The sequence below is a fragment of the Mya arenaria genome, chromosome 12 (assembly GCF_026914265.1).
Source record: "Mya arenaria isolate MELC-2E11 chromosome 12, ASM2691426v1".
NCBI lineage: Eukaryota > Metazoa > Mollusca > Bivalvia > Myida > Myidae > Mya > Mya arenaria.
Window position 1 is genome coordinate 21,653,948 of NC_069133.1, and position 245,270 is coordinate 21,899,217.

General features: G+C 34.4%; 8 protein-coding genes across 28 annotated transcripts; 2 read left to right on the forward strand and 6 right to left on the reverse strand.

The window, feature by feature from the left end:
• Window positions 1-22,409: 22,409 nt before the first annotated feature.
• Window positions 22,410-34,905, reverse strand: LOC128211197 (uncharacterized). 2 transcript variants are annotated; one of them, XM_052915677.1, is made up of 4 exons: window positions 34,856-34,905; window positions 33,468-33,602; window positions 32,630-33,153; window positions 22,410-25,247 (listed from the first exon to the last, which is right to left on the reverse strand). In XM_052915677.1, the coding sequence occupies exons 2-4, from the start codon at window positions 33,562-33,564 to the stop codon at window positions 23,982-23,984; spliced, it is 1,887 nt and encodes a 628-aa protein (XP_052771637.1). In that variant the 5' UTR covers window positions 33,565-33,602; window positions 34,856-34,905; the 3' UTR covers window positions 22,410-23,981. The 2 variants fall into 2 exon arrangements, with proteins under 2 accessions (XP_052771637.1, XP_052771636.1); XM_052915676.1 differs by lacking the exon at window positions 22,410-25,247 and adding an exon at window positions 25,266-29,083.
• Window positions 34,906-38,056: 3,151 nt separating this feature from the next.
• Window positions 38,057-62,341, forward strand: LOC128211198 (sperm flagellar protein 1-like). 16 transcript variants are annotated; one of them, XM_052915694.1, is made up of 9 exons: window positions 38,057-38,371; window positions 40,993-41,104; window positions 45,830-46,005; window positions 46,893-46,968; window positions 50,621-50,650; window positions 51,631-51,693; window positions 54,089-54,239; window positions 57,368-57,517; window positions 59,665-59,799. In XM_052915694.1, the coding sequence occupies exons 1-8, from the start codon at window positions 38,179-38,181 to the stop codon at window positions 57,479-57,481; spliced, it is 915 nt and encodes a 304-aa protein (XP_052771654.1). In that variant the 5' UTR covers window positions 38,057-38,178; the 3' UTR covers window positions 57,482-57,517; window positions 59,665-59,799. The 16 variants fall into 16 exon arrangements, with proteins under 16 accessions (XP_052771654.1, XP_052771644.1, XP_052771649.1 ...); XM_052915684.1 differs by lacking the exon at window positions 40,993-41,104 and adding an exon at window positions 42,892-43,009; XM_052915689.1 differs by lacking the exons at window positions 40,993-41,104; window positions 54,089-54,239 and adding exons at window positions 42,892-43,009; window positions 54,295-54,415.
• Window positions 62,342-63,751: 1,410 nt separating this feature from the next.
• On the reverse strand, window positions 63,752-116,676 carry LOC128211195 (SH3 and PX domain-containing protein 2A-like). 4 transcript variants are annotated; one of them, XM_052915670.1, is made up of 12 exons: window positions 116,553-116,676; window positions 113,172-113,252; window positions 100,829-100,981; window positions 99,961-100,052; window positions 88,875-89,023; window positions 84,155-84,265; window positions 75,600-75,717; window positions 74,028-74,190; window positions 72,185-72,514; window positions 70,640-70,783; window positions 69,874-70,017; window positions 63,752-69,292 (listed from the first exon to the last, which is right to left on the reverse strand). In XM_052915670.1, the coding sequence occupies exons 1-12, from the start codon at window positions 116,619-116,621 to the stop codon at window positions 67,217-67,219; spliced, it is 3,630 nt and encodes a 1,209-aa protein (XP_052771630.1). In that variant the 5' UTR covers window positions 116,622-116,676; the 3' UTR covers window positions 63,752-67,216. The 4 variants fall into 4 exon arrangements, with proteins under 4 accessions (XP_052771630.1, XP_052771633.1, XP_052771632.1 ...); XM_052915673.1 differs by lacking the exons at window positions 99,961-100,052; window positions 100,829-100,981; window positions 113,172-113,252; window positions 116,553-116,676 and adding exons at window positions 93,838-94,281; window positions 94,822-95,017; XM_052915672.1 differs by lacking the exons at window positions 99,961-100,052; window positions 100,829-100,981; window positions 113,172-113,252; window positions 116,553-116,676 and adding exons at window positions 93,838-94,281; window positions 94,566-95,017.
• Window positions 116,677-118,037: 1,361 nt separating this feature from the next.
• Window positions 118,038-165,937, reverse strand: LOC128211196 (TBC1 domain family member 12-like). The gene is made up of 13 exons (XM_052915674.1): window positions 164,474-165,937; window positions 152,203-152,326; window positions 151,532-151,629; window positions 132,805-132,887; window positions 131,949-132,066; window positions 130,973-131,079; window positions 130,270-130,353; window positions 129,257-129,351; window positions 128,270-128,341; window positions 127,230-127,358; window positions 125,936-126,045; window positions 125,177-125,280; window positions 118,038-124,694 (listed from the first exon to the last, which is right to left on the reverse strand). Exons 1-13 carry the CDS (start codon window positions 165,676-165,678, stop codon window positions 124,498-124,500), a joined length of 2,526 nt encoding a protein of 841 aa, XP_052771634.1. The 5' UTR covers window positions 165,679-165,937; the 3' UTR covers window positions 118,038-124,497.
• An 889-nt stretch (window positions 165,938-166,826) lies between these two features.
• Window positions 166,827-175,712, reverse strand: LOC128211984 (zinc finger protein 595-like). Its single transcript, XM_052917188.1, has 5 exons — window positions 175,616-175,712; window positions 174,809-174,977; window positions 174,289-174,410; window positions 171,263-173,457; window positions 166,827-170,616 (listed from the first exon to the last, which is right to left on the reverse strand). The coding sequence occupies exons 2-4, from the start codon at window positions 174,970-174,972 to the stop codon at window positions 171,266-171,268; spliced, it is 2,478 nt and encodes an 825-aa protein (XP_052773148.1). The 5' UTR covers window positions 174,973-174,977; window positions 175,616-175,712; the 3' UTR covers window positions 166,827-170,616; window positions 171,263-171,265.
• A 4,837-nt stretch (window positions 175,713-180,549) lies between these two features.
• Window positions 180,550-218,321, reverse strand: LOC128212289 (M-phase inducer phosphatase 1-like). 2 transcript variants are annotated; one of them, XM_052917665.1, is made up of 12 exons: window positions 218,218-218,321; window positions 217,811-218,057; window positions 215,884-215,978; window positions 204,101-204,152; window positions 190,700-190,753; window positions 185,157-185,496; window positions 184,780-184,929; window positions 184,333-184,584; window positions 183,860-184,174; window positions 183,550-183,714; window positions 183,019-183,270; window positions 180,550-182,837 (listed from the first exon to the last, which is right to left on the reverse strand). In XM_052917665.1, the coding sequence occupies exons 2-12, from the start codon at window positions 217,960-217,962 to the stop codon at window positions 182,697-182,699; spliced, it is 1,968 nt and encodes a 655-aa protein (XP_052773625.1). In that variant the 5' UTR covers window positions 217,963-218,057; window positions 218,218-218,321; the 3' UTR covers window positions 180,550-182,696. The 2 variants fall into 2 exon arrangements, with proteins under 2 accessions (XP_052773625.1, XP_052773627.1); XM_052917667.1 differs by having other exon boundaries at window positions 218,226-218,317.
• Window positions 218,322-218,556: 235 nt separating this feature from the next.
• LOC128212493 (histone RNA hairpin-binding protein-like) lies at window positions 218,557-231,826 on the forward strand. Its single transcript, XM_052917975.1, has 8 exons — window positions 218,557-218,733; window positions 221,270-221,377; window positions 222,014-222,073; window positions 222,414-222,500; window positions 224,054-224,218; window positions 225,006-225,113; window positions 225,730-225,876; window positions 226,226-231,826. Exons 1-8 carry the CDS (start codon window positions 218,642-218,644, stop codon window positions 226,578-226,580), a joined length of 1,122 nt encoding a protein of 373 aa, XP_052773935.1. The 5' UTR covers window positions 218,557-218,641; the 3' UTR covers window positions 226,581-231,826.
• A 3,709-nt stretch (window positions 231,827-235,535) lies between these two features.
• On the reverse strand, window positions 235,536-241,146 carry LOC128210547 (protein glass-like). Its single transcript, XM_052914895.1, has 3 exons — window positions 241,087-241,146; window positions 239,943-240,151; window positions 235,536-236,625 (listed from the first exon to the last, which is right to left on the reverse strand). The coding sequence occupies exons 1-3, from the start codon at window positions 241,144-241,146 to the stop codon at window positions 235,536-235,538; spliced, it is 1,359 nt and encodes a 452-aa protein (XP_052770855.1).
• Window positions 241,147-245,270: the final 4,124 nt, after the last annotated feature.

Sequence of the window (245,270 nt, forward strand, 5' to 3'; positions counted from 1 at the left end):
ACCCATTTAAAATATATATGTAATTAAAGATTGAGGTCATCTTCATTTCTAAATAGTTATTGAATCTATACACAGTGGTGATTGATAAAGCCTGCTAACGGTTGGTCTTCCGGTATATCTCATATTTCTTCTCAAACGTTGCTTAGGATCACCGGGCAATGATTACGAACAGTCTCACGTTTGAGTTCAGTCCCTTATACGATGGCAAAAGAGTTACATACTTGTTTTTTTTGTATTTAGTAAAACACTTACGTATCCAATTTAAACGACTAAGCATCTCGTTTAAATCGAGAATGGTATAGTAATAAGCCTGCAGTCAGTGGTCCAATAGGAATTTTGACCGCTTTTTGTGAAAAAATACAAACACAAGCTTTTTTATGTTTTTTTTTTCTAAAAAAAGCATAACTTACTTTTCTTATGTACTTTTTTTAACGTATTCCTTTACTTTAAATTGATGTTTCTATTTATATTCCGAATCTAGCATACCGTTAAGGCATTTTCTTTGAAATAGGGCGTGCTTTAATATTCAATGTGGCACCACCCCACCCCCATACAAGATAAATCACGCGCATCACTTATTATTTCTAACTGTATGGTTTATCGAAGAAAAAAACAATTAAGACATATAACTTACGCGCAATTAAATATATATTAGTACAAATCTTTTATTTAAAAGTGAATACGCGTTTTGACGTCAGTAAACAACGTCGCACGCTCCTACTTTGGTAAAAAAAAATACAAAAAGGGCGTCATCGAAGTCAATTTCAACATTCATGGATAATTTAAGGTATGCTGGGGAAATATCAATCATATGATATGTACCCTATAACACGCTGCGTGCCCGGAAACTCAGCCCACCTCGTTACCGGCTTACACACGTCATCTTGGGTCGGTCTTTTGAGGCGGACCAGAAACACATCATATATGTTGTTATTATTATCGTATAATCACAAGGCCGTCAATATATCCAAACCTAAAACGAAATTTTGGATAACAATCGAGCAATAATACCTTTACATGTTTATTATTAAAACATTGTGAAGAAGTTTTTTTTCAGCTTTGGCCATTTTTATACTGTAAAATATAACTACTTGATATGTGAAAGCATACATTATTTATATATACATTATAACGGCTTAATAACGCATCCAAAACAACTTTAATAAACTCATAAAAATATATTTAAATCATATAGTAATTGGAAACATTTTCATACAGCTCAAAATGCTCACATATTTTTTTCGCACCCACAAGAAAGAAGCAAACTCAAAGTTCATTTGAAATACTATCAGCAGGGATGTGATTGACCTGGCAGCTGGAGGGCTGAAACCATTTCGGCCATGGGTTCTTGGCACACTGTCGTAGAAGAAAAACTGCCTTTCTAGAAGCTTTTTTTAGGGTTCTTCTGACTTTAAATTTGAAGCAAACTTGAATATCAGCTCTTACAACCAAAAGCACTCTGGTAACTTTTTTAATCAGCTTTTTTTTATTATTATTATTTTATTTTATTTTTTTTTATTTTTTTTTTTGGGGGGGGGGGGGGTCCATGGGGCCAATAGATCCGCGGAGTTCCGCGGAAAAATCACATCCCTGTATAAGGGGTAGGTGTATGTTAAGTCAAAAGTAATGTGTTCCAACATTCGTTAAATTCTGTAACAAAACAGTGTTCAAACCTCCATCTTTCTGGTTAGCATTAAGGTGAATCGTGGAAGAATTCCACGTTGTTGCCATAGGCGTATTTGATTGGCTTGTATGTTCTATGTTGACATCAACAGGGGCAGCGGTGTATATTTCATGGTGAAATGTATCTTCAGCGCTGTCATCTATTATCTGTTGCACAAGATCATATTCATAGTGGTTATCGTTCACAGACGTGCCCTTTTTGCCCCAGTCAACAATGGTTAATTAAGCGGCATAGAACGAGTGTTCATGCTAAACACAGCAATGCATAAAGAACCACAAACAAAATCTTCCGGTCTAATCACAATTTCAACAAAAACACAAAGTTCACATAATAACAAATTACTAACGCATCCAAAACAACTTTAATTAACTCATGAATATATACTCTTGGATATATTTAAATCATAAAGTAATTGGAAACATTGTCATACAGCTCAAAAATGCTCATATTTGTCATGTGCATTTTTTTCGCAAACAAAAAGACAATAAAGAAGCATACATAAAGTTCATTTGAAAAAGTGTTTCTAAGAATAGAGATACTATAAAGGGTTAAGTCAAATGTGTTCCCACATTCGTTAAATTCTGTAACAAAACCGTATATGTTCAAACGTCCATCGTTATCGTTGTTAACAGTTATTAAGGTAAATCGTGGAAGAATTCCCCGTGGTGTCCCTCCGCGTATTTGATTGGCTCGTATGTTCTATGGGGACACTGACGGGTGCGGCGAAATATTTTTCATGGCCAAATGTTTTTTCAGCGCTGTCATCTATTATCTGTTGTACAATGCCATTTTCATAGTCGATATCGTTTTCAGGCGAGTCTTTTTGGCCGAATAAACAATGGTTAGCTGGGTAGCAAAGAATGAGTGTTCATGCAAAACCAAGCAGTGCATAAAGGACCACAAACAAAAACTTCCGGTGTAATCACAATTTCAACAAATACACAAATATCACATTATAACAAATTACTAACGCATCTAAAACAACTTTAATTAACTCATGAATATATATATACTCTTGAATATATTTAAATCATATTGTAATTGGAAACATTGTCATACAGCTCAAAAATGTTCATACTTGCAATGTGAATATTTTTTGCACACACAAAAACGACACAAGATAGAAGCATACTTAAAGTTCATTAGAAAAATAGTTTCTGAGCATATAAATACTATAAAGGGTAGGAGTGTGTTAAGTCAAATGTGTTCCCACATACGTTAAATTCTGTAACAAAACCGTCTATGTTCAAACGTCCATCGTTCTGGTTGGCATTCAGGTAAATCGTGGAAGAATTCCCAGTTGTTTCCATAAGCGTATTTGATTGGCTTGTATTTTCAATGGGGACACCAACAGGGGCGGCGGTGTAAATTTCATGACCAAATGTTTCGTCCGCGCTGTCATCTATTATTTGTTGTACAAGGTCATTTTCATAGTCGATATCATTCACAGAGGAAACATTATTGCTTGACCCAATTATATCCACACCTTCTAGTTCAACATAGTTCTGATCAGAAGACTGCGATGGCTCACGAGTCTTACTATTACTAAAATCACATGCTTTCCGGTGACGAAATTTCTGACATCGACTCTTAAATGTTAGACCACATTCGCATGCATATGAGCTATCTAAATGCTGATAAGATATATGCTCATTGAGAGAGCTTCTATTTGAACACGTAATTCCGCAGATCTCGCAAGGCATCGAAGAGCTATTCCCACATTCAGCCGTGTGCCTACGAAACGCAGAGCGATTCTTATACGACTTTCCACATGTGTGACACGTGTACGGGGATGCCTCGTCATGTATATTCATGTGGTCAGTGAGGTGAATCTGCCTGCTAAACCCCTTCCCACAGACTGGACAAGGATGTGTAAAGGGGCTACCAGAGTGCTTGGTCAACATGTGCTCCTTCAACGCATTCTTTGACTGGTATTTCACACCACAAGTGTTGCAGACAAATGTTTTCTTGTGCTTAGCATCGATGTGCTCGTTCATGGCTTCTCGGGTTTCATAATACAATGAACATTGTTTGCACTGAAACTGAATGTCAAGATGTGTAATCAGATGTCTTTTTAAGACTGCTCTTTTGATTGGTTTGTTACATTTCGGACATGACACCGTGGATTGTCCCCGTGTGGCGCACAAAACTGCGGCCGTCATCTCAGATGCCAGTTTCAGCTGTTTTTCAAGCGGTGTTCTCTTCTGAAAATAAAAGACGCCGTTAACACAAAAAAATATGAATTATATATGTTTGCAAGCCCAATACCTACAGTACTGTAAAGACCTAACTTTACACTCTTGTTCACTAGGAGTGCACTCGTAGTGAACAATTTCTGCACTATGGATACACTAATGTAGTCTATAGTCTATTAGATAAGCCAGTATTGATTTTCCTGGTCCACTCAGATTGGCCTTACTATATTGATTTAATTTTACTGATAAGATCATTTCCTCAAGCAGTTACAGTTTACTGATGACTTTATGATGTTAATCATTTAATGGGCCAGTAACTAAAGACAAGGGGTTTCCACCCGTCATTTACTGATTATATTTGACAATTTTTTAATTCTTATGTAGGTGAAATGAGAATAAAACATTTCTTAAATAAATTTCTTTGTAAGCCAATATTTGAAAATAGGGGTAATATAAATATAATTGTGCTACAATTATAACATCCAAATAATTATGATTTTGTTTTGGTAATTCAGACATTTATTTCAAGTAAATTAGTGAATACAAAATAATAATTCTGAATCCTACGTATATAAGAGAACAGCACTTTTATATTGTTATTACAAACTGTGAATGCAAAACCAATGTTTAAGATAAAAAAAGTAATTGTGATTTAAAGATGTTGAAAAAAAGACTTCGCCTTAATTAAAATGATTTAAAAAAGGTGGCTCAGGCTTTTTCATATGCATTACATTATAACTTCATCAAAATGTTAATAAATACTAATCTAAATGATATTGCAATTGTCTGTTACTATCCTGTATAGATGCTATGTAACTATACTCACGATTTATTTCATTACTTTTCAAACATTAACATCTTAAACGCCTAGTTTGAGCATTTGATACTGAATGTATCTATTTATCTTTGTCTATAAAAAGAGCACAAAAGGAAATTATCCTACCAAATGGTCGACTAACCAGGCATTAAAATTAATTGAATTTTAGCAAAATAATAAAATGCTTATTCATACTTTTGTGATGAGATTGTAAGTGTGTTAGCCCCGATAGGTCGGAACCAATAAACACAGGAAGTATCAGGAACCCTGCTGTGATAGGTCGGAACCAATAAACACAGGAAGTATCAGGAACCCTTCTGTGATAACATTAAAAATGGCAAAAGAGGAAAGTATCCTATGCATCCAACCATTAAGCAGGCATTACTATGAATGAGTTCCTATTAAACTTGCTATTTGATGTTAAAAATTTGTTATTATTACTGTCTTATCAATTTAGGACTACAGGCATGTAAATATTTGATCTCGAATGTGTACCTGCAGCTGGCCCCTAGTATTTAAGTGTTCAGTGTTGGTATTAAGTCGAAGCGCAAAGAATAAGTGTCAGGCAATTAGCCAATACACTTCAATCATGTCTGTCAACTTGGCAAAAAATAAATCTTGACCTAGATTTCATAAAAGCCTTTAAGAAATTAAGCGAATATTGTCTTACAACGTAGTAGCTTACTTTTTTTACCAAACTTACTTGATTTTGACCTAAATTAATAGAAAAAAATATCCTTTCAAATTTCTGATGTAAATGAGTATCAAACATAGCGTCTAATGTGTTAACGTTAATTTTTTCAAATTTGATAATGAATTATTTGAACCGACATGACCAAATATTGTTATTGACATATAAATTCCATAAGAGCTTGGAAAGAACATAAGTATGCCCGATATAATGTTAAATAGGCGTAGAAACTTCATAGAGACAATTATCCTTTCAAAAAATCATGCAAATTCAGTACCAAGAACAGCCCTGGTGACCTGCTTTTGACCTTATATGACCCCTAATCTAAATTGACATAAATTCATCAGAGAAACATTTTTACCATGTTCAATGATGATTGGGAAGATAATGTGGCCTTGAAAGTGTTAGGATAATTGAAAAAAAATGTCCAAGAGACCCAACCCGACACATAATTGAAATTGACATATATTTCATGAGAGAGAAACACTATGTTTTATGACTATTGAATAGACAATGTGGCCTAAAAATGTTGAGATTGACCATGTGACCTAGTTTTGACTCAAGTGACTTGACTTACAATAATATAATTATACACAATTGACCAAGAGGTGGATTATTCCCCTTGGAAGAGATTGCTCAAGAATATGTATGAGGTGGATTATTCCCCTCGCAAAAGATTGCTCAAGTGTATGCATGTGGTGGATTATTCCTCTCGCAAAAGATTGCTCAAGTGTATGCATGTGGTGGAGTATTCCCCTTGGAAGAGATTGCTCAAGTGTATGCATGTCGTGGATTATTCCCCTTGCAAGAGATTGCTCAAGTGTATGCATGTCATGGATTATTCCCCTTGCAAGAGATTGCTCAAGTGTATGCATGTCGTGGATTATTCCTCTAGCAAGAGATTGCTCAAGTGTATGCATGTCGTGGATTATTCCTCTTGCAAGAGATTGCTCAAGTATTTGCATGTCGTGGATTATTCCCCTTACAAAAGATTGCTCAAGTATTTGCATGTGTATCCATGTCGTGGATTATTCCCCCTGCAAGAGGTTGCTCAAGTATTTGCATGTTGTGAATTATTCCCCTTGAAAAAGATTGCTTAAGTATTTGCATGTCGTGGATTATTCCCCTCAGAAAATATTGCTCCAGTGTATGCTCAAGTATTTGCATGTGGTGGTTTATTCCCCTCAGAAGAGATTGCTCAAGTATTTGCATGTGGTGGATTATTTTCCTTGGAAGAGATTGCTCAAGTTTTTGCATGTGGTGGATTATTCCCCTTGGAAGAGATTGCTCAAGCATTTGCATGTGGTGGATTATTCTTCTTGGAAGAATGCTCAAGTATATACATGTGGTTGGTTAATCCCTTAGACCAAATTTTCATGAACAATCGCAGTCGAGAATAATTTTTAGTTTCAATATGATGTATAGTATATCACAACCTTTTGCCTTCACAGAGATCCACTTAATTTAAAGGAAATTGTAGCTTCAAGATAATTTGGTTCAAGCCAGTCAATATTACCGTTTGAGGCACATTAATTCACAAACAAGGAAAAAGAACAATAATTTTTTAACGTAGCCTGTTTCTTCAAGATAATTTGGTTTAAGCCTATCAATATTATACCATTCAAAGTACAATAATGCACATTCATGGAGTGAGAACAAGAACTGCTGAATTCAAAGTGATATTTAATGTACAAGTTATGTAAATGCTAACAAAACATATTGATAAAAAATAACAAGATATGTGGATTTCCAAAAAAAAAAATGTAAAATAAAATTGTCACTTTGACATGGCACTATTGGTGTCAACAATTAACATACAAAAGATGACAAGAAGTATTCATATAAAACAAATATTCTTAAAAGCAAATAAACATAAATGCATAGACCATAACACAGCCACATTTTAGCAAATAACAACAATTTTGGAACAAACTATCCATATAAAATTACCCTGGCTCACATATTTTGTGTTGGCATTTTAACTCGGCAATGTTTTTTTTTTAAACTTTGTTGAAGTAGAGTTAGTTAATTTACTTTTATAAACAAACACTAACAGAAAATATAAGGTGTGAGTGGACTAGTGGTATAGGTGTCTGCCTCTCACCTAAAGGTTGTGGGCTCGATCGCCACCAGAGGTATTTTTTCACCACCTCTTAAAGCTGCGCTCTCACAGATACACCGCTTTTACAACTTTTTTTTTTTTGTTCTTGGAAAGAGCAAATTTTTGCGTTAATATCTGCAAACCAATGATAATAGATTGCTGACAAAAGATCAGATCACAGATGTTCATATTTCTGTTCCAATATAAATGTTTTATGTATTAAACCGTTACTAGTGGTTTAAGAAAAATGTATAAAACATCAATTTTTTAACTTAAATATGAAAATCTACGATCTGATTTTTTGTCAGCAGTCTTATATCACTGGTTTCCATTGATTTTTGCTAAAATTGGCTCGTTCCAAGACAAAAAAAAAAAGTTGTCGAAACGTTCAATCTGTGAGAGTGCAGCTTTAAGATAAACAACAGTTCTGGTTTCCATCTAAGAAACAAACAGAAGAGTGATTCTATAAGCTACATGTATCAGCTTTCATCACAATCGAGCTTAAATAAATTTGTATAAACGAACAGAAACTGGCTTTAACATATCATTCTACCCACCACCTTTCAAATGTGAACATTAGTCCCTTTAAATACATGTATATAATACTACAAATACTATTTCACCTTGATTAATTAAGATATGCAGCAAAAAGTATACATGGATGTTAAAACAGTATGTTGTAAAGTCAATATTGAGCTTCTTCAAACCGGTAGCTTACAAAATAGCTTTAAATTAAAAAAAATATATAACTATTAAAGAATTTGATGTGGGTGGATCAATTACCATGGCCTAAAATGATATTCTATCAATCCAATCATTAAGTACATGTAATCCTATACCTTGTTGTATCATCACATATTAAACAAGTTATTGATCGGAAACCGTTTTTCATGTTAAGGTCACACTGACCTTGACCTTTGACCCACTGACCTCAAAATCAATAGGGTTCATCTGCTGGTCATGACCAATAAGCCTACCTAGTATGAGGTCCCTGGGTCAAAGCGTTCTCAAGTTATTGATCGGAAACCGTTTTTCATGTTAAGGTCACACTGACCTTGACCTTTGACCCACTGACCTCAAAATCAATAGGGTTCATCTGCTGGTCATGACCAATACACCTACCAAGTATGAGGTTCCTGGGTCAAAGCGTTCTCAAGTTATTGATCGGAAACCGTTTTTCATGTAAAGGTCACACTGACCTTGACCTTTGACCCACTGACCTCAAAATCAATAGGGTTCATCTGCTGGTGATGACCAATACACATACCAAGTATGAGGTCCCTCGGTCAAAGCGTTCTCAAGTTATTGATCGGAAACCATTTGGTATTCCGACCGACCGACAGACAGACAGACCGACCGACCGACCGACCGACCGACCGACCGACCGACCGACCGACCGACATGTGCAAAACAATATACCCCACTTTTTTCAAAAGGGGGCATAATAATATCCATTATATTGACTGCGAAATCATGTAGTTAGTTATATTAACGTCTGCTTTGTCACTCTTTTGTTGGCACGATGATGCGCGAGAGTATGGTCTTGGGTTGTGGGGAAAACCCCCACACAACCCACTAGTCCAGCTCAGTGACTGAAAACCAAACTCATATACACCAATGAAAACAAAGCATTCATAGTTTGCACTATTAGATGCACAAGTTTCATCATCAAAATTGTGGCACACTTCATGAGGCTCTGATGAAATAAATTATAGATTCCCTCCTTTGAAAGTTATTGGCAAAATGCAGGCAATAAGCTGTGTCCAAAGATTTATAAAAAAACATATCTGAATGGATCAACTAGTGGGGCCTCAAATAGTTGTATCAATGATGAATATAATATGGCTAAATGAACATAACAGTCCCAAGTCCTTGTAACAGCAGGGTTATTTGCCTTTAAACAAACACAGCAGACCTTGACCTATAGGCTATTGACCTTGAATAATTATAGCTGACCTTGACTTCTGTCTTTGTTGTGGTGCAAAACAAGGTGGATATATTTCACCTTAAACAGCCAATGCTGACCTTGACCTAGAGGCTTTTGACCTTGCTGTGGTGCAGAACAAGGTGGATATATTTTACTTTAAACAACCATAGCTGACCTCGACCTAGAGACTTTGCTGTGGTGCAGAACAAGGTAGAATAGTTCACCTTAAACAACCAGGGCCAAATTTCCGAAAACAAATCGCAGCACATGCTTATGTATCTTATTCCATTTAATAAAATTAATAACTTAAACATACAATTACAAAATCAAGATAAATTTATCATATATTCAATTTGCTTTTAAGTTTCAATACTTAGTTTATGATTTTTGTTAAATTTGGTAAATTATATATTAATCAAATTGAAATTTCATCAATTTTTCTCATGTTTTTTTTTTCTGTTTGTTTATAAATATGATGCAGACATAAATAAGACCTCATAATAAAATTCATATCACTAGAATTAGAAATTTAAACCTCTACAAACTTTACATTGATTACTAACTGATTACCAGTAAACTAAAAGAAATAATAGGAAAATAGGTTTGTTATGCAAAAGGGTCAATTTTCCAATAATTATCAATAACCTCCAATGACTACGGTTACTGATATGTACTGATAAGCCATACACTGGCAGGAATAATATGGCTTGGTTTGACATTAAGTAAAGGGTTAAAAGAAAAGAATATTATTCAATTTATCCCCAATGAAAAATAGTGTGCTAGATCGTCTTAGAAGGGACACAGATTGTTCGAGAACTTTAGGCTAGGAAATATCTTTTAAATAGATAACATTAAAAAAAAACGTCTTTCATACCCAATGTAAGATGAGTCAAGGGCAACAACATGCCACTTCTTATTTCATATTAATGTATGGTTTATGAAAAATATTTTATGCCATTTCAATAAAGCGCGATCAAATATATTTGTTTGCAAGACTTTTAATTAAAATTGAAAATAAATAATCATATAATATGCTATTTTTAGTTATTTGAAATTACTCCGCTCTATGACGTCAGTACACAATGTCGCACGCGCTTTTTGGTGAAATTGTACAAAAGTTCGTTTTCAACGTCATTTTTTCCACAAATTTATAAATTTAGATATGCAAGAAAAAATATCAATCATGTTTTTCTAGTCCGGATCGAAAAAATCCTACCCTTGGGCACGCTGCGTGGCCGGTAACTCGGCAAGCCTTGTTACCAGCTTACACACATGCCCTCGGGTTGGATTTTTCTATCCGTACCGGTAACACATGCTACGTATATACTTATAGTCCAGGCTATCATTGGGTCAGTTTGTAGTATATGAGTGTGGCATGTGTTGAAAGTGACCAGTGGAATTGACTGGGACATTTTGTCCAGCCATTGCAGCAAGATAGGGATCCTGAGGGTTCCTTTGCTCAACTTGCATCATATTCATCATAACATCTGTTGTGTACCGAGGGTCAGTGATATTTTGTGTAACATTTGCTTGGCTATGTGCCTGGCCCTGGTCTGAATTGTTTGCTTCCCCAGGGCCGAGAAATTCAGAATTGCTTCTCCTCTTGTCACATCTCTCTAAATGCTTCTTTAAATACTGTGATGTAAAAAACGATTTTCCGCAATCTGAACAATAGTAAGGTTTTCGATCATAATGTTCTTTGTTCATATGAGCTTCCAACCGGTCTGCTCTTGTGAAGGATTTGCTACAGATTTCACAAACATATTTGAACACTGGCTTATCAGTGTGTTTCCGAAGAATGTGCAGTTTTAATGATGTCACTGTTTTGAAGTTTATGGCACAGTGCTCGCAAGTGAATGTTCGACAATAATCTTTCCTCGGAAGACCTTCATGAATATGCATTGCATGCTTTTTCAGATGGTCAAGGCACTTAAAAGACTGACCACATTGCTCACACGTATAAGGACGGTGCTCAGAGTGAGACCGATCATGGACGGTAAGCCGACCTCTGGTAGGGAACACCTTATCGCAAATTTTGCATGTATAACTAGCTCTTTCTTCCTCCCTTTTATGGGACACATCCATGTGTTGACGCAGTGACACCGCATAATTATATGACTTCCCACACTGTGGACACATGTGAATCTTGGGATGCTTCTTCCGAACATGCTCCAAGCGTTCCCCCTCGCTTTTGAAGAACAGCCTGCAAGCTGTGCATTTATACGGCAGGTCATAGTGGGTTACCATATGGAACTTCAGGTGCCTCCTATTGCACACTTTTCCACATTCAGGGCAGGCCACAGTTCTCAGCCTGTTTTTGGCCAGACTCTTTCTCGTCACAGCCTCCACCTCCTTCAGTTGGACTTCAATGTCAGCCACATAGCCACCCTGCAAGTCACATGTAAAGGTACAGTAACTAAAATGAATTGAATGCCCAGTACCTATTTCAAAAATATTAATACTTGCATCATTAATCAAGAGGCAGAAGTGTAAGGCCATTTGCCAACATTTTTAATGCTAAGAGGTTGAAGGTCAAGGCCAATTGCAAAAAAAGTCAATTTACTCTAAATCAAGGTCCATGCCAATTGTCATATAGGTAAAAGGTCAAAGCTAATAGCCAAAGGCATAACATCAATGCCAAAATGTCAAGGCCATAAACCAGAGACCATGCCAAAATGTCAAGGCCATAAACCAGAGACCAGGCCAAAATGTCAAGGCCATAAACAAGAGACCATTGGGTTAAGCCAGTTGCCAAAGGTATACAAGGTCTAAAGGACAAAATCATGTCAAGTTTACAACAAGAACTACATGTAGATTTGTATCTTAAATCGGACAGCCATGATTCTTTGTCAAATTGTGTCAAAATGCAGATAAAAGTCATCACTGGTTCAATGTTGCATGCTAGTATCATCCAACAAAAATAATGTTACTGGGTTTTGTTCAGGGCGTATATTTACAAACTGTCTCAGAAAATCGGTTTTAAAAATTAAATAAGATCAGAGCAAAAGCCACCGTGTCTGTTGTTGTTGTTTTTCAGTTAAAGATGGGACAGGGGCTAAATATCACCAAAAGCATGACTGGTATGGCACAGATCAACCCTAATAATAAGCCAAAAGAGAGATTTACTTGTCACATGATAATCCTGGACAATCAAATACACATGGACTCAATATATTTTTTTTCGTCATACCAGTTATCAGTAACTGTTATAAAACTGGATAATTGCATTAAAATATTTGCACAGGTACATACAAAGCAACAATATGAACAGTGAAAAGGAAATTGAAAAAATAGTAAATAGGAAAAAGACAAAATATAATACAAATTTAAAATTTATTCAACTTAAACTTTGTTACTTTATAAAGGTATTTTATGAAAAGTTTAACTATAAACTACAACAAAAATAAACAATTATTAAACCATTGTGAAAATAGGCAAGATGGAAGAACCATTTATCAGTAGAAATACAAACAAGCTTCCTGTCTAGTTGTATAAATGTACAGTTTGCATTAATTACTTTGTTTTACATCAACTGGCCAATTAAATCCAAGCCTTAAAGGGACTAGACACCAGTATTCTATATTGATCTTATCCTTATCCTTAGACATCCCTCAGTGATTCAATTCAGCCTATTGGTCAGCTAAATATATAGGCCAATCAAAACACTTAGTTTATAATCTCAAAGTTGAGTTCAATCTAAGTAGCTTGTTGAATACAGCCCCTTGGATGACACAATCGCAAGAAAAAAAAAAGAAATTGTCAAAACTTGATATCGTTGTGTACAGTGCATTGAATCTTACTGACTGATGTATCACATCGCTTACGACACATTTAACTGACACAGTATTTTCGTATTTGTCCAATTTGATTTTTACTGGGTTAATCTTCCTTGTAAATTTGAAAATAGCTTTGGTATATGTATCCCCAAACTAATCACGTGATTTTTACGTGCTAAATATGCACACTATAAACAAGGAAACCATTATGCCCTATTTTCACATGGTCAACTCAGCTGGGACAGCGACAAAAAAATCATTTAATGGTGTAAAGTGATGAATTATCGGTGGCATACTAGCTCATTTTGACAATTCTAAGCTTGTTTTGAGCAAATACTGAATTTGCAGATTTTAAGACTATCAGTCTGGTGTCTAGTCCCTTTAAACAATGCTATTGAAGAGCTGAAAACTTCAGTTTGATGCCAATGTTTGGTGTGGTATAAGTGCAAAAAGGTTTTGATGACCATGCTGTTATTATTAAATGATTGGCTAGTACAATTTGTTTATTAGCAAACAGTAGTTTTAATATGTACATATACCAATCCTGAACATCACTGATCTGGCATGACTTAGATAGATAGATAGATTTATTTCAGCATAAAATGTACATAGCATGGAATTAAACACATGATAAATAACATCAGGAATAAAATATATCCATGTTAACTACATTATATATCTAAGGATAACACAAAAAAGGGATTGATAATCCCTTATTTCCATTGTGGTCCTTATATAACAAACTAGTTGACATAGGAAGACATGCTATTAAGAAATTTTAGTAGAACAGAAAACCTTAAATAAACACACAAAATCCTACCGACTAAGGCTTCTGTAATACATTTTTTAATTTAATGTTTCAGACATATGCATTTAAACTTAACACAACAAAACATCAAATTTTACAGAAGCCATCTGTAATTCATTAAAAGTTTCAGACCTTTGCCATAACTTTACACAACAGCACACCAATTTTTACAGACTATAAGTATCTATCATGTGTTTCCGGTAAGGATAGAAAAATATCGACTCGAGGGCACGTGCGTAAGCCGGTAACGAGGCTTGCCGAGTTACCGGTTACGCAGCGTGCACGAGGGTCGGATTTTTCGATCCGGAACGGAAAAACATGATTGATATTTTTTCTTGCATACCTAAAATTATAAATTTGTGGAAAAATGACGTAGAAAAAACGAACTTTTGTACAATTACACCAAAAAGCGCTTGCGACGTTGTTTACGGACGTCATAGAGCGCAGTAATTTTAAATAACTAAAAATAGTGTTTTTTACGATGAATTATTTTTTATTTTAATTAAAAGTCTTACAAATTTTTACAGACTATAAGTATCTATCAGGTGTTTCCGGTAAGGATAGAAAAATACCGACTCGAGGGCACGTGCGTAAGCCGGTAACGAGGCTTGCCGAGTTACCGGTCACGCAGCGTGCCCGAGGGTCGAATTTTTCGATCCGGAACGGAAAAACATGATTGATATTTTTTCTTGCATACCTAAAACTATAAATTTGTGGAAAAATGACGTAGAAAAAACGAACTTCTGTACAAGTACACCAAAAAGCGCGTGCGACGTTGTTTACTGACGTCATAGAGCGCAGTAATTTTAAATAACTAAAAAAAGTGTTTTTTACGATGAATTATTTTTTATTTTAATTAAAAGTCTTACAAACATATATATTTGATTGCGCTTTATTGAAATGGCATACTATATCTTTCATAAACCATACTGAAATAAATGAAATAAGAAGTGGCGCGTTGTTGCGCGTGACTCATCTTACATGGGGTATGTAAGATGGGTTTTTCCAGCACTGGTCACATGACCGGAAACACACGTCCGGTATGCAAGAATATGGCTTCTGTAATACATTCAAACACAACAGCACACCAAATTTTACAAACTAACAAGAGGTGTCACAGAGACAGCGCGCTCAACTATTCCGCCACTTTTCTGTGTAAGGATTGAAAAGTTTTGGCGAAACGTGCATGGATCACTGTTAGACAAGATTTTAATTCAATACACGATGTGCGGAGATATTAACATAAATGTGGTTACATGCAAAATTTTAATATCAAAATAATAAAGGGCAATTATTTTGCATTAAATGCAAACTAGAGTTATCTAACTTGGTTAATTAAGTAGGTTGGATGGTTAAGTACCATTGTATAAAGTCTCAATGCAATACCTCAAGAAGTTGCTGAGATATTAACCTATGTGTGCTTGCACACAAAACCTTGACCAAGGTGTGACGCCAACCCCGACGCTTGGGTGAGGAGTATAGCTCTCCTTATTCTTCGAATGGTCGAGCTAAAAAAATGCTTTTGTTTAACATTAAGTTCCAGACCTTTGCCTTACCAAACACAACAACACACTAAATTCTACAAACTATGGTTTCTGTTTAACATTAAAAGTTTGCTGAACAACTGGTAAACTCCCGCCACTTTCATTGAATTTCTCCTGGTACTCATGACAACTCTCAGTGTGCTTTTTCACATCGTTATCCCATTTAATTGTGACACCACACAGACAATGGAATGCCCCACCAAAGTGCACCGCAGTCAGATGGCCTTCTAACGAACTCTTTGTATGCACTCTCTTGTCACAAATGAAGCATTTAAAGTTAGCTCTCTCATTTCCATAGCAAAATCCAGCTTTGGTGTGCTTATTCATGTTATACAATGAATTAAACTGTTTACCACATTTTTCGCATTCAACAAAATATTTCCCAGCATGCCTGTTATTGCAATGAGCATTCAAAGACCATCGTCGACTGAAAGACTTGTTACACTGGCTGCACTTGTACCTCAACGACGAACCATCCAAATGCTTTACAGCCTTGTGATCCTGAAGGTCGCACTTCCTGCCGAAGCTCTTACCACAAATATCACAATGAACCCTGGCGGTTTTTCTTCGGGGCTGACCGAGGTGTACAAACCGTACATGGTCCTGCAGGGAGTCATTCCTTGTGAACACTGACCCGCAGATATGGCATACCAACTTTGATTTCATACTAGGTTTTTTGCCATGACTTCTGCCCATGTGAACTGATAGTCCATGCACACTTGTAAAGGTAAGAGTGCAGTCCTCACACTGTATTTTGGCTGATTGGTCCTCGTCTTTCTTCTCAGAACAGTCCTGAAAGCACACCAGTTCCGCCAATTCAAATGCTTCTACTCCAATCAAATGTTGTACACATTATGACCTTACTTCATTTATTTTTTATGACTTAATTTATCATGAATTTAAAAATGGTTGATCCTCAGTTCCATTCACATATGATCTATTTCATACATTTTGCAGAATAAAAGGCGCCTTCAATCTTTGTCGATATTCAATATTGCACATAGACAAACTGGCTTTTTTTAGCACCTGCTTTGAGTGCTTTAATTACTTCAAATAAGAAGCAAACTGGTTTGTGGATACTAACTAACAACCAGAAGCAACCACTTCAATTTCTATAACAGTGATTTAAAAATGTTGTTTAATTTTTAAGGGGTGGGGGTGGGGTGGGGATGTCCTTCTAGCCATCAGATCCGCGAAAAACAGCAGACCATTTTTTTATCATTGAAATATCAGACAAGAGCTCCTGATGGGGCTGTCAAGTCTCATACATTGTACCTTTTTCAGAGTTCATCAAGGTTACAGTTTCGCATGACAACAAAAGTTAACTATTCTGCTGCGGACAATCAAGCCATCTTGATAAAATAATATTTTCCTGTTCCGATACAATCAGGACGTTTCCTTACACTTTATTTTTTCATTTCATAACATAGCATAACTTCAGATATGACTAGTTTATGAAGGAATTGCACACTGGCCAGCAACATAAAGTGTTATTCATTCTCCATACAGGTATTACCGTGCTGTTGATTTGTTTTGTGCTTATGGTGACAATTGTTTTTCTTCAAGAAAAACATACCGCCTAAAATTAGCTCAAAGCTAGCTCAATACTATCAATTTTCTGTATTATTGATGGATGAATACAGGGGGAAGATCAAGGAGTTGATGTTAGATGAGTTGTATCTTGGGGCTTGTATCTTTGACCTGCACCCCTCTCTCAGAAACATATGTGTAATACTGCGATATGGCATAAAATGGCCGCACTGGGATGGGTCCCCCCTCCCTCAAGAAATTTCAACAATTCTTAGTCCAGAAATGGTGCATTATGAGTGTGTTTTTTTTAAATACTTTTTTTCTCCAACATTGACCTGAAAATTAAACTTGGACAATTTAAGGGTGCACAACTGCCAGGTGCACCCCCTAAATTATACAGTCAGGGAAAATGGAAAAAAATCTTGACAAAACAGATAATTTTATTTAGACTATTTTTTTTTACATTTAACGAAATATGTGCATAAAACAGGGCTTCCATTTACAAATTTTAAACCGCAAGTATGAATTTCCTTGCCATCCATTTTGAAAGTTTTTCTCTGAAATTAAGAAATTCAATTTCTATAACAGTGATTTAAAAATGTTGTTTAATTTTTAAGGGGTGGGGGTGGGGTGGGGATGTCCTTCTAGCCATCAGATCCGCGAAAAACAGCAGACCATTTTTTTATCATTGAAATATCAGACAAGAGCTCCTGATGGGGCTGTCAAGTCTCATACATTGTACCTTTTTCAGAGTTCATCAAGGTTACAGTTTCGCATGACAACAAAAGTTAACTATTCTGCTGCGGACAATCAAGCCATCTTGATAAAATAATATTTTCCTGTTCCGATACAATCAGGACGTTTCCTTACACTTTATTTTTTCATTTCATAACATAGCATAACTTCAGATATGACTAGTTTATGAAGGAATTGCACACTGGCCAGCAACATAAAGTGTTATTCATTCTCCATACAGGTATTACCGTGCTGTTGATTTGTTTTGTGCTTATGGTGACAATTGTTTTTCTTCAAGAAAAACATACCGCCTAAAATTAGCTCAAAGCTAGCTCAATACTATCAATTTTCTGTATTATTGATGGATGAATACAGGGGGAAGATCAAGGAGTTGATGTTAGATGAGTTGTATCTTGGGGCTTGTATCTTTGACCTGCACCCCTCTCTCAGAAACATATGTGTAATACTGCGATATGGCATAAAATGGCCGCACTGGGATGGGTCCCCCCTCCCTCAAGAAATTTCAACAATTCTTAGTCCAGAAATGGTGCATTATGAGTGTGTTTTTTTTAAATACTTTTTTTCTCCAACATTGACCTGAAAATTAAACTTGGACAATTTAAGGGTGCACAACTGCCAGGTGCACCCCCTAAATTATACAGTCAGGGAAAATGGAAAAAAATCTTGACAAAACAGATAATTTTATTTAGACTATTTTTTTTTACATTTAACGAAATATGTGCATAAAACAGGGCTTCCATTTACAAATTTTAAACCGCAAGTATGAATTTCCTTGCCATCCATTTTGAAAGTTTTTCTCTGAAATTAAGAAATTCAATTTCTACACTACAATACAAATTATTCCATCTTGGTGCAACCGTTACACTATTATTTTTTTCATAATTTTAAGTTAAACATGCCAACTTCATTAAATTGATTTCAAACAATTCAGTTTAATTCAGGAAAATATGTCCGTAACAGTTTCATTGACATCAGGTTTTGATATTAATGTTGACCTTTCAAGCCTTCACCATTGGTGACAAGTTTTTGATAAAATTTTGGAAGTCTTCAAACTTCCATGAACTCAATTTGGAAGTTTTAGCCCATTTTTAGGAAGTAATATACTTCCAAACTTCCTTTTAATGGAAGCCCTGATAAAACATTGTACTTTTCTGACACTGATAAAAGAAGAAAAAAGAAAATGAATAATTAAAATTTAACTATAAGAAATAATAATGATTATGATATAGAGAAAAATTGTTGATTTATAGAATAAGCATATTTGCACAAGTGGTGAAGCCATGAGTGAAAATATTGTTTTCTATAATCTCAAGTAAAATCATATGATCAAACATTGAGATCAACAATTTTTCTGTTTCTTTTATGCTTGTTTTTGGAGTTTAATTAATTAGTTTTTTAAAATTTATTTTTCTAAATACCCATTTTGATGAGTATTTGCTTTGCCGCTTATGCTCGTGGGATGCACCTCAAAATTTTGATAGCAGATGACATAGATGTCATTTCTATTCCGGCATGTGGAAAGAAAGTTCTCAAAAAAATTTCATAGTTTACTATTTACTTGTTTTATGAACTTTTAATATTAAAGTATCTAAATTAATATTTTCACTGTTGTTATTTCACTGATAAAACTCAATATTTCATATAAAAGCATTAAAGAAAATATCATAAAAAGGCTTAAGTCACATGGAGGCACATATACATGTATCAATAAAATAATAATATAAGCACATAATATATGTACATTGAGCATACAAAATACAGCTATAGTAAAGCAAAATTCATATTCGATAAATTTTTACTTTCAAAAATGAATCATTTGGATTAATGAAAAATAATGATCATTCTCAATACTACAAAATGTTTTAAACAGTATACAGAAACTGCAACAAGCAAAAGGCAAAGACCCGAGGGCCAACAGTGAATACACTGAAATTATTTGTAGCAATTAATTGCCATAGAACTTCATCCAATCATATTGTGATGTGTTACAGTTCATGTAAACTGTTTGTGGATTTTCTTCTTGTGGGTGATCAGCGCGGATTTGTAAGGAAAAGCCCTTTTGCATATGTCGCAATTAAATACCCCGACTCCGAGGCAAACTTTCTCATGTCCTCTCCTGTGTACGCGATTGCCGAACGTCTTATCACAACCCTGACACTTGTGCGGTTTATCACCAGTATGTGTGTTCAGGTGATCCTCGTAAACCGTCCGATGCGTGAACGTTCGCCAGCAGTCGTCAAGTTCGCATGTGTAGATTTTCAAATGGGACTTGGTCAGATCCACCTTGTCAGCATGTACATTCAGGATGTGCATGTCTATGCTATGCTTTCTGTGCATTTTTATACCACAATATGTGCAAAGAAAACTGTTCAGCTCATGTCTGTACTTCTTATGTACTTTAAACATCTTTTCCGTCATGAAGTAGATGCCACATGTGTTGCATTTATATTTGTACAAGGAGTTATGACTCTTCTTATGTCTCCTCCAGGTGCTGTCACTTGTACAAGTCTTTCCACACACATGACAAACTTTCAAATATGACATTTTTTTGTCGATCATATTTTCTTCGGTCTCATTATCTTCTTTGGGCACCGGTTTCGGTACATTTCTTGGTAATAAGGACATTATACCTTTTAAATATTTATCACCTATAAAGCTTTTCAGCGATTCAACAGGATGATCTTGGTGTTCAGAATTAATATGATCATCCAAATCTGACGATTCAGAAAACACCTCCTCGTCATTACAATCCAGAAATGTACACATATATCTAAAACCTTTCTCTGCAGCCTTGCCTGTTTTTCCATGCCTAAGTTTCAGATGGTTCTTCATTTCACTTTTTCTTCCATGTGCTGAGCCACAGTCATTACAGATCAATGATCTTGACTTATGTCTGAATGCGCAATGGCGAATGTAAGCTGCCTCCTCGCTAAAAGTACGCTGACACTGTCGACACAAGAACTGATACAAGTTCAAATTATGTGTTTTCAAATGGCGTCTTGCGTTCTCCAGGCGAGAGTACACGTTCCAACAGACTGTACATGAAAAGGTTCCATCATCATTCTGCTGCGCTCTTCCTATATCGATTGTGTCATCATCCGTTTCTTGGAGGTCATTTAATTCTTGAACAATATCATCATCATAACTTTGTGGTAGGCCTCCTGTAAAGGCGTTGTCATTAAACTCATCCGTGTCGTTCAATTCCTGTACAATAGTCTCATCTTGAAGAACATCTTCCAAAGACACTTCCTGGAATCACACAAGGACAGAATGATTAGTTTGACCCCATTCTTAGAGAAATTTACTAGGATTTTTGAAACATTACATGACAAATGGGCATGATACTTAAAAATATTTGTTTTACAGAAAATGGAAAAAAAACTAATTTAGATGTAATAAAATAAACTTGGAAACAATGAAATCAATGAGCAAAGAGAATACCTAGGTCAAACTAATCACGCCCTTAACTTGGTATTTAAAATAAGAAAATAATACTTTTTTCAATATTTATTGAATGTGATGCATATGTATTAACATAATGGCAATCTGATCATGTACATAACTTCTGTATCTTTCTGTAACAAACAATGGACTGATTTTTTAGAAGCGTGTTGATGTTAACAATGTTGTTAACTTCATCATTGTTAACTTTCAAATCGTTAACGCCCCAAAAGTTTCACAGGAACACTTATGAATTGCAGTATTTCTTACAAGATTTGAGACAATGTTTTAGCTGTACTAGTTTTATTTAAATTTATAGGCACATCATAAAATATTCTACCTTTAAAGGTTATACAAGGATGTCCCTTATCACCTTTATAACTTCAACAGTGTTCTAAACAATTTTGTTTGTGATACGAAACATGAACATGCTAATGTACCAGTACAAGTTACAAGGGTGAATATTAAAGTTAAAACGTGTATGTCTTTGGTTTAACTTCAAACGGGTAGTTGCTATTTACCGCTGCTTTATCAAAGACAGTGATTTACCAAACATTTTGGAAAGGAGGTAATGACCTTTCTGATGCGAGTAATTTTGACTAAGGCGTAAAATTGTCTCTTGACAGTTTTCTGTTACCAAAAACTATACATCATATGCTTAACACCCATACTTAAAGTATTAGCATAACTGGTATTGCTAAAAGCCAAAGTCTTTTAAAGCTGCACTCTCACAGAACGAATGTTTTCACAACTTTTTTATTTTTTGTCTGGGAATGAGCCAATTTTTGCCAAAATCGATGGAAACCAGTGTTATAAGACTGCTGACAAAAAATTAGATTGCAGAATTTTATCTTTAAGTTCAAAAATGCATGTTTTATGCATTTTTCTTAACCCGTTAGTATCGATTTAAGCCATAACACTTGATTTTCAAATGGAAATATAACAACTGCACTCTGATCTTTTGTCAGCCATCTTTTTTCATTGGTTTGCAGATATTTACGCAAAAATTTACTCTTTCCAAGACAAAAACTAAAAAAGGTTTTAAAACAGTAAATCTGTGAGAGTGCAGCTTTAAAAGGAAAAATCAGACAAATGATAAGAAAAAAATTATTTTGGCAAACAATAAAAAGTTGTGGCAAAAAATAGGGTAGTCGGGAAACATAAAACAAATCTGGGAATTCCATTTGTGCTCAGAAGTCAGCAGGAATGGTAAACTTTAAGAAATAGACAGAAAAGATAAAAGAATGTGATATAGCTTGTTTTTTAAAAGAATACACTCAAACTTCCATGAATGCAAAACGGTTAATGTGGGGTCCAATTTGTTTGTGAATTAAAATTTCTTTTATCAAAATCAGCATGGGCATCCTTCTGCTTTCTTCTGAAGAAATACCATGATTGTCAAATATTTCTCACTTTTTATTAAAACGATTATTGATACATACAAATTTTACATACTTGGCAGTTGCAACCTATTATTTCTTCAAATAAACACAATTACTAACATTTCCTTTCAAATTCATAATGTTCAAGTCCTCCACAGGCCAATAAAATGTGCCCTTTTCTCCCTTAGCACAGGCTGTCCCTCTTTTGCAGTGTACACCCTGTTCTTTTGAAACACTAGGTAAAACCCTCGATATTATAACAAACATCAAAGATTAGAAAGGTATGTATGTGGTGTAAGTTTGTTTTCAATGTTAATATTGTAATATGTTCATATGTTTCTGTCTCTAGTTCATTGTCAATTGGACCCTTGCCATGTGCCCCTTTGTTTTTGAATTTGGGAATACTGGGTTATTCCTTCAGTTTTCATTGTATTATTAATGCAAATATTAAATGTTATCTACTATAAACACGACTGTTGGCCTACATGTATTGTCCAAACATAGAACAACTGTGTAAAGATTACAGGCCAAAGATTTTCTAAGCATCTTAAGTACTTTATAACATGACTAAGTTAAGCACACTATTTTTATTTTGGTATAATTTGTATAATATTCCTGATTTTGGGTATTTAATTCTTACAATAATCATGATTTTAAAACTCATTTTTAATAAGTAAATTTAAGATTAGGTAAGAGATTGAAATAATCTACGGGAGCTTCTTTAGCTTAAGAACTTTTGAGAGCTTTAAGGGCCTGCTGTTCAACTATTATGTCGACAATATATATATATATATATATATATATATAAAAAATAAAAATAATGGGATTTTAAATATCTGCCAGTGCCCTTTGGCTGCATAATGGCTCTCCTCTCTGTGTACCACACAACTTAAAGGTAGATATGACTACACTAGACCAAACATAATACATCAGTATACTATATAATATTCCTGAACAACCTCTTTTCGACCGCATTAATTATTTCTATTTGTAAAATGACTAGGAGATAATAAAATACATCAGTTTATTTTACAACATGAATAATACAACACTATTCAACACTCATTTTGCATTGTAAGTACCTGTTATTGTTATCAAACTTATAAAATACAATTGTCCATGATTGATACTTCATTAAAATAAAAAAACAATATGGGATTATTAAAACTTGAAATTCTCATTGATGATGCGAGATACAATGTACTCCATTTATTTCAAAAGTGTTGAGTTATACTCAATTGCAAAAGTATCCGTAACTCGGATAGTGTTTCTTTTCTTTTTTGCCTTCTGAACATTTTCCAGTGTTATTTCATCTCTTTACTCAGGAAATTATTCAGCAGACGGTGTTTCACAAGCGTAAGTGTTTGGTAGCATTGGCACCTTCACATCTGCATATGAGTCCCTGATGAAGCTTGTTGAAGGGGCTATATGGTGATCAGGTACCACACTCCTGTTCAAGGGGTAGATTCCACTCTCCTTGAATGCAGACATAATGTTGGATGGTGTAAGAGTGGAACGGTATATCTCACAGGCAAGATGGGCAACTCCATCTCTACACATCGAAATTCCACCAGATTTGTTCATGAAGCTGTGCATCAATGCTTTCCAGGCCTCCTCCATAGGTCCAAAACAGCTGACATCAAGGGGCTGAAGATGGCCACAGCGTGGAGGTGTTACAAAGAGTATCATGTTGTCTTCTTTGGCCCAACCAATCAAACTCAGGGACACATCACGTTTGTGGCCATCATATAGTATGAGAACTGGTTCGTTTGGAGATCTCGGTGGCAAGTACTTAAGTAGATGATGCTTTATGTACGATTCAAAAACATCTTTGTTCAAACATCCAGTGATTGACACTGTGCCCGCAGCTCCTGGTGACGCTCCTTTCATGAGATCCTCCAACATCCCTGCTCCTGGGAACACAAAATATGGTGGAATTTGTTGTCCAACTCCATTTACACAGCCAATCAATGTCACTGTATTCAATCTACCAGATGTGCTGGCCTGAGTCTTGTTATGATTGCCAGAGACTATTTCGGTTGGGTGGGGTTTCGTTTCCAGAGCTGTTTCATATACATTGTATATCAAATGAGGCTTGGCAGCAATGTCATATTTGACCATAATGTTATTGAGTTTGTCAAAGTAATTGTCTATTGACTCTCTTGAAGCACCGTTGGCCTTGGCAGCCTCAAGGCTTCTAGAATTCCCTACATACAGTTCAGGCCACCTTCTTAGAAACTTGTACAGCCAACGGTCTGTAAGAGGACGTTCTCTTCTTCTTAGTCCAAGACTGATGGCATAATCTGATGCAAGATGGATTGTTTCCATTCTATTGTAGCCATAACCAATTTCAGCCATACTTTGGATATGTTCTGACAAAAATGCCTCCTGCTCCTGAGAAAACAGTGGCATAGTCCCAGACTTCACAACACCAGTACGAACTTTGCCAAGTCTGTCAAGAAGGGTTGTCTTAGGTATATCATAGGCTAAGGCTGCCTTGCTTATTGACATTCGTTTTTCCATCACAGCCATGTAAGCCTGGTTGAGGTTATCAATATCATACCGTCTGTATGACCCTCTTATGACCTTTCTTGGCTGCAATATGTAAAAAGTAATGATAAACGAGAGTCCGATTAAATTGAAATTTAGTAACCTGTAGTTAAATTTCATTATTACACTTATTACTACATTAATTAAGTAACATTTTTCTATATTCATTCATTGAACAAAAAATGGCCAACAGGTAGGAAAAAACTGACACTAGCCAAGCTTTGAAAGGGATTTAAACAAAACTATCCATGAAAGAAAATTAGTTTTACCGTTAATGACACACTCCATGTTGCAGTAACAAATTATTCCAGGGACTGTTTTTTACACATTTACCGGAAGTTAACGTAAACATTCAGTGAAAAGGAAGTGTTTGGTTGAAAAGGTTTTTTTAATCTTTAATAGTTCCAATGAAATCGCCACGGTCATTACAGCAGAAACTCTCATGAAATTGTTTCTTCACTTGATTGACCCTCGCTGTACCCACATATTGAAATAAACGCCAAAATCATCCAAAGTAAACAAAGAATAATCAGATAATGGAAGAATGGAAATATTGACGTCTAATTAAAAAAACACATGGTAAAGGTTTGCTATTTTAATTTCCCTTTTAATAAATCATTGTTTAACTGTCATTCAAAACCAATATGTTGTTTCTCATTGTTTTAGTTTTAAGCCTTCCTGCTAATCAAATCAACAGGTCTATTCCCATTGTACAAACTACTGGCCCCAATTTCTCGAAACTTCTTAAGCCTTACCGGCTTAAGTTTCTTATTCCAATTAGCAAAAATACATACTTTAATTGATTTTTTATAAATGAGAAATGGTTTATTGTGATAATCGTAACGATAATTCCTTTCTTAAATATTAAAACATTTGATTGAGTATATAAAACGCAAAATATTGAAAGACAAAAAATAGTGGTTTAAGCTTAATCCTGTTATAAGAGACTTAAGAAGTTTCGAGAAATTGGGGCCTGGTGGTTAACTATTTATATTGGAATCTGAATAATGCGAATATCGAGTTCCTTAAGAGCATTTCCAGTATCCTTTGTTTACAATATCTCCCAATATATGTCAATGTGAAACTTTCAAGAGATATGTCATTCCGAAGGGTATTAATAAAGTTATATATTTATTACATCAAAATTCAACAGAAATGATTTATCTAACTTTTACTATTCATAAATGTTACAACCAATGAATAAATCTTTAATAATTCACGAAACAAATTTTGACATGGGCTTATATCATGTTGATAACGTCATATGACACACCTCTGCGCATGCGATGTTTGGCAACAGTGCTACTCATCTAAACTTCTGACTTTTCACTGTTGGCCGACAGAAACTAATGTTGAACACAAATCTGACACAATTTGGTTAACATTTTTGTTTATGTGTGTAATTTCAGTGACCTAACAAAGTCAAGGTTTGCCAGAAGAAGCAGTTGAATGATACTGGGCTCATCACTAAGGCAAACAAGGTTGTGGTTGAGTCTGGGATGTCAGTATACAAGGCTTCCTGAGTGTGATAGCATTGTTTATATCCAGTGATCTCCAAATACAGCTGTGATGAATTTTATTTGTTGATATTATCATCAACATGAATGTATTTATTTATATTAACCCTTAAGCTGCTGATGGCGATTTTAAAAGCTTTGCAAACAGCTTGGAACCATACCAGACGCTGAGTAACTTGGAGCCTGGTCAGGTTCCAAGCTGTTTGCCACTCAAGTCAATATATCCCCAAAGTTTTAAGTAAATTGAAAGAAATTTAGAATAAACCATACAACATTTTTGAGCAGACAACAATTTACCCAGCATGCAAAGGGTTAATATAAACATTGCTTTAAGGGTATAAAACATTCCTATACCAATAACTGCCAGCCATGTTGTAAATTGACTTACGGTATATTCAATTTTAGCTTACTGAATGGAAGTTTAATGCAGAAGCCAAATTTCCATGATTCCACCAATAATACATATAGGTATATGAAAAATTCCAAGATGGCAGCCATGGTTGTTTTAACAAAAAAACACCTAGACATCGATAATGGTATATAAAACTAACTGATACTGATTGGAAAATGAATTTTCTTAAATATGTCATGCAAACAAATAATATCACTGGATTTAAGCAAGGCTATCACAATCAGTTACTTATCACAGCAGGGACACAAGAACTTGTCCTGTTTCTGCAGAACTTTCACACTACAGCAGTATTTCAGGTGAGTCCAGTGGCCGCATCTTTCACACTCCCCCCAACTCAAAAGTTCAAGATGGTTCATGGGATTCATTGGTTCTGGTGCAAACTTTTTACAGACACAGCACAACTCCTCTTCTGCAACTTCCTCTTCCACTTGCTCTGAATACTCACTGTGGGGGTCACTTTCCACCAAGTCACGATCCCCAGACGAACCAGGCATTTGTTGAGTGTCAGACTTTTTGGTGACAGACTTCTTGTCGAAATTGAATGAACTACTGACTTTTTTGGTATTTACAGTGGGAGTCATCAGTTCCTCCTTCGATGGAGTTGTTATGATGGTTGGATTCCTTTCCATGGTCTTCTTGGACGTCTCCACTACTTTAATGATTTTCCTGCTATGAAGGAAGGACTCGACATTTTGATTGTCATCTGTTGACTGCTCATGGTCGCCTGTGTGATCAATGGCACAGATGGTGGATGAGGCAGAATTGGTGGCAATAATTAAACCCCTTTTTCGTGGAAATACCCCAGTCTTCCTAAATGCACTAATCAGATTATCAGGAGAAACTCCCTTGTTATAGGCTTTGCTAGATATCTGTGCAATGTTGTAGCAGTTTATCGGCATCCCTGGGTTACTTTGCAGGTATGCTTGGCATTCGCTGTGGTATAAGTTCTTTAATGGCCCAAAACAACCACCATCAATGGGATGTGTGACATGTGAAGTGTGTGGTGGAAGTACATAGAATACAATGTTGTTCGCTTCCCCCCATGCTGATAAGGTGAGGTTGATGTGCGATTTATGACCGTCAAACAGGATCATGACGGGATGGTCCCTGGTTGTCACGTGCTTCATGAAGTGCTGCTCCAAAAACATCATGAAGACAAGGGAGCTTGAACAACCTGACTCTGTCATAGTACCGCCGGACCCAGGACTAGCCCCAGTCAACAGGTCCTGGTTCCATCTTATACCTGGGAAGACATAATACGGAGGAAGTCTGCTGCCTGCCGCACTTCCACAGGCTATAATAGTCACAGTCTTTCCCCTATTTGAGGTTATGGCCTGTGGTGTAAAGCCTTCAACACAGTCTGCATGGTAGGGATCATGTTCAATAATCAATCCTGTTTCATCTACTGTCCAGATAAACTCAGGGTGATTCTCCAGGTCATATTTCCTCATGACCTTCTCAAGCTCTCCATGGTACATATTCATGGTCTCCTCAGAGGTGCATTGGGCTCTGAGTACTGATAGTTTTTGTGGCTTGGCTAAAGCGACATCAGGGTTTCTCCGTTTGAACCTGGTATACCATGATGCTGCACACGGTGGGTCATTTTCCTTCTTTCGACCAAGTGTCATTGCCCAGTCGGTGGCAAGGTTCAGAAGCTCTACCCGGTTGAAACTGTATCCAATGCTCGCCATGTAGCTAATGTGGTCCACCAACTGCTTCTCTTCGTTAGTGGTAAATGTGGGCTGGTGACCTGAGCAAGGTAAATACTCCGTCTCATCCGTCACTGGCTGCAGCCCGAGGGTTCGGTCACGGAGAGTAGACTCAGGAAGCCCATACAGCCTAGCTGCCTTGTACACTGACATCCCAGACTCAACCACATCTTTGTATGCCCTAGCTATGAGCCCAGTATCATACAACCGCCTCTTCTTGCTAGCCTTGCGTATGGTGGGTGACTGAAATGACATACATAAACAAAGATATTTATAAAATTGCGTAAAAATTATATACAACATAGTAATCTGAGATTAGAAGCTTAGTTGATTAGCACTGTCTCGCCGAACAGTGTGTGTATAAACAGTGTGTGCAGCTTGCACATGCTCAGATGTGTATCATAGATCACAAAATAATAAAGGACAACCCCAACTGTCAAATTTTGTTTATGAATTTCTTCATTAATAATTTAATTGTAATGTTTATGACAAAAAAGCTAGAAAAATATATGTTTGATAAATTTAAGAGGTAATTACTGTGTTACATACCTTAAAGTAAGGCTCCCACGTTTACAGATAGTGTACACGGGACATAAAAAACAAAACGATGCCGTTTTATAAACGTCGTAGTAACTAAATACTGCCTGTACGCAAGTACACAGTACAGTACATATCTACCTATATCATTGATTCATTGTTCAAGTTGTACGATGAATAAACGTCCGCTTGTATTCTAGTCTGCATGTATTAATAGTCAGTATCAAAATTCAACTTTCAGTTCACCTGTATATGATAAAGCTTTGCGCAAATTAATTCGATATTGTTTTTAAGTTCCTGATCGTCCATTCATATCAATGCTGTTGTTTCACATGTTGTGATGATGCCGTTGTCCACATGTTGTGATGTCATGATTTTCTATTTTTATCAAAAGATCCTCTCAAGGGAATTTATGTTAAAATTATTGTAAATATAGAACTATTAGGGACTGTTTTCATATTTTCAATTATTTACAATAACTACGCTTTATTGTTTAAGAGATTTGTGAATGTGCTGCAAACGATATTCCTCATTTTCCCTGTATTTACCCCCGAATATGACAATTCTGTTCCAAAGAAGTTTTACTTAACCATCGTACAACCATCTTTTTAAAATTTGATGAGATGTTGCCACACTTCAGACCGTTTGCCTGATAAATCCAGCCTTGCTAACTACACATGACACGGAGAATACTTGGAATTCAATATTTTCGCACGCTTTTTAAATTTAATCACGCTTACAGCCAAAAAACAACACGCCGCTCTTTACCCGCGTAAACATGGGAGCCTTATCTAAAGGAGCGACATATTACTCATTGGACATATCACATTGACATAAAGTGGGAGATATGGTAACAAAGGATAGCAGAAATGCTCATCAGGAACTAGATATTTGGATTATTTGGATTCCACCAATTTTTGGTAACAACTGATATTCGATATAGCCAAGGACCATAAGCAACATATCCCAGAACAACCTCTTTTCAACCACAGAAGAATTATTTTCATTTGTAAAATAACTAAGAGATAGTTAAAGAAAATATTTGTGTGAATCATTTAAAATAATTGTTTATCTTTGAAAAAAAATATATATATAAAATCTGTACCTTTTGTCGGTTGTTTACATTTTGCCATTAAAATGGCGGCTATAATGTGCTTTTTATGTTGTGCAGGTTTTTTGGCCCTGGTAGGTATGTAAAATCTGTCAGAAGAAAACAACTCATTTAATGAAGGTTTTTTCCATGTGAAATTATTCTAAATGGGATAATTTGGCACTTATAGAAAATGACTAATTCAGTGCTGTTTCAAGTAAAACTTCTTTTAACTCATATTTCCAAATTTCTTCACTTGAAGATTTCTGACAGTTCTTCTATCATGGTAAATTATCACCATGTGATTTATCGGAAGTCACGCCAAATCAAAATGTTTCAAAAAAAATTCATGGCAAATCAAAAACAAGTTGTGGTCAAAAAAAGGCTGTTTTGGGATAATATGTAACCCTATTTATTTAATGCACTTTTAATGTTGTGCAGTATACTAAGAAAATGGTAGGGCGTAGGTTTTTGGCCCTGGTAGATATTTAAAATCTGAGAGACGAAAACAACACAATTTTTAATAAGTGTTTTTCACATGAAATCATTCTATATTGAGAGCATTTGGCATTAGTTTAAAAAGACTAGTTCGCTATTGTTTCAAGTAAAACTTACCCCGGTCAGTTTTTCACCACCCCAATATCCATTTTTCACATGAAGTTTTACGACAGGTCTGCTGTTATGGTAAACAATCAGCTCGTGTTTTACCGGAAGTCATGCGCAATCGTAGTATATAACATACTTTTCGTGGCCGGTCGAAAAACAGGTTGTGGTCAAAAATAGGTTGTTTCAGGATATATTTATATATAATTATATACTTCAAGTTTGTGAGCAACTTGAACCAATAATTTACTGAAAAAACCAATACAAGTAAAACAGTTGATTTAGATCAGACTAGAGTAGTTTGTGTAACTGACAAGGAGATAGCTAGGACAATTTTAACGTTACCTACCAGCTATGAAATCCAGGGCACATGTATATTCACTAACATAACATTCACTTAAGTCAAATTAGAGACTCAGACTAAGAAAAGTAATTTTTTAAATTTTGTTGTACCAGTAAATTAAAAATGCTATTTAATTAGCATAGATGGTCAAGATTGCTTCATCTGGTGCAAAAAAATATGCTCTACAATAAGGTTTTCTGAGTCTGAGTCTAAAACAAATATGTTGCCAGGGCCTTACCTTCTCTGCCTGCCTACTCAACACAAGGTTGGCAGTAATTATTGTCATTTCACAACTAATGATACATGTACACACATGGGTATTTCCATATTGCAAGCTCGCAATGCAAAATCATGGGCATATTTATATAGCAGTCATCGTAATTAGACATTTTGGATGAACAAGTCTGAATCATTGTACTAATGCTTGCTATCAATGATCAAAATATTTCCCTCCTATATAAACCCAAAATTTGAGAAAGCCCAAAAATCATTTTAGTAGTACAGGGCTTGCAGGTGTGCGCTAATTTCGACAACTGATATACAACCATACAGATAGGCCATTGAACTGACATTTCAGCAGTGTGCTCATGTGTGCAAATAAAGCAAAACAGACAGAAGCTAGCCTGTCCAAAACAATATTAAATGATTTAATCCCCATTTTTTTTTTTTTGTAAGAAGCTTAAACAGTAGCAAGATGAAATAAACCAATTATAATGTGCATAATTTCAGGAGATCAAATTGAATTGTAGTAATAATATTCTCTTCGAAAAAAAAATTCACTTAGGCCTAAAAAAAAAATTCATTCGGTTCGAGTTACCCGACCCTACCTACGGAATAGGCGCCAACCCTATCGTTTTTATTGTCAGTTTTAAAAAAAAAATGGAAAAAAAATGAAAAATTGTTTTGTTTTTTTTTTTAATTGCTTTTCAATATGTAGTTTAAATCTTAAATGCTTATACAGAAGATAACTTTAACACCATTCTCCAATGATGAAAATGATATTCTTATATAAAGCCTAAAAAAAAAATAAAGCCTAACCCTACCTATTTTTGAAAAGGATGTAACCCTAACCAAACAATTTTTTTTTTTGCCTTATGAAATATGAATTATGAATCTTAGTCAATCTTGATGGTGCTGAAGAGTTTCAATAAATTAGGCTTTGCTGCTGGCTGTATTGGGAAAGAAAACTGAAAAGACGCTACAATGGAACACTCACCATCATATCCTCTCTGTCCACGGCCTCCCCTTCCCCGACCTCAGCACCATCTACCTTCCGCTTCTTGCTCTTTGGCGTTTCTTTTACAGTTTGAGCAAGGCTTCCATCAGCTTGGAAAGAAATGACTTGTGCTGTCTTTTGATTGGTCAACACACTTTTAGCTTTTGTTTTCTTACTCCTATTCCTAGGAGATTTTCTAGTTTCCTTAGGAGCTTCATTTACTGGCTCTGCAGCTTCAACTAAGTCAGCAAAGTCGTCGTCATCATCATGGTCATCAGCATTATAATCATCATCATCATAGTCCTGACCAGTAAGTACTTCATCAGTATCCCCTCCGTATTCATCATCGTACTCGACCTTAACACAAGTGTCTTCAACTATACCATCTTCATTTTCAACGACTTTTGGGTGGACAAATTTAGCCCTCTGCTCTGTTGCACCATTATCGTCGGTGAACTTAACAATGCCGCCAGTGCTGGTGAAACTTTCTGGAGGTCCTACATTTGAGGTCAGCACAGACAAGTCTGAAATAAAATAGAACTTCCTTCAAGGTTATGTCTTACTAATGATATTCTCTCAGTGCTGTGCACTAAAGTAGTAATTTACAAATAGGTGACCCGGGCCCTTTAAATTGTAAAAAATAGAGACACAAAGCACTCAAAACAATGCATACATGATCTTACATCTATGTATGTTACAGGGATATTTGGTGACCCCATATGGGATATAATCGGCCCAGGAAACCATATTTCGGTTTAAGATTTGCTCTCACCTGATATGGTTTCCCTTATCCCTTAACTTCTAATATTTGGCTTAGATTGGAGTGTGCACTACCTACCTGGTTTAGCATATAACCATCCCTTGCTGAGGAAAAGCTCCTTTAAGGCCACCTCCTGTTCTATTGTGACATAAAGTAGGGTCAAATATGTCTCCATCTTCTCCTCAAACTCCCTACATCAGTTAAACCAGCAAACTGAAATTATATAATAAAACCAATGAAAATTCCAATCAAACTTTTGAAGGACCATGTGACCCAGATTGGCACATTCCATTCATCATATGTAAGCCACATATCAATTCAGTTCATGTTACACAGGTTTCTTAAGAAATAACACCCTATATATTTTTGCAACATACAACATACATAAGGATAAAAATTAATAACTTCTGAACAAGAAAAAACTATTTATTGTTTATCTCATCAGACGCAAAGATTCGCTTAAAATCAATATTATCTAGAGGTCCCACTCATGTTAAATATTACGTAAATCACGCAAAAAAAATCATGCATACATTTTCACCCAATACCAGATCACGCGCATCCGAAAATCATGGGTGCGAATAATAATTTTGTTGGAATCCCACACCGCGTCCTAAAAAAAGACATGACAAATACTATCTAGTCCCATCCATTGGCTAAACCGCAGATTCTGCTCGGTGACGTCATTACAATGTAGACGGGTTATAACTATTTACGCCTAGCGAAATGAATGATAAGCAGCGAAACATTGTAACCATTTACATTCCGTCTGCATCCAAAATGTCGATGCAATCAAAGCTGACAGCGTTTGGTTTTAGAAAAAACAAATCAAAACTACAAAAGTAACAATTTGTTATAATGTAACTTTTCAATAAAACAAAATGAAATATTTATTTATTTCATACCCCAAAACATAGCATTTTACCCCCAAATTTTTGTACCCAGAGGGTAAGTTTACCCTTGAAAAAAACAGAAAGTGGGAACTCTGATTATCGGATCATTTCCAAAGCCACCTTTCTCATTAAACCCCACGGAAATGAGCAATTGAGAACAACTTGGGGGATTTCAGCAAAAAATAAAGTTTTACCCTTAGAGGCAACACACAAATATCAGTTTTATCCCTCAGAGTGAGCAAGGAAAGCGGGTCGAAGTGCTGTATTGACTTAATGACGATTACTTTTCAAAACTTAACAAAGATGTGACGCAGACGCCTACAATAGGGTTGAGTTGTAAGAAGTATAGCTCCCTAAAATAGCCGAGCTAAAAAAGCTCTTGCGAAGCCGACATTATTTGTCGGACTTAAAATTAGTTGTATGTGACCTGTCAATTTTATATGTGTAAATTCGTGGACAAGGATATGCATATATTCTAAAATTGAAAGGGGCAGATAAATAAAATATAATTTCGGCATCAAATAAAACTAAAACAAAGTGTATACAATATTTCACGGCCAAACATATGCATACTTTTCATAACTTCGTTGCACGTCCGTTTCCGGTTTAATTTTTTGTTTTAAAATTAACTAATGACGTGAAAAATGCAAAACATTGCAGGCAATGGTTTTAAGTCCCATCCTCCTTGCGGCAAGTCTCCTACGCAGTGACCTGCCTTTACAGGTACCCAGGGCCTATACCAGTATCAAGAGAAAGAGAGACGGGGGAGGGAGAGAGAAAGAAGGAGGGTAAGAGAGAGGGCTGGGTAGTGAAAGAAGGGAGTTGGGAAAGGGAAAGAGAGGGGTTGAAGTGAGTGGGTGTGAACGAGGGATGAGAAGGGTAGAGGGACAGAGTGGGTAAAGGGAAAAAGAGGGGCTGGAAATGAGTGGGTGTGAGAGAGGGATGGGATGGGTAGAGGGAGTGATTGGGGAAAGGAAAAGAGCGGTTTAGGGGGATGGAACGAGGAAGAGTGGGGGATGGTGTGAAAGGAGAAAGAGATATGATGAGACAGATAAAGGGTATATTGAGATTGAGGAAATAGATAGGACATATAGGGAGAAACACGTAGGGAACTGGGGATGGAGAGTTTGCAAGACATAGGTTGGCGGGGAGGAAAGGAGAGAAGTATATATAGGATGGAGATAATAAGAGAGAAATGGAAGTACAGTCAATTCTAGTATTCAGAGGGATTGTCGATGTATAAGTTCTCGTAGCATGCGCGACCACATACGCACGTACGACGGTGGCTCTGAGAGCCAAGGGAAAGAAAGAAGAGAAAACAGATCTCGTACCATGCACGACCACACGTACGAGTGGTGGCTCTGAGAGCCGGCTCGAAAACTAGCACCGCTAGTTCCCGTAAAAATACGTCCAGGATTAGAAACCTTGGGAGATTGGTTATCGTGGCAAAACATTGGAGGTTTAAATGGGAGATTTGTATATCTCTTTCCGTGGAAATTTTATTTTTATATATGCATCCAGTGGTAAACGAAAGGCCTGCATTTCATTATATCTCATTTTTATAGTTTTCTTCTAAAATAATAATTCATCTTAATTGTGTTAATTCTCATATTTCATGGATTTTTTAGAAATACTCTGCCTTCCTGTTCGTTCGTCAGCATACAAATATTATACATTATGTTCTATAAATAAATTAATTATTACAATAACAATGCTTTCAAAACGGTAGCGCAGATTATCATTTCAATGAAAGGTGCGAAAAAATGTCTATGAATGACAATTACTTTGAAACTTTAGTTGCATATATACCGGTGCAACAAAAAATGCCCCATAAAATAATGATGATTGTGGTTGGGTCACGATTCTATGTTGAAACATAGGTCCCACACATAGAAAACTGACCTTATATAATTTGACCAAAGGGTCATTTCAGATAAATTTTTAACATGAAAGATCTTATGAATACCCGCATACCCCTTCACTTAATGCTGGAAGTTGTATTGTACATTAGCATTTACTTATGATCTTATAATTTTATTTGTATATTGTTTTCATATAATTATTACACCAACATACATTTAAATTCTATAAAAAGTATTTTAAACAACCACCACCACCACCACCACTTCTACTACGACTGCATTAAGTTCTATTACTGCCCTACTAATACTATAACAACAACAATACCACCTACAACAACAGAGACGCTCACAGCACCAACAATAGCAACAACACCACTAGCACTTCCACTACTACTACCTCTAACTCTACCACTACGACCACAACCACTACCACTACCACTTCTGCTGCTGTTGCTACTGCTGCTGCTGCTGCTGCTGCTACTGCTACTGCTACTGCTACTGCTACTGCTACTAGTCAACACCTCTGTTAAAAACATATTTGAAATCAATGCTGAGACTCATTAAAAATACCTGATCAAAATTTAAATTCATTAATTGAGAACTTCTTATCAGATTTATTTTTTATTGTTTAAGTTTCTTTTAATATATTTGCAAAACAAATTCATAATTTACTAAAAATTTACTATTCGGGGTAAAAAAAATGGGTGAATAGTTAACATCCACGCTCCTTTTTATTTTTAATTCAAAACGTGCTTGTAAAACTCAACATTATTTTTTCTCGGCCGAAACATAAAAAACAATTTAATAAAACATATTGAAATAAAGAATTTAAATTACTCTTTTAAACCCGAATATCATCGCGTGATACCTGGTATAAGCAGTGACGATGGCAGACACATCGACGGACACGACATGTCGACGGGAGAATCGAAACACATGGCAGTGACTCTAAAACGACAACGGGTTCATTGAAGTACTTAGCAGTGAAATGAAATACGTCGACCATGGGTGCATAGACGGACATGGAGGAGCGGCGGCAATGGTGGGAATTAAGTGTTAAACAACGTTGATAATGTTTCAATAATTATTGAATAATGCTCTTTGTTCCACTGTTAAAGACGATTATTTGCATCCACCCACCTGCAGTACCATTGTTATTGCAAATATTTACTAATTTATCAAAGTGATGTTGACTTTGTTTAACTGACTTTTGACATATATTTTTATTTTGTATCTAGATGCATAAAAATTCCCTCTTACACATTGTCACTCTATTTTTCGACTGACACAACCTCTCCCACCTTTCCCGAGCGCCAAAAATCATTTCTGGTCAATGCCCTGCATGTGTGTGATGATGGCCTTGAAGAAATATTGTGTTGTCATAAGCAATAATCCTTAACAGCATCTACAACGCATTGCCATGCCAAGTTCCTCTCTTTGGGCGTCGTCTTGTTACACTTATGGCGGTTGTTTGGACGCCCAATATGCTAGTCGTGAATAATATGTTACGAGGATGTCAAACTCGTATTTATTATTTAATTTTGACATTGAATAAATGTACTTTTCACTCACTGTGGTTTATTATTCACGTCTCCCATTTGGTTGAACTTGTCATAGCCAGCCCCTCCTTATTCAGTAGCAATACATAAATTATTTTAATAAATATTTTTCATAACACTCTCAAATACATGACTTTGTTATGTAATTCAAAATATAACAACAGGTATATCAACTTTGTGCAATAAATCATGTTAAAGAGAAATGTTATTTAAGTCTAAAATAAGCTAAATCTATGCCAAAAGTCAAACATTAGGATTACACGGGGTATGCTTAAAGCTCAAGACAGTGGTGTGTAACCTGTAATTAACATCTAAAGCTATTGACTGCATCGTCAATTGCAGGTGCTCGTTGGTGCATTCTGGGAAGTCTCGTTGCCGAGATAAACAAATGTCTGACACCAAACACGATTTTGTTTATTTATTTTAATGTTTTGTCGCGTTAACTGAATTTTAGAGACATCAATTTCCCAAAAATATGGCTTCAAGAACAAAAGGAGGAAAGGGTGCTAAAGGCCATGACCACCACAATCATCAAGCTCAAAGTGATGTTCCAGAAAAAATGGAACAACCTCTTGATGAACAAGAACTGGAATCACTTTATGCCTGGGTTGATAGTATTCCACTTTCAAGACCAAAACGAAATATCGCTAGGGATTTTTCAGATGGAGGTAATTATATAAAATGAATCAGTTACAAAACCAATGAATTTATCTAACTGTATAGATTTTAAAAATGTAAGTACCAATACCTTTTTAAAAGAAATTGAATGCCTGACAGGGGATAAATGCTTTGCTGTGTTTCATTGAAATTGCCAGGCTTTTCAAATGTATCAAGCCAAATAGCAAAGAATGAATTCTGGCTTCTTGTTTAAAATTCTATTTTAAAAGATCTATGCTATCTCAGTGTCTGTTGTAGCTGGAAAAACTTAATCACTTAATTGACTCTAAAGTCCTTTAGCTAGCTGTACCATTATTCTGGCAAAACATTTATTCATTGTTTTGGCATTCTGAAACATTGTTTATGAATTTTTATGGGATTCTGGCACAGTGTTTATACATTGTTATGGCATATTCTTCACTAGTGCTGTTCCTTGAAGTTATAAAATGTAACTTCCCCAATTATGTTGGGATAACCGTCCCACCGGCCAATGCATTTCAACAGAAAAAGGACAATTGGCTGCAAATGAACAGGTACATTTATATGGTTAGTGGTAGTGGTAAAATACCATTGAACATGTAAGTAACGCAGCCCTAATTGGAATGAACAATAATTGACATGCAATGTTTGTTTTTTTACTGTCTTTATCAAGTTTAGATATGAAGAAGTGATTGAAATTTCAAAATATTAGACAGTGATTTTTTTTTATATATTACAAATTAAAATTATAGTATACACATGTATATAATTATAACAAAATGCTTCACCATCTGGAACTGATACTGCCACCTATGGATTTTGAGTGAATTAAGAACATTACGTGTAACAGACTAATTCAAATTATCTTTACCCAGAAAATTTATAAGTATTTTAAAAATATTCATTGGTGAATTTTACGCCTGATATATACAAAATCATATAATTATATGTATGGCATACATTGTACATAGAAGGATTAACACAACAAAGATGTTACTACTTCAATTTGCATATGAAATTATGAATGTCTAGCACTGAGCCCTCTACATGTAATTTGTTTTTGAGGTTTCAAGCACTTCATCTAGTAATGCATGGTTTTGCAATGCTATAACTCTTATGTCAATCAAAGAAGCTGGATCAATACCTGTTACTTTGGAAAAATGATGCTATAAAATGAGTCTATCTTTATTATTATTATTATTATTATTATTATTATTATTATTATTCGTTAGTTTTTATTACATATATATCTAAAAAAAGAAAGAATGTTCATCATAAAAATGAGTCATTGAAATTGGACCTGAATGCTTACATAACTTTTTGGCAAACAAAATTGTATCAAGCCCTGCTATACGAAATTGAGAACTTGAACAAGCACTGTAAATGTTTTACCTGCTGGCTTGAGCTAATTTTTACCACTTCAGTCTTTGTCATACCTTAAACACTTACTATCTCATGCTATTCACTGTTCAGGTTTCTTCTTTATAATATGCACATGTTTCTATATACATTGTACATATATACCGGGCATAATACCATACATATTGAAAACCGACAGGATTCAGCTTTGGAGATGGCATCAGTTTTAAAGGGCTTTTTTGCTTTTAAATATTGAAACCTTGCTAAAACTGTGCATTACTAAAGATCAATTTACAAATATTGAAACCACATTCATTTTGGGCTGTATGAAGAAAGGTTTGCTGGTGATGAGCTGTAACAATTATGGTTCATTTCAATTCTTTGCCATAACCATACCTATTTTGCTTGGATTTCTGATCTTTTTTACTACACGTCTATATACATATATATATCAAAATTAAATGTGTGGCTAAATATAGTTTATAGAAACTGTAGGAATTTGTTGAAACAAGACTTTGCTTTCTGTTGCATTTTGCTATTTCGCTACTATATTAATTTTCTTATTCATTTTTTGCAGTCATAAATATATGTAGTTTCTGAATTTGTAATTCTAATTGCTAAAAAACCTTTCTCAAGTTCTATGAATGTTGGTCTCAATATTTGTTACTATTTTCTTCCAAGATACCATGCCTTGTCTTTCCCTATGGATACAGAAAGTGAGAGTTTTTTTTAAAGCATGCGAGTGACAAGAAACAATGTGTCCTTTCCCAAGATATTCCCATTATTGCTTTCAGTAAAAGAATACTGTAAGAACTTTTAGAGCATCACATGCATTGGTGATGAAGAAAGAGAGAACTTTAAAATCAAGATCACCTAGTTCATTGGTATTATAAAAAAAAAATGTTAAAACATCATTTATTTCTCATTCCTGTTGTTTTTGAGAGAGGAACTTCAAATTCATGGACAAATGAAATGAACACTACAGTGAACTTAAAACAGACCTGTCCATTATTACTATTTTGGCGAAATAACATAAATAGTTTGTTTCCGGTTCTACTAAAAAGGAGAAAAAAGTATAACAACTTTGTGGGGGAGAAATACAAAAATTGGGGTCAGGTTGAACAAATAATGGGGTCAGTCGGGAAACTGGAAACAAATGTTTATGGTAACGCCTTATGTGAATAATAGTTGGACTTAATACCTTTACAGTGTACATATTTTGTAAAATATTTAGCATCTGTCATCAATATTTGTGCCAGAAACACACTATTGTCAATGTATGCTACCTTTTCAGTTCAAGTTGCAGAAATAGCCCATTTTTTCTTTCCGAGTTATGTGGAAATGCATAACTATACGCCCGCAAATAACACTGGTGGAAAGTTGGCTAACTGGAATGTACTAAACAAGTGAGTAAAAATCGGTCGATTCTGAGGGAGATAACTCATCATGCAGCAAATGGGTGTGGCTCACTGGCTATTGTATTGTTATATTGATACGCAGCTCTTGTTCTTGTTAACTTGTTGTCATTTCTGCAACCACAGTGTTTTTTCCCACCATTTTTGGCATGGTTCCCATTGGGAAAAAGATACTTTTTTTTTCTAAATTCTAGAAATAATCAAGAATTAGAATGCTTGAAAAAAGGCACAGGAAAGATACGTTACTTTATTTTTTTGATGAAAACATGAATTCTTCCATACAAACACATTATGGGAGTCTGATTTCAGACTAAATAAAAATTTTAACTTGTTCTATCTTTATCTGGAAATTTTCCTATTACTACTGGGGAAAAAAGTAACTGTTTTGGCATTGGGAACAATCTGAAATAACACTAATCGATATCTCTTTTCTAGCTTTTTTTCTATTTTTCTAGCCTTTGAGATATTCATTTATTATGTTTAAATAAACACTTCAATTATGATAACGTTCTGTGAACATTTGATATCTATTTTTTTGAAAAAAAAAGGAAATTATTACCCTATATTTAATGCAATGGAAAATGGTTCGCATTTTTTTTTGGTTGCAAAGATTTTTTTACATATTTTCTGCTTTAAGTTCCTTCAAACTTTTGCACTTTAAGCTTAATAGATTTTTAACTAATTGTTATTTCTTGATAACTTGAAAACAATTTAAACACAAGGGACGATTGTGAAAATTTGTGTGTTTGTGTGTAAATTTGTGTGTATGCATATCAACTTGTTATTTCACATCCTGATTATTTTTTTCTGATGTGAAGGAATTGGGCTGTGGTTTTTTATTGACCAGACTGGACAGTGTGAAACCTAATGCTTTGGTCCTTCAATAGTAATTAGTGGTCAAACTATATTTTGTTCAACAGGATGGCAGTATTTTTCAAATCTGCTGTACATTTATTTCGGTAATTCAGTACTCAGCCATTATTGATTTGCATCAGGTGAAACAGTATATTTAGACAGAGGCTAGGCCAGTAGACAAAATCTATGCTCAGCTGGTTATTGTGTTATTATTTTACATATTTGTACGCCCTTTTCTATTTTTACAGTCCAATCAAAACACTCATATCCTTAGACACGCCTCAGTGATTCCATTCAGCCTATTAATCAGTTATTTTTACAGTCCAATCAAAACACTTCTAATCTTAAACTTAAATGAAATCTAGGGTGGTTACTGAATACAGCCCCAGGGCAGATCACAGAATTATGTTAAGGTTCATTTCCATCATGTCGTTTAACAATATTGAGGTATGAAAGTTAAACAGTTCTATCTCCTTCTGTTTGTAATGGCACATAGAACATTTTGGCTTCCGACCCTCAATATACACCAAATTATGACAGTTTGCGTACCAAAAGGTGATTGGTGTTTCATCTAGGTAGATCCATCTTCAATTCTCCAAGAGAAGACGTTTACATTTACTTTGTTAGGTGAAGGTGCACTCAACAATTTCTTGTAGAGATGCAGACTTCATAGTGACCAAAAGGACAGAAGCAGATCACATTTTTACCATTGCTGAGTTTTTGTCCATCATTTGTCATCCGGTAGTTTAGTGCTCATTGTGAGAAATAATCGTTGTTTTGCGAGTGCTCTCGTTTTGGCTAGCATTTCTTCAGGACAAATCACATACTCCACTTGATGTGTTCATGGGAATCAGACAAGCATGGTATTCTATTCAGGCATAAAACTTAATTTCTAAACCTTGGCTTGTTTCATTAATTTTCAGTGCTCGTAGCTGAAATTGTTAGACATTTTTTCGCAAACGAAGGAATTGTAGAATTACACAACTATACAGCTGCTAATGCAACGCCTAAAAAGAAGGAAAATTGGTACTATTTAAACAGGTAAATTACTTGAGGAGCATTGTTTTTAGTTCATCTTCTTTTTTTGAGGAAAAAGACTAGGTATTAACACTGTTGTAATAGCCTTGGCGTTGTTATCACCAGCGTGCAAACACTTTAAAGCTGCACTCTCACACTTTGACTGTTTTGACAATTTTTAAAAGAAAATAATCTTGGAATGAGCCAATTTTATTGTTAATGTCTTGAAACCAATGATACAAGACTGCTGACAGAGGATCTGATTGCAGTTTTTCATATCTAGTTCGAAAACTGATGTTTTAAGGCTTAAAGCCTTACTATCGCTTTAAGAAAAATACAGTTGAGATCTGTTCTATTGTGAGTCATCATATATGACTGAATTAAAGGCATTGATGCCAAAATCAGCTGATTCTGAGACAAAACCTAAAAAAACTGTCAAAACTGTCAATCTGTGAGTGTGCAGCTTTAAACTTAAAAAACAAAAGAGCGTTGGCGTTTGCTATGCAGCGGTCATGTTAACACGCAGCATTGTGAAGGTTTTTAACATTTTTAGAATGTGGCTGTTAGTGTGTGAATTTTGTGATGACGTAGTGTTAATTCATTTTAGTTAATTTTGCTTGCATGCTCAATTTCTAAACAGATAAATGTAGCAATTTAGTGATCATTACAATCAGATTATTACATAAAAAATAATAATAAAAAAAAGATTTCGTTTGACCTTGGATATCTATCTTGATATTATATTTCAATATACTTATAAATAATGATGTTTTAAGCATTTTGCCGAGTGCTTGGACTTAGGCTTAAATGTTGAGGTTTTTTATTTATGTATTTTCTGTCTTGCTTTTCATATTGTTATTTAAAATATTTACGTAGAAAACAAAATCCTTTCAATGTTTGGTCGATATCATTTCGTTACTAACAATTTGAGAACTCTTTTATATTATCTTGTTCAAAGTAAATTTTGGTGTCGGTGTTGTCTTTAACAGTGTCAGTGTGCAAAAACTTGAACCTCTTGTTTTACACAAAACAATTTGGGATATTCAGATGAAACTTCATACACAAGATACTCAAATGAAATTCATACTGAAACTTCATACACAAGATATTCAAATGGAACTTTATAAACAAAATATTCCAATAAAACATTGTACACAAGATATTCCAATGAAACTTCATACACAAGATACTCAAATGAAACTTCATACACAAGATACTCAAATGAAACTTCATACACAAGATACTCAAATGAAACTTCATACACAAGATACTCAAATGAAACTTCAAACACAAGATACTCAAATGAAACTTTGTACACAAGATACTCAAATGAAACTTCAAACACAAGATACTCAAATGAAACTTTGTACACAAGATACTCAAATGAAACTTCCTACACAAGATACTCAAATAAAACTTCAAACACAAGGTACTTAAATGAAACTTTATACACAAGATATTCCAATGAAACCTCCTTCACAAGATACTCAAATGAAACTTTGTACACAAGATACTTAAATGACACTTTGTACACAAGATACTCAAATGAAACTTCCTACACAAGATATGCAAATAAAACTTCAAACACAAGATACTCAAATGAAACTTCAAACACAAGATACTCAAATGAAACTTCAAACACAAGGTACTTTAATGAAACTTTGTACACAAGATACTCAAATGAAACTTCAAACACAAGATACTCAAATGAAACTTTGTACACAAGATACTCAAATGAAACTTCCTACACAAGATACTCAAATAAAACTTCAAACACAAGGTACTTAAATGAAACTTTATACACAAGATATTCCAATGAAACCTCCTTCACAAGATACTCAAATGAAACTTTGTACACAAGATACTTAAATGACACTTTGTACACAAGATACTCAAATGAAACTTCCTACACAAGATATGCAAATAAAACTTCAAACACAAGATACTCAAATGAAACTTCAAACACAAGATACTCAAATGAAACTTCAAACACAAGATACTCAAATAAAACTTCAAACACAAAATATTGAAATGAAACTTCATACACATGATATTCAAATGAAACTTTAAATGAAACTTGTAGCAATGATGCCAGACACAATATGTACATCATGTGAAGCAAAGCCCATACCTCAGGCTTTAAAATTTGATAGGAAGCTCTTGTCTTTCATGTGTAAATTTAAGTTCCATCAATGTACTTACATGTAGTTATAACGCTTGCTTCATACTTTTTACTATCTGTGAAATTCAATTACATTTTAATGAACTAATATTTAATGAGGGATACTGGTATTTTATATGATTTTAGATTCTATCCTGCTGTTAAAAATGAGCAGTAAAGTGGTACTTAGTTATTGAACGATTTACATTTTTATTATGATTAGATATCCAAAGTAGCAATTGCATATATTTTAATAATAAAACAATGGAGCAATAAAGATTATTATACAAATTTATCCTTTGATCAATATTTCATAGATTTATGATAGCAAATTTATGTCATCAATTAAGAGCTTTTATACATTTGTTTATTGATAAAACATGTATTAAATTGTATTCAAGTAGTTCATAAATTCAGTATGGCTGCACATTAGATATATTGTTTGAAATCAAATGAAAGGGTATAGAGATTTTTATCTTTGAATTGAATTAAATGTTTACATTAAAAATGAAAAACAGCATAACCTATTAAAGTCTTTGTTAAACTTTTAAAATTTCATGATTTGCAATGATTGATTATAATAAAAACTTAATGAAGCATTGATAAAAATCTTTATTTTGCATTGAATAAAAGTTATACATTTCACCCTTGAAAAAATCCCACACATGTACAAAATATTACAGAAAAGTGTTTGGAAAGATGAACTTCGAGCTCGCGGACGACGTTATCAACGATTTGGTGTGCTGCAAGCAGGGGATGATCGAGAAAGTCCTGCTCATGCTGCAGGTGAAGATCAAACGAGCCCAGTACGCCCGCCAGCACCAGTCTGATAAGCCCGAGGCTGACCAACACACAAGTAGTAAGATCAGATAAGATAATATGAGATAAGCTAAATTTGATTTCCAAAAATGTTATTTATGACATGTAAATCACAATATTTAAGAATGCTAGAAAATAAATCAAATCAGTAATGAAATTTGTAATGCAAATAAAGTCTAATTCTGATTGTTCAAAAGCAAATAACAAAAGCTCACTGGATCAATATACTTAATTAAACATGTTTCCCCTGTTTCATTGGTATTCATCAGATTATAGGGCCAGTTCAGAAGTTTGTTTAAGCTTACAACATTGTTAGTATCATCGTTGTCAACTTTCAAATCGTTACTGCTCTGGAAGTTTAATGGATACACTTGTGATATCCTGTATTTCTAACAAGATTGGAGACAACTGTTTGAGCTCTTATGACTTGTTTATATTTTAATATTATAGCACATCATCAAATAGTTCACATTTAAAAGTTAACAACGATGTCGTTAATCACATTGTTAACTTTAAGTAAGTTCTTAACAATCAGCCCAGTCTTATAGATTTATTGATAAAATAAATTTATTATTATTATTACTCAGTTACATAGCTGAACTGAAGAAACTGATAATGTCTTCTATTTCCATATTGTACTTTGTTTCAATTATGTGCAATCCGTATTAATTGAGAGGTTCAATGGTTGCTCCAGTACACTTTAATTGGGCCAATTGTTCAGATCTTTGTAAAGTTAACAACATTAGTAACAGCATCAAAGTTAACTTGAAAAGATGATGTATTTTATGAAGTGATAATTTAAACCTTGTAGAATTCTGCACTTAAGAGGCTCAATTTCATTGTGAAATCAACCAATCCATATGAATTGTTACATCACTGGTGAGTCTGTCTTTAACTATGTATAATTGTCTATCTTCTTAACACCAGTGTCTCCGGGCCGAAAGGATGGCAGGACAATCAAGGTTGGAATGGACGACACCAAAGGACGCTTGAAGACAAAACAGTGAGTTTAACGAAGCCTTTTTATATACCTTTAATATACAGGCTTACTAGTTTGACCTTTGAACAGGCTGTGAATGATATTATGGTTATGAGACCAAGGTCGTTATTCACTGAATGTTTTGAGTCTGAGTTTCAGACTCAGGCTCAGAAAACTGAATTCTTAAATGTTTCATAGAACTTATTTTGAGTAAGATGTGTGTCTGATTATATAGAACAGATTATTCATCACACATTAATCATAAGTCAGTCTATCTGAAACATTCTGGGTCCATATTCACATACGTCCTGAGTCTGAGTTTCAGACTCAGACTCAGAAAATTGAATTCTTAAATGTTTCAAAATATCTATTATAGAATTGTTTTCGACAAAAGATGAGTGCCTGATTGTAGTCTTACAGATAATTTGAAAAACATACATTAATTTTTTAACATCTTTGCTCTGATGATAGCATTTTTACAATTTAATTGAAATTAAGCTTTTCTGAATCTGAGTCTCAAACTGAATATGGGCCCCCAAGGATTCTAACATTCAGGAATAATCCTGAAATCTGATTGAGAGCTTCGATTGGCAGAGTATTGTACAGTTATAAAGATTGTTTTTTGCTGGAACATATGCATCAAAAACAGACGGAAGAACCTTGTAAAGAATATAAATAACTGTTTCAAAACAATTTCAAAAGGTGTGTACAACCCTTTACCCTTATAGGGACACAAATCCCTAATACTCAGATAGAACCCATCAATTTTTTCAGGATTGATAATTATTAGCTGTAAGAACCAGGATACTGATATAGTTTAAAGAGACTGTTTTGGGGTTATAAATTTGAGGAGTTTATGTTTTTGCATTATAAAATGAAGCAATAAGTTAATCATGAAAGCCCAGACAAGTTTTATTGCCGTCTATAGTTTTTTTTTTTTTTTCACCTGCAAGTAAGACTGTTCTATGTTAGTGCTGTTTCACCACTACAGAAATGCATGTCATTGATTTTAGTCTTTTGCAGGATTGTTTAATTGCTGAATTTGAACTAAAAAATGCTTGTTATAAACACTGCAAACTTATTTAACTGTTTAATTTCATTTGCTCATTAAAAGCATAAATTTACTAATTATAGTATTGGAAATTGTATAAATGATAATGTTCTTTCAAAAATACTTCAGAAATTAAAATAATTGCTATTGACATACCAGCTAATGATAAATATAGTTTTAAATTACTTCTTTTTATGCCAATAGGAATAATAAAAGTTCATTTTTTAAAGAAGAAAATTTACCTTTTAAAAATAATTCATTATTTGGATTACTTTTGCTTTACATCATGTTATTTTGTTTCATGACCTCAGGGATGTAGACAAACTGTAAGCTGTGCTCTTGTCCCAGTATTTCCTGATCACTTTCATCACCCCAAATTTCACATCTCTATAGATATTTCCCCATCCAGTTCTCACATATGTCTCTTTTGAACAATTGAGCATATGAATCCCCCCATTCTTGGTTTTCCTCCATTTCCACTAGTCACAAAGATTCCTTTTACAGTTTATATTTTTTAATCTTTTGGCTATCGTAATCATGCACATATTTGGTTGACCTGTTGATTTAGGATGAAATGCCTAATTTCTTTCAGTTTAACCGACTAATAAAAAGTAGATTAAAGTATAGCCACTTAAATTGTTCTATAGGTGAATAATCCTACATACTTTAAATGTCTAAAAAATATGTGTTTTTGTACATTTAATTGGTGTTGTTTTTTAACTCACACTGAATTTTATGAATTGACATTAAGTAGTTTAGATTTAATATTGTTATCTACAGAAATAATTTTATCTATTATACATTTTACAAAATATTGTTTTATTGATCATCTGTTTTTTTAAGAAAAAATGTATATAAGGTATTGTCATAGCCTTGTGGTGCATACAGGAAGAGCAGAACTTTGACTTAAATAATTTGTGGATGAGTTATGCCCCTTTTTTACTAAATTGCAACTGACGAGCATTTGCATTCCTTCTGTGGCGTTTTCATTTAGATTTTCTTTGTTATTGTAAATTTAATGCTTTAGTGTAATGATGAGTATTTTAAAAATGGTTGAAAATGGTAAAATTGTTTATCTTAATTTAGGTTTATGAAAGATATTGATACCATGTAAGTTGAGAAGTATTTTACCTTCCATAAATTTATCCATTTGGGTGTTGTTTAATTTCCCGTAACATTCCAATTGATTTTTAATCAAATATATATTCTTTTGTTTCTTTTCTTTGCAATGTTTAACACATTTCCAAACAAACAAACCTTTTTGGGTTGACCAAAAAACGAAAGTTTAGATTGGTCCCTTAACAAACTTAGTTCTATCAAAATATATGGTGTAAAACTGTGACAATATAAGTAAAATGAGGAAACAGGTACAAGCCTTCTTTTAGTTCATTTCATGTGCAATGCCTTATATCAGAACAAGAATACCAAAAACAAAGTGTATGTTTTCTGACATTCTTCATGCGTCCCATACATCTTCAAATTACAATAGTCTTCCCAACACACTGTAAATACTCATCTAATTTTTATACTCGTAGACCGATTGTTTCAAAGAACAAACTGGATTTTCGCTTTCCGATAAAGTTACGGAAGTGAGTATGACAGTTTGGGTGTGTGCTCTAAGTCTAGAGGTCCAGTATTTGTAGAAATTATTTTTATTCAGTATTTTATTATACATTTTCATTTTTCATAAACATTGCTAGTTGTTACAATGAATTGGTCAAATATAAATTGAAAGTGTGATATTATGAAAAGAAATTGATAAAAAAATATATATAAAAAAAAAATCAAAAAAAATCAATCTTTCTGATAAGATTTACCAAACATTGTGTGTAAATTCTTTATAACTTAACTGCATGTATTGTTGAATAGAAAATATGGTAGTGAAAAAATTATTATACCATATATGTAGAAAATGTTGCTATTTTCCAGTGAAAAGCCAGTTATAGCAAAGGGCAGTAGTAAAAGGCATGTAAATTTTGAAGAAAAGGAGAAAATTAGGTAGCAGTCACTATGTCATAATTCATTAGGAAGCAGTCACTATGTTGTAATCAGGTCATCATTGTGAACACAAAATATATGAAATGACGGCTTTCACGCTTCATCAATTTGCAATTAACTCACAAAGCTTATATCAAGTGATTCTGTAAGCAATCAGCATTCGTCACAATCTGGGTAAAAGAAATATGTTTATTATATACTATCCAGTGGTTATAAGAGATTTATCGGTGAAATAAAATTGATATTTCACTGTTTTAAAGAGTGAAAATATCACTTTAATATTTTTCACTGTTTTGAACTTTTATCCTGCTCTCAGTTCCACATCAAAAGAAATATTAATTTTGGTGCTCACTCAGTGAAATATATTATGATCTTACTCTGAAACAAACAATATTATCCTCTAGTATATATATTTAAGTTACAAAAAAAAAATCCTTTATTTTTTTTATTTCTTTAAATGAAACTAAACTCATCACACACAGTGCATAGATCTTAGTAACTTTGCATGTATAAACTTCAATTGTTACATAGTCAGTGAGTGACCCTTTAAATTTCATGATACAGAAATCGAAGAATTACCAACTAACAGTCCACAATAACTGAGTTTGGTGTATTTTTTCTTTCTAGATATAGTAACTTTAGTGGTTTCACTCACCAGTAAGTATGGTCCTTCACGTTGGCTGGCATTCTCTGTGCTCTGTATGTTCTTCTAACACATTCCGTTCTATTGGATTGTATTTTTAAAACTCAAAGCCTTATGCATATGTCTTTATGATGGGAATTGTCTCTTAAAATTCTATAAATAGATTTATATGCAAATTTTCTGCACTACTCTTTGGATATGTTTGAAAAACTCTGTTTGTGTATTTTGATGCATGAATGCATTTTCAAAAAAAAACATAACAGTGCTTTATTTGTCCAATATGCACATGATAATGTTGAAATGATTGAAGATTATATTGAGCAGTTGAAGTAATTACCAATTAAGACATAAGAAATAGTTAAGACAAAACTAACTTGAATGTAGAAGGGGTTGGTGGTGATTGAGCCATACAAGTGGGTTCCTCAGCCACTGACGTTTTCACTAGATTGTAAACATGCAATGTAATGTAACATCATGCAAGCAAATATGATTTCTATAACAAAATTGACTATGTAAGGTGTAATTTAATGGACAATGTAATATGTAAAGTTATGGAAATGTGTATAGTATTGCACAATGTAATGTATAATGTAATTGAAAATTAATGTATAATGTCATGTGTTAAGTAATGTGTAATGTACAATGTAATTGGTAATGTGTTATATAGTGTAATTTGTAATGTAATATGTACTGTAATGGGTAATATAATGCAGTGTAATTAATAATGTAATTCATAATGGTATGTATAATGTTATGTATAATGTAATGTATAATGTAATGTATAATGCAATGCATAATGTAATGTATAATGTAATGTATAATGTAATGTATAACATAATGTATACCATGATATAATATTTTATTTTATGTATAATGTAATATACAATGTAAAGAATTATGTTGTGTATAATGTAATGCAATCATGTTAACCAAACAAATAGAGACTACTATAAGCCATCCAGCAGGCATGTCAATATTGGGATCAATATTTCAGGATTGAAGATTATGGGCACACAATTACCCAGCATTACCTAAACAACCGAGGCTGGAGCTCCGGGTACTATTCACGCACACATCTCTGTATTCATGCCCGTTAGCTCCCTTGCTTACCAAGATAGAAAATACAGGCTTTTTCGTATTTAATGAAACAACATCAACATACTTCAACTTGTTAATAATCTAGTGTTTGGAGCAAATTTAATTTGTCTGTTTGTTTTTTTGCATAAAAAGGTCAAGTTGTTATGTGTATAGTCTTAGAACTTTTTTGTACAAAAATACTTATATGTTGGCCATAAGTCAAAAACAGTGATAATCTTAGATGTTCACATAAACATGTTTTGGAGACAATACGCTCCTGTGTAGTAAGTCTGACAACTCTGGCTTTAATAGTAATTAAGTTATGCCCCTTTTTGACTGCACCAGATGCGCATAGGCATCCCCGAGCAATGCTCTTGTTTCAACAAGTTTTTAAGCTACATTCTCACAAATTGACCATTTTAACTTTTTTATGTTTTGTCTTTGAATGAGCCAATTGTTGTGCAAAGGTCGTGAAAAGAGTGATGTAAGACTGCCGGCAGAAGAACCAGCCACAGTTTTTCAGATTTGTGTTTGAAATGTTTTATATGGCTTTTCTTAAGAAAAACACTTCAAGAAAAATGAATTTTCGGCAGTTTTCCAATAATTAAGATCTTTTTTATAGTAAGTTATCTTTTATGACTGAAATGAAGGCATTGATGCAAGATCAGCTGATTCTGAGACAAAAATTTAAAAAAAATGTCATACCTGTAAATTCATGAGAATGCAGCTTTAAAGAATTTTTAGTTCACCATTTTGGATTCAGTAATTTTGTGTGATTCTTGATTCCTCAACTGTATTCAAACACAGATATCCCACAATAATGGTCATTTATCAGTGTATTCAAGTTTGTTGTCCATAAAAAAGGACAACGTATTTCAAGGTCAAATGAAATATGGCAAGGGAGCTAACTTGTATGCTTTGTGTTAAGCATTTTTGTTCATTTGACGTTTTGGACTGGTGTAATGCAGAAGTGTTTGTATTTTTGAATGTTAATGGGAGTGCTTTTTTTAAAAGTTGTTCACTTAGCTACTTAGGGATGCCTTTGTTAATCGATGCTTGGAAGTTGGAAAACTGTATTATAATGTGGCGTAATAATGCTCATGACATAAAAAACGACAAATAAGTTTAATTCGATGTATGTGTTGCTTTTTCTCTAATATTATTCTAGACTGTATCATTTTAGAATCCTTGAGGAGTCTTTTTACAATTTTTGGTATTGGCAGAATATAACAATGTCCATATGATAAGAAAAAGTTTCCTTCATTGTGGCTATGTATATGTTTTGAAAAATGAGGCCTTTTATTACCAATCACTCTGTAGATGATTATGTCTCTGTATAATACAGTAATGTTTAACGTGGTGATGGCCAGATAATCAGCTAGTTAACGGTAGGATCCCCCCCCAAAAAATAACTGTAAGCTGACTAAAATCATTAAATGCAAACTTATAGTGCTGTAATGTTTTTTCTTAAAATTGTATTGAATTTTACAATATATTTCACAAAACAACCTAATACTTTTTCTTCTTTTTTGAGTCATTCTTTTTCATACTTATTTTCAGCTGACGAGTCATCTATTATATCCAATAGAACAGTAAAAGTGTTTTTGACCAACTTGTTATGGATTACAATAGCTTCAAGAAACAGCGTTGTCACTTTGTTTCAGGATAAACATTTCATTCAGACAGAACTTATGTTACTTTTAGTAACACGGTCTTACATTTATATGCAATAATTTTGTCTCATATGGCATAAATGTCTGTCCTTAAAAAATGTTTGTTTGCGGTTACCTGACCTCTATAGTAAAATCAGGCCAAAGGGGAAAAAATCCCTTATTATCTACCCACTTCCGAAATAGTAAAATACCCACTCCAGAAATACATTTTCCTAAAATGATAAAATACCCAATCCCAAAATAGCAAAATACCCACTCCAGAAATACATTTTCCTAAAATGGTAAAATACCCAATCCCAAAATAGCAAAATACCCACTCCAGAAATACATTTTCCTAAAATGGTAAAACATCCACTCCTGAAATACACTTTCCTAAAATGGTAAAACTCCTGAAATAGCAAAATACCCATTCCCAAAACAGCCACTCCCAAAATATCCTCTCCAAAAATTACCCTCTTATAATTGTGGGAAGGGTAACTGCATACAAACAATTTCTTAACGTGGCTTTGGTTGGACTTTAAAATGGAAAATGTATTAGGAATGGTATATACATGGATGTCATTACCAGTAACAAGTTAATGTGGTCATTTTATTATCAGGCTTTAGTTTCTTTTTTTATTAATTTATGATGAAGAAAGGTGTTGCACTGTTTTTTTATAACAACAGTGGTTTGGATGTGTTTAAAACTAATGTACTTTACAGACTGCAAGATCAAAAACCAAAGCCAAAGAAAACAGGCCCAGCTGTAATACCGAAGAAACGACCTGGACCGATAGTTGAGTCTGACTCCGTGCCGAGATATGTTGTTGAGGAGAAAGAGCAGGAAGTGCTGTCCCGTGACGAGACGATACAAGTAAGTTTAATCCCATCCCGATTTAACTAAGGTTTCTAACTTTCCCCTTTTCCAGGGTAGAGCACTTTCCCCCTCGACATCGGATTAAGGGCCATTTAGGGGACGTGGACATTGTTCCTAGAATCATGCTGGAGGAACGCGAGCAGGAGCTGCTTGCTAAAGATGAGATGGTCAAGGTCAGTGGAGGCATGGTCTCATCATGCGTCTCATGCACCATTGCGCACCCTGCATGGGATTCTTGTGTACCATTGAGTATCCTGCACAAGTTGCTTGTGAACCATTGCACTACCAGAATGGGATCCATGTGCGAAATTGCACACCCCTGCACAGGATGTTTGTGCAATGCACTGTGTGGTGGTTTTAGTGGTGTGTCTTGGCTACTTGTTGTAGAGTTTTTTTCATTTCGTCCTTGTGCAGTGCTAGTTTGGGACTCAGGCAGACATTACATACAGGCTGCTTGTCGATTAAAAAAGATTTTTACAAATTTTGTAGGAAATCTTCCAGAAATCACCATTCTTCTCTTTCTTGAAATTCATGTGATTCTTGTTCGTTGCAGTAACATATTGTTCTCCTGTCTTCTTGCTGCTATGTATATTGGCTTTTTAGATGTTTGTTATATTACTAAATATTTCATTCATTAATGTAGGCAACATTTTTAGCTGTTTATACTGTAGTGAACTAATACAGAAACGGGCCGTATTTTCAATGCACGTATTGTCCTTTCGATCGTTTGAATCGATTTTCCTTGGTCGTGATACAAATGAGATAGATTTTAAAACAAAGTCAAAATAGGTTTAGTTTTTAATCAGACCGGGTTCATTTGAGTGTTCAAGTTAAAAAAATAACCTCAATTTTTAGCGCTTGTTTTGTATTTGAATAAATTTCTTGAACTTAAAATATTCTGTTGTACACTTGTTGATGAGATTGTTCCATATTAAGCACACTTCGGAGTTCAAATTCACCTAACAGATTTACCACATCTTACTTTGCAATGAAGACTTTTTGTAGACAAAAGATATAAGGATGGTTACCAGGACTTTGTTTAAGTTATCATGTTTCTGTTATAGCATCGCTGTTTACTTTTAAAGGCAAAATATGTTATGATATGCTCATATGTTTAAAAAAAAAGCAGCACAGTTGACACAGTTGTTTCAAAGTGTGTCCATGAATCTTTTAGATTAGTAAAGACTAAAGATTATAGGGTTAACAATGATGACATTAACAACACTGTTGACTTTAACAAAGTTCTGAACATTATTATAGTTATGTTTGCAGTTTAGTATATTTTAATTTAAACTAAATTTTGTAAAAGTGTTATGAAACTTATTATTGTATTATACATGTAATAGTAAAACGCTAGATATATAACTTCATTGTTCACAGTTATTTAGCATTAAGCACAAATTTATTTTTTAACTATTTTTAACCGGGTGCATTACTATTACTGTTAATCAACAGCATTGGTATCTCAGTTTATAATGGCCAAACCAAATTGTGCTTTCTATAACAAGAAAAAGGTAAAAATATAAAAAATGGATGACACCACTAATACAAAATACAACTGTTGCAAGCACTTTAACCTTGCTGCTGTAAAGTTGCCCCATACTTCACTTACACAGTAGTTATCTTTTTCTCGGCTTTCTTTTCATTTAATATGTCTTGGTGATTCTGGGGTTCCTTCTGTATCTAATGATGCAGTAGTGGCACACTTTGTAAGGTCTTAATAAAATCTATTTGTAAAATGTCATTGGTCATCAACTGTGACCATTGATTACTGGTAATAAAAAGAGACCTGAACAAATCGACAATGAGGGCCTAAAATATTTGAATCAGAGTGTTTAAATACAGCTAGTCCATGAATCTGACCTCATTCCTTATCATAACAGGGATGTTTGCATTTAAAGCTGCACTCTCAAAGATAGACAGTTTTGCCAACTTTTTTTTGTTCCGGAATGAACCAAAATTGTTGCACATGTCTAGAAAACAGTGGCATAAAAGTGGTACAATGTATCATAATCAAAGTTTTCCATTTAACTGTTCCAAAATTTATATTAGATAAAAAGTGTTGCTAATACTTGAAAAAAAAATGAATTTGGTAATTTTTCTGACAGATGTGATTTGTTCCATTGTGAGTTATCTTATATGACTGCGTTGAAGGATTTGATGCAAAAAGCAGCAGATTCATGGCCAAAAATTAAAACAAATGCCAAAACTGTCAATTTGTGAGAGTGCAGCTTTAAGCCAGTGCTTAAGGGCACTGGCAATGTTAAACCTACCATCGCTGTCAATTAACAATCTAAATTGAACTAAGACGGCTGTTTTTTTTGTTTGTTTTTTGGCTTCCATTTAATACCTTTCCTTACGAATGTATGGGGAAAGACTAATGTTTGAAATCAGTCATAAGAAATTATAAACCAGTAACCAAGTTGGTTTGGCCAAAATAGTTTGTCAATTATAGTTGTACTTTTTATTAGATCTGCTAGGGTGAAATACGATTTCTATTGATATTGTTGTTTCTTCTGGGGCGTAATAAAGCTACCATTCACGATCAAAGATATTTTTAATTCAGTTTATTTAGAATTAATTGTATTAGGATAAACAGACACATGTCAAAAGTATTGCAATAATATGGTTAATATTTTCTTTTTGCGTAGTTATTTCGGTCTTTGACATAAGTGCAGTTTATTTGTGTGTAGGAAAACAGGGGCGATGCTTTGTTGAAAATAGAAGGTAGGGTAGTCTAGGGTCACTCACCTCCTTCCTTGATTTTTTTATCAACTGGATTGTAGGAGGTGCACTTTGGCGTATTTTTTAGTATGATTGTGTACAAAATTACCAATATCCTTAAAATGTCTAATTACTATTAAAGACAACGATTTAAAGCTATTATATATTTTTCCCTATATATTTTAAATTTTTTTGATTTCTCTGAAAAATGATAGAAAAAGCTATGCCCCTGAAAAAAAGACTAGCGAATTATGATACGAGATTGCGTTAAATAGAATCACATCAATGAATTCCTGTTTTAATAGAAATTTCACCCTGCCAGGTCTTACTAACCTCAACATATTTTTTTAATCTGTGATACTCACCATCTTACTTACCTTTCTAATGCTTTTATATTATAGATATTAAACGCCAAAATATCCCGCTTAGAACACTTACTACACCTGAAAGACATGCGAATTGACGATCTCCAGAATCGAGTGGAATCCACTAGGCCTACGGGGATTCGCAGATGAATTTAATACCTCGTACAGACTTAAAACATGACTCAGGTGTGATATTATATTGGTATACCGAAATTTACTGTAGATAATGCGCTAGGATGGAATAGTACATGTTATTCTCCACTTAGTACATGTATGAACTAAATAATTGGCTGCATACTATAGAACATATTTAGTTTTTATACGCCTGTTTAAAAAAAAAAGGGACATATTATAGTATTATCTGCGGTGTATGGGCTGGCAGGCATTTTGGCAGGAGGGCTTCTTCCAGTATGTTGTCTGCTCATTAACTTTAGAAGGGAGTCAAGCCTCTGCCCAATTATCACAAATTTAGGTTGAAGATCTTGAAATTTATATTTATAAGGCGAAATAAGTTTTACTTGACTTTTCTTATCATTTGTCCTCTGTGTATTATCAATCAAAAAATCATAAAATTCAGTCCATTTGTATTTAAACAGCTTACTAACTATACTTGACATATTTTCTTGACAAAGAAGATATCAACTGCAGGCATCTGGCATCATTCTATTGTGTTAAATTCTCTCTCTGTTATTTACTAGAATGTAACTCCAGAACCATAAATAGGAGAACACTGAAAATCAATTGTGTGAGGTATTAATTTGCGATATTTTGGTTTAAAACAATTTTAAATTTATGCGCTCCATTATTTGATTATATAAGTAGATTGATTCATAAAATTAAAGTTATATTTAACCCTCACCTAATTTAAGCAATCTACAGCTTTTGGTTATAAATAAAACTGCATGCAATCTATATTGGCAACATATTCACTTATTTCGTTCCTTGTTGATACTAATCGCATCCATATACCACCACAATTATTAATGTATAAGTTTCCTATAGAAACTCATATCATTATGGACATTGCCATCATGAAATAGCATCATCACCATAATATAACTCTTGAACTCTCCTTCTATTTTGGACCACATTGAACACAACATCATACAAAATATATGTGTTATATGGCTACATGTTATATGGCATTATGTGTGAGCACTCATATAATATCCTCTATACATTTTGGACACAATTTTATTACGATTCGTAGCACATTTATTTACTGTGCATTTCGCACATTGTAATATTATGAAAACTACAGGGACAAGCTCTGGAACAAGGCATTGTAAAATATTTTGGAAGGCGTTGCATCCTTATGGTCTTTTTTGATGGTCTCTATAGGGATCAGTCTTTGTTTTTACATTGATCATCTTTTGGTGGCTTGTTCAACTTCTTTTGCCAGTTTCATTTCAGATGCCAGGTCCTTGTTTTGTTAGGTTAATCTGAATTATTTTATGTTGATTGTGAAACTACATTATATTCAACACTCTTGCTGGCGTGATGTTACACAACTGTGTGGTCTTGTGTTGTTGTGGAAATTGGAGTACTCGGAGGAAACCAACATGTCCGTCTTAGTGACCACAAACCAAACTTACATATGCCCAAGACTGAGAATCAAACCATTGATGCCTTGGTGAAAAGCAAGTGCTCTCACCAGACAACTGTGTTTTGGAGATATCTTCTCTCTGGTTTGCTGTAAATTGTCAACGGGGAAAACAAGAACCCTGGCATCAATGAGCTGAAGATACTTCAATATTGACATCACTAACTGGATGTTATATTTACTGGTTTTCATCCTTTATAATATATAGTCACTATTATATATTATTTGCTTAAGCAGTTATGTAATGAACATGTTCTCAGCATTGGAGATCGTTATAATCAATAATGGCAGCAGCAGCAGCAGCAGCAGCAGCATATTAATGATGACAATGATCATTATAATAATCAACATAATCATATTGCACTCCCCCACCACCATCATTGCTGACAAAAGCAGTCACTCATCATCATCATCATCATCATCATCATCATCATCATCATCATCATCATCATCATCATCATTATTATGATCATCATTATTATTATGATCATCATCATCATCATCATCATCATCATCATCATCAACATCATCATCAACATAGTCATCGTTGTCATCATGATTGCCTTCGGCGACATCATCATCATTGACAACATCATCATCATTGAAATCATCATTGATCATCGAAATCTTGGTTTATATCATCATTGAAACCACCCACTGCCCTGACCTATTCATTTCCTTTGAAAAGCATTAAATGAATAGTTTTAACCCCCTACCTTGATCATTTCAGATGTTACAGAACAAGGTCCAGAAACTTGAACAACTGCTCACATTGAAGGACATGCGAATTTCAGAACTGACAGAGAAACAATACATCAACTCCACATCATCGAACGGGCCTTCTAACTACGGAAAACACAGAAACTACAACAATCCGCATCAATATGGGGGATATCGATAGATCAGTGTGTTTTATGGGAAATGTTATTTTACAATTGGAAGATTTCGGATTTCATTTAACATCAGGGTAAACTATTGTGATGTCATAAAGGACTTAATGGCTTAATATTGGGAACATACTTTTTCAAAACTCCATCTCACTCATTTACCACATAAAAGGATGATATACTGGTAATATTACTCTTTTCAATAATATATTTCCTCATATGATTTGATGATAAAAACCTTATTTTCAATATTCTGAAGAATATAATTCATGAGCAAAACGTTTTTTTGAGAAACAACTTAAAAATAATAAATTTGAATCAAGTAAAACTGCTTTAGAATTAATTTTTCCAAAAAATATTTACAAATATGTGCTTTTGAAAAAGGTAAAATATATACAAAAAAGCATTTAAAGTATGTTGTTTTGTGGTAAAATGAGTTAAGATTGAGATTTGATAAAAGTATTTTTGTCGCCCCAATATCAGGAAGATACACAAGATTTTTTATGATATCGCGGCCTGATGTAGAACACAGCCTTAATTATAACCATGGGTTGGAAACCGCCATATATGCCTTCGTAGATTATTTGCTCATATCAAGATAATATTTTGGAGACGTCGGCCATCTTCTTTCTAATTGCGCTACATTTATTTCATACATAGTTTATATGTCCATGATTTAAATAAATATTTTGAAGTTGAACATTTAAGACGGTCAGTTTCTGTCAATTTGCATGTTTAAATTTTATTAATTCTTACTATAATCAGAAAAAATCTCTTTGTAACGGTATGTGTATTTGAGAAGAACACATTGAACATATCATATATTTATACATTGTACTAAAATGGTTGATGCACTATTAGCTCAGAATTCTTGCCAAATTAACATGGCTTTATATTGTTATTATGCTTTTTAGGGTATTATTGGTTTTATGTACAGCATGATGGAAATAAGAATCTTAAAGCTACAAGAATTACATAAAAATAATTTCCTTTTTTTTAAACCAGCTTTTATGTTTTCGGTTCATTAAGTGTATTTGCAATACATATATGTCAGTTTTAAACTAATTGTACTCACAAATAACATTAAATCTCGACATTGGTGTGTTCATAATTTATTGTTATGGCTTACGATGTTTTGCTAATAATTAAGTGTCAGAGACATTAATGTTATATAAAAATCTTAGTGAATCAAGTGTGCTTATATTTGTTTTACTCTTGTTTTTTTCTTGAACGTTGAAGATTAAAAATACCTGAAATCATTTTATCCACTTTGGTCAAAAACTGAATTCCAAAAATCCATTATTATTCATATTTTGTAGATGATCTTTAGTACAAAAAAATATTAAAATGTTAATTAATGCTCAGGCCAAAAAAAAAGGTTCTTTGTTTCCAATAACACCTCCCCAAAAATTTGGTAGGTAAGTAGGCATAACTCTTTATCCTACAATTTTGAGAAGCAAGATTCTGTACCGAACCAACCTATGTCAGGGTATATCACAATTGTAGAAGGTTTAAAATTATATACATGTAAATGGTCAAATTTTAACATTTTCACCCAAAATAAATTTGTTTATTTAGAAAATTACAAAAAAACAAACATATATCGATCAAAATGAAAAACAAAACGTGTAGGGTCGGTAGAAAAAAAGGGTGGGTAGTGTTTTAGGAAACAAAGAATACTTTTTTTATGCCTTACAAATATTGTGCTTAAATCAAAATGTATTGCTGCATATATCGCATGTATTTTTTTCACAGTTGGGAATTCTCATGACTTTTTAGTTTAGATTATACTGTGTTATATTTTCATTGACTTGTTATGTAGATAGTATTGTGCCATTACTAAAATATCATTCTTGTTTTCACATCAAGAACTTCATATGCATGTATGTTCATCTCTTCTTGTATTTAATTTCTAGAATAACGCCTAGAAGAGTGGTTTTGCTTACTTAAATCATTTTCCTAACATTTATACCTCATTCATGTGTGCTTTTATACAAAGAGAGAAACAAACCTGATACATTACGGTAGTGTACTGTACTTTACCGTATCATAAGCATACCAAGACAAAACCGTTTACATTGATGTACACACACCTGATGCATTAGAGTATTGAAAATCAACATTTTATTTTAATACTCTTAATTTGTTAGAAAAAATGTTATATTGCGAGGAAAAGGACTTTAAACATTTTTTTTTTCAGAGAAAAGAATGCTTTTAAATTGCAAACATCTGTTTTTAAATCCTCCATATTAAATATTATAAAGTCTCATTATAATTAAAAGAAATATGTGATAGTTTTACTGTTTTGATTAAAGTGAAACTTACCAAGTACGTTTTTGCAACTACTAAAGGATACATGTTTTAATATAAAACGTTTCATAAAAATATTGTATAATATTTCATGTTTAATCTTTTATTTGTGTTGGTTTTTACTTGTTTATTCAAATGTGATATGTTCTTTGCCATCCTTAAAGTTGTAAATACAGTATGAGAAACCGTCCATAATACATTTATTTCACAAATGTTTGCTGTCTTTGTTATTTATTGCATGTGAGCCCCAATTTCTCAAAAGTCCTTAGCATTACACGCTTAAGGCTTATTTGATGAAACCATATTTCTTACTTGAATTTCCGTCTTGAAATTACTAAATCATTGTTGTGATTATAATAAAGATAATTCCCTTTAAAAGTCTGAAAGCCCTTAAGAATGTAAATATTGCACAAATAAAACCAAAACAAAAACAGTGAGCTTAGCCTATTCCTGCAAGAGAATTAAGGCGTTTTAAGAAATTGGGACCATATATGAGGACCAAGTTAAGCCGGCTATTTGTAAGAGGTCCATTTTTAGAGGCCAAGGTCAAATTTTGTTAATTGGATGACCATTAGTTGGTGTTCACTAAAACGATCAGACTGGTTATCAAACTAGTTTAAGATATTATGCGTTAGGCATTAGGACCATCTTGTCAGCGATCATATCATACCGGACAAAACCTTGGACCTTAACTTAAGACCTAGACCACCAACCAAACATGGTAGATTGCGACCACTATCATTTCCATACTTTTTTTGGTATTCTTGAAGAATGTCTCCTCCGTAACGTATAGAAGCTAGTGTCAAGAATTATGAACATGCAAAACTAGCCCACTTCATTGCCCAATTATCACCAATAGCAATACTCTGGTTGAAAATTTTGTATGCTTCAGCTATTGGCATTTTTGTTTTTATTTTGATTTTAAAGCTGCACTCTCACAGATATACCGTTTTTACAACTTTTAAAAATTTGCTTGTTCTAAGACAAAAAATAAAAAAAAGTTGTCGAAATGTTCAATCAGTGAGATGCATGCAGCTTTAATACCGCAAATCGATTTTGGGTAGCGTCAGATCTACTTTATGACATTACATGTTAAAATAATTAATGTGCTGGAGTAACAAAATGGAAAATATGGTGTTAGGCTGTTTAAAATGGTGGGAATTAAAAGACCTCTTAATTTAAAATTGATTGTAAGATTGCAACTTTAATGTTAGGATGAAAACAAGCTGAAGAATCTTAAATTTATCAGTAATACTGTTATGCAACTACTAGTAACTAACTGCATTAAAGTCATTAATTCACATGACCTATTCTTAGGTAAAACAAGCACTAATCAGTTACAGTTTGGGGCCAATCAAATGATAGTTTGGATTCAGTTTCTTTGCCTGGAAACAGAATTGTAAAACAAATAAAATCACACTATCGCACCTATAGACTTTCAACCCTTTTAGCGCAGACAATTATGTGAAAAGTAAATTTTCACATTAATGGACATTCTTGAAACACAACACATGAAAATAGTATGTACCGGTATAACATTCTCAACTCTTATCTCACCAAGATCACTTGGGGACTTGGAACCCAGCCTAATGAGGTGAAGCAAAAACAAGATTTGCATAATTAAGATTTTTATTTCATTTGATGAAATTGATGTTAATGTTACATTTATATATGCGTATAGCAATGATAACGCCAGACACTTAATCATTTAACAATCATTTATACAGTCTACATCGAACAATGTAAGAATTTAACAGTAAGTTATGTATAAAGACAAAAAAAGCATTCAACATAAGAAGTGACACAATTTCAAAATCTGTTTTCAGGCCTCAATTTCTTAAAGGAAACTTAAGCATAATAAGCTTTTTTATCTTTCCATTTAACCAAATTATTTACCAGTACTTAAACTCAAATTTACAAAATAATTAATTTTTTATCATCAAGATAATTTCCTTTAAAAGTCTTAGAACTCTTAAAGAGGAAAATATTACACAAACCATTACAAAATGAAAACAGTGTGCTTAGCTAGATCCTGTTATTTGAGACTTAAGATTGTTTAATGAATTAAAACTTAATTATTTTTCAGCATGATTCTTCAGTGAAGTATTCACCCAGCTTGACTGTTGGCCCTTCATGCAAACATTATTCCAAGTTCGAGTTAGTAAGATCCTAACTTTTTGAAATTCTCATAATCCTAATGCATTTTCTGTATGATCTAATTTTAAGATAATTTTAATCAAAGATGTTTTTAAGCTTTGAACTGGCGCATAATGGCAAGATTGTATTGCTAAAATTCTGCAATAACTCATGAATTTCTATATTTAAGTGAATATGTAATAAGTTACTAAGATGATAAAAAAACACCTTTAAGTTAATAATAAGAACAAGAACACAAGTAAGTTAACAATCAAGAACAGATTCAGTTAACAATAAAGGAGGCACGGCAGTTAACAATCAAGAACACATTCAGTTAACAATAAAGGAGGCACGGCAGTTAACAATCAAGAACACATTCAGTTAACAATAAAGGAGGCACAGCAGTTAACAATCAAGAACACATTCAGTTAACAATTAAGAAGGCACTGCAGTTAACACTTAAGAAGTATCCGAAGTTAACAATCCATAACAGAATAAAGTTAACAATCAAGAAAACCCTTAAGCTAACAATAGAAGACATGGAGACACTTAAGTAAAAATTTCACAGCTTCAAGAAATTCATATCAGTGCACTTAATGCCGCAAAAGGTAGTATATAAAAAACTTAAAAACATATCCACTTGTATAATGGAAAGAATGCCTGTTGAAAAAAGTGATGAATGCCCCCGAAGTGCCATTTCAGTTCAATGGTTTTGAATTACTAATATGCCTACATTCAATAAGAGCTATAATAAACTTTAAGTGAACGCTGGCCCCCATGACGGTTGACATCCTGTGTGAATGAGTGACAAAGTTACAGCTCAGACACAAAAAATAAACTCTATTCATGTGCATATACAAAGCATTCCATAAGTGTGACTTGACCGTTGAGATAGGGACACTTCTTCATGTACCTAACACAAGTGCAAAGTATTTTTAAAATCCCTCCCTGCATGACAGAGTTACAGTCTGGACACAACCAACTATAATCCAATATACATATATGCAGCATACCATAATGATTAACCTCCAAATGTGACCTTGAAATTTGTGGTAGGATCTTGGGTCAGCCTGTATATAAGAAACATATGTAAGCAAATTCATTTTCAAATACCACAGTGCATGACAAAGTTACAGCCCCTCCAATAGTTACTATAATGTTTATGCACATGTACAGCATTCCATAATGATAAACCTGTAAGTGTGGCCTTGACCTTTGAGGTAGCAAGAATCTAGCATGTGACAAGTCATCTTCATGTATCAAATGTGCCAATACATTTTAAAATCACTCCCTGCATGACAAAGAAACAGGGCCTTGATGAGCGCACACACAAACACGCTGGCATGGACGGACGGACGCACGGTGCATTTTTAATATGCTCAACTTTGGGGGCATAAAATTTATGAGTTTATATTTAACAATTTTGTAAAAATAACAACAGCTATTGTGTTAATAAGGCAGCATTCATATCACAAAATATGGGAACATTTTATTATTGTGTATATATTATTATGCATTTTTGAACATTCAAATAATCTCAGATCTCATACAGTTTGCCCTATAATAATTTCAAAATGCACAATTATTTTTCATTCAAAATTGGTTGGTTTATGATACTCAAAATATAACAAACAAAAAAAAAGTCTTGTTTTGCATGATGAATTGTAACATGTTCAATGCTTAGGTGTTCCATTCTTCCTGTAAAAAAATACATTTTTAATAAAGATCATTAAATTAATCTGTGACATGCGATTTTAAATGTGAAAATTAATTTAAAATTAAATGCATATCAAAATAGGGTTGGAAAATAACATGAAAGGTATTTAGTGTTCAAGACTATATTTTGTCCAATGGATGGCCAGATTTTTCAAATCTGTGGTACAATTTTTCGTTGGTAAAACAGCAATCAGCTCTATGCACAGTTCTAAAAGGTCTTAGTGTAAAAAATAAAGGTTATTTGTTTCCAATATCACTTCTCCAAAAAAAACTAAGGTAGGTAAGTCATGATTTATTTTTTTTATTGATTTTTTAAATTATTGTCAGACTTAAAACAGGCACAACATGGCCTGGATAAGAGTTAACTAAAGCACTCTATAAAAAAAAGAAATTTTACACATCTTTCTGAAACAAGAAACTACCAAACCAAGAGAAAAAAAAAGAGTCATTAGGGTTTAAGCTTTAAAATATTAATTTTTTTTTTACATGACTAAGCTCAAAAAACATTTTTTACGTATCACAGATAAAATTAAGTTTGATCTTACAGCAAAAACAAAAAGGCCTCATAGTTTTTGATTTTCTTACAAAATAAAATTTCAGACATCACATTATTACCATGATTTTATATATAACACCCTTATTTAGACATATACAAACTAGCACATTCATGATTGTATAACATCTTTAGATTCTACATAGCATTAGAATTTACTAAGGCAGTGTAATCTGAATGTCCTTTTGATATAAGAACAGAATGTAGATGTCAAATAGAGGATTTATTAAAACAAGTTTACTAAAATGATAAAAAAAAGGATTTTCAAGTGTGTTTTATGCAATTTTAGTAAATCAGTTTAATAAATTTGGTGTTGAATGACCACAAGAGTGAGATTATATTTACAGAAGAAATTACTTATGTAATTAATGTATTTAAGAAAATACTGTGCTGTATTTACAGTGCTAAATACATAAAACATCGCTATATACACGGCCATTTACAACACTATTTATTAGTGACATAATGTCACACATTTTGGATAGTTATTACACTAGTTATATATCACAAATATATAATGATGGCGACTTCATATATGATTATCACCTTATTGCAATAACTCAATATCTGCTCCTATTTATATATGTAGTTATTGAGTTCTTGCACTAAGATGGAGAATTATAATTAATCATAAAACATGTTAAAATGATATCTAATTGAAATAACAATTTTCCCCACTATCAGGATTGTTGTATGAAGGTAGCGGGTACCCATCCCTCCCCTGCCACGGTCTTCACAAACCACCAGCCCCCCTCCGCCTGTTCCAACACTTCAACCTCCTCCCCACATGTCACACTCAGTTCACCCTCATTCTCAGCTATAAAGTCTGAACAAGTCTGATAAGTAGTCGGCTGGTTACTATTTATAGCCTGGTAACTTGAACCAGTCTGCCCCTCTGGTTCCCCACCTGAAGCCTTCTCTAGGAAAGCAGATGGTGCCCAGCCCTCAGAACTACTGGAGGCTACAAACCACCAACCATCAGCACTCTCTAGGTATTCATATATTTCACCTGCTATTAGTGGCATTTCACCAGGGCTGGAACCTTCAAAATCTGCAATTGCTTTGTACTTCTTATCATCTGTAACCTCTTTTGCATTGTTGTTTGCAATATCAGATTTTATGTGATTGTCAGAAGCCTTAGGTTGAACAGCAGGCTTAGGTTTCACAGGAGTTTTGGGCAGTTGTTTACCTGCTGTCTTTTGAACATCGTAAGACTGACCACCACCCCCAACATGCAGCTTGGCCTTGAGAGCGTTAGCCAGGTTGGACACACCACCACCCCTAGGGGCATCCTCATCTGTATCTGAACTGTCTGTAGACTCAACACTTGCTTGGGAGGTTAGCTTGGGTCGGCCACCAGGTTTTGTGGGCACTGCGGGTAAAGGTTTGGTGTTCGAAGACGATACACCAGCCCCTGCTGGCTTCTCCGGAGGTTTGGGCGAGGGCGGCAGGGGCCGTGCTGAGTACTTGTTAGGGTCCAAACCACTAGACTCCTCTGAAACCGGAGAACGGGACCGATTTCCCAGCACTCTGCTAAGGTTGCTATTGATTTTCTCTGAAGGGGCTGGCCGGCTTGGACAGACACTCATTACAGGCTTTTTGGGAGTGGGTGGTGTAGGCCTTTGAGGCTTTTCAAAATGTTTTAAACCGACCTTACCAAAGGCAGGCTTAGGACAATTACCAGAGTCTCTTGGTGACTTTGGTTCAGTATTGGCAGCTCCATCACTTTCAGAATGCCGCTGTTCAAACTTAGCTTTTAAAACACTAGCAAGATCTGAGACCTTGCCACCACCGGTGTCAGAATGAGATTTATCACTGTCACTATTATTGCTGGTTTTTGGGCTCTCCTCTTTCACCCAGGAGGGTCTGTTTGATACCCCGGGCTTGGCGCCCACCTGCGGCTTAAATGGAACACTTGGTCCTCCAGGCCTTTTATTGAAGGTAGGTGGCTCTGGTTTGTTTATATTTACGACAGGCTTTAAAGCTGGTGCAGTCCTAGGGCTTGTTTGGTCTTTTGGTTTCCCCGGTAACACTGGTTTTCCCTGTTCTTTGGCTTCAAACTTGGCTTTCAAAGCACCAGCTAAGTTTGAAACGTTTGGTCTGTGGTCATTATCATGTCCGTCAGCTTCACCACTCACAAACTTGGCAGGAGGCACTGGCTTTCTGACCAATTCTGGACTAGGTTTGTCTGTTTTAAAAGGCAGAGAAGGCTTATTATTTATACTAGGTTTGGAGTCTCCATGGGGTTTAAGGGCAAATGCTGGAGGCTTAGAGCCAGTCTCAGTGGCAGGTTTGGATGGCGGGGTTGGGGGAAGGGGTTTGCGGGCATCACCCCCAGGCTTGACTGGTGGGGGAGGTGGGTTTGGCTTTGAGTCTCCCTGGGGTTTTCCGGGGGGTGGGGGAGGGGGTGGTTGTAGATTCCTATCTGCGGATTTCCTCCATGTTGGTTTCAGTGCAATATTGAGAGTATTTTGTGTGACTTTAGCTGGAGGTTTGACCAAATCAGCTGTAGGTGGCACTGGTAACTTTCTGACAGTTTCTGCACCAGCGTGAACATTTTCCCCATTCTTGTCGTGACCCTCCCCCACAAGGAAGTCTTTCTTTGGCGGTGTGGGTGGCGACTTGTTCCCCTTATTCTGTATCCGGGCCTTCAGGGCATTTGCTAGACCTCCGATGGCCACAACTGCTGACTGACGCTTTGAGCTTCTGTCTTCACCATCAGCTGCACTCAAATCCTCCTGACTGTATGACTTCTTCTGTAAAAAGACAAAAAAGAACATTTTCATATAAGATTCACTAACAGTTTTTAAAACATAAAAAAAAACATTTTCAAAACCATAAATGTTAAAATATGACACTAGCAGCTCCCTTGCCTAGCACTCGGCATTAAAAGGGTAGTACTTGGAAAATGGTGTACTAAATACTGGTAAAAACCAAGTTAATAACGTGATTAACAACATCGTTTTTAATTTTTAAACATAAAAGATCTTATGATATGCTCGCATATTTAAATATAAACAAGTACAGCTAAAATAGCTGTCTCAAACAGCAGATTGCAAATGTATCCATTTAATTTCCAGAGCAGTAGCGTTTGTAAGTTAACAACGATTATGTTACCAACGTCACTAACTTTAACAAAGTTCTGAACAATCAGCCCATTGTGCACTATGCACCATCATAATAGATGCTTGTCTATTTTGTCCAACAAAGTCGTTCAAACAATTGATAGTTCCCGATCCGAAAATTACTTGAGGTCAATTCAAAAAAACTATAGTCTGCATTTTAAAGCTCTCAATCTCTTAAGAATCCCTGTTAACAAACATCAATCTATACCTACCCCTGCAAGGCCAGCCTGTGAGGTTGCAGGAGGGCGGGGTCGGGGGGAGGTGGGGCCAGACTCCTCAATGTATGTCGCTGGGGCCCAACCTTCCTGCCCTTCAATGTCAATATACCACCAGCCATTGTCACTCTTCTCAAGAACCTGTGCAAAATTCAATAGCCACCCTTAGTGTTTACACCCATGCCTCTGTCTATGGGATCACTGATATAATTCACATTTAATCATTTAGAAAGCCTCCGATGTAGCAACTGCACCCATATTTCCATTAAATCATTAATAAGTGTTATCAAGTGGGTTATTTAAAAGCTTGAGCATGCAAGCCAGATGATATAGATGCATTCACCATCCCAGTAAGTTATAATACATTTTTGCTTCACTGAACGATTAATTATCTATCTGCCAAATTGATGGTTTGTTAAAGCAAAAAGAAAAACTAATTAATCAATAACTTATTGTCAAAGGTCGTTTATTTTAGGTTCAAATGAAAATGGATAGGATTATAAAAACAATTTCTGTTATTTGTTTTGGCTGCATTATTGATTGGCAACTGTTCTGTGTAATACAATCTATGTATTATTACAAAAGGCCTTGTCGAAATGCAGATTTTATAGATTTCAATTAAATTTCACATTATTGGTTAAACTTTATAACATTTTTTAGTACATGAAAATTAGACCTCTATGCAATTATTTATCAATTTTCATGAGGTAATAGCCCTTAAAAAATTGGAAATTGTCTGAAGCAGAATAAAGATGAAACTGACCTTGACGTTTTGCCCTGCCTCAAAGCTGATTCCGTCACCAACAGGATCAGCAAAGGATGCTATGGTAACATACTCTTTGGCAACCGACTGCAAACGTTCCATCCTAGGGGCTGGTTTTGTAGCAGGTGTCACATCATGGCTTGGCTGTGAATTTAAATAAAAAATTATCATCTATAGCAGATAATCAACAGAATTTAAGATGCAGATGAGGTTAAAAACCATTTCTATGAAACAAAGTTTTATTTTGATGCATTTTCAAAGATTTTGAGATTATTTTTTTAGCGGATTTCCCTATACAATTCACAGGTTTCGCAAAGTTGCTCACCATTGGCATCAAATGCAACAAAAAAGCACAGGCAGCGACAATTTTTCAACTTGTTTATATTAAACATTTTTGCAACATTTTTTTTCTCTATATTTTAATGATTTAAGCGACATTTTGAACCTAAGGGTCCCACACAAGAGCATGGTTATCTATTTTCAGTCATACGAGCTGCTCTGTTGCAGTATATAAGGCGGGCTATAGTTGATCTTTGAATTAAATGTGGCCTGTCATCATGGACTGGGGCATATTTCTTAATTTCCCAGATTAGCACCACATCCTTTATTGATTAATACCAGCTATTACCTGGAGTGTCAATGCAATCCCACATTTCATGTTCATTAATAGTCTGTTCATTCGGAATGTGAGAATATATAAACAAATTTCACATAGTTATCCATCTCAAAGCCACACAATATGGGTTCATGCAAAAAAATCTTTTTAATTCTAATGCATTCTCATGTTTAAGTCATTTGACTTTAATGGTAAAAAAACAGATTTGTGTACAGATGAAACATAGCCTTTATGAATGTTGTTGTTCTTATTTATAGCTACATGGCCACATATTCAAATAAAAAAAACAAAAATGCCAAAATACTGCTTATTTTTTTATCTGTACACAAATCATATGCGTTTTTTTTATCATTTAAGTCAATGAGATAAACATGATAATGCATTAAAGCTGCACTCTCACAGATTGAACTTTTTTATTTTTTGTCTTTGAACGAGCCAATTTTTGTGAAAATCCATGGAAAAAAGATTCTTAAGGATGCACTCTTACTTCCAAATAAGATTAACCACAATTAAAACAATTGTTTTAATTTACCAAAAAGGATAAATAGATGTCGACAACAATCGTTCTTATGCAGGATACTGAAAGAAAGGGGCAGAAAACACAGTATTTCTACCTTAGGAGACTGTATTAGACCACAGTTAATCTTTTAGCATTCACCAATCATTTAATATTTTTCCTGCTTTCTGCTATTAAATACAAAGTTACAATCTTGTTATAAGTAATTAATATATTCCATTAATGCATTATTTAGTAAGTAGTTAAAGGTTTATCAGTCAAAATTGATGCTTGTTATACATGTGTATGTGTGTATGTACTGATTTTAAATAAGAGTGTCACTTTAATAAAACTAGAAATAATTAACTGACTGTCTGGGATGCCTTCTTAGGAAGATTCTAATAAGCACTATCAATTCATTGTACAACCTTACCCTGGTTGATGGTCTGGGTGGTGGCCGGGTAGAACCATATCTCTTCAATGACCGAGACTTCATGCTTTGTATACTCTCATAAATTTTCTCCGACTCTGAGTCATGTCGATCCTCCTTCAGTATCTGGCTCAGCTCATGTATAGTGTAAACCTGGTCATCGTCAGGGAGTTCGTAATCATCATCGAACACATCATCTTCAACCTCATCCACCGATGGGTGATTGAACTGAGGTTTCGCTGGTGGTGGTGGCGGTGTTGGCTTTGTTGCTGGTGATGCTGGTGTTATATGTACTGCTGGCGTTGTAGATATCACTGATGATGGTCGTTCATCCTGAAATGGGAAGGTTAGTTTAGAATATCACTTGTGTTAGGTATGATTTCATGGAAATAATTGTTCTTTTTTAACTAAGCAAAAATCTTATATGAGTGTCAATTAGAATGGAAATAAGGAAGGGTTTGTATGTTACTCATTGTCGGATATCCCCCATAAAATAATGCCGCGTACTGCGCTATGCCTCGTTGCGTACAACTGGCGATGCGACTACAACAATCGCGTTATAATGAATAATTAATGAGGCAGTTTCATTATGTAATTCTGCAAGGAAACCTCTCCGGAAATCTGTCTCACAGACTAATACTAAAGTTTTCTCGAAGAAAAAGTTATGGTGAAAACTCAAATAGAACTGGCTCTGCCTGATCACAACAATTTTAACCCAGCCACATAGACCACTCGCCTGAGTTAACAACTGACAATACAGGGTTATTGAAGAGTATCTAACTGTAACCTGTGATTTCACTGGAAGAAGAGTTGTGTCCCCTGCCTCATGCATATTCATATAAACGAGATATTGTCAGTCAATTTTACAACAGTACGTAAAAAGTGTCAAAGAAGTAAGTACAGTCGAAACTCGTTGGCTCGATATCTCATGGCTTGATATCCTCGTTGGCTCGAACCAAATTAAAAGGACCGATTTTTATTTACTCTTTGTTCATATAAATTTCGATCGGATGGCTCGATATCTTGAGGGTCGATATTTCTCCTCGCTCGAAGTGGTTTTCGCGGTCCCAAACAAAAATTTCACACTTTGATTTGGTTGCTTGGGTCGATGTCATTTTCGCGGGTTCAGTTAAGAATCTCACGCCTTGATTTGTTTGATTGGCTTCATTTAGCACAAGGCACTAATTGATTAAAATTGCTTGACTGATATTATAATTATTATCGAATTTAAATGGTTTAACAGTTTGAATAAACATGCCATCACTTTAAGTTATGTCTCTAATTGTTATCCATCCCTAAATTACTATGTATTTTGATATAACTTTTAAGCTATGTTTGTGTTACCCACTGTTTAGAATTGCTTGTTTTCGCATAAATGTATTTTCATTATAAATAAAAAATAAAATGATATTTTCTAATAATCGAATAAGTCATATTACGAAATTTTGGGTGCGTAACTATGCCCAATAAATACTCTTCCTTCTCTCTCGAGTTTCGACTGTACCTCAACAAATACCTTGTTAACCTAATATGTGATCTCAATGATTTGACAATAATTTTCACTGCAATTTAACTGTAAACAGTCCAGTAAATATTACACAAGGCCCACTTTATTCAAGGATCTTAGTCATAACTTTCATGTGTTTAATCTTTTAAAAGTTCACAAATCCCATTTGCTTTATTGCCTCAACTTCTTGTTTATTTACAAAACTCTGACCAAAGTTCAATTCATACAAATATGTAAAAAAAATATAAAAAATACGACAAGAAGAAAATTTCAATTTATGACTAAAATCAACTAAGATCTTTAGTGAATGGTTCTCCTGGCAGCACTGTAGTAGCTCACCTTAAGAAGGTCGCTGATATCATGTAGGGACTTGACAATCTGGGGGCCAGCTACACTGAGCACATTATTGTTATGCGGCCTTTCCCCCTTGTCCTTACGAATTTTGAACGCCTCGGTCTTAATCAGGTAGGTGGCTGGCACATAGCCCTCCCTACCGTTGTATCTGTGAACGGATATCAAGATTACTTAATATTGTAGATTTAGCAGAAATGATGAAATTCTTAATCCAACAAAGCCAAGGTCAAGGGTGCCGAGTCAGGCCCCTTGGCAGATCCTGGGCAGTGCCTTGGTCTCACCCTTGAGACATTTAAACTCCCTGTTTTTTAATAAAAAAAATATAAACAACAAGAGCTGTCACAGTATGTGACGAAAGCCCCCGATTGTGACATTGACCTATGAACAAGGTCAGTACATGAAAAGTTGATCTTACATTTACATGTCAAATACATATGGCAAGTTATTTTAAATTGCCTCTAAACATAAAAAATACCACCCATAGTTGACAACCGACACTGTTATGTCCTTATATATGCAGCATTCCATTGTGAATAAACACCCAAGTGTGACCTTGACCTTTGAGATAGGGACACAGGTCTGTCATGCGACACGTCATTTTGGTATGTGGAACACATGTGGCAAGTTATTTTAAAATCTGTCCATACAAGGGAAAGTTACAGCCCGGACACGACAACCTATACTCTATGTCCTTATATGCAGCACTCCATTGTGAATAAACACTAAGTGTGACCTTAGAGGTAGGGACACGGGTCGTTCACCTGACACGTTGTCTTGGTATGTGGAACACATGTGGCAAGTTATTTTAAAATCTGTCTATACATGGGAAAGTAACAGCCCGGACACGACAACCTATACTCTATGTCCTATATGCAGTACTCCATTGTGAATGAAAAACTAAGTGTGACCTTGACCTTAGAGGTAGGGGCACGGGTCTTGCACGCGACACGTCGTCTTGGTATGTGGAACACATGTGGCAAGTTATTTTAAAATCTGTCCATACAAGGGAAAGTTACAGCCCGGACACGACAACCTATACTCTATGTCCTATATGCAGCACTCCATTGTGAATAAAGACTAAGTGTGACCTTGACCTTTGAGGTAGGGGCACGGGTCTTGCACGGGACAGGTCGTCTTGGTATGTGGAACACATGTGGCAAGTTATTTTAAAATCTGTCCATACAAGGGAAAGTTACAGCCCCGACACGAGTTATTGAGCCGGACACACGGACGGACGGAAGGACGGTGCGATTTTAATATGCCCACCTTGGGGGGCATAAAAACCTCAAAAGATAAAGCTCCAAAGGAGCAAATATCTATATGAGATATGTTAATTTTTAAATTCAATCCAAAGCATGTGACATCTAGCTTCCAGTTTCTTTTGAACAAAGAGACAGATAGGTTTTTGCTAGTTTTGGATAATCGGAAAGAAAAAGATAATCAATAATCAAATCTTAATGGACAGCCATAATGGATTATCAAATCAGAAAAAAATCAAAATTGCATTTCCATACTAAATAGTGCATTAAAAGTACAACATTTTTTTTGTGCCCTTACTTGACAAGCCACCACCCCTCAAGGTTTTTCTCCATGACGTCGACAACAGAGCCCCTCTCCATGGAGACTTCATCACAGCTCTGGGCAGTGTACTCCTCTGTGCACAGATACTGCTCCTCTGAAACAGACAACACATGGTAAAGGTGCTGATTCCATGACATGCAAAAATTAACAAACACAGTAAATATGCATTATCAACAGCATAAATGCTGAAGGAAATGCAAAAACTTATGAATACAGTAAATATGCTGTATCAACAACATTTATGCTAAAGGTACATAATAATGCTGAACTAAAAATGCAGATAGAACATAAGTTGAACAAGACTATTTTGGGTTAATAAAGGGGAATAACTCAAACAATATTCAAACTACAGCAATGGAACTTGGTACACAGTATGCAAAGCCCACGAAAGTCGTATCTCCATATAAAGATAGAAGGAGTCACATCAGTCTTGCCCTGCTCCCTCCCAATGTAAACATGTATGCCAAGATCCATGTGAATATCAATAACAAGTTGCCACTTATGGACAACAGAGGACACATGTGTTTTTTACCTTCAACATTCACACAAGCTGAACAGAACAGAATGTCAAATCAGAGCATCACAGAGTGAAAACTGTTGCTCGCCTTTTCTTGTGTTTTTCTCAGTTGAACAAGGGTCAGAGTTGTGGGCTTTGCTATACATGGGCATATTATTTCTTGCAACATGTGTACCAAGTTTCATTTCAAAACCTTGAATGCCAAGGACAAATCTGCACACACAACCATGCGGACGATGACACCAAGTTTATGACAATACCTCAACCCTTTTCTCTGAGCTTACAACACAGGAGTCAAATGTGCTTTTCTTCTATAGCTAACAAAGTGCATGGAATTGTATCAAGCCTTCCTGTTATGAACACACTATTTACATTAACATACATGAAAATCTTGCTGGTAAACAAAAACGCAATGGCTTACAAGAAATGCTAACATACTGTAGCTTAATGGCCTGTCACATACTACCAATGTTCCTCGCCAGGACAAAACTGGAGAACACAATTAACAATAGCGAGAAAACCAGCGAAGGTCAGTCAAGAAATCACAACTGACAATAGCAACACCAATGTTATAGTGGCGTAAGAGCAGATGAACTACAGTAGACAACTTTTCTGTCACAAATGTTATAACGAGGCACCTCCGTTGTTCTAACAATGTGCCAACGCTGAACGAAGCTATAGCACTGCCGATATACTCCCAATGTACAGTATTAGTACCGTATAAGAACAGTATCCCATCGCTAAGAAAGGTTGTACATCGTTAATACTTCGGCAGGATTACGCTATCATCTATTTACCAGTACGGTACACATTCAGACCACCAGAGAGCTGCCGATCCATTACAGGGTGCTACCGGTGCTGTACCAAAATTTACAAAGCCATGCCAGAGTACTGCCATTGTTGTCTCCATTGCTCGCTCTGGCAGCACAAAGACAAAATCTTCACAAGTTCAAAAATCCATACCTCCGACTGATGCTTATTTTTCCGCATATGTTCTGACAATGTCCTGACAATGTATTACCGTTCTTATCGATGTTAAACTGTTGCCATTCTAGTACCAATTCCCAAAAATCGCCAATTTTGTGTTCTGGTAAAGCTCCCGTGTGACAGGCCTTTAATGTGCTTTGAAATATCGAAACAAATTTTGAAATATCAACATAAATATTAAGATTCAAGTAAATCCTAGAAATGGTTTGAAATCTAAGCATGCACATGTACTTTTTTGTCGAGCAAAGAGAAACATCCTTGTAGCATTTCAAAAGGAAAGATGCTTTTTTCCATTGAAACAATTCACAGCACATCAATAAACAGTTAACAGTGTTAATAAGCTTTAAAGCAGGATGCTAACATCATAGACTATGCCCCCTATGCCCCCTTGCAATACACAATTAGAAAACTCTTGAGGAAAAGATGATAGAAAACCTCACTTAACATGTCAATAAAACAACTCAGCCGTAACAGTCATAAAAAAGGAAGTTAACACCCTAACTCATAATTATACAAAATATGTATTTTGACCTTTTGAAAATAATATTATAAGTAGTTAAAGACAAATCACACTATGATTGTTTTTGCCTTAATGTACAATTTCCATGATTATATTAGGAGCACACTTCATCATAACAGTATGTCTATACCATGTGATAAAATGCGTCATAATTGCTTCGTCCATAGGCAATATTTTGCGTCGAATGAAGACTTTGAACAAAGGTAACTTCTATTTATTCATTATTTTAAATAAAACAGTTTCTTAAAACACTTTGATAAGATGATAAGTTTCCTCAAACACTTCGACAAACCTTTTCAAAAAACAGCCACCTGAGGAAGCACTGAGTAAAACATCATTTTCGAAACAGGTTTGTCGGAGTGTTTGAGGTAACTAATCACATGATCAAACTCCGGTAATAAAACGAAGGCGGGGCTCTTTAATTAAACAGCATTGACAGAGCTATGTTTCATTTAAAATGGTGAAGAGACAAATAGTTATCTTTGCTTTAAAGTGACACTCTTATTCAAAATCAATACATACACATGTATAACAAACATAAAAATTGAGTGATAAATCTTTAACTACTTAATAAATAATGCATTTATGGAAAATATTAATTACTAATAACAAGATTGTAACAGGGCATTTAATAGATGAAAACCCAAACATATTAAATGAGTGGTGAATGCTAAAAGATTTACAGTGATCTTCTATAGTCTCATAAGGTAGAAATACCATGTTTTCTGCGCATTTCTTTCACACTAAACTCGGAATCCTTCAAAAGAACCATTGTTTTCGACATTAATTTATCCTTTCTGGTTAATTAAAACAATTGCATTTATTGTGGTCAATCTTATTTGGGAGTAATAGTGCATCTTTAAGTCTTTATTCGAAGCAAAATATTGCATTCTGATGTAGCATTTATGACGTAATTTACAGCGTAGTATACACACACTGATAAGGTCCAAATAAAATTTATTTTTCGATAAACTTATTTAAAAAAAAACAAAGCATTAATAACATTTTTTCATTGTAGAGTAAAAGAAATTGGATAAAACAATGTTTAGGGCGTCGAAAGTGAAAGTCAGTCCATGGAGATCGAGTATGCTTATTAATCATCCATCTTCTTGTACCAAAATGCAATTTGTCTTTAATCCAGATTAGTGCTTTGACATTTCAACAATAAATAAAGTAGAGATACGAAACTGAGGAAGAAATTGAATCTCCCTGAATGCAAAGGCAGGTATAGCACATAAGGAAATGTTTCATCTGTGACATTATTGAGGAAGGAAATTATACCATTACCTTAAATCATATAGGCCAAACTTTTACATGAACACTAGCAGATCTAGATGGAGGCCTCTCTGATGCCATCCTACTTTTTGATGTCATTATCCGACAAACAATATGAAAAGAACGCTCTTGAATGCACTATTTCAGACTAAAATTACTAAATATTCTTTGGAAATGAGCTCAAGCCAAAATTCGCTCATTAAAACCATGCATTGTGCGTATTCTTTGGGATGGTGCAATCCTAAAATGCTCCCCCTGTATTGGATCGGAGAGTGTCAGTCAGGTATGTATAGATCAGTCTAGATCAGGTTATTCAGATGATGTAAATAACTAGGTGTTTTCTGTTAAAGAATCAGGAGCAAAACTACATTGCAGACATGACGCGGTTCAAACAGTATGGACGGTAGGTCATTTAAAAAAATCAGATAAATGTATTCTAGAAATTGTACAGAAATGATATAAGCTTTTATTTAAGTGTCCCTCCACAAATTCATTTAAACAAACAACAAGTCTTCAAGGGTTGACCTGGTATTTGTAGAAACAGAAACGCGCTCGTTGTTGTCTACGAGGTCAACCCTAGAACTGAAATCCTGAATCTGCCCGTGCATCAATACAAAGACAATAAAAAATTATTTTATTGAATTAAATTTAGCCTGGGGCCGTATTCAATTAGCAACTTAGATTGAACTTAAATTTAAGTTTAGAAACTAAGTGTTTTGATTGGCCTGTATTTTTAGCTGACCAATAGGCTGAATGGAATCACTCAGGCATGCCTCAGGATAAGGATAAGATCAATATTGAATGCCTTCCCAGACTCAAGTGGCAAAACTGATAATCTTTATTCAATTGTAACTTCCCTTTTAATTGAGTATGGATGAGGAAATTTGCTGAATTTTATTACCATTTGACGTTGTACAATTATTTACTTTTATTTTTGTAAAATGCATGGAATAAATTTAAGATGATTCCTTAAAAATTAATATAAGTGCCTTTTAGGGTCATAGTCTATACTCTGACTTGAAACTGTTGGTAATATGATCATTTGTCACACAATAAAGCGGAATGGGTGTGAGTAATTTAAACTTCCTCCACAAAATCTCACTTTAACTATGTTTTGGTTCATTAATATGATGAAATTTCTGTTTTAAGACGTCATCACGTAGATTCTTATCAAAGAAAACATTCTGTTATTATAAGAGATAACCATTTTTGATAATCATAATCAATTAACGCTGACATCAGAAATGATCAATTTTCATCAACACTTTTCTCATTGGTTTATCCCTCATCCACATCAAGTAAATCCTGAAGTGGCAATAGTCAATTTACGCAAATTGATGACTTCAGATATATGATTGCTTGCTGTGATCTGCCTTTTAAGGCCATAAAAAAAATGGTTTGGTTAGGGTTACATCCTTTTCAAAAACATGTAGGGTAGGTAGGGTTTTTTTAGGCCTTAGAAAGGTTATAAGTGCAATGACTGGGGCCTTCCAGTAGCAAAATGAATACAATAAGTAGTAGCCTGTTGGTTACTCTACTATTTGAGACGGTTCAATCAACACTTATTGAGAACCCTGTATGTATAAACATTCTTATGCCTTCTATCTTTCATTCCTGATGTCAAGATTTAAGCATTTGTAATTCCGGGGGAAATTTTTTTATTTGTACGCCTGGGCATACAGGAGTATGCCTTGGTACGCCCCTGGTTGGAAGTGAAAATGACCAGCAACAAACATACACACAATACTACTACAAGTGACTCAACACATGGCGCACTACTTGACGCAAGGATCCACTTAAGACAACATTCATAACAATGTCCGCTTTGTGTCACAAAAAAATATTTGTTTCTCGTCTTAAAAATGCTTTGCACCTGACCCTAAAATTTTTCTTTTAGGATCAAGTTTTAGTAGTTTCATGCATGGGTAAAACATGTTAATGCACTTAGACATAATGGGGACAGTGTGAAAGTGTAAACATGATACTATTAAGAAAAAACGTCTGAACGACCCTATATTTTTGTCAGTGACATTAGGAACAAATATATTATTTTTTTGCCTAACAAGGCAGTTTTTGCGGTCCCTGGTTCAATACGGGATTATCATCATAGCTAGAAAACTGCTACAATTAAACCACTTCAGGCATTAGCTCCTGACTCAACCACAACAGTATGTTGACACATTGGGTCATGTTTGTATGAATAACAGTAGCAGTTGTAAAATCGCTAGCATATGCTCTGAAGAAAAGGTCTATGGGGCAACCTGGTCAACGCACATATGGTGGAAGGGATTTTTCAACATAACAATTTTTAGAAGTTATCTATTTCGAAGGGAATTGCTTTTTTTATCATTTTTTATCAGCCAGTTTAAGCATTCTTTATTTACTTTGCAAGAAAAATTTACTTTTTCTAGAATTCAAGGAATGTATTTTCCTTTGTAAAAGTTCTGAACAGTATTGGGTTGCAATGACAGCCTAAGGCAGCATTACACAAAGCTTTCAGACAGAGATAAGTATAACTGGACAATTATAAGAATAAAAAAAAGCAGCTGTAAATGTATCTGTACTAATTAAATCACATGACTTTCACATGCTAAATATACACGCTATAAACTGGGAAACCGTTTGCACTATTTTAAAACGGGTCAATATTCTTTTAATCATGTAAAGTGAGTATTATCGGCCTTTACTAGCTCGTATTGACAATTCAATGCTGTTTTGAGGAAATACGGTATTTGCCGATTTTGGGACCATCTGGGGTCTGAGTCGCTTTAAGATGTTTTTTGTTAGGCTCATTGATAAGATGACCCAACATACCGACCAATTAGCTGATTCAAGTGGAAACACAGAAACAAGCTCTGACAAAAACAAAACTTAAAGTAGTAAAGTCCTATATATCAGTATCAACAAAAAGATTAAATGGCCCTCGATGACAATGGGACCATAATACTAACGCGAGGATATACTGGAATGCCTTGGAGAATTTGTGAAGAATTTCTCTATCACTAGACTGGTTTGCTGACAATGGTAGATGAATTTCCATGTGCTACAAGGAGCAAATATAGCACCACAGGCAACAACAAGGTTCATTTCAACTCCATTTCCTCAATCCATCAATGAGCACAGGGCTCTCACTAGGCTGAAATTTTGGGAGAAGTGACTTCTCCCTTCAGACAATTTAGGGAGAAGTGGGGAGACTTGAGGGAGAAGTGATACTTTTCGTAACACCTGATACAAAAACTATGCCATACCACTCACCTAAGTTTATATTCACATTAAAATTGATTGCTATAACTATATAAAATGTTAATAAATGTTAATAAAATAATGTATCATTTTTGGCTCAGCAAAAGTGTATATGTCAATGTCACATAGTTTATCTCAAAATAGCATCTAAAATGAAACAAAAAAAGACAGCTAAGGATTTGAAATAATCAAAATGACCTTATAAATGAACTGTCAATATAGTAGGGGGATGAATCTTGTTTCGGTACGTTCGAGATAGGGTACGAATGTCACATTCGGCTATGCTGTTATTTACTTGTCTCTGGCTAAATAATTTTAAATATGCTGACATTTAAGAACAAAATGACATTTAAATCAGTGTCCTTGATGAAAAATTTACCAATACATAATGGGAGGTTGTAAAATTAACTCGGAAAATTGTTCTGACAAAATGGCGATCTCGACGATTTTTTTTGACATCATAACTGTGACAGGAGAAAATTACTGTAAGTAAACTCTACATAAAGCAAAAAAAAAAAAAAAATTGTGTTTACAAATCAATTTTTATCATAAACATTTCACTAAAACCAATCAAATATTTGGTGATACGTCATGTTAATGATTTTCTTAGCGCCTACTTGCCGATGGCGCGAGATGGCTATGACCGTCTGCTTCAAAAGCAACAATGGTTAAATGTCTTGCATTGTTTGTTCAATACATATATTAATAACTTTTTAACTTCATTAATGCTTGACACGATTTTTCATAATTATGTCGCCTTTTCTATCTCAGTTTAACAATATCATTTGATCAGGGTCTTCTCAATGTCAATTCTGATTGGTTAACTTTCAATAGCTCCGCCTACTGGCGATGTTTTGGTGACACGGCCCAATTATCAGATTAGGAGATTACCAATTTGTATGAATGGCTTATTGCGATGTTTTGACTAATGGGACAGTGGCCAAATACTCGCTTATTGACAGATTTACAATATGCTAAAATTTTCGGCGAGGTCAATGTCGCTTTGATGATACAAATGGGCGAAGTCTGGGAATTTTAGGCGACCACTTCGCCCAAGTCGCCCCCTCGCGAGAGCCCTGGAGCAAACTTGTTAGATATTTTAGCCACAGGTATGGGACTTTTGGGACGTGCTTCACATGTCAATATTGTCAAAGTGAACATTTGTATCAAGTTTCAAGCTATCTTATTTAATTTAAACAACATTATAGATTTTAAATGCCAATGACAACTACAATGCTACTGATAACGCCACTGTCAACAATGCAATCGACAACAACAACACTATATTGACAACAATGCCATTGCCAACAACGCCATCGACAACAAAACCATAGAAAAGAACACAAACACTATAGACAACAAAGCCATCGACAACAACACCATCGACAATAAGGCCATTGACAACAACACCATCAACAACAAGGCCATTGACAACAACACCATTGACAGCAACGCCACTGACAACAAGGCCATTGACAACAACACCATCGACAACAAGGCCATCGACAACAACACCATCGACAACAATGCCATTGACAACAACACCATCGACAACAATGCCATCGACAACAACACCATCGACAACAAGGCCATTGACAACAACACCATTGACAACAACGCCACTGACAACAATGACATTGACAGCAACGCCACTGACAACAAGGCCATTGACAACAACACCATTGACAGCAACACCACTGACAACAATGACATTGACAACAACACCATCGACAATAACACCATCAACAACAACACCATCAACAACAACACCATCAACAACAACATTTTCAACAAAAACATCATCAACAAACACACCATCAGCAACACCATGGACAACAACATTTTTGACAAAAACACCATCGACAACAACACCATCAGCAACACCATGGACAACAACATCAAGACTATCACAATACCTTGACATTTTGTTTTCTTTGAAAAAACAGACCAACTAAGACATAAACTCCTTTAAAACAAATCTGCCATTACCATGTCCCGGTGCAAGGTGAACAGTGGTGTCCTCTTTAACCCCGTCCTCACGTTCCAGACACGTACTCGGTACCCAGCCCTGCTCTTCCTCCACGTTCACAAACCACCAACCTGAAACAAGGACAACAGGAAATAAACATTTTGCATTATTTGATTGTTTGGTAGCTTTATGGGTAACAATAAAGGTTGACGCAAAGAAATGTGGTTGTTTTTATTTCAATTCATTATCGTGTTGAACTCATTTGACTGTTATGATAAAAACGAGAGAAACATATGATTTTTATTCAGATAAAAAAAATATTAGCCTTTATAAATGTTTTTTTTTTTTAAATAATAGTTACATGACCAGAAATTCCACAGTTAGAAGAGCGACAAAATATCGTTAATTTTGTTTTATCTGTACTTAAATCATATGCTTTTTTTATGTTTTGATCATAAAAGTCAAATGAAATAATCACAATAATGCATTAAAATTGAAAAAAAGAAATATTTGCATCATCCTATATCTTGCGCCTATAACAATATGCTCAAACAACATAGACAGTAAAAATTGTGTAAAAAAAACTTCTTCAAGTCCTGTAGTGTTTTTATATCATAGTCTTACAAATTCCACCTTAAATTTGCTCATGTTCGACACATTAGTTTGGCATTTTAATTTAAGTAATTTAACATCATGTATGTATTTTGAGCAAATAGTTTGTTTTTTTTTCTCTGAAAGCCTTATTCCCACTTGAAAATGCACTTAAAACTTTAAAAGTTTGTCAGAGTAAGAAAATACTACAGCTATTATAAGTGGTAGAAGGTTGCAAGGTTCGTTCAACTCTTTATGCTAAACATTTAAGATAATATTTTTTTTTACTTCCTATTGTTTTGCTCTAAAATACACAGAAAATAAGGGTTATAGAAAATCAAATCCAGAAATTCTACAATGAATCTAGGTATGCTTTATATTTTGTATTATGGTTAAGCACATGATACTCCAGGTAGAAGGCTTTTATGATTATAAGATCCAATCTTTTTCCTGGTTAAAAACCAGTATTGGGTTCCATTTGCACTACTTGTTAGCATATACTAAATGTATAGCTTATTTGTAACAAGAGCTGTCGTAAGACAGCCCACTCGACTTCGCCGCTTTGACTTAGAAATGAATACAATAATGATGTAATATGTGCCTGTCAAAAGCAATAAAACAATCAAATTAAAAAGTGAACAAGAATGCGATGTTACAAAACCAGGTTTTTAATGATTGGCAGAAGAGATTCAGTTTCAACTGCTTTCTTCTATTTTTTGTAACAGTGACCTTGATCCTAAGGGCCTCAAACACAATCCCATGGAAGTCCTCCATAAACTCTTCCTACATTTCAAGTTTGGTAACAGTCAACCATAACTGAAACAGTAATCTATTTTTAGAAACAGTGACCTTGACCCTAGGGGGTCAAAAGGCAATCCATGAAAGCTCTGCATAAACTATTCCTATATACCAAGTTTGGTCACAAAATGTAGACCCTTACTTGAGTTATTCAGTACTAACCATATTTCTATTTTTAGCAACAGTGACCTTGACCATAACTCTCGGGGCCCAAAACACAATCTCAGGAAAGTTCTCTATAAACTATTCCTATATACTAAGTTTGGTCACAATATGTAGACCCTTACTTAAGTTATTCAATACCAACCCAATACAAGTTTGGTCTCTTTATGTCAAACCTAGCTAAAATTATTTAATACATAAGGTGACTTTGACACTGCCCTCACACCAGCCCGCCCGAAAAATGACGCAATTCACTCAAATAATTTGTTTTCCCTTATGAAAATGCGGTTAAGAATATAACAAGAGCCATCGTAAGACAGCGCGCTCGACTACGCCGCTTTGACTTAGAATACAATAACGATGTAATAATACCAAGTTTGGTCTCTTTATGTCAAACCTAACTAAAATTATTCGATACATAAGGTGACGTTGATGCTGCCCGCCCACCAGCCCGCCCAAACAATGACACAAGTCATTCAAATAACTTGATTTCCCATTATGAAAATGTGGTTAAGAATATACAAATATGCCTTTCAAAGGAAATTAAAAAAAATAAAAATAAATAATAATATATTCAAGGGCCATAATTTGTATTTAGGCTTAAAATGGAGTTATGTTTCTTGTTGTAAGATGGTCGTAAATAATTTTGAATTTTATTAAGTGCATTTAATGAACGGTATAGAAGTTTTTTTTATTAAAATCCCAACTTGCCCTTAACTTTTACTTGCCTAAAACTTTAACCTAAGTCAATCAGGGGCCATAACTTGTATTAAGGATATGGAGTTATGTAACCTCATTGGGTGATGGTCCTGAACAATTGTGTGAAGTATTAAGTCAATTGAATGAAAAGTATAGAAGTTATTAAACAATATCCCAACCTGCCCTAAAACTTTAACTTAAGTTCCATAGTCAATCAGGGGCCATAATATGTATAAAAGATAATATGGAGTTATCTAACCTCATCATGTGATGGCTCTGAACATCTGTGTGAAGTATTAAGTCAATTGAATGAATGATATTGGGGTTTTAAGTGAAAATCCCAACTTGCCCTAAAACTTTAACCTGCCCTAAAACTTTAACCTAAGTCGATCAGGGGCCATAACTTGTATTAAGGATAATATGGAGTTATGTAACCTCATTGTGTGATGGTCCTGAACAATTGTGTGAAGTATTAAGTCAATTGAAAGAAGGGTATAGAAGTTATCAATAAATATCCCAACCTGCCCTTAAACTTTACACTTAAGTTCCATAGTCAATCAGGGGCCATAATTTGTATAAAAGATAATATGGAGTTATCTTACCTCATTATGTGATGGACCTGAACAACTGTGTGAAGTATTTAGTCAATTGAATGAAGGGTATTGGACTTATAAGTGAAAATTCCAACTTGCCCTGTAAACTTTAACTGGACGCCGATGCTGGGGCAAGTAGTATAGCCCTCCTTATTCTGCGAATAGTCGTGCTAAAAAACTATTGTGATTTAATCACAGACATATGTTTATGTGTAGGAGGATATGTGATACCATACAAATGAATGCTTATTAAGGAATAAGAAAATATAAGAGAATAAACGCTTGTTTGACTTTGACTTTGATTTTAAAAGGCCATGAGAAATTTTATTAAGTGCCCTGGTGGGCTCAGATCCACAACCTCTGGATAACAGCCAAGACTAGACCAATAGACCACCCTGCGCCTTCAGAGATGTTGTGGGATGGAGGACTGTTTGTTTGTTTCTCAGATTACATCAATAAGTCAACCAACCACCAATGGTGAGAGTGGAGACTAGTGGTATAGGTATGCACTTAACACCCAAGAAGTTTAAGGTTGATCCCCACCAGGGTTTTTAGGTTTTTAGCCAGGAAGTAGACTCTAGAGTTATTCATAACAGCTCTCAGCTTACTTCACAAACAAGCTAAAATATATTGGTATAAACTAGGGATGCAAATGAATGGAAAAATTAATATTCGAATATTCGATAATTCTTTCGAATGAATATTCGAATATTCAATTATCAAAATACATCTTTTAAAAGTTGTAAACTTTTATAATATTCTCTAAAGGAATAGCCGGGGCATTTTAGCTCTACTTTGTCGTAACAACTACTAGTGGCGGACCCTGAATTTCACCAAATGAGCCTCTGAAATTCTTCATTTCATAAAGACAAAAAGTCATACTTTATGAACAAAGAAAAATAAACAAAAACTCTTAATAAATATTCCTCTGCCTTCATATTTGTAAACAACATGAACCTAGATGGATTTCTGGTCAATTGGCGTAATGCGCCAATAGAGAGCTCCGTAGGATGAGCAGCCTCGTTCTGGGATTGACCTCTACTATATAAACTACGGAAAAACTAAACCAACTTGGGAACTAGTTTATTTCAAAAATTCTTAATTGGTAGAAGCAATTTACCTAAAATAATTTTTTCTGTCACTTTTCGATTTCTGTCACCCCCGTGTTTCTACAATAAGGCAGTTATTGTAAAAACACGGGGACTTTTTATAGTACCAGACGATATGTCAAATGACACATGGCACGTGTTAAGTGTATTGTCATCACATGTCACTCCTCTGGCATTATGGGTCAATCGTTGTTAAAACAAGACAAACGAATCTTAAACACAACAACATAGTTGTAGACAAAATATTAAACAAAAAAAAATATTCGAATATTCAAATATTTGTTTGCATCCCTAGTATAAACTAACCAATCCTACTCACATACCAGTTATCTGGTTTTTCATTGACTGCTTTAAGCATGTGGATATGTGACACAATACACTATAATAATTACCATGAATAATATTATACTTGCGCATCCCAGCCTCTGAGGTTACATTTATGTCACAATGATTGTATAAAAATTGGATAAGTTGTCAACAGGTTATCTTTCAGTTAGTTTGCACATCTAAATGATTTGATTGGTTAATAGTTATTTTTGAAAGTAAATATTGACCAATCAATAAACAATTCCGCTTTAACCAAACCAAAGATTTAACCAGTTTTATACAACCAGTTTCATACAATTTGCTGCTGTCATATATCAAATGTCAGGCGATTTATTTAAATGCATGTACGTAAAATCATACAAGAAAAACGCATCATAAAGTTGTACGGCTAAAAGGTCCTCAATCAGACCAACCGTCAATTATAAAACTATAAGAAGAATTCATATTAAGATTTGTCATACCTGATTCTGTTTTCTCGACGACCTCTACGAGCATGCCAAGCTGAAGACTGACCTCCCCTTTCTCCTGACGTTGGTACTCGGCCACCGCGACGTAAACCTCCAACGGCTTTGGCTTGCTGATCTTGTTCGCTTTTATGGACTGCTTACGACTAAAAAATACATACATGGACTGTTGTAGTGCATATTTTACACATATAGGATTTATTTTATATTAAAAAGGGATATTAGTTCTGTGTTTTGATCCAGGTGGTTCTACTCGACTCAGGATGATTTGTGCATGGATTTCACAAAGGCCAAAGAATATGTCATTCTAGATCAAAAGTCAGAAGTTATAACCCTTTTTTTATATACTGGTTAAATCTCTTATAAGACACATGTTTTCATAATAAATGTAATTTTAATGTCGTGCTTATTTTGTTTTACGCCATCATTTAAACATCAATCAATGATACGATTATGATTTGACTTGGATAAGCAGCTGCTTCTGAGTTGAATACGACCCTATTGCACTGGAGTGGATTACCGTCTTTTGTATTTTGTGATATGTATTGCGTGTGGAATTATAATGGGGATAAAATAAATGCCATCATATATTTTTTATATAGTGCAATAACATTTGACATGATATCATATTCAATAGTAATGTGAATTGCACACGTTATATAGCGAAGTTTTATGCATTTGGTGCTACAAATGATCAAATTATTAACTTTTTTATATAAATAGCATATTGCATTTGTAGTTACTTAATATGAAATTTATTAAACTGGTTCCACTTATGAAATAAATATTCTATATATACTTCACACTTTGTTGTTTAAACCTTTATATGATTGATTGTACATGTACATACATGTACAAATTTACTATCAGATTAAAAACAATTTTAAGAACAACCCAAAGTAAAGACAAAGGACTGCTTAAGAAATTACATTATTGGTAAGGAACAACATTGTTAAATCTAATTAAATGAAGCTCAGTTGTGACAAAAGGTGATTAAATCACTCTGGTGTCCAATTCCTGGGCAGAAATCAGTGCTGGGTTTCTTTTTCAGAGGCCATGAGAAAGTACCCATGGCAGTGATCGAACCCATAACCTCTTGGATGATAGACAGACACCTATATCGCTCGACCAGTCTCAACTTTTTGATAAGAATAGAAGTGGCCAATGACTTGCCACAACAATGTTTATAATAATTAATTCAGTGTACACTGGACCATGTACATTACTCAGAACTTTTTTTCTGTTTTATAATTGCAGACTTAAAATAAAAACAAGAAAAAACACTTAAGTTGGCTTCTAATGATCAAATGACAGCTTGCATTATCTTTCTTTATACATAATTCATTTCGAATCAGATATAGTCACCATGACTCAATATCTCATATATTGAGAGCCATAAACGCTTATAAATCACTTGTAAGTGAAAAAAAACAGTTTACTGTAGCATATAAATATAACTGGAGGCAAATGCACTTGCATTTCATTACCGCTGCTTTTAAAGGGACTTACTCATGTTTTGTAAAATGCACTATTTTTACATCCAGAAATAAAGTCTGCCAACCATTACTAAGATACTGACGGCTGCAATCCTTCAACAATTGTCAACATATGTTCTTAAATTTTTGATGTCCATGTTTTTGAATAGCAAGAAAAGGCTTTAAGGTTAAATATCCCCCAGCATAATATGTAAGAGTCCTTGTGGGCGAGTGGTTTTGTTGTCAGTTTTCTAATTTTGTCTTGACTGTACTGGTATGGGTTTGCTCCCCTCTTAAACATGGAATAATTGTATTGCTTCTGCAATTTTGGTATCAAAGAGTAAAATAATTATAATATTAGTGTTTTCAGAAGCATTACCATGAGAAAAAAAAATGGTAAAAAAAACATGAAAGTGTCCCTTTAAAATCAGACACAAATTTTGAGTTTAATCGTTCATTAAGAAATGCAAAAAACTTGCAGATTTAACACCATTAAGTGTATGAAATTATATTTTGTCCAATGGGATAGCAGTATTTTTCAAATCTGCAGTAAATTTATTTTGGTAAATCATCAGTCAGCCATTTTTTATCTTAATCAATTGTATCGGTAGATTTAAACAGAGGCTGTGTCAAAAGACAAAATATAATATCAAACACTAAGCTGGTTAAAGGGTTATCTAAGTATGCATTTACTAAAAAAATGGGTCAAGTGTGAAAAACACTCCAGGCTCATTCATTCTAGTAAAAGCATACTTATGAGGCTAGACATCAGATGGTCCAAAAATCGGCAAATACAGTATTTCCTCAAAACAAGCCTAGAGTTGTCACTGCGAGCTCATACGTAGGAGGCTGATAATACATCACTTAACATGGATTCAATAATAAATGCAACAATCATGTTGTTGTTCCATCTGTGTTTTCCCGTATGAAATACCATATAATGGTTTCCCAGTTTAAATCATATCTGTATATGAGTACAGATAAATATACCGACGCTATTTTTAAACTTACAGGGATTTACGTGGTAGTCAACCCCAGTAAATTTTGAATTGGAAAATGCGCATAAACTGCAGAAGATTCATGTGTCGTAATCAGTGTGATACATTAGTGAGTAAGATTTAATGACTTGTACACATCAACGTCAATTTTTGTAAGATTTTGACAACTTCTTTATTTATTTCAATTGTATCATCTGGTGTCTAGTCCCTTTAAAGCTTTTAAACATTACTTAATGCAAGGTTGCATTCCTATTGACAACTACATAAATTCAAAGACAAAAGAACTTAACACTGAAGGACTTTTTCTGAATTTCATCATGCATATTCAGGTCTCTGGGAGGTTTCTGACAATCGAAAGATAAAGCACTAGATGTTTTCAATTGTATGTACAGTGCATTTAAAATAAAGAGCATGATTTAACTGTCAACAATAGCTATAGACTGTAGTGTTATTTGCTTCAAGAAAGCAAAGTGTTATGAGACATTACAATGTAAGTGAACGGTTTACCCTCAGCTTTTATCAAATTGGCTATTGTTTTGGGTAAAATAGCCAAGGGTGTTCCATTTACGATGTTTCACCATTACATAGCAACTGGAACGCTCAGGCTATTTTCCAAAGAAATAGGCTATAATTTGGATAATAGCTGAGAGCTATTCTGAATGCTTAATATGCTTTAACATTCCATCACACCTTGCCTTAAGCAACTAGTCCATAGAACTGGACAAAGTAATAAACATTATTGAAGTTGTAACATAGTCTTTTGTTAATTTGATTTTTTTTCTCCATTTTCTAGTATGTTACCATAGCAACAAGACACATAAAAACACTAGTTTGCCCTTTAGACACTCATTTAAACAGCTTGGTGACCACAAACCAAACTTACTTGTTCTCAGGTCTGGAATCGAACAGGGATTGCCTAAGTGAAAAAAATATTTTTCATGGGACAACATCAGACAATCATCATAAATCATGTCAGTTTTAAGAATGCATCTGTACTGTGACTATTAAACGAGTCTAGTTACTTTAAGTTTTAAAATTATTGCTTTCGACTATGATAATGCTTATAATCACGTTATTTACTATCATTAAAATAGTTTTGGCAGTTCATTCAATAGTTCTTTGTATGTGGAGAAGTTTGTAAAATTTAAGGTAAAAATTAAGTTTGTGTTCATTATATAGAAATTTAAAGCACTAAATAGTACATCATATTTTTCCTGAAATATATATTAACTGAAACACTTCCTTTTTTACATAAAATTTAAGGATTGTTTTGTAAACAACCTTAATTTAACCAAACAGAATCCAAAACCGAGGACACTGCTTTACAAAATCATACAATATTTTGTACATATTCAGTCTTATAAGTGACTAAAAATGACTTTTAATGAATGTATTTTGTATAAATCAAGTATTCTAGTTATCTAGCATTCTTTTTCACTACTCTGTTTATACTGATTTGCTATGCTTACAATTTCCGAGTATTTTTTACTTAATTCACAGGGTTTGAAAAACCTAAATCTCTGAAAAGGATTTCTTGTCTAGAATACATTGGCAAATTGAAAGATCATTCAAAGGCATAGTATACATACCAAATAGGATTGTTATTAATATGAATAGCTTGTTCAGTGTTTCCCCACCAATATTTTAAGGTGTTGGTAGGTCACAAGGTATCTTTTTTGTTGTTGTTTTCTACTTCCTAACCCCTTAATTCCATTATGGGAAAAGAATACGGTAAAATGTTCCATCATTTAGGATTAAGGGCATTATTGAAGTATATCCAGAGACTGAGTATGTATACAAAGCATTGTCTATGCTCCTTTAAAAAAAAAACAAGCTTAAAATTACATTTTCTATTTTCTAGAAACACTTAGAATTAATTAATGTTTCACTTTACTAAATGATTAACTCAGTATAAGACTGCCATACATTGATTGTTTAATAAAAATATGATTATAATGACCTACTTAGTGTTGGTGGGAATGCCTCTTAAGACTGATTGACAAGTGACATAACAATTCATATGGTATTAATAGCCAACCATTTATCCATTGGTTTATTTCACAGTGAAAACAAGCCTCTGACCAATGGCATACTGGTTGGCTACTTTGCATATGATTATAAATGTTAACAAAAACATTCAAGTGTCTATACTAGCTGCAAGCATTTGCAATTCACTTAATAACTCACTTTATAAAAACCAATTAATGAATTTTTAATGGAATTTTGGCGATTGCTTTCTCCAGAGGCTTTCTATCTGATTAATTAAGATTCTGTCCGCGGATAGCGAAGACAGAGACATGAGCGTCAACATAAGTCATATTCTATGACCATGAAGGATAAGAACTCTAAAAATTTCCACTGATTATGTCCACAATCGCTATGCCAACTCAACCATTTTTTACCCTAGTTCCCCTTAAAGCCAACTTTGCAAGCTGAAGGATAAGCAATAACAATTCTCCTGTCTATAAAAGCTCAAAACCAACTCACCATTTTTCACTAGTTTTCCTCTGAAATCCCTGAAACCTGTTAATAAGACCTTTAACACTACTCCTGAATTGAGACATCCTTATACACTCAGACCCCCCTATAATCCTTGTCACACGCTACACCCTCCTATACCACCTCGTGTCACTAATACCTGACCAATGTGACTAGCACAAACCATGGTTTCAGACTTCCAAAATATCCAGATAACTTAAATATGAGTCCAATATGACTTTAAGTGCAGATCATGGTTTCAAACTTCCGAAATTTCCAGATTTCTAATATAACTGGAACAAACCGCGGTTTCAGGCTTCCGAAATATCCAGATAACTTAAATACGCGTCCAATATGATCGGCGCAAACCACGGTTTCAGACTTCCTAAACATCCAGAATACATCCTCATCGCAAATTGTTATCATCCAAATAAGTGAATTCTATACATAACACTGTAATGAAAATGTTTGAAGCACATAATTTTAAGTAACTTAAAGATAGGCACGTTCAATTGTATTAAATCCTAGAAACACTTTAAGACAAGTTTTTTTCTAAAAAACAGGGAAAAATAATTGAAAAATTGATTCTAATATGGGCAGAAAATTTATATCTTCATATCAATGTATCTTTAAGAATATAATAGCATGTTGTAGATCATACATTTATCGTTTTTGTTAAATATTTAACAGTAACTGTTGTACATTGGTATAAAGTTTCATATCAAATCTAGTCCAACCAAATCAATAACTGCAACATGTTGAGGAAGTGGTCTTTATAACTCATTTCACAAACATAATAAAATACAGTGTTCGCCACAATTTTCACACATTATAAAATTAAATATTGTTTCATTTTATTATGAGTTTATTTAATCCTTTTTTTCTCGCCCCCTAAAATGTCACAAAACAGCTTAAGTATGCAAATTTCAAACAGAATATCATTGAATTTTAAAATATATTTTACGAATAACTTCCTCTCAAAAATAATCAGACAATTATTGTACAAGTCCACTTCAACGCTTCTTTTCAAGCATCCCATCCTGCAAGAAACAGGACCCCAATCCAATTTATTCTATGCAATGAAAAAATATAAATCCTTTTGTTTCAACTTGACGGAAACACATTTTTTATCAATTGCATTTTAAGTTATGCTCACTTCCTGACATTATACGAAATAACAGTGATACAAAAAAGCTAGTATTGGGCTTGATTAATGAAGCGAAGATAACAGCGTTCAACATTACAGTTTTCCACTAAAAAATCATAGTAAGCTTACAATAAATAAAATGTTGTTTAGCGGTTCGCTCCCCACATATTTCGGATGTGGAAAGGTAGGTAGGTGGGTTTGTTTAAGTAAATGTGTTGCTTTTTATTTACTTCCTAACAACTTAATTCAGCAATGAAATTGTAAAAAAAAAAAAAAAAAAAAAACAGAAGATGCTAAAAAACATTTTAGGTTGCAGGTATTTTTAATGGTTGGTCGGAAAACTGCAAACAATTAATTAATTAATTGTGGCCTTGATATCACTAAACAGGGTCATACGGAGGCTGAGGCTACAATTAAAGTTTGGTTTTTGCACAATTAACATGTTAACAACCTTGTACACTACTATAATTAGTGCATATAACATGAAAAGTATCATTACTTGTAGATTCAAGACATGCATTACCTTTTTATTTCATTTTTGAATGAACAACCATTAGCATATGAAATTTAAATGAAATTTCTAGTACATTTAAGTCATAATGCTCATAATTTGTAGATTCAAGATATGCCTTACTTTTTTTTATTTCATCATTTTCATATGAATTATCTATGAAAGATCTGAAATATACACAAAAACACACAAGAATTCTTGGAATACCATTGACTGGCTGCACAAAGATAACAGATAAAAGTGTTTGTTACTATCTAAGTATCTATATGATCATAAAAAGCTATCATCACTTAAACACTTGAATGAAAGTAAAGCAAGAATGAGGCAAACCCTTGTATTTGTGTACAATAAATTTCATTAGAGGGTTCAGGGGGAGAAGGGATGGGGGAGGCAAAGTATACCCCACCCCTTAATTTTGTACAAATTTACTGAATATGTCAATATTGGAGAAAAACGTAATAAAATACGCTCAAAATGCACCATTGTAAAAAAAAATCTTGAGAGAGTTACCGAAACTCCCTTGCTAACATCTTAAACCTTTTCAAATTCTGGATCCACCCCTGAACTTAACAGAGGTCAAGATGATTTACATATTATCAATATGCCAAAAGAAAACACACTGAAAAAAAGACAACTTACAATCCACTAAAACAATAAAATAACATAGATAAGAAAATAAAACATTTTTGATCTAAAAAAAAAAGCTTTTTTGTTTCATTATTAAACATTCAATTTCGATTTCCATTTCACAATATTCAATTTATTCAACCACTTGATTTTTGAAAATGAAAGGAAGTTTTTCTTGTAAACACATGCTTTGAAATTGAAATTTATGAAACTTTATTTGCATGTCAAGCAGGCTCATGTGAGTTGCAAATAAACAAAAAAAAAGAAACGCCGCAATGCGACGAAACCAGGTTTTTAATGATTGACAGAAGAACTTCAGCCTGTGTTTGTTTTTCTATTTTTAGTAACAGTGACCTTGAACCTAGACTCTTCCTTTATACCAAGTTGTGTCAGGATATGTCAACCCTAACTTAAGTTATTCAGTTTCAACCATTTTTCTATTTTTAGTAACAGTGACCTTGACCTTAAAACTAGGGACCCCAAATGCAATCCCATGAAAGGTATCCATAAACTCTTCCTTTATACCTGGTTTGGTCAAGATATGTAGACCCTGACTAAATTTATTCAGTTTCAACCGTTCTTCTATTTTTAGTAACAGTGACCTTGACCTTGAATCTAGGGACCCTAAAACGCAATCCAATGAAAGGTACCCATAAACTCTTTCTATAGACCAAGTTTGGTCAAGATATGTCAACCCTTACTAAAGTTATTCAGTTTCAACCGTTTTTCTATTTTTAGTAACAGTCACCTTGACCTTGAACCTAGGGACTCCAAACGCAATCCCATGAAAGGTTTCCATAGACTCTTCCTATAGACCAAGCTTAATCAATATTTGTCATCCCTAACTAAAGTTATTCAGTTTCAATCATTTTTCTATTTTTAGTAACAGTGACCTTGACCTTGACCCTAGGGACCCCAAACGCAATCCCATGAAAGGTATCCATAAACTCTTCCTATTGACCAAGTTTGGTTCAGATATGTCATCCCTAACTAAAGTTATTCAGTTTCAACCGTTTTTCTATTTTTAGTAACAGTGACCTTGACCTTGACCCTAGGGACCCTAAATGCAATCCCATGAAATGTCTCCATAAACTCTTCCTATTGACCAAGTTTAGTCAAGATATGTCATCCCTAACTAAAGTTATTCAGTTTCAACCGTTTTTCTATTTTTAGTAACAGTGACCTTGACCTTGACCCTAGGGACCCTAAATGCAATCCCATGAAAGGTCTCCATAAACTTTCCTATAGACCAATTTTAGTCAAGATATGTCATCCCTAACTAAAGTTATTCAGTTTCAACCGTTTTTCTATTTTTTGTAACAGTGACCTTGACCTTGACCCTAGGGACCCCAAATGCAATCCCATGAAAGGTATCCATAAACTCTTTCTATAGACCAAGTTTGGTCAAGATATGTCAACCCTTACTTAAGTTATTCAGTTTCATTGTGAATTTGACGCCGCCCGGCCGCCCGCCCGCTCGAACAACGATGTTTGCCATTCTAATAACCAGGTTTCACTATTTGAAAACCTGGTTAAAAATTACAATTAGTGACCATAAAAGTGCTTAAATCATAAGAATACTTGACGTGATTTCACAAATTCAATTGGCTGAGAGTGATTTCTACAAAAGATATGTAGTCTCCTGAGAATTAAGTATCCATCTTATAATATTTAACTAAACAATAAATTTTTAAAAGGTATTCTATCACAAATTACTTGTTACCATAGCAACAAATTATACACACTTTAGAAAGTTCAATATCATAATGTTACCATAGCAACACAGTACTCACCCACAAGGCAGGTCACAGTATAACCACGGCAACAAAATACTCACCCCTTGAGCAGGGTCAATACCATATTATTACCTTAGCAACACAATACTCACCCCTTAGGCGGGTCAATATCAACCTGTTACCATAGCAACAAAGTACTCACCCTTTAGGGGGTCAATATCGACCTTTACCATAGAAACACAGTACTAACCCCTTAGGAGGGTCAATATCAACCTGTTACCATAGCAACACAGTACTCACCCCTTATGAGAATCAATATCAACCTGTTACCATAGCAACAAAGTACTGACCTGTGAGGAGAATTAATATCAACCTGTTACCATAGCAACAAGAGTGGTCACAGACAGCTATATCCCCCGCCTCATGGGGCATTTTTTTGTAACGAAATCCAATCAATGGTAAGGGTAGTTTCTCAGGAACATAAGAAATACGTAAAATTAAGAAAGGGCAATAACTCTTTCAAATAAGGTCAAATTGCAAAAGCCTGACAATATGCACTGCATCACTTTATAGTAATCAACGTAAGTGGAGTTGCGAAGAAACCAATTTTATATGTAAAATAAGCAAAGGGCAATAACTCTTTCAAAAATGGTCAAATCAGGAAAGCCCGACAATATGCGCTGCTTCATATTATGATCATCAATCTGTGAAAGTTTGGTAGAAATCGCATGAAAAACGTAAGAGGAGTTGCGAGGAAACCAATTTTAAATGTAAAATAAGCAAAGGGCAATAACTCTTTCAAAAATGGTTGAATCGGGAAAGCCCGATAATATGCCCTGCTTCACTTCATGATCATCAATCTGTGAAAGTTTGATAGAAATCGCATAAAAAACGTAAGAGCAATTGCGAAGAAACCAATTTTAAATGTAAAATAAGCAAAGGGCAATAACTCTTTCCAAAATAGTCGAATCGGAAAAGCCCGACAATTTGCGCTTTTTCACTTTATGATTATCAATCTGTGAAAGTTTGGTAGAAAGCGCATGAAAAACGTAAGAGGAGTTGCGCAGAAACCAATTTTATATGTAAAATAAGCAAAGGGCAATAACTCTTTCAAAAATGGTCAAATCAGGAAAGCCCGACAATATGCGCTGCTTCACTTTATGATCATCAATCTGTGAAAGTTTGGTAGAAATCACATGAAAAACGTAAGAGGAGTTGCGAAGAAACCAATTTTAAATTTAAAATACGCATAAAGGGCAATAACTCTTTCAAAAATGGTCAAATCGGAAAAGCCCGACAATATGGGCTGCTTCACTTCATGATCATCAATCTGTGAAAGTTTGGTAGAAATCGCATGAGAAATGTAAGAGGAGATGCAAAGAAATGAATGTGGCCCCGACGGACGCACACACACACACACACGCACACGCACGCACACACGCACACACGGAATCGCGCCTACCATTACTATATCCCCTTGCCTTTTCAAGGCGGGGGATAACAAAGTACTCACCCTTGAGGAGGGTCAACATCAGCCTGTTACTATAGCAACAAAGTACAGACCCTTTAGGAGGGTCAATATCAACCTATTACTATAGCAACAAAGTACTTGCCCTTTAGGAGTCAATATCAACCTGTTACCATAACAACAAATTACTAACCCTTAGGAGGGTCAATATAACAGTACTCACCCCTAACAGGGGTCAATATCAACCTGTTTCCATAGCAACAAAGTTCTCACCCTTTAGGACAGTTCTCACCCTTTAGGAGGGTCAATATCAACCTGTTATCATTGCATCAAAGTACTGACCCATAACAGTGGGGTAAATATAAACCTGTTACCATAGCAACAAAGAAGTGACTCATTTAAGTCAATATCAGCGTGTTACCCTAGCAACAAAGTAGTCACCCTTTATGAGGGTCAATATCAACCTGTTATCATAGCAACAAAGTACTGACCCATAAAAGTGGGGTAAATATAAACCTGTTAGCATTGCAACAAAGAACTGACCCATTAAAAGGGTCAGTATCAAGTTGTTACCATAGCAACAAAATACTCACCTTCTAGGAGGGTGAATATCAACCTGTTACCATAGCAACGAAGTACTCACCCTTTAGGAGGGTCAATATCCTCTTCATCCAATTCAAAAAACTCAAGCACCTCCTTACACTGGGATATCCTCTGTGGAAGCTGGACAATGGCCTGAAATGGACAAAATGGTAAAAAGACCATAAATTATTATTAAAGAATTGTTTCCATATGAAAGTATGGTTTTCTTGAGTGTATTTGAATTTAAGTAGTTTGTGAGTAATCATGGAAATATTAATGAGACACTTGTATTTAAAACCAATACATACACATGTATAACAAATATAAATTTTGAGTGATAAAGCTTTACTACTTACTTAATTATGCATTTATGGAAAATATCACTGACTGATAACAAGATCGTAATCGTGTATTTAATAGCTGAAAACGCACAAATATAAAATGACTGGTTGATCCTAAAAGATTAACAGTGATCAACAATCGTCTCATAAGGAAGAAATACCGTGTTTTCTGCACCTTTCTTACAAATTAAACACAGTATCCTTCATAAGAACCATTGTTTTTAATATTATTTTGTTTTTTTGGTATATTTTAACAATTGTATTTGTTGTGGTACATCTTATTTGGGAGTATGAGAGCATGTTAAAGTTTAATGGTAATTCTCAAAAGAGCAAAGATTTTGGTACTTCTTATCACATGTATTTTGTCGCATGCTCATTGATAAAATGACCCATTAATGTAAAAGTAGTAGTAGGATTGCCCATACAAATGATTTGATACATGTGAAAAAAAGTCATTGTCCTATTTTATTATGAGAAAGTATTACGTCTGATTCACACATCTCCAAAGTTTACATTTAAATGGACAAAGGCAGTTTTCAAGGTCAATAAACTTTTATTTTCATTTGCTTCACTTCTTTACCCTAATACCTTGCAGTAATCAGCTATGGGCTTCATTCTTTTAAGTGCAACCTCTCGGATGTGTGAACGCCCGAAGAACTTCTTCCCGGGCAAGAAAGGGATGATCCGCTTTTGTGGGTCGAGGGCACCGGCCTCTTCTGGGAACATCTCAACAAACTGGCTCTGTAATGATATGTGAACATTTACAAGATTTTAAAAACAAGCAATTAAAATTTTTCATTTTGGCTTCATTTTTTGATACCTAAAATATTGTAATGCACAATTTTGATGACCTGTCTCCTTCGTTTTTTTCATTTATCTCACATTGATTAATTATAATCAAACGCATTAAAAAAATTAAATTGAAGATTAACTCTAGTGAAAAGATGGGGAAATTTTCTTTTTTGAAAAACGAGAAATGGTGTCAAAATGGTCTCAGACTATAATGATGTACACAGTTCAAATGAAAATTCATGTATATATATATTTTCGATAAAAAATTGATCATCAGAACAAAACTACCTGCATGACTTCAATATCATACACTCTCATGGCGCACCTATACCGCCTACATATCTACAGGATACATTAAATTTTTGGCAAAATGTTTGTTGACCACAGGTTTACACATTAAAGGTTTAAATGTGGCCAACTGCCTATGGCCGCCTTATGTCACACTAAAATTAATGAGCCTGCATGGGAGGGATTAACTTCCTATGTAAAAGTGATTTGGAGCTACTTTAAAATATGATGACAAGCAGGATATTAAAGAAATTAATAGGTGTACCATGTCCTTTGTATTCTTTCTTTCATGAAGCAAAAAAACAAAAACTGGAAATGCGTCCATAGGACATGGATGCCCCCATATGCCGCGTTGTCACAAAAACAAAGCCCATTACTACATGTATGTCCATTCTCAAAATGTTCATCAAAATTATGAGTTTCACAACTTAAAGTGACACTCTTATTCAAAATCAATCACACATGTATAACAAACATAAATATTGACTGATAAACCTTTAACTACTTACTCAATATAAATGCATTCATGGAAAATATTAAATACTGATAACAAGATTTTAACAAAGTATTTAATAGCTGAAAACGCACAAATATTAAATGATTGGTGAATGCTAAAAGATTTACTGTGATCTTCTATAGTCTCATAAGGTAGAAATACTGTGTTTTATGGACATTTCTTTCAAATAAAACACAGTATTCTTCATAAAAAGCATTGTTTTTGACATTTATTAATCCTTTTTGGAATATTAAAACTAATGGTATTAATTGTGATAAATCTTATTTGGGAGTAAGAGTGCATCTTTAAAAACATCAAATACCTTCCTGAAAGATCTCATGAGTGTCTGAGTTATAATTTAGAAATAATGAGGGACACCAATTTGATTGGACCAAAAAATAGACGCTTATTCAAGGGGCATTAGTCTTGATATACTATGTGCAGTGGCAAACAAAACCACAGGTGCACAATTTCATCATCCCATTAACATTCCCCTTAGATTTCATGACTCTAGGTTAAATAGTTTTGGAGTTTTGAGTGTCAAAGTACAAAAACGCCATTTTTTGCTAACTCAAGGGCAATTACTCTAGTTTTACTAAGTGCAGCAAGAAACGAAAACCCAGGTGCAAAACTTCATCACCCAATTAACAGTTCCCTAAGGTTTTATCACTGTGGATAATATTGTTATGGAGTTTTGAGTGTCACAGGTACAGAAATGCCAATTTTTGCTAACTCAAGGGCAATAACTCTAAGTTTACTAAGTGCAACGGGTAACAATACCCCAGGTGCACAACTTTATCACCCCATTAACATTCCCTTATGGTTTCATGACTGTAGGTTAATAGTTTATAGTTTTGAGCAACACATACAAAAATATTTTTCTTCTTTTTTTTAAATATTTTAAATATTTTATTTTTTTCTTCTTTTTTTATATCAAAACGGTAGGGTTGGCGCCTAGTTTGTAGGTAGGGTTGGTTGATCCAAACTAGAAGTATTTTTTTCAAAACTAACTGAACAGTAAGGTGTTTTTTTTGTATTAGTAATGACTGTAGTATGAGACAAGCTCAGCCAAATTATTAGCCATAAACCAGACTAATTGATACCAAAACGTGAATGTCAGTCACCTGTCAAGAATTTCACAAAACCTCACTTTCCTTGCTAATCAATCTATCAGGGAACATATTTCTATCAAACACATAAGATCTACTTTCATAAATAGGCAAAAAATTGTAACCAAGTATAACATAATGACAGGCACTTGATCAAATTCTCACCCACTCATGTTTGTTTGTTTACCTGTAATGAAATACGCAAGAAAGAATGCCACATGAAATACAGTATCATTTACTTCTTTACTTTCTCTAAATATATAAACAAACAAGAGGCCCAAAAAGGCCTATGCTCTACTGGCATGGCTCGAGCCGAGGTCATTTGCATTGTCGCACTTGGCTACAAATAGACTTCGCTCATGTAGACTTGGCTAAAAATAGACTTAGCTAAAAATAGCATTTTTTTATACTTTCAAGACCCATATTCCAGGCATGCATGGGCAGATATGGCTGGTTTTCAAAAGGAACCGAGTTCTAATGGATATCTAGATACTGTACAAGTTTCATCGAGATACAATCAAAACTGAAGACTGTATCGTGTTCACAAGCAATTGTTTACAGACACACGGACGCACATACTATGTACACAATACCATCGCATAAGCTCTTCTGCTTCGCTTAAAACACATACAAAAACATATTCTCATGAAATATAATACTTCCTTTTTTCCTCTTTATTATTTTTTTTGATGCGAAAAACTGTTTTTTAAATTTTAATGTATCTTTATATTTAACATATTTTACTTTAATGATAAAAACAAAAAACAAACATATGGTGTGTATACATACAGTTAACAAATACTAGCCTTAATATAAATGGGGTTTTCAATTTTTCAACTACTTGACCAAAAATTCCTGAGTTAAAATAACACAAAAATATCCCTAATATTTTTTTTACCTGTACACAAATATTATGCTTTTTTGTTTTAATAATTAAAGTCAAATGACTTAAGCAGATTAATGCATTTAAATTGAAAAAAATATATAATAAAGTTGATCAATTATCAGGTCCTTTCGCTTTCTTCACCAATTTAAATGATACATAAGGGCAGTCTCAGCCGTTTTCAGGTGGCAGATTTGTGAAAAGATTTGTGAAAGTGTTTTAAGAAACTATACTCTCAATTAAACTATGGTGAAAGACCGAAGGGGCTCTGTAAGCGGCGTAGACTGTGCTATGTTTCATTTAAAATGGTGAAGAAATAGTAGAATTATCTTTGTTTAAAGTTTTCTTTCAAAGCAAAATTTTGCCTTTTGACGTAGCATTTATGACTCAATTTATCATGTGGTATACACACACTGTATATTGTGTCCATTTAATGCTTATTTTAGCAAATTTACACAATCACATGACCACGAGGAAGGAAATGTCATCACCTCATGATACAAAAGGTCACATGTGGTTCCAAACTGACCCTAGCCTTTGACCATTAAACTGACCACAGGCCTTTCAAGTTGAAAGAATGAATAAAGAAAGAATAAGTCACTATATGTGTAGAAATGGTAATGAAGATAAGACAAGGCCAAATATTTTTAATAATGTATTTGGATAAGGTTACATCCTTTTCAAAAACAGGTAGGGTAGGTAGGCTTTTCTTTATATATTATGCTTAAATAAGAACATAATTGTCATCATTTGAGAGTGGTGTTACAGAATTCATCTGTATTTAAAGCTTTAAAGGTTTTTAACTTAGCATATTAAACGTACACTTTAAAAATATATATTAATTTTATTTATTTTTTGCATTTTTTTTAACAACTGACTATAAAAAACAGTAGATTGGCGCCTATTTTGAAGGTAGGGTCGAGTTACTAAGTGTGTTTTTAAGGCCCAAACCAAAATGAGTCAAAGTCATGTGTAGAATATAGCTTGAGATTTAAGTGTGTTGATATAAACAGAATGACAACTCTCAATTGATGAGCATTGCTTTATTAAGTTTAAAGTGATTCGCTTTAAAAATTTGTTATTAGGTTTCAAGCGATTCGCTTTTAGAATTTGTTATCATTTAATTATAAAATACATTTACTTTTTAATCTGAAGAATTCATCTACCCGATCATGTCTCTCTGATATGCAAACAGTCGGTGCACTTGGTGAAACTTGCAAAATACCTACATGTATGAAATTCCAACTATGAAAAAGTGTACATGTATATACATTAAAAGACATCTTTATTTCATCAAAAGATATTTTCATCTCTTCTAAAGACATTTTCATCTCATCTAAAGACATTTTCATCCCATTCATATAAATCCATCTAACCCAAAGACATTTTCATCTAATCCAAAGGCATTTGCATTACAGCCAAATACAATTCATCTCTACAAAAGACATTTTAATCTCATCCAAAGACATTTTCACCTATTCCAAAGACATTTTCATCTCATCTTAAGACATTTTCGTCTTAAAAAAAGACATTTTCATTTAATCCAAAGACATTTCATCTAAGCCAGATACATTTTCATCTCATCTAAAGACATTTTCATCTCATCTTAATCATCTCACTCAAAGACATTTTCATCTCACCCAAAGACATTTCCATCCCAGCCAAAGACATTTTCATCTCACACAAAGACATTTTCATCTCACCCAAAGACATTTTCATCTCATCCCAAGAGTTCCTTGTTCAATCCTTGTGGGCGCTGATCTCTGCCATCATGCCCAATTATCATTTCTTCAAAAACATCAATACTGTTAATATGCATACAGTACACTCAATGAGTTAGACCCACTTTCCTCGCTCACTCCGAGGGATAAAGTTGGTGATCGCGGGTTTCCTCCGAGGGTAAAACTGTTGCCCTCGCTAAAATTCCCCCGAGTTCCTCCGAGTGGCTGGATTACCGCCGAGTTTAATATGAACGATAGTGTTGTGAATTGTCCAATTATATGATCCCGCGGCGGAACTCCGAGTCTAATCAGATAAGCAAGAAATCATTCTTGTTTAGAAGTTATTTATTTTTATGCTTATGCATATTGTTAAGCGTAAAAGATTCTTACATGTACCAACGTTTGATTTGTATTTATGTCCGTAAACGCCAATTGAATATTGTCTTGAATTATAAACATTGAATCATTAAAGTATATCCACTAAGTTATTGCATCATAAAGCAGCCGACTATTTACACGATTCTGAACCATGACCTCTGACGTCAAGCGCGTGATCAATACAATGTAGAATATACTATTTATTATTGGTGGTTAAAAATATCTATGACGTTTCATGGGATTTTCCACAGAAAACAAGGCAAGAAGGCCTTCAAAACCATGCACTGTGAACTTGGAACGCGTGTTTGACCTCCTGATTTCCGAAAATGTGTAACATAGAATTTCTCGGAAGAAATATGTTTATCAGTCATCAGCAAAAACACATTTATAAGATGCATGTGCAACTAGTTAAATACGACTGCATTCTTGTGGTAAGCTAACTTAATGCAAACGGGCAGAGGAAAAAGAATAATAGCAATTTATTGGAGCCGTCGTAATCGGTTGAAAATTTTAATAAAACAAATATAACTTCAGCGTAGATTCTTATCTAGTGTCCACAGAGTTTCGCGGAGTTAACCCCTCCGAGGAACACTGAGTTCGTTATTCTTCAGTTGACTGATCACCCTCCGAGGGCCTTAAATTCAAACTCCGAGGAACGCGGACAGTCGATAAAATCATTTTGTTGTCCGCGATAGCAAAAATCCGCGGAGGGAAATGGAAAGTGGGTCTAACTCGTTGAGTGTACTGTACTTGCTGCTGGAGTAAATCTTGTCATATAAATGAGGTATTTATATATAATGCACCATTTTCAAATAAATTAATAATTATTATTTAAAATAATTGTATGTAGACTGAGAACTTTTTTGGTGAAAATAAACATTTTCAACAAATTATATTCACGTAATGTTCATTAAAATTGGTTAATTTTTTTTTTTTTTTTATTGCTTGTGAAGTTTTAAAGCCATTTTCAGGAATGTAATTTGTCTGCGGATTCGCGGTTTTCTTTTGTTTTATTTGGTTGCTTTCAGTTTTTTAAGTGAATATTCTAGTTTGCTTCAAATTTAAAGTCAGGAGAGCCCTAAAAAGAGCTTCTAAAAATCCATTTTTTTCTTCTACAGCAGTGCGCTTTTGGCCCCAAGAGCGCCCAATAAACCCATGGCCAAAAATATTTCAGCCCTCCAGCTGCCAGGTCAATCACATCCCTGATTTTTCAACTTAACAATGTCAGAGGTCTGCTTTAAATTCAGACAATACTGGACATTACATATTTGACATATCATAAATATTTACTTAATGTAACAATGAGATGGTAGTAATACATTTCTAATAGTTGTCCATCCACAACAGATAATAAATGACAAATAAATCTTAAACTGTCACCAATAAAATTTGACAATCAGTTTTAGGTCAGTGTCAGTCTTCAGTTAAAGTGAAGAATCATGTTCTTCTAAGATAAACAAACAATTTATGATCATTTGATGACCTTAAACTACTTTGTATTGGCCTATAACAAGGTAATTTCATGATAGAAAGTTCATATATGTCCTAAATAGTTTTCATGCACAAAAATAACAAGATCAGTTTTAATATATATAACAAATCAATTTAAAGCCAAACTCTCACAGACTGACCGTTGTGACATCTTTATTTTTATTTTTTTGTCTTGGAATGAGCCAATTTTTGCGCAAATGTCTGGAAACCATTGATAAAGTCTGCTGACAAAAGATCAGATCGCAGATTTCCTATTTATGTTTTGAAATTGATGTTTTATGGCTAAAAGCCTTACTATTGAAAAATGAGTTTTTCGGCAGTTTATCAATCAATTGAGATCTGTTCTATTGTGAGTTTTCATTGAAGGCATTGATGCCAAATTTAGCAGATTCTGAGACAAAAAAAAAGAAAAAAGTCAAAACTGTTAATCTGTGAGAGTTCAGCTGCTTAAATATATAAATATATATAAAACATAAACTGCATGGTGACAGATCAGCATAAAATTCAGAAAAAAAGTAATATATTTCCTTTGAATATTTTTTTACGCTTTTTGTCAATTAAGAAACCTTAAAAACTTTTCATAAGATTGGCATTAGATTGTCTACACCTACCACTTTCTCAAAAATACTCAGATGGAAACTTGTAAAAACTTGGGAGATAGTTGAAATTATTATTAGAAATGTATGTTTCATATAAAAAATACAAATTTTTGAAAATAATTAAATTGCAACTTTCTTATTCTAGCTTAATTCAAGGTTCTTGTACAACAAACAACTTCTACCCATCCATATTCTAGGTAATAAATATTATCATAAAATTTGAAATTATTGTTTCATACAATAAAGTCCCAATTTTTTAAAATCTTAAAATAGCAACTTACAGATTTTAACTTAACTCCAGCTTCTTGTTCAACATGTAATTTCCGAAATTCCAGGCCAGGCGCCACAAAACAAGATTACAACTGTATCATATTACAATCATTTGATGGAAAATTACAATAACAATGAACACCTGAGCTTAATATAAAGAAAATGTTCACTACCATCAAAGACTGTCATTAATACGGTTTAATCATTAATTCAGGCCAAATGACCAAAACAAACGAATGACAATCTACACACGTTTTTGACGGTCAAGTTTGACAAGAGTCAGGATCATAAAAGGACCGTCTACCTTAGGGGGGGAATGCGAAATCAATTAAGAAATCGAATGACACATTCGTGTATTTGGTCACTCACCCTGGTAACGGAGATTGTAATTGGTCCATGTAGATTTTTACAGCCACTTGATTCATTGCTTAGTATTACCACATTTCGCCAGGGCATGTCATCATGTCTTGGTATATACAAATTAATTAATCTCTCAATGTGACAGGTAAAAAATGTAATTACACAATAATATAAGTCAACGATTAAAGGCACATAGGATGCAATTTTGATGATATCAAATAGTGTTGTTTTTTTCACTTTAAAGGGAATGTTAGCCAGGCCCTTTGATAGGGTAAAAATAGCATCATGTAGGCAAAAAGGGGAATAATACTTATGCACCATGCAGTCAATTGTAACCACGGCCCCTCCAGGTCCTGGGAATAGCGGGGACTTTGACTTTCAGCCCAGCCAAGCCCGGCCCCACCCTGCGGGGACATACTGATGATAAAATCCCCGCCAAAAGCCCCCGCACCCCAGGGACCCTTAGTAAGGCACATTCCCCTCTAGATTTGGTGCGAACACATTCACCCGGCACTGCGGGGCCACAGAGAAGGTAAAAACACGGCCCATTTCCCCGGCTATCCCCTAACAACACTAAATATAAAAAAATGTCTGCAAATTTTGAAAAAATATATCAATGTGACATGTTGGGACATGAAATCAATTTTATGAAAATATATGAATATTTTTTTTTTTTTTCAAAGTTGTGCCAACAGCAGGGATAAAACCAGGGCCTTAAGGTCTGTAGGCATGGCCTATAACCACTATACCACAAAAACAGGTAACAGGTAACTGTAGAAAGTTTATGAAACACATAATTTTTCATTTTGGGAGAATTTGTTAACATTGGATCGAAAGTTGTTTACCTTCAAATATTTATCTTTATATTTTGTAGGCTACTTAAAAGTTATTTTGTTTCCTTATTAGTCCGAAGATTAATAGGAACTGTCCAAGAAGCCTAAAGCACCCTAAAATTCACTTCTTTATTCAAACATGTATAAAAAAATACACAGGTCAAATAGGTTATGTGCCTTTAATTAGTTTTTCAGCAAAGATGATATAAAAAAATGTTTTGGGTAAAGAATGTAATTTGGTGGATCTTTAGAACATTTTAAAGCAATTAATTCATTTAAATATCAGAATTAATTTAGTTTTGCAGCTAAGGTGATAAAAAAGTGTTGTGTTTTTAGTATGTAATTATTTGGGTTGATTTTTACAACATTTCAAAGAAAATGATTTGTTTTAACATCATAAAGTTTCATCTGAATATTTCTTTTTAAGTTGTGTTTTAAAACTAGGTCAGGTAATAAATAAAATGTGCATCTTCAAAATCAATGATTTAATAAATTTTGATATGGAATAAATTAAACTTTTAGATTTCCATGCTTAAATAAGTTGATTTTTACCATCTCTTCATGTTAAAAGTATTTATTTCTCAGTTTTGTAGTGAGAATTAATTAAATGATTTTTTTCTGATATATAAACAGCAACACGCCATTCAGTAATAAATGTAAAACAATATTTACTTCTACATTGGTATCATACATGGATTCCAAAATATTTCATCTCATGATAAGTTTGACCAAGTTTGATGAAAATTAGGTCGAAAATGTGTCTTCTGAAGTCATGAGTCTGTTAACAGGCAATATTTAGACAACGAACGATGATCAACTTGTACAATATAACAACCAATTAATTTAGGATAACTACTTATGAATAATATTATATTGTTTGTGTGCTCTTGATTTGCTAAGTATGTTGTTACTTTTAGTAAACTGTGACTTACAAGGCCAAACAAAAATAATATTGTGATTCTATTTACATGCCCATAAAAACAAAACTGGCTAGGTATGTCGGGAAAACATTAATTTGGTTTTATTTATTTCATTTTTAATTTTATTTATTTTATTTTTTGAAATATTTAAAAAAAAAATTGGGGGGGGGTATTTTATTGTATTAAATCATATTTTGTATTTGTCCAGTTATTTTTATACATATTTAACTATAATTTTCCCAAAACTCATTACAGTCTATCAGGAATTAAAAATAAGATCAGCCGGGTAACCTGAACCACAAAAATTTGGTTATTCCTAGCTAAATTTATGTTCTAATCCGTTTGACAAAGTTTCTCTAAATACACATTCATAAACATGTTTACATAGGCTTATTGGTACATTGACCAAAATTGCTTTTAAATGCCCCTAATACATACATTATTGTAAAGCATTTCGTAACATTATGCTAAATAAGCTCACAGCCTGTGAAATCTAATTATAAAGAAATGTTGAATAATGGAAATCATTTTCTTTTATGTTAAGTTTTATTTTAAATAATGTTTACAGCTTTAATTTGTGTATCATTTAATTCATGATGTAGTGTTTACGTTTAAATTAATCAGAAAAGTGTTTACGTATAAGATTAAATGCATTACTTATTTCAATAAATACATTGAAAATACAAACAAGATTTAAAACTGTGTTCGTATGGTATTATCAACTTAAATACATTTTAACCATTATCTAGTATCAAAATTGAAATATGTCAAAACCATTGACCTATTTTTCTTCCTGTTATCAATCAACCATATATGTATTAAAATATTGCAAAACACTAGTAGAAACACATGAGGAAGTTATATATAACAAATGTACATGCAGAACAAATTCTGTTCTTGAATAAATGGTAAATGCTGGTTTATACATGAATGAAGGAAATGCTATTTTGACGAAACGAAATGCTATTTCGATAAAATAATTTTTAATACAAATCGTATCTCAAAGAGCTTGCATTAATTTAAATCCTCAAATCAGCATCTGATTAAGTTTTTTGAAAATATTCTTAACTGTTAAATAATTAAATAATAAAAAGTGCAATAATAATCATGCATACACCTGACTTTTGGTCAACTTTGTCATACATATCTTATAAAATTGAAACCATACAGGAATATTTCATGAAAATCAGGTCACATTGAATACATTGTTTGTTTATCATCCCTATGACCCCAAGTTTAAGGTGTGGGTAGGTAACCTTAGAAGGTGTTCATGTTTTAATCTTTCTAACATAATGAAAACTTAAAAGAAAACAAGAAGCGCTGCAATACGACGAAACCAGGTTTTTGTTATGGGCAATCAGAAATTATAGCCAATTAATTTGTTGTATGAGCAAGTTCAATCTGCAGCTTCTTATAAGCTATATTCACACTAAGATTCATCACTATCCATCAATTCTAACTAGGTTGTTGGGCAGAAAAACATTTTTCTATTTTTAGGAACAGTGACCTTGACCCCACCTCCCAAGCTACCTCTTCACATAAGCTACCTTCGCTCTAAGTTTCATCAATATCTATCAATGCTAACTAAAGTTATTGGGCAGAAACCATTTTTCTATTTCAAGTAACAGTGACAATCCCAAGCTAGCTCTTCACATGCTACCTACACACCAAGTTTCATCAATATCTGTCAATCCTAACTAAAGTTATTGGGCGGAAACCATTTTTCTATTTTTAGTAATAGTGACCTTGACCTTAGCCCCTCCCCACCCAAAAGCAATTCCAAGCTAGCTCTTCACATAAGCTACCTACACACTAAGTTTCACCAATATCTATCAATGCTAACTTATGTAATTGGGCAGAAACCATTTTTCTATTTTTAGTAACAGGCGACCTTGACCTTAGCCCCCCCCCCTCAAAAGCAATCCCAAGCTAGCTCTGTACATAAGCTACCTACACACCAAGTTTCATCAATATCGGTCAATGCTAACTAAAGTTATTGGGCAGAAACCATTTTTCTATTTTAAGTAACAGTGACCTTGACCATTTTTCTATTTTAAGTAATAGTGACCTTGACCTTAGCCCCTCCCCACTCAAAAGCAATCCCAAGCTAGCTCTTCACATAAGCAACTTACACACCAAGTTTCATCAATATCGGTCAATGCTAACTAAAGTTATTGGGCAGAAACCATTTTTCTATTTCAAGTAACAGTGACCTTGACCTTAGCCCCTCCCCCCTCAATAGCAATCCCAAGCTAGTTTTCACATAAGCTACCTACACACCAACTTTCGTCAATATCTATCAATCCTAACTTAAGTTATTGGGCAGAAACCATTTTTCTATTTTTAGTAACAGGCGACCTTGACCTTAGCCCCACCCCCCTCAAAAGCAATCCCAAGCTAGCTCTTCACATAAGCTACCTACACACCAAGTTTCATCAATATCTATCAATGCTTACTAAAGTTATTGAACAGATACCAATGTTTGACGCCCGCCCGTCCGTCCGCCCGCCCAACGACAACCTTATTCTAATAACCCGGTTGAACATACATGTACTTTTAGTTGAACTTTCAAGATAAAATATACTCTTAAAGAATCATAATTATCAAATTTTTCAAAAAGCAGGACACGACCAATCGGGCTTGCTAGCCTCAGAAATAGCAAGACTGGACCCAGCAAGACTGGACCATCTATCAACTAGTGAATGTCATTTGGTCGGCCTTAATGTTGAACCCTGAAAAGCCATGATGCATTAACATTTCACAGACTTGCTTGATATGCACACAGCCTTACCTGAAAGTCAAAGAAGCGACTGTATCTTCGATAGATGATGTTTGTTGACTCGTCAGACCATGTAACATGAATAATGTAGACCTGTAATACAAAACTGACAATGTGCATAAACAAAGCATAATGTTAATGTGTAATTCAAGAGAAATTCTAAGACTTTAGTCATTATAGTAAACTATTGGAACCAGGATGTAAACAGAAAATCTGTGGTCGAAATTAGCAGAAGCCCGCAAGCACTGCGCTTGTAAGATACTTCCTTTGCTTGCTTAAGTTATGCATTTTATATGATTGTTGAAGGGGTTGTTGTAAAACGTTGATGCCAAGGATAGTGTAAAACATTGATGCCAAGGATAGTGTCAAACGTTGATGCCAAGGATAGTGTAAGGATTTGGACTTGTTTATTTAAAATGTATGAATACAAATATGAATACAATGTAGCACATGCAAATGTAAAATGGCGTCAAATGGTGTACTTGAGAGATATTAACATCAAACTTGTCATCAAGGGCTTTCCATAGACCTGAGCTCCTGGGTTTTGTAGTATACAAATCTTAAATGACCCGAAAGATAAAAGATCAACTTCAAGTTTTAACACATAACAAAAACATTTTTCATAGCATATGATCTCAGTCTAAAACATCCTTGAAACAGGTAAAAGTGTAAGAAAAATCTTCAAATAAAACACAGAAAAAGATACATGTTTATAAATGTTTTGAAAACTATTTAAAGCATGATAGTTATGCACCTGGCATCTTATGATGATTGAAAAACATTACTTCCCTACAAAGACAATGAATCTACAAAAAAAGATCCTGACTCTTGTAAATCTGCTTTTGACTTCCTTAAAATCTGCCTTTGACTCTTAAAAATTTGCTTGTGACTCTTGAAAATCTGATTTAGACTCTTGAAAATCTGCCTTCGACTCTTAAAAATCTGATTTTGACACTTAAAAATCTGATTTTGACTCTTGAAAATTATATCTTAAGTGACATTAACTCTAGGGCTTCAGACCTGGTTCAAAGCTCTGCTGACAAGAGTGGAAGGCAAATTAATGAGATCTCTTATTTATAAATATTTCAGAATTATACCAATACAATAAATATGCTCTTAATTCTGTAATGTGTGACCAACATTATGTGGAAGTATGCTTTGAAAAACTAGCAATATTTGATACCAATGTCTCCCTGAATGTTGTTGCAGCATAATATATAAATCCCTTATATTATGTACAAGCTAATAATGCATCAAAGTGTGAGTTAAGAATTATAAAAAATTGCCTACTTATTACAAATGCCGAAGTATTAATTGGAAAAAAAAACGCTATTAAACTATTGAAATATCTTTTTTTACAGTTATTTGGACTGTGAGTAAAATGAATAAGAGCATATTGCACTCAGGATTGTTAAAGTCTTAAAGACTTAAAGACCAATGAAAGACTTGGTACCAACAAAGTTTCAAACTGAAACAAAATGTGTAATCAAACTTAAAATCAGTTGTCGGGTTAGCGCACTCTCTTCTCACCTAGGCGACCCGGGTTCGATTCCCGGCTTGAGCACATGTGAGATTGGTTTGTGGTCACCAAGGCGGACAAGTGGGTTTTCACCAGGTGCTCCAGTTTCCCCTACAACTCAAGACCACATTGCTGTTTCACAATTGTTGTAAAATAAATATGTTTAAACTAGACTTAATATATGTGAGACACCTAGTAAACAAAACACTAGAAATATCATTTCTCGTTTGAATCAACAACAGATCTAGTTCTGGCTTCCATAACTTTAATGTTGATATTTATTTTTTTGATGTTTACAACACATTAAAGTTATGGCGTAAGCCCCATAGTAAAGTCAACCAGAATCAATTGAGTGTGATGATGCAATGCAATCACATGACCATGATGATGTCGATGGGTTCTATTTATAGCATCGGATTCACATTGTTCATTTAGTTGAAAACAATTTCAGTAAGGCTGAAAATACCTTTTGATAGTATTTTTTTTTTATTTATTCCAAATTTGTTATTAGTTATTTACTAATTATTCGAAATAGAAAAAATAACAGCAAAATAAACACTACATTTGTGAGGTCAAATGTAGCTCACATGGGTATTTTCTGAAAATCTTGGTGTCACGTGATTAAGTTTGAACACAACTATGACCTAGTTAAGGAATGCTTGTAATAGGATTTATTAAAATGCTAAATCAACTTTCTTTAAAGCGTTTTTTGATTTTGAAAATGTGTTTATGAACTACATTTTACTTCATTTACCTGAGGATACAGTTATTTTGTCTGTACAATGCATACAAGTGAAATGACAGCGTGACATAAAAATGTCACGAATTCTGGTAGGGTTTGGATATGGCGTTCTCTTCAGCGAACACATCCAAAAAGGTATAACGTGTTCGCTGAAGTTCTTTAGCTACAACAGATCAACATATCTAATTAGTCTAAAATAATAGACGTGTTATACGGGATTCTTCCAATCCCTAACGTCTAAACGGGAATGTGCAAAAAACGGGGGTGTTTTAAAAATATTGAAATTGTTTGTAGTGAAGTATTTTATGGTTGAAATTGATCATAAAGAGTTATTTTCATATTTTACCTTGTAAGTGAAATGTTATTTTGCACTAAACAAGCATTTAATGCATTAAAACAAGTTGTTTACCTTTCCAATAAAACGAAAGTTGACTGACACAGACAACAATTATGTGAAGGGGAACAACTCGATACAATCGTAATAGCTCGGCCTCCTCCGACAAAGCTTCGAGACAGACCTCGTTATACAATCGTAACAACTCGGCCATGGCCGAAATGTTCCGAGCGCTTTAAAACTGTGCCCTAAAGCCTTGCAGGTGCCCTTCATGTATATATCGTTATGTTTTGACAGAATGAAATGAAGGAAAGCCGTCAAACTCATAATTATAAGTTGGATATTTATTTTTTTGTGTACGGAACTAATATAAAATAACATTATCTGGTAATATTTATTGTATTTATGATATTTTATAGACGCTATATGCTTTAACCCGGAATCCTGATCGGAACAACTACCCACTTTTGATACTTAACAATTTGTACGTGAAGGATTTGCCATATCAAAAATCTAAAAAAAATCCGTGAACGTACAATTATTTGGACTACATATCTAATATTTTTATAATCCATTAGATCTAACCTTCACACACTGAAAACTTGTCATCATTCAAAAGTGTTATGATATAACTTTCAAGAGATAATAAGTGTTCTATCATTCAACTGTTTTAAAATACTATTTTGTACTCATCCCTTTTAATCTTGGTAAACAATATCTCGTTCACTCAAAACAAACCAGAATTCCATTTCTGCCCAAAAAAATGGTGAAATTTTATCATAATATTCATTCACTTACATAGTGTTTGCTTGGAATTTTCCTTTTTTCCACGTCAACAACATCGATATCAATTATTGTCCGTCCCATTTTGAAGGAAATATGAAATAACAAAACTCGGGAAGATAGCAACTTTCACTTTTCATATCTACTTGATTATAATAAATTAAGAATCTGTTAAACCGGTTTGACATTAGATGGAGCCAGTGTGAGGTTAACATCCACTATTTGTTCTTTATGCGGTACCATAATCTTTACTTACTATTAATAGAGAAATTGACCAGACAGACTATATAAATTATTCATTGTCGTATACTAAGAGTGGAATGTTAACATTGGTATCTATGAATGCATACATTTTTCGCTACTAGGTGGAATTGGCGGATACATATACACAATCGGATCCAGGTGGAGTGCACCAAGCGCAGCCCCCTTAAAATCGTCCAAATTTATCTTTTTTATTCAATATAGGAGAAAAAAGAAATAAAACACGCTCAACTAGAAATTGTTAAAGTTTCCTTTGGGGAGCACCCCCAAACGACCCTGCCAACACTTTAAACCAAATAAAATTTTGTTCTGAAGGAGGGGCACAAGTCAAACGGTTACTCACCTTAGTTATGCCCCTCTCATGTCAAATCCTGGAGCCACCCCTAATATAGAACTTTAATTCAATGCAAAACGTGGAATTTTGGACACAATGAAACTACCACCTGGATGGACATGGTTGAGTATTACATCCAAAGACTCTCATATCTTTAACATCTTTCAACCAACCTTGCACCACTGAGGGACTAATAATAGCATGTTCACTATGTCAATGCATAATATGAATCACATCAGGTATCCCTTCACCACCTTTCTCTCACACCAGAGCGATGACGCTATGTGTAGATCAGATTTATCATTGTCAAGTGAATGAGAATGAAAGCCCTGGGCAACATAAAATAAATGTTATACAGGTATGTACTGATTTTTTGTTGTCTGACTTCAATGCAATATCATTAAAACCATGATCTGCAATACTCCCTGACAATGTTTTGCCATGGATGTGACCAAGAATGCTGTTTAATTGGTCATTGTTTCGTACACTTGTTAATGGTTATGTTTTATGTAAAGATCAACATCCAACGTCACGTTCTCAGACCATAAACAAAGTAATATAATAAAGTATACTTCTCAATATGGTTTTCAGGAGTTTGGCTCTTATGTTGAGCCATTTCTACATGATTAAAAAATCTTTTTACTTCAACAGGATTTCAACAGTATCAACAGGTCGATGGAAAGTTGTGATCTAAGATGAAGTTGACACTTCAAGTTTTGTTAAGATTGCAGAAGAAATGTATGTCAGAGAGCGGACATGAAAGCTGATATCAAAGCATACCGCTGCGGATGACAACGACACGGATGATGACGATGCAGACACTGACACTGATCAACATGATCCCTATACGACTACTATGCAGGTGACTTTCAAACTATGAGGAATAAAATGACAGAACCAGAAAATTGATTCACATATTTATTCATTTTTTAAGATTGCACAGAGTGACAATGTCCACATTTACATGATAGAAAATAATTAAAATATAAGTATCAACATTCTTTCCATTAGTTTATACAAAGCTGAATTGTTTCTAACTTCATTAGCAGATATATAAAAAAAATAATGTTACACATTTTTTGATAAGAAGAATGTTACTTTACCAGAAATCGTACAATATGTTTTTATGATTTGTTGGATAAGAAGATAGAAGCTGTCCACAAATAATGCAATCTGTTGGATATAAAGAAATGTTCTCTTCCACAAATCATAGAAACTGTCGGATTCAAAGTACCATACTTTTCCACAAATCATACAATCTGTCGGATACAAAGTACCATACTTTTCCACAAATCATACAATCTGTCGGATTCAAAGTACCATACTTTTCCACAAATCATACAATCTGTCGGATACAAAGTACCATACTTTTCCACAAATCATACAATCTAAAGAGAATTTCTTTTCAGTAAATAATACAATATGCTCCAAAACTATCTTTAACAGAGGTCATCTGTATTTACTAAATAATATCAAAACAAGAATTCTACAGATTTCAATAATGTTTCTACATTTTGCAAAAGCACTAAATAATCAAATAAGTCCATTTTATTTCACATCCTTGCAGAAGGCCATGTACGTTCACACAAAATACATACGCTCGCGCAAGAAAAGTTGTATCATGTCCCGTGACCAGCACGGTTTAAAGCAGATAAAAAATATATCAAGAAAGCAATGGCATAGAAAAGATGACATTTACAAAGTCATAAATTGTTTTCTTTTTTATATTACTGTCAAAAACATAGATTTCATGACGTTGTGTACATGTACTTTGTCGCAGGAAGGCAGACAACATCTTGCGAATGTGAGGTCAAAGGGTATGGCAGAAGATTTTACATGACTATATAGGCTGAAATCAATGATAATATACATGAACCTTTCTGCCATATCTGTTGACGTCAGATTTGATGTCATCTGCTTTCCTGAGACGTCATGTACATCAATGCGAAACTGACGTTCCTGTCAATTACAAAATTAATAAAAGCTGACATTTTGTTCTTTAAATAGCAAAAACACAGGAGGCTGGATCATTGTTTGTGTCTAAAATGTTGATAAATATCATTTTGGGTACATATAATGAGATAAACAGCACATCTGAAGTTATCATATGCCCGTGATATGCAAAAAAGAAATTTTAGACACAAACATTTAGCCTGTGGCAACAACAGCATATTGTCTGAAGTCAGAAAAACACTATAATGAACAAAATTTGTCAACATATGAATGTTAATGTATATTCTTTCGATAATTTGAAGTTTTCTAGAATACCTCCATCATATTTTCAGTAGTTTCTTTTTGCCATCAGGTAATAGGGTATTAGGAAGCGTCATAGACCTTGTAAAATGCGAATTTATTTCTACATTCATAAATATAGACAAATTAACTGGTTACTGGTACTTGCTGAAAATGCCGCTATGAAAATTGAATTAACAAATTCAGGTTGTTGTTTTTCTGCTGATCTTGTTAAATTTGTTTGTCCAATGCAAATAATACAGAAAAAAAACACACATAATTTTCAGAAAGATTTAAAATTACAACCAACATGACTTTATACATATATCAGTTTAGCAACAAAGTTACCAAGCAATGTAGCACATATTTTGTTGACAAAGCCATAGTTCAAAGATTAGCGTTTCTTGGTAATTTTCACAAGGAAAATGTACTAGACGCATTATGAAAATTACCTCAAAAGTAAGGGGGATTTTATAATATGAAATTTTAATGAGTGATAAATATAATATTGTAAAACGTTCTTTCCCAATCGTTGTGATATAAATTATTAAAACTGATATGAAGTTTAATTACTTTACATAATAATGATTATTCACTGACAAAGTTTCCTATATAACAAAAGGCCTGAAATGATGGTATTAATAGAACGGTCATGCATGATTGATTCTATGTTAAGTAAAATGTTGAACTATTACAGTGGATTGAAATTCAACCAACCGTAGATTTTCAACAGTAAAAATAATATTTTCATACTAAAACAGGCAAAAATTATATGCTGCAATAATTTTAAGTCATCTGCAATATTATCCTGTTTTAATGTAGAGCATTCAAAGAGAATGTATGGCACCTCATTTTCAAACTATTTTTAGAAGACTGTTGTACATCAACCTGGCTATAAAAGGAGATGATAAATAAACAAATTATCGTTCAAATATCCACTCCAAAATATACAAAGAATGTTCATATAACAGAACTTCCTTTTGACCTGCAAGGTTGTCTTCGACAATCTGAAATTTTGCAGATCTGACAAATCAAATTGCAGTACTATTAACACTTTATTTTATACATTTTGGCTTAAAATATTTTGAAAGATATGTCTAAACAACACCTACATCACAACAGACTATTTCTTTTTATGATGTCATTTAACTTTGCTTATTGATACTTTTTTTGAAATGACGTCACCAGAGTGGAAAACAGCCTGATTACATTAGGTGGAATATGGACCAACGTATTTTGCGTTATGTAATGTTTGCAGACTTATGATGTATATGTTATAAAAAGGATTTCTAAATATAATCAAACCCCGTTAACTCCTAGGGACCGGCAAAAATCCTTCAAGCCTCTAAAAATTTGAGCAAAGGGGAATGCTATCATTCAGTATAAAGAAATCAGTCCTTTACATCCAGTTCAAGCCAACGAGGAATTCGAGCCAACGGGGTTCGACTGTAACTAGCTAATAAAAACAGACGATTCTCAAGGTCACGAGTGCATATACAGGAGCCCTATCATAGCCTTCGTCTCATTTTCATTTTATCAGAAGTAATTTAAAGATGAAAATGAAGATGCATGTATCTAAAAAAAATATGATTCAAAAACATAGACTTTCAATAAAGCATTCCTAAACGAAAGGAAAACTAAACAATATTAACTAAATAATCATGAAAAACCTGAGCAGTTTAGTTTGAGTATAAGGAGTTAGGGCAAAAGCAGAATTAAAGGGACTCGTCCATGGTTTGTAAAATGCACTTTTAACAGATTTTTTTTAATTACGCAAATAAAGTGTGGCAAACCATTAAGAGTATTAAAACTAAGATACTGATGGCTTGAACCCATCAATAAATGTTGATATATCTCATATATTGTCCTAGAAGTCCACAATTTATAAATGCCTTACTAACGCTATTAAACAAAAGCCTGTAGGGTGATTGACTGATTGACATTAGCCTGTAATGCTAGCAATGTTTTCAATAAAGGTTTAAATGCTGTCAGCTTAGTGCGAGTCCCTCTGGTCCAGCAGATAATTTACAGGATTTTCTATTTTTTACTTGTCTGCGGCTTCCCACTTAAACTAGGTTAAAAAAAATATACTTAAATTGTTTGTTTTTTCTACAATTTTGGTATCAAAGTTGAAAGAGTAAACAAATATCAAAGAGTAAATTAATTATAAATGTTTACAGATGCATTACCCGGAAAATTATTTTTGGTGCCAAAACATGACCGTGTGAGACACCTCTTGAAATTGAGTTCAAGAACATGTATATCCATCTCAAGGTACTTCTTACAGAAATGTCAGGCAAAAAACACTAAACATACATGTATGTCTGAAACTGAAACCACCCAATTCCGATTTCAAGATTAATCTAGAGGTTGTAATAATATAATCATTATTTTTTTCATTTGATATGACTCAGTGATTCCATTCAATCTATTAGTCAATTAATTTTTTCCAATGAAAACACTCAGATTTGTTTCCTGCCATTAGATGAATCTTATATGTTTATTGAAAACGATCCCAGGACAGGTATTCAATATTCATCTTAACTGGATCTAAGAACGATGTAGCTAATCAGTTAAGGTGTAATTAATAACTGACCTTAACAGTGAAAGAAGTCAATGATGTATGACCATAATATGTATTTAAGTTAAATATTGAATACCACCCCAGAACTTTAACATACATGAACAATAGAATCAGTTTAGTATGACCTAATTTTAAACAGAGGAAAAATCATGTTTGGGGGGTAGAACAATTGTATCATCAATAATATACATATAGAAGCAATCAGCGAGATATCTAAATTCACTGCATTTTACCATAAAAATATATATTAACAATAGTTTACAGATAATTACATAATCTCATTGCAGATAGGATCACAAATGTTACAAAAATGCCCAGATATCACAAAAGCGCATTAAGGCCGCACCAAATTCATGCTTTGTTCGACGGATTTTAAGTGACCACTCCTATTCTTCATCAGAAAACAAGAAAGATGCTATGCTGAAGTATTGTCATATTTTTTCACACTAAAATGCCAAAAGATGCCATCTTTATGAACAATGTTGCATCCAAAAACCCAAATTTTATGTCTCCGGATTTTCATTCTACTATTTATTTTTACAGGGAAAAAAAGGATGCGCTTTTTCCCACCTTTGGAATGGAAAAAAATGTATTCTAATAGTTAGACTTTAACTTTCAACCAAAATTCGTCGAACAAAATATCAATTTGGTGTGGCATAATTCATGTTCATTCATTATAATTTTACAAATTAACAGGTAACAAATATAGAAATTCTTTTCACAAGTACATATATTATCCTCTTATATTTTATCATGGTTTTGGATTATGTGCACACATACATAGGTACACGTATGGTCAACAAACATTTATTGGGTAGGTTCACGAAGACTCATTTTAGGCCCTGGAAATTCTCAACAAGAAACAAAAGCCAGTGGTGTTTGAAACATATGTTAAAATAAACTATAAACCTTAAATAAAGAAAAACAGAACACAATTATTTTCTCTTTCATAAAATTATTTGAGAAAGGTTTCATGAAAAATAGAAATGGATGTTGATTCTTATTTCTCTGACAGTCTTAAGTCCCTTTCAACACGATTAAGCTCTGCACTCTATTTTTGGTTCTAACAGTACAAGTTGTGTTATATTTTCATTTTTAGGAGCTCTGATATTGTAAATGAAATTCTCATCACAAATACCATGATAATAAATCATTACTTATTTTGTTAAGTCATGTTTAAGGAAATAATTTTGCTAAATGAAATAAAACAATTAAGCACGTTTTTTTTCTGAGAAAATGAGGCCTGAACTTCAAATCAATCAAGTTTCACACACAAACGACAAATCACATCTTTATATGTTTCCTTAACAATAATATAAAGTACAAAAATACTTATTTGTTATGAGTGAATTCATCCAGTATTTCAATTCATCCAAATATGATGAAAATGAATGGGAAAAAAATGACGAAAACTGTTCACAAACACACCGAATGTACAATCTTAAAAACAACAAAACTATTCAGTAATATTCTAAATCAAGATCTACATAAGGCTGGAACAAGGCAGGGATCGAATTTAGCACAAGTCTGACACAAGTATATTGCCTGCATGGCTCATTCAAATTTCTGATTTTATGTGGCAGCCTTGTTTAACTTTCAGTGACCCAATGATAATGATAATGTGATGGTTTGGGCTGCTAGATCCAATTTCTTATTTCCATGACTGATAATGTAATAATGATGATGTTCAATTTAAAAATGCACACATTATGAAGCATACATTCACAGCCATATCTCAATGAACACAAGTTCTATTTGTACAACACATGCCTGTCCTGCGTTGTTTACAAAACAGCCTGGATCAGACGTACACCTACGTGGCGGATAATGCCAGACACCGTAACAATACATTTTTCTATCAGATGTGAATGAATGTGGCGGATAATGCCAGATATATAAGATATTGCATTGTTCTATCAGACATAATTATGTGCAAAATAGTTCCAGACAGTTTAAACATAGCATTATTCTATCAGACATAATTATGCGTCAAATAATTCCAGGTGATTTAAACATTGCATTGTTCTATCGGACATAATTTTGTAGCAGATAAATTCAGAGGTCTTAGATATTGCATTATTCTACTGCAGATTTATGTGATTTAGAAAATTGCATCATTCTACCTGGATAAATTGCCTGGTGTCTAAACATTGCATTTGCTGTCTACAGATAACATGATGATCTTAACATTGCATTGAGTTGAATAAGTTATCAGAAACATGATGTCTGAACTATACTGTGCACTTGTATCAAGCACTATTACATGTGCTCGAGTAATCACTGCACACTTCATCCACTACATCCAGGGTTCCCCGCTGGCGCTTGCCATTGGCACCAAATGCCACAAAATTGCAAGAATGCGACAATTTTGGCAATTTTTCAGCGATAACGTTTTCCAGAATTTTTATTTCATAATGACATAACGGACCTTTCGAACCCAAGCAGCCTGTATTAGAGCCACAACATGTGTCTCGACATCCTCAAACTGCATTGATGTAATGATGCAACATTCGCTGTTAGTGACCAGATTTGTAACAACCCTCCCATCATCAAGGTGGTTCCATCTGTTCCTTTTTCATAGATAATACTTGAGAAAACTTCTTCTTATCTATAGACATCTGAATGCTCTCAATACTTCTGAATAGTCTTTGTTCGTACAAGTCTTTATCGGGCAGTCTGGTGAGGAATTCAGCTAGATGTCCAAAGTCCATTTCGAGCAGGACCTCTTCATGGGATTTTAGGATACCTGGAAATAAATGAAATAATCATTAGCGTATTTTGAACTAAATACTTGTACAAGTATGCCCTGAAGTAATATTCTTAATGTAATGCTTAGTTTACGATGTCTTTTCTTCTGAAAATCACATTTGAATTCAGGACTTAAGATCAGTTTTGGATGGTATTTTTCTGATAATTATATTTAAATTCATGTCTGTCTTATTCCATTTCTTTACATGAAAAATTGAATGCATACCATCATAAGCTGTAACTTAAATGTATAACAACAGATCCACAACCCTTTCTAAATTTGCCTGACATTGCTCCAGTTTCCGTGCTTAGAGACTGCTACCAAACTTTTCAAGGTGAATTTATAGACGGACTTACATGTTCTTGCCCTGGATTTATGACTTAAATGTACTAAACGATGACTGCTAAAAGGGTGCCTGCAAGACTGCTATATGGACTAACTGTGGTGCACTCATGGATTTATGACTTAAGTGTACTGACCGAGGGCTGTTCTGAAGAGAAACTCCTCCCCGTCCCTACAAAACACGTCCCACACTCGACACGCCACCTCCAGCGGGAAAGACTTTGAGAATAACGTGAATATCCTGAAATAAATAGGATAACAATAAACTATATTTGATGGTCATAGACATACATATAAGTCTAAAAAGCACCTAAAAAAGACCTATGGTTATTCTTATCTGTTTAGGTCGAGTTATGGAAGGGTGTTGAACCCTGACCTTTTTTGGTAGCACCCTTCTTAACTTAAATTCTTGACAATTTCCTTATGAATTCAAATTTTGATTTATCACAGAGTGATACAGTGTGCTTATTATTCCCGTGTTACCCTGTCCCTTTTCTGCAGCACTCTGCTCTTTATAATTCCTGGTTAAAGCCTAATTCGTTTTATCCCACCTGACCCAAGCAAGTGTCAGATTTGGTGTTTTTTTTTTAATTCATGGCCAACTTTAAATTTTCTAATGATGTTAATGGTCACAACAGCTACAATACCATTGATATAACAATCTCCAGACTTTTTCTTCTATAACCAAACAAGCTAATGAATAGAACTGTTATTTCATAATCTTCTGGTAGAAAAAAAGAACTCAAAGGATAAATCAACTTCAATTTGATCTAAATTATTGTCTTTGAAAGAAATCTATGGCCTAACCCAATTTTTACATTAAAAATGAACATATAAAAACCTGATGAAACATTGTACATTATAAAAAAGCAAATCTTATCACATAAAGACCTCACCAGTCATACAGGTAGATGTCTGGTGTCAGGTTGTGTTTCTTAAAGTGGATCTGTAAGGCTGGCATATTCTCCTTGAGGAAATCTTCATATGTCTGGAAATACACCTTCATCTGAAATAGAATTATGCATCACATGTGTCACCGGGTATTGAATATATAGCGGCAATTATACTGTTTCGCTATGGCGCTAGCTTTTATAGTGACAGAGTGGAGTGTCCGCCTGCAGAGCAAGGGGCTGTGGGTTTGATTCCCACCAGATGCACAGAGCACAATTTGTGTAGATTGTCACGTTTAGCACCCATAAAATTAATGATTCAGCCCATAACACATGTGATTACTTCTTATACTCTCATTCATAAAAAAGTATCTTTTTCAAAACATAAATTAATAGACTTTACGCCCAAGTATAATGACCGTTAGAAAGCTGGAAATGACTGGCGTTATGTGGAAATAAACTCATGAAAATCTGAAAAAAGTTCTAGCAGAAAACTAGGTGACTTGGGTTATGGCGATAAACATGGCTACACCTGTATGAAATTGACACATCTTCAAATGCTTATTTAGGAACTGATTAGCAATAATTGTACAACAAGTTATTACAATATTTTACATATATTAATGATGTTCGATGGGATGCTGTTACACAATAACTTTTCTGTGGAAGAAACACTTGTCCAGCTTAGCAACCACAAACCAGACAAATTGGAGCCCAGGCCAGGAATCAAACCCGGAACACCATGTTGCAGAACCACAGATAAGGGTCGTAATGGGCCCATTACGACATAAAAACAAACAACTGTTTGAACCGATACGATAAAAAATAATAAATAGGGCGTTACATTGTTCCGAGTATTTTTTACCATTCCAGCTAGCCATTTTGACTAAATGTTAAACCGGTTTGTTAGAATTGATTCACTATCCTAAGAGACATAAAGAAGGCTATAAGCCGAGAAATTAGCAAAAAAGTTTTAATTAATTACCGGTAGGTCTTGTAACTTGCTGAGCAACATTCCAATTAAGTGTAAGTTCTTATATAAATATGTACTATAAAAGTACAATAAATAATATTAGTCATTCATTTTAAATGTACCAGTACACTTTAGAAATCCCCATTACACTTTAATGAATGACCCAAGGGTGTACCATACACTTTACTAGATTGCATAAGGGTGTAACATACACTTTACGTAAAAAAGTTATCTGTAGCTCTGATGTTGGGAAGCAAATATGCTAATCACTGTGGTAACCAGACATAATGTAACCCACTATGTTACTCAAAAGAGCCAAACACCCACCATAGCCTGGTCAAGCCTGTAAAAAGCATGTTGACAGGGTCGGTTGAGCAGGTTGGTGAAACACACAAAGGCATCGGCCACGTCCATGTTGAGGAGCAGCACCGCAGCAATGAATGACATACCCTGGACCTGCGGAGGGAATGAAATCTGATTAAAACTACAGATTGATTGTTTTGACAACTTTTATATTTTTTGTCTTGGAATGAGCCATTTTTTTGCGTAAATGTCTGGAAACCAGTGATATAAAACTGCTGACAAAAGAGCAGATTACAAGTTTTCACATTTACGTTTAAAAATTGATGTTTGATGGCTAAAAGCATTACTTATCTTTAATAAAAAGTATATTGTCGGCAGTTTCCACACAATTGAGATCTGTTCTATTGAGAGTTATCTTATATTACTAAATTGAAGACTTTGAGGCCAAAATGATTCTGAGACAAAAAAATATAAAAAGGTCAAAACTGTCAATTTTTGAGAGTGCAGCTTTAACAGATTGGATCAATATCAAATAAGATAGAAACAAGTTATTGATCGGAAACCATTTGGTATTCCTACCGACCGACCGACAGACCGACCGACCGACATGTGCAAAACAATATACCCCACTTTTTTCAAAAGGGGGCATAAAAATGATATGATGTTATGTTGTATTGGTAAAACCCTTGTTAATCAGTTCCACCAATATAGAAAAGATGGACTCGGGTATGATAATTTCAACTCTCATAAAAGATATCTTTGCAATGTTGCCTAAAATTACATGTTCTGGATGAAACTTCGGACAGTCATTAACATTGCTACTTTGCAACAATCATAGAACACACAAATCATAAACTTCTTGTGCAGCTGTTTGACAAAAGCATGTTTAAGATAGGCAAAACATGTTAACTAAGTGTATGTTTTGCAATGTATTTTTTTTTTAAACTCATTTTCCACATTGTAATTGCATTATATATATTCATAATCAGTTGAATTTAAGGAAAAGGAACATTTTTAACCTAACATGCTTCTGATTGTATAACACGGCTCTAGGCTAGACTTACGTATCCCACGTCAGGTCTGTAGCAGGCGTATGCTCCCAGGAGGCTGTGTAAAAGGTCGTGGTATGGTCCACCCTGGAAGACAAAACAAATGACATTGGAAAACTGTTTGAAACTTGTCATTTGTGACATGCAAAACAGGGTGTTATATCATTAAGAAGCCGATAAAGTGTTTTTTTTCTGAAATGAATGCATTTCATCTAGCAATAATAATCAAGAACGCTCAAGGCCATGGAATAAAACAATTTGTATCAGAGATTTAACAAGATAGCCGAGGAGCAAAAGCCAATCCTTCTCTGTTTTTTGTTTTTTCATTTGAACAAGGGTTTTAATTTGACTATGATTAAAAGCAAGAGTCATGGGCCTTACTGTACATGTGAGTACTGTCTCTGGCAACATGCGTACCAAGTTTCATTGGAATATCTGAATGGTCATGGTTACAGTTGTTGCACAATGACGTGGATGCTTACACCAATGCTATCACAGTACATTAACTTTCTTCAAGCTCAAAATGAAAAGATTTTCTTTCATTTAAAGCTGCACTCTCACAGATTAAACGTTTTGACAACTTTTTTTTTTTTTGTCTTGGAACGAGAAAATTTGCCAAAATCCATGGAAACCAGTTATATAAGACTGCTGACAAAAACTTAAATAGCAGATTTTTATATTTAAGTTAAAAAATTGATGTTTTATGCATTTTTCTTAAACCGTAAGTAATGGTTTAGGCCATGAAACATTAATTTTCGAACGGAAATATGAAAATCTATGATCTGATTTTTTGTCTGCAATCTTATATTATTGGTGTACAGATATTTACGCAAAAATTTGCTCGTTCAAAGACAAAAAATAAAAAGTTGTAAAAATGGTATATCTGTGAGAGTGCAGCTTTAACAGATAGTGTCAGGAACTTATACATGGCGATGTGAATCCATAACTGGGTAGTCGATATCCTACTCCAATCATAATTATAGTATGTTGTAAAATACTTACCTTCTGAAATATACACAGTTGAGGGAATGTGCGGGACACGTCCAGTTTGATCAGCTCAACACTTGACTCTTGGCTAGAGGCTGGTTCTGGACTCGCTGCAACACATGTAAAAAGGGAGTTAATAAGGGTTATAAAGTCATCTATGATGCACCTTCTGTAGACACACAGTTGAGGGAATGTATTGGACAATTTTAGTTTGTTCAGTTTTACACTGGACTCCTGGCTAGAGGCCGGTTCTAGACTCACTGTTATGCACAGGGGAAGGGGGTTTAAAGGTTACTGTCTAAATCCATTGGTTGGATATCCAAGGGTCGGCCAAATACTTCGAGCCTTGCCATACAGACCAAAGCAGGAATGCTTACATAGAGTAAACTTAAATCGGTCCTTTACTTCAAGTTCGAGCCAACGAGAATCCAGCCATGCAATATCCAGCCAACAAGTTTTAACTGTATATAATTTTGAAGTTAGACTGATGTAAATATATATACTACTTTGAAGGCGATTTTGACCAAGGACTTAATTAACTTTCAATGTGAAAACAACACATCTACATAATTTTAAGTGTTCATTGCCTATTCTGCCAAACAGCAGTTCCTCAGAACATGTTTTTTTATTTGTTTTCGTAGTAATTACCAACCTTTACAGAAAAATAAATTGATCCATATTTAAAAGTAAGATGTTTGTTAAATACAGTCGTGAAAGACAGTTCAATGCTTTTTAACTGCAGATTATACTGGCCAATCAGGCATCATTTAAAGCATTGCCCTTTAAGCATTTTTTGAAAGGTCAGCCTTCATTAAAGCTGTCATCTGTTTTTTTTTGTACTTATTTCAACCCTGCACAAAATAAGTCTAACTTCAATAAATAAACCAAAACAAGCAATTTTATTTATACTGTATGGCTGAAAATCAGTAAATTCCTTTTTTAACTGCGGATTTTACAGACAAATAAATCAGTTAAGTGTTCGCCTTTTCAGCATTTTTTGTAAGACCCTTAATCACATTGCGACTCACAGGTGGGCGATCCAAATATCACAGGTGTTTCATCCATCTGTTTGATCTTGTCTGCTGCTCGACTCACACAAATCTCATACAGTTCTGTAAAGGAAAATTAGAAATTGAGGACAGATACACTCAGTCGACATAAGACATTTCGACCAACAAACTCGACTTCTAATTCTATTTAACCCACGGCGAAAATAAATTCAACAAGCCCTGAAAATGTAAATTGTCGAGTTGTTTAATTAAGGTACTCCCATCTCACCAAGGGCAAGGCATTCCGGGTTCGATTCTGGCCTGGGCATATGTGAGTTTGGTTTGTTGTAACCAAGCAGGACAAGTGGGCTTCCTCCAGGTACTACAGATTTCCTTCACAAGATCCACTCTGGCATAATATTGTACCAACGAGGCTGACTAAATTAATATAACTTTCTTCACAATCATTGTTATTCAATAAAGTTCAAATATAAATTTGTTACTGGAATATCTCATGTGTAGGATTGACATAAAAAATAATCATTCAGCAAAACTCATTTCTGCAGCCATTGTTAACTCTACTCTTTTAAGATATCTAAGGCCTAAAAAAAAATAATCTTGGGTAAGCTGAGCCTACCTAATAAAAGCCGACCCTATCAATTTTTTTCAAATAAACAAAAAGGTTTCTTGCAACAACACTGAAGTTTGTTTTATTCACATTACTGAATGTCCGATATATTACCCGGTGTAATGTTGAGGTCGTTTCCGATGGCAAGTTTCCACACTTTTCCTCGCACGTTGGTCGGTATACCATGCCACCATAACTCTCGAGCCTTCTTGGAATTCCTCCTGAAATTGCAATTTATTGCATTGTAATACTAGAACTTATGTGAAATTTGATCAAATTTAGTAATGAAAATAGAAATGTCACATGTGAAAAAAGTACTTGATTTATAAAAACAAATGGATTTTATGGTGTTTTTGTTATTGTTGTTTTGTTCATTTTTGAAAGAAGCAAACATTTATTGGACTCAATGAATTTAACAAAGAATTACTCGGATGTTTATCAGCAGGCAAACAAATACTTAAAACACAAAAAATTGCAAAAGGAACTTCGCAGCACAAATAATTCCATTTAATATACAATGTAATTATACAAGAACGAAAACCACTATTAATCAATTCAATGTATCTATATTCTTGCAAGCGCACAATATAGGATGATGCAATTTTATTTCTTTTGATTTTAATGCATTATTACCATGCTAAACTCATTTGACTTTAACCCTTTGCATGCTGGGTAAATTGTCGTCTGCTCAAAAATGTTGTCTCGTTTATTCCAAATTTCTTTCAATTTACTTAAAACTTTGGGGATATATTGAATGAGTGTCAAACAGCTTGGAACCTGACCAGGCGTCGAGTTACTCGGCGTCTGGTCTGGTTCCAAGCTGTTTGCAAAGCCTTTAAAATCGCCATCAGCAGCTTAAGGGTTAATGACCAAAACAAAAAAATAGCATATGATTTGTGTACAGAAAACAAACTGCTAGTAATATTTTGTCGCTTTTTTACCTGGGGAATTTTATGGCCATGAAGCTCTTGATTGAAAAACACATTTATAAAACAAAACATATGCTTTTTTTTATTGTTCAAGTAACATGAGTCAAACCTTACATCAACCATAAACTGTGTGCCCAAAAGGGAAAAAAAGAGATGCATACATGTTTTCCCAGTTTGGCAAGATGTTTTTCGTCCAGATGCGGGCGGCTGCCATCTGCTGCTCCTCCTGCCGCAACTGCTGCTGGTGTTGCCGCTTACGCTGCTTCAACTCCTCACGCTCTGTGGAGAACAAAACAAAGGGAGGTAATCATAGTTTAATGACCGTAAAGGTTTATTCAATTAACCAGGTGCTTGACATAAAATGTTGCTATACACTAATTAGAGCTTTCTCTAAGAACACAGTATTTATTAGCTCAAGGGCCTGTTTCTTCAAAGGATCTTAGCCATAACTTCAATAATATTTAATCTCCAGCATCATTTCAGAATGAAAGTAACCAATTGTGTTTATTTCCATTACTGACTTTCTTTTCAATATTAATACAGACATTAATTCAATCAACACAAATATTGAGCAAAACCAGTCATAATTCTTCATAGGTGACCACAAATTCTTATTATAATCTATGTTCCAAGTTTCAATCAATTTCTTCAAGTACCATACAAGTTCTGCTCCAGACAATATTTCCCACCAGTAGAAGGAAAGACATTATAATAGACATATGACACTAAGATGATTTCATTTTACGACAGATCTTTATTGAAACAGGCTGCTGATTTTTTTTTTCCATATTCAGACCAGTTTTTTAAAATGTAGTTTTTCTTTCTTTTAAACTTGAGTATCCATATAATTGCAGAATATACACTAAGCATAACACTTCCTTCCAGTGAAATAAAACAGTTAAGAAAATTGTTGAAATTAAGGAAAAGGTAAAATTCTAAATAAGGGTGCTTCTTTAATTTGCCCTCTAAATTGCAAATGAAATATACTTGACTGGAGAGTATTATTCGCTGACCCACCTTTCTTGCGTGCGGCCTCCACCATGCCCTCGTATTCCCGCTGGTGTTTCTCCTGTTCCTCCGGTGTCTTGCTTGGCAAGTTCCTAAAACATACAAGGAGTATCTCTATTTAACAATCTAAGCAATAGTTACAATTTATTTTCACTTTCATTAACCAAAAAATGACTAAATTTGTTATAAACTGGGCCCAGCTTATAATACCTTACTTAATATTAGCGCAAAAGCCTGTAGCCAGTGTTCATGCATGAAAAGCTAAATGACCCACTCAAAAAAACCAATTGACTTCATGTGGTCCTTGTTTTTGTCTGAGGCTTTCTAAATGATCATATCAAAATCTGTTTGGACTCCCTTGGCAGAGACATCAGCCCAAACACTAATGCATAGTCTATTCGGTGTCCATAAAGGATAAGCATAGTTGGCGGCTTGGGTATAGCCAATGTCTTGCAAAACACGTAATGGACTTGCTGTCTATTAAGTGATAGCCATCAGCTGTAAGTGTCCTACAGTAAAGTAGGAATAAAACAGCAAGTTTTATGACAATATAGTAGGAGTAAAAAGAACTGTGAAAATAACAAATTTTGATCAAGATTTTGCTTAAAAGCATTTTACAACAATTTTCTGTCTTGAAAAAAACACACAATGGCAAAGTAGGAAACAAGCATTCAATGAGCGCATTATTTCGACCGAATCACCGTGTAATCATTTGTAGTAACGATCTGATGTGCCTACTATGAACGTGGCCCTGAAGTGCCCTCGTTCAAAAACTGGAAAATTACAAAAATGTAAGGAAAAGTTAGGAAAACTACAAAAATGTAGGAAGTAGGAAAAGGTAAAAAAAAATTAGTAAAGAACAGGAAAAGGTAAGAAAACTTCAAAAAGTAGGGAAGAGCAGAAAAGGGTAGGTTAAGTGAAGGAAGAAGTAGAAAAAATGTGGAAAAAGGTAAAAAAAGGCAGGGAAAAGTAGGGATAAGTAGGTAAAATAAGGAATGCTTGATAAAGTAAAAATAAACTACTTTTAACTGGAACGGATAACAAGTTGCATAAACTGCTGATGAATATTTTTATATTGAATGAAATCAATACCTCATTACCAACATAAATGAAAGACAATTCTCCTGGTATTAATGCTTCCACACATCATCTAGTGACAAAAGCGCTCTCATGCTTATAACTCTGCTCTATTAATTAGCGCCAGCACGCTCATTGGATGAAATTTGCTTATGAAGGCAGAAATGAAATAATATCGCAAATCATTCTAAATATTTAGTAACTAATTATATTATATTCCAACAGCATGTGATACAAAGACACAAATTCCTTCATGATTTCAAATCAATATTTCTTGGTTACTTGAAGATTACTGTATATCAAACTCAGAGCTGTCTCTCACATTAAACCCATTGCATGTGACGAACAAGTTGTACATGACAGAATTTCTTTCAAACATTGTTGTCACGACAAAATCTCTTACAAGCTTTGTTGTACATGACAGAATATCTTACAAACATTGCTGTACATGACATAATGTCTTAGAAACATTGCTGTACATGACAGAATGTCTTAGGAACATTGTTCTAATGATATAATGTCTTACAAGCTTTGCTGTACATGGCAGAATGTCTTAGGAACATTGCTGTACATGACAGAATGTCTTACAAACATTGCTGTACATGACAGAATGTCTTAGGAACATTGCTGTACATGACAGAATATCTTAGGAACATTGCTGTACATGACAGAATGTCTTAGGAACATTGCTGTACATGACAGAATATCTTAACATATATTGTTATACATGACAAAATATCTTACTAACATTGTTGTCATGACAGAAAATCTTTCAAGCTTTTCTGTACATGACAGAATATCTTACAAACATTGCTGTACATGACAGAATATCTTACAAGCTTTTCTGTACATGACAGAATATCTTATGTACATTGTTGTACATGACAGAATATCTTACAAGCATTGCTGTCATGCCAGAATGTCTTACAAGCTTTGCTGTACATGACATAATGTCTTACAAGCTTTGCTGTCATAACAGAATGTCTTACAAGCTTTGCTGTACATGACAGAATATCTTAGGAATATTGCTGTACATGACAGAATATCTTACAAGCATTGCTGTCATGCCAGAATGTCTTAAAAGCTTTGCTGTACATGACAGAATGTCTTACAAGCTTTGCTGTCATAACAGAATGTCTTACAAGCTTTGCTGTACATGACAAAATATCTTAGGAACATTGCTGTACATGACAGAATGTCTTACAAACATTGCTGTACATGACAGAATGTCTTAGGAACATTGCTGTACATGACAGAATATCTTAGGAACATTGCTGTACATGACAGAATGTCTTAGGAACATTGCTGTACATGACAGAATATCTTAACATATATTGTTATACATGACAAAATATCTTACTAACATTGTTGTCATGACAGAAAATCTTTCAAGCTTTTCTGTACATGACAGAATATCTTACAAACATTGCTGTACATGACAGAATATCTTACAAGCTTTTCTGTACATGACAGAATATCTTATGTACATTGTTGTACATGACAGAATATCTTACAAGCATTGCTGTCATGCCAGAATGTCTTACAAGCTTTGCTGTACATGACATAATGTCTTACAAGCTTTGCTGTCATAACAGAATGTCTTACAAGCTTTGCTGTACATGACAGAATATCTTAGGAATATTGCTGTACATGACAGAATATCTTACAAGCATTGCTGTCATGCCAGAATGTCTTAAAAGCTTTGCTGTACATGACAGAATGTCTTACAAGCTTTGCTGTCATAACAGAATGTCTTACAAGCTTTGCTGTACATGACAAAATATCTTAGGAACATTGCTGTCATGACAGAATATCTTTCAAGCATTGTTTCATGACAGAATGTCTTACAAGCTTTGCTGTACATGACAGAATGTCTTTCAAAAATTGCTGTGCATGACAGAATCTCTTACAAGCTTAACTGTACATGACAGAATATCATACAAACATTGCTGTACATGACAGAATATTATACAAATATTGCTGCACATTACATAATATCATACACACATTGCTGTACATGACAAAATATCATACAAACATTGCTGTTCATGACAGAATGTCTTAGGAACATTGCTGTACATGACAGAATGTCTACAAACATTGCTGTACATATCAGAATGTCTTACAAACATTTCTGTACATGACAGAATATCTTACTTAGATTGCTGTCATGACAGAATATCTAACAAACATTGCTGTCATGACAAAATATCTTACTTAGATTGTTGTCATGACAGAATATCTAACAAACATTGCTGTCATGACAAAATATCGTACTTAGATTGTTGTCATGACAGAATATCTAACAAACATTGCTGTCATGACAAAATATCTTACTTAGACTGTTGACATGACAGAATATATTAGGTTTATTGTTGTCATAACAGAATATCTTACTAACATTGTTGTCATGACAGAATATCTTACAAACATTGTTGTCATGACAGGATGGCTTACAAAAATTGTTGTCATGACAAAATATCTAACAAGCATTGTTGTCATGACAGAATATCTTACAAGCATTGTTGTCATGACAAAATATCTAACAAGCATTGTTGTCATGACAGAATATCTTACCTACATTTTTGTCATGGCAGAACATGTCACAAATGCTCTTATGAAAGGATGGCTTACAACCTTGCTGTACATGACAGAATATCTTACAAACATTGCTGTCATGACAGAATATCTTGCAAACATTGTTGTAATGACATAATATTTCACAAACATTGTTGTTATGACAGAATATTTTACAAACATTGTTGTTATGACAGAATATCTAACAAACATTGTTGTTATGACAGAATATCTTATAAACATTTTTGTTATGACATAATATCTTGCAAACATTGTTGTCATGACAGAATATCTTGCAAACACTGTTGTTATGACAGAATATCTTACAAACATTGCTGTCATGACAGAAGATCTTGCAAACATTGTTGTCATGACAGAATATCTTACAAACATTGTTGTCATGACAGAATATCTTACAAACATTGTTGTCATGACAGAATATCTTACAAGCTTTGCTGTACATGACAGGATGGCTTACAAGCTTTGCTGTACATGACAGGATGGCTTACAAGCTTTGCTGTACATGACAGAATGTCTTACAAGCTGAAATGTATATATGACAGAATATTTTACAAGCATTGTTGTCAGACAGAATATCTTACAAACATTGCTGTACAAACAGAATATCTTACAAACATTGTTGTCATGAAGGAATATCTTACATTCTATGAAAACATTGTCACATTTCCAGCATACAAGACTTTTGTCTACCGCAGTGATCATTTTCTAATCACGGAACTGAACCCCATATTTATGTTTAAGTCTCTCAAACTGTCTCTCACTTTGTAATTGTGGCGATGTTTTTCCTGTCACATAATACATGTACAGTACTTGGCTCGTCAACTTCTCATTACAGATAATTACAGGTATGGGGTGAAGTGCGGAGGGAGGGCAATGGAGGGTATTCCCAGCTTGACATTCAGTGACTAACTCACTACTGGAGGCAATGCTCTGGCCTCGGTGATGAGAGAGGCCTGATATAGTGTGCACAAATGTGTGATTTATGTTTTATAAGTGATTCAACTGTGCTCTAGGTCCACTGCATGAAACAAAAGAACATACAAAAAAAAATGAAAACCTACATTATGTAAAACCACAACCATTAAAGCTGCACTCTGACAGATTGAGAGATTTGACAACTTTATCAGCTTTAAAGAGATGGTTTTGGTTTCCATGGAATAAAAACAGCACAGTCAGATAACATCTTGTTAACCTTTCATTAGTTTTATTGGCAATCAGATATGTTTTTAATTAACAGAACACACAATTAACTTATATATCTATTTTGAAATAAAATGGCTGTAAAATTGAATCCAAGAATTTTACATGCTATTATTATTGCAACAGATATTAAAATACAGTTTCATGCATACTCATTTCAATGAAAAGTATGAATTTCTGTGGGGGGGGGGGGGTATTTATTTGTGGCTTAAAGATGCACTCTTACTCCCAAATAAAATGAATTTCTGTGGGGGGGTATTTATTTGTGGCTTAAAGATGCACTCTTACTCCCAAATAAAATGAATTTCTGTGGGGGGGGGGGGGTTATTTATTTGTGGGTTAAAGATGCACTCTTACTCCCAAATAAAATGAATTTCTGTGGGGGGGTATTTATTTGTGGCTTAAAGATGCACTCTTACTCCCAAATAAAATGTATCACAATTAATGCAAATGTTTTAATTTACCGAAAAGGATGAATAAATATCGAAAACAATGGTTCTTATGAAGGATAACTGTGTTTAATTTGAAATAAATGTGCAGAAAACACAGTATTTCTAACTTATGAGACGATAGTTGAACACTGTAAATCTTTTAGAACCAACCAGTCATTAAAAATGTGATTTCATCTATTTAATACACTGTTACAATCTTGTTATCAGTAATTAATATTTTCCTTAAATGCACTATTAAGTCAGTAGTTATAAGTTTAGCACTCAAAATATATGTTTGTTACACATGTGTATGTATTGATTTTAAATACGAGTGTCACTTTAAACCAAAACAAATGTTATATTCAACCTACTTTCACATATTTACGGCCATTTTATCACATATTAATCATGATCTGATCATGCGTGAGGTGTTACCTAATACGCCTTTATATAATATGAAAATGAAGATGCAGATAAGCATGTCACATATAAATTCCCCCTCCCCCACACTCCTTTTATAAAATCTCCAGTAATTGCAGAATGGATTTAATAATTTAAAGTATTTGATATGACGTTTAAAGCCTCAAACTGCTCCACACATGACTTGACAGATTGTACTTAAGTGGAGGCGTGAGTCTGCTTTTTAGCCTTAAACTGCATGGCAAAATGTTGATATAAACCCTGAAAAACTTATCAACAAGAGCCATGTCAAATATGGGAATAAGTCTACAATGGTTAAAACCAGAGTTATGGGCCTTGTCGTACATGTGCATTTTTTCTCTGGCAACATGTGAACCAAGTTTCATGCAAGTGTCATCAAAGTATGGCCAACTAAACTGGTTTAAGTTTACACATGCAAACAATATCACGGGACGAAGACAAGAAGGCTATACCAATGCCTTAAAAATAAATCTTTGAAGAAAAAAGAGGGTAAAAGCTAAAACATTGACACCAACATCCATTTCATATTTAACATGTTGTTCTAGAAATGGATAATAGCTTTGATTCAAATAAAAGAATCAAGAATAATGATAGTCAGGCCAAAAATAACAAATAATTTGTGCCATGTTTCCGACAACCTCACAAGAATAACTGCGACCCCAAACATATTTAAGCCACTCCTGTGGCCAAACTATTATTTTTCTTTTTTCATCAGAGAAATAGTAAAATAAAGAAATAAAAAAAAATCTACCAACCCATACCTTCAAAAATGGGTAGTGTTACATTAAACAAACTGTTTTTCAATTGTGACCGAAAGTATTAAAAAAAAAAATGCCATGTGCAATGAATCTGCAGCAGACACAATCAATGAAGCTGCTTGACTCACTTACACAAGGTTTAAAGATCACATAGAAAACTGGAACATGACTCACAGCCCTGTCAGGAGCATCATGAAGACATCAGGTGAAGATCCAAGAAATGATGTTAGAGGGGGCAAAACTTATTGGCTCAACCTTTTGACATGCACTCCCTCCAAACCGAAATTTATATGGTTTGAAATGTTGGCATGCGGGTTTGTGGGTACTCACCCTAGAAATTTTTAACATTTAAGTCAGAAATGGTGCATTTTTAGCGTATTTGATTACTTTTTTCTCCAATATGGACATAAAAAGTAAACTTGAACGATTTTTGGAGGGGTGCGGGCCGGATGAGCCCCCCTCCCCACCCACCCTGAATCTGCTAGTGGACATGGCAATCTGACAGGCCTGCCGAAACTACTAAGGGGCCAAGCCAACAAATGTTCTGATGTTTTCTTATTCCCCAGATGTTCCAAATTCTTAGAACAATGCCAGCTGTGTTTGTTTGGCAACTGCAATGGCTATATAAACAGGTATATTTCTGCACATTCCGATTCAGAAACCCAAAATTTATATAGAACCCATATACACACATTTAACTAATACACTGAAATGTGGTTAACCAATCTTACTCCTTTTACAGAATTTGATATATATACAACATTCATTTAGTACTATGTATCGAAATCGTAAACTGTTCGAAATTTGCATTTTTATGTAATGTGGGGAAACGTTTTAATGCCATTAAAAATGCAAAAGAAATATCTAGATCAGACAGATCTAGAAAAGGCTATAAAAAAAAATTGTAAGGCGTAATGCATGTGATATTCATTTTTTAAAAGTATTTATTTCAGCTGGTACGTAAATAAAGCTTATATTGATACCCATAAGCTAGTGTCAGTTTCATGCTGGAAACCAGTAGCCATTACTAACGGTACCAAAATAGAAGGAGCCCGTGCAAGGGCTCCGACCAATAACCACTTGAGAGAGAGGCAGAAATCTACATAAGCATGCAACCTCATTATGGGGCTCTGGAGAATGGCCACTTGAGTGAGAGGCAGACATATATATATCACTACAAAAACGTAATATGAAGCCCAAACTAATGACCACTTAGGCAGACATATATACAACATAACATTATCAAGTATAACTACTACAAATGTATGAAATAAACAAGAATTCTAAATACTTTCTTAGAAAAAGAAGAGTATAAAAAGAAGAAAATGTGTCTTTTATGTCTGAGAAAATATGACGTCCATCAATACACTATTATATGGAAATTATTGAAAACCTCATCCTGTCTATAAGAAATTGATCTTACAAAAAGCTGGATGACAACTGCCAACAAGCAAGGGAATGTTTCTGAAATCTTGTTATGTAAATGACTGCAGTAATTTGTCCTAGAATTAATCTAGTACTGTCTGCTTTTTTGCGCCAATAGTGTTTTTGTCATTTTTTGGAATAAAACTAGTAAACAACATAGCAATATACAGATTTATTATACGCTTTGCTGTTGTTTATAGAGATTTATCAGTGAAACAAAATTGATTTCACCGTTTTAAACACATTTAAGCCTGTTCTCAGTTCCATATCAAACGTCATTTCCGAAATGATGTTACATTTGCAACCAGTTTGGCAAGCTTTTATTAAACAAGACGCCAATGCAGCAACGCATATCAGGGGATATTTTATTTGACGATGCAATTTTGCAAACCTAGGATTTGAGCTAGTGACCTTGTATTTTTAACCCAAAAGACCCATATTTATATTTTTTATTACAAAAATTCTGACCAAGTTTCATCAACAGATATGAAAAAAATGTTGAATTTATGACATGGAAATATTTTTCCTAAGATTTGACCTAGATTTTGACCCGGGGTGACCCATATTAAAAAATATGCAAGATATAATACAGACAAGCATTCTTACCATGTTTCATCAAGATTTGATAAAAATTGTTGAATTTATCACCGTGAAATATTTCTTCTAAAGATTTGACCTAGTGACCTAGTTTTTGACCCAAGATGACACATATTCATATATATTCAAGATAACATGCCGACAAATAGTCTGACCTAGTTTGATATTCCTTGGATAAAAACTCTTGATTTTATAACATAAATGAATAGTTTAACGCAGAATTGTTAACGCCCTCCAGCCTGCCCACCAAACCGCCTGCCCGCCCACCTGATGAAAAATCCGGCTCAAAACTACAATAAACTGTCATTTAAAATTCCTTTTAGGCATCTAATCAAACAAAAAATTCTTCATTTCAGTGTAAGTTCGCCTCATGAACAACAAAAATGAGTATTTCACTCAAGGCCATCCCACAAGTGAAATATTGCTTTTGGTACTCACCAGGTGAAATATATTATGATCTTACACTAAAACAAACAATTATCCGCTGTATTTCTAGGTTTATCCTAGAGAGTGAAATTGGTCTGAAATCACATATGATCATCTGAAATAGTTGGTCAAGCTGCTGGGATTTTTTTTAATTATGTAATCAAAATCAAAAGAACCTAAAAATGTTAAAAACGTATTAGTAGAAAAAGACTATTTGCATTTAAATATGAACAAGTGAATATAACAAAGAAAAAACATTAAAGCATAACATTAAAACAAACTATGTTTAATTAAAAGATATTTGTTCATCGATCGTTTGCACTGTTTGTCTAACGTTTTTGTTTACTTATACGCAACAATGGATTCCAGGATTATGCAATCAATTATCAAGGGTAAAGTAATCATTTTCACTGTTTTATCTCTAGGTTATCCAATAAAGGCACACAAAAAAGCAGAAATTAAATTTCTTCACAAATGCACGGTTGCGAAACAGTGGCTCCAGCTCTTTTAGGAGCTGTGTATAAAAAGGAGCCAATGACACTTCCGAGCTAGAGCAATCAGGCGGTCATTTTTATTCCCGACAAAATAAAAGCACTCGATAATACTGGCTTTATCTTAAATGTAAGCTTCTTGAGTGAAATTCATCTGAAAATTGGTGAAAATGTTCTACTTTCGTTTGTAAACTGTGATGTGTTTGATAGGAGAATCGGTTTTATAACTCAATAAACAATATGTTTACAAAATAACCCAAATACGTGTGAAGATTAAACATATTTATATGGCACTGCATTCCCTGATTTCTCAAATAAGCAAATACTTACGTTTTACGATGATATACGTTCTTTTGCTCTAGCTCAGAAGTGTCATTGGCTCCTTTTTATACACAGCTCCTAAAAGAGCTGGAGCCACTGTTTCGCATCCGTGAAATGGAAGGAAAGTCCTCCAGTCATCCCCTTGAATACTTTGTTTCTAAGCTTGGTGGTGCAAACAGATGAAAGCTGCTGATATATAAATCACCCTTGGTTTTGTCTTCTGGGCAGAAACCAGTACGAGAGGTTTTGAGGTCAAGTGACCCTTGTGGGGATCTAACCCATAACCTCCATGGTGAAAGACAGACTCCTATATTTGTTCTTCTGGGCAGAAACCAGTACGAGAGGTTTTGAGGTCAAGTGACCCTTGTGGGGATCTAACCCATAACCTCCATGGTGAAAGGCAGACTCCTATATTTGTCTTCTGGGCAGAAACCAGTACGAGAGGTTTTGAGGTCAAGTTACCCTTGTGGGGATCTAACCCATAACCTCCATGGTGAAAGACAGACTCCTATATTAGTCTTCTGGGCAGAAACCAGTACCAGAGGTTTTGAGGTCAAGTGACCCTTGTAGGGATCTAACCCATAACCTCCATGGTGAAAGGCAGACTCCTATATTAGTCTTCTGGGCAGAAACCAGTACCAGAGGTTTTGAGATCAAGTGACCCTTGTGGGGATCTAACCCATAACCTCCATGGTGAAAGGCAGACTCCTATATTTGTCTTCTGGGCAGAAACCAGTACCAGAGGTTTTGAGGTCAAGTGACCCTTGTGGGGATCTAACCCATAACCTCCATGGTGAAAGGCAGACACATATATTTGTCTTCTGGGCAGAAACCAGTACCAGAGGTTTTGAGGTCAAGTGACCCTTGTGGGGATCTAACCCATAACCTCCATGGTGAAAGGCAGACTCCTATATTAGTCTTCTGGGCAGAAACCAGTACGAGAGGTTTTGAGGTCAAGTGACCCTTGTGGGGATCTAACCCATAACCTCCATGGTGAAAGACAGACTCCTATATTAGTCTTCTGGGCAGAAACCAGTACGAGAGGTTTTGAGGTCAAGTGACCCTTGTGGGGATCTAACCCATAACCTCCATGGTGAAAGGCAGACTCCTATATTAGTCTTCTGGGCAGAAACCAGTACGAGAGGTTTTGAGGTCAAGTGACCCTTGTGGGGATCTAACCCATAACCTCCATGGTGAAAGACAGACTCCTATATTAGTCTTCTGGGCAGAAACCAGTACGAGAGGTTTTGAGGTCAAGTGACCCTTGTGGGGATCTAACCCATAACCTCCATGGTGAAAGGCAGACTCCTATATTAGTCTTCTGGGCAGAAACCAGTACCAGAGGTTTTGAGGTCAAGTGACCCTTGTGGGGATCTAACCCATAACCTCCATGGTGAAAGGCAGACTCCTATATTTGTCTTCTGGGCAGAAACCAGTACGAGAGGTTTTGAGGTCAAGTGACCCTTGTGGGGATCTAACCCATAACCTCCATGGTGAAAGGCAGACTCCTATATTTGTCTTCTGGGCAGAAACCAGTACCAGAGGTTTTGAGGTCAAGTGACCCTTGTGGGGATCTAACCCATAACCTCCATGGTGAAAGGCAGACTCCTATATTTGTCTTCTGGGCAGAAACCAGTACGAGAGGTTTTGAGGTCAAGTGACCCTTGTGGGGATCTAACCCATAACCTCCATGGTGAAAGGCAGACTCCTATATTAGTCTTCTGGGCAGAAACCAGTACCAGAGGTTTTGAGGTCAAGTGACCCTTGTGGGGATCTAACCCATAACCTCCATGGTGAAAGACAGACTCCTATATTAGTCTTCTGGGCAGAAACCAGTACCAGAGGTTTTGAGGTCAAGTGACCCTTGTGGGGATCTAACCCATAACCTCCATGGTGAAAGGCAGACTCCTATATTAGTCTTCTGGGCAGAAACCAGTACCAGAGGTTTTGAGGTCAAGTGACCCTTGTGGGGATCTAACCCATAACCTCCATGGTGAAAGGCAGACTCCTATATTTGTCTTCTGGGCAGAAACCAGTACGAGAGGTTTTTGGTGGGGATCGAACCCATAACCTCTTGAATGAGAGGATGACAGTTATACCACATAACCACTGTCAACCTTATGGGTATCAAACCCACAACCTCTATAGTGAAAGGACAACACCTATACAACTAGACAACTCTTATCCTGGTAGAGATTTAACCCACAAACTCTATAGTGAAAGGACAACACCTATACAACTAGACAACTCTTATCCTGGTGGAGATTTAACCCACAAACTCTATAGTGAAAGGACAACACCTATACATCTAGACAACTCTTATCCTAGTAGAGATTGAACCTACAACCTCTATAGTGAAAGGACAACACCTATACATCTAGACAACTCTTATCCTGGTAGAGATTTAACCCACAAACTCTATAGTGAAAGGACAACACCTATACAACTAGACAACTCTTATCCTGGTAGAGATTTAACCCACAACCTCTATAGTGAAAGGACAACACCTATACATCTAGACAACTCTTATCCTAGTAGAGATTTAACCCACAACCTCTATAGTGAAAGGACAACACCTATACATCTAGACAACTCTTATCCTGGTAGAGATTTAACCCACAACCTCTATAGTGAAAGGACAACACCTATACATCTAGACAACTCTTATCCTGGTAGAGATTTAACCCACAACCTCTATAGTGAAAGGACAACACCTATACATCTAGACAACTCTTATCCTGGTAGAGATTTAACCCACAACCTCTATAGTGAAAGGACAACACCTATACATCTAGACAACTCTTATCCTGGTAGAGATTTAACCCACAACCTCTATAGTGAAAGGACAACACCTATACATCTAGACAACTCTTATCCTGGTGGAGATTTAACCCACAACCTCTATAGTGAAAGGACAACACCTATACAACTAGACAACTCTTATCCTAGTAGAGATTGAACCCACAAACTCTATAGTGAAAGGACAACACCTATACAACTAGACAACTCTTATCCTAGTAGAGATTGAACCCACAAACTCTATAGTGAAAGGACAACACCTATACAACTAGACAACTCTTATCCTGGTAGAGATTGAACCTACAACCTCTATGGTGAGAGGACAACACCTATACATCTAGACAACTCTTATCCTGGTAGAGATTGAACCCACAACCTCTATAGTGAAAGGACAACACCTATACAACTAGACAACTCTTATCCTAGTAGAGATTGAACCCACAAACTCTATAGTGAAAGGACAACACCTATACAACTAGACAACTCTTATCCTAGTAGAGATTGAACCCACAAACTCTATAGTGAGAGGACAACACCTATACATCTAGACAACTCTTATCCTAGTAGAGATTGAACCCACAAACTCTATAGTGAAAGGACAACACCTATACATCTAGACAACTCTTATCCTGGTGGAGATTTAACCCACAAACTCTATAGTGAGAGGACAACACCTATACATCTAGACAACTCTTATCCTAGTAGAGATTGAACCTACAACCTCTATAGTGAAAGGACTACACCTATACATCTAGACAACTCTTATCCTGGTAGAGATTTAACCCACAACCTCTATAGTGAAAGGACAACACCTATACAACTAGACAACTCTTATCCTGGTAGAGATTTAACCCACAACCTCTATAGTGAGAGGACAACACCTATACATCTAGACAACTCTTATCCTAGTAGAGATTGAACCCACAAACTCTATAGTGAAAGGACAACACCTATACAACTAGACAACTCTTATCCTGGTAGAGATTGAACCCACAAACTCTATAGTGAAAGGACAACACCTATACATCTAGACAACTCTTATCCTAGTAGAGATTGAACCCACAAACTCTATAGTGAAAGGACAACACCTATACAACTAGACAACTCTTATCCTAGTAGAGATTGAACCCACAAACTCTATAGTGAAAGGACAACACCTATACATCTAGACAACTCTTATCCTAGTAGAGATTGAACCCACAAACTCTATAGTGAAAGGACAACACCTATACATCTAGACAATTCTTATCCTGGTAGAGATTTAACCCACAAACTCTATAGTGAGAGGACAACACCTATACATCTAGACAACTCTTATCCTGGTAGAGATTTAACCCACAACCTCTATAGTGAAAGGACAACACCTATACAACTAGACAACTCTTATCCTGGTAGAGATTGAACCCACAAACTCTATAGTGAAAGGACAACACCTATACAACTAGACAACTCTTATCCTGGTGGAGATTTAACCCACAAACTCTATAGTGAAAGGACAACACCTATACATCTAGACAACTCTTATCCTAGTAGAGATTGAACCCACAAACTCTATAGTGAAAGGACAACACCTATACATCTAGACAACTCTTATCCTGGTAGAGATTTAACCCACAACCTCTATAGTGAAAGGACAACACCTATACATCTAGACAACTCTTATCCTGGTAGAGATTGAACCCACAAACTCTATAGTGAGAGGACAACACCTATACATCTAGACAACTCTTATCCTGGTAGAGATTTAACCCACAACCTCTATGGTGAGAGGACAACACCTATACATCTAGACAACTCTTATCCTGGTAGAGATTTAACCCACAAACTCTATAGTGAGAGGACAACACCTATACATCTAGACAACTCTTATCCTGGTAGAGATTTAACCCACAAACTCTATAGTGAGAGGACAACACCTATACATCTAGACAACTCTTATCCTAGTAGAGATTTAACCCACAAACTCTATAGTGAGAGGACAACACCTATACATCTAGACAACTCTTATCCTGGTAGAGATTTAACCCACAAACTCTATAGTGAGAGGACAACACCTATACATCTAGACAACTCTTATCCTGGTAGAGATTTAACCCACAACCTCTATAGTGAAAGGACAACACCTATACATCTAGACAACTCTTATCCTGGTAGAGATTTAACCCACAACCTCTATGGTGAGAGGACAACACCTATACAACTAGACAACTCTTATCCTGGTGGAGTTTGAACCTACAACCTCTATGGTGAGAGGACAACACCTATACAACTAGACAACTCTTATCCTGGTGGAGATTGAACCTACAACCTCTATGGTGAGAGGACAACACCTATACATCTAGACAACTCTTATCCTGGTAGAGATTGAACCTACAACCTCTATGGTGAGAGGACAACACCTATACAACTAGACAACTCTTATCCTGGTGGAGATTGAACCTACAACCTCTATGGTGAGAGGACAACACCTATACAACTAGACAACTCTTATCCTGGTGGAGATTGAACCTACAACCTCTATAGTGAAAGGACAACACCTATACATCTAGACAACTCTTATCCTGGTGGAGATTTAACCCACAAACTCTATAGTGAAAGGACAACACCTATACATCTAGACAACTCTTATCCTGGTAGAGATTTAACCCACAAACTCTATAGTGAGAGGACAACACCTATACATCTAGACAACTCTTATCCTAGTAGAGATTTAACCCACAAACTCTATAGTGAGAGGACAACACCTATACATCTAGACAACTCTTATCCTGGTAGAGATTTAACCCACAAACTCTATAGTGAGAGGACAACACCTATACATCTAGACAACTCTTATCCTGGTAGAGATTTAACCCACAACCTCTATAGTGAAAGGACAACACCTATACATCTAGACAACTCTTATCCTGGTGGAGATTTAACCCACAACCTCTATGGTGAGAGGACAACACCTATACAACTAGACAACTCTTATCCTGGTGGAGATTGAACCTTCAACCTCTATGGTGAGAGGACAACACCTATACAACTAGACAACTCTTATCCTGGTGGAGATTGAACCTACAACCTCTATGGTGAGAGGACAACACCTATACATCTAGACAACTCTTATCCTGGTAGAGATTTAACCCACAACCTCTATGGTGAGAGGACAACACCTATACATCTAGACAACTCTTATCCTGGTAGAGATTTAACCCACAACCTCTATGGTGAGAGGACAACACCTATACATCTAGACAACTCTTATCCTGGTAGAGATTGAACCTACAACCTCTATGGTGAGAGGACAACACCTATACATCTAGACAACTCTTATCCTGGTAGAGATTGAACCTACAACCTCTATGGTGAGAGGACAACACCTATACATCTAGACAACTCTTATCCTGGTGGAGATTGAACCTACAAACTCTATGGTGAGAGGACAACACCTATACATCTAGACAACTCTTATCCTGGTGGAGATTGAACCCACAACCTCTATGGTGAGAGGACAACACCTATACAACTAGACAACTCTTATCCTGGTGGAGATTGAACCTACAACCTCTATGGTGAGAGGACAACACCTATACAACTAGACAACTCTTATCCTGGTGGAGATTGAACCTACAACCTCTATGGTGAGAGGCAGACATCTATACCACTAGACAACTCTCACCCTGGTGGGTATCGAACGCATAACCTCTGGAGTGAGAGGACGACAGCTAGACGACTTTTATACTGGTGGGGATTGAACTGACAACTACTTGAATGAAAGTCATGCAACTAAAACATTAGACCACTCTCACCCTCTGAAGTCACCATAGTTGGTATTTTTAGTGACCACTCGTCCACTACCTTTCTGCCCTATGTGGAACTGAACTTTCTTAGTTCAGAAAAAGCACCAGTCTTATGAAAGATTTTCCATTCAGACTTCCCTTGTCAGAATTAATAAGAAAAACGCCTGTCAACAAGAGCATTACTTGCATGCGGGATTTCTATAAACAATGCCATTTTCTGCAGTTCTAAGAAATAAGCCAGCCTGATTGGTAGAATGATTAATGGACATTGTCAGACTAGTGGCAGAAAATAACATAATTTACAGCAATGTGGCCATATAATCTGCCGGTGAACTGTAGGATGATGGGAGGAAAGAATTTAATGGAAAAGGCGACCATATATTATCAGTCAGTAGCTGTAGGATTAGTCTATGTCTTGTGACATTTTCAGGGTCCAAAATTACTCTTTTGGCTAAAACCCCTTCCTCTTTTGGCTTTAAAGTTGTGTTTAAGTTACACAGGGGAATGTGGCGAGGTCAAGTCATTATGCGGCCATTACAGGCATTGGGCCTAAAACTCAAATGCAGGTCCAATTTTACTATTATTTTTTTTTTACACCAAATGTACAAACGAAGGATAGAGTCATTATTTCATTTTACTGAAGGAAGAGAGCTCACAATTTTAAATTAAAAGTTCTTGTAAGGAAGATACTGGCTTCATTTACTTAAAAAAATAATTTCAGGTAAAAAAGGGTTGTTCTGGAACAATTTGTTCATTGAGATAATGTCTTCAAATTTTCCGGAAATAATAAGAACAGATTTATCTAAAATCTGCAAGGCACGATACATTAAACAAAAGATTGCAGAGCTTTTTAAACCGATAAAAAGTGACACTGACAAATTTTACATATTTTAGCGCCAAATGAGCTTGTGAAATTATTATGCTATCATTCTGAATAAATTGTACATTTTGTATGCAAATCTAAATGTAGCATTTGCCAAGAGAAAAAAAGATTTTCCCATCGAAAATAAATGTAATTTAAACCTGAATTTACAAATATGTGCACATCATTGTTAAAATTTCTAGCACTTCTTAAACGACCCTCGTACTTTAACCTAAAAGAATTAAATTAACAGAATTGTGTAGCTTCTTTTCACAGTTTTAAAAGGCCAGATCTAAATAAAGAGAATCGTGCATCACAGTAATATGACTTCATGGCAGAACCTGACATTTATTTTGTTTACAAATTTCAAAGTTCTCTAAAAGCCAGAGCCAGTGTTGATGTTTTTTTCGACCTTTTATGGGACCGAAATTCAGCCCCATTCCCCTCCTGAATACTATATATTTTTCCCATATTCAGGTAACAAAATCCCCTTAAAACTATTTTTTAGGAGATTTGACATCTTAACACTTAAGATAATGTAGCAATATGGTGCTATTCATAAATATGTTGATATGTTTGTTGAATAAAAGTTTGAAAACAAGTTGAACATTATATGAATCATGTTTTTGCCAAAACCACGTTATTTTTTCACTTTCAATGGGCCTCGCCACAAATCCCTTAAAAGTGGAAAAAAACACTGAGGGCAGGTAATATAATTATTAACAACAATAACAAGAATTTACATCTACATCATAATATCAATTATGATAATTATGCTTACAGAAAGAGAAATAATGAGATTTTTCACACAAAATGCTCAGTCATCTCGTTCATCTTTAATATTGAAGTCAGTGGATTGTAAACAAACAGAAATAAATGAGCAGCTGTGGGAGGAGAGGCTAAATCCAACCCCCACCCTATCCCCCCACCCACTCCCCCTCCTCCCTCTCCTTTTTGGTAGATTTTCAAGGAGTACTTGAGACATGTTATGGTTTAAGGATTTTTTATTTAACTGTTAGTAACGCTTTAAGCCATAAAACATAAGTTTTCGATCTGAAACATGTAAATCTGCGATCTAATATTTTGTCAGCAGTCTTTTATCACTGCTTTGCAGATATTTACGCAGAAATTTGCTCATTCCAAGACAAAAAATAAAAAAGTAGTAAAAACAGTAAATCTGTGAAAGTGCAGCTTTTAACGAGAGGAATAAGCACAAGGACTATTCCACAGAAGACCATCATCATCATCATGACCTTTCAAATAATTATAAAATCTAAATAACTCATACTCTACACAGTAGACCTGATCATGCATATCTAGGCCTTTTTTATGATATAAAGGCTATTATGGACATGACCATAATGTCCTCTTGGGCATAACACAAGCCTACTAATCAGGTAATTTCATAGACTGAATTCATCATACACTTCAGGCTTGTTTTCGATAACATGGAAGTCTGCTTTCTGGACACAATTTACATATTTAAGTGGCGTCATAAAACTTAAATTACACAAATGTAACATACCGTGGCCTGTTTTCCAGGATGAGGGCGGTAGTGGACATGACCTCGATGTCCTCTTTCTTGCCTCGACTATGGCCCTGGTGATCTTCCTGTCGACGAGCCTGCACATCATATTAACAGCCATAATATAACTTCAAATTAAACATTTAGAAAAATAATCTTTATATTCTAAATTATAGTTTTCAAGGAAAAATTGAGCAGTCTGATGGATTTATATATAATTGAAACCACAACTCAATTATAATTATTTTACTGCAAACAAATTTAATGGATGACATGAAATAACATTGTTTAAATTGGTAAAAGAAACATGTGTATTATCATCAGGTGTCTAAAGTACATAACAGTTTCTTGGACATTTCAATTTGACGATGAATTCACCCACTAAATCACCATTATATTTTTGTATTTCTGTACAAGCACCATGTAGTAAGAGTGCTCCTGTTCATTGATTTTTTTGGCCCCATTCCCCAGCTGAAAAAGTACATATTTTTCCATGCCCAGGTCAAAAAATCTCCATGAAAAAAAGTTGTTGTTGAATAAAAAGTATGAAAACATGTTGAACAATATAAGAAACATGTATATTATACCCCTTTTGTCAAAACGACGCCATAATTCCCTTTTCAAAGGGCACTGTACCAAATTCCCTAATGAAAAAAAAACACTGCTGCTACCTTGTAATGCCTATGTATATCTTCGGGGTTGCCGTTTTGTGTGTGTTTAGGTGGGACTTTTCCAAACAGTTTCCAGCCAGCAGCGTCCTCCTCCCCCTCTTTGCCCTTCCGAGAAAACAACCCTCTGAAATGAAACATAAACAGTTAATGTAATTAGTTAAGCTCATTTAAGGGCAAGAAAATTAAATTAGAAAAATAACCCTCCCGCATAATTCTTCTGAGAAAACAGGACTTAAACTCTTTGCAATTTTGACAAAAAGGCTCTCTAAAATGCAACAGAAACATTTAAGGCAATTCATCAGAAGAAACAGGCTGACGAAACAAAACTTATGTATTTGTGACGAGTACGAAAAAAGATAGAAATAGAATTACTGTTTATTTACAGTGTGATCACATGATTTTTTTTTTAATTGTCACATGATTAACTTGGTGACAGATTATTTTAAGAAAAAATCCCCATACAGTGGTTGGCAATGCATGTATATGTAAAGGCTTATTTGTTTTTCGCAGCTAAGTAAGGGGCATAACTCCAGAAACAGTTAAGCTGGGGTTGTAGGACTTGTAACACTCATAATTTTGTCTTAAGTAAGACAAATTGGTTTTCATGTTTCATTTCTCAAATTGATTCGTTCATAATTAATGTAATGGCCAACAATAAAGTTTTGGCATGACAGCAACAATTTCCACTATTTTTCTTCAAAACTATATAAGATACATTATGTATAAAATGTTTGCTATGCTTGCTTAATTTCAATTAACAACAAAGTACATACATGTATAAGTTTTATTCTAACTTCAGGGCATTTTCTGCCCTTTTAAAGGGGCTGAATATAGGACTCATTTTCTCAATCAACAGGGAAAAAAATCCAAATCACAATTCATTATTTTTATTTTGTTTACCATCCAGACATGAAAGAATGTACATGTTGACTGGTAATTTAATTGTAATTATACTAAATTTATGGTAGGGGTAATATAATTATGAAACTAACTTGGCTAAGTAATTCATAAAATGAAGCGAAACACCATGTTTTTTGACCATTTTCAGTACTAAGGCTTGACTTTCCCGAAAGAGCAGGAAAAAACCCTGGGTCATATTTCCTAATGTCTTCAGTCTGATTTAGAGACTCAAGACGGCAAATTTTAATCTTGGTATAATATTGCTATTACAAAAGCAATATCGATGAAAATCGCTGTATCTATTATAAATAACCTGTTCTACAATTAAACACTCGTAATTTGGCAAAAAAGGTGTGTGTATTGAAGTAATTTTGAAACATTTAAGAAGTCAAATTTCTGAGTCTGAGTCTCAAATTCAGACTCATTACATTTAATTAAGTGAATAGAGGCCCTGAACTTAGAGATAAAATTCAATAGTTAAAGTTAATTTTACCTTACATTAAAGTTAACCAACATTGCCTATAGCTAAAACACCATTAAAAGTATTTCATTTATAACATAAGGCACATCCTTAACAAATCCAAATCATTGCTAATTAATTATTCATTCTGGTTATCTACATTATCCTACCCGTGTAAGGGCGACTAAAGCGGACCTTGTCCTCTTGCGTATCAATTAGAATACATGTATCTCCACAATTAACATAATAATTACGGTACTGATAAAAACTCACTTATTACAACTGCTAGGTTTATATACAGATAAGTGGTAATCACATGAATTATGTAATAAAAACTTATATATAGGACCAGATTGTCTATTTTAATATCACAATACAAATTGTCATTTAACAATATCTTCAAGAATTGTTACAAAAGTGTTTTTTTCCATCCTTTTCACTTTTGAGAATAATCGATATACATCAAGCACTGTGTATTTTTTCTAATAACTTTGAGATTCATAAATGACACAACAAGTTCAAACTTTGATTTAACGTAAGTCTTTAAAGGGGCTGTACTCTGTATGATGAAATAGCGAAAAAAAGGAAATTGTCGAAAACTGACATAAACTTAGTATTGAGTACAATGCATTGAAACTTACTAACTGAAGTACCACATAGTTTACAATTAATTTATTTTTAGCAGTTATTTCGTATTTTTCCATTAAAAAAGATTACTAGGTATGTCTACCTAGTAGAATTCATTCCTTATGCGTGATTGGCTAGTCGATGTTATCACGTGATATTGCCAAGTTAGGTATATAGCTTAAATATTCCACTCGTTTAGGGTAAGCCTTCATAGCACAGTGGATACAACACTCGACTGCAATTTTGGCGACACAGGTTCGAACCCAGTCTACGATTCAATTTTTTTTAACATTTTGGTATTTTTTTTTACAATTCTGATATCAAAGATTAAAACATTTTATTAAATAATTGTCATCAGATTCGTAACAGGAAAACATTTTTTGGTGCCAATTTGGTGTACAGTCCCTTTAAGATTCATTCCTCAAACTATAGGAAACAAATCATCAAAATAGACATGTACATGTTTAGTACAAATACAATTAATAAAAAAATATATCATATTGCTATAAGTGAAGAAATATGATCCTAATACGATCACTTATAGTTAAGAGCCAGTTCTTTATGTTCAAATATTTTCCGTAAGTGGACAAATAAAACTTACAAATGGACCTCAATGTATCTATTGTAATGGCTGCTGCTTTCAAAATACATTTATAAAGAAAATAATATGAAAAATTGCACTCATTTCATATGGGATGCTGAATGGCTTCAACCATTTCGATGATGGGTTTTGCAGCCCTCAAAGGAGGAAAAGAGGGTGCTGTCAAAGCAAAACTGGCTTTTTGAATTAATTAAGGCCCTTTTGAGCGCTCTCGTGACTTTAAATTTGAAGCAAACTTGAGTGTCAATATTTACAACAGAAAAAGAAACAACCAAAAAACCAGTTTACTATCTTTAAACAAAGAAAATAATAAAAAAAATGCGGGGGGGGGGGAGGGGGGGGGATCCATAAGATCCTCGGCAATCCACGGACAAACCACAGCCCTGATATTCACAAGGTCTCTGTCCACTGTCCATGTCCACATCTGCGTTTTTGTTAATTTTAAAATGCGGTCAGAGCTTGGATGACAGCCCCAATTTTTACAATTGTTGCATTATATAAAACAACCCTGCTCTATACAAGTGAAACTCTGTTCAGGTTATGCTATCTATTTCTGTAAGGCAAATGTGTTTTATGACAAAGCTGCATTTTTTCTTAGGGCAACTGTTATTCAGTTCTAAATAAACAAAGTTACTTTGACCTCATATCCATTAGAAGGCGCTATTAAACACAAGTTTATAGCTATTTTATTTACAGGTAGCTCAGCAAGGCTCCAAACAATCCAATTTTTTATAACAAATCAGTTATACTCTATATATCTTAGGCCACAAATACTAAATACTTTGTTTGGTCTTTCCTGACCTTGGCCTCTAAAAAAACACCTGCATTCCAATATTTTTTAGGCTTATCATGATATGGTGTTAATATTTGTTTTACATTTTTTATCACAGTAAATTTACTTCGTAGGAGGTAAACAAATTACATAACTTTCAACCCACACTTTAATTTCTGTAATGGAATGCCGAACTGACTATTTATCAAATGTGGCCTTACTTGATATAATGTTATATTTGGATATTAATAATGTAATATTTGAATATTCAGAAGAGAGTCTTGGGGTCAATTTACATATCACAGGATAAAATTAATATTATATGTTCTTAGTTTTGATTAAAAAAAAAATGTTTTTGATATCTAAGGGAACTGTTTCAGCCTAATGTATAAAACCGGTTAATTTTTGGTTTGGTAAAAGTTAACCAAAATGTCAATTGATATGATAATGTCAATATTTATCCAATAATAACTATTAACCAATCAAATCGTTCTAAAGAGTCGACATCTTAAAAAAGTTTTATACAATAAGCTGCTGATTGAAAAGGTTATGAAGTATTTTTCACTACTAAAGGCAAAGTGCCCAGATATTGGGTTTTCTTACTTATCTTATAAAAAAAAAAAAAAAAATCCTATTTCTCACTGTTAGATAATGCACCAGTCAATTGTAAACATGGCCTCCCTAGGTTCGGGGGTATACCGGGGATAGCCCGGGAAATGGGCTGTGTTGTACCTTCCAGTGCCGAGTAAATGGAGTGGTTTTGTCAACGCCAAATAAATTGGGGAATGGTCCTTACCTAGGGTCTCTGGGGTGCAGGGGCATTTGGCCGGGCTTTCACCAGCAGTACGTCGCCGCATGGCGGAGATTTCATCCGGGCTTTGCTGGACCAAAAGTCAAAGTCCCCGCTATTCCTTGGACCTTGGGGGGGCCGTGGTTACAATTGACTAGTGCATTATCACAAATGTGGCACACTTGTGAAGTCCTGATAAATGTATCTGCAGATTATTTACTCCTTTGAATGTCAGTGGCAATAAGCATTGCATTGATTAATCAAAATATATCTGTATAAAAAACTATGAGGGCCTCAAATATTTGAATCAGTGATGCGTGAAATACAGCTAAGTGATAGATAGATTACATGCAGTAAAATCTTAATGATAAGAATGGACAATATGGTGAAGCGTTGTGCTAAGATTTTACTTCAGGTCATCTCACTCACTTACAAGTAGAATACAACCTCATTGGCTGACACATTGTCAACACAATATCTGGCGCTTGTGTATCAGATGAGAGACTGTAAACGGACCTTAAAACACCATGAAAATTGATATTCTTAATGATTAAGCCTAGTACTTAATGATTTCCTATCTGCAATTTCATTGGCTGTAAACTTAAGTTTTATTCAAATTTATGACACTGTCCTCTTTCCTAACAACACTGTTAGAACAATGCAACTTTATTAAAAGGCAAATATCCTGGTTACATGGATACTTGCCTTTAAAGCTGCACTCTCATAGATTTACGTGTTTACAACTTTTTTATTTATTGTCTTGGAATGAGCAAATTCTAGTGTAAATATCTGCAAACCAGTGATAAAAGACTGCTGTCAAAATATTACATCGCAGATTTTCATATTTCGTTTGAAAACTAATGTTTTATGGCTTAAAGCGTTAATAACAGTTAAAGAAAAATGCATACCGGTAAAACATCAATTTTTGAACTTAAATAATAAATTCTGTGACTAAATTTTATCAGCAGTCTTATATGAATGGTTTAAATGCATTTTCAAATAAATTAGTCATGTTCCAAAACAAAAAGTTGTCAAAAAGTTGTCAAAACGTACAATCTGTGAGAGTGCAGCTTTAAAGTTGCAATATCATTCCCATAATGGCATACTGAAAGCAGCATGAAGGATTCTTAACCCTTAAGCTGCTGATGGCGATTGTAAAGGCTTTGCAAACAGCTTGGAACCAGACCAGACGCCGAGTAACTCGGCGCCTGGTCAGGTTCCAAGCTGTTTGCCACTCAGTCAATATATCCCCAAAGTTTTAAGTAAATTGAAAGAAATTTAGAATAAACCAGACGACATTTTTGAGCAGACGACAATTTACCCAGCATGCAAAGGGTTAAACTTGACATCTCCCAGGAAGATTAAAAGTTTGAAATATACTCAATATTTTTATCATTTTGACAACCTACAATCTTTTCAAGTATTAAAACAAGGCCACTACATCTCAAACTAGTCTGTTCACCATATATATAAAGCCATGTAAAGGAAACCCACGATAACCATTCAGCAATTAACCATCTAAGGTACAACTAGCCCAGGGCAAATGCCGGACATACAATCTAGGTGACGGAGAATGTCAACAAACACCATGTCAACCACAGAAGCCTGTGTCCACAGCAGATTTTATTGATTTTTATTGATGCTCAAACATTTGCATGATATTAACAAATGTTTTGTAATTTTTCACAAGTTATTCCACTTTCATTATTCTGAGTGCCATGCTTTATGAAGCTGTGCATAATATTGAACAACTGCAGATTGTCTCTTTTTCACACATGCAGGTAACATCATGACTTATTTACCAGCTGCTTTTAAAGGCAGCCAACCGCAAATGTTCTTTAAAACATGACAATATACAAATTAGTGATACAGTTCTTGTTCTGAACATTCCATAACTCCATACAAAATGCCCAGTTCTATTTTTAGATCTTACAAATGGAAATACTACATTAACTGCAAAACTAAGTACCATAAACATCCAATAATGCATGTGAATATATAATGTTGATGTTATAGCCAGAAATTGAAAACTCCCCTTTCTTAAATTGTATAGATGGAATTAAGCAGGACAGACTATTTTTTTTAAAGTCTATTTGAAATTCTTCATACATTTCCTCTGCAAATTTTATATATTTTTTTTCCCTTTTAATGCATTTTCATGTTTAACTCATTTGATAAGAACAAATATAATATGTTTTAAGTACAGAGAAAAATAAATATTAACCTTTATAAATGGGTTTTGGGAATTTATAGCTATTATAGTGGCCACGAATTCCTGAGTTAAAAAAGTGCCAAATCTTGCTAACATTGTTTAGCTTAACCAAAATTGTATGCTTTCTTTGTTTTAATCAATTAATCATTGAAGTCAAAAAGTTAAACACAATAATACATTAAAATATCTATTTTTTTAAAGCATCAACCTATATTGTATCCCTTTACAGCACAGCGCTATACAGCTGTATCTAAACTATGAGTTACAACTGTGTTGCACTGAGTCCATGCTGAAGTATAGCATTGCAAAAATATGATATTATAGTAACTACATGTTACAGACATTTCGCATCTTGTTATGTCTCTGTTCTTACTGAGTTTATGTCAAATTATATTTTTATGACACTGACACAAAATGCCATCGACAAAGATGAGGGTTTATGACCAATTTGAGGGTAAATAGGCCTTATAACAATCTATTACCCTAGTTTCTGTATTTTTCCTCAGTAGTGGAAATTTTATTGTTGCCTACTGGACGGATAATTGATGTTTTTGGAGTTTTTTGTGTTTTTTTTAAATATGCCCTTTTATACTGATGTATTGTAAACTCCATCCCTGTTATTGCCTCCGTCAAAAGGTGTCAAAGGTACGAGCCCCACTACTAAGGGGCTTGTTCTGATATGGCCGGTTGCTGACCCAGCAGCTGATTTAACATCGATAGTTGGCACTGATTGCCTTTCTGCTAGGCGGACGGCATATAGGATATGAATCAGGAGTATTAAAGATGACTGGCAAGTCCATTGGGGTGGCCCTGGATTGGGAGTGGGGACACTTAAATAAAAACACTATTATTTTTTAATGAAATACAATTATGTTAAAAATATTATACACAAAACCTGTCTTCTTAAAAAGTTGTAGTGGTGAATATCACTCAATTAGTCAATGACGGTCATCAAAATCAGACTTAAGGATAAACAAGCCCAAATTCTTACATTACTATTTGGCATAAAAAGAAATGCAACAAGCCCTGAGTGCTATAAAAAAAATTATGCAATTCAGAATTTGACCAAGCCCTGCAAACATTTCACCAGTGCAGAATTTTATAATGAGCTTGTGGTAATCTAACTACTGGTATTTCACCAGTGCAGGATTAGCGGACTAAGTTCAACCACCGGTATGTGTCCAGAAAACATATTACGCAATTCTTTGACCTAAAAAGGTTTGATTTTATATAGTGTTTTATAACCCATTTTTATGAATGACTGTCACAGTTTCATCTTCCCTGCCATGTTACATTACACTCGTTTGATACTCTTATCTTGAGTAAACATTGTCTTGTTCGTGTCTTGAATGAAAACATTTGTTAACAAGATAAACATAATGCCTTTGGTGTAGAGTAAAGTTGATTGTTTAAAAGCAAAAAACACTAAAAATATCTTTATTTTAAAAGGGTATATTTCCGCAGGCCGTGCCAAAATTAATTGCACCATCAGGTTGACAAACAACATTTACCAAAAATTCAAATATTTTTATTTTACAGAGCTTAGCAACTAAAATATTGGTATATGTCAAGAAATATATCATAATACATGCAGAAGTTCTAGATGTATAACTTGAAATTCTTGAAAATGTATGTAATGATTTCTTTATCATTTACATTAAAAACATTCTTTATAGGTTTGTCACAAAAAGAATATAAAAAAAATTGTCAATAGTTTTTGAAATATATCAACTTGAAGCTGAAAAAATAGTGGTCAACATTTCATTTTATCCAATGAGAAAGCAGTTTTTCCAATACATTTATTTCAGTCAATCAGCAGTTAGACGTATTTGATTTTAAATCAGGTGAGGCGGTAGATATAAACAGTGACTGGGCCAGTTTTGTGTATTGAGCCATGAATGTACTTTTTTATTTATAGATTTTAGGATTTATCTATGTTTTAATTATATTATTAATCAAATTTGCTCTTTATTGCATTTATAAAACTGAAATAGAATGATATTAGAACACAAATATGCCCGTGAAGATGTGGAGACATGAAAACATAAAGATCACAAACTTACAGTAACTTCTGCTAACCATTTTGGTGAAGCAGACCAAGATTTCATATTACTTAAGACAGGGCTTCTGAATATTCCCTTAATGGCAGTCTTATTTTGACACAAGAGATAGGTCTGAGACAGCTAGACAAAACCTTATACGAGGCAGTCCAAAAGGGTTTTGTATTAAATGGACAGTAAAAATGTTTTGTGTTAAATGAAAACTTAATAGGTTAAAAACAACATCATTTAAGAAACAAACTTAAAAGGAAAGAAGCATTGTTTTAAAGTATATATTAGATTCTGAACACTTTAATATTTGTTTATAGCAAACCTGCCCCCATCGCCCCCAAACCCCAGCCAAATAGAAACATACACAACAACAGAAAAAGTTCATTATTCTAAATGGTTTCGAAACAACTTCCTACAGCTGCATAGCTCGGCACTTTAAAAACTCCACTATACAAGTTAAAGTCAAAACAGCTAATGCACAAAGTTAAATAACTGTGGTCGAAAGCGCAAATAAATCTTAAAAGATAATTATACAAAATAATGTACCAGTAACCTCTGACTTTTAAGGTAGGTATGTCCAAAAGGTCACAACTCACTGATCAAAATATGACTATACATACTAATAAACTTTAACCATTACATAAATTTGGTATGGCCAGGACAATCTATGTGTATGGAAACCCCATAAATCCCGAAGGTCATAACAGGGAACCCATCTTTCAGTACTTCATACACGGAGTTTATTATTTCATTTCTAAAAATTCGTTTTAAAGGTTTAAGATGGTTTATTTGATAAATATGCTTACCGGTATATTTAATAAGTATGATATCAAAATGACACTTGAAATTTCTATAGGGAATTATGAAATGGAATTCCATGCTGGTTTTAAAACCAGGAAGCGGTACATTTAATGTATAGAATGACATAAGACGTTATAATAAGAGATTGCCTTACTAAAGTTACATGAGCACTGTCGTTTAACTTCCCTCATAAATATATAGATATATGACACAAAATCATCTTAATCTTCAAATGATGTGTTCTCTTTTAAAGAAAATCAAAGGCATTTATTATTCATTTACTTAATTTTTTTAATAATAATCTACATGGAGTCGAACACTGGTGAACCCATTTTTAGAAAACTCAGTATCTTGCTGATACTAAGTTTAATACATATAACTATCTTATGTACTTTATCATAATAAATATATAAACTAAAAATCTTTATAGATAAAAGTAATAATATGTACAAGATATTGTAACATCTAGATGAAATTCGCACAATGTTTCTGTTTGTTTAGATGCAATCTTAGCTCTTAAAATAAAATATTTCAAACACAGGAACATGAATATTGAAACAAAATAACCCTGTCATATATATGCATCAGTTTCATTGTTTGAAATGTATATGGAATATTTACAACTTTACTTAACAACTTAACGCATTTGGTAGTGTGTTTTTTTCACAATTTTCGGGGCCCTTTCCCCATTTACAAAAGGGTGTAGTTCATATAAACACACCCTATTATATATTTTTTACAAAGAATTATTATATATATAGAGGTTTCATTGTTTGAAATGTATATGGAATATTTACAACTTAACGCATTTGTTTGTGTGTTTTTTTCACAATTTTTAGTGCCCTGGCCCCATTCACAAAAGGGTGTAGCTCATATAAATGATGTTATATATTTTTTACAAAGATTTATATAAAATATCTCAATAAAAATAATTGAAGCTTTGAGCAAATTTAAATAGAATACAATGGTTGTCAGAGCTTTCTTTATTTGGAATAAATATAACACTTAAATGTAACAACTCAAGATAAATAATAATTATATAACCATCTATGGTCATTTTACCGTCCCAGGAGATTTAAAGTCTACAACTTAGGCCACCATTAATAAAAAATTAGTTAAGCTTTTTCCGCCAACTCACATGAAAACATGCAACCCAATTTATTTTTTATCCTGTCCTGCGGTAATAATTTTGTCCATTCCACATGAGGCAAAAAAAAATAATGAATGTTTCTGTTTTTCATACCTACCCTATTCTTCCCCGACCCTAAACCTTTTTATTGGATTGAGAAATACATCATTTGTTTAATTTTTTCTTTGAAAAGTAAAAAATGAAATGTTTATAGTTTTCAACGATACCAGCGATTTTGCTAATTTTATGATTGTATATAGATGTTTTTTACCATATAAATAATAATTTTCAGACTCTGGTAACAACAAAATCTCAAGAAACAATTTGCCTTTTTAAAAAAAAATATGAAAAGATTTTCTTTCCTACCAACTTTTGAGATATGAAACAGAAAACAAATGGTGTTCTTTTACACCTAACAAAATAAAGGGGTTTGGAAAAATAAAAGTACCAAAATGCCCACACCTTAAAATGTTGGTAGTGAAAAGCCAAACAAACTATTAATTAATTGTGGTATTATTGGTAAGAAGCCTCATCTTTTTTTCCCCATTTGTCAAAACCCACATATTTGACATTGTGATAAAGACATCGCGGGCGATTGACAGGTAACAAGTGCAATTATACCAATGAATGTCAATATTCCACACTGTAAACTGCTAACTCTTGCATCTAGTCTGCTGTTTGTGGTCAATAAATTTCAAGTCACCCTACATGTAAGTTAAATGGCTGAATAATAAATTATTGATTAATATCATTGATTCATTCTATATAAAATCATTTAGAGTTTAAAATCATCAAATGGCTTCTTTTTCGATCACTTGCCTTCAATTTTATCCGGCATTTTAATGCATTTCTCGTTACTTAAATTGACTCGAATATCCATTTGAATAATGCAATGCATGGTATGTTGATACATATCAACAATAGATAGGCTAGACGTATTATATATGTGGATCATGTGCAGGAATAAAACATAACTTAGCTATTTGCCAAAAGACAACAACGCAATCAAGACTGAAATTTTTGAGATTTTTGTTACTGTTATAATGTTGCACACAGAGCATTGTTAAATGAAATGAGTTGTATAATACGCCATTTATTTTTTTCCACAAAGCAATAAAAAAGAGCCCTAAGGAAATGACGCATTCACATGACAATTTTAAATGCATCAGCAACTTTTCACCTTTTTGTTATTACAAACATTAGACAAATAAAACAATTCCTACCATAGATATGTAATACAATACCGAAAATAATGTGATATTTGATATGTTTCAGTCGAACCAAAAACTATAACCAATTATAAAACAGTTCATTGTTAATTGTTATGAAACACACATTCTACTCATAAAATGAAACAGTGAGTTCACTCAGATATCACCTTAAAACCCTAGACTATTGTACGGTAAGTTTATCAAATTTCTCCATCTTCCTGCAATTTCACACCTGATGGCCTTATTATCAGGTTACCAAGAGATTATTGTACCAAGTGACAACTTTTGTATTTTTAAGACATTCTCGATCTATAAAAATGAAAAGGGTTGTTACTTATGAGTTCATACAATCGTTTTGCGGGGAATTCCCTGACACAGAAAACCAGAGTCCCTGAATTGATTATCTTGCCACGGACTCCCATTTCCAACTTAACTGTACCGTACATCCCTGGGAAATACCAAACAAAACTTGTGTCCAGTAAGAACAATATAGTGGGACCCTATAAAATTACAAGAGACCCAAGATTTGTCAACAATGTCTGAGGGTCCAATTACACTAATCTGAAAAATCCTAGGGAAACCCTGCCTTTGAATAATGAAATTAAATAACTATTATTGATCGGTTAAAATTAATCAATAATTACACAAAAAAACGTAATTCAAGTACACACTTTTAATTATATACTTTAAACAATAGTTATAATGTATAAAACCAACCTAGAAAGCAATCCAGAAAGCCCTTTACGCTTTGGTTTGACGAATTTGTCTTCAAAACCGCTATCCAGGGATGGATTTTTCCGCTCAAATGAGTTTCTAGTGTGAAGGTTGATCTCCATAAACCCACCATCACCAGTGTCGATACAATGTCCCGTACCCTCCCCATCATCCAAAGAGGCTGCTGACACAGAAAAGTCTGTTCCTGTGCTCAGACTTGAAAGACTAGAGGCATCATTGAAAGTCCGTAACAAGGAATCATTTGTGTTTATTCTTGGAAAGTTGCACTTAAAATCTGAGCTATCACAGTTACTTCCATCTGGTTCATTAATTCTTATCAAGCATTCGCTTTCATTGATACTTGAGCCATCATCTAAGTTTGCACCATTAGCAGAGAGACACTGAATACTGTGTACTGAACACGAGTCTGAACTCATCATTTTCAGGGGTGACCCTGAGTTTTGTCGTTCTAGGCTATTACTTTTTCCACTCGCATATCCTGATGATTCTGTCTCACTTTCATCAGCAAGTCTGTTACTTTTGCCAAGAACGTTGTCCGACATCGTAACATGCAACTTGCCATGTTGACTGTCATTCTTTTTTGTAGCAACCAATTGCTGAGTTGTAGGAATGTAGACTAGATGAAGATCAAGACTATCAAGAACAGCTGACATCCTTTGTTTACTATCACTCATCGGAACATGAACTTCCTGAGTCAATGAGTTTGGGGAAATAAGCAATCCAGAATTGACCTTTGTTGTTGACATAGTTACAGTGTCATCACTAGGGCTATCTTTTGCCTCCGAACCAGACAGGTTCCTGGGTCTCTTGTAATGCTGGATGACATCTTGCATCCCACAAAGATCTATGCCTTCCTTGTTATCTATCAAAGTCTCAGTTGAAATACACAACAGCTCTGTCGACCCTGAATTTGTCTTGGTTGAGGAATTGGTCTTGGTTGAGGAATTACTGTTTCTGGCATCATAGTTATCATTGCAGTCTATGTCACCAACTGTTTTAGAGGTTTTGGAATTTTCAGTATTGCTGTCCAAGACATCTGAACCACCCACTGCTATTTTCCTTAGTCGAGATTTTAGCTCTTCCACATTTTCTTCATTTTCAAAGATGTTGACAGATATAAGGTCCCCATCATTGTCTTCACTTATTAGAACACCTCGCATGGTGTCATTTTGAGTATTGTCACACATATTAAATTAATGTTCTGTATGGTAGTTATTAATGTTAGTCCATTTAACTCCCATTGTTTACATTCTTGCCATTTGCTCAGGTAACCCTTCCGTCAAACCAGGTGTGATTCTGCAAAACTGGGGCAAGCTGAATAAAGTTCTACTTAGATCCAAAACACAACTGCATTTGCAGTTTACAATGGATAAAACTCGCCATAATCAAACCACATTTTATTATTTTGTAAAATTTATTTTCTCTGGATGTTATGTTGGCTGTCAGTTGCGGCCATTTTGATTATGCAAATAAGGTAGGAGGTGCGGGCTAACTTACACTATCTTTTGAATCGATTAAATCTTTTTTAAAAGCTTGTATGGGTTTCCTCCCCTAAAGTGTACCCTGATTGAAAGGAAGGAGAATTTCTACGAATCACTTCATGATTCCCAAGGACGACCGTTGAGTAAATAAATATTGCTAAATTCAATTTTCTTTACAAAAAGTGCCTGAATTCAATTCACTTTACTTTTTGATATTCATCAATTCAACTATTGACTCACCTCAGTAGTTACAAGTGATTGAATAGTTCTGCTTCCATTAAGATAAGTCTGAGATTTTTAATCTTTCCATTCCTTTTGTGCCCAGTAAAGCAGTGTATGTTCTAAAGAGCATTTATTAAAGAGAGAATTATGTGGTTTAAAAATCAGCAATATTAATGCAATTTGGGACAACCAATACTTATCTTTCACGGAGCTCCAAATGGCAATTAAACGCAAGGCCCTTTGATACACCCAAACTTTAGGCCATGGTGAATGTCACTATATTTTTTGTCTAAATTACTTCAATCCAGTTATATAAGATAATTCACAATAGAACAGATCTTAATTGTTAGAAAAACTGCTAAAAGTTTCATTTTTATAAAAGCGTTAGTAACGCTTTTAGCCATTTAACATCTATTTTTGAACATTCATATGAAAAACTGCGATCTTATCTTTTGTCAGCAGTCGTATATCAATGGTGTCCAGACATTTACATAAGATTTGGCTCATTTAAAGACAAAAACTAAAGAAGTTGTCAAAACCGTCAACCTGTAAGAGTGCAGCTTTAAAAGAAATTTTATAGTAGCCAACATATTTACGTATTAGTTATGAACATAAAAAAAGACAAATTTTCAAAATTTGAATATATTTATTTAATACCACAATAATGTTGAATTTCCCAGTACTGTCAATAATAATGACGCATCATTAAAAATAAAATACATCATTCTACACATTAGATTTCCATATCTTGAATTCACACTTAGGTACTAGACTACTAGCGCTTAATAACTGAGATACAAATCAAGCCCATCATAAAACATATACTCAAATATAATAAACATATTGGGCTGATTTTTCATAACTTTGTTAACGTTAAAAATGTTGTTAACGTAAGCGTTGTTAACATTCAACCGTTTTGTTCTGAAAGTGTCTGGGATTAGCTTATGATTTGCAGTAACCCTAACAATCATTTGATAGAACTGTTTAAAGCTGCACTCTCACAGTTATACCATTTTTACAACTTTTTTACTTTTTGTCTTGGAAAGAGCAAATTTTTGCATAAATACTTGCAAACCAGTGATATAAGATTGCTGACAAAAACTGAGATCACAGATTTTCATATTCCGTTCAAAAAATAATGTTTTATGACTTAAACGGTTATTAACGGTTTAAGAAAAATGCATAAAACATCTATTTTTGTACTTAAATATCAAAATCTGCGATCTAATTTTTTGTGAGCAGTCTTGTATAACTGGTGCCCATGGATTTTTGCAAAAATTGGCTCGTTTCAATACAAAAAATAAAAAAGTTGTCAAAATGTTCAATCTGTGAGAGTGCAGCTTTAAGCTGAACTTTATTTAATCATATGATCACACCATAAAATAGTTCACCTTTAAAAGTTAACAACAATTTCGCAAATCACATTCTTAACTTTAACAACATTCTGAACAATCAAGCCATCCTCTACTTGTAAGACCAGCCATGTTAAATAAACAACTTTTTAAGCAAATATATGTACTTTCACAAAGATATAAAAAAAACATAATAAACAATTATTCAAGAACAATTAAGTTATTTCTCTAAAAAATAAAACAATTCCACAATGTGTCGTACCCACTCGAACTTTAAAAGTGCACAATATAGGCTGATGCAAAAAATATAAGTTTAATTTGACTAAAATGATAAAAACAAAAAAAAGCATATGATTAAGGTACGAAAAAAAATAAAGTATTCATGTTTATAAACGATTTTTTTAAATAAATAGCTATGTGGCCACAAATTCCAAAGTTAAAAAAGCGCAAAAATATCACTTATTTATTTTTTTAATCTGTTCCTTAATCATATGGGTTTTTTCTTTTGATCATTTTTATGAAGTGAGTGACACATCATAATTCATTGAATAAAAAACAAGATATGTCAACCTTAACTAAAGTTATTCAGTTTCAACCATTTTTTTATTCTTAGTAACAGTGACCTTGACCTTGACTCTAGGGAGCCCAAACACAATCCCATGAAAGGTATCCATAAACTCTTCCTATAGACCAAGTTTGGCCAAGATATGTCAACCCTTACTGAAATTATTCAGTTTCATAGGTGAGTTTGATGCCGTCCGCTGTCCGCCCGGACGCCCTAACAATGATGTTTGTCATTCTAATAACCAGGTTTCACTATGTGAAAACCAGGTAAAAAAACAACATCAACCTATATTGTGCTGCTTTAAATAAATGCATTTAATTCATAATGTCATTGACACTTATTGTTCTATCTGATAGTATTTTCTTTAAAGATAAATCACACATGGTTATTTTCTTCTCCTAAGTTTAAGTGTTTACGTAGTGTGCACTGTTTGACGCACTAGATAGTTCATCTTAATTGCTACACACTTCATGATCCTCCAATGAAATTTCTTTATTGATAAAACTATTTCAAACCTAACTGGTCAACTATTTCAAACCTAACTGTTTACGAAACAACTCCTAGGGGGAGAAATCATGTGACTTCAAAGGGGTTCTCACATGGGTCATCACGGGTAACAACAGATGTAAACAAAAAAGTGAAGTTAATTTTAAAATTACTTTTTTGACAGAAGACATGAAAAATGTTCCACTCTGACTCCCAGGGCATCAAATGTGAAAGTCAGTGAATGGAAAATTGCAGCTAATCCATTCCGCCATCCAAACTTCTTGAAACGACATGTGATTTGTTTTGAAGAAATTAACAATAAAAAAGAAAACATACCTTAAATTAATTTCAATGCAAATGAACTAAAATGCAATTGTTATGATATGATTATGTACAATTTATACCATGCATACCAGGCTCTGATTACAAAAAAAGCCATTACATATACCCCACACATCAAAATCTTCCTATTCAAAATGAAACACTGTGTTTTGTTTATCAAACTTCATAAAAAAATAGCATGAAATATGTTCTATATGATAATACCAATCAAGTGTTCCTTAATAAAAACAATACTACACAGTTCAAAAAAACATTATGCAAAATGTATATATAATATAAATCACAAAAATTTGCTCAAATGCAAATGATTTTAAACAGTCATTTTCATTAAAAAAAATGAAATAGCTGAAGAACTTCATGACCGCATCAATGGGTTGTCAATGCCTGTTTGTAAATGTTGTTATCTTTTTAAAGCAAAGGGGCATGATTAAAAAAAAACTCACGAGTTGTAGGCCATACTAAATCATTTTAAATGTTTTTGAGTTATTCCAAAAGTCAACAGTTGCCAGTGCCAATGAGAACAGCAATACTGAGGCTATCCCAATTCCAGGACTTAACCTTTAAAAAACAAACAAGCTTAAAATGACAAACATGGGTAATATTCTTATATTGACTGCAGTCAACCATTGGCTCGAACTCGCTTGGCTCAAAATTCCGCATTGGCTCAAACTAGATGTAAAGGACCGAATCTTTATACTGAAATACTGAAGGTAAACATACTGCTTGGCTCAAATTTTCTGAGGCTTGAGGTATTTGTGCCGGTCCCTGGGAGTTAGAGCCTATTAGGTTTGACTGTAGTTATAAACATGATCAATGATTCATGTATACTTAATGTTTTCAAGGACAATGTAACAGTATATTTTAACATCCAAAACAAGAAATACAATTATAATAAAATATAAGTAAAACATTCAAATTCAAATAACAAACATTCACCAATAAACTGGTTGTATAATTAATGTACCTGCAAGCAACTAAAATAGACCACCGCAAAATGAATGAAACAACTAAAAAATACAATTGAACAATGTTTGGATAAAAAATCCACTTAACATAATGATAAAGAGTGGGCCGATTGTTCAGAACTTTGTTAAAGTTAACAACATGATTAATGAGATCGATGTTAACTTTTGAACATGAAATAGTTCATGATATGCTCAGCTCATACAGTTAAATAAAACAAGTACAGCTGAAACAGTTGTCTCAAATCTTGTTAGAAATACCACAGATAACAAGTGTATCCTATTAACCTCCAGAGCAGTAAAGATTTAAAAACGAACAGCGATGACGTTAACAACAGATGTTAACTTTAACAAAATTCTCAACAATCGGCTCTATAATTCCATAACAGAGGGGGATATTAAATTGTTTCTCAAAAACTTTGTAGCAAACTATGTATTACAGCAGCTGTATATCAGGACAAACAGAGCTACTTGCTGAAACAGGAACCACAGCATTATTTTTGCTTGGCCTAATTTTAAACCCTGCAATCCCTCAAATAAAGGAACAAAAGTTTCCAATTGTCTACATTGCACATTCACAATATAAATGTTCAGAAAAACAACAATAGAGAGGCACTTCATTGATCAAGGTGACAGCCCACACCACACAATCTTGCAGTTGAGCCCAAAGGTCTGTATGTGGGCAGTGAAATGGGTAGAAGAATTTCTATCAGTACTGAAATTTACAAAAATGGCAGTGTGAGCACAAACAAATGTGTAAACTGTTTCTATAGTAAGCAATATATCACATGAAAATGTTCTTTGACACATTAAAAATGGTTATGAAATATTCCATTGCATGGTTTAACAATGGGAATAAAAAGTACCATAAAAATATAGTACAATAAAATGTATACAGAATCCTGTTGGCTTGAACTCCCAGGGACAAGCAAAAATACCTCAAGCCTCAGATAATTCGAGCCAAGCAGGAGTGCTTTCATTCAATAAAAAAGATACTCCTTAGCATCCAGTTTGAGCCACATGGAAATTGAGTCAAGCGAGTCCAAGTCAACAGGGTTTGACTGTATTAGATTTCAGTACCATTAGGCTTTAACCCTAAGGAACCATAAGATATCTCAAAATTTAATACTAATTACGCAACACTGCCTACATACTATGATTTGAATGTGGTCATGTGTAATCTTAACTTTGTTAATATTGCTTTTAAAGTATATAATAAAAATGCTGACCAGGAAAATGGCATTTATATTTATATGATATTACATATGTTTATCAATGTAGGTCTCCAGTTTAAGGTAGCCTGATACATAAATGCAAGCAACATCTACAACAGGTTTTGATGTATTGAGCTCAAAATGTACCTTTTATGTGTTTTCTGGGGCCATCCAGCCGTTAGCACCACCAGTGGTACCCTGTTGCTGCTGCTGTTGTTGTTGTGCCGGGTGTTGCTGGAGAGGTGGCGGCTGTTGGCCGGGATGTACGCCAGGATTGTACAGGTAGGGCCAGGAGTATAGGTTCAGACCCGCTACCCGCATGAAATTGTTGGAGGGTGGTGGCGGCATGGAGGCAGGGGGTGGGGTGGCTGCCTGGTTCGGGTGGTTCCCCATGTAGCTGGGCTGGGAGCCAATATTGGAGGATTGGGAACTTGTGCTCGCCTGCTGGTGTAGGTTCAGTGGCATGTTCTGGTCTCCAGTGGTGGTGGCAATGTGGGAACCATCAATGGTGGAAAAGTGAGGCATGTTCGGCTCATAGTCACGAGATACAAACGATGAGTTAGACCCTTCATCATCAAACATTCTCTCCTTATCCTCGTATGTGGGCATAATCATGGAAGGCATGTTCCGGTTTTCAGAATTTTCTTTAGCTTCTCTAGGCTTTTTAGGCGTATAATCAGTACCCTTCATATGCACCTTCATGTGGACACGAAGATTATCAGCCCTGGAAGTGGCCTTACCACAAATGTCACATACAAACTTTTTCACATTACAATGGACTGTCTTCATGTGCTTAGAAAGCCCACCTTTGTCCGGGAAACAGTGATGACATAGATTACATTCAAATGGCTTAAGACCCGAGTGACGCTTCTCATGGGCTTTCAGTCTCTCTTTTGTCTTGAAAGTTTTGCCACAAATAGAACATGTGTACGGGGAATCAACTTTATGAACATACTGGTGGCTGTATAGGGTTGGATAGGTCTTGAAGGCTTTACCGCAAGTCTTGCAGACAAAAGACTTATCATCCTTGTGAATGGCACGATGCATTTCTAGAGCAGACTTGTACATGAACTGACGCCCGCAGACATCACACATGAAGCGGGTGTTATCCACAGAATGGCGTCGCATGTGGGTCTTAAGGAGTAGCTCACTCTTGCAGACTTTATCACACTCAGGGCATGGGAAAATGCCTGGGGTTGCATGCTTGGACATGAAGTGATACTTCAGGGCCTGGTTATTCACAAAGGTTTTGTCACATTGATCGCACTTGACTCGCTCTTGTGTTCTGTGAGTAGCTTCATGCATTTTAAGGCTAGTAGAATAAGAGAAGGATTTACTGCAGATTTTACACGAGAAGTTTTTCTTTTCTGAATGGGTTGCAGTCATGTGCACTTTAAGGTGATAATTTGTGAGGTAAGTCTTTCCACACACATTACACATGTGGGGTCGAGCTCCGGAGTGCTTCAGTCGATGAAGACGCAGACTGTGGCTGAAGTTAAACTCTGCACCACAATCTGCCTCAGGGCACTTATAGACCTTGGCATTTTCATGGATTCCCCTCTTGTGGTGGTACAAGGACTCCTTGCCTCTGAAGCTATGTCCACAGATTTCACAGACATGGGCCATGGTTGTGTGACTAACATTGAAATGTCTCCTCAGCGCTCGTCGCGATCTATACTCTTTCCCACATTCTTTACACCGCACCTGGATGTCGGAATTAGGTTCAGGATTAAAGTCAGGATCAGCCATCTCGACTTTGGGCTTGTCTTCGTCTGGTTTTTCACCTTCACCGTCCCAATCAGGGTCTTTCTTAACCTTCTTACGCTTCTTTTTCTTGGTGGCCTTAATAACTTTCTTACCCTTAGAATTAATCTTGATCTTAAGCTCTTCTTTTTTCATATAGCCTTCATCTGTGTCACTCCCTCCCTCGACTATCTTCTTAGGCACTTTCTTCCTTATTCTCCCTTTCTTTATACTGGCCTGTGGCTCCTGTTTACAATGAACATTAGTCACATGGTCGGCAAGAGCGACCTTAGAATTACACATTTCTGGACACATCGGACAGCTGTACTCATTCCCGATATCATGGCTGATCTTAAGGTGTTCCTCAAGGCTCTTAACATCATAGGCACCAAACTTAGCTGGACATAGGGGACAAATGGTTTGTAGGTCAGCTGCTTTCCGCTTCTTTCGTGGTTCATCTGGAGACTCTGGAATCACTTTTGTCACATCATCACTGCCCAACTCTTCTATTTCTTCCATGTTGTCGTCCTCAGACACAACTTCAACCTTAACTTCGGCCACAGGCTCGGATTTAGACTTTACCTCCTCAATGATTTCATCTGAAAATAAAACAATTTTTTCAATACTTTAGTTTAATTCTTCAACTAGGTGTTCCATGATTTTAGAAATATCACATTGAGAGTAATGTAGTCTATGATTTATAATCAAATCAGCTTAAATGTTACTTCTAATAACTAAATAATATTTCAATCAAACTTTCCTGACCCTCATTTCGAGGAGAGGGGAGGTAGATAAAAATATATTTAGACTTGTAAAAAGAAAAATAATACAACCATATGAAAGGTAAAAACAATTAGGTTGTGGGTATTTTTAAAGTCAGTCTCGAAAGGTCATTTTTTTTCTCTACCTTTCCGATTGTTTATTGAAATATAACGGTGAAACAGTAAGTTTATCAAAATATAATTTCTCTGTTTTCTCAGATTTTACCAGTTTCATTGTGAAAATGGTAACATAGACCTACACAATGCCAGGAGGAAGATGCAATGATGTCATGTTTTCCATACATGTATGACGTCATTAAAATTTCATGCAGTTTTCCTATTAAATAACAATTAGATTAGTTTTTTGTTGAATTATACCAGTTAGCATGAACAAAAAGAAATTGTGTTTGTTTCAGTGTAACATTGCAATATATATAACACTAAAATTTATTATTTCAATCATAGCCACTCATGAAATATTACTTTTTGTGCTCACTCAGTGGAATATATTGCATTTCTTAAACTGAAACAAACAATTTTGCTCAATATCTTTTGTGGCCTAGAACATGTATTTTAGAAACACAAGTTTCAACTGAAGAAAACTTGAAGCCTTATTAATTCAGAAAGAAAGAAATCTATCAATATATCAATCGATCTGCCAACAATTACCACATTCAGTTTCCATCTTAGTAACAATAGTTTCAGTCTGGGTTTCCGCTTCAGTCATCGCCGTAACCTCTGTCTGTGTCTGGGCTTCTTTCCGGAACTTGGTGTAGTCCTCCATCTCAGACCTGCAAGGCGGAAATTATCATTTACGATATGCTCAAGTGACATTGATATTAAAAATGAGTAACAAACAAACATTTATATTCAAGTACTATTGGGTCTTTAATATAACTTATCATTACACCAAAACATTCGAATTTATCAGCACATTGCATGAAATATTTTAGCTATTTAACACTTTCTTCCTAGTTTGAGCCCCCCAAAAAACTTATTCTTATAGTTGTGTTCTTCACACAAAAGATAGCCCACCAAAATAAGGAAATTGAGGCAAAACTTCTGTTAACTGATATTTTGGCATTAAAATGCACAATAAATCTGATCTTATTTATGTACAAATTGTAGGTACTTAATTCTATGATGGGAAGTATAAATTTAGCAAAAAGTTAAAGTGATTTTTCCTTACTTAATAAATTTGTGGGTGAAATCATATTCAAATTCTGTCAGACTGTCAACATTGACGCTCATCTTGGTACAAAGCACAATCTCTTCACTGAAGTCGATTGATTTGAAGCAGTCAGTTGCTAAGACCCGCAACAGGGTTTTCAACGAGGCATCACTCAGCTCCATTTTGTCTGAAAAGAACATGATAACATCAGATAATAAATAATGTGTGCATGAGACAGCTGTGGGAGTGTGTATATTGTAACGTGAGAGGCCCTTAAGAGAAAAGCATGCTCGACCCTAACAGTGTTCGCTGACCCTGAAGGGGTCCGCTGGTCTTTATATACAGTTAATTCTTAATCCCCCCAGGCTTTGCTAATTTGCATATTACCAACCATACATACTATGAACATACTTCAGTCTATAATGGACCATTACAATATGCGAGGACCGCTCACCCGGGTAGCTCAGGCTACGGTGCAATGGCATTATTATCTTGTTCCTTCTATTGTAGGCTTACTTTATTTTTACTTTATAAGAAATGTGTTTGTTATTCTTGGATGAGAAAGTTTATTATGTACACACTTCTTTCTTGAATAGTGTATAATAAATGTTAAATCTTATTGGCAAATACCACTGATAAAACCTGAACAAAAGCACTATGTTCACAAAATCCTATGCGATACAAGGTTTAGGTCGAACAATTTTGAGTACGGATAAGACTAATTGGAGGGGATGCCAATTAGTCTGTTCATTTACGGTGGCGCCATGTTCACCGTGCGTTGGAATACAATTATAACTGTTTTAGGTTAATGAAATATGGTTTTACCTTGTTTCACACTCCACAGGACAGCTGTAAGAAGACTTAATACCTAAATTATTAGGGACAAGAAACGTAAATTATTTCATCTTCCTTATTTAGCCTTCTACACGCATGCGTGAAATGAACGCGGAAGGTTAAATTATACTAATTTTCCATCTCCCGTAGGTGTTGCCTGGGTGTAGGATTGTTATTGGTACCAGGTGTAGCGGAATGTTGAATAGCAAGTTCATGCAACATTTTCCATATTGATGAAAATTGGTGACATACTGATAATGTTTATTTATGGCGTAAACTAGTTGTATAAACTCAACGAAAACCACATGGGCAATTCCAGTGCAGAGTAAAAATTACTCAGTAAATGAAAACTGGTTGATATGTCCGGGATAAAAGAAACAGCTTATCAACCAGAGAAATGATCTTATAAAAAATTCGTTTTCTATCATTCAAACACATCAAATTATCAATAAAAGTCGGTCATTAAAACACCAAATTAAATCACCATTTTTATATAATGTATAACATCATGCCATTTTTGTATCACGTTCTGTCTTAAATGTTAAATGTTAAGTAGTTAATGTTGCATTTATGAAACAAAAGTTTCTGAAAGCATTCACATTAAAGATACGTTAGAATTTACCATTCTGTGATCAAGGCCAAGAAACTTCAACATGCGGCCTAGGCTTATCTCAGAGCTCAAAGAAATATGGAGAAGCGACTCTGAATATAACCACGAGGAGCCTTAAAATTACATTTCTTAATAAATTATTAATTTCTTAACATCGTCTTATAATACTTAGATGATAATATAAATAAATTAATTCTTCACATAGACATTCGTTAACTGCTATTGATATATAAATAAATGTATTACTCAATCACCTTAACATAACATCAGTAACAATTTGTTAGAAACCTTCTTTCGAAAGAACGTGTGTTTTTGCTCACAGTATAACGGGGAGCAATGGAGTCCTCAGAAGGACTGTTTGTCAAACCGGGCTGGAATAGTCTACAATTTGTGTTCGCCGCCAAATGGAATACGAGATTGAAATTCTTCGACTTCCTCTGCCTTTCTTCCCTAAATGACCTACTCGTCCATCGCCAGATCATCGTCTCCGGATACAATATCCACCTCCTCGCCATAGAGTTGCCGACGGAGCTCTACCACAATTTCCGCTTGCGCGTATGCGTACTCGTAATACATGTTCCGGACGCCCTCGTTGCACGCGAGTTTCAGTCGTAGATTGTAGCGGAAAGACCGGAAACCGTCATCTTTCGCCCGCTGATAGCGCGTCTTCATCTCCTCCAGTTGAGCGTTGAGAAGAGTCACCTGAGCACACGCTCTCTCGAACTTTCGCTCCGCATCCAACAACGCTGCTGTCTGGACGCTTGTAAGGTATTCGCTCTTCGTCGTCATGGTTACGCTGGATTTTTTTTCTAATGCTGCAGACAAATTGATATCAGTATGCAAAAGCAGAAGAAATTATATGGAATTTTGTGGAACTCGTGTTTAAATATTTTGTTGTTTTGACAGCGGTCAGCTTTCACTAAATAGGCGACTAATCGAACTCCACCTGATATTTTCACACTTTGTGCGGCCTCTGATTGTTCATCAACCTAACCTGACAACTTGGCATGCCAATCAATGCTAATTTGATTAACCGTATTTGAATTGTAATGGCTCAAATTGAAAAACAATTAACTCAGTTTTTGACTTGTAATTACTCAAATGATTAAAGAAGCAGCGACAAAGATTACTACAAAATCTACACGACATCTTTGAAAATATTTTTATAAAAAAACGCTTCTTTTTATTACATGTATTATAAATATGTATGTAAAATATATGTTATACTAGTACATGATGTTTATTGTACTAGTTGTAACTTAAGATATGTTAATTGCATAGGACAATTGTATGTAAATGCATTTTTTCTAACGCATATGCTGTATTTATTGTTCGGAATGAACATTGTGAACAATTTAGTGACTCTCCCGGGCCCTACCACTGTGTAACACTGTCTCTGATACAGATAATGCATTTATTTATTTTTATTCATTTTTTTTTTTAAATTTTGGTAGTATATGACCTTCTTAATTTTTCTGAAATTCATTGGAGTGTCTGCATTGCATTGTCTTTATTATAAACCTCAATATGTTCATGTTAATTGTTCATTAATTTGAAGAATAACGTATATATTGACTTGACCTGGTATTTTGGGGCATTAACTCATTTTTTTTTCTTCATGTATGTTTTCTTCATCAATGGTGTAAAGGTCAAGTTGTCACATGATGTTACTGTACATTTGACTCTGTTCGTTTAAAAGCTTTTAACGGTATTTAGTTGTGTGTGTTGTTTTGTTTGAAATCTGTTTCTTTGGTTTCACAAAGTTTTTGTTGTATTTGCTGGATAGAATTTGAAAAAGTTTGGTTTATTTCAATTACGTATATTTTTTACTTCCAACACGGACCTACAAACCATGGTTTATAGGTCCGTGCTTCCAATAACATTATACTTATCAATTTGCTCGAGGAATTTGTACACCAGTTTGGGTGAATACCATTGCTTATGTTAGGACTTCTTATATTAGCTAGGAACCTTGGCAAACGAGGCTCATCCAGTAACAACGGACGGACGACAGCGGTGAAGAGGATCCGGTCCGCTCTCAGCTCTGACTCGGCCATTGATGGCGAGCTATCGTACAGAGTAATTTGATAGTTTGAAATCCTGCTTATGACGTCATATGATGTGTATAAAGTTAGTGACACTTAACCTAAAATAAAAAATCTTTACATTTATCAAATGGGTGACTTCTTCTAACGATCTTGGAAAAAAATGAATTACTGCAGTTAAACAATGTAGGAAAATCTCGGAATACCTAAATATCATATCTTAAGGCATTTTGTGATTTTATGACATTGTTCAACTGCAGTAATTCTTAATTTATGCTAGATCGTTGGTAGGATTGACCCATTTGATAAATCTAAATTATTTTTTTCAAATATTCTACGTTAATTATCACTAAATGTTTATAGGTCATATCGGACACCATAAGAAGTAGTTCATTCCAATCAAACTACTGCATGTGAGACTTTGACTTAGGACGCTTAACAACAGCCTCTGAGAAGCCGGAATGTAAAGAGATCACACGACACCCCGAAAGTATGCAGCTTAGAAAATTAGATAATTTGGAAAAGTTGGATAAGATACAAACGATGGTGACTAGCATGACTGAAGATCTAGAACATTCTATTCTGTTTGTGAGTGATAAATATGATGAAGTTAAGTACATGTACAGCGACTGTTTACGGTGAATTCCGGCACTATCATGTCATTAAACGGAATATGTTGGCGCTCAGACTCTACAGATTGCTTAAAAGAATGTTCTTTCATTAAAGTATTCTTCAAAATGTTGGTTCCATTCTGTTGTCAAAAAGTCCATAATTTCTTTCACTAAACAACAGTAATACGGAAGTTACCATAGTAACACAACGCCATTGTTCATTTATACGGTATTTAAAGAGACTCCATCGTGTTTTGTAAAATCATAAGTGCACTTTTTACGAAACAAGTTTGCAAAATGAAGTGTGACAAATCATTAGGAGTGTTAAAACTCAGATATTGGCAGATGGAACCCACCTTGATATTTGCTCAAATATTGTTATTTTGAAGACGATTGTATTTTAAAAACGTTAGCAAAGTAATTAGACAATAGTTACGTTGTTGCGTGATTGGTTGATCACGTGATGTTACCAATGTCCTCAATAAAGATTAAAATATCGATCAACTGTTGTCCTAGTCCATGTGGCCTAGTGGTTAAGGCCCAGTTTATTTTATTTTTTTGACTATATTGCCGTGAGCTCGTTCACCACTAAAACCATAGTTTTTATACTTTCATCGTATTTCGGTATCAGAGAGCAAAAAAAATTTAATAATAATATAAAATAAGTGTATTTGGTTCCATTTTATTGGGAAACTAATTCTTGGTCCAAAAACATGAGCAAGTCCCTTTACAGGGGCTAGACACCAGTGGTACAAAATTAATGAAAACTGTGAAAATCTTACATAAGATTGACATAGTTGTGTGCAACGCTTACGACACATTCATCTAGTAGATGTTTAGGAGCATTTTCCAAATAGAAATTTACTATGGTTGTCTACCACGTAAATCTGGGAAACCATTATGCGCTATTTTAAACAGGGACACAAATGAGACAGCAACATGGTTGATGCGTTTCTTATTTTAACCATGTAAAGTGATGTGTTATGATATCGGCCTCATACTAGCTGCATTCACAATTCTAGGCTTGTCCGGCCATCTGGTGTCCAGCCCCTTTAAGATGAGTCAGATGGGTAACAGCTGTTGTGAGTGTAAATATCTGCAGATACCAAAATCAACTTTTAAAATTTGTGCAACAAATAAACCTTTTTTAAAGTTAGGTGCAATGAAACTGTTAAATATTTCTCGTTTTATACTTGAATTCAAAGTTTCAGAATTATTACCATATTCAAGTATCAACTCAGCCCTGTTCCCAAAGTGAGTTTTCAACTGTTCATGGTCAGAAAAATCAACGATTTTAAAGAAGTATCGGCTATTTAAAGTTGTTAACCTCATTAGTTGACACAAGTCATAAGCGTGACCAGGTACAGAAAGTTGCTTCCTTTTTTATGTGTGGCTTTTAACACAACCATTGTATACTAGTATTGCTTTCGCACTGAGACCTAGGCCTAGGGTCACAAAGAAACTGAAATCGCAAAAAAATTACGCAGATTTTTTTGCCACCCGCTCAGATTTGTTTAACTTCCGTCTTGTCGATTGTTTTCAAGCCGGTGTAATATTTTTTTCAAGAAACTGGCCCCCCGTTCCGTATGCCTTTACCACTGCAGTTCCTAATTCATCATGCATGTATACAGAGCAAAATAGAACAAAACCATATTTTTTCATATATATTTATTGGAGATACAGTTTACTAAGCGCTTACAGTGTTTATCTCCCATGTGATCGTACCAATCTCAGAATACATAAACGTCATCATATCTTTTTTTTTCTTTTACAACATTTGTTATACACTAGATGTTATCAATGCATTTCATTCAAAATCCAAATGCTAAAACAGCCTCTTTCAAAAGGTATTTTTTCTTACAATTTTTTTATTTATATCTTTTTTTTGTAAAAATACAAAGTTTGATCAAACTAAACAGTATTAAGAAATAAAAAAAAACATGATTTTAACAAAAATGATGTTATTTATTTGATGTGATTGTATTATTTCTTTCCCAGGGAGTAAATTTAAGCAGATGGCAGACTATATGAAGAAAACAAAGCAATAAATAAGACAGAAATAAATATAATACATATATACGCAATGTAAAAAAAAAATGGTAAAAATGTTTTGCTTTTTTAAACGCTGATTATATGTTATCTAGAAAAGCTTCTAAAACTAATAAAATCCAAAGAAAAAATGAACACATATTGGTAATTTGAACACAAGTTCTGAACACAATTACTCCAATGCAAACATTCTCATTTTAAAACACACAAGTAAAAAAACATGGAATGCAGAAACATTAAAATGAATTAAAAATGAAAAGATTTGAAAAGTATGACATGACTTGCACAGAAATAACATTTTTTTCCATTTCAAAGGTTTTCTTTTTCTTTTCTTTTTCTCTCATTTTTTTCTTTCTTTCGAACTATGAACAAGTTGAGCCTTGTTTTTAGTACTTAGCACACATTATTATGGATTTACATGACCCCTGATGTCAACAGTGGGTTAAGAGTTTTCAGTTTACAAATAAGTTAGTGACATGTACAAACATCTACACTATAATACACGCGACAAACACATACCAAACAACAAATAAATACGGAAAATCTAGCACTCTCACAAAGACTTCCAAGGAGACAGACTGTTTTCATATTTCACAATGGAGAAAATAATACTACAACACGACTGGTTTGACCGAAAAAGTTTAAAAAAAATCAATAAATTTCCAAATTATTTTGAGAAGTTAATATATATTTACTAAATGTTTGATAGTTTTAATTTCATTTTAAATAAAAAATCTTAAGAAAAAAAATATCTGAAAAATTTGGCCAAAAAAATTGTTCAGGAAAATTTTTGAAAAAAAATAAAGTTGATAAAAACTTTATCAGTCACACAAAAGTCAGAAATGAGAAAAAGACAGAGGACAGATAGACAGACAAGAAAACAGACAGGAAAAACAAAGCTTATATTTCAAATACACACTAAAGTTCATTGGACAATCTCAAGTTTTTTCTTCAAACACACTTTCACACCAATCTAACATTTGCATTGCATTTACTTAATATAAAAAACTGAGCAAGTCTTTGCAAGATGAACACAGTTATGGCCAAGCCCATACTCGTAAAACATTTTTTTTAATTTGACAATAAAAATTAGCTTCAGTTAAGTAAATGATGATTTAAGAATAAGGGCCTCATATATTTAATCTTTCTAATTAATTATCTTCTACGTTATGCTACTATATTCGTGTGGATCTGTACATAACAAATCATGGACTGTACATGTTATATCGTACACAGTGTGAGTGTCGATCTGTACATTTTCACGTCATGTAATATCATACACAGGGTGGGTGGGGTAAATGTACAGCCTGGTGTGCTCAATATTATGTGTGTGGTTGTTATTTACACAGACCTGTACATATGTACATTTATACAGAACTGAGCACTTCACTTCAACGCCAACACAGGGTGCAACAAGACAACAGCCGCCCTGCTATGGCAAATAAATACGATATAACTTTCTCTAAAACAGCAACACAAAAACTTAAAATCATAAAAACAAAAAGCGGACAATGAAGTCCGGTCACATGCAGATGACAGTAATGTTTGGATATGTTTCCATCATTTGACACACTTTTGTTGAATTCAATTTCCCAGCAGTTAATGCTTGTGTTTCTCATGATAAGAAGAATATTTTGAAGACACCGAATGATTCCTGTAGTTTATGAGTGGACGGAATCACAAGACTAGTCGAGGTCCTTCTGATGATGATGAATGTTTCTGGACCCCGTGTGTGTCTCTGCATGAGTGGTCTCCACTTAAAACTTGAGCGGCCTGAAGCCTGACCGGCTAGCTCTCTGTTCACCCGCCCAGGATTTTGACTTGGAGCGGAACTTGCGAAGATCCTCGGCGTGGTCCTTGTGCAACATAGGCTTGTAGGTCTGTGGCTCACAGTGGTGCTGTAAATATAAGATGTTGAGTTGAGAAGAACACAGAATTTTGAATAATGGTAATGGATAATAATGGATTACCCTAAAATTATTGGTGCTAAGTCGGTTCAAGTCAAGCAACCAACAGTTATTACCTATATGGACTTAAGTGAAATAAAAATCAACATCCCAAACATATCACAAGCCTCACCTTCTCAGTTTCGAAGTACGCCTTGTACCCCTGGTCAAGCAGGTAAATCTCAGGGTAGTGCAGGCTGGGGTAGCACTCCTTGTTCAGCTGTCTGTCCTGTTCACGGAGAAACTTGTACATTTTGGGGCCCCGCTCGGAGGAGAACTCGCAGTGAAAGACGACTACCACTCGTTTGCTAGGGTCCTTAGCAGTGATCGGCTTCTTGAGGAACTCGCTGATGATGTGTTCCGTGGTGTAAAGGTTTTTGGCACCCTAGATGACAAAAAAAGACGTTTAATACGTTGTATTGCAATTTGTAATACAAACTGAAAATCACATGCTACTAAAATATGTATTTGAAATAAGAATTCATTTTGTAAAAGGGAAAACAAAAACTAAAATGATTTCTTTCAAACATCACTAATACAGTATTTATGAAGTGCTTATCCTGCATGACACACAGTCACTCTTTAAATATGAAGTTGAATCAGAATGTAATCATGTTTTTGACTTAACAGTAAGCCAAACTTCAATATTCTCACGCATAATTACCTCAATATGGCCACCGTCAAACTCGTATGGGTATCGGCAGTCAACAATGATGGCTTGTTCAATTTCACTGGCATAATGGCCATCGAGCACATGTGAGAGTGTCTCTCTGGAGATGGACTTCAGGTTTTGGTGCTTTCCTCCCCTCACAGTTGGCAATGCGTAGGACTGAAATAGAAAACAAATATTGGTAAACCTAAGAAACCTTAAAGCAAATACAGTTCATTTTTTAAATAGAATTTGTACAACCCATAAATATATGACTTTTAATTAGACTATGATATAGACTACATTGAAATTCCCTGGTACTCACCCTTGAGCAATCTCCAACAAGATCTGGTTCATCAGCCTGTCTGGCTAAGGCAGATTTGATCATTGCCTCTGTCTCTGAGTGGCAGCGGTGCAGAGAAGGACGAACACGGGCCTGCATGGGTGATTCGATGACAGATGCTGGACGATGACGTTTCTGTTGCTGTATGGGCGTGCTCTCATCTTGGGGACGCTTGAATGAGATCTGCATGGGTGAATCCCCACAGTCGGGATTTTCACGCTTGAATGATATCCGCTGGGGACGCACATCCATGGACATTGATCGGGCAATGTTGCGTCGGCACATGCTTCGCCTCGTCTGAAATATCAAGACAAAATTATAGATTGAACATCCGATTTTATATCAACAAAATATCCTAAGACAACGATTCAAATTTGTTTTCTTTTAAAGAACCTCATGTTATATTCATGTTTTAACTTTTTTAAATAGCTTTTTAAATAAAACTACTTTCTTACCACAGGGGTATCATCATCTTCTTGTGTGGTTGTTACAGAGCGTTTGTTCAGGACAGGGGCGTTGAAAAGACTTGACATGGCTGAGCTCAATCCGCTGCCATTCGTCAAAGCGGCAACCTCTGCATCCATTACATCAAGGAAACCGTCATCTCCTCCATGACCCTCGTCAACACTTGTTAGTCTGCAGATCTTTAGTGGGCTGTCCTCACCACCTTCTGAGCTGGAGGACTTTGTAAACTCCCCAGAGAAATCCTGCAATTAAAATTTTATTATTTTTTCATACAAATAATGTACAAATAAAAATGCAATAGCATGTTATATTACTTTTTTATCATTGATTTACACATGCGTTATATAATTATTTTATTCTGCTGTTTTTGTTTGTTTCTACACTCTGACATAAGGGAGAACTTCTATAACTATATATTTTTAATCCTGACGACATACCAGGCTACTGACTGGGCAGGAGTTCCGGCGATGGGCTGGGGACAACTTCACAGGAGAGTACTTGAATGGTGAGCATGTATCTTCGCTGATCATCTTAGCCTGCAGGCGCAGGGGGAGTCCCATTGGAGCCGCAAATGTGAAACCATCATTCTGCAAAAAAAAAAAGGCAACATTTAATTTTATTTAGAATTAAAGCAATATATCGAACAATGAAACAACAAAGATGTTAGAAAGCCAAACAATTTGATATTTTTCTTTTTATTGAATCCACTATTTGACCAAGGAACCAGTAAAGCTCATTTTATATTTAGGTAGCAGCAAAATCTCCATGAAGGCATATATATATATATATATATATTTTATGTATGTAAACTTACCGAGTCTTTACATGAGTCAGTGCTGTCGGCCCTTTCGAAGCCAAGACCACTGTCTTGAGAACAACTCTCCTCAATGAAAAATGTGGCCCTCTTCTCCTGTGCGGATTTCCCGGACGACCCATCACTACTTCCACTTGTGTGGAAGTCTGATGTGCTAGACGTCTCTGAGGTTCCGGACTCACTGCCGTCAATGGTGTCGATGCTCATGTTGAGAGTGGCAGACTCGATCATGTCGTTGCCATGTGGTGTCGAGTGGTTTCCGGTCATCACGTCATCCGGGCTCAACATCATTCTCGGAACTGGCATGCTATTTATCCTCCGCAAGGCAATTGACTTCCTCCTGAAGAGACAAAACAAATAAGATGGTTAGATTTTTTCACCTTAGCCACACATACATTTATTTGCTATGTATATCCTTATATAAATATGTTTCAACTTCAAAAGTTTTTCTGACTCAGGAACCCTTGATGGAAAAAAATGGATAATTCCTATGACTGTAAATAAAACCTCAAAACAGCATACCTAAAAAAAGCCTGAAGAACACCAAATCTGCAACATGTGTTTGACCAAGTATATGGCACTATAATAATCATTCAGCTTATAGCATTTGATAATGATTTATTGTAAATCCAATAAACACTATCAGACACCCAGTAGCACAATTCCCATCTGTCAGCATCTACTGAGAGAGCCATAAAACCCAATAAACAGGTCCCATGAGTGACACAGGCATTGTGTGTGAGATACTGGGGAGGGTGTGATTTATGACCCGTGGCTGTCACACACTGCAACTGACTATGGCCAGGGCTGACCAGTACTGCACAGTGGTCAGAACAAACACTGGTCACTGGCTATGTCATCTGCTACTGTGGATATATTGCTTGTATATTTGTCAATTGTTGACATGTTTTTATAATAATATAAACATCAATGACAAGTAGATCACAAGAAAAGAAAACATAGACTGTATAAATATTGATATATGTAACAAAGTTTGTGATCTGATGGGAAAATATTTGATGTCATCGTTTTGATAATGTTTTCAAAAAGACAGATTTCATGGACAAAATCTACTATTTTCAAAACATAAATCAAACAAATTACTTAATCAAATGGTGTGTGTATGTAGGTGATATAAAGGCAGGAATCAATTTGATCAGTCCACAGCCCCATGAAGCCCAGCCCTTATCTTGACCAGGCAGACCCTAGGGTTTCAGACACCTTGACTTTGATGTGACCTTGATAGGGACCCACTAACAAGCTCCAGTCAGCTCAACTGAGATAATGTTATAATTTTATTACCACATACAGACCAGATACCATCATAACTTTTCATAACATATTCTGGCTGGTGGTTTATGGGCAATTCATTCCAATAAAGTCCAGAAGTTTACTTAATATTTAACAACTATAAATTTGAATAGGCTGTTTTATACCCTTTTACAAGACAATGATGAACAAATGCAACTAGTCTGGTATCAAGAGCCCAATCAAATTTATTACTATATTACTTCTATTATTTATTCAGGTATTTTTATTAAGCTGACCCAGAATGAAAAAAAAATTGTGTGACCACTGCAGAAATAGCAAAAACCCCAGGTTTGCTCAAAACCCAAGCTATAGCATGAATAAATAAAGCCATACCCCACTCCCTTCAATTGCTAGATGGTTCATGCAGATTACCCCACCCACCCAGTGAGTCTGGCTAGATTACCCCACCCACCCTGTGAGTCTGGCTGATGCCAGGAGCTGATACCCCAACCCTGATCCCTATCTGAGGTGTGCCACATCTCACCAGCTAATTAATTTCCATTTCACATAATCAATGGAAAACATGAGTGTTGTACAAACAATGCTTCTCTATGCATCAGACTTGGGCTTGCAGGGGACAAGGCTTGCAAAGGATTTAAAATTATGTGTTATTGTGTTGTTTTTTTATTTGAAAAAGATTGTAATCATGACAACATTTTTATCAAATTGAGATCTTATGTAATTTTCTATTTAAATGTCTTCCTTGTTCGGCTTTTATCAAATAACCAATGATTTATATTCTATTAACAAAATACCCTACATTTTCCTTGTTTACAACCAAACCAGCCTAGAACCCCAAACCAGACCATACAATGTAAAAGCCTTCAAACTGTCCCGAATGTCCACTTACAAGTAGGTATGTTGGGAATACAAATTATCCAATGATGCAACATTTGACAGAACCTATCACTGATTTTACTGATTACATTATTACTGGCCCTGTGGCCCTTTTTCCTAGTCCATTCAACCAAAACCAGGGGAGACCACCAGGTAACAAATTAATTATTAAAACCCCTCCCCCACTGTTTAATTCCACCTGACACTCGTAATTATTAGACCCAGAAATGCCTTACAATGGTACTAATTAACATAATATTGACGATAATTTACCAACAATAATCTTTACAATGTGTTAAATAGGTAAAATGAAATAAGTGCAATTGGTAGAACTGATGTTATAAGATAAATAATAGCATACATAAGTTTTTCATTAATAAATGAATGTGATTCTAAATTACATTTGAATATATAATTTGACATTCATTATCAAGAACAAATTTTGTTAAAGTTTTTAGAAATAATTGTCCGTCAATAACTCTCTCTCATCTAGGTGCAACAAAACCTAAGTACAAAAATACTACTAAAATCAAAGAGAGAAAAAAGAAATGTTACATGAAAGGGCGTAAGAAAAAATGTAATGTTCCTGGCATGCAAGTTCAAAAACATGAGAAATGTGTGACTTAGTATTTGGAATGTACCATGAAACAGCCATTAGTCCGCTGTTAGGTGTTGGTATACTGATTTAGGCCATAATGGTGTACGCAGTAATGTCTGAATACACAGTCCGGGGCTGTCAAAGGGCCCAGGTTCGTGACCTAAGTGCCGGGCCAGCCCTGTCATCCTGTCATGACCCTTAATTACCCAAGTCACATCCTGGCCCAGGCCATGAGTAATTACCCTGACCTACCAGGAAAAAAACCTTACACTTTATGTAACATTCTGACATAATGTCATTATGTGAAAAGTAAAATTTGACTAAAATTAAATATTTTGACAGTATGTGCATTCCATTTTAGGTAATTAAATTATTTAATAAACATTCCAGTCTTTTTACTTGACCCAGTCCTCATTCCTCATTCTTACATAAGAAAATGCTTTACTTGTGAATTTTTATATCAGCGTTCAACAAATATACGAAATAGTCAGCCAGATTGTCTCCAAGGAAAAATTCTGATTGATTTGAATCTAAATACAAGATCCCTGTTTACAAAACAAGGATTAGGTTAAATGCAGATTACACCTTGTGGGCAAATATTGTTCCTTGATTCTAAATGTGGACAGAAACCTCAATAAACATATTTATGGCCCCTTTTACCTATTGGCAAATATTGACCAAAGGATTACAATTAATACCACAGAATTGGCTATGGCCTTTTTCTCACAAAATCTCCAATATAAATACTTAAGATTACATATTTAGTAGTCAATGGCCCTTTTCATGCCCAAACAGATATATTTTACATTCAGTGTTACAAGATATTGCACAAAATGTGTGATTTCTTACATTTCAAGCCCTATAAGATTTTCAGAATTAGCAGTTCATAAAACAAGGTGAAAATTCCTACACATACAAATGGGAAATAATACCATAGAAACACTTAAACTACATCAAACAGGATTATTTACAAACCAAACAGATGACTATGGAAACACTAGAATCCATAATTTACAGTCAACATTAATATTGCCCCTTCATGATTTTCACATCTTCAATGTGCAGAGTACTCAAATAATTGACATAGAAAATGTAGAATCCATGATTTGTAGTCAATATTAATACTGCCCCAACATGATTAGTTCATGTACATGTACAGGGTACTGGCTGTTAATTGCACTTGATATCTAAAATCAATTAATTACTATAATTAATATGGTCAGTCTGGTTGGCCTATCAAAGGCCACATGGTTTATAGTAATGTCATAAAGTGCTTCCCAAGGCATCTGTTCTCAGCATCCCTACAACTGTTGTCTGCAGCCATAAATATATACTGTAGAAAATGTGATATGCTTCACTTGCCGCTAAAGTCTTCGGCATGATAAAAGTTTGTCTGAATGACACTTTTGGAGATATATATATACTAGAAGTAAATATATATCACAATGAGTTTAAACCACCCTTGCTATTTTCAACTCATGAATTGTTATAATCAAGCAAAACTGTTAAAACTCATTTTTTTTTTTATAAACTCCCTTGTCATATCATTTAGCATTTTTAACGATGTATATACACTTGGTTCTATTGACTTTTGGTTTGTGTATAGCTGCTAGTCCTTTTTAATTCTTGTCAAACGCTCTTTTACTCAACTAGAAACTTAATATTAAATAAATTGACACTAAAAACTAAAATATTAAATGAAATTATTGTCTACACTCCAGTTCAAACTTGGAAGAGTATAAAGTTAAAAGCTGAAAAAGAAAAACATCATCTTGACAATTGTCAAAAAGAAGAAGAAGAATGTAAACAATAAGAAAAAATGTAAAGGAGTCTGCCACCGCAACATTTGCAACACTGTCAACCTTGAAAGACTGAAAAATAACCATGGCATTGTCAACTACTTCCAGGAGTCGTCCAATGGATCCTCGCAGTCCTGAAAACAAACTTTAAAAAGTCGAAAACACTGTTAATTACCTTTCTGCCATACTGATAGGCGATATTGGCGACAAATCCAAGTTCAGTCTGTTAAATCCAGTGACAAGAAGTGTGCTTGCCATGTTAAAATTAATAAGTCTGTGTAACACTTTGTTTAAATTAAATCAAAAATAAATAGACAACAAAATATATATCTGATCAGATGCACTCTAATAAAACATCATATTATATGAAGACAAGGTAGGTCATAACACTGACATGTTGTGATGTGATACTATCAACTGTGTCTATAACAAGTCTTATGTGCTGACCACTGTCACATCAGGTATAATATCTACAGCCAATACCCGGCTGACCAATCACAGCACAGCTACAAGTCATGTGACCCTCAGGGTGTTATCTCTGAATGGCTAATTGTCTCACCCTCTATTCTAGCCCAAACAAATGGAAAGTAAATTGTCCCCTTGTTTTCAACAGGAAGATGCTATCAGGTCACTTGGTTCTATTGACAATCAATTTCCACTCTTAGGTGTGGAACAGGAAAATGTTTGTGACCAAAGAGCAATTAATACCTACTGGTTCACCAACATCAATTTCCTTCTTTGTAAGGTGTTGAAGACCCAAAAGACACATCCACCAATCAATAATTATTTGTTAAATTATTATACATATTGATATTGTTGTTTTTTGTATATGTATACATAGCAAAATGTAAATTTAATTTAATCACCAATATAAAAAACAATATCAAATAGTACATGCATGAATAACTGAAATATAATATTAACAAACATGTAAATATATACCAAATTTGGTTTAAATATAGGGATAAGAATATAAACAATTCTAATTCCAACTCTACCTGATATTCAAGGTCCCTGTTTCACTATTGGACTGAGCACCAAAGCAGTTTGAACTGAAAGTAAACAAAAAATCAACATTAAAATAAAAACAAGCCAAACAAGCCATTACAAACAGGCGGCAAAACACTATTGTGATGATTATTGTTCACAAAATAAAACTTCAAATTACACTTTACCATCAATCATGAGACTGACCATGATGATGAAACTGATACAAAGTGTCAATTTAAGGGAGCAAGATGTTCCATCATACAAACACTTATAACCTAACTCAGTCATCAAAATTATAAGTAATTTTGAGTCAACCGGCCATACTTCTTACAATACTATTAATGTTTAAGGCTTTGAATATTTTTACATGTCTAGCTATGTTGCTGCGCATGATGATGATGATGTTGTTGTTGTTGTAAAGATGAACAAGCTCAAAAACTCTTTGACTAGTGCCAGGGAACTGATGACTTGAGCAAAATAATGGTTCACTTGTTTTATCTTCTTTTTTAATAGTTTTTAAATTAAAACTGTAGCCCTACAGTATTTTTTAAGCAAGAAGATTTATAAGTGGGGATAATTATTGGTCTTGCATTCAAATATGGTAAAGACTGCATGGTAAGTGTGGGGAAAATTACAAAGGGAATTGGAAGACCGAACTTGTTGTCAACTATTAGCAAGTTACTGCGAACAGACATTTCATAGTGATAACATTGAAGACACCCGAGCGAGTTTGAATACTAAGGACCAGAAAAGGGTATTAGGGGTCTTAGGGAGATTGTTCAGATATTGTGGGTCAACCCTTTCATCTATGCATACCTATGTCACATATTGTGCAACCATTACCTCCAATTTCAATTGTAATCTCTTTATTCTATTATTCTAAGATCTGATGTAATTAAGAAAAATATGTTTTCCGCTTCAAGTGAAACCGTATTCAATTGCAAAGCCTCTTGTGCCATATGAAAAATTATCTGATTACATATTTCTAATTACACAAACTTGAGATCAAATGCATATGTCAATATTTTGAAACATGAAAGCAAAAAATGACTCGCAGAGATTAAACATTTTTTTCAATTATGTTGTAAAACTATTATTTGATAAAAAAAGAACATTTTTTTTATCAATCTCTTTGAAACCTAATTATCAATGTGACATCACTTGTTTCTCATAAAGATATCTAATTATGAAACAATAATTGAACAATCACCAAAGATGCCAAAATCTTAAAAATTAAATACATCATCTACAATAAATATTTAAGAAAACTGGTTTTAATTCCTAAAATTAAAGTTCCCACATTTCCTGCCTTCATTTCAGTTTATAAACTTTATTTCAATTCAAGAATTCTTTTTTGCATGTGATCCTCTTGTTTGGCTAACACCAGAGGAAACAATTACTTAAAAATTCTACATCAAAACCAATACACCACAGGAAACAAGCAACAACTTCTGGATTAGGAAACATGGATGAAAGCCTGGAAAATACTGGAGAAGATTTCAACCAACTTGTTAAGAGTTGGGCTTGTGTCAATTATTGCTGAATAAAGGGGCCATCTATACAACAATCTTGTAGACTTCTGTTTATCCTGCAATGATTTTCACTGTAAGGAAAAATCATGTGCCATGTCAACACACATGATTTTCATCCATCAAACAGTCATAGAGGAAATATCAGGCTAAAATGGGCTAAGAATTGTTGAAAAAATCCTTGTTTTCTTTTTAAATTTCTGTTGTCTGAGCAGATATTGTTCAATCAAAATGCAGACAAGGGTTTTGGCATGAATCACCCCCTTTCCCACAGTTGAAATTCTGACATTTTGCAGTCTCCATGAAAATAAAGGCTGACTTTTTGGCTTTGAAACCTACAATTGCAGAAGAAACACCAGCCTCTAAATTGAAGATAAGTCTGATCAGTATTGCCCTGATACTGACACTATAAGTGGATTAGAGGGTGCAATATTTGCGAAAGCTGTTTGCAGGAGGGATATGTACAGGGGATGTGTTTTGACAACACTGTAGCTGGCCACAAGACCTCAACATCAACACCAGCCAGATAATCCCCACTCCCTGCATCCCTGCAAGCCCCTTGGGTAAGGAAGTAGCAAGTCAATGTGAGAGAGGACAAATAGTGCCAATGTACTTGCTTACAGCAAAACTTTTTATCATGTGGTGAATTCCTTGGAATCATTTCAGCATTGCATCATTGTGCAAAACTGTGTCTTGATGAAATATCGGACAAAGATAGCATCATCACAAAGAAGAAGCAGAAAATAGCACATATACTTTTTTAGGGCAGGAAATGTTTCAGTATATATTTTTATATCAAACAAGTTATTCAGATATAATGGTCACTTGTTTGTTTACATTGCTGTACCCCCTGGTGACCCTTACAGGTTAAGATAAAAGTTTTGCCCCTTTTTTTGCTAACAGCAAAATTCATATTCCATCATGATGTGTGTTTTTTTCCAGCAAACATTTTTGAGGACAACTTACAGCAGGGTGAGAAACAGCAGAGTGCCTTACAAGAAGTCCAGGATATCTAGTGAATCCATCTCTTCATGTAGATGCTAGGTGTTTGGATAACAATTTAACTTTATCATAGCAAATATCAGTATCAAGTAGTAAAGATACAAGAACCAGATAATACTGCTGAGTAGATTAAAGAAGCATGTGGCTCTTCAGAAAAGGATAAGAGGACAAAATATTTCTGGAACCCCACCCCCTCCAAACAATATTGCAGAGGTGGACAAAATACCTCCATGTTATAAATTCAACTTGTCTCCTTTTGGAAGGTTATGTACCATATTTTACTACATGAACAAAAATCAGAATGTGCAATAAATATGCATCCCCACCCATTTCAAATGTCAAAAGTTGCATTTTTGAAAATAAAACATTCATCATTGTTTAGTTAAAATACAACCTGGACAAAGGGTCTACATGGGCAGAGGCAAGCATGTTAGAGTAATTGTTTCTTGTAAAATTGTCAAAAACTGAAGCATAATATTTCAATTTTAAGATTTATTGGACAAATAATTACTATCCATATATCTCCGTACTTAAAACAAAGAAATAGTCACTACTAGTGGTCGGAAAAATAGTAAACATTTTGCCTGAAGGCTAAACTAACAAGAAGCTAGTTACGGCCAGTCTTGTACCAAGGAAGTGAGTTGTTATAAAAATGTAATAAAGGTAAAATTTACTGACCCTAAAAATATTTTTTTATAACCCTTTTTGTCTTTAGGATATGGAAATACAATAACTTTGGCCCTAAAATTGACACAAACAACCATTTAACACAAAAGATTTCTTTCTGATAAGGCACAATAAAAACTGTGCAATAAAAACTACTTTAAGCTACTTCCAAAAAAACTTCTCAACCAAATAATGAAGAAAAGCCAGAAAGCTATTCTCAAAACATCTTTGTCAAAATCTTAAGTCCAGAAATATCAGACTTATACCTTTATAAGCTCCAAAATGTTTTGACTCCAGTATGGGGAAAGGTATCTATCATCAATATCAGGATCCCGGACAATCTTCTCTACAGTCAATAATACAATTCTATGTGGATAAGAGTGTGAATGACCATACTCTGTCATCATACAATTTTATAGGCAACCAGACAGACAGACAAACAGTCCCTGCTCATCATTATCAAGGTTTAAAGTTTGAGCACTGTGTTTGTACTTCTCAATCAAGCACTGACGGAGGTGCTAGACTTGCCTTAATTACCAAGTAAACCTACCCCATCTCCAGTTCAGATTAGTGTATTGAAATTAATTACAGGGGGAGATTAACTATCAATTAGCAATTAAAATTGGTAATTAAGAATTTAAACCTTTATTATGAGTAACAAGTCAATATTTTTTATTTGCAATTCATTTAATGCATTGCAATAAACATTGACTATTGTATGAGTAACAAATACTAGCAATGGAGAAGAGTATATTCAACTCTATTTATGGATATTTGACTGTTTTTATTTCGCAGACTTTTTAGAATCGTTTTTAAAAGCAAATTAAACGCAATTGACCGTCAAAAAGAAAATATATGGCAGGCTTTGAAAAAAGTGTTTCTTTTATTTTTGAAACTTTTTTCTTTCCAAAGACCAATACAGAAAGGTGTACATCAACACTCAAGAAGTAAAACTTCACACCACAGTGTTATCAATTGATGTTTTTACATTGATACACAAGCTCTAATCCTGGTGTTTGTGTGCGAAGTGTGAGATAAAGGGGCAAGCTAAGGATGGCTGGACATTGGACCCCCGTAGTGGACTTCAGGACTGCAGGGAAACCCAGCCGCTTGGAGCCCCTGCAGGGAGAGCCTTTGTCGCCCCTGTGTTAAAGCCCAACCACCCCTCACACCTACCTGGGGAGAACCAAGCTAGCCAATTTGCAGGCACTTGGTTAAATGTTGGAAATGGTGCAGAAATGACCAAGCTTTCTTGATTAACATAACAAATATGTATCATAATCTTGATTAAGCATAGATTTAATATTGAAGATGATTTCATATATGTGTTTAGACTTAGGGATAAGTCTATAGGTCTGCCCTATTCTGTTCATAATCTTGATTAAGAATGGATTTGGTAAATTAGCTTGCTATATTAGAAAGTGTAATATTTTTGGGGGAAGATTAAAATTTGCCATACAAGATAAAGGAATCATATTTTTGTTATTTGACAACAGAGTTTGTCTGAAATATTAATATTTGTCAGATATTTATCTTGTAGAAATTCTGTTGGAACAAACCATATTAATTTCTGTCATATTTATGATAAAGAAGGTGCTATGTGACATCTTTTTTTCAACTCATGGTGTCAAAATTTTCATAATGATCAAAATATGATAACCTTTTGACACTGATCAAAGAATTAAAGTATATTCCATGTTACATGCACTGCAGATGAAAGAACATTTAACTAATGGCTGCTGTCAAAATTTTAAAATTAATGAGTTAAATGTTTGAACTAATTTGAACATGGCTCCCTGTGCATCTGTATGTCTGTAAATGACCATGTCAATGTCAAAATAGATTAATTATACTTATGTAAGAGCTCTTTGACTTGTATATCATATAAAGTTTATTTCTGTTCCTTTTGAACTACAGGCAGAATTATTTGATATTATTATCATTTGAGCACTATGGCTTCAGTGGTTGAAATAGATGCAAATATGCAGGTTTGCAAGTAATTGCTACTTATTAAATTCTCAAAGAATTACCACAATATTTTTAATTTATATTGGAAAATATTTTTTTTATATTTCAAAGTCATAAACATTTTCATTCCCTACAATGACTTTTGCAACATTTAATATTAATATATTTCATACCACTACTCAATTTTGACATGTTCAATATTTTCTTAAAAACAGCCTCTTAAATTTGATTCATATAAACTTCATTTAAGAAGGACAAGTATTGTTAGGAAAGCTATAAATTCAGAATTATCTCCTCTATTCTGGAAATAAATGAATATAAGTAATAAAGTATCAATTATACACAATAAATTGATAATCATCAGCTACTGTTCAAATAATGTGCAATGTAACAATTTTTATTAGATTTTCTTTCATCAATTAGCAATTAAATCATAAAACCTATTATCAATCAGCAATTAGACGGACATTATCAAGAACATTAAAATCATGGTGGGAATTGTTTGATTTTCTAATTAGACTAGAATGGACAATGCCAACTTCATGGCAGTGACAGTTTCTGGTGTTACAGAGTTGTGGCCCCTGGCATGATTTTTGGAACTCCAGGGATCAGCAAGGAGTCAAGTGACATTTCAAAGTGTAACAGAGCAAAGAGCACAATATAGATTACTAGTATAAGAGATGTCAGAATAATGCTGGTAAACTGAAACCACAATCATTTAAACAGAATATCGTAATTGAAAAGGATCTTATTTATTGAATAAGATTAGCTTTTAATAATTGCCACAAATCAGTTACTGTCTATATATTTCAAAGCCTAATTATCCTCCCATTTATTCAATTCAATATTTTATTGCATTAAACATATCCGACCTGTTTATGGCAAATACATAATACTAATACATGTGCAAGGCATAGTTTAGACATGAGTTGTTCAAATTCTAGAAATATTGCTCGCAGGCTTTATGTGCCTATTTTATTATATTTACTTTCATCAATTAGCAATTATATCATAAAACCTATTATCAATCAGCAATTAGACGGACATTATCAAGAACATTAAAATCATGGTGGGATATATTTGATTTTCTAATTAGACTAGAATGGAAAATGCCGACTTAAATACAGTGGCAGTTTATGGTGTTACGGAGTTGTGGCCCCTGGCATGAAACTTGGAACTCCAGGAAACTGCAAGGAGTCAAGTGCCACTTCAATGTGTTTAAGAGCAAATAGAACAATAGGGGATTATAAGAATTGTGGGAATAATAAACACACACACACACACATAAACCCTGGGGGGAGGTGGAGGCAGCTTTTGATAGGGAAAGAATAGCCTTGTTTTGACAAAAAGGGGGAAAATACTAGAATGATTCATATAAACTGCTCTATTAATGAGGATTTCTCTCACAAAGATAGGAATAACTGAAGGTTTTAATTAGAAGCAGAAATATTTATTTTTTTAAGGAATGAAGTAGAAATGCTGGAGAGCCTTAGTAAGATAAAAAAAAATGATGTCGACATTAGATCTTTAAGTCAGTTTCAAAATTGAAAATCTATCCTGCCCTTTCGAGCCTGATGTTTTTTTTTTTTAATTTCCCTCCAAAATTCAAAAGGGCTATAAAAACCTGCTGACAGAGTGATGTAAGATGTCACAACATTACACCAGATGCAACAAAGGACCACAACCCTTCCATAAACAAGAATCAATTAAAACAAAACAAAAATGACAATGGAGGACAAAATATGTTTTTTCTAGCATCTCATTTACATACACTTTACACTGTCAATATTATTTCTACCTTATCTGCTATTATGTGTCCCCTGGCTGGGGATTGGGGTCCCTGATAACATCAGGCGAGATTTAGGGGTCTGATAGGGGCTGCTAGCTGGGGTCATCATCACCAAAATGTCAATGACATGTCAAACATTACAGCTTCATTAGCATCCAGCAGGGGTTACATCTAACCCTTATAAAATTATGATTTTTATACAACAGCAAGCTAAGGATTTGTAAACAAGAACTAGACATCTCATAGCATTCTGTTAAGAAAATCAGGGGGGTTTGCTCAGAAAACCAGGGGATTTTGGCCTCTACCAGGTGTTTTTTTATAGATTGCCTTTAGTTGATTGGGCACAAGGTTATTTTTAGGTGTTCTATTTTTAACAGCATTTTATTCAAACTAGAATTTCTTTTAAACTCAAAAGCACTGTCTGAAGTATATATGTTGCAAAAAACGTATTGTACAAGGCAATCTAGTCCTTATTTCCCAATATCCATTTTTATAAAAAATATGGGGTATTTTCATTAGGAGACTGGGGGACAGATCGAAATTCTGGGGGATTTCTCATGAAAATATTTTTATGGATTTGTTTTACGACTGTGGTTCAAGTTCTTGCACTACAGTCAATGCCACTAATGAAGAAGTCAATTCATAACAGTCAGCTAAAATATCATATATCTTTTTGTAATATGCCATTATATAGATCAATCTAGAATTCACTTAAAAACAACAAGCTAAAATTGTAAGACCATTTTGGGGATGAATGGATATTGAATTTACCAGGAAAATTTGGATGATTCATACTGTTTGAATAAATCGCTCGTGTTGTCCTTGAAATTGATAATCATCAGTTGTTTGAGCTGTATGTCTGACGCTAAAAATAATTAAAGTGATTTTTTTTAAAACACTGTCAATCACCTGCCATATAAGTGTCAGGGATATGTCATGTTAAAACTAATTGATTTCTTTTCATTCAATTTTAAAATCTTAGTTCAAAACAGTGTATAGTGATACTTTTAATGTCCAATTGTTGTCAGTTGGGATTTATTATTCATTATTTTCATTTATTTTCATTAAATCATAATTAACCTCAAAGTTACAACAAATTTTAAACTTTTCCCCCACTTTATCCAGCTCTTGTTATCTCCCTTTGGATACTAAACAAATTATCTCCCTTTCAGCCAGTTCTCATAACTTTGCCCCCAGTCCTGATGAATCAAAGATAAAAACATAACTTGACAAATTGCAACATTGTTACATAAGATCTTATATGATAAACACTTGATCATGAAGGATTCTCATAAAATATTTTCTTCTTTCTTCTTTTTTTATTGTATGCCTTCTTAACATTGGGGGAAAATTGTAGCCTTTGCCCATCAAATTGGGTATTTATTTTGCATCCAAAAATAAACTTCTACAATTTGATATAAATTGAGAAAAGTGACAACTAAGTTTGTGTTGGAGTACCAGTCACCATGTTCATTTCCCCTTTCAGGATGGTATATTGTTTTGATTGCTTTGGGAATGGCACTGATATTCAGCCGCTACAAAAGGGTCGAAACCACCCAGCAATTTCTTGTACTGATTTTTTTCTACTTTAACAATTTCAATTTTCACCAGTAAAGGTTCTCCCTCAATTGATGAAGCCACTGCTAAACTATCTCTACTGTGTTCAAAACAAGAGCTTTGCAAGTAATGCAAACACTAAACAACTGTCTGTAACAATTTCAAAATGATGAAGGGAAATAATTCTAACAATAATTCAACCAAAACAATTGTGACAAGCTTTATGTTGATATCTAAAATAAAACAATAATGAAATCCATCAGGGAAATATAGAGAGACAGAATTGTGACTTGTCAAGAGCATAAGAAATGCAAACAAATAGTGTCAGAGATATATGACATACCAGGGTGAAAAACATCTAAGAAAATTTAGTGAGAGAGATGCGACTAATCAGGGAACATTATCAACAAAAAATAAATGGGAGAGATGCTACTTACCAGGGAACATAACTTTAACAAAAACTTAGTGAGCGAGATGCGACCCATCAGGGGACATAACCTCAACAACATTTAGTGAGAGAGATGCGACCAATCAGGGGACATTACCTCAACAACATTCAGTTAGAGATTCCCCATTCAGGGGACATTACCTCAACAACATTCAGTGAGAGATGTGACCAATCAGGGGACATTACCTCAACAACATTCAGTGAGAGATGCGACCAATCAGGGGACATTACCTCAACAACATTCAGTGAGAGAGATGCGACCAATCAGGGGACATAACCTCAACAACATTCAGTGAGAGATGCGACCAATCAGGGGACATTACCTCAACAACATTCAGTGAGAGAGATGCGACCAATCAGGGGACATTACCTCAACAACATTCAGTGAGAGAGATGCGACCAATCAGGGGACAGTACCTCAACAACATTCAGTGAGAGATGCGACCAATCAGCGGACATTACCTTAACAACATTCAGTGAGAGAGATGCGACCAATCAGGGGACATAACCGCAACAATATTTATTTAGCGAGATGCAACCAACCAGGGGACATAACCTCAACATCTTTTTTGAGCAAGATGCGACCAATCAGGGGACATAATCCCAACAACATTCAGTGAGAGAGATGCAATTTATCAGGGGACATAACCTCAACAGCATTTATTGAGCAAGATGCGACCATGAGGGGACATAACCTCAACAACATTTAGTGAGAGAGATGCAACCAATCAGGGGACATAACCTCAACCAAAATTTAGTGAGGTAGATGTGAGTTTCAATTTAACCTCATTAACAGTATGTGATGAATGACAACTCTAAAAAGTTCTAAACTAAAAATATTCAGCAACAGTGATTTCACTTCATATGCATGAAAATATTGCCAAAGTCTGCCAAGCCATCTAAAATATTGTTTTTTATTTGAGTTATGAACTTATGAGTATTGATACTGATTAATCTTCTCTTACATTTTCTTATTTTGTAAAATGTCCCCTGAAATGATGGTTGGGGAAAAAACACCATGATAAAGAATGAACTTTGCTGTAAGCAAGAATATTGGCACTTTTTGTCTTCTCTCACATTGACTTGCTACTTCCTTACCCAAGGGACTTGCAGGGATGCAGGGGGGGATTATCTGGCTGGTGTGGATGTTGAGGTCTTGTGGCCAGCTACAGTGCTATCAAAACACCTCCACTGTACATATCTCTACTGCAAACAGCTTTGGCAAATATAGTTCCCTCTAATCCACTTATAGTGTCAGTATCAGGGCAATACTGATCAGACTTATCTTCAATTTAGATGATGGTGTTTCTTTTGCAATTGTAGGTTTCAAAGCCAAGGAAAGTCAGCCTTTATTTTCATGGAGACTACAAAATGTCAGAATTTCAATTGTGGGAAAGGGTGATTCATGCCAAAACGCTTGTCTGCATTTTGATTGAACAATATCTGCTCAGACAACAGAAATAAAAAAGAAAACATTTTTTTTTCAGCAATTATATGCCCATTTTAGCCTGATATTTCCTCTATGACTGTTTGATGGATGAAAATCATGTGTGTTGACATGGCTGCATGATTTTTCCTTACAGTGAAAATCATTGCAGGAAAAACAGAAGTCTACAAGATTGTTGTATAGATGGCCCCTTTATTCAGCAATAATTGACACAAGCCCAACTCTTAACAAGTTGGTTGAAATCTTCTCCAGTATTTCCCAGGCTTTCATCCATGTTTCCTAATCCAGAAGTTGTTGCTTGTTTCCTGTGGTGTATTGGTTTTGATGTAGAATTTTTAAGTAATTGTTTCCTCTGGTGTTAGCCAAACAAGAGGATCACATGAAAATTAGAATTCAACTTTTATTGAAATTAATTAAACTAAGGTCAAGAAATGTAGGAACTTAAATTTGAGGAATCAAAACAAGAAAATTTAAGTTTTCTTAAATACTTATTGTAAATGATGTATTTAATATAATAAGATTTAGGCATCTTTGTTGATTATTTAATTATTGTTTCATTATTAGATATCTTTATGAGAAACAAGTGATGTCACATTGATAATTAGGTTTCAAAGAGATTGATAAAAAATGTTCTTTTTTTATCAAATAATAGTTTTACAACATAAATGAAAAAATATTTAATCTCTGCGAGTCATTTTTTGCTTTCATGTTTCAAAATATTGACATATGCATTTGATCTCAAGTTTGTGTAATTAGAAATATGTAATCAGATAATTTTTCATATGGCACAAGAGCTTTTGCAATTGAAGATGGTTATATTTGAAGCGGAAAACATATTTTTCTTAATTACATCAGATCTTAGAATAATAGAATAAAGAGATTACAATTGAAATTGGGGGTAATGGTTGCACAATATGTGACATAGGTATGCATAGATGAAAGGGTTGACCCACAATATCTGAACAATCTCCCTAAGACCCCTAATACCCTTTTCTGGTCCTTAGTATTCAAACTTACTCGGGTGTTTTCAATGTTATCACTATGAAATGTCTGTTCGCAGTAACTTGCTAATAGTTGACAACAAGCTCAGTCTTCCAATTCTCTTTGTAATTTCCCCACACTTACCATGCAGTCTTAACCATATTTGAATGCAAGACCAATAATTATCCCCACTTATAAAATCATCTTGCTTAAGAAATACTGTAGGGCTACAGTTTTGAAGTTGAAAACTATTATAAAAGAAGATAAAACAAAGGTTAAAAAGTGAACCATTTGCTCAAGTCATCAATTCCCTGGCACAAGTCAAAGAGTTTCAGAGCTTGTTCATCTTTACAACAACAACAACAACAACAACAACAACAACAAGCCCAACTCTTAACAAGTTGGTTGAAATCTTCTGTAGTATTTTCCATGGCTAAATCCATGCTTCTTAGTCCTTAAGTTGTTTCAAGTTTCCTAAGGTGAACTTGTTTTAATGCAAAATAAATCCAAGCAACTTTACAGTGGTCAAAATAATCACAAGCCCCACACTGGTAAAATGCTTTTCGGGCCTGCTCAAATTCTGGGTGTATACAGCATCAGCAAGGATGGTAAAATGTAATGTTAAGCAGTAGAATATGAACTCAGGCTTGTTAATCCAAAAGACTATCTTCAAAGACTTATTAGAGTCCCTCTCACATCTGCCTGCTACTAACATACCCAAGGGCCAATTCAGATATGCACAAGGTTACAAAATTGAAAACCTTTTCGTCCAAAAAAAAAAAGTTTCGGTTATGGTGTTTTTTGTGAGTCACTCATCATATTATTCTGTGCTCAAGCTACCCCCTCATAATAGGGAGAAGTTTTGCATATGTTTCAGGAGATCAGGGAGAATTGTGGAAAGCAAGCTATTTTATATATTGAATAAATAGTAAACCGACTTCCCCTACATGTCACAATAGGGAGAAATCAGACTGTTTAGCAAGACTAGTCTCCCTTCAACTTGAGCCCTGATTAAATTATTTTTTTCAACATTATCATTCTTTTATATTTATAAAGAGGACCGACACGCCCTTACATTGACCTATATTTGCCATAGATAAAGGGTTCGAGAGGCTAAGTCAAGCCTCATAATTTGAGGCCACTAGGAGAGCAACTATAACTCTTTAAAAAAATGTACACATTATAACATGAGGTTTGAATCACTTAATAATACTAGAATTCTGCTTATCATTGTCAAACAATATTTAATACCAATTTTAATGCCAAAGGACCAAAAATATTAATCGAAATTTAGAACTTCTTTTACCATAAGAAGAAATAAGATTTTCCATTTCAAAGGGGAATAACTCCAGGTTCTACATGGGAAATTCAACTGACACAAGCAAACTTGATTTGAACACTGTCACCAACCTTCATTATGATTGAATAATTGGTATTAATACTTAAGTTATTGGCCCCACAAGCATAAAGCAACTATATCTTAGTAAAAGGGGCAAAACTCTTGTTATTTCTAGAGATGATACATCTGGCGATCAAACATAACCCAGACAATATACCCATAAAAATTGTTGCCAAGTTTCAAGATATTGAAAACACTATAAATAATTTATTATTGTCTACACAAGATATAAACCCATCTTTTATTAATATTAAAGTAAAAGGGGCATTACTTTGGAGTTTCTAATACAATTTATTACACAATCACACTTGACTAAGACATTTTGCCCACAAACACTGCCATCAAGTTTCGCTTAAAACTTCTTTTCAGTTATTGTTGTCGTAACGGGTAAAACTTACGTCGCTGGGACTGCCAGCAGTAAAACCTATATGTGGCCCTTTCAGGCTACACAAAAAAGGGTTTCAGGCTTGTATAAAGTTAAGCACTTCCATAGCTAGTCATGTAACAATTTTAGAAGCCATTTATTGAAAAAGCGTTCAAGCTTTTTTGATTCAAATTCTAATTTGATTACTGTGAATATCATGACTGTTAGTTACAAAACAACTACCAAGGTCAGCTCTTACCTCATCTCCAGGGTGGGGGAGTCAACTGGTGAGGGCGAGTCCAAGAAACATCCTGAAAATATATAAAACAGGCAAGTTGAAAAAATACACTATAAACAGTATCTTTTTAATTGGGAGGCTTTGAAAGTTTCAACAGCTTACTTGAACATCTACATAATATCTTCATTGTACTAGAAAGACGGACACCATGCCAGAATGTTCAGAAAAAAAAATCATTTTTTGAAAAAAAGAAGAGAAAGTAGTTAATTCATAGACAAACATACATTGGTCACAGCAAGAAAGATGTCAGGCTATGAACAGGCAAGGAAATAAAAACCCACTTTGGTTTAACCAAGTCACTGAGGGAAAAATGCATGCAAGACCAGTCTATTATAAGACTAAGTGTATGTTTGATATATAACATTTATCAGAAGCTAGTGCTTTCAGTGCTTTGATTTTGTTTTATGAGATTTCAAAACAGTTTACCCCGTTTGGTATATTTTGATAAGTTTACTTCCGTTACAAAAGGCGCCATAATTTCAGAATGTTAACAAGACCTTTCACATCAAGATGTTCAGCATCTTTGAAAATTGGTTTAAACAGCATTATGTTTCAAATTAACTATGCCAACACAACTGCGATTGAATGGGATATATCTAAAATTCTTGCTACTAGCCGCAACTGTTCCAGCAGGAAATATCTTTGTTAACTTTTAATATTATATTACAACAAAGATTCAACATCGGGAAACTTCTCGTACAAAATGGACAAAGTCCTGGTGAAACTCCTACGCAGAGATATCCATTGCTCAGCATTTTATAATACAAAGGGAAGTAAGTGCTTTTTTAATTGATTTAAATCTGCTTTAAGGACCAAGCCTATCATTTAGCAAAACACATGCATGTTTCCACTTATAAATGCCAGTAGACTTTTATGATAACAACCCTCATTACATCTTATTAAATAAAACCAAGGTGTACATTATAAAATTTCATATATGCAGGTAAAATGTTGACACTAACAAGGTTCGGCTTCCAAATGACAGCATTTTTTAAAGAAAGGGCACCTAGGGTTCAAATTTAGACTTGCAAACTTGTGAAATGTGAGCCACATTTGCAAATTGAGAACGACATTTATTCAAGCTCGCAAAATTCTGCCAGTGGCTTTTTCTAGAACACTTAAATTTCTGGCCGAAACTAAATACGAATAGTGTTTCACTCATTCAACTTCTTGACAAATCATGTAATACATAGTTACATTAAATACAGCTTGTCCTGTTGTAATAACTTATCTTTCAAACATTAAACAAGTTTATAGAAAATTGTCACAGAAAACATTGTCGGCAGAAAGTATAATACAGTAGACAACACGGCAGTTACTCCCCTTTGACTATACTTTATAGTTTTTCCAATGACAGGCGATTACAGAAATAATACAAACACAATATAGAAATAGTAAAAGCAAAGATTTGATTCTTTCATAAACTGAGAACTTAATGTATCTTTAAAGTACAACAATATGTAAAAGTGTGATCCTGTTTTATTGTAAATATAATTTGCATGTAACCTATTAAAATAGCTTTGGTCATGTTACGTCATTTTAAAAATGAATAATAATTCTGTTCAAAAATGCACACTGTTATCAAGAATTCTTGAATAAGATGACAGATTAGTAAAAAATAGTTATATCAAGTTATAATATTTATTGTTACGATAGTATTTCAATGAACAAGATTAAAATCTCTTACCAAAAGTATAGAAATCCATCCTTTTTATGAAACACACTGATGTAAAGAATGCAGAATATAAAATGACTTTCTTTTTAAAATTTACTTGATTTTGTAAAATCATGATTAGGGTATCAATAATTTAGATTGAGCAATAATTACAAGCACTTTACAAGTTTAGATGTAAACCTTTTATTACCTGGCTTTTCAAAATGTATCATCAAAGAATTTCTGATTGCAAACTTGTGCAAAAATTAATAGATGCTAATAATTATCTCACAATATAATAATGCAAACAATTTGTACAACAAAAGTAAAGTTTCACACTAGTCTATTGTGTGTTAATGGCTGCATGTTGCAACTGTGGTGAGAATTGTCAGCACATGTTTCTAAATATGTGTAGTAATTGAGAGTAAACTCTGGGAAAAAGAAAATCAGCCTGGCCATTTAAGCATATTTTTTTTATTTATTAACAAAGACACAGGAGGAAGTTATGGTCCAACAGATGTTCATTGTACTTACTATACTCATAACTGCAATAAAGTGAAAGTAAAGACATCCAGCAACCCAGACAAAGAAGAAACAGTCATTATCTTTCAATATTAACCAGACACAGTAGGGGATTTCATACAGCCATCAGAGACATTCAATAGACTTTCAGCAAATTAATGCTTCAGGAAAGTTCAGGCTATTGTTGATCCCTATAAATTAACAGTTACAAGTTAAAGTCAGATTCAAACAACCTTGTTTAAGTTTTAGTTGTTGCAACTTTCCTTTGCAAGTTAAAGTTTGGTTCAGACAGTTCTAGGTTTCTGATTGGGCAAGAAGAAAAATCAGAATTAAACATAAACCCAGTGATTTTGGGGGATTTATTTTTTACCATCTGTGCCTTCCAAATTGGGAAAAAAGTTGATTTTGGAAAAAATACAAAATCAGGCCAAAACAGCTAATATGATGGGAAACATACAGGTTTTCACTTTTTTTATGCGTACATTATGCTGTAAAAGAGTAAGTCTTGTCAAGATTTTGTTTATATTTCAAGAAATTCATTGCTTTTTTTTCATTAACATAATCTGCATTTATCAAATTGGGAAAAAATTATAACATTTTGGGATAAATGGACAGTTTTTCGCAAAGGAAACAGCATTTAAAAGGTATTAAATTGCACCAAAACAATCACTGTTAAAGCAAACAAGTTTTCAAGAAAATATAAAAACAAAAACTGCTTATTGGACTGTTTTAAACCAACACTATCAAAAGCTGGTTAATGCTCGTATTTCTTAGCCAGAAATAATATAATTAGCTTATAAATAATGTGAAGAGAAATTTCGCATTTATTTTGTCTTTGATATAATTGCAATAAAGAAAGAATATATTTATAAACACTCTTCACATTTTTAGATTTATGATCAATGTACAAACTACATGGCTCTAAAAAGGACAGACAATGCAAAGGAAGCAGAAAACTGCTGTTTAACAACATAAGACACAGAGTCTGACAGTAAAATATCAGTGATAAAATTGATGGTTGGAAATGTTTGAAAAAAAATGTGGGTGACAATAAGACTCCTTTTAAATTGTATACAGATGCATTATATCTATAAGTGTCAAATACTTTTAAAACACAAGGTCACTATTTTTCAAATTTGCTTTAATTTGAAAAAGTCATGATTGGGATATCAATGATTTAGATTGAGCAATAATTACAAGCACTTTACAAGTTTAGATGTAAACCTTTTATTACCTGGCTTTTCAAAATGTATCATCAAAGGATTTCTGATTGCAAACTTGTGCAAAAATTGATAGATGCTAATAATTATCTCACAATATAATAATGCAAACAATTTGTACAACAAAAGTAAAATTTCACACTAGTCTATTGTGTGTTAATGGCTGCATGTAGCAACGGTGGTGATAATTGTCAGCACATGTCTCTTAAAATGTGTGGTAATTGAGAGTAAAAAGAAAACTTTCATAGCAAGACAAAAAGAATCATCTTTAGTTGACCAGACACAGCCAGAGATATCATGCAACCATGGAAATGACTTGCAGTCAAACCTCCTCCAAAAAATCTTGATGATCACTTTCGAAAATGGTAAGGCAGATTCTGGCTTGTGTTTTTAACAGTAAAGCAGAAAGTTCAGCAACAGGATCTTGAAACTCTTACAGAAAGACCCCTGTCTCTTGACAAGAATACGCTGCTATAAAACAGGCAAAAAGTCATAGAAGCTTAGAGGTGTTGAACATTTATATTTCTTCATCTTGCTTGTCACTGTATCAAAACTGTTTATTTAATTATTAGCAGCAGCAGACTGCCATATCAGCCGCTGAATTAAGAAGAGTATCAACTTCACCTTTCAACAAAGTATTACAATGAACATTAACAAAGGACAATAACTCAAAATATACTTCAGCCAGAGTCAAGGTTTTTGTACACCACAATTCTCAATTTTGGGTCTATATGACAGCTAAATTAACACCTTAACAAGTAAATAATTGTATAATATTAACAAAGGGCAATCACTAAAAAACTGCAGCCAGAGTTATGGTTCTTGTGCACTGCACTTCTCAGTGAGATATATTTGTCTATGATGTTTGAAGTCAATACCTCAAAGACTTTCGATTTATGTTCTTGACAGAAAATAACTATGAAAATTAACAAAGGGCATAAACTCAAAACTGGAGCTATCATAGGAATGACGAAGACTCCCAAATTCTGCCTGGACACAGGAATGGAATACTTTTTCTTTGAAAAGAGTCCATAACTCCATGGTTTTTGTACACTGCATTTCCACTTATAATTGTGTGTTGTTTAATCAAAATCTATTGAGTAATATATAAGTTATGCCTATGACAAAGGACAATTAGTCTGTAATAGGCTGAAACGTGTTATGGTCCTTGAACATTGTAATTACTCTCAGTGTGCATAAACTGAGAAAATATAGTTTTACACAATTCCTCTTGTTGTGCTCTACCATTGTATGAAGTTTAAATTCAGTCCAGGAGTGTTCTTCAAGTTATGCTCCAGACAAGAAAAAGTAACAAAGAGCAATAACTTTATAATTAGCTGAAATAGTTTTGGTTTTTGTACACTGCACTTCCAATCCTGTTGCTTAACAATCGTACGAAGTCTAATTTAATTCAATCCAGTAGTTTTAAAGTTATGTTCTGGACAAGGAAAAGTAACAAAGGGCAATAATCAGCTGAAATGGAGGTATGATTCTTGTGCACTGCACTTTCTCTCATTGTGCTTGACCAAGTCTAATCTAATTCCATCCAGTAGTTTTAAAGTTTTGCTCCAGACAAGAAAAAGTAACAAATGGTAATAGCTTTGTAAGGCCACTCCTTTTTTATTTTTTGGTTTACAAGATTTTTTGGGAAAAATGTCCACCGGGCGGTCAAAAAAAAAGAAAAAAAAAAGGAAAAAATCACAAAACATACTCTTAAAGGGTAAAAATCAGAGAACAACATAAAAACATTGAAAATTAATATCATTTACATGACATTTTAAATTTTTAAACTGCTATTAATGCATGTTTTAATACACTCAAAGTTTCAAAGTTCTAATTAAACACACAGTTTAAATCTTACATACTGTGCATATAAAACATCAATGAAATTGACTATAAAACATGTTTACATTTATAAACTACACTTTTTATCAAAGATACATTGAATATCACTCAACAAGACATTTGTTAAGCTTCAAGGGTATGCTAAAGCAAAAGTGAATGCAGAACACTAAACTGAACAATATTAAATTGAAAAAAAAGAGAAGGCAATTTTACGCATTAAAATACAAAAAAATGCACTGTATTAAAACAATACATAATATTTTCTAAACATTGTTTCAGTTATTTCAATATTGGAAAATGCCAATAAAGTGAAATAATTACCAATTTTGTAAATAAGGAAGTAACATTTTATGAAGACATTTGAGCTTTAACATTGTGAAAGCAATTCCTGAAAAACTAAAAACCAAACTAGACCTAGATTTGAGTTTTAATAACCTTTACCATGGTGGGTCCTAGTTGTGTGTAACCCGATCCATGCTAAGTTCGGATATTTTCGGACCGGGATATTTACCATGGGATGTTCACCAAATCCATTTCAAATTCAAATCTTGCAGCAAATTACCACATCAGTACATAAAAATCACATAACAAAATAATAAATCTAGCATGTGACTTAACATTATGTACCAATGATAGTAACAGAGAAATCCATAATTATGTATCGGATATTTTCATCTTCTCCCAACTCCGCCATTTTGTGTATACACGAGTTCACAGGGCATCTATACTTCATGCTTGTTTATTTTTCATTTTAAAGAGTATTCCTTGGTTACAACAACAAATCTCATTTATAGTGAAATATCAAGTTCATTACAAATTGAAATGGACTTATTCAAAATAGTTTTCCGTGTTGTTTTATCTAAATGTTTTGCACACAACTCCTGGCATTAGTATTAAAATGTCATTGAGACATGTGTTCAACTCTTTCATTGTTTTTACTCTACTTTTAACCCAAACATGAATAAACGTGTAATCTAGAATAAACACAAGCTTTACATTGACTCAATAACAAGTATTTCCAAACCATTTTGTGATTTCAAATCCATAAACACCATCGACCGAACTTGTGAAACTAGGTCACCGGTGTCTACTTAGAAATTTTACTTTCGATTTCACCACTCACACTTAGTGCACTGTTATTTGATATTTAACCATAAAATGTTTTTCTCACACATAATTTACAGATATTTGTGTCTACTAATTCGATGGCAGCCGCTGACAATTTTATTTTTTATCTATAAACAACAATATTTTCATGACCTAAATTGGCGGGGAATAACAACAATCACGTGACAGTTATTGTTTGTGTCGGCTGTTTATTGCTATTGTTATTTTAACAACTCCTGCATATTTTAATTAATTATTTCATACAAAGAATGACTGCTATCGTCAATTCCGCCATTGCCATCGGCGTTGCCATAACAGTTGACTGGCTCAAATGCTATCACTATAAATTGGCAAATACGGCCACGGAACAACAAACCAGTCGAGATCTACTGCATTCGTACTCTTATCTGTGCGTTTTTCTTTCGTTTCGCACCAAAATCAATACGGTCGGGAAAATAATTTTGAAAAAATAGTGAAAATCATTTTTTATTTTTTTTGTACTTTTCGGAAAATTAGACCCGCCGGTTTTGTAAACCAATTTATATAAAAGTAGTGGCCTAATTAGCTGAAAAAGAGTTAGGATTTTTGTGCACTGCACATCCCCTGTTTTTGCATTACCATTGTATGAAGTCTAATTAAATTCCATGAGAAGAAGAATTCAAATTGGACAAGAAAAAGTCACAAGTTGGACAAGAAAAAGTAACATGGGCAATAACTATGTAATTAGATGAACTAGAGTTATGGTTCTTCTACACTGCACTGATATTGCTGTACCATCGTAATAACTTTAATAAATATCCATCCAGTAGTTTTTAAAAAGTTTTGCTATGGACAAGAAATGTACCAAAGGGCAACTAGCTGAAATAGAGTTTTGGTTAGGCCAAAAAAAAAAATATGTCTGGTTCAGGAAACGTTGTCCCAAAAAATTAGGAGGGTAGGCATTTTTTTCCATTTTTTTTTTAATTTTTTTTGGACGTATGTTGTCTATGTGTAGACGATGCACAGAGCAGTCAGATCACTTTGTAACTCCCAGCATGTGGTATTGTGATGTGTGCTTGTTTCAATGCAGTCATTTAACCACATAATAACAGAGCATTTCCACCCTGTATTATCTGTAAGGACCACAATGGAAATAAGGTTTTATTTTAACTCTTTTTTGTGTTATCCTTGACATAAATATTATATATGTTTAAATTTGTATTTGTCATGTTATATGCAATTTTTATGTCGAATAAATCTATCTAATCTATCTAACCATGTATCATCTTTGTTTATTCACATTATTTTCCTTTTCTATGCTTGCTGTTTATGTACCCTATGCCTTTTAGTCACCCTCTGTACAATGCTAACCTGCACAAAGAGTTCACAAAAGAGATTCATGTACAACCTAGTATTTTATAAAAATTCCATTTTTTAAAGATTTCTGTCGACAATTTTGTTTAAAATATCTTGTAAAGATAAGTCACTTTAATACATCTCTTTTGTGAATTCTGTCATTGTAACAAATGCACATTGTGAGTGGTGTTGCACAAAATCATATAAGGCATTAGCTAGGCAACCTTAGTGCACTGAGGACCTAGGGGTCCAGGTTAGAAGAGCAACAAAAGTATTATCCAATACTTTGTGAGTTTAATATTATTAATTGACTGTTGATATATTTCCCAAACACAATTATTAAAGTACAAAATGCGTACATTCAATGACATGGCAATTTTTTCACTGATATATATTTAATGACATTCACTGAAAATCTTCTGATACTTTTACTTAAAGGGGTTGGTACTTTTTACTTTATATAAGTTTTCAAACATATGACAGTGTACAATTCAACACTCCAATGATAAAATGTTTGCCATGGGCGCCGCCATTGTTGTGCGCTCTATTAACTCAAAGATCGATATAAATGCGCTCTATTAACCCAAAGAGCAATAACTACAGAAAAGAAAATTTTCAATACGCAGTATAGCGGTTTTCGGCCGCGATTTCGAAAAAAAAGTTTAGGGTCGGCGGGTAAAAAATAGGGTCGGTCGGGTTTCCTGAACCAGACATATTTTTTTTTTTGGCCTTATTGTGCACTGCACTTTGTCTCATTGTGCTTCACCATTGTATGAAATTCCATCCAGAAGTTTTCAAGTTATGATCCAGATAAGAAAAAATAACAAAGGGCAGTAACTCTGTAATAAGCTAAAATAGTTCTTGTACACTGCACTTCATGTCATTTTGATTTACCATGACATGCAGTTTAATTTCATCAAGTAGATTTCAAGTTATGCTCCAGACAAAAAAAGGAAAGGGCAATAACTTTAATTTGCTGAAATTGAGTTATGGTTCATGTACACTGCACTTCCTTTCGTTTTGTTTTATATGTGCTCATATGCAGTCAAATTAAATTCCATCCAGTAGTTTTCAAGTAATGCACCTTTCGTTACTAAGTCCTCTTCACCTTTTGACAAGGAAAAATATACAAATATTTAAGGTCTTTGAAGATGTGTTTGCCAAACACAAAAAGCTGTTCTAGTGAAATAAAATTAAATACGTTTCTGTCCAATTTCAATATTATAAATGGTCAAACAAGAAATCAAGAAAACCTTGGGCCTTGAGCAGTCTCAAGTCTGACTTCAGACTCAAGTGCAAAAAAACTACAAGTCTTCATTTGATTATAACTTTCCTTCTAGTTAGTTTTATGATAAAATTTGCTTAATTGCATTTGTAATTGAAAATGTACAAAAAAAATGAAAGGGAATAAAGATGATTCCTTGTAACTAAATAAAAGTGCTTTTCTGAGTCTGAGTCTAGACAGGGACTTGAGACTGTTTGTAATTATGGGCCCTTAATTATCTCACTGATACAGACAGCATTGCGTTGTGCATCTCAATCATTCAACAGTTTTATCTCCTGACAAATTTATTTGAGGAAAACAGTTATTTATTTATATGGAAAATTTAAATGACACTAAAATGGACAACATATTTATGAAACTTAGGCATTCATTTCTATTCCTGTTTTTAACCCATGTCATGTTTTTATTGGAACCATATAGCATAATCTTATGTCATGTACAGGGTGATTGATATAAATACAATCATAAAGATTTGGTAATAACAAATTGCTGTCCTTTAACACATTTTTGACAAACATACTTATTATATTGTATACAGGTTTGGACTGCTCATTCATTTGCCAATCGAGGGGCTTAAATCAACTTATCAGTTAAGTCAGGGACTTCATATACATTATAACATGTATCATTTTAGCAATGATACTTTATCATTGTCTGGTTAGCACACAAGCATCACACCAAGGTGAGTCCCGCGACCATGGTACGGTTCCCTGCCCTGGCGCATGTGAATTTTGGTTCTTTTTCAACAAGCTTTCCTCCACGCACTTTGGTTTCCCTTACAACACACTGATCACACTCTCGCTTTAATATGCATCATGCCAAGAAGAGTACTAATGTTGTAATAACTTGTTTCGCAATAATTGTATAATAAATTAGATTAAACAAATGGTATTTCATTAAGACTCACCAATACATAAAATCTATCAAACATTTTGTGCTGAAATGTGTAAAGCCACTGTTTGATTTAGCATCAATAATGATTATGAAACTTTACAATCAATAATTGAACAGACTATGAAGGTATTTGTTCCCATTCCAATGTAATCAAGATCCACCATTGTGTAGCCTTTATCAAACATCATGGACAATCAATACTCAAACTTGAAGCAAACAAAGAAATGGCCCCTTTTCTGCAGAAAACCACCTGTCTGATGTTTTCGTCTGCTTTCTGTGAAAGCATGAAATAGGTGAAGCCAAGCTTTTTGAAGAAGTCTGCCATAAAAATATGAATAAGAAGCAAAAGCAAAAAATATTAATTTGGTCATAAAATATGTGTACATTTAACACAGGAACATGTTTTGATCAAAATCAATTTACTGCTGTTTTAAATAAACAATTTTAGCATACAAGGCAAAAAATGCATTTTCATTCCTTTTTTTGAGGATTAAGATTAAAGTTCATCGATAAGAATAAATTTGCGTTTCCTTTCTATTTCATTTCAACCAATGCCTTTTAATCCGTTCCATACAGCCATGAATAAAATTCAACACCAGTAATTTAATAGCATTTTTTTCAAAAAACTAGCAGTCAGCACAAAAGCACATTGTGCCTTATTGCCATCTGTCACCAAGGTACTGAATGTGATATAAAATAAGAAAATTGATATTATAACATTAAAACTGATCATAAAAAACGGCATATGTTCATTGAATGGCTGTTGATTCAAACAGCATGGGGGGGGGGGGAGTTTATTTACCCTCGCCATCGGGTTATACCCATTCGGCGAGCACTCAAACAGCATGCCTATAACTTTAGCCTTATATAATCATGTCATGTCTGACCCTTGCAGTAAACTGTAGTGACATCTTTAGCTCATAGTCTGGTCTATTATGAACTGGCCAAGTTAAAAACAACAATGATGGTACATTATCTCATTGGGGAGATAGGGTTCAGTGACCACAGACTAGGGAGAAGTGAATGGACTGTAAAGGAATGTGCGCCAGTGTAACATCTATTGATCCCTTCACCAGAGGGGGAGACACTGACCCCCTGACCCAGTACAGGGAGCAGATGGGGTCATACACAGACATGGACTGTGGGCAACAGCTTGTGAACAAAGAACACCATAAAATGCAGGACAAGGCATTCTGAAGCAATAAATCAATTTAAAATTGATTATTTATTATTGAAATATAGACCATTTTTATAAGTTTCAAGAACAAAAATATTTCAGAACTTTTATATAGATCTAATTGCCTCCAAAGATCATCAATATAATAGAAACAAGTGTGTTTTTTTTCCATTATTTTTTAAAGCAGATACTTGGTTATGTTCAAATGCCAAGGTGTTGTTATATTTCCACATTGCTGAAAAATGAGATTTTAGAAATTTATTTGTTTGAAAAACTAGTTTATTGTTGCGGTTATAGAGCCCTTAAATACATGTATTATTGTTCTCAAGTAAATTTTTGTAAAACCACCATAATAATTTATGTTCAAAGAAAATCGTAAAAATGATGTGAACATTTTATGTTTTTATGGTGTAGGTCTTGTCCCTAAAAAACAACCATGAATAATTCTTAAAAATAATCGAATAAGAAACTTTTTTCTTTTTTTCTCTCTAACGGTATCTTAAAACTTGCACATAGCTTTTCCCATAGAGTCTATTGAATAAAATCATATATCATCAAGTAATCATGTCTCGAGAATGAGCAGTGTTCTTTTTTTCAACATTTTGGTAATGGAGCAGAGAAAAATGCATCATTGAGAATGTTGAGAGACAAGTCAACTACATTAAAAGATAAAACTACTTCGAAATGATAATAAAGAAAACATGCCTGACTCAGTTGATATAGATCTCTCAGTGACATGGCAGACTGATGGATCAGGCGTCTCAATGTTTGAAAGGGAGAGCTTTCTTCGAGGAGTCACTCTGAAAATCAAAAATGCAAAACTGTTTTGAAGTTCTTTTTTTAAATATGCAAGCAATTCACAGATCTATACAACCAAGACATGTTTGTATTAATACAATAAAACACTAATCTTCATTCTCATGTCAAATAATGCCAGTTGTATTTTATTGTAAGAGCTTTGTAACAATAACTTAATAATATCATTTACCTGAAACAACTTTTTTAAGGTATTGGAAAAATAATCATAAGCACAGAAAATTTAGAAAAAAAAACAATAATCAAAAAATTTAAACGAAGTATAACCAAACAGAATCTATAACATAGTTAGAGACATTCTTAAGTAGTTATTTTCTCAGGAACTTACATATTATTCCTATTAAGTTTATCAATCAAGTCATTTAGAATTCCTCCATCCAATAATATCTCCATTTTACTTTGTAGTTTTCACTTCAATTATTGGATACAAGTCAAATTTTTATTTTATTTAAAAAAATCCACATTCAGGATACAGATGCACATAAGTTGGTTGTATTGTATACACTAAATAAAATACTATCTAACTTAGTTTGTGTCTTGGTATTACCATTAATCATAAAGTGATTAACAATATTGCCATTTCACAGTTTTCATCTACCAAAGATCTGTACATGTATGGTTAATTTTTGAAAAAGATTAACTTAATACATTAAAACATTAAACATTGTGAACAACTGTTATATTACTGAAAAACAAGTCTGAACATCTAAAAAGTAAACTAAAGACAAGTCAACCTGTTTGTCATCTCATATTCATGACCAACATCCACACAATGAGGTAAATTATAAAGACAATGTAATACAGGTGCTAAAATGAAATTAGAACATATATGATGTTTAACATCTAACCATATATGAAATACAAAATGTTACACCATCACCACACCTTTTTTAATACAAAGAAATTCAACAGTGAGTTATCATTATAAATCTATATCAATCTTGATCAGAATATTCTAAAATTATAAAAAAAACATGGCATTCTAAATTAGCACATATGTTTCAATTTTTTACTGCAACACTTGAAATACTTCACATTTAACATGTAGATGCTGGATCAAAAGTTCTTAGTATTCCAGACAAAGAGAACATGTAACAAAAAGTAATAAATACTCCTAGTCTTTAGAGTATTTTTTTTTAACATAATTTACAATATCATCATTCAGACTCATTGTCTGCCCTTCTGTCAATATAAAAAGTCCAAAATGTAAATTTGTGAAAAATAATCAAAGATTGTTGATGAAAGTTATCAAATTTGTGAGTATGTTTTCATAAGGCAAATAAGATTTGTTCACAATTGTATTCATAATCTATATTTTACAATTAAAGAGATAAAAATATGGAATATTGTAGATTAGATTTATTTAATTTGTGAGTATTTTACATAGATGTTGAAAGTAAAATTTGTTCTCAATAATATTGATAATCTATGTTTTGCAATTAATGAGATAAATATCAAAGACTGTAGACAAGATTTATTCAATTTGTTAGTATTTTATATATAGAAAGTAAGACGGTGAGATTTTCTTTAATAAGAATGATAATAATATTGGCATATATTTCAGATTGATCTGCCGCATTTTGGCACACCATATGACAACCATTCTTACCTGAAATAAAATTTTGTGTTGTCAATAATAGGGCAGTTACAAGAATTAGTCTTTAAGATGATGAACATGAACTCATGATGCTCCATCTTTGTTGTCAGGGGATGCCCTTGTGCTTTACATCGAGGCAGCAGAATTGGTGCCCTTCAGATATTTAAAACCTCCAGGAACAGCTTAAATTCAAACTATATAAGATTTTACTATATTTACCTTCCTGTGCTGAGTTCGCTGAGGTTCAGCGTCAGGTTTGTCATAGGTGAGTTTATTGAAGAACATCTTTTCGTTTTAGGTGATAAATTCTGTATGGTGTTACTGGTTGCAATGGTCCTCAGTGGATGGTTGGTATAAAACAGACGTTCCATACCCGCTGGAGAGTGACAACTGTTTCCTCGATTAGATATGGGAGAGAGAAGTAAGACTTGAAAGTTTCCTCCAGCAACAACCTTTACTTTTGGTTCTGTCAAAAAAAAGTATCCAGCATTGTCACCTGTTTTCGCGACTTATGCTATCTGCCTACAACCATGGTTAATTGCATTATCTCGGCATGAAATGCTAAAATAATAATACTTGATGGTACATATGCAAGATCTTATGAATTTCTATTCAAGACAGTTTACCAAAACACCTTTTCACACCATGTTGGTTCTTTTTATGAGTCTATATCATAGTTACACCGCCTGACAGTTTGAAAAACAACAACCATTCGACCAATCAGCTGTTGTCTTCTGCTCCGCATAAGAAAGGACTCTATATTTTTAATAAAATATATACATCACTTAAACATAAGGTTATTTTGCCTTTATTAATTGGTATTTGTTCAAAATGCCAAAGTTTTTTAATATATTATTTCGATTAAATTAATGAATTCTAGCGAAATTATTTGCATATTCATGAGACTGCAGTGTTTAGTTTAGTGTACATGTATATCTCGCGCATGCGCATTAAGTTGGCGCGAAGTATGTTTACAAGCTTTTGTACATTTCACTGTTTACTTGCATGAAAATCAACTTCTAAAACCAAGAGATCGTCATTCAGGGCACCATGTCTACTACGTCTTCACTCGATAAAAGAGTAGATGATAGTCCGGGAAAGAAACGTTTTCCTTGGAAATCAAGGAGATTTGGAAGTGATCGGTAAGCCCTGATTTATTTTCGTCATTTTACATTTGTCATTTTGTTCAACGGATCAAGACAATGTAAGTATCAATGATTGAAATAAAAAAGTTTCAATTATCAAAATGTCCTCTCTGTATCACACTTTATAGTCATTTGATTTGCTTTCATCTTTGCAGCTTGGATTTTTGTAATTGCATACATTGGTGAACTTCTGACCAAAGATGTAACGAGGAAAGAACCTAGTCTAATGTCTAAACGGGAATGTGCAAAAGGGGGTGTTTTAAAAATATTGAAATTGTTTTAAGTGAAGTATTTTATGGTTGAAATTGATCATAAAGAGTTATATTCATATTTTACCATGTACTGTAAGTGAAATGTTATTTTGCACTAAACAAGCATTTAATGCATTAAAACAAGTTGTTTACCTTTCCAATAAAACAAAAGTTGACTGACATAGAAAACAATTATGCGAAGGGGAACAACTCGATACAATCGTAATAACTCGGCCTCCTCCGACAAAGCTTCAAGATGGACCTTGTTACACAATCGTAACAACTCGGCCATGGCCGAAATGTTCCGAGCGATTTAAAACTGTGCCAGCAGGTGCCCTTCATGTATATATCGTTGTTTTGACAGAATGAAATGAAGAAAAGCCGTCAAACTCATAATTATAAGTTGAATATTTATTTTTTGTGTACGGAACTAATATAAAATAACATTTATTGGTAATATTTCTTGTTTTTATGATATTTTATAGATGCTATATGCTTTAACCCGGAATCCTGATCGGAACAACTACCCATTTTTGATACTAAACAATTTGTACGTCAGTGATTTTTTACTAACAATTTGACGCCGAATATCAGCCTTTTCACAATCGCCAAAAAACCGCTAAATTCACAAAAATATGAAGAAAAATTCACAATTCCCAAGAGCAACTTGTGAACAAAGTGTTTTTTGTTTTTTTTATTAAATCGGTGTAAAAGTTGTGTAAAACTTAGATTTTAGTGGAAATATTTACCGATCAGTGATTGCGAATTCGCATACATATAGAATACCGTATGACAGCTTTTATCGATACCCGATCGAGTAGACGCACGCTCCTAAGTAAAGCGCTCGGTCACGCCGAGCAAAATGACACATCAAAATTTGTAAACAATTTGAGATTTATCTGCAAAATGTCAAGTATTATCAGAATTTTTTATAAAAGATCCACGCTGCCTGTACACCTACAATATTTGCCGCCTTTAATCAGATGACATTTATCTGTAACTCTTTGCATTTAATAAATATGGAATTATCTAAGTTTCATTGTTGTTTATTTTCATTTTAATGTCTATACAGACACTAAATCAGGCTGTATGTACGAGTATAATACAACTGTATTTCAGAATTAAGATTTTAATGTTTTGTTAATTTTCACAATTTTGAACTTTAAAGCCCTAAAATTTCACAAAAGAAAAGGCATGGGCTGTTTCACAAAAAAGTGAAAACAATCACTGTACGTGAAGGATTTGCCATATCAAAAATCTAAAAAAAATCCGTCAACGAACAATTATTTGGACTAGGAAAGAACCCTGTCAGATTTCTTTAAAGATGCTTGTCACTAATCCCACCACAGTCAACATCTCATAAATTAATTGGGGCCTAATTTCAGAACTCTGTTGAGGGGCAAATACTGTTCAAAGATTTAATGTGTCATACTGCTGTGTTTTACATCAGGGTTCGAATTTAGACTCGCATACTCGCAAAATGCGAGCGACATTTGCAAATTGCGAGTGACTTTTATTCAAGCTCGCAAAATTCTGCGAGTGGCTTTTTCTAGACCACAAAGTATTAAAAGGAAAGTAGAATAAACATGAAATTAACTCCGCTACGTAGTCGAGTGTAAACAGACTATAAATGGCATGTTTACACTACCAGTATAAAGGAGACAGTACAAAGTCACGCTCAAGTAAGTTTTCAAAAATAGAACAAATATGGAATAGAGTTTTATCTCGAATCTTTCCGGGATGCTCCGAGGCGTGCATAATACAAAGTGAATACAAATGACGTAATCACCTAGCTCAATAATTGGATAAATTTAGCTCTTTCGCGCACTATATGTAAACCCCATCAACCTTTGTATATATTTCCGCCCAACTGTCTAAGTATAGACGCTACATTTACTGTTGCTTTATTTACTTTAAATTTATTATGCTATTGTTTTTAATACTTAATGAAATGTGTAGCGTGCTTGCCGAATCGGTATTACCCGATGGCGAGGGTAAATATACAAAGTGAACAATGTCAAATTATTGGACAGCTTTGTTATCAAAAAGTGGCCAGCATCTGATGAGTCTTTTCGTACCCCCCAAATTGAATAAGCCATCAACAAGTTCTAGTAGTCGAGTCAAGTAAGATTGATACTGACAATATTATAAGGGAATAAAGCAAATTATAAAATTGCAAGTTGATTTTTCATTTTGCGAGTTGCCTCAAAATGCACTCGCAAAATTTTGCGAGTGCTCCTCAAAGTTAAATTCGAACCCTGTACATGTAGATATTATTTCAGTTCCAATGACAGATATGATAGAAATGGACCACTAAGTCCACTTAGAAGCCCTCTTAGGGAGGAGACATCAAGAAGACAACAGAATGCAAGAGAGGCAAGGCGCAAAAGGTATTGTATGGTGCATTGTACAGCCCAGGCATTTTAACAGCCTTAAATCTGAAAGGGATAACTTGTGTGTACAAATTAACATTTAACAATAACTTGAAACCAAATTTTTGGTCAATTAATGTTATCTAACAATTATCCGGCATATCCCATTTGTGTATTGATAACGCCATTATTCGCTACTGAATTCCTATGAAGCAAATATGCCAGTCTTCATACTGAATAATGACACATATGCAATGTTTGTGTACCAGGTACCACCCTCGATTCCTGCATACTGTTTTAACCAAGTTCAAAAAGATGGGTTCAATCACGATAGAGGTTCATAAAGTGATTATTAATTGGAAAAAGAACATGTGTAAACATTTGAATGATGTGTTCAAGAAATGGAATCTATTTAAAGATGGATCAAATCCAATACATTCCTTTTTCAAACCTTTAAACTGTTATTATCATAGCTCTTTATTTTTCATTAGATTTCTGGAACCAGAGGTTTCTATGAAGCAGGAAAAAGAACATGTGTAAACATTTGAATGATGTGTTCAAGAAATGGAATCTATTTAAAGATGGATCAAATCCAATACATTCCTTTTTCAAACCTTTAAACTGTTATTATCATAGCTCTTTATTTTTCATTAGATTTCTGGAACCAGAGGTTTCTATGAAGCAGGAAGATTTTCCCCCTCTGCCAAATGAAGCGTAAGTATTGTGTAATTAATTATATGAAAAAAATAATGTTATTCTTTCCATTAATATATGTAGATTTATCAATCCAGTGTAAGAAATTCACAGGAATAAAGCACTGACTCAAATTCAAATAATACATATATGTATATATATGACCTGAAATGGACAGTGAGACTGTTATTATTAATTTAAAGGAGCTTAAAATTTGTTGTTTTTGTATCTATTTTTTTAACATTGTATTGCTAATTTCTTTCACAAGACTACTGAATTACCATCACCACATGTACCGGTAACTGTTGGCATTGCCAATGTGTCGTAGTTTCTATTAGATAAAACAAGTCTTGTGTTGCAGGTGGACACCAGAAGGGGGTAAAAAGTACATTGAACAGAGGCTAGACTGGTCAGCGGAGATGGACAACACATCAATCACGCAGGAAAGGTAAGCATAAAAAATACTGAAGGATAAAAAATACTGAAGGGTTTTCACTTGCTCATATTTGACAGTCTCTTAACACACGGTTCTGCCTTGTTATTTATACTATAGAAATATTTCATATAAAACCTACTTTTTCTGTGAAAGTTACTCTTGATCAGTGTTCAGAATTGGTCCAGAACGACTATCGATAATCGGCTCCACTCAACTAACGGATTATCAATAGTACAATTGTTCTTTGACAATAAATAACGAGAGGAATGAAGAACAACAACTAGCCTGTTGAAACAATGATATCTTATGACCAAATGCAATTTATTATCGCCAAGTTGAGGCCGAACCAATTGGAAGATCACTGCTCTTGATACTTTCTCTTTAATGCTCCCAAAGGAATACAGCAGACAATGCGAATGTCCATCGGACATGTCCGGTATATTTTCATTTTGACCGACGGAAACTTTTGTTTTTGTCGGTCACAATGTCCGGTGAAAAAATAAAGTCAGCACCGTTTAATTTTCGGAAAATTTACTTTCAGTTTCTAAATAAATGTTCAGAGTTATTTTTAACTATTATATCATGATTATTTAGCGTGTTAATCCATGTATCACTATTTGTAAACCCCGTTTCGACATGTTTCCGTAAAAGCCGATAAAACGCGTAAGGTTCCGATTTCAGCTCGTACTACTTTTATTTTACGGAAATGTTCGGAAATCACAAAATTCCGTATGTATTTATTTTCGGCGAAGTGGTTCCCGGCAATCGTGTTAATTTAAATACCAAGCTGACTTTCTTTCCGCTCTGTTTAACATTGCCAATAACAAGAACTCTACTTTCGTTTTTGCATAAATGTTGTGCCTGAGTTTGACTTGTAGTACAATTCATTACATTTTATAACCGTACTGTATCTTTAATTTAAAGATGAATTAAAAGAGTAAGATCTAGCTGTTCCATGGGTAGACGAACCAGATATGAGGTGGGGGGGGGGGGCAAGGGAAGAAAAAAAATTGACATAAGATCCGAATATTGATTTTTTTACATGATGTTTAGCTTTGTAATTTATTATAGTACTGTAGGACAAATCTAACCAAAAAGATCTAAACCTGTTAAAATGGGGAATTACAAAACTTATTTAAAAAAGAGGCTTTAAATCAAGGTTTAGACTGATGTAACTGAATACTGTTTGTAACATTGCGACAGGTAAAAATTTGGTGCGCCAGGTAAACTTGTTTACCTGTCGCAATGTCCTGTGAAGAAGAAAAAGTTTTCCCGTTTTCTGAATACAGTAATCATACTTTCAGTTTGTTAGTCTGTTCATTACCATTTTGTTTCGGTCATAACGTGTTGAACATCTAGAAGAGTAGTCACCCTTGTGTTTTTTATGACCCTAAAGGAAAGGGAATAAATTCCATATACTGTGAAATCATTTATATTCGTTGGCATGAAATTTCGTGGTTCACCCAACCCACGAAAACCACGAACATTAATGATTTCACAGTAATAAGAACTATCATATTTCTCTGTATGCTATTATATGATAACAACCCTATGTATTGGTTTAGGTCAAGACGAAAGCTGGACCTGAGAGAGAGGCTTAACAAGCGTCAGCGCGAAGGGGTAGCAGACTTGAGAGAGAAGTTAGCGGAGAAGAAAGGAGAAGTTCAGGATGAGCAGAAAAATGATGTCCCCAATAAAGTCCTGGATAAACCAAAGACACCAAAGAAACAGTATGTTCTAGTCTGGTTACGTCAACAATAAAGTTTGCATTAGATGAATAAGAGGTGTATGCAGACGTTTAATTGGGTGTGTCTGAGAATATGAAAACTACTATATTAATACTTTGTCGACTATTTAATAATATGTTTTATTCATACATGTAACTGCTGAAATTTGATGATCAAGATAATGGTGTTATGTTTCTGTATTAAAGGGACTCGACACCAGATGGTCCCAAAATCAGCAATTACAATATGTCCTCAAAACGAGCCTAGAACTCGTTATATGAGCTAGCATGAGGCTGATAGTACATCACTTTACTGGAGTATAAAGAATATTTTGCCGCTGTCTCAGCTCAGTTTATCTGTTAGCGCATTACAGTTCCCAAGTTTATAGTGAGTGTATTTAGCATGTGAAGGTCACATGATTAATACATATACCAAAGCTATTTTTCTGGTATTTACGTGGTAGACAAACCCAGTAAATTTTGAAGGAGATAATTGCGCAAAAACTAAGAGAGCTACATGTGTTATTAGCGATGTGAAAGTAAGATTCAAATGGTTTGTACACAACAATATGGATTTTATGCAAGTTTAGAACGGTTTTCTTTTTACTTGCAATTGTATTGTCTGGTGTCAAGTCCTTAACACCACAAATTTATGATAATACCCGATAGTGTCAAGTCCCTTGAACACCACAACTGATGACAATACACCATTTCTGTATGTGGTTACTTTGAAACATTTTTATGGTTCTATTAAACATTTTCTTGGATTTCTTCAACATAATATATTACAGGCTGGTAGAGTGGGAGACAGATGAGCGAATTCTTGCACGCAGACAGAAGGACACCGATTACGGCAAGAACACAGTTGCCTATGACAGATACAGAGTCATTGTGGAAAAGTAGGTTAAACTTTATTGACTGTTCTGTTCTGTTCTCAGTCATCGAAATTCGACTTCTGGACAAAAAAGCCGGATTCTCACTAGTGGTTTGCATCAATTTTTCTAAACAAACATTGCTGTATTCAATGGAATTTGACATAAGGCCATTTGGTCTTAAATGTCTTTCTGCTTTTGGGGAATTGGCCAGGGGTTCTTCCAAACCGGAATTTGTTGGTGAAAGGGACTTTTTAATAAAGGCAAAATTGACTTACCTGGTAATCTATAAATAAATCACGAAGAAATGTTTTGTTGTGTCATCTATTATATTTAAAAGAATCTTAATCATATTATTACATATAAATTGACTCCACCTATTGACATCATCTTTGTGGAGGAAGTTCCCTTAATTTTGTTAGATTTTGGTAAATTGTGTTCATTTAAGAATAGTCTTTTATGGATTTTCAATACAAAATGTGGCCAGATACTTCTATTTAATATTATTTTGGCCCTAAGATCTCTAGATAGAAAGCCTTGTTCATAGAGGTCATGATTATAAATAAAACTTGCCCATGAGATGCTCTGAAATGAGTATAAGTTAGCAATACAAAGAAATAAACTTTTATACTTTCATCTTCAGAAAAAAGAGAGTTCGAGGAGTTCACCCAAAAACTCCAAACAAGTACATCAAGACAAGTCGTCGCTCCTGGGACAGTCAAGTCCGGTCATGGAGACGTCTACTTCACCAGTGGGATCCTCCCACTGGCAACGAGAAACAACTCCCTAGGTAAGAGTTTTTGTTGTAAACTACTTGGTTGTTTGACATTGTGACCTCTTCTAGAACTCTTTTGGACATTTCCAATGAGGGCTATTTCAGTAAAACATATAACCAAGGGGTTAAAGGCAATTATGTGTTTAAATAGAATATCCCTGAATAACTTTTCAACAGCAACTATTACACAAAATGGTCATGGTCAAAAAAGGGGAAGCAATCAATGTTTAAAATCGTGCTTATCTTTTCTATTCCTGGAAGTTGACATATCCAATTCGCAGAATTCTAGTAATTTTGTATTTGGTGCAGATAAGGTAAACAGTTATTTTAATTCAGTGGTTTATTCTTATGTTGCTGTTTGCAGCCTCGCTTACCTGGAAGCCGATGAAGATGATGACAGTCTATCCTTGTGCTCTGACGAACATATGGAGCACCTGACATCGGACGCTGATGATGAGCACAGCCAGACATCCACGTCACCCAGTGTAACCCTCACCCCTGATCTTAAAACTGGGCCATTCAAGTACCCCCTTGACATCAAGACTGAAATGGGTTTATCCAGCTCTGCTAATGCTGGTCATAGTTTCTCAATCAAACAGGAGCCTGTGGATGTTTCTGTTCATATTAAGGAAGAGCTACTCGATAGACCAGTGAAACAAGAAAGTCAGGATGATGGTTTTGTCTCGGGATTTGATGGCATAGAGATGGACACTTGTTGATAGCAATGCTTGTGTCATGTGCTATGTGTGTGAAGTTTATCTTTTTGATGAATGTTTTAACTTATATATTACATATTATACATTTTAGCATTCATTTGCGCACATACATGCAAGTTTTACCAGTTCTGAAACTAATATATCATGATGTGGAAATATGTAAGTGATGAGATCGAAGTGATATTGAATTATTTTTCTTCTCTAAAGTTGTTGACAAGTGCTTTCAAAACCTGCATATATGAGATGAAATTGCCTTTAAACAGGAAAATGAAATCAACAAGATAGTCCTTTGACCAAGTGCAAGTAAACCATTAAGTATTTTAAAAACAAAAAAAAAACATTTTTATTTTTGTTCTGATGTCAGTGTGCATAATGGATAGCGTGATAATTGTTCTTAATATATTATATAGGCAAATAACTGATATGTATTTGGAAATATATGATTTATATTTAAGTAATTCTTCAATGTTTGTATACATGTAGATCATTTTATATAAGTATAAATTCACTAGTCCAAAAGAGATACATTCACTATAGTGAAATTACAGAAGCTTTTAAAAAATCTTTGTAAATAGTTGTTTAGTCTGATTATATGTAGATAACAAGCATATTTATTTTTATCTGCGGTTAGTAACTGTAGCTGTATGATTGAACTTATGTGTACCTAAACAATGTTATAGTAATTCTCATATTATTAAAATGTTCTCCCTCAAAAGAAGTCTTAGTAGAGTGGGTTTGAATTTTTTGTATGAATCCCACATCATGTTAACAATTGGAAAAGTTAGAAGTATGAAGATAAACTTTCCTTCTGTGTAAGGGCATGTATGCTTAATTTTCATCTATCACAAGTATTGCACATATCATGTGGAGATGTGTCTAAAGTTTGAAGTGACGCCAATATGCTATGGTTCTTTGCATAGCTTTGAAAAGGGCTACGGATGCAAGATTAATTTTAGGGAGTACATTATATATCTGAGTGGAGATGTTAAACTTAATGTTTTACTTTGTCATAAGTAAATTTGAAAGTAGAGTTTTAATTTATATCATTAAAATAAGTAATATGTTATTTGAATTGGTCTTGCCTGGGCCTGACTCCAGAGATTTAGAATCTAAATTTGCTGGATGAAATTGGTGATTCAAATCATTTTTGGAATCTAAAATCTCAGTTGTCGAAGCAGGCAGTTATCATTTGTTTGAATTAAATCTATCAAGGCAGCTGCTTAATTGCTCATTCATGTGTTTTCTTCTTAAAAAAAGTTAATCCTTTTTAATTCACTATACAACCATAAATGTGTTCCATTTTATTCAGTATTGGATATTTTCAAAATCATTTGTATCTTTGTATTATTTCATTTATTCAATGGACCGTTACCATTTCATTTGATAAGTATCCAATTTTTTATTTGCTTTCACTATCATTGTTTCATTTCCTTGCTTCATTTTGCATGATCCCCAAGCTTGTTCCACTATGGGGACATTTTGGTGTTTCACCCGTATCATTTGAATTAAATTCCATTTAACATTTTCACCCTTAATCTGTATCATTCTACCATATCCTCTCATTTTATGAACATCATTGTGTCATCTGCATACACCTCGACTAAAGTAAAATAGCCACCAGCCCAAACTGTAAAATATCTGAACAAATTGTAGTAATTTTGATTACAGTGCCTGATACAGTCTTAAATTGTTATAGTATAATTGTGCCATCATAATGCTATACATGATTCATTTTTACCATAGTCATCTTCATGCTTGTCATTGTGTCATCTTCATGTGTATTTCAAACCACTGTGTCATCTTGGTGTATCGTTGATACCACTGCCTCATTTTCATGCATCATTTGTACTACTGTAAATTGATTCATCATCTACCATTTGTCATCTTGCATAATTAGTACAATCATTTTCACCAGCATTGTCATCTTCATGCATCATTTCACCTTGGTGTCATCTTCTTGCATCATTTCACCTTTGTGCTATCTTCATGCATCATTTCACCTTGGTGTCATCTTCATGCATCATTTCACCATTGTGTTATCTTCATGCATTATATTCACCAATGTGTCATTTTCATCATTTTGTCATCTCATTCACCATTTTATACCAAAGTTGTCTTCTTCATGCATCATTTTCCCCATGGTGTCAACTTCATGCATCATTTTCACCGTAGTGTCATCTTCATGCATTATATTCACCATAGTGTCATCGTCATGCATCATTTTCACTGTAGTATCATCTTCATGCATTATATTCACCATAGTGTCATCGTCATGCATCATTTTCACTGTAGTATCATCTTCATGCATTATATTCACCATAGTGTCATCGTCATGCATCATTTTCACTGTAGTATCATCTTCATGCATTATAATCACCATAGTGTCATCGTCATGCATCATTTTCACCATGGTGTCATCTTCATGCATTATATTCACCATAGTGTCATCTTCATGCATCATTTTCACCATGGTGTCATCTTCATGCATTATATTCACCATAGTGTCATCGTCATGCATCATTTTCACTGTAGTATCATCTTCATGCATTATAATCACCATAGTGTCACTGTCATGCATCATTTTTACCATGGTGTCATTTTCATGCATCATTTTCACCATGGTGTCATCTTCATACATTATATTCACCATAGTGTCATCGTCATGCATCATTTTCACTGTAGTATCATCTTCATGCATTATAATCACCATAGTGTCACTGTCATGCATCATTTTTACCATGGTGTCTTTTTCATGCATCATTTTCACCATGGTGTCATCTTCATGCATTATATTCACCATAGTGTCATCGTCATGCATCATTTTCACCGTGGTGTCATCTTCATGCATTATATTCACCATAGTGTCATCGTCATGCGTCATCTTCACCATGGTGTCATCTTCATGCATTATATTCACCATAGTGTCATCGTCATGCATCATTTTCACCATGGTGTCATCTTCATGCATTATATTCACCATAGTGTCATCGTCATGCATCATTTTCACTGTAGTATCATCTTCATGCATTATAATCACCATAGTGTCACTGTCATGCATCATTTTCACCATGGTGTCATCTTCATGCATTATATTCACCATAGTGTCATCGTCATGCATCATTTTCACTGTAGTATCATCTTCATGCATTATAATCACCATAGTGTCATCGTCATGCATCATTTTTACCATGGTGTCATTTTCACGCATCATTTTCACCATGGTGTCATCTTCATGTGTCATTTTCACAATGGTGTCATCTTCATGTATCATTTTCATTATAGTGTCATCTTTATGGATCATTTTCCCCATGGTGTCAACTTCATGCATCATTTTCACCGTAGTGTCATCTTCATGCATTATATTCACCATGGTGTCATCTTCATGCATCATTTTCACCGTGGTGTCATCTTCACGCATCATTTTCACCATGGTGTCATCTTCATGTGTCATTTTCACAATGGTGTCATCTTCATGTATCATTTTCATTATAGTGTCATCTTTATGGATCATTTTCCCCATGGTGTCAACTTCATGCATCATTTTTACCATGGTGTCATCTTCATGCATCATTTTCTCGGTGGTGTCATCTTCATGCATCATTTTCACAGTGGTGTCATCTTCATGCATCATTTTCACCATGGTGTCATCTTCATGCATCATTTTCACCATTATGTCAGTTACATGCATCATTTTCACTGTGTTGTCATCTTCATGCTCCATTTTCACAGTGGTATCATCTTCGTGCTTCATATTCACGGTGGTGTCATCTTTATGCATCATTTTCATGGTGGTGTCATCTTCATGCATCATTTTCACAGTGGTGTCATCTTCATGCATCATTTTCATCATGGTGTCATCTTCATGCATCATTATGTCAGTTACATGCATCATTTTCACTGTGTTGTCATCTTCATGCTCCATTTTCACAGTGGTATCATCTTCGTGCTTCATATTCACGGTGGTGTCATCTTTATGCATCATTTTCATGGTGGTGTCATCTTCATGCATCATTTTCACCGTGGTGTCATCTTCATGCTTTATTTTCACCTTGGTGTCATCTTCATGCATCATTTTCACTGTGGCGTCATCTTCATGCATCATTTTCACCGTGGTGTCATCTTCATGCATCATTTTCACCGTGGTGTCATCTTCATGCTTTATTTTCACCGTGGTGTCATCTTCATGCATCATTTTCACCATGGTGTCATCTTCATGCATCATTTTCACCGTGGTGTCATTTTCATGCATCATTTTCACCGTGGTGTCATCTTCATGCATCATTTTCACCATTATGTCATCTTCATGCATCATTTTCACCATTATGTCATCTTCATGCATCATTTTCACCATTTTGTCATCTTCTTGCTTCATTTGTGCCCTGTGTTATATTCATGTGTATCACTGTGTCATCTTCATGTATAATTTCTACAGCTGCGTCATCTTCATGTATCATTTGTGTCATCTTCATGTATCATTTCTACAGCTGTGTCATCTTCATGTATCATTTCTACAGCTGTGTCATCTTCATGTACCTTATGTAATGAGTCATTTCAACTAATATATCAGCTTCATTTACTAATTGTGTCATCGTCATCTACCATCTTTATGTGTCTTTGTGACATTGCATCATTCATACTATTATGCGTTGTGCTCTTAATGTCACCGTCATGCATCACTGGTGAGACCATGTCATCTTCAGCTGTCATTTGTACAAGTGTGTCATATTCATGTGTCATTTGAGAAACTGTGTCATCTTCAGCTGTCATTTGTACAAGTGTGTCATATTCATGCGTCATTTGAGAAACCGTGTCATCTTGAGCTGTCATTTACTTTGTGATCATGTGTCTTCATGTGCATGTATCATTTATATTAGTGTGTACTTTCCATATATCATTTGTTCATCTTCATTATTACAGGGAATGCAATATACCTAAGAAAAGTGCTTCACTAATCAATGTCATCGAAGAGTCATTATACACCGAAAAACACCAACTATTTATCATTTCCGTTTTGCAATCATTTTACTTTTAATTTTATTTCATTTCAATTTTCATTGACATAATTTTGTTGTAGCATGTTGTCACTTTGATTTTATATTTTGATATTGTTACACAACTGTCCCCACCAGTCATGGGTCACAGACATGGTTCTCCCTGACTTGTATGCAGTAAAGTACCAAACTTTTACTTTATTTTACTGTTGCTTGTGTCTTACCTACAAAACTTGAAATAAAGCAATGCAAAATCTGCATGTTCGTCTCCTGTTTTATTGAATTATGGATTAAAAGGCCTTTGAAACTGGCTTGAGCGATTACATTTGCTTCTCACTGTTTTTTAACCCTACTTGCAAATATTTTGGACTCGAAGTTGCAAACGGATAGTATTATAGCAACTAACCGTGTTATTGCATTTTGAATCAAGCCAAGATGTAACATCTGGAATTATTGTATCAAAGTTTGTCAAGATTCCTTCTTGTAAGCAGTTGCTGCGTCATGATTTGATAAAATGTACACACAATGACTTGATTAGAAGTGCTGTGCAAAAGAAACAGTATCTTTGTTTGGTATTTTTAGAGTTATTGCCCTTTATTATCATTTGAAACTTTTTATGTCTAAAAGGGATCATTAAAGGATTTAAAAAAAACATGCCATGAAGGTTTACATTGATGAGGTGTCGTGGCCAAGACTCATGTCTGTACCTTAATGGTCAATGTCACCCTTAGAGGTCAAAGGTTAAAATGATCCTGAACCCGGGCTGTATCTTGACCATGCAGTATAGCATTAAAAAATAAAATAAATGAAGGTTCACCGTTATGAGGTGGCGTATCGCCGACAAGACCCATGTCCGTACCTCAAAGGTAAAGGTCACGCTTCGAGGTCAGGGTTAAAATATGTCCGTGTCAAACATACATGTGGCTGAAAAATCTAACAAGTTTGCTCATTGATGGACAGAGAAAATGGGGCTGTAATGAACCTTGTTGTTGTTGTTGTTGCCTGCAGTGCTATATTCGCTCCTACTTGGCGGGTGCCTTGTAGCACAGGGAAATTCACCTGCCCTTGTCAGCAAACCAGTCTAGTGCAGAGAAATTCTTCACAAATTCTCCAAGGCATTCCAGTATATCCTCGCGTTAGTAATATGGTCCCATTGTCATCGAGGGCCATTTTATCTTTTTGTTGATACTGATGTATTGGACTTTACTACTTCAAGTTTCGTTTTTGTCAGAGCTTGTTTCTGTATTTCCACTTGAATCAGCTAATTGGTCGGTATATTGGGTCATCTTATCAATGAGCCTACCAAAAAACATCTTAAAGCGACTCGGACATCAGATGGATCTCAAAATCGGCAAATACAGTATTTCCTCAAAACAAGCATTGAATTGTCAATACGAGCTAGTAAAGGCCGATAATACTCACTCGACGGACTCGACATGTCGTCTGTTGACGTCTAATTTTACTTCTCTCGATAACTTCGAGGTATTGTCGGACTTTAAATGTACATAAACAGTGTATGTATACCACGTGATAAATTTGCTAAAAACAAAGACTTAAATCAAAGATAACGTTTCCTTTACTACACCATTTTAAATAAAACAAAGGGTAGTCTATGCCGCTTTAATAGCCCCGCCTTCGTTTTATTACCGAAGTTTGATAAGGTGATTAGTTTCATCAAACACTTCGACAAACCTGTTTCCAAAAATAATGTTTTGACAGTGCTCCGTCAGACGACCGTATTGTGAAAAGGTTTGTCGAAGTGTTTTAAGAAACTTAACTCTCAATCAAACTCTGGTTAAAGACCGAAGGTGAGGCTCCGTAAGCGGCGTAGACTGCGCTAGGTTTTATTTAATATTGCCTTCCGACGTAGCATTAATGACGCGATTTATCACGTGGTATACACACGCTGATAAACATGACGACCATTAACTTCAGTGATGCCATCTCACCCACGTAAGCCATTCAAGGAGCATGCATCACTCCCAGTGATACTTTTTATAACAAGAAGGTGGTGTGGTGGGAATATTTATCACATCAAGTGATAGCTCTGGTTCATTTAGTACCGCATGAAGGTAAAGAACATTGGAACCGCAAATGGTTTAGGGACATTAGGGGTATTATATCCTCCCCCACCCCAACCCCCTCAACCGCTGGGACGGCGATGAAGTGGGTTTGATAGACTCAAATTCTATGTGTATTCGGTGTCAACCCTTAATGGCAATGTCAAGAATACGTAGGGATGTTTTCAACTACAACACAGCATTGGTAGTCAAATGTTCGAGTTCGAGGTCACGTTGCCGTTGCGAGCCATAATACTTGGACCGCGGCGCCAGCTGAATCATGCATAGCGATTTTCCTTTTGAGTCTGTCTGACGATTTCATGCTAAACTAATTCTTAGATAATTCTTTATCCAATAGAAACCCGTTTTACTCGGAAATGTGTTTTCATTAAGCTACACTCTCAAAGATTGTCAGTTTTGACACTAATTGTCTCTGAATCGGCTGATTTGGGCATCGATGCCTTCGATTCAGCCATATAAGATAAACACAACAGAACAGAACTCAATGGTTTGCTAAAATAACGAAAATTGCACTATTATTTTTTCTTAATGCTTTAGTAACGCTTTTAGCGATAAATCATCAATTTTCGATCGTAAATATGATAAACTGCGATCTGATCTTTTGTCAGCAGTCTTATATTACTGGTTTCCAGACATTAACGCAAACTTAGCTTACTTAAAGGCAAAAACTAAAAAAGATGTCAAACGATTAATCTGTGAGCATGCAGCTTTATTTTTTCCACTTGAATTTGGTCACCAGCGACAGAAGGTTTCGGGTTACCAGGGCAACGATAGTCCCGCTGTGCGCATGCTCATTGCTTCAGGCTACCGTCAAAAGACACGTGCCGGCACGTGCAACACTTCTTGTCACAAATATCCTGTCGTTAAAGTTTACTAGAAACAAATCAGTTTTCATATTTATTCATCGTCAGTTTGTAAACTAACAATTTCTTCTTTTAATTATAACATGGTACATCTCCTTGTTAAAGCTGCACTCTCACAGATTGAACGTTTTGACAACTTTTTTTTGTCTTGGAACAAGCCAAGTTTTGCGAAAATCCATGGAAACCGGTTATATAAGACTGCTGACAAACAAGCAGATCGCAGAGTTTTGTATTTACGCAAACAATTGCTCTTTCCAAGACAAAAAAAATGTAAAAATGGTATATCTGTGAGAGTGCAGCTTTAAAGGAGCACAATACAGGTCACGGGAAGTCAAATAACTTAATTTAAATGCATTATTATGTTTAATTCGCTTGACTTCAATAATAAAAAGCATATAATTCGTGTACAAATATATAAATACAAGTAGCATTTGAAAAATAAATCCTCCAAAATACCGCTCATGTGTACACAAATCTTGTATTTTAGTTTTGTTTTAGACCATTACATTCAAATGATAATGTATTTAATCTTAAAAAAACGACAACACTTTTGTGCACCATCCTATTAAGTTCACCTTGCGTTTCTGTACATTTGGTAACAATGGATAAGGGATTCATTAAATGCGAGTTTCATTAAAATATTATGTCAAATAAAACGACCATATCCGAACAATGCTATTATTCAGAATGATGTAAAGCTCGATTAAAAAAACGATGACTTTGTTTTTTATAGTTTTATATTATGTAATTCTTATTGTACCGATGGGGCGAAGCTAAGCTGCTCTCTCTGACAAATAAATAGGATTTACAAATACTATAACAGTTTAACAAACATAGCATGTGCATTTAATTTAAATGATTCGTGACCATTTATGATATTTACCAAAACTGCCGTTTACGTCCTCCATACAAAACAATGTATTAAAATGGCTAAAGACGATAAAATTATGCACTGACTATAACATTACGTAGAAGCTCAGCTGACCACCCAAATTAGGGTAACACACAACCCATGTGCATGCTTCATCCGTTGCTGGAGTGAACACGCATGTGTCTGTTCAGGTTGCCGGACTGGGAGAAACGGAGGAGGCAGAGTTTACACTGGTACGGCTTCTCCCCACTGTGTATCCGTAAATGCTTGGTCAGGGTCGAACTGTCCGAGAACGCCTTCTTACACAGACGACACCGGTACGGTCGCTCGCCTGAGTGCGTGCGCATGTGTGTCGTCACTGAAGAACTCTGGGAAAAATGGCGATCGCAGACGGGGCAATGGAACGGCTTTTCCCCGCTGTGCGTTCGCGCATGCGCGGTCAGATTAGCTGCTTGAGAAAATGACTTGTTACAAGCATTACATTTATACGGTTTTTCGCCGGAATGAGTCCGAAGATGGGTCTTAAGCGTGCTCGGGCGCGCGTATGTCTTTCCACAAATTCTGCACAAGTTAATTTTAGAATTGTCAGGACTGTGTGGTAAATGAAAAGGTCTCTCTTCCATAAACTTCCCTCGCCTGAATTGGTTTGGAGGGTAGAACCTCGGGCTTGTTTTGATGTCGTCTGGTACTTTATAATAGAACGCTCGGTTTTCAGGCGCGCTTGGTCGGAAGTCTGACGACAGTGAGTAGTGTTGAGGGTAGTAGCTTTGTGAGTAGGGGCTGTACTGGGGCTGGAACTCGTGGGAGGAATGCTGGTAGTCTTGACCTGGCGTGTAGTGTTGGGAGCTAGTCTGCCATTGTTGAGGTGGATTACAATTGTTTCCAAAATTAGGCGGCACTACATTCATACTCATGGAGACGTTGACACTCATCGCCGGAAATACGCCATGTTGCTGAGTGTTGATATGGTCGCCGTGGATCTGAGCATGTACTGAAGAGTACTGCGGGCTTCCTCTTCCGGAGTAGCTGACTGGGTGCACCTGGCCGCCGCTGACGGTGTACGGAAGTGGCTGCTGGGGCTGGTTCGGGAGGCCCCCAGGCGTAAGTGGTCCAATGTGCATGGTGGGAGAGAGAGGCGACAGTGGGCCACCGAAGGAAGTGTGTACCACCGCGTTCTTAAGGGATAGCACCGTTTCCGGAACCTCGTGACTAGGTGCCTTGTCCTTATACACTGCGAACTCCCTGGAAACATACATGTTGAGTCATATAGATTATAACGTATCAGAAGTGTCTGTGTATTAAAAGTATGGAACATGGTCCAATTTCTCAAGCATGTGTTAATCCTTATTTAAAGCTAAGCTCACTATTTTCTTTTTTGGTAGTTTTTACATTATTCTTATTTCTACCAGAGAGTTTTAAGACTTTGAAGGACAGTATTTTTTTATGATAATCACGATGTTTTATATTTTGAAAAAAATAGTTTTAGGTTAGCATTTTGGCTAAAAAGCTTAAGGCTTGTTATCCTAAAACGTTTCCGAGAAATTGCAATTGAGCGCTTTTGACGAAACACCATTTTTAAAAGAAAAGAGTTTCTATATAAAGATGCAGTAAGAAAGAAGAAAATAAAGTTTTAAATTATTGTTGTTTCTGCAAACTAATTATTATTATTATTATTATTATTATTATTATTATTATTATTATTATTATTATATTGTTATTTTTATTATTATCATTATTATTATTATTATTATTATTATTATTATTATTATTATTACTATTTCCATTTCTATTTTTATTTTTATTTTTATTATTACCATTAAACATCCAAAACCCTATGAATATAGTCCATTTGAATAACATAAATTATAAAATCACAAGAAATGGTAAAAAGTTTCCCAAGACGTTTGCAGAAAATTTATACACAAACTAGTCTACATATTAAGGACTTTGGGATAATATATAGAATCTCTGGGAGATTCGATGTGACATGATCTCCAAATCTCCTCCGCAAACTCTGGCCATTATATCAGTATTAAAATCAACATACAATTCTTTGGTCAGTAGCTCGTCCTATTCATGAAGACAAACATGCGTGGTCAATGCGAGGCTAACCTCACTGTTTGCAGATATCATGTGTTTTTGGGACCAATATTTTACAAGAGATTATCAGTATTAATTGCTACTCTCATTCTGCTAGTGTCCAACTTTAGACATCTTACAGAAAAAAAGAATAAATCCGTGGTGGTCTTTTTTTTCTTAAAGGGACTCGCTCATACGTTGGCAAAAAAATATTTTACTCTTTGATACCAACATTGCAGAAAAAAAATAAAATAAGTATAACATGATATTCTGCTTTTAGTGGGTTGCGAACCAACGCCGGAACAGTTGTTAGTTTATTCATTTTTTTCCACAAAACGTCAAGGACTCATACACCAATACAAAGATAAATTAAAACCTTTCACCCTTTTGTTGAATAGCGTTAGTAACGCTATTCAAAATTGTGGATTTCAAAGACAATATTTGAGCATATATCAACATTTGTTGAAGGATTCCAGCCGTCAGTATCTTAGTGGTAACACTCCTAATAATTTGCCACACTTTAGTCTTTATCTCGTCATACGAAGAATGGGATTTAACATACAATAAAACATGAGCGAGTCCCTTTAAGAATATTATAGCATATTTGCATTTTCTGGTCATTCGGATGGCGGCTGCAAACAATACAAGCCTCTTAAGACTGCTGTGTCGTTCTATAAACAGGAACAAGGGGTCAGTTTAGCTCGGCTGGACAGTGGACATTGCGTATAACAATTTACTCGCCATTCCAGAGTGGCCACTTGATTCACGGGTTTTTGAAAAGGGTGTAACTCTATCCTGAATAAATGCTTATTTTGGCGACGGTAAGTGTTTAAATGGCATGAGGACTGGTAAGTTGAGTAAATAATGAAAGTAATCTATTAAAGTGACAATACTTGCTTAAACAGGCCTCGCGTGCATGTCAAAAATATATGTTTAAGGTGTCCGACGGATAATTATGTGAATTGTAACTGCCTGGTGACTCCGTCAGTATTTATTTGGAATTGCTCGAAAGGGGAGCAGGCTCCGCGTGCATGTCAAACATATATGTTTAAGGTGTCCCGCAGGCATGTCAACTATATATATATTTTATGGTATTCCTCGTGCATGTTAAAATATATGTTGTTTAAGGTGTCCCGGATAATTATGTTAGTTTTAGATGCCTGGTGACCACATATAAATTTGAAATCACTCGAAAGGGCTAAATAATAAAATAAATATATTAAAAGGACATTTCTTTCCTTAAACGTGCCCATGTATCAAAATTCATGTCAAATCATTATGTTTCAGGTGTCCCGCGAGCACGTCAAAAATATGGCTGTAAGGTGTACCGCCTACAAAAAAAAAATATATATATATTTTTAAGGTGTCCCGAATACATCTCAAAAAAATGTATGTTTAAGGTGTCCCGCGTACATGTCAAAATATGTGTTTAATGTGTTCCGCGTACATGTCAAAAATATATGTTTAAGGTGTCCCACGTACAACTACCGTATACGATTTTAGATGCCTGGAATGGGCGTTATGTGTCGAGAGAATATAATTAAGTGTATTGAACTTTGGTCAGTATTAGAAAATTACCACAAAGGTTAGGAAATATAAAAATAAAATAAAGTGTGTTGCAATCGTGACGTTTATACATATTTAAGTTCATTGAAGATCCAACTTAGACAAGCTATTGATATATGAAATATTTTATCTCAGATCATTTCCATGATCGTTTGTCCAGATGTTTACAATATCTGTTGTCGTGAATATTATTTATCTAGAGCTGAAAAACTGCCATTTCGTTTCTTCTTGCAAAATGACGTTTTGACAATATTTGACGTCACCGAAAATTTACTCCTGACTTCTAGAAAAATACATATCATGACTAATTGTGGAGAAAGTGCATCAATTGATCATAATGATAGCTTTAATTGCATCAATCACCTTTTCAGTGTTTTTGTTGGCATTGTCAATGAACGGATTCTAACGCAATTTTCTTCATAATTTTTGAATGATTTTGATATAGCGTTGCCTTATAATTTAACCTGGTCCAGAACTGTTCATTTAACATTTATTAATATTACAAGAACGAATCTTTAATTGGGATTTGTTGCGTGGCCTTATTGTATGGCTCCCGTAATTACAAATGCGATTAAGAAAAAGCACATCGTATGTAAAACAAGTAAGGTGCTTTTAAATTAATTTAATTAAATTGTCAGGGGTCGTGTTCATAAAGCATCCTAATAAAACAATGTACTTTTCTGAGTTGAATTAAAAGAAAGGTAAAAATGTTTTTACACCCAACGTTTGTAAATAAGCAACAGAAAGGTCAAATTCATTAATACATATGGATCAATTGGATCAAAATAAAGGGAATTTGAAATATTCGTTGTTAAAATATTTCATTTCTTTACTAAGAGACGATTTTACCCTGATGGAAATACCCTCAACCCTCAAAGAATCTTAATGACTATGGTTGAATGCTTCTTACTTACTTGTATGTCGGAGAGAATGCGAGAACATTTGGGTAGTTGTCCTGTTCGTAGGCGGGAGGTGGCAGCGCGTAACTTCCGGTGTTGACGGGGACGGCGGCAGTGTTGAGCTGCAGCGGAGACCGGGACGACATCTCTTGGCGCTCGGGCGTCGGGGGCCGCCATATTTCCGGATACATGGACGGACTCGGACTGGAGGTTAGGAGGTCAGGCTGGGGGTTGAAAATAGAGTCTAATGATTCATTTGAACAATTGATAGATATTGTAACAATGTTTGTTGTTGTTTTATTTGTGTGTTTTTTGTGTGTGTGTGTTTTAAAACGCTTAGAAAAAAGAAGAATTTTATATTGCTGGAGTTTTCTAAATTTAATTTTACTTTATCCATCGAATAACTTCAGTGCAAATGTTCATCTTTTTTATTTCTCGTTTTTTTTGTACTTCACCGCTGAATAAATAAGGGAAAAATACACAACAAAATCAACAATAAACTTAGAAATCATGAAAAAATTATAAAGTGCATGCTTTGAGTGATACATTGATTTGCTACCAAAGAAAACACTTGTTAAAACTTCGCTGAAACCTGTTCAGCATTATTTTGCTTTATACATCAAATGGTTTTCAAAATATTAATTTTTGACTTGTTATATGTTTTAACGGTGACACGAAAAAACTCACATACGTGGTGAGCTGTTCTTATTTCAATTTGAAAACTCACAAGCTAACATCTTTGTTTTTTTGTGTGTTAATACTGAAATTAAATCAAATTTAACACTAGTATGCTAAAATTGAAGCAAAACGTTTAATAATATCAATTCATTCTTGTTTTGAATTTTCACCCTTTTTCCATCTTTGCTATAGGCAAACTGATTTTAAGAAGTACTTCCAAATATCGTACTTTTATTTTTTTTAAATCCAAAGTTTTCACAAATATATCACTTCATGTAATTATTTAAAAAGAATTCCAGCTGTAAAAGCAATACTAATGTATGTATGCATCACTTTGAAAAAAAAAATCAAAATTATGCGGACTCGTGCATTACTTTTACTAATCGAAGCAGTGCCGATTGCTGCAACCGTTTTATATTGCACCATTTGAACAGACGACCCATGCTTATTTTTTTTTTCATCGCATTTTTGACATACGTACCCTTCTGAAACCGTTTTCCTGCTTCATGAGTCGTCTGTCGCCATCTTCAGAATATACCATCATTAAAACACGGAAGTTCCTGAACTTACTTCACTGGAAACGGGGCATAAATTGCAATTATATGCCTTCCTAAATTACGGAATTTTCCAGCCTAACAGTTAAACAAAATCCTGTTTATAGAATTAAAAAGTAAGTCTTATAAGTACAAAGCCGAAATAAAATTCATGAATGAAAGAAACATAGAAAGTTTTGAAAGAAGCTCTAAAATACACATCTGAAGCACCAATGTCCCAGAAATCCTAATAAAGTGTGCCGAGGTAAGTTTTCTCCCCAGAGAATTCGTAGGTATTCCTTTTGGAGCGATTATAAACCCAAGCCTATTTCTTTAAGGACGAATTTTGCTGGTATTTGCACGGAACGTCTTTCCAATTGGTGTTTCCTATAATGGGAGGGGCAACGGGCACTCGAAGACGGACCGATATTGGCGCTGTTTTTCTGTGACTGGCATCATTTGAATAATTTATTCTCAGCAGAGAAAAGTTTGTAAACATGTTACTGCTATGGAATAAAATTACATTAATTCAATTATACGAAAATGCATATATATTGCAGAATGCGTGAACACAGACATACTGGATACTTTGAGTTCTTCTAAAATAACAAATAAGCAGGAATTATATACAGTATATATACGTTAAGGATTTTGTATGAAAATGGTGTGGGGACGTATAACTCTGAAACTTATTAGTCAATTACTAGTAATAGTTTTGATAAATTAAATCATTGCTATTCGGTATACCCTGACGATCATACCATAGAAATATACTACTTTTAAATTGATACAGATATAGACCAAAATAATTCAAGGGGAAGTCAATCATTTCGAGTTTCAAAATAAAGCATGTTCTAAATATTGTTATTTAGATATAACAACCATGTTATAATTTTATGAACAATTTAACTAACATCTGAATGATTCCAAAAATAAGAAGTTCGTTCAGAGTTGGGCTGGTGGATGAAGGGTGCAGCTGAAATGTGACAGTTTTTTCTCCATCTAACAGCGTTGTTGACGTCATCGTTCTTGTGTCTTTTCAAATGCGTACTACTCCGGAAGTTTAATGGATACACTTGTGGTATGCGGCATTTCTACCAAAGTCTAAAACTGTTTCAGCTGTACATGTTTTATGCAAATATAGGAGCGCATCTTCAAAATTTTATACTTCACGATAAAAAGTTAACAGCGATGGCTTACCGCGTTGTTAACTTTAATACAGTAATGAATAATTGATCCACTGTGGATAGCTTGCTCCGAACTTTGTTAAAGTTAACGTTGTTAAACTTGTTTTGCTCAAGTATGTTCTGCTCTGGACGTTTAATGGATTAATAATATATGTCATGTGTTCCCGTTCCGGATAGAAAAATCCGACCCGAGGGCACCTGCGTTGCCAGGTAACGAGGCTTGCCGAGTTACCGGCTACGCAGCGTGCCCGGGGGTCGGATTTTTCTATCCGGAACGGACACACATGATAGATATTTTTTCTAGCACAAATTAAATTACATTTTTTGTGAAGAAAATACATAAAAAAGTGCATTTTTGTACAAATCACCAAAAAGCGCGTGCGATGATGTTTACTGAAGTCATGACGTGCAGTAATTTGTATTCACTACATACGTCAATAAGTTCCTTTAATATCACGTATTTTAAGGGTTATTTTGTTTTGTTTTTGAAAGTACATTTTTGTAAAGTTAATGTTACTGGAACTCATCTATTTAAATCTCATAAATATGGTTACATAAAGTGTATTATAAAAGGAATTGAAAATATTACGTCACAGCGCGTGACTCATCTGGCATGGGGGGATGCCAGCATTCGGAACTCCTCGGCCATTTTTTCAAAAACAACCTCGGATGTATGCCGGTACATCTGTTGAAGTAGTCCGTATTTTTTTGAATAAAAGCATTAATTAAATGTAGTGTTTAAGAGTTGTATTCATTGCTCTCAGTTTAAATTGATTGCCAGTGAAGTGTATTATTGCAAACATAATTACGATTCCCAAGAGTTAAGTCATAAATTTTAACTACTAAATAAGATTACTACGCGATCTATTTGCAGCGGACTTAAACGTACCACTTTTTAAGTATGTAAACCGTCCATATACATCCGAGGTTGTTTTTGAAAAAATGGCCGAGGAGTTCCGAATGGGGATGCCAGATGGAGTTTTCTAGCACGACTGACGTCACCGGAAATGCCTATCCGGTGTGCTGGAAACACGTTTCTTGTTCAATATTTCTAACAAATTTTGAGGCAACAGCATGTTTTAGCTGTACTTGTTTTATTTAAATTATGAGCATATCATCAAATATATCACCTTTAAAAGTTAACAACGACGTCGTTAATGCCGTTGTTAACTTTAACAGAGGTCTGCACAATTGATCCGTTGGTTTATAATGTTGAAACACATCACTTGTATTAAGAGTGTGCACATTTGTCATTCATACCATTTCGAATTAAACCAAAGCCTAAAACAAGAAATACGTGATCAGGTTAGCATTTGTGACTATATCAAAAATTAAATTAAAAACAGTTGTAATAAAATTGATGTTTTATCGTATGCTCAATTTAAATTTGAAATATCTATCCAGAATTAAATTTTCCCGTGCTTTACCCAATATCACAAAAAATCAATCTCAGCTTTTTTAATCACAGAAATTAAATTATTAATCAAAATTTTGTATGTAATTCTTTTAAAAAAAATGTATTTTCCCGTAGAATGTGTTGATAAAGACCCTTTGTCAATATTTTAATGACAACTAACTCGGCAGCGAAAATGTACTTGAGTTGTTGTTAAAAAAACATTACGCTGTATTCAATTACAGTTTTTGCTTTAGAGATTTTTCTTTGGAAGCTTAACTTGGCCAAAACTCAAATAAAATCAAAATATAATGTGAAAGTTTGCGCTTTAAAAAGTGCAAAAACATGTACGATTTTTAATATTTTTTTATTTAATGATGTAAAATGAGTTGAGATTGAGATTTTGTCTGAAGTATTTTCTTCGCTTTGTTTTGTTTCATGTTTTAGTGACAAAACACCACTATGCATAAATGTGCACTATATCTACAAATCTCGCATCTATTCTAGCAAAATGAAATTGTGACTTGTACAACTATATATCACACTGTAACTGCAGAAAGTCTTTCAGAGACGGAACCTGTGAGCCTCCTCCTTCCTGGAAGGGCGGCGGGCGGCCGTCCACCCCAATGGATCGGGTGACCGCTATTTACCCAGGGGCAACGTGCAATTTGCAGGTCCTCTTTACTCACTGCAACTAATACTGACAAAACTACTCTTTTACCCCATAAAACCGACATTATGCACCGACAAATCGTTCTAACCCTCTTTTAATTATCTCAGTCCCTTTGACAGTGATTGTCCGACTTTTGTTCCATTAATGTTCCTCGCCGTTCCTCGTCAACATACCACGTCATCAAAACAAACGCGCACGTGCCGGTCCTCGAAGTTTCACAATGTGCACGAGCGCTCGTGCACGTTTCTTTGCTAGTGGCAAAGGCAGTGTGTGGTATTGTATTTTTGCTTCTTTGACTTTGTTTCCAAAACATGATACTCATGCAGGATAACAGAAGCAATTATTTACAGTATTGTCGGTGATCTAGGAAGCGTCATATGATTTACTGGTGTCTTGTAGAATGACAAAGAAGCAGTGTCGGTGTGCATCTTAATCGTAGAACAGCTACTTAAAACGTCGCTCAAGCTTACGTGGCACAGTGTTTAATGCTCATACCTGTGTAGCGACGTTAAGTTACCGGCCTAGCGGCATTCACGTACATTGTATATTATATTTAAGAAATATTACACACCACTGAGGGTCATATGACATTATAAGGACCGGCCAGTCAGCCACCAAAGGTGTAAATGGACCGAGGCTTTAGCCGAGGTCCATTCACCTTCGGGGGCGGACTGACCGGTCCTTATAATGCCATATGGCCCGAAGTGGTGTGTTATATTTCTTATAATATACCGAACACTTTTCATTACAAGACAATATTTTTAAAGCGATTTATATTTGTTTTATATAACAAACCTGATAATGTTTACTTTTACAAATTTTTGCCGTTGTGAAAATAGCAAGCCGCACGAATCAATCGTATGACGTCAGCGGTCCATA

Coding starts and splice junctions, on each gene's coding strand:
- LOC128211197 (XM_052915676.1), bottom strand. CDS start 33,564: ATGGAGACATATTTGACCCTACTTTATGTCACAATAGAACAGGAGGTG. Junction 33,154..33,467: donor ATGGTTATATGCTAAACCAG/GTAGGTAGTGCA, acceptor ATTTTATTTCAG/ACTTGTCTGTGCTGACCTCA. Junction 29,084..32,629: donor TGGACAGAGAGGATATGATG/GTGAGTGTTCCA, acceptor ATGTCATTTCAG/TCACCCACCATACGCAAGGC.
- LOC128211984 (XM_052917188.1), bottom strand. CDS start 174,972: ATGGAGCTGAGTGATGCCTCGTTGAAAACCCTGTTGCGGGTCTTAGCA. Junction 174,411..174,808: donor TTCACCCACAAATTTATTAA/GTAAGGAAAAAT, acceptor TCCGCCTTGCAG/GTCTGAGATGGAGGACTACA. Junction 173,458..174,288: donor TAAGATGGAAACTGAATGTG/GTAATTGTTGGC, acceptor TTTTATTTTCAG/ATGAAATCATTGAGGAGGTA.
- LOC128211196 (XM_052915674.1), bottom strand. CDS start 165,678: ATGTGTGACAATACTCAAAATGACACCATGCGAGGTGTTCTAATAAGT. Junction 132,888..151,531: donor ATCCTGGAAAACAGGCCACG/GTATGTTACATT, acceptor TGTATGTTTTAG/GAACTTGCCAAGCAAGACAC. Junction 129,352..130,269: donor GATATTTGGATCGCCCACCT/GTGAGTCGCAAT, acceptor CATGTGTTGCAG/CGAGTCCAGAACCAGCCTCT.
- LOC128211198 (XM_052915678.1), top strand. CDS start 38,179: ATGGCTTCAAGAACAAAAGGAGGAAAGGGTGCTAAAGGCCATGACCAC. Junction 38,372..42,891: donor TAGGGATTTTTCAGATGGAG/GTAATTATATAA, acceptor ATTAATTTTCAG/TGCTCGTAGCTGAAATTGTT. Junction 50,651..51,630: donor TTTAGTGGTTTCACTCACCA/GTAAGTATGGTC, acceptor TCAATATTTCAG/GATTGAAGATTATGGGCACA.
- LOC128210547 (XM_052914895.1), bottom strand. CDS start 241,146: ATGGTATATTCTGAAGATGGCGACAGACGACTCATGAAGCAGGAAAAC. Junction 240,152..241,086: donor AGGAAAACGGTTTCAGAAGG/GTACGTATGTCA, acceptor TTCAACCCCCAG/CCTGACCTCCTAACCTCCAG. Junction 236,626..239,942: donor GCATTCTCTCCGACATACAA/GTAAGTAAGAAG, acceptor GTATGTTTCCAG/GGAGTTCGCAGTGTATAAGG.
- LOC128212289 (XM_052917665.1), bottom strand. CDS start 217,962: ATGGAACGTCTGTTTTATACCAACCATCCACTGAGGACCATTGCAACC. Junction 184,175..184,332: donor AAGATGATGATACCCCTGTG/GTAAGAAAGTAG, acceptor TTGATATTTCAG/ACGAGGCGAAGCATGTGCCG. Junction 182,838..183,018: donor CGTACTTCGAAACTGAGAAG/GTGAGGCTTGTG, acceptor TTATATTTACAG/CACCACTGTGAGCCACAGAC.
- LOC128211195 (XM_052915670.1), bottom strand. CDS start 116,621: ATGGGACGGACAATAATTGATATCGATGTTGTTGACGTGGAAAAAAGG. Junction 74,191..75,599: donor GAGGGGTGGTGGCTTGTCAA/GTAAGGGCACAA, acceptor ATCCGTTCACAG/ATACAACGGTAGGGAGGGCT. Junction 72,515..74,027: donor ATATCAGCGACCTTCTTAAG/GTGAGCTACTAC, acceptor TTCCCATTTCAG/GATGAACGACCATCATCAGT.
- LOC128212493 (XM_052917975.1), top strand. CDS start 218,642: ATGTCTACTACGTCTTCACTCGATAAAAGAGTAGATGATAGTCCGGGA. Junction 222,501..224,053: donor ACATCAATCACGCAGGAAAG/GTAAGCATAAAA, acceptor GTATTGGTTTAG/GTCAAGACGAAAGCTGGACC. Junction 225,877..226,225: donor AACGAGAAACAACTCCCTAG/GTAAGAGTTTTT, acceptor TGCTGTTTGCAG/CCTCGCTTACCTGGAAGCCG.